We start from the raw sequence: 272,697 nt of genomic DNA on the forward strand, positions 1-272,697 counted from the left end.
AACTACAGTCTTTATGTAATTATGTCTTAAGTAAATGGATTCAATGGATTGGGGTACTACTGCCATAATGGTCATAATGGCATGGTCAATAACCAGCATTCACATTGCTCTGAAGAACTAGAAGCATGACATGTCTCATTTTTTATGAGGCATCATCACGAAGCATTCCGTGAAAGGCTTATACATACACACCTAATCAGTGCCACTGACGTCAGGTGTGACACAGCTGCCCTTTCTCCAACAGGATGGCATTTTTACATAAACAATCACTCTGTCCATCTGTCAAGCCAAATTACCTGCACTGAGGAGGGTTTTTTTTTTTTTTCCAACCACCTCTTAGCAACCGTTAGTTAGCACCAGAGCCTGTTTCACACAAAGATGTGATTCAGTATGCAGCAGTTAAGAGGAGAGAAACAGAAGTTCATATATCCAAACCAGGACTTCCAGAAATCTCTGTGTTCAATGGCGGGTCAGTAGTAAAGCATAGAGTGATTTCGAGAGTATTTTTGTTTTCTTTCTGCTACCCAATTTTATGCGAATAAATGTGCCTAATATAGGACTTTATTTCCATGCACCATAGAAATCGAATAAAAGAAGAAAGAGACATTAAAGAGCACACAAATGACCCATAAGTGTTTCTGTAATGGATGTTAAAAAAAAAAAAATTCCCCTATTTAGTGATTGACAATTACCAGAATTTCAGCATTCAGAAGATAGAACAAAATAAATCATACATCACTGAAACTACACACATTTAACTACTTATTATTAAATTGAGGTTTGTTTGTTTTTTTTTGTATTGAGCTTTAAATAATAGACATTGACACAAAGCAGCTTTACAGAAATCTGGATGAGCGTCAGAGAAAATCTCCCTGACATAACACGAGTTGGAAACCTTGAGAGGAATCAGACTCAAAAGACAACCCATGCTGTTTTGGGTGATAACGTATAGTGTTATTATATGATATATAGTGTTATTGTATAAATTGTTAATCTATATGGTTCTAGGGACCTCTCTATTTAGGATGGCAAGATGGAGCAGTGGGTAGTTGCTGCCACGTCATAGCTCCCGGGTCCACGGTCCGAGCCAGACATCGATCACAGTGGGATTATTTTCTGTGCATGTTCTCCTTGTGTCCTTTAGGTTCTCTGGTTTCCTCTCTACCAAAAGGATGCTGGTACAAAGCCTGGCTATGAATGATTGGCCCTAGTTATGATCATGTCTGTGGTTATCGTGCCCTGTGATGGACTGGTATCTCACCCAGGGTGTACTTCCACCTCAGAAATTTTCCCCGCATGACCCTGACTGGGATAAAGCACTTACTGAACATACTGTTTCAAAATCCTAAATTGGACAGTTAAACAATTCTACCAAGTCCAAAATGTATTGCCACCTGCTTTAGGTTCTAACTGGGATGACATGCCTTAATAATTCCGGTAACTTTAAGAATATAAATCAGATGTTTTCAAATAATAAGGAGTGCATGTACAAATAAAGACCCGAACTAAGTCTGGAAATATGGCAAAAAAGAAAAGAAAAGTCAATGTTTTTGATTATTATCCTCTTTCAGCCACTTAGATGTAGAGCTTTATTGTGGAGCATTTCTAAATGGAGACTCCACCCAGAGGACATGGTGAGGACTGAGACATTTCAGAAATGTTCCAGACCCAGTTAAACTGTGCCTGGAGCCCCAGTAGCCCCTGTGAATCCTAGTCCTAATATACTACAAACTCTAGAACATCACTTTATGTAGGCATCACTTTATCTAGGCAACCTGTGCATCTATGTGTTTGTTATAAGTTTCTCTAACAAGGACATTTATGGATAAGTGAATATGTTGCCATTGTATGTGGTATTAATGTATCAACCATGTATGCTACGTACTTCCTGCCTTTTGCGACATCTGATCTAAACAGTTAAGTTGATCTACAAAACATTTAGGCTGATCAGGAAGATTTTAAAGCAAATCGGTGGAATAAATAGTGGAGAAGATTGTTCTAGTTTCACCTTAAAGAATCGCTGAGATAAGAATAAACTGCAATGGCTTAGTGCTAATAACTAACTGGTGCTAATGTGTTTTGACAAAGCAATATGGTTTGCACAGTAAGAGAACAAAGAAAACACTGTACAACATGATTAATGTCTTTAATTTGTTCAGAAAACTAACACCCAGAAGTCAACCTGATTAAACAGAAGTAATCACAATGTAACAGCAAAAAGGAAAACATTCAGCCACCAAATACAATTCAAGAGCACACACTAGTTATCTCCATTTTAGTGTTCAGAAATATTGTTCCACATAGTTGACCACTGAAGTTTTGGAGTTACAGTCCATGTTCATCCATCCTCATGAGATGTCTGTTAGTCAACAAGGGTAGCGACCACATCTGTGATGAGTTCATCGTTTCCAGATTCTAGAGAGGGAAAGCATAATAGGAAGAGTTTCATGTTGACGTGTCTAATTCTGGGGGAGAAAAAAGATGAAAAGGAGGGGGAAAAAATGTTGATGCAAGCAAAAAAAAAAAAAAAAAAAAAAATCAACATTTAAGCAGTTGATGACAGAGGCTTAAGAACTAGCACTGAACACAATAAAATATACTAGGGAGTACAGCAAGAAGGGGATACAAACAATGAAATGAGAATCCTTCACACACTTAATTTCTACTTAGTCTTAATCAACAGAGATGGGTGGATTACACGACTTCTTCCCCCATCTTGGCTGATATGACTGGTACTCAAAATGACAATTAAAGTGGTTTAAAATAGTTTGAGGGAGAAGTAAGCAGTGGTCTTAATCATTTCAGTAAGAATTATTCATCAGGTTCTCCAAAACAAATGTCCAATTTCCCAACTTTATTTGTATTTACCCCTCACCTAGTAGTTGATCATTCGCTTGACCGCATCAAAACATTTCCATTTGTCCGGGATATAGAAGGGTTCGAGTGTGTGAGGGAATGGCGTATCATATCCACAAACCCTGGTGATGGGTGCCTCCAGGTTTAGGAAACATTCCTCCTGCAAAGAGAGCCATAAAATAATTGAGTCACAACTGCAGGGATGAGGCCATTAACAGGCTGCTTAATACAAGTTGGGAATAATGCCTCCTTTTCTCCCACAAAACATATACCATAAAGAAAAACAAACTTATGCTACAGCCATGTTTTCCTTCTTATGTTCTTCATAAGTCATTGGCAGAGAGTTTAAAAACCCCGGCCACCCTCGTGTCACTGTCTTATATCCCATCTCACATTGGGGAGGACTCAGCCAGCATGCTCCATGGGGAAGCCAGGAAAACCTAAGCCAAACTGAAAAAATCCCCACACTTTCTTTAATCAAAGCCACCCAGTCACTACTATCCCAGGCAGTGCACAAAGCACATCTAAAACATAGTCATCATTTCTCGTTCATTTTCTGATTTCCCTTACTGAGGCAGAAATAACTGGTGAGAGATGTAAGATGAGCAGAGCATGACATAATGCACAGTTCTTCAATCCAAGTCAAATGCAGAACATGGGAAGGCTCATGTTTTCCTCCAGTTTGTACTCACTAGTGTTCAGGTCTCCCTATTGCACAACAGTTAGCACGCTGGTAACAGGAGTACTGCTTGGATATACATGAAGCCATCTACCAAATATCTTCAACTACTTCTAACTATATATTGGATCATTTTATTGTTATCATTATACACAGAATCACCCATAATGACAATGAGGTGACAACGTTTTCTGAAAGTTTTGACAGTTTCTACTAATAAATAAATACTAAAATCTCATTTAAATAAGTATTCAGACCCTTTATGCAGTACTGTAAAAGTAGCAGTTACAGCTTTCAGTCTTCATGTGCAAGTCTCTACAAGCTTTGCACACCTGGACTTGGGCAGTTTCTACCATTCTTACTAGCAAATCCTCTAAAGCTCAACCTGATTAGATGTGGAGTGTCGGAACTGCCATCTTTAAGTCTCTCCACAGATATTCTATTGAGTTCAAGTCTGGGTTTTGGCTGGGCCACTCATGGACATTCAGAGACTTGTCACAAAGTCATTCCATGTTGTTTTGGCTCCATGATTTGGGCTTAATGGTCATAGCGAATGGTGAACCATTAACCCAGTCTCAGGCGTTGTGAATTCTGCAGCAGGTTTTCCTCAGGAACCTTTCTATATTAAGGTGCATTTAACCTTTACTGAATTCTGACCACTTTTCTTAATGCTGAGAAGAGCGTCCATAGCATGTTGCTGCTACAGGGATGGGATTAGACTGGAGAGGAGCAGTTTCTTTTTTTTTATTTTCAGATATATGTTCACAATTTGCTAAAATATCATCTCATGTCTGAGTATTAGTTCTGGTATTACTAAAGCCACTGAAGCTGAGACAATATTCAATCATCCGTCCATCTTTATTAAACCCCTTCAGTAACCCCTTTATCCCAGTCAGGGCAGTAAATCTGGAGCCTATCCTGGGAACACTGGTTGTGAATTGAGAATGTTCTGGGACTGGGATGCCAGTCTATCACAGGACATTATGCACACACATTTGTATCTTCATTAATACCTATGGGTAACTTAGATTCACCAAGGTTTTCATGATGTGGGAGAACACCACATGCAAACACTAGGACAATATATGAACTTCACACTGACTGTAACCCAGTATTCAACCAGGGATCCTGGAACTGTCAGGTGGCAATGTTACCTACTGCAGCACCAAAAAGCTTGTATTTCTCGTGACACTAGGCTGGCAATGGGATGTCTTTTGGTGTTAATGGAAGCCATTGTATACGGTCTAGGCAAGCAGAGGCATAATCTCTCCAGAAAATATGGTGTGCATTAAAATAGTTGGGCCATAAGGAATAAAAGGCTGAGAAAAGGACACCAGGTCAAAGGAGCATACAGGGGATCTGAGCTAGCATCACAGAGTTTAAGCAGAGAGGATACATGTTCTGAAAAAAAGAAGCAGAATAACTATACACACATGGAAAGGTTCATTTTATTCAACCATGATGTGTGCTACTGACTTGAATGTAGTGTGTCTGTTCCTGCACATCAAACACTGCAGATATAGCCTCCCTCAATCCTGTCTGCTTAATTATGAGAGGTTAGGCCTGATGGATTTGGGGGATTTTCGCTGACATATTTCCTATTTCTCCTGATGCTCTACATTACCTATTGTGTCACTTCACTATTTCACAGGTCCTTGCAAACAGTAATTTCCTCAGTAATTTCAAAACAAAAGCCCCTTTGGTCAAAGGCAATTAATTGCTTTAATATCAATGCTTTAAACAAACATTCTGTTCTCATTTCACCTCACTGCTGTCATTAATTAAAAAAGCCATTGGTCACCTAACATGTCAGAGTAATTTAGGCATTATCTTGGTTGTAATCAGTCATCATCACCCTGTACTTTTAGCCTTTAAAAGAATAAATGATGTCTGTAGGATTCCCAACAGTATATAATCTGAATGACATCATTAGTGTTGAACTGTAGATAACACCATAATTGTTTGCTATATTTTAGCAATGTTAGTGTTGATGCTGATGCTGGAACTGTAACATGTTTTCTTTGTTGCAGCTTCACATCATCAAGATCAACGCTATTGGCTAAAAAAATATAGCTATAACATGATTATAGATCAAACACTCAGAAATTCAACTAAATGAATCAACTTGGGAAACTAGAAACAGCATTTTTTCTTGATAAAAAGATGAAAAAAAATACTGGAACCTCTAAAGAATAGCTGATATTAAAATAAATAAATCACAAAATGCATCGCTTACGCTTTGTGTTTCACTGGAACGTCGAATGGAATAATTTGTCATGGTGAGGAGAGACCAAATTAAATCTTTCTGACTGTGCACCAATAGACTAAACCCCCAGCACCCCTATAAAGGTATGGCGTTTAAATATTGATGGCAATGATGTTTTGCAATTGGTGGTCCAGAGGCGATAGTTAAGATTGATGGCATTAATTCTAAATATTGGCATACTGTATTAATGATGACCTGTGGAGGTCTGAACAGAACAGACTCTCTCATCCAACAAGAACAGTCTCACAGTACCCAGGTACACGAATTTACATCAATCAAGAAGAGTGGGTTAAATTTGTAATGTGACTATTGAAATAGCAGTGGGGGGGGGGGAATTCACTTCTGTGCAAGAGCTCAAAATAGCCATTCTCCATCACCAGCCTGGGGGCCTGCATTTCCACAATACCAGTCGAGTAGCTAGAGGCCATCTCTTGAAAATTGAAGGCAGATGTAATTTTATGTCATTTAGCCTCAAAGCAGAGGAGTCCACCTGCCAAGCCAGTATATGTCTGGACAACAGCTTCTCCTCAGCGTTTTCATTGACTAGAGCACTTTAAAAAAAAAATCTTTAAATAAACTTACTGGAAAGGCACAAGAAGTGTACAGTCTGGTCACAAGCCACCGCATCTAGACAGGGAGCTTCAGCAGAACTGCAGTTTTACTAGTCAGTGTTTATCTATGAGAAGTGCATGACTGCATGCAATACACTTTAAATGTCAGTGTAAAAATAAGTCAACATGGCAGACCGACTCCCGATAGTTTTGCTTTGGGGGATTACATAAAAATATTTACAGTTCATGTTGCAGTCATAAATTTGATCCATGCTACTGTCAAAAAAAAAAACACTCTATGTCAGCAACAGCCACAGATCGGAGATTACTGAAAGTGTAGAGTGATACGGAAATGCCAGTATTACTAACCATACATTGCCAGAAAAGAGTCTCCTAGTGGAAACCAAAGTCAGATGAGGATAGCCACATTCTGGCAACCACTGTGTATCTGGTATTTCTTATCCTAGCGCTTGTTGATTGCAAAACACATTCAATCAAATGGAGATTAGCCTGCAATATTTCATGTTCATTGATGCTGCTAAATAAAAGCTGACTAAAGAAGGCAACGAAAACATGTGAAAAATGTAACCACATGCAGCCTGAAATTGTATGTGCATGTAAGCAAACAGTCAAACTACAATAGCACTGTATTGATGAAAGATTTAATTAAATTGTTAATTAAATGTATTGAGAAATAAATATAAATCTTAACACTGAACCCAAAAAAACTAGATGTCTTCACTACTATCCATTTAAAACAAATTCTCCTCATTCCAAAAAATGAATTCATCTTCAGCTAATAAGAAATATAAACATAATTCTCCTAAAAAGTTCCAATCCATAATTGCTGAATATGACAAATGAGCTGCATGTGATTACTACAGTGCACAAATTTGGAACAAAAATAACCAGATCAGAAGACTAACACAAATCTCTTTTGTTCTGTGAGAACACTTCATTAACTAAAAATACAAAGCCATGATTTTAATCACACCCAGGTCATCAACAACCAAAAGTGATGAAGATTGCTCACTAAGGAGAATGTAATTTCTGAGAACACCATTGTTTGGTGTATTTGATTGCTTCAATATGCAGGACGCAAACCGTAGAGGAGCGGTTGTGTTAGCTGCGAATGACTGACTCATTAGGTCAGTATCATACATCTCAAACCAAACAATTGAGTACTTTTTAAATATTTAATCAGATGATGTTCCTTTATGCATTTTTAGATAACCCGCTTCTGGCAGCAGTGTCTGATCAACACTTTCCAGCCACTAATCCCAAAGGAAAAGAAATGGATAGCACTATCAAACCAAATTCAATCTTAAATTTCACTGCTGTTGGGACAGTGCTCTATTTAATCTATCTAAATGGAGACTTCACGACTCCACAACTGCTGGAGTTTATCTTAATTATGTCCAAAAATGCACAAAAAACATTAATGTGAGAAGTGATCTGTACTGAAGATATGGGATAGCTTCAGTATCTTGGGAAGACATCCCCACAATTTTCCTATAAAGAGATTCTTCTAGTGCTAGCACTGCGAGACGAAACACTATCAACTTATTTTAGTTTACAAATCTGCCCTTCCTCCTCAACACACACATACAGGGTGTGAGTAGGTTACTCACTTTGATGTGCTGCTCATCGCCACAACTCAGCATTAAGAGCTCTCACAGTTTAAGGTTTAATTCCTATTGATTCAAATTACAAGCCACTGGCATCAATTGAAGACCGGTGGGTCAGGCGACTGGGCTCTTGTAAAATGTGGTAGGTCTTCTCTGAAGTGAGTGTGCAGCTATGTGTGCTTTATAGAAGCAGCTGGTTATGGCAAGAGCATAAAGAAAATACTGCATGTGGTTCACGTTAAATGTTTAACCCAAAACTGGTGGAAGGTAAAGAGATCCTGGCAAAAAACATCAGCTAGGCTATTTATGAAGTTCACTGATATAAAAATCTGAGGAAAGTCTGAGTATTATATCCTATACTACATTCCCGAGATGCTCATGTCTGATGTTTGCATTCTTCTGACAGCATGGCTGCATTTCAGGTCAATTTCGCCAAATGTGGAAGAGCTTCCACAAACGTCAATGACTGCATATGCATATTTGGAAACTCTAGCACAATTTCTACTACCCATCATTGCTATGAACAAATTCCTATAAAGGAAGCAAGTAATGTGTGCTAAACAAACAATGACTGGTGCTTTGTTGAACAAGAAACAGATGAGTGACAAGAAGAGCCAGAGCAGAAAAGGGTTGTAAGAGAACCGTCAGAAAGACTCTTTTCACCATCCCTCTCTGGATACCCCAAAAGCCCATTCAGACGATCACATGAGCCGAGCCTTTCCTTCTTCTTCATACGCACATGCACACACCTCATAATGCCAAACAATGACACATGACACAGCTCCAGTCAGGACAGGATGCTTTCATTCCCTCACACAATTCCAACTGCCTTTATGAGCAAAAGAGAGAAACAATAATCCAACTATTCCACTGAGGTGTCCAGGAATGGCAAGATCGACCTAAAAATCCCTTTGTTCCAGCCATGAATCCAGAAATAACAGGACACAGCACTCCTCTCCCATTTTCAGGGAGTCACTGTAAGACTCGCTGAAGGGAGTGGTAAGGGAATGTCGAGAGACCAGATACCTCATTCCAGTCTCTTTCACTTAGGTGCAGAGAGGAACTTAGAAAAGTGCAAGGTTACAGCATTAAAGCCTCTATAGTATGAGAAAATGACTACTGGCAACGTACTGACTTGCAGGCAAGTTCCTCATAAATAATTGTTAGTAGTCTAGCAAACCAGACTTGCATTTACTAGACTTGAGAGTCTAGTACATTTCACTACATAGTACAAAGCATTTCACTCCGTCATACTGTGTTATGATTGTGTATGTAACGAATGCAATTTAAATCTCATTAATAAATGTGCCCAAAAACAACCAAATTTATAGAAAGAGGTAATGTGAGTGACTTGGCAGAGTAGTTCTCTAGCAGCATAGCTCATAACTCTTTCTTTCATAGCTTTTCAAAACTGCACTCTATTAGTCCAGTGACAATACGTTGCTCAGAAAAGCTAATTTAGATCCAGGATTCAAATTCTGCTTTCCCACTCAAAACTGGCACACATGGATCAGACTGCAACCTTTAATATTCTACATTTTGTGGCTAGAAAAGTATTTATTATGCTTTTGGCCACTCCATGGCAGATTGGGCAGAGATTCTGAGGTTGAGACTAGGTTGCTTGCATGTGGTGCTCAGGCAGCCAAATCATAAGCCCAGGAGCCCCATACACGCAGATTATAATCCCAAGGTATCACCTTTTTATACATTATTGCCTGGCAAACACACTGGATTGCTGACAAGGCAATCCCAAGCATTTTAAGTTGTGTTTTTTTTTATGTTTTGTTTAAGCGTTTCCTTTACACACGAAACACATCACGGTCCTGTCTCTTCACTCATGCTCTGAATGCTGAATATTTTCCACAAGGGGGAGCTATTGGTAATTTAGTAGCTTTTAGCCCGATTTCCATTTCAGTGCCAAATTTACAGTTACTGCATGGCATTGTTCCAAGGCAGATGGGTTTGTTACATTTTCTGTTTTCCATGTTATGTACACTTCAATCAAGACTACAAAGTATCAGAGGAAAACCTCAATCAAAACAAAATCTACAAGAACAAGACTGTGCTATTGCACTGGGCAGGTCAACGACTGACCCCCCCCCTCCCCCATTCAGAAAAACATCTGTAATATACAGTTTTTGAAACAGATAAAAATCAAATGTTTAGATGAGTTTTAAAAAAAGATTAAAGTGCGAGAACAAGATGGACTGACAAATTTTATTATTATAAATATTACTGTGGTCTAACACTTGCTGCTATGCAACAAAGCAGATGAAAGTCTATTATTTTCAGTGAGAGCTGGTGATATACAGTGACAGGCAGCTGAACAGCTATTAGTAAAGCAAAATGGGTGGACGAAATCATGCAAAACTACGAGTTTAAATACATGGAAAACAGAAGCAAAGTGATTGAGCAATTATGCCCATTTTTTCCTCCCTATTGTGAAATGGCTCACGGTCAAGTGCAAGAACAGCAATTTGTTGACAGAAAAATGTAGAGATTAACATAGACTACAGGAAGTCTTGCACTGATTTTCCCACCTGTGCAAAAATAGCTCAGCAGTGGCAAGAGTGATGAGCACCATGTTCCTTGGTATTCCCATCACAGAAGACCTCATCTGGACAACCAGCACTAGCTCCCTGGCCAAGAGAGCCCAGAAGCAGCTGCACTTCCTCTGGTGTCCAAATAAGGCAAATATCCTTCCCATCCCTCCTCACTAGGTTCCACAGAAACATCTTAGTGAGTGTCCTGAGCAGCTGCATCACTGTCTAGTTTGGGACTTGCAACATCTTCAAGCGGAAGACTCTACAGAGTATAGTAAAGACAGCTGAAAGCATCATTGGCACACATCCACCCTGTTTAGGACACTTTCCACTCACAAAACATGGGCTATTCTTTTTTCCCAAATATTAGTTCCTTACCACGTTTACAAAGGGACAGCAAATCAGCAAGGTTGGAAACAGTGTACACAATTAGCTTGATTTTGAAAACATTTTTTAAAAAAAATGATAATTTGAATTACTCAAAATATTCATAAAAATCACTCAGCACTTATATACCCCTCTGCCATCCAGACGACGGTTCTGCAGCATCTGCTCAAGAACTGTCAGACTGGATAACAGCTTCTATCCCCAAGCTGTCAGACTGATGAGCACTTTGCTGCCACCCTCCACACACATCACCCTGGGATCCAAGTAACACACTCTATCCCACTGCACAGACACTTTAATCATTAATGACGCACTTTGTCACTTTGTTCATTTACTGCACTGACGCACTGTTTACAACACACAGGCACTTTGATTGTAATGAATCCTAACAGTACTGTTACTTAAACACTATTTCTCTCATTTTACCATCACAGACAATTACTTCACCAACAAAATTTCCATTCCAGATATGGACCCTATGGCTACTGCAATGTCTTACTGTCATATTTAAATGTTCTCTTTTGTGATGAGAATGTATCCTCTACCGCCCCTCTGCGTACTGACACCCACTGTTTCCCATAACTCCTCCCTGCATGAGTCTTGTTCCTGTTGCACATATTTATTCATGTCCTGTCAGCACTGTGTATGTCATACATGTATCTTGCACCTTGGGTACAAGAGAAATGTTATTTCACCTTATTGTGTACTGCACACAATAATTAATAATAATTGTTATACAACAAGAGCTTTTTCAGTTACATATTATTATTATAGATATTATTTGGGTTTTTTCTGTGGTTCAGATGCCCAGGGAAACACATCATGCTGCTATATAGACATAAAGTGTTTGATTTTGAATGATTTTTCCCTCACATCAGCCATAATGATGCACAAATATTTTCAGTTCATTCTGACATTATAGACAGTGATGCACCAAGTGTACAATTTATACACTTGTTTACTTCCAGAAGTTATATTTTAAGAGAGATACTTTGATTAGCTGTCAGATTACGCAAAGCATAGTATTTTTAGTGGGAAGACATCTGATTTGTGATCAGATAGGAGTTTTGCATTCACAATTTCATTGTGTGGCCTTTTTTTGTACTAGCCAGGTGTTACCAGTGCAACCATAACAGACATTATTAAACTAAAAACTAGGTTGTCCATAAATTTCAGTGTATAGCAATTTGAGTAATATTAGGTCAATGAATGAATGAATGAATACATAACTAAAATCAAATTAGTACTAGCTCCATATACAATGAGAAGGTGAAGCTATAACTGTAACTGCAATTATTCTATATCTTTGTATTCAGCTCGCTTCAGGATCACTTGGTCCGCATGCTTTGATTTGGCACAGGTTTTATACCAGATGCCCTTTCTGTCACAACCCTCCTATTTTATCTGGGCTTGGGAATGGCACTGAGAGTTAACTCTTCAGTGGCTGGGTTAGCTCCCAGCCTGGGAACTGAACCTGGGCTGCAGCAATGGATCCTGCCGCTGGACCACCAGCAGGCTCCTGCAAATATTCTATATGAGCTTTAGAAAAATGACCGTATGTTGTTTATTGATGAAAGACCATAGCTGTATCACTAGGGGTGGGTGATGTGACATAAGTAATTCTCATTTTACTCAATATTTATCACAATGTACAGCTCTGATCATTTCCCAGCAATACACTACTGTTATTTCATGTATTTATGAAACATTATGAAAAAAATATCTATATTAAACCATCATATCAGCCAGCCCAACATGTCTGCATCATGGTTTAAAACAGTGTAGTCTTTTTTTATAGCTGCTCACAGCAGTAACTGATTCAAGCAGCTTTTAAGAATATGACTTGAGCCATATTCACCATGTTAGTTTCACTGGGTGGTGGCGCCTGTAATAAAATGTGCTCTGTTCTGTGATAAAATGCTCACAGCCGAACAGCATTAAGTGAACCCAGTTCAAACAAGTTCTACATGTGCTTCTAAAATTTCTTTTTCTTTTCCGGCAAATCTGGATTTTTTTTTGTCCTCACACACAGTGGTATGCACAGAATCTTTTCCGTGAATCATGCATGATATAGATAACTAAAAAACATTGTCTGGTCTACCGTTACTCATGCTGGGTTTATATGCTAGGCACTTTTCCAAACAAAGTGTAAAAGATCTTTTTTTTTTTTTTTTTTTTCCTTGTGAAAGATTTTTTTTCTTGAATCTTGTTCTCTGTTCTTAATGATGATGTGTTAGGTGTAAAGGATATCATAATCACACTCCTTCTTGTATAAACATCTAAAAAGTCAAAATACACATGCTTGTCTTTTATTTCAAGGCGTTTCATCAGCTTACAAATCATCCAATCATGTATTTTTGTTAGAAAATCTGAAATTTGGATGGAAATTATGAGGAATTTCAATAAAGCCTTCGGGTCTCAGAATTTGAGAATTGCTGGAAGTTTGCTAGAGCTGTGTTCCTCTTTCTGATATTGCTGTTGATACACTGACAGTCAGATAAATGGTAGTTAGATAGTGTGATTCGATTTTCTGACTCAATTCAAAAGATATGGTCATTCATTTCAGAAGGAAATCATCTCACCTCACCCACACACCTTTATCAAGGAATCATGTATAATCATGAGTGTACAGCAAGTTTCCATAAAAGACAAGAAGATGGATAGAATCTGCTGTTTGTGCAATTACAGGAAAACATGAAGACATGAACATAAAACACTACAACATAGGACTGGGCAAGCAGTGTAAAATACAACTTTGTCCTAGAGGTGAGCTAGCTAATGAATTTATGACCTGAATTTATGACATCCTCTGTAATGGTTTTTAAACCAAGAAAGGTTGCTTACTAACATTTCAGTGAGGCATCATCCAGGTAAAAGCCTTATTTTTAGTGCCTTTATTTGTCCGCCTCATTATATATGTATACGTACAAGGCAAAACCCTCTGGCTGACTCATCAGCTCTTAGGCAAGGTAACACATGCATACACTCAACACACAGTAACACACACTCCTGTTCAATCAGTCAGGGTAAACAACATCTCATGAATGCCTGCAAAAATGATCAAGCACGATGTTGCAGAAGCTTCTATAATCTGATCTTTCAGAAAGTACTAAAGAAATGGTCAGATCTCAGAGAAAGAATGAGAGTACAGTGGTTGTTTTCGCTGCATACTGATTACACCAGTGTTACTGGAATGATATATTTAGAGAACATATTTAGATATGTTTAAAGAGAGTAAGGATTATCCCTAAATCCCTTAAAACACTCACCAAGAACCATAAAAAAAAAAGTGACAGAAAGGACAAGAGAAAAGACTCTTCGAGACTACTCAAGCTAAAATAGCGTCAAAGAATTTAAAAGTTACACACGAGTGAGTAGCGGGACATGGTCTGTGGTTTGCAGGTCACATAAATAAACTCTCTGACCCAAAATCATCCTTATTACAGAAGTAGATATACAACAGCAGTAGGAACAGACAGAGGTTTCATTTTGTGAGCTATGATAGTAACCACAGCCTTGATGATACACTAGCACATGACAATTTACTAGCATATTTAAGTTAACTGGGTTCTTCGATCCTGTGTAGGGAATAAGACAGACAAGCTGAATGCTTTAATGCAAGAATTAATCGGTAGATACTTGTTGTGCTCAAGTGACGAGATGATTTGTATTAGGTAATTAACTCTGAGCAATCTGATCAAATAGAACTTTGCAAAAAAATAAAAAATAAAACCTCAGGACACTGTCTAACTCTCGGGTAAATAAGACATTTAAGCTGCAAGTGTGTCTGGTTTTTACCTGAACAGCTGTGGTGATCTCAGCAGCGAAGCCTCCGGTCACAGGAGCCTCATGACTGATTAGCAGCCTCCCCGTCTTCACCACCGACTATAAGAGAACAAATAAAGACACAAGACTTTACTTACTTATACCAATTAATAAGCATTCCTGTCAATCCATCTACTTAGATGCACTGGTGGAATATTAGATAATAAAATGCAACTGAATTAAATTAGTTCAACACTGAACAAACTGACAAAAACGAATAAAAGGCTTGTGACAATGACTTATATGGAAGTCATTTTCTTTTGATATCTTGGGGCATTATGATTTAAATTAATAATGGGTTTTGAAGAAATTTTTAAAAGTATTATCAAATCTGCTTGAGACTGCCAGTAGCTAAATTTGCATTAAAACATAAATATTACCAAAATATTACCAAGATTATTGGACTTAATAATTTGAATATCACGTAACTGTGTAAGCTTAAATGAAATGAACAATAAAAACCTTTCACATGCGATTCATCCTTGTGCAAACCTAGATCTAGTGAGCACTCGGACTCGAACGGTTACTAGCTCAGACCTGCAGGTTTCTATGACAACCTCAGGCTCTGTGGAGGGCACCCACAATGCCTTATAATGACCATATGTCTCTGTGTTTAAATACAGATTACAAATTCACTCAAACACACCGCACTGCTCTTAGCCTGTTAAAAATAAACATGCAGCCGCAGCTCTGAGGCCTCGACAAAGCAGCCACAGGATTAGTCAGAGCCGGAGATGTAGGAAAAGGGTCACCCTGCCACCAGTAAAAACACAGCATCTGTCAGTTTACACTGAGGAAGACAAGAAGTCAAACACACCTCTGTGAGCAGGTGCTGTCTTCCCAGAAAGCTTTAATTGTCAAAACAGGCAAGGTTTAGTGTTTTTTAATTGCATTAATTAAACTCTGAATCAGTTCATTCAGTCTTTTCATTAGACGGCTGCTATGTGACTCACGCTCCAGACAAGCCACATCGGTTTGCACACAAACAGGGGTGGAGAAAAAAAAACAAAACAAAAAAGCTAGGTGACACACCCCAAGTTTATTTGATAAGAAGCTAAGCTACTTCTCCATGTTGTGCCCACTAAGGATAATGATGTGATGGGAATGTAAAGTGAGGCCTGCATGGTGGTATAGTCTGATGAACACAGTGATCAAGGATGGCAGGCATCTCATCTCACTAGACTGAAGCCCCACATTACTGCAGGAGGAAAAGGTCCCACCCGGAACATACCACAGTGATTCACATATACTTTAAATCCTTTCTCTTGGCTCTCCACCTTGTTTCCACACCTCCATCTATACTGCTTTTCTTTCTACCCATTTATCGTATAGTTGTGATTTTATCGTATAACATAAAACGGGAGAAAGGGATAAACTGCCCATATCCAGGTGGGCAAAGCTTGTTGAGACAGATCTAAAATGATTTGTAGCTATAATTGCTGCCAAAGGGTCTGAATATTTTTCAGTGAATAATACATTTAGTTTTTGATTCTTAATTAATTTTGCAAAAATAACTAGGGTGTACCTCATCATGCGAATTTAAGTGTAAATTGATGAATGATGCATTCAATATCAAATCCACTACATAGATGCAACAAATAAAGGGGTCTGAATACATTTTGAATACACAAACCCATATAAATATATAATGAAGACAGCTAGTCACAGCTAGTTTCCCCCTTAATCTGATCTCTTAAGTGTGAAATAGGAAATAGGCTAGAAAATGATGAAGCCAATGAGGATAATGAGAGCAGACGTGCCATGTGTCTGCAGTGCCGTTGCTGAGAGAACACACCGAGTTGCTGCGGTATGCAGTGTTTTCTCACGAAGGCTTTTTGTGAGCAGATGTGGAGAGCTACAGCACTGATCTAAGGCCAATCTTTAGCAAAGCAACTTCTCCACTGCAGCAGCTTAAAATTTAATCAGACTTTCTATGTAAACAGTGTTTGGCATTTGTGCTACAAACAGTTCTTGGGACAAATTACAGAAAAAGGTCTGGAAAAGCAGTGTACACTTTTAACTTGCAAGCTTCTAGAGTTGATAATGAAAATAATAATAATAATCTCATTAAGATTAAACTATTCATGCAGACTTCAGATAATTCTTTTTGTAAATTAAAAAATAAAAAGATATGTTGAGCTTCTACTTCCATAGAAAAAGTTGACAAAATATCTTAGCCAAATCATTTGCACATTATTTTCAAAGACATTCCAAACTTATCCCTGTAATTATTCACACAAATATACAATATATGGGAATTGAGTGTTTCACATGTTCTCCCTCTGTTTCTGTGGGTTTCCTCTGAATTATCCGGTTTCCTCCCACTGTCCAAAGACATGCAGGTATGTGCACTGGCTGAGCTCCACTGGCCCTAGTTGAGAATGAGTGTGTGAATGTGTTCGCATGGTGCTCCGCGGTGGACTGGCATCCTATCTTGGGTGAATTCTGCCACCTTGTACTCTGTGTTTCCTGGTACAGGCTCCAGATAGGCCGCAACCCTGACAAGGATGAAGTGGTTTCTGAAGACGATGATATACGGTATTATATACTCTGTTGCGCTCAGACAGCTGAGCCAAAAAAAAATGTAGGCTGCAAATAAAACTGCACAAGTGACTCTAAACCCTGTATACACTTGCATATAGTTCCTGTCTATTGTAAAGTTATTGTAAAGGGTCTAATCCCCTCATATGTATACGTCAAAATAGACAAAAAGATTATGCAACAAAAATGCAGTAACAAGTACCAAGGTAATGAGGTGACTATGCTATAATAGTTCTCTATTAGTTTTGCTTAGATTAACATATGAAGCTTCTGTTCTGTTAGCTTCCTATGGTTTCATCTGCCCCTAAAACCTTCCTAGGATTATGCTCTTTATCATCTCAATATTCATATAGTGGGCCAAAATTTTTCTTTTTCACTTTAATTTGGTCACATTTGTTTGTCCAATTTCTCAATGTATTTCTCATACATGATTTAATGCAGCTCATTCAAGGTAAGCAGAAGTTTAAGTGAAAAGCAAAAGGCCAAAATTCTTTTAGCGCACTTTATGCAGACAGCCTCTAGTGTGTAGCAATGTCTCCATTGTGATAATGACCTGTGCAGATGGAGAAAGTCTAGGTGCTGGAAAGCTGGGCAAATCGGTCCCCCACATGGTGCTCTACTATGAGGATGCACAGCCAAATCCACAGGCACATGGAAGCTAGGAATGCAAAGCACCCTGCAGGTTCCACCATTTGCAATCCGATATCATCTCCTACCACAGCCCACTCCCCTTTCCACACACTACTGTGCTAATGTCAAAATAAAGCTCTTGGGGTTTAGGAGCTGCCAGGGTATTGGGAGTGATCCTCAAGGCTTGGATGATGAATAGTTTAATATTGACATAGCTAAACAGATGACTGGATGTGTTCGTTAGATTAGGAAGTTATTTGTAAGTAAAGGAGAGGGGGATTTGGGGGCACAAATAGACCGTTCTAATGGCGAGTAATTATAAGGTTATACTAAAACCAGGATATTATTAGTTACGTAAATAGGTAGTCATCAATTTTTTTTATATAAGTATAATAATGCCAAAATTATTTTTATCACTTATTTATGAGCTATATATTCATACATACAGTAGCTCCCTAGTTTAGGGGGCAATAAGTAATGGAGCAAATAGTAGTTTGCTAATTCTGTTGCATCCATGCTTTCTCATTTTCAACTTAAGGCCATCAAAGGAATCTGGGGATCTTCTCTAATTGTCTATGTCTGTTATGTTGCCGGAGTGGTTGATTAATTTCATTTTTTTCTTCCATAAATAAAGCTCGGTTTAACAAAGGGTACGGCTGGGCCCTGCAAAACTTAACTAGTATGTTTCACATTACTGTCTTGCTGCATGTGAAGGACATTCTATTCAGGCATTTGGCTGAAACTGTGTGGTTAAGATTCTTCGGCAGAATTAAGAATTCATCCTGCTGCTGCCGACAGCAGTCACATCATAAATAACAGTACGTTAGACAGTTCCAATGGCAGCTATCTTTGTCTATGCCATCCTGATGATGAGGTGGTAAGCTATGGATAATGATCAGTTCCTCGTTTTCTCCACACTTTCCTCTTTCCAGCTTTGTGGTACTGGCATGTCTTCATCTCATCGGGCCACGTGACTTCATAGCAAACTGTAACCTGACCTTTCTATGCTTGAGGCTCACCAGACGCTTTTATCTTGTGGTGAACCATCTTAGGTCATGTCGGTATATTTTGTCTCTTTATAGCCCTGACACATACATGCCTATATTTTGGATATGCTTCTTGCTCTGTTGAAAAGTTCTTATTTTTCAGCCTGATGGACTGCTCTACTTGCATGGACACATGCATGATCCTCAGAGGTCAACTGTTCAATTACTTACAAAAATCCTACCCGGCTACTCACTCACTCTCATTTACTTATATAAATAAAGAGTTCTACTATGGAGATGGGACCCTTATCTTTTTTTATCACACTGTGAGCAGTTTATGGTTAATTCTGACTGACAGCTTGAGCCCCAGGATCATCAGCCCAAAGCGATTCATACACATTCCTTATGTTCCCTTTGGCAAAGAATCCAAACTCGTAATTGCAATATTGTGAGACAGAAATCAACCCTTGATAGCCATCAACAATTGACAGATAGAATCAGGTCAAAATCCAGCTGAAAGTTTTATTTTGCTTGCTACTACTGTGATGTAGAAAATCGGGTTCTAAAAAAATTACCATGGATCATGAACTGCATAGTTGGACTGTTAACAAGGCATGCTTCAGCCCATCTACCAAACACTTTGCTGCTATTTTTGTCACTAAATATGCTTCTTAATCTTTTCATCATTGGAAAGTTTTCTCCTGAAATGTAGAAATGAAAAAAATAAAACCACCTGCTTAGTGTTTATCTTCTGGACAGTATTAGTTTACTTTGGACGGATGCACAAAATCTAAACCAATGACTCGTTTATAAATGTGTGCCTGTGTGTGTTTGTGTGTGTGTGTGTGTGTTGGGGGGCTTAATTAAACCAATAACTAGCTGTAGGGTCACACTGCAGCATAGCCATACAACTGTCAAATCCATTGCTTAGTTTGTTGAGTTATGTCTCATCTTCAATAAGACCTGCCAGAAACAGACAGCCCACAGCCCGAGATAAAACTGGGAGGAATACAGCAAGTCTTCACAGTGAGGAAAGTTTTATGTTACTGGAGATCAAACGTCTGAAATATATATCCTCCTCACTCTGATTGAAATGACGCTCAAACTGTGTTGTGAGAAATCACTGCCAGTGCTTCAGACAATGGGTTTACAGAAACATGTGCTGAGCATTATGAGCAGCATTTCTCTCCACTTCCCAACACTCCATATTTGCATCTGGTCTGTGTGTACAGTCTTCTGAAGAGTGCAGTGTTTACTGCAAGGGAGCCGTCAGCAGCCAGTGCTGTTAGCCAACAGCTTATTTACTTCTGGCCTCTTGACACCACTGCTGTCCAACTTACTCACTTTAGTGACAGTCTGACCCAAGAGACTCTGGATGATGAATACAAAGAGGAGGGTTTTTTATTTTTGGCCAAAATTGGTCAAAAAATTGCTCCAAAATTGGGATATATGAAGGATGAACTTCACTGTGCTATAATGTATATGTAACAATAACAAAGGCTTCTTTTTTCTTAACATTTTAGTTTAGAAAAGTTTACATGCTCAGATTATTTCAGAAAACGAGGTTATTTGCAGCAATTAAAAACTTTCCAAGTGTCTGTGTTGTGGTTACTGTAGAAACCTGTACAGACGTGAAGTCCATTTTCCACTGCCACAGGCTTGAGCATGCTGTTCTGAAGTGTCTGGTGTAGTAGAGCGTAGTTTTAAATCACTTTCTAATAATCATTCCATTACAATTATTTGTGCAGGTTTTTTTTCTTCTTGTGGCCAAAGAAAAGTTTTTTTGGACAACATTTTTCAGTGGCATTCTTAATAAATTTAGGTAACTGATGTTAACTATATTGTTTCCAAAGAATAGCTAAACCAAAAATATATCAATAGATTCAATCAATTGACGAGCAATGATCTTAAAACTTTCTACATTTACCTTCACAGAAAATGAGGATCCATCTTTCAAGTGAGAAAAATCACTACCAGAGGGTTAAGTTAAGAATTCAAATCAATGGCGCAAATGTCAACAGACTCTTTTTGCATATTTTTAATAGTGTACTCCAAAACTTAAACTTAAAAAATAATTATTAAAAACAAAGATTTTCTAAGCAAAATGTATAAAAACCTGTCAGGTCTGCCCATCGTTAACTACGGCTCACTAGATCACATGTTTGTGATGTACACAGTCATCTACCATACACATGTCAGGGTGTGACCTTTGCAAGAATGTTTCAACAATGAAACTGGACGGCTCAAAAACATCTAAAAAGAGGTATGCGTATGAGGGGTCACTGAGGACAGGTCAGCACGCGTTAGAGATTTAGAAGGAAGAAAGAGACTGGAGAGTAGTAGAAGGGTAGTACGAGTGGTCAGTGGGGTTAATGACGGGTTAATGTCCTCTGTGCCCTCCTTCACTGTGCCAGAAGCAGTGGTGGCTTCCCTTTACTGCTCACTGGGCTACAGGGCTGTGATTAAACCAGGCCGCTTGCACAAGGGGAATGTCATGTTTACAGCCATTCCCACACACACCCAACATAATGAGAGTCACTCTCTGCCTACGCTTGCCACAGCAGTATGCCAGGAGAGGCGGCAGACGCTCAATGGCTCAGTATGTGTACGTGTACACACGCGCACACACACACACACACACACGTACACACGTTAGCTCAAAAACCACAGCCTGAACAGCACCAGGTCAGAACAGGGACAATGTTTTGGTCATTACTAATGACTAAACATACTCGAATTGTTCATAATGGTAAGCCCTGATCATGTAATACTGTTTCCAATGAGCCTTGAGTAAGTCAGGGCTGAGCAGTGCAGCATCATCCTCAATCCTGACTTTAAGCACTGAACTTGACCAGAGGTTCAGGGCCTCATCCACATTGCCATTCATCAAAACCATGACAGGAAGTGAATACTGAAAAATCCTGCCGCCTGGATGGAGTCGGCTTGGCCGCAGAACATTGTCTATGAGAGGCCTGTGTGTCTTTAATTGAAGAGACACAGCGCGGTCATAATTCACATGGCACTGTGTGATCTCCATGACAAATACAGTCCCGGGGCAGCCCAACTTCTTATGCAGCCCTTTCAAGTGGGAGGGTTTGCTGAGAGTGAGAGGCTGGATAAATCAAAGCATAGTATGCACAGGCTTGCTCTTGCCATCATGCACACACACGCAAACACACCCGAACAGACGCACATTTCCTGTCCCGGGTCCAGAGATAGACCTAGATGCTAAGAAGCCTGCTTGACAGAGGAGATCTCAGACAGGAATAACTCCAAACATCCCATCACATCCCATAAAATCAATCCAAGGCATCAAAAGACATGCCATACCTTTAACACTAACACCACATCACACTAGCTGAAAGACGTGAGTGGGAAAGGGAGCCTTTAAACATGCTCTATAAAGCTTTTCCCTGTCCATGGCAGGAGCAACAATGGGAAGTTTCCCTGCTTGCTTTTTTTTTTTTTTCCTGAACACTTTTTGTAATATTTGGCAAAGTTCTCTTCACATTCTGGCAGCTTCAATAAAATATCTGCTAAGAGGAAACACTCTGGTCTCTGTGGCGCCCAAGGTCCTGTAAATTGCAAAAAAATAAAAAAAATTAAAAAAATGATCTGGAGAGGAAGCTGTCTCTATTCACCTTTTGTCAGTTTGGAAAAAAAATTCTCAGCTTTCTACACCAGTACTCAGGCAATCTGAGACAGGTGGTGTTTCAGTTGTGTGATCTTCAGACTAGCAGCAAAGGTTTCAGTTTGCTAGCTTCAGTTAATAGCCAACAATTATCACTAAAAGAGTTTAGCACTAAAAGTGCCACTATGAACATGAGAATTTACCCTATGGGGTTGCACTGTTTAGTCGACTATTTAATTAATTAATAGACATGGAGACTAGTCGGGGAGGTGGAAAAACAGTGAGGCAAACAGCACAGATATTAAGCCAATCATACAGTCAACTACACAAGACGATACCGGGAAAAAGTTTTAGGTTTTTTTTTTTTTGCTTTAATGGACTGTTAAGAGTGCACATGAGACTGTTTTCTATTAAAAGCTCTCGTTAATGCATTTTATCTCATAAAATGCAAGTAAAATCCTTGTACTGGGGCGTAAGTGAATTCTGCTCTACCAGAATTTACTGTAAGTGAAATCTGCTTATACCAGCACCACGTGAAAGAGTGCTTTCTGTGCCATGGCAGCAAATCACTTTCCAGTACTAATGATACTCGCGTAGGTCTTTTGTGCTAAGCTGTTTGCTCTTAATTTCAGAACCAGTGATTTCAGCTGAGCAGCCAACTTGCGTCACAAGCTCAGTTATGGCTTGATGCATCCTTAATTAATAATATATAATATGATACAAAGCTGTATTACGCACATTTATTTCACAGAGTTGTTTTACTTTTATTGGTAACAGTGCAGCCTTAAAAAAAAGCACTGAAGATTGAAATGTTTGCTAAAGAATGTTTGCTAAAGAAACCAAACAGTGGTCCTGAAACAGCTGTTGCTTAATTCTGAAAATGCTGACTAGTTTACTATGTTGTTAAATTACTCATCTAAATTTACCTGTTTTAATATCAGCCATGTCACTAACATCAACAATGGATGAAACGGTATCTTACACTTAGTGTGTACATGTTAAAGGTTATGAGAAAGTCATTCAAACTACTAGGCTGTACCTGTGAATTCATCACATTTACCCTCTGCCTTAGATATTGCTTCTGTCAGTTGTTTTGGGGTAAACTGTTGTGGCACTATGTCACTATAAGTGCACACTGAGTAGCAGAGAAAGAAGGATAATTTATAGTGATTCCTCTACTGTGCTGTTTCTTCTTGCCATTTTCTTTAAGTGATTTACAGCATTCTGGGAAACATCAGCTAAAAACAGGATCTGCTTTGTCTCTCAGGAGCAAGTGAGGGCAGTTTGAGTGAAGTGTAGAACACACACACACGCACACACCGTCAACGTCTGAAATGTCCGATCCTTGCTTTGCACACTCCTCAGATGCTACCTCCAGAGGGTTTGGATGGTGTCCATGAAGGATACTTTTAGCTCTGGGTTCTGATGCATGACCTGGAGCACAGTTCAGTCAGCCCATGATTACACCAGTGCACGTCCAAGCCAGCAGGACCAACACAAGGCGCACTCTATTCAGCATAGCTAAAATGGAACCTCTCTAAAACGAGACAGAAACATCCCCCATGCATAATACACATTATACAGCTTGGCTTTAAACTTGCAGTGAAGCGCTAATGGATCACGTCACCGCAAAAATAATAGTCTCCAGGCTTTCCAGAAGGACCCTGCTATCTGCCTCAGTGGTGACCTCGATGATCTCAATCTGTCCAAAGCACTGTCCAAAACTCCAACCGCCATGAGTGGAAAACAGTAAAATAAAAAATAAAGCCACTCATTTGCTCAATAGCCACACGAAAAGTGTCCAGATTTTGCCTGTCGCTCTTGTCCATGAACACACATGCAAACTTGATATGAAGCAATTTATAACGATGTTGATTTATGTTGTTCTGCTCTTGTTGGCTCTGGTAACAGTTCATGAAGGAAAGAATGGCTCCCAAGAAATTGCATGATCACGGAGCGTGTGTGTGCATTTCAATGTGCACATGATGGAGTAACTGAAAGCAATAAATCTCATAATTGAGTAGCACACAATAGGTGGGCACAGAAGACAGTGAAGAAAACAATGAAATCTGCAAAAATAAGTAAGCACTTCTCTCTTTTATGAGTATGTGTGAACCATCTGCACACTTCCAACTGGTGACACGGAGACACAGAGAAAAATTCTAGAAATCTCACGAGTGCTGAACAGAGGAATGCGAGCGCTGGCCGAAGCTGCGGGAGTGAATGGAAAAGCAGATCTGATGAAAGGAATGAGGGAGGGAGAAAAAGAGCAGGAGAAAGCTCAAAGCATGTGAGAGTAAGTGCACAGAAGACTGATGCAAGTGAGAAATGGGAAACAAAATACGGAGGAAAAGGATGAGAATTAAAAATAATAATCATTACTATTATTATTTTAAAAATATATATATATCATCATCACCAGGCACTTCAGTGCAATAAATCAAGGTGTTACAGAGCAATAAGAGCAGTTTAAAATATAAAAATAAATAAAAATAAGCCCGAAGAACTGAGAGAACTTGATCTTGAGATATATATAAATATAGCTCTGGAAAAAAAAATAAGAGAGCACTGCAAAATAATCAGTTTCTTATGTTTTTTCTTCCAGGTACATGTATTGAGATGAATAGTTTTGTTTCATTTTTTGTGAACTGCTGACAAGATTTCTCCTAAATTCAAAATATAACTATTGTTATTTAGAGTGTATATTTAAAGGAAATGACAACACATCAAAATAATGACCCAAGATCATGCAGTATTTTCAGAGCTCTAATAACTCAAATAAAACAAAATGCAAATAATTTGTAAACAAATTGTGTTAATGCTTTGGCTAAATAACATTAAGAAATCAGTATTTGGTGGAATAACCCCGATCTGCATGCGTTTTGGCTCCATGCTCTCCACCAGTTTCTCACATTGCTGTTGGGGAACTTTATACCACTGTTTTTGCAAAAAAGCAAACAGTTCAGCTTTGCTTGATGGTTTGTGACCATCCATCTTGATGACATTCCAGAGGTTTTCAATAGGGTTCAAATCTGGAGATTGGGCAGTGGTCTCTTATTTTTTTTCAGAGCTGTGTGTGTGTTGTGTGTGTGTGTATGTGTATATATATATATGTATAAATAAATAATAAATAAATAAATAAATAAATAAATAAATATAATAGTAATATATATATAATATATTTATAACTATTATAACTATATATATATATATATATATATATATATATATATATATATATATATATATATATATATATATAGTTATAATAGTTATAAATATATTATATATATATTACTATTATATTTTGATTTTTATTAGCTCACACAATTCACTGTTTTTCAGTGAGACCAAGTCTAAAGCTAAGTAACTAAAGCTGACATTCATAAATTAATAAAAAGATATAAATACCCATTCTGAATGTTGTGGTTAGACAATTAAGTGATTTAAGAGCTGGGGTTATGTGATCCCTTAATTTGGTTTCTTGAAGGATTGTGGTAATATAAATTAGTGAAAATTAACCAGCGCCATTTGCTGGGCCAGAAAAGAACACAAAGTTCCTGTCAAATCGTCACAAAAGGAAGAAGGTTTATTATTGTCAGTAATAAAGAGAGTATAAAGTACAGACAGTACTGATTGTCAAAATTTATTCCAAGACAATTTTTTTTAAAGACAAGAAGACTCACAAGTACTATATAGAAATGTGTACACGCACATCCATACATTTCTGTGTGTCGTTGTGCCAAGATTTCTGAATTATGAAAAGCACTTGTTTGATTTCACAATCACAAAAAGGTTTGTAGGTATTTTATGTAGACAAACAAGTTATCCTAAAAGATCAATCAATTAGGAAACCGTATTAAAGATGTTTGTGTACAACCTGTCAATTGTTCTGACAAATGTGACCAGTTGGTATGGTTTTCTTGCATCAACCCATGTGGTTCAGCACTTTGCTTGTTTGGGAGCTTATGACAGACCTCTTGTGAAGTCAGGCTGTCTGCTTTTTTAACTTCTAGTGGCAAGACAACCTTTCCAAAAAAACCACAAGGCTCTTAGGATTCACTAAGCAGGTCTTAGTTGGGATATAGAATTATTTGTGTGAACCACATTTGACCACATAAAAAACATACACACTTATTGCAAGATTTTCAGGCCAAGTGTCAGGTTACTTTGTAGGCCAGAAGGAGAGCTGATGCCTGGATTAACCACTAAAAAACAACCATGAGTAATTTTCCACTGAGATAACCACCAAAACAATGTCACAATATAACGCATGACAGAGTTATGACAGTCTGACCAATTATTACTAGTTCAGTGCTCAGCACATAGACATCTGCATTAATGAAGTAATTATATGCATGAGATTCAATAATAAAACATGGGGAGGAAAAATCAGGCTGCCAGCCTTTTATTTTTGCCATGTTCTCCGAATGTTTCCAGTAGCTTCCAGCAACTCGCCAGAGATAATAAAGACACATGCATCAACATGTTGCTGATATAGACTTGAACCTTATAGTTTTTGTACCTAGCAGTGCTCTGTGCATTTATTACTACATCCACTGAAAATGAACTTGACAGATACTTATTAGAAAGCCACACAGCCTTAGTTGGAAAAACAACTCAGTGACTCCCTTGTAATTATTTAGATTTCTGCACTACTAATACATTGGTTGGCCAATATATAATTGTTAAACATTAAGGGCAGCTTTGCTGTACATGTCAACATCCATGATCTAACCCCTTTGTGGTATTAATTTTAAACACTTAATTATTCTTACTGCTAAATAGCAATACCAAATCATTAACTAAACATAAATACAGTATGTTCAAGTTAAAGGTAAAAAGCACAACTTGGGGCTTTATCATTGTTGGCCACATTAAAAACTTTACCATGCCAATACCACTGGCCAGTGCAAACAAACAAATAAACAGATAAATAAATAAAAATAGCAGACTCTGCTCATTAACTATAGTTAGACATTCGACAGTGATTAAAAGAAAATGGTCTTTCTGTGAATGTGAAAAAAAAAAAAAATACATAAATAAAATTAAATAAAAACAAATAAAGAAAATACCATTTGTCAGTGTATGACATTTATCAATCTGCCACATGCATCAACTCTACTGGAACACACAGCCATTATATTTTGGATCAGGAAATCATTCCGGATATTCCTAGCACCTAATCACCATTTGAGCATTTCCTCATGTTGAAGAATTTAACAGAATACAACAGGAGACAGAGTAAAGGACAACCATGGGTAGGCCACAAATAAGTATAATTCAAAAATCCTGAAGCTGATTAAGTTGGAGCCAGATTTGTTTACTTTGTTTGGAGTAAAATATATGTATCTAGACTCAGCCCGAGGACTCTGTCTGGACATGAAACGCTTGAATATTCCAGCTGCAATGTTTCACAAAGAAGTGAGTGAAACTGTTTTGAATACTGACATTATAAAATAAAGACCGAGTCTTTATAAACAAAACCAAATTAAATTCTAACTTTCATTCAGATTTATAACATTTGAGAGCTGAATGTAGGTAAACAACTTTGTCCATACAAGTTAGCACTTTGTTTGTGTGTCATGTTACATTCATTTCATTATTAATGATTAAACTAATGATTAAAACCTTCTCCTATTTCCCCCATGTAGCGAGGTATAAAGATATTTTGCCCTACAACCTCTATGTGTCTATTTCTGCATGTTATGCTGTGTTTTATTTTACAAAAAACAAGGCATGCAAATGAAGATTAATGTAAAACCACTAACCAAAACACAGAGTAAACTTATTATGTTACACTATATGAATTAGGAACTACAGTATCTATTTTTATGTATTAAATCTAAAAAAAAAAAAAACATGTTTGGGTAGATTTTACAGATAAACACTACAGACACATCCATCAGAAACAGAGCACAGACATCAGGGTCGATACTGGATCGGCATCAGATTGGATTTCGTGTATTTCCACATTTAGTATTGATGGCAGTGAACAAAAGTGATGTTGACAGAGTGAACACAGATCTTTCATATAAAAAAAAAAGGGACACAAATTGGTTTAAAGCAGCTTCAACATATTTCCACATGACCTTCCAAAGACCTAAACCGAATGCAAACCTTGTAATTTAGGTAGCAGAAAACAAAATAGTTCATGTTTTTCAGTTTAATTAAGTCTGATGCAGGGGAAATAAGCCTGGATTGACATGCACCAGGGGAGCCTAGGAGTTTCTCCTCAGTCCCTCTAAAAAGCTACGGCCTTCTATATATGAGTTTATCTGCAGCATTAACTCCTAAAAAAATAAGCTACCGTACCAGGCCTCCATTAGTTGGTGAAATGAGGTAACAAAGAAAACTGTTGCAGTGTTTTCTCTGTTATCTAACCCCTGCAAACTACTGCACCAGTTTTAGAAATCAGCTCAATGCAATTTGCTTTTAACAACGCTTTAAACAGCTGTATAGAAATATATGAATTCCAGATATAAATTATAAAAATTATCCCTAAATTCAATCCCAAAAGAATAAAATGTTCTACTTCTCACTGAACATCCTGCTTAAGCCATCTTCATCACTGCACTGTGCGTTGAGGTCAGTACAAAACATAAACACTGAATAGATAAAAATGCACTTCCTTTGGCAGAACTTTACGGTTACTCGTTTGTGCTTCTATAATCATATCTGGTTTAATGATAAGTACTTTGCAGATATACAGGTGTTACATAAGAACATACAAAAAAGAAAGAAACACCTGGAGCTGTTGCAGTGTGTTGTGGCTCCAGCATAACAAGAAAACCTTGGTGAACGATCAGTTTCCATTCTGTCCAGCCAGAGCAGGGCTTATATAAAAGTGTAAAGCACATCTAATACCAAGGGAGAGGGCAGAAAGATGCTTCCCTTAAATTATATGACAGATGGTTTTGTGTGAATTGTCACTACCCAAGTGAAAAAAGGACTTCTATTTAATTTGGGTTTTTACTCACTCCCCCATACAAGAACCTCAAGCCTGTCATTAAAGCATAACCGTGCCTTTTAATATGGTTTCATATTACTGCCACCTGGCTTCCTGTCAAATAAACAAGTCTGAACTCGGAGCTCTTCTAAATAAGATGTGCATCATAGCGCATGGACACTTAGTAAATGAGGCGGAGAAGTTGATAAGGCAAGCTTTGAGCCAACAAAGCGAGGAAGGTGGGCCTGGCACAGGGTCAGCTGTCTCTATTCCTAGAATCACAACTCCAGGGGACATAAACACATAGAAACATATCATTCATCCCTACCCATCCTTATACCTCTCTTCACCTCAATACATCAATCATACTCAAAGTGGAGGCGCCAAAAATTATGCATATCTGAGCATGTTGTAAAATCAGGTTTTAAATGATGTGTTACTTCTTTATCTGACAAACCTAGTCAAACGTATTGCATCAATACATACAGTAAGCCCCAGTTTTCTCCTTTCACACTCTTACACGTAGCATCTCACTCAACTGAATTTTATTTGTACAGCACTTTTAACAATCTTTTAACGGTCATTGTAACAAAGCAGTGTATCAGAAAATACAGAAATACATAATATGAAATTCAAATTTAGCTATACACTGATCAGGCATAACATTATGACCACTGACAGGTGAAGTGAATAAGACTGATTATCTCCTCATCATGGCACCTGTTAGTGGGTGGGATATATTAGGCAGCAAGTGAACATTTTGTCCTCAATGTTGATGTTAGAAGCAGGAAAAATGGGCAAGCGTAAGGATTTGAGCGAGTTTGACAATGGCCAAATTGTGATGGCTACTGGATCAGAGCATCTCCAAAACTGCAGCTCTTGTAGGGTGTTCCCAGTCTGCAGTGGTCAGTATCTATCAAAAGTGGTCCAAGGAAGAAACAGTGGAGACCTGGAGACAGGGTCATGGGCGGCCAAGGCTCATTGATGCACTTGGGGAGCGAAGGCTGGCCCGTGTGATCCGATCTAACGGACGAGCTACTTTTGCTCAAATTGCTGAAGACGTTAATGCTGGTTCTGATAGAAAGGTGTCAGAATACACAGTGCATGACGGGTCAGGGCTGATTTGGCAGCAAAAAGGTGGACCAGCACAATATTAGGCAGGTGGTCATAATGTTATGCCTGGTCAGTGTATCTCCCTAATGAGCAAGGCAGAGGTGGCAAGAAAAACTCCTTGGGACAATATTAGGAAGAAACCTTGAGAGGAACCAGACTGAGAAGAAAACCCATCCTCATCTAGGTGATTATAAATAGCGTCCTTTCTATAACTATACAGTCATAAGTGCAATTATGCAACTAAGAAATTGATTTAGTTTTAATTCTAGTCCATTTTGTTCAAGTTATCGGCTGTTGACTTGAGTGCAAAACTGTTTGTGGTAATTGCAGTTATAAATCTAAAAGCCAAACCAAAAAAAAAAGAGAGAAAACAGCAAATAAGCAAAAGACCAAGAACAGAAATAAAGTGCACCAAGACCAAGTCACCCCACACATTCAGGTTTCTGCAAAGAATTTCAGAAACACTCTATAATTTATTGCAACATTTTAACATCCAACAGACAAGCACAGCTTGCTTCATCTTGATCAGGTTAACTAGGCAAAGAGAGTACTGGAAGATCTACTTTACTGGTGTGACTAACCAAAAAATAGAGCAGCCTAAAGATGGAAACCAGACTCCCACTGTAGCAAGACCAACACGCTTCCAAGTCTTACTGCCAGCTGGCGTTTATTCTGTACAGGAAACGTCACCCCCCAACAAAACTAATGGACAGACAGTAATAATGGATCAAATGACTGGATCAAAGATTCCACCACACAGAAAATTAAAAACACTTTACAGACACACTAAATATATATAGAGATATAAAATATCTATTTATATGGAGCTTTGATTAAAAGCCATTAATTTGACAGTCTCTAACAGTCAATGTCGAATGTATTGTACCGTGTACTAAAGAATGAAATTTTTTACTTGCATTTCATTCGTCAAGACTATACAAAACAATGCAGACATATTCACAGCCCAAAGACAATATAACACTAAGCCAAATACAACCACAAGAGACATCACATTTCCATAGAGTATCCACAGAAGACATACTGCTTTGAAGGAGGTTAACACTTGGTCATACATGGATATTTCAACAAGATAATAACAACAATCAAACATCCAAATAAGCACAAAGATGGCTGTGGGAACATAAAATCAAGGTTTTGTAATGACTGTCTCAGCCTCTAGATTTGAACCCTGACAACTTGTGGTCTGAATTGAAGAGGGCAGTCCACATGTACAAAACTAAGAATAAAATGAAGTTGGAAATGCTTTGCAGGGGAAAGAGTCCAATATCCTACTACAACTGTTGTCTAGCATTACAGGAAGAGGCCTAAATTAGAAACTGTGTTGAGAGTGCTTGGTGAGGAGTAAATACCAGAATTGTGCACATTGCATATCCGACTTTCGACCTAACTACAGACTTGCAGAAACCGGAGCTGTATCTCAGTGAAGTGCAATTCTGGATTGCTCATTTTAACTGCGATCAATCCGAGTGAGGAGCAGCAAGTTCAGCACCAATGTCTGATCATTTATTATGACTACAAAATCTCCCCTGAAACACATTTTGGATAATGTAAAAATGCATGAATAATGTGGAATGACATAAAAGTGCCATTTTTAATATATAACTCTGAATCGATCCTGTAGAGCCATTGAGCAATAATAACGTTACAGTAATTCAAAAACTATGGGAAACAATAAGGTGTTTATCATTAAATGAGTGCATATAGCATAAACCCAAAATAAACAACAGTCTTTATGTTGCTACTTTAATGCTTTGGTATAGTTTAAAAGCCAATCAATCAATCCAGTGGCTGTCCACTGGCTCTCTGTGTATTTTGATGTTTCAGTCCATGGTTTGTTCATTGGTTCATTAATCTATCCATCGTCAATAACCACATTACCCCTGTCAGATCCAGGTGGATCCAAAGCCAATGCCAGTAACCTAGCAAACCTGACTACCTACATGTTTTGAACCCAGAGGAAACCCATGCAAAAGCCTGAGCTCAGGATTAAACCCAGGACCATGGAACTATAAAGCGCTGTTGCATGAAATAAAGTAATAAGAAAGGAAAATATATTATTAAAAAAGGAAAAAAAAAATATTTCCACATTATGCCATCTAAATTGCTAGTCTGGCATGAGAAAAACTGGCCATTTTTGTTGATTCCCTTAAATGAATGACTATTATATTTACAGAGCAGTTCCAGACACCAGAAAGGGGAAAAAGTTTTTTCTGTTTTACTGCAATTCAGCCGATTCCTTTCGTCAACAAATGATGTGTATGCAGATTACAACGTCGTTGAATACCAGTCCTGTAAATCATCCAGAGAAAGCAACAGGAAACCAGAAACAACATGTTCCAGTGCAGTCATGCTTTAATGAGCGGGATGCTGCTGCATAGACGAAACCCACACCTCCATACATGCAGAGGACACCAAACAGAACACATGAGTAGCCTCTGACTCATTCTCAGCTTGCAGTCAGTTGGACACAGTTCTGGTCCAACATCTGCAACTAGTTCTTAATGCTACAACTAATGAACTCTAGCCAGGTCATTAGATTTAGTTTATCATCTGCATGGAATTGTAAGCTGGCTGACTAACATATTCAAATGTGACCATCAATTCTGATGTTTGCATTTGCCCAGATTTCAGGACTCACGTTGAAAAGTACAAAGCTTTCTCGAAACAGCTTTTCCAGATGGGAATGCCTATATCTGAAGAATCATCTCTGAGCACAAAATGACCACGAGCCTCTCAGTGTATTGATAGAGTATTGTTTCGATCAGACCTGTCGCCATTCATCCAGCCATAACAATCATAAAATTCAAGCCTCAGTTTCCACTTTATACAGTCAGCACTTTATTCAATCTTTAAGAGATTTTTATGTTTGTTCTCCGATTTCCCCTCAATACTTTTACCTTAACACACATCTGGCTACAAAATGCATGTGTGGGTTCGTTTATTTCTTCAAAAAATGTATTAATTTCACAGAAAATTATTAGATTAAATCTGAAAGAAAATACATGGAAAAAATAAAGAGATCTTTGTATAAACTCTGTATAAAGATTACATTATGCCAAGCCCAGTTTTTTTTTCTTATATTCAATGAATAAGGTTATATTTTATCACTGCATTTTGCCTACAACAATAATAAGTATGATACTCCAGTTGAACCATGCTTTTTTAGTGCTAACTTGTTTTAACTGGTAAAAATAAATCTGTTAAACATAAATCTGGAAATCATCTGTCTTCAAATGTTCATGATAAAATGACTAACACTATAATATAAACAGGATTTGACAGACATTTTCCAAAGTGTAATTTGGTTTGTGAGAGCATGTTATATGTGAATAATGCACGGAGTAAAAAAAGCATAATTGCAGATAAACATTTGCAAAGTTTATGACGGTTTTATATTTCTCAAACTTCTGAAGTGTGAGGGAAAATGATATGGTCTTGTTTAGCACACATTTAGGTTAAGCTTAAAACAAAGTTGCATCTTTTATATCCTTTTTATTATTATTATAACAGATCTGTGATTTTTATACCAAAGTTATATGCTGGAGGTTTTTAAATTGAATTTACGCTCACTTTGGATATGACTCTAAATACAGATATTTTAAGTACTAATGCCATTTATCTGTGTGCATGTGTGTCCATCCATCCGTGTGACCTACCTTGCATACTGTCTCTTTGTCCCATGGCAAAATTGTCTGCAGGTCAATAACCTCACAAGACAAACCAAGCTTGTCCTGTGCCATATTAGCAACTTCCCTCAATACATGAACCTATAGAACAGAGAAAAAGATTTTAGCATGTTATTATATGTTAATCCACTGTGTTTCCAATACTGTTTCCTCTTGTACATTTTAAAAGTTCCTAAGAATATTTTTTTTTAATTAAAAAGAAAACTAGGCCAAAACAACAGAGAATAGTAACTATAGGAACCAGAATCCTGCATAACTTATGAGATGAGGGAGTAATCAAGGCTTTGAAACAAGTCCTGATTTCTACAATGTCAGTTGCATGTTTAACATCAAATGACTGGACTGATGCAAGCCAGTTTCCCCAAATCAATTCTTCCCCCTGACACTACTCCTTTGCTTTTTTGGATAAGGTAACTTATCAAACACACAAGACAAACCCATTGAACCATATTTTTAGATCCCCAGGGATGTTTAGAAATCATAATCCTTTTCTGCCCAAAGAAGAAATAAGAGGGAGAACAAACATTCACCACCAAAGATGCTATAGTGTGTTCACACAGAAGCAGGACGCAGGAGGTCAGCGTACCTTGTAAGCCAGCTAAGCTTTAAGATAGAAATCGTTTTAATCCATGGTCCTGCTTTTTGTTTGCAAATGTCAGAAAACTGACTGGATAAATGAGAGTCTATTCAGACCTCTGCACCTCACCACATGTGTCAGTTGTGGCCAATACTACGAATGTGAACACTTTCCCCTTTATGTGACCTACCTGCGTTCCCCAGGCAACCATAGTGAGGTCACTTCCCTCCTGCACAATATCAGCCTGAGAGAGAGGGATGTGGTATGCGTCCGTCGGTACTTGCTCCACTGGACACAGAAAAACAAGAAAGCCTTAGCATATGAAAAGAAAAAAAAAGCTAGCTCCACTTGCATTCCAGAATTTCAGAATAATCCTGTTCAAATTATGTTTCCACTTGGGTTGAGATTTTATTTTTAATTTAAAGGCTTCCAAGGTTTCAAGCTGTCTAAATGACAGATTACAGGACAACAGGAAGCTGTGTTTGAGGCCAGTACACTACCACTCCAAATGGTGTGGACAATTAATAACAGACTGTCTGGAGTCTAGGGGATTCCTCAATACTGTTAATCAACACTGCCTCAGTGTCTCTAATCAGAGATGGCAGGACATATATTAAAATAACTCAACTGCCTAGAAGAAGGGCTAAACAAGAGAAGGCATTAATTATTTTTATGGAAACAAATAAAAGTCTTCATTTTTGTAGTCTTTTCAGTGAATAAAAAGCCAACAAAACATTTCTTTCAACAAATTTTCTTTTTCTGCTGATGAAAACTGCTGAAGATATATTTAAACAGAAAATCTCCAAGGTTTGCTACCTAATAATGAAAAATAGACATGTAAACCAGCACCCGGGCAGAAAAACGAAGCCTAATATATTTCATAAATGTTTCAACCTTATTTTTAAATGAGGCCTTTTAAGCCACACTAAGCATGAATTCACTCAGCGAAATACAGATCCACAGGAATAAAGTAACACATCAATAACAGTGTTTGCTGGCTATTATAGTAAGACTCTAGGCCTATTAACCCCTCGTCTCCATGTTCAGCCAATTGTATGGTTGACTGCCATTTGTTCCTTTTCTTGAAACAGGAAATATTCTGCCAAAACCATGTTTCATCATTTCCAATGACGCATGACAACAGATACCTTCAAATGTCTTCAAACAGGGATTAGACTTTGGCTGCTGTGGTATTAAATCAAATTATGAGCAGACAAGCCTGGCCTGACGAGTCCATTTCTCACCACCAGATGTTTCAATTATGATTTGTGACATTCAAAGCAGTAAGGCCAAGTTAGGTCACAAGATATGAATTAAGAGGTTTTGGATTTGTGGAGAAAAATGACAGCTGCTCAAAATTTATTATTTTTTAAATTCCTGCTAAAGAACAAGCTGAGGAATTAATATCTACAGACACAGCGCAAAGACTAAATGTAACGCTTTCTAGAAATGGAAGCTCTTGCACAGAATGCGTCATTCCCATTCATTTGGGAACCGTGTTATTTGTTTAAATCCGTATTGCCACAACAGCCCGAGAGACAGTGAAGTAGGAAAACAGATCAAATGAGCCAATAAGTTGAAATGACGCCTTAACAAAAAGAATGGAAAACGGTCTGTAATTACACGTCATTTAACTGTGAAGATAATTCAACATCAGAGATCAAGTACAAAACCCTTAATGAAGCATGATAGCTGTGATTAAGAAAATTGAGGGTGGAAAGGTAAGACTTGTAGTGTACAGTAGGCTCTGGGCATAGGGAGGAGAAGGTCTGCTTTTTGAAGTTTGGTTCACTTGCACAAAAGAAACAGTGTCTTGAGGACTGAAATGTCTAGTCTAAACCAGAACAAAGGCTCTCTTCTACTCTTCTTGGTATTTTACATACTTCAATCATAATAGATTTACAGCAGTGCAGGTAAAAAGATCAATTAAATGCAGCTATTTAGGAACAGTATATAACTCCGTGAAAATTGCATTGTTAGAGGGAGATTTTGGACATTTTTGATCAGTGACCATCAGATGGCACTTGAAGTATTTAACCCTAAATTCAGGGAAGTGTTTCTAATTTACCGCAGTTAATAAACTGCATTCGAAGACACAGTGGAGTCCAGGGTCCATTGTAAAAGTGGTGGAAATCACAATCTATTGAATTTATTGTCGAGGCTCTTACAGGTTTTGGCCAATTTGACAGGTCACTTAAACCGAACGTTTAAGACATTCAGTTCAGACGTAAGAAAAAGCTCTATAGTTCTAATGCAGGACCAAAAATCTACATATTTTATCTACATATATCTACAAAAATCTACATATATTTAAATTTATTATTTCAGTACTTTCATTGCTAAGTATTAGTAGTTTTTCCTTTACAGAAAAGTCGGTTCTTGATTGCAAATAGTTTAAGATTTCTTTCCTTATTCCAATCACTAGCAGCTCATCTTACTATCCTGTTGATGTTTTGTCGAGTGAAGTGGTGTATTTCTATAGCATACAGGGCTCAATTTGATGTTTTTCAATGTGACAGGATGTACAGTCATCTTAATAACACATTATTTATATCGTTTGAATCCTTCACAATTGTATGGACAGCTTGGATCAGAAAAAAACAGAGGAAAAAATTCCATTAAAGCAGTGCAGCGTTAGTTATTGTTCAGCTAGCAAACAAGCATGGATTCTGCTTCTGCATTCAGTGGTAAAAAAAAAAAAAAAACTTCCTTCAGGATACTGATTACTAATTATGGACATCTAAAAGAATTCCATGCATGAAATTCCAACCTTCATAGTTTCATAGCAGATAATGAGGAAGTCGAGCGTATTAAAAATGTGCATCGCTTTAAGGAGTGAGCATAAGGTTTTAATGTTCTGAACATATATGAGCATTTCTACCATTCTACAAACATAACTCAAGCTTAAACCTCAACAGATTTTACTTGCGGATGGAGTAGCTAATATCCAAAGACGTCAGTCATTACTTTTATCCTTTTCCTGACACACAAACAGATAATCGGTACATAAAGTAGAACACGATGCCTCATTACAGTAATCGTGCAAAGTACTGCCGTGTAGTCTGTCTGCCAACAGTGGAAAACAAATTGAGAACCACATCACGGTACGCCACAGACACTGATGTGCCACTTTAAATAATGTATTCTCCAAAAACCAAAGCAAATCTGTTCAAACTCTTAAAAAGTGATATAGGTCTGTCATGCTGTAAGCAAAAATTCATAGCACAACTGTAGCCAAGTGTCTGGGTTTCAATAACAGATTTACAATTCTCATTAAAAACACACTTTAAATCATCATGATTTGCTGATGGAAGTAACTTATTGAAACAGACAGAAGCCCAGAAGCCTTTGTGGGTTTTCAATATACGTCAAAGTTTAGAGTGGTTTACTACATATCCACTTCCTCTTGGAATCTGATGATATAAATACATGCTTCACAATGCTCATTAGCAACTTTCCATACAAAATTTAAGACATTAGTTTGCAACAACGGCAATAAACAGAGTTGGGAAGTCACTGAAAATTCATTCACAGGTTGTGAAAGTGGTGACATTCAGTTTGTCCTCCCCTTCCCCTGCATAAATTTGCATCGTTCCCTTTGAAACTAGAAGGTAAATTTGAAATTCAGTGTCCCGCTTGGAGCACATTGTTCTGTTTATAAACCTGTTTATGTTGTTGTAATAATTCCCACATGGAAATCACGATGCATTTGTAAGGTATAACGCATTCCACATCGTGCTGCTACTTGAGAAGAATGCACGACACCCATGTGAATTATTATTATAATTTGTCAACGATTATGTTTTATGATTTATTAATGAATGACACACCGCACATTACTGATTTTAGTTACATTTAATGTTGTTCAACACCCCAGAGACAAGTTCGTTCCTGTTCTCACCTACGTTATTATTACTACAATAAAGATTCATTCTCTCATCAGTCTCTCTCTCTCTCTGTCTCTCTCTTTTTAACAAGAGCAGGCAACTTCTGGAGACAACAGCGTCTGCGGCTGATGTGTGCTTATCCAGTGACGAGACAAAGTTGAGAAAAGTTTAACTTAATGCAAATATGAAACGACTTGGTGCAATGACTACCAATGGGAGTGAAGACAGTAGAAAGTATCTTGTCTAACGAGAAGGATGAATACAGTAATACCTCGCAGAGCCGTGACTTCACTGATCCGAGAAATTTCCATTGGAACCTAACTGATTTGCATCTGCGAATTTTTCGCAGACCCGCGAAATCCTCACAAAATCATGCAAAAGTGTTTCCGGCTAATTTCGTGGCAATTTATACATTTTCATGCTTTTTAAAGAAAAATTATTAAGAAAAGAAAAATTATTAAAAAAAAGATTAAGTTTATCAATTTAGTAATATAAATATAAAAGTAAAATCAACAAAATAACAGCCATTACGACGCGCTATTGGCTGGAAGGGTTGGAAGTAGCCAATCACAGAGTATTAACAGTTTTACCTAGCTGCTGATTGGCTGGTAGCTACGATGCTTTGTATGCGTGATGTCGAGGTTCATCTCCCTGCACCTTGTACTCGGTTCAACACGCACATAAGTGTGAAAAAGTGATCTCAGTGATTTTTGCCTTGGTTTTTATACAGGCGATTTTTACGTCAAACATTTATTTCTTTTTTTAAGGGTAATGTGTTAATCTAGCTTTTAAATTAAATTAAAGTGTTTTGGGAGCATGATTGTGGTCATATTTAGGGTTTAAACTCTAAAAATAAGCATTTACAGTAGAGTACTAACATTTTTTGTGACTCCACCGCACATCCACGAAACCTCAGCATTCGCGATGGGTCCTGGAACATAACCTCGCGGATGTGTGAGGTATTACTGTATATTCAGTGGTTTTATAAAAAACATTTCTCCAGAATGTTTCATTTTAGAGCCATTTTTTGTCGCCAAAGGTGGTTGCACCAACCGCTGATTATTACTGAACGTTATTACAATGGCAACCAGTGGAAGCCACACCCATTAGTGACATCATAGTAAAGAGACTGGCAAGTAGCAGAGATAAAATGTGGTGTATGTGTGAAAATAGCAGAAGACAGAAAGTTCTTAAATAACAGCACATTTTTAAACCCATTTATTAATAGTCTTAAATTATGTGGAAGGTGTGACATACAAGACCCTGTGTATTAGCTGTTACAACAATGTATTACAACAAGTGCATTGATATTAACATATTGTTCATGTTACAGCTGAAACTTCTTTCTGAGAATAATAATGCACTCTGACTGATCAGATTCAAGCAACCGCACCGTGGTATAAATGCTAACAACGCATGTCAAGCCTATTCATGTAATTGAATTTATTAAGGCAGATCCAAGATCAACATTTATGAGAAGTGAGACACATGATATTGATGAAAACTAACCTGCTGCTCTGTAAAGGATCTTGGGCTCAAAGAAGATGCAGGGGTTCTCATCAGCAATACAGGACAGGAGCAGACCCTTAGCTTGGACTGGCCCTCGTGGCACAACCACCTAAGAAAAAAGCAATCATATGTTATGTCCAAAAAATTAAGCACAGGGCAGACAAATCAGTTAAAAAATAAATAGATAAATAAATAAATAAAAACAGCATGTGAGTCACATCCTTACAAATTTGGAGTGATCCATTTCAGCCACCTTTTCAGACCACAGAATGTCAAAACATGTTTACCACACCATCAGTGGTATTAGAGCAGGACATAGATGGAGGCACAGGGTACTATACTGTGTACAGTGAACAACACTGCTCTGACATTTCCGACACTTCATATTCTGAACTTAACAGGACAGTTATTAAATTGCAAGCAAATCACTTAAAATGGCTGAAGGTTGTCTCAACTAATGTTTACTGCAAGCCACATATTTGAGAACTCCATTAGCAAATTTCATCATCCAGCTATTTGTGAGGCAGCCTGGAAAAAACTCACTGTATATCTCTAGATCTGAGTTCTGGAAACAGTATAAAGTGGTGAAAAATCAAGCTCTGGCCAGCATTTGACATTTCTAACACATATTAACATATTTGCAGATTTCTTTTTAGAATTTAGGCTGCTTTCTAACCTTGCATTGGCTTTCTTCTTGCTTTAATCATCTTTGGTCAGGTTTTTAGATAGGTACATGCAATAACAAAATGGCCATGTGACTAATCAATTCAGTGTGCAAGCAGATACCTGCAATCAAAACATCTGGTGTACATACAAAAGACTTAGCCCTGTTGTGAGTAATTGGACAAACTCAATGTTATGCTATGGATTAATTTACAATTTTAAGTTATATAAATTTGTAGATTTATATATTGTGCTTCCTCAATCATATCCTACTTGGGGCAGTGGGTCAGACACTCTGGGTTGCTGGTCAGGGTTCAAACCCCAGCACCACCAAGCTGCCACTGCTGGGCCCTTGAACAAGGCCCTTAACCCTCTCTGCTTCAGAGACACTTTATCATAGCCGACCCTTCCTTCCTTAGCTGGGATATGAGGGAAAAAATGTGCTACAGAGTATGTGTGACATATAATGGCTTCTACTTCTTCTTTTCTGACCCACTGTACCTTTGATTAATCTTCCCATAATGCCATACGAGTTTTGAACAAGGATGTTTTTGTGAAAGTTTACCTTAAGACCAGCAGAGTGGGCAAAGAAGGCTTCAGGGCTCTGGGAGTGGTAAAGGGAGCCATGGCCCACACAGCCCCAGGGTGCTCGGATGGTCATTTTCCCACAGTCAAAATGATTCCCTGAACGGTACCGGTACTTGGCAGCTTCATTTACAATCTTTAAAAAAAAAAGATATACAAAATATACAGAGTTATGATTAAATGAAAACAACAAACTTTGCACATATCAGTCTCTTGCTGTACTTAAAAGAAAGAACATTGTTAATCCTAAGTCTAAAAGCCATTTCTCTTCAAGGCCATTAAATGAATTGTATGCAAATACTTGTGGGGGGGGGGATGCCTCTCGAACCACTTGAAAGTATGTCTTTGTACATAATTATACAAATTATTATGTCTTTTGCACATAATGAAGCAAAATCAATAACATGTTAGCACTGAGGCAATGAAAATTACTCAGCAAAAAAAAACATGATGGATTGCAGAGAGGATGACTCAGAGGCTGGCTCTGTTTTCACCTTGGCAGCAGGTCCAAATGTATTAAAAATCCCCCACCCCCTATTATCACATTAGATATTCGGTTGCCTTGACAAAGGAGCAAAAACGCATCCATCTTTGGCAAGGTGAGGCCACGCACAGTCCAACGTCAGATGAACAAAATCTGCATGTTTCTCTCAGCCAGCTCATGCGCCATTCAAGGTGAATCACTATCGCTGTGTGTGACGCTCTACAAAGCTGTCACCAATAACACAACCGAGCTGCATTACTGTACAGCATTTCCCCAACTCCCATGTCTCTGGAAGTGCTTCAGTTTTCCAACACTATAAACAGAATGCATTCACACAAAACAAGTGAGTTCACGAGTGCAACATGTTAACCGTACACAGGACATAAAAGAACGCTACACTCAAGTCTACTTTTTAATGCGTTAAATGGATTATCATCAAGTTAAGGGACTTTCCGTCTAAAGTTTTTTTTTTTTTTTTTAAATGCAGTTGATTTATTTATTTTTTCCTTGGCATGGTATATTTAAGAGAGAGTAATTGAATCTCGACTTTGGAAGAACATTTGTGGTTTTTGCGAAGGTCTCCACTGTAACTGTGTCAGGTTTTGTGTTGATAGTACAAAGGAAACCAAAGTTACAACATCTGGAAGCATGATGTCCGTGTCCACAAGTGTCCAAAAACCTCTCCAAACAGGTAATTTATGTTTATTTCTGCTTTATTGAGCAGAAAGAACTTGCATATCTATTCCAAGTCTAGGGTAAAAGACAGAAATTTCAAATGGTCAAAAACAGCATTGACTTTATGCGCTTAACTCTCTGTGCTCTCACAGACTTCCACTGCTTTGGTCTAACTGTCTCAATGGCCAGATATCCGCCTGCTGATGAAAAAGGGACTCTCGGTTACCCAACCATTGAAAGCACTGATGATGCTGACCTTTAGAGAATGAGTTATGAACCTAGAAATACATTGTGGTTGCGATAGTTAACGTCTTCGAACCATAATTTAGTAGACAATTATTATACAACTTTGCATTATATATGGGAAAATGATGATTATTTTTATATTCTTGCACTGGCTTTTAAGGGACTTTGCATTTGCTAGCTCAACAGCCAAAAATGTCAGGCTGCAATCTATTCTTGGTAAGCTTTACATGGCGTTATAGAAAACAAATATTTTACAATAATAATTTAGAATTTTAGCCTTTTATTTCAGCAGCAAATAATACATTTCTCATAAAACTGGTCATTTGGGTTGCAGTATTGGAAAGTCAGGTGGTTTTATGCCGTAGCCTGAAGGATTCTTAAACAGTATTTTGGCCCTTAAAAAGAATGGTTGCTTCTTGAAAGCATTAACAAAGCAAGATAAAATAAAATATTACAAATGTTAAATATTACAATGAAATCGGATAAGAGAGCCCACCTGATCAAACGCAGGAAAGATGTAATCAGCAAACTGAATTTCTGCAATGGCTGTGGCTCCTGCAACAGCTACTCCAATGCCAAAACCCACAATGCCCTGCTCACACAGTGGAGTGTTAAAAACCCGGTCTTTGCCTAGCAAATGGAAAGAAAAAAGAAAAACAAAAAAATAGATACGCTGATGAGTCTAACTTTACATAGTCCAGTTAACACTCAGCTTTAAAAACAAACTGTAAGACAGAGGTTAAAGCTCCACAGAACACACACAAATTAAAACCATCTTGAATAAAACAAGTTCCAGTATAAGGCCTATTTATTTCCTTAAAACAAAATAGGGTAAAGGTAATCCTAAAAGGCAGACTCATCTATGGCCATAAAAACATGTCATGTTTTGCTCATATGTCCCATAATCCAATGATAAACCACGAGAATTAGACTGGAGATATGCTCAGGGATTTCTATTTTTATTCATTCCAAGTGGTCAGCTGCTTCTCTGTTCTTATTCGGTTGTTAGTGTTGGCCCACATACCCACTGATCACACACTGATTTTTTTGGGGGGGAAAAAAAAAAAAAAGCTTACATAATACTGTCCATATATTACACGGTCATCTAAAACCACACTAAGGACTAGTACACATGGGTATTTATAAAGAAGAAAAAAGCTGATGAATGAGGGAAGATGATTTTGATGAATGTCTCAGCATTACATTAATCCCCAAACACTGGGTTTCTATTTACAAAGAATTATAAATCTCTGTCGCATATTTATGGAGATGAGTGAGTTCTGAGCGAAAGGTAGGTTTCATTTAGGAAGCTGGTGTCTGATTTGATACGAGGTTTCCTGGCTGGTGTGTGCAATCGATTTCACAGAGAGGGAGTTTTAAAGTGGAATGGCGAGAGGACAAATCACAACTCAAAACGTGGAATTCAGGTTGACAGCGGCAACACTGAGTAATGCTCAGAAGTGTGTGTGTGTGTGTGTATGTACGAGCGTGTGTGTATGTACACACATCCCATCTAACAAGCTGACACAAAAAAATAATGATCCCTTGCAATAGGTCAACACCTCTGACGTCAATGAAAACAAAAGAGAGTGAGCGAGAGAGGACGAGAGAAGAGATTGAGGGTACGCAACTCGTGTTTATTTTAACTACAAGTTGCTAAGCAATCCATGAATCACCTCGTCTTTGTCCAGTACCGTGAATAAAATCATGGTCATGCAGGAAATATCAAACTGCCATTAATATCTAAACTGATAAGGTTATAAATAGAGGATTGAAAATACATCATGGAGTAAACCTACGTTAGATAACTGATTATTAAAATAAACACAATTTGTTGTTTCTTTTTAAAAGATGAGGACAGGTGCATCTGGGTGTAAACAAGTCTGGATTTACAGAGCTAGATCACAAACAAAAATATAATATGGAGAACACATTAAAACACAATTCATAATTTAAAACCCTTGTATTTACTGTACACATCATCATGAATAAAGTGTATAAAAATAATAATAATAAAAATATAAATTGATGTCATGGATGATTATCACTGTGACAATACCACTTCTCTCCTCTAATTAAGTGAGTGAGTATTTGTTTCATATAATGAATGAATAAGAGTTGATTAGGAAACATTTGGGGGAAAACAAGAGAAAAGATAGTAATAAAAAAAATAAATTTATAAATACCAAAGGGCTGCACTCATGTTAAGTTCCCAGCGGCCACACAAGTCAAACAAATGTGAAACAAATGTGACGGAATATTTCACACTCACATAACTAGCAGATATAAACACAAAATGTCATCCAATCAATATATATATATATATATATATTTATATATATATATATATATATATATATATATATATATATATATATATATATATATATATATATATATATACACACATATACATATATATACACATATACACACATACATATATACATATATATACATATACACACACACAGCTCTGGAAAAAAATAAGACACGACTGCAAAATAATCAGTTTCTTATGTTTTTTTCTTCCAGGTTCATGTATTGGTGAGATGAACAGTTTTGTTTCATTTTTTGTGAACTGCTGACAAGATTTCTCCTAAATTCAAAATATAACTATTGTTATTTAGAGTGTATATTTAAAGGAAATGACAACACATCAAAATAACCCAAGATCATGCAGTATTTGCAGAGCTTTAATAACTCAAATAAATCAAAATGCAAATAATTTGTAAACAAACTGTGTTAATGCTTTGGCTAAATAACATTAAGAAATCAGTATTTGGTGGAATAACCCCGATCTGCATGCGTTTTGGCTCCATGCTCTCCACCAGTTTTTCACATTGCTGTTGGGGAACTTTATATCATTCTTTTTGCAAAAAAGCAAACAGTTCAGGGTTGACATTCCAGAGGTTTTCAATAGGGTTCAAATCTGGAGATTGGGCAGTGGTCTCTTATTTTTTTTCAGAGCTGTGTATGTATATATATATATATATATATATATATTATATTATTTTTATATTATTATTATATTATTATATTATGTATTTATATATTATTATATTATTAATATATTATATTATATTTTATTATTATTATATATTATTTTTTTCCCTTTAAGAATGCCTAACGATAGATAGATAGATAGATAGATAGATAGATAGATAGATAGATAGATAGATAGATAGATAGATAGATAGATAGATAGATAGATACTTTATTCATCCCAATGGGGAAACTGTACTGATCAGGAAGTTCTTGCAAGGTTATGATGGACTTTAACAGGAAACATGGCAAGCACGTCACACACAACATTACTTGTTGAAAAATTCAGAATTTCATGAACATCTACTGACAGAGGCACAACTGATGTGGGGCTGAAAAACACAGTCTCACAAATGGAGACTTTTGGAACATTCTGTGTGTGTGTGCATGTGTGTGTGTGTGTGTGTGTGTGTGTGTGTGCAGGCGTGGAGTAAAAAGTCTCTTGGCTCTGTTCTATGTCACCAGTTCATTACTCCTTTATTCTTATCCTTAAAATCATGTTGACTTTTTTTCATGAATGGCTTCGGGGGGTCAAATGTTAAAATTAAAGGTATTGCCACATATAAGAATATTTCTGAAGACACTAATCATAAACACAATTAATAAAATGGTTGTGAGTGGGTAGGATTTAACATTGTATAGTTGAAAAATTGTATGTACAGTTGTATTGTACAGTTAATTATGATGAATCTTTAAGAAACAGATTTAGAACGTTTTATGTTTTTCTAAATGAGGTGCCACGTTTTTAATGCCACTTAAAAGCAGAAAGATGCTGCCATCTAGTGTTAAGACATGGTACACAAACAACATGGGTGTCACAAATAATGGCAAACGGGGAAAAAATACTTACCATACTTGTCTCTCAGACCGACTGTGCATCGAAACACACCACCAAAGGCCACGTCTTCCCCGAAAATGACTTTGGATCACACAGAGAAAGCACAAAGTATTAACACAGAGATACACGTCTACCTTAGCTTGTTTTTAATGATCAGCTTTAAGTATGAATACACAGTAGTACAAAATTTCTTCTGCTCATATTGAAAGGATCTCTCCACATTTTTGCAAAAGCTTGTTCATTTCAAAACAATTCCAAAACTGCAAAGCAATGAAAAGAAATCTGAAGAAAAGAAACCCCTGGGAGTACATATAATTGTTTGAGTTTTCACAAAAGTAAAGAGTAAGTGATTAATACCTGCTGTAGGGTCACTGGCCAAGGTGTTGTCCAAGGCACTGGTTATGGACTGGAACAGGTTCATCTTTGTGGTGGGGCCTGGAGAGCGTATGTAAACATATCACCATCATGGAAAAAAACAAATGTGCTGTGGTGATGGCAGTGTGTCAAGAGTACAAAAGCCCTGAACCACAAGTCACGAAAAGAAATGTTCTAGTACTATGCTGTTCATTTAACTTCAATATCTCACCATTTTAACTTAAAAACACGTTATCTCAAGATGTTATGCTGTAATATCAACATACTATTTAATCGTTATTAATTAATTTAAAGTTATTATTGAGTGATGTCAATAATTCAGGCCGTTCAAGTTCCTCCACACCAAACTCGCTCATCCATGTCTTTATGGACCTTGCTTTGTGCACTGGTGTGCAGTCATGTTAGAACAGGAAGGGGTCATCCCCAAACTGTTTCCACAAAGAGCATGAAATTGTCCAAAATGTCTTGGTATGCTGAAGCATTAAGAGTTCCTTTCACTGGAACTAAGGGGTCAAGCCCAACCCCTGAATTCAATGATTTGGAGGGGTGTCCCAAAACCTTTGGCAATATAAGTGTACATTGCTTTATAGCCATTCAGTTGAGACAGACTCACTGAAACTGGGCATCTTAAGATTGAATAAACTTCACCTTGTCTGTTTCCAGGGTCTGCCCTTGGTCGAGTTATTTGGCTCTTTGAATCATTTACTTATCATCAGTAGCCACTTTAGGCTCCTTTTCATGTACTTTATTACACACTTTTTATTATCCAGAGCCTATTCTGAGAAAGTGTTGGTGAGTCAAAATGATGAGATATTAAGTGAAAATAATGACATAATATCTAAAAAATAATATGGTATCAGGGTTAAATGATGACAAGCACTCCACAACTTGCAGTTCAGTGCGTTAGTGCAGTGGGGGTCACATGGGACAAAACCACAGTCACTCTGCACAAGGGACATAGTATAGAAAAGGAAGGCAGTAAACACAAGCTGGTGGCAAAACAGAGCTTACAGGACTGTTAGTGAAAGCAGATACAGTGACCTGCTTGACAAAGGACAATACAACATTGTCAATTATACAACAACATTTCTACATGGCTTATGGAGCTAGTTATATACAGCTAGTTATTATGGAGTTAGTTACATACAGCTAGTTATTATGGAGCTAGTTAAATAGAGCTAGATATTATGCAGCTAGTTATATACAACAACAACATTTGTGCATGGCTTATGCAGCTAGTTATAAACAGCTAGTTATTATGCAGCTAGTTATATACAACAACATTTGTGAATGGCTTATGCAGCTAGTTATATACAGCTAGTTATTATGGAGCTAGTTATATACAGCTAGTTATTATGCAGCTAGCTATATACAACAACATTTGTGCATGGCTTATGCAGCTAGTTATACACAGCTAGTTATTATAGAGCTAGTTATTATGCAGCTAGTTATATACAGCTAGTTATTATAGAGCTAGTTATTATGCAGCTAGTTATATACAGCTAGTTATTATGCAGCTAGTTATATACAGCTAGTTATTATGCAGCTAGTTATAAACAGCTAGTTATTATAGAGCTAGTTATTATGCAGCTAGTTATATACAGCTAGTTATTATGCAGCTAGTTATATACAGCTAGTTATTATGCAGCTAGTTATAAACAGCTAGTTATTATAGAGCTAGTTATTATGCAGCTAGTTATATACAGCTAGTTATTATGCAGCTAGTTATATACAGCTAGTTATTATGCAGCTAGTTATAAACAGCTAGTTATTATAGAGCTAGTTATTATGCAGCTAGTTATATACAGCTAGTTATTATGCAGCTAGTTATATACAGCTAGTTATTATGCAGCTAGTTATAAACAGCTAGTTATTATAGAGCTAGTTATTATGCAGCTAGTTATATACAGCTAGTTATTATGCAGCTAGTTATATACAGCTAGTTATTATGCAGCTAGTTATAAACAGCTAGTTATTATAGAGCTAGTTATTATGCAGCTAGTTATATACAGCTAGTTATTATGCAGCTAGTTATATACAGCTAGTTATTATGCAGCTAGTTATAAACAGCTAGTTATTATGCAGCTAGTTATATACAACAACATTTGTGAATGGCTTATGCAGCTAGTTATATACAGCTAGTTATTATGGAGCTAGTTATATACAGCTAGTTATTATGCAGCTAGCTATATACAACAACATTTGTGCATGGCTTATGCAGCTAGTTATACACAGCTAGTTATTATAGAGCTAGTTATTATGCAGCTAGTTATATACAGCTAGTTATTATGCAGCTAGTTATATACAACAACATTTCTACATGGCTTATGGAGCTAGTTATATACAGCTAGTTATTATGGAGTTAGTTATATACAGCTAGTTATTATGGAGCTAGTTAAATAGAGCTAGATATTATGCAGCTAGTTATATACAACAACATTTGTAAATGGCTTATGCAGCTAGTTTTATACAGCTAGTTATTATACAGCTAGCTATATACAACAACATTTGTGCATGGCTTATGGAGCTAGTTATATACAGCTAGTTATTATGGAGCTAGTTATATACAGCTAGTTATTATGCAGCTAGCTATATACAACAACATTTGTGCATGGCTTATGCAGCTAGTTATACACAGCTAGTTATTATAGAGCTAGTTATTATGCAGCTAGTTATATACAGCTAGTTATTATGCAGCTAGTTATATACAACAACATTTCTACATGGCTTATGCAGCTAGTTATATACAGCTAGTTATTATGGAGCTAGTTAAATAGAGCTAGATATTATGCAGCTAGTTATATACAACAACATTTGTAAATGGCTTATGCAGCTAGCTATATACAGCTAGTTATTATACAGCTAGCTATATACAACAACATTTGTGCATGGCTTATGGAGCTAGTTATATACAGCTAGTTATTATGGAGCTAGTTATATACAGCTAGTTATTATGCAGCTAGCTATATACAACAACATTTGTGCATGGCTTATGCAGCTAGTTATACACAGCTAGTTATTATAGAGCTAGTTATTATGCAGCTAGTTATATACAGCTAGTTATTATGCAGCTAGTTATATACAACAACATTTCTACATGGCTTATGCAGCTAGTTATATACAGCTAGTTATTATGGAGTTAGTTATATACAGCTAGTTATTATGGAGCTAGTTAAATAGAGCTAGATATTATGCAGCTAGTTATATACAACAACATTTGTAAATGGCTTATGCAGCTAGTTTTATACAGCTAGTTATTATACAGCTAGCTATATACAACAACATTTGTGCATGGCTTATGCAGCTAGTTATACACAGCTAGTTATTATAGAGCTAGTTATTATGCAGCTAGTTATATACAGCTAGTTATTATGCAGCTAGTTATATACAACAACATTTGTAAATGGCTTATGCAGCTAGCTATATACAACAACATTTGTGCATGGCTTATGGAGCTAGTTATATACAGCTAGTTATTATGGAGTTAGTTATATACAGCTAGTTATTATGGAGCTAGTTAAATAGAGCTAGATATTATGCAGCTAGTTATATACAACAACATTTGTAAATGGCTTATGGAGCTAGTTATATACAGCTAGTTATTATGGAGTTAGTTATATACAGCTAGTTATTATGGAGCTAGTTAAATAGAGCTAGATATTATGCAGCTAGTTATATACAACAACATTTGTAAATGGCTTATGCAGCTAGTTTTATACAGCTAGTTATTATGCAGCTAGCTATATACAACAACATTTGTGCATGGCTTATGCAGCTAGTTATACACAGCTAGTTATTATAGAGCTAGTTATTATGCAGCTAGTTATATACAGCTAGTTATTATGCAGCTAGTTATATACAACAACATTTGTACATGGCTTATGCAGCTAGTTATATACAGCTAGTTATTATGCAGCTAGTTATATACAACATTTGTGCATGGCTTATGCAGCTAGTTATATACAGCTAGTTATTATGCAGCTAGTTATATACAGCTAGTTATTATGCAGCTAGTTATATACAACATTTGTACATGGCTTATGCAGATAGTTATATACAGATAGTTATTATGCAGCTAGTTATATACAACATTTGTACATGGCTTATGCAGCTAGTTATATACAGCTAGTTATTATGGAGCTAGTTATATACAGCTAGTTATTATGGAGCTAGTTATATACAACAACATTTGTGCATGGCTTATGCAGCTAGTTATACACAGCTAGCTATACACAACAACATTGCCAATGATAGGGCAAGCAGGAAACAGCTAGCTAGCTACTAACTTAACTAAAGTTGTTGACATGAAATGCCGCTGACTCTCAAACTTCTCTGTGAATAAATGCATAACAGTGTAGTTATTAATGTCTCGATCCTGAGCAGTGAGCCTGATCCCACGAGCTGTGTGTGATCGCTCCGAACACCAAGGCCATTTAACCTACCGTAGTTCGTCGGGACGGGGTCAGGGTAAAAGGTGAAGTGTGTCGCATGTCTTTTTTGCGTCTTCAACCTCAATGAGCAGCTGGGTGAAAGTCTGAGGAGTGACCCTCCTGCAGTGCTACTCTGCACACCGGCGCTCACATCACTAAGAGAGGCTTTAAGAGCCGCACTCCTGAGCAGTAACCGCGCCGCCGCCATTGTAGAGCAGCAAGACCAGGAAGAGGAATTCTGACGACACTCCACCACGCGGAGCTGATTGGTTAAAAATGTGGGCCGCTCTTAAACTACAAGCTATGATAGGTTCGGGTTTGAAATCATTTCCTCTGAAGGACAAAGTGTGTTTAAGAAAGTCAGCGGTTTGGCAACAGCTGGATCCCGAGCAGGGTCACGGTGGATCCCTGGAGTACTGGGCGCGTGAGGCGTGAATACATACATATATATATATACGCACTCATTCATTTCTAGGAACAAGTCGATCCTCATACCAGGAATACCAGGAACTACTGCGCATGCTCACTTTACGTTTTGCGCGTTCATAAATGTATTCATACGTTAAGTGCTGGATGCATTTTCTAATAATATGGCAGTTTTCAACAGTCTCGAAATGAGACCCGTAGTTTCGTGTATTAGTGAAATTAGGAAATGTTTTAGACAATATAACGCTAAATAATTTGTATAAAGTCATGGATCGACTATGATCATTAGAGCATCAGAACTAGCTGAAAACCTCTCACACATGCAGTGACCCAAGCTCAGGATCAAACCAGGACACACCGTACCACTGTGTCGCAATAAGCATGAAATAAATCAATACGTTTAGAAACTGACTGTAGTGTAGATGCCAAATTAAAGACATTGTCAGAAACAGAAAACCCTTTTCATACATACACCGACCAGGAATAAGATTATGACCACCTGCCTAATGTTATAATGTTAACACCCCTGACCCATCATACACTGTGTATTCTGACACCTTTATATCAGAACCAGCATTAACTTCTTGAGCAATTTGATCAACAGTAGCTCGTCTGTTGGATCAGATCACACGGGCCAGCCTTCACTCCCCATGTGCATCAGTGAGCCTTGGCCTCCCATGACTCTGTCACCGGTTCACCACTGTTCCTTCCTTGGACCACGTTTGATAGATACTGACCACCGCAGACCAGGATCACCCCACAAGAGCTGCGGTTTTGGAGATGCTCTGATCCAGTGGTCTAGCCATTACAACTTGTCCCTTCATCAAACTCGCTCAAATCCTTACACTTGCCCATTTTTCCTGCTTCGAACATCAACTTTGAGGACAAAATGTTCACTTGCTGCCTAATATATCCCACCCACTAACAGGTGCCATGCTGAGGAGATAATCAGTGTTATTCACTTCAACTCTCAGTGCTCGTAATGTTATCTCTGATTGATGTAAATACATTTAAAATTGTGCATATTTGTGTTTGATTAAGAGCTTGATGAAATCAGGACTGGCACACCATTGCACATATAACTTCAACTATGTTCACATCCATCACCCATCTCACTGTACATTTTACTATCACTATTCTGCTCATTCTATTTTTGTTCTATTGTTTGTTTTCTATTTTTATATATTGTATAATGATAGTCTATTTTTCTATTATATTTTGTGTTCTATTCTCATATTCCTTTTATATTTGATATTCTTTTCATTTTAGATTCTTTTTTTTCTTCAAGTGCATTTGCTTATATTTTATAATATTATTTCCATCATAGGACAGTCCTACAAAAACATTTCACTACATGGACTGTGTATGATTGTGTATGCGACAAACAAAATGAATTTGAAGAGATGTGTCTTCACTCTGCAAATGACTGTTATTCAGGCAGAGAAGAGTCTGAAGATTTCCAGCACAGTGACCACATGACCATTACTGTCAGGTACATTATGCTGTTCCATTCCTGACAATGAAGGCAAGCATCAGGGTGTTAAATTTAGCACAGTCAGCTACAGGAAGCCGGTGGAAGAAATGAACCGAAGGGGTCATATAATTGGACTTAGCTGAGCAATTTGCAATACTTAAGGTCAAGATGACATGGAACTGAACAGTAGTTTTGAGTGAATTCTTCTAAAAAAAAAAATGGCTGGAACAAGACATGCATGTCCAAGAACCCAACATTGCTAGGATTCAGCTTTACATTATATCCTGATATCAGTGATGATTTGTCTGCAAAATATACTGAAATGCAGATAGCAACTTGGTTAAGTATCAATATTTCCTGTTTATATTGCCAAAGGTTTTGAGCTGTCTGCCTTTACATGTACATGAATGTAATATGGAGTTGGCCTTCCATTTGCAGCTATAACAGCTTCAACTCTTTTGGGAAGGCTTTCCACAAGGTTTAGGAGTGTGTTCATTGACCATTCCTCTAGAAGCACATTTTTGAGGTCAGGCACATGTTGGATGAGAAGGCCTGGCTCGCAGTCTCTGCTCTAATCCATCCCAAAGGTGTTCTGTGGGGTTGAGGTCCTCTACACCAAACTCACTCATCTATGTCTTTGTGCACTGGTGTGCAGTCATGTTGGAACAGGAAGGGGTCATCCCCAAACTGTTCCCACAAAGTTAGGAGCATGAAATTGTCCAAAATGTCTTGGTATGCTGAAGCTTTAAGAGTTCCTCTCACTGGAACTAAGGGGTCAATCCCAACCCCTGAATGTAATTATTTGGAGGGGTGTCCCAAAACATTTGGTAATATAGTGTATACTGCTCCAGTAGATAAAATATTCTTTAGAAATTCTTTATGTAAGAAAATTAGCAGAAATATCACTTCTGTACTCACTGCATTTGACCATTTGTGCTCTTAATGTTGCAGGCTCTAGATCTGGCACATCAAGAAATAAAGGAGTTTTTGACAGCAATGAATATGAACCTGGCCTGCGATGGAGCAAGGAACCAGTAAAAAAAAAAATAAGAACCACTGCACTATGGCAAGTTATTCAGATCTAGCTTTGACCCACATTCATAGACAAATAAAATGTCAACTAAAGTGTTTAAATTGCTCTTTAATTGCTCTTTACTGCCCCTAACAGTTAGGAGAGGTGAAATTTTTATTAGGATCCTGACTATTTGACTTCAACTACTATTAAGATGACTTACAAGAAGTTAATACACTATTGACCAAAGCCACAACTTGTGAAACCTCTTTTGTTACATACAGACACTCTTCACTGGCTATTCTATGGATCTAGTGCTCTCATTTCACTTGTTTACTTTTTTCTTTAAAGTAAAATTATATACAAATATCACCTCAAACATTCTGAATAAATATCAAAACTTATTTTATACAGTAATGTACAGTACTACAAAAACATTCCTTATAGTTTACTATGTCATAATGGTAAATTTATTTGTAAGAACTTTAAACATACAGACAGGTCAGGGGACAGATCAGTGGCAAATTTAAAAGGGGGGTTGAATTTAAGATAATTCAATCTGTTAAAAGGAGAGAAACTTGGAAAAACTAAGGTTTTTCAAGAACATATAATACAAGTCAATCAAGTCTTTTTCCTCAGGTCAACAGATGACCTGAATCTGAAGTGAAATATTCATTTTCAAGATATCCAAGTGTGTTGTGCTGTCAAATGATTATTCTGAACTATTCGTGCGGCTACATCAGCATATTCACTTCCATGAAGACTGACTGGAGCTCCTGACACACTCAGAAACATCCAGCTTCTTCCCACTGTTGCACATTTTTGCTAGGTTCTGTAAACATTAGACAGAAATAGGTTATAAATGAGATGAACAAAAATGCAGTATAACAGGAGACTTTCAGTGGAGGAATACTCACACTAGCAGCTCTTGCAATGCTGTTTGGGGACTGTAAAGCAGCCAACTCATTCAGAATTCTCTTCAGGTCATTGTTGCATGGTTCCACTACAAACAAGATAATTATAATATTTAGAAATGATACTCAAAAATACATTATGATAAAAAATGAAAGCATTTGAAATAATAATCATATTTAGCATACTGTGTACTATATACTCATCTTCTTGTGTTCTATCTATATATAGACTACTATATACTTATGTGTAAAGTGAAGCACAGTGGGCACCTCGCTCAGGTGGTTTCTGAGGCTGCAGCTGTAAGTATGCATGATCGAGAAGTTCCACAATCGAGATTCGCTCTTTGGGATTGCGCACCAGGCATCGCTAATTAAAAGCAAAATCATTTTTATTTTATATCAACATGTCCTTAAATGTTTTTAATATTGTAATCGTTTAATAAAAACACACACCTTCAGTACATCTACTAGATCCATCTCAGGAATGTCTGGAAAGTCAATATCATATGATGGATCAATAATAGCATGCATCTTGGCAATTTGGTTGGTGATGTTTTGGAAAGGGGTTTTTCCATAGGTCATACAATAAAGTATACATCCAAGTGACCAGACATCTCCCTTTGGACTAATCTGTGGACAGCAAAAACACGCATTAGGCCTGGCTGCTGAAAATCTAAAACATAATTTGAGTTTATGTATCCTGTCGACAAAACACATATTCCTTTTGTATGTTGCTATATTGTAGCTTTGCTAGACTAGAGATTTATTTTGTAATATTTAACTTCACCTTTGACCTTGGTTTTCCACCTTTAGATGATGTGTCTTTAATAGCCTCTGGTGGCATGTAGTTTAGTGTCCCCACCTGAAGCACAAGATCATCCACTAATTTTCAAACTACCAAAAATAGCACAAATTCAACTCTGTAGCAGCTGAAATTCTGAACCAACCTGCGAGTCCTTCATAACACTCGTCATGTCTGGCTGAATGTGGTTTGCTATGCCAAAATCAATGAGCTTCAGTGAGGCATTGACAATGACAAAATTAGCTGGCTTTAGGTCACTGTGGACAATTCCTGGAAAGGAGCAGTTAACGAAAAGATTTAAGACTGAAACTAGAACAGAGCTGCAATGTTTTTCTCTTAATATTGTAATATTGCATAGTCACCATGCTTGTGGATAGTCTGCACTGCCTCTAGCATGTTCCTCCAATAGAACTTCCTTTCCAGTGAGTTGACAGTCTTGCGGTTACGAAGCCATGTGTTGAGGTCAAGGTTACCACACTCCATCAACATATAGATGTAGCTGTCTGTGATCTCACTGAAATTAGTTACCAGAGTTATCAGATGAACCAGATACAAAACACTTGTGCACTACATAATATATGGGTGTAAAATAGACTTAAATGATTTAGACGATCATCCTTTACTTTTCCTAGCTCGATATACAGCTCTGGAAGCACAAATAAATTCACTCACTAGTCATACAGTTTGATAATCTGGTCACTGTACTGCTGAAGGTGGTTCAGGTGCTCAATCTCATTCTTGTAACTTATTACTGTCTGGGCATCTGCTTCCTCAAGGTTCACGTATTTTACAGCATACAGATGTTTCTTTTCATCCAGAACCTGGTACACCTAAAGATGAGAACAGGGCATATTTTCCGTCAACCCATGGCAAAGTGGGGCAGGTATGCATAAATACATACAAGCTTTATTATGCTATTCACACATTACCTTACTGGAACCACCCCTGCCTATCATCTTTAAAATGAAGAACTGTCTGCCTTTAATGGTGATGGATTCATTAGAGAGAGTACTGATGGGACCCTGAAAGTAAAGAGATCATTTATGGCAAGCGAATGCAGCCACAATCCACTATCATTTTTATTTCCAAACATTTTGACATCGACAAGAGCCTAAAGCACTTGTCTTCTTATAGTTAACTGTTTAACACATTATCTGCCAAGCGAAAATATTTCATATAAAGGCAGTATACTGTACACATACAAAAACTAGTGACAACTGTTCTGCATTTATTCTATTGTGCATTTCCACACAATGAAATTAATAGCTGATTAAAATATATATATATCTATATATATACACAAATATGATGTTTCTTAAATATGAATTTAAAGTAATCTGGTGTAAAGTAGATTTTGGGATATTTGTTCTTTACCTGTTGTGTCTGCTGGACAAATGATATCTGACTCTGTGGGGTGCAGGGTAACTGAGCATGACCGAACCTCTGAGATGGAACAGACGCAAGAGCTGGCCTCTGTTTCACTATAGGCGTAACAAAACTAGGGAGAAAGTAAAAGATTGGTCAGCATAAATGGAGCAAAAAACCAATTTGAATCCTGTGATCAAGATCCTGTGGAGTCCTGACCTGTTTGCATGAGACTCTTTGTGGTTGGGTGTCTGGCAGCAACTGACTTGGTGTATCCTGGAAGGAACTGAGAGAGCCGAGGCAGACGGAGTTCTAAGCGTCTGGAGAGGACGTGTTGTAGGGATGAGATCTGCAGCACGCTTATGTTCCTAAAATAGTCAATTGTAGGGGGAAAACAAATACACATATTAAAAAAAAGGATAATTTTACAAAACGAGAAATGCAGTATTAGCATAAATTCATCGATTATATATATTATTCATTATTATACAAAAAACCTAAGGCCACAAAAGACTATAGAGCTAGCAATAGTCACACCTCTGGAGAAGCCTGTCTGTTGACATTTGCAGGAATCTTCCATTCAGATAAACTCTCCATAGTGTATGGTTTAGGCTGTGCTTTTTTCGTGGAAATTTTCAGTGGATCCTCCTCCTCCTTATTTCCACCATCACTGAAAGCAACCGCTGAATCTGTAACATAAACAGACATTGATCTGTCTAATGCTCAGGAAGAATATGAATGTGATGGTCATGTGTTCACAAACTGATGACACTTTGCCCAGAGTAAACTGAAATAGTCAAATAACTGACCTGCACCATTCTCTTTAGTTTCAGCAGGGAGAAGCTGAGTTTTTCCAGACTTTAAATTCTTCATTGCCATCTGGAGAAGTTCAACTGGTTTTGCATTTGATGTCAGAGCTTTCTGCAGAATGGAAGCACTTTTCTTACCATTACCTGCAAAGCAAAAAACGATAGCAAAAAAAACATATTATTATACGTACTAATAAACGTAAGTATTGTACAGTATTTGTATTTTATTTATTCTATTTTACGGTTTGTTTTTTACTTTTTTTTTTCAGTTTTCTGCTTATATATAGTACATCTTTCTCTCTTCCATTTTTATTAGAGCAACTGTAACATGTCAAAGCAATTTCCCCCTGGGATTAATAAAGTTATTTGAATCTTGAATTGAATTGAAATCTATGTATACACACATACATTTGTAATATACACCAACCTTGTGAGAGCTCAAACTGAGCATGGGCGATATGAACAAAAGCAAAGGCTTTGCTGTTGGCTCTGGCAATGATGAAATTATCTTCTGCTTCATCAGGATCTTCAATTCTACAGAACAAGATCATAATACATTATTACAATCTGAAAGGCAAACTGCCCTTTTGGGTTTTATGAGTCAATCTGTATTAATTATTTGAGACCGGGAGCCTATTCCAGGAACACTGGGCACAAGGCAGAACTCATACCTAATGCGATCAGGCCACTGCAGTGTGGGTACCATCACACTACACACACCTCCACACACTCAAGCACATCTAGGGGCAATTTAGAGTAAAGAAATGTACAAAAGGTGGCCCATCATACAGTCCAAAGGAAAACCTTTCTTTAACTAAAGTGATCAATGTCAAATGTCCCAATGTGTCACAACTTCAGTGGTCAGGGGATACCATGCTACATTTAACTCAATAAAATTATATTCACTATATTGGAGCACTAAAATATTATTTTGGTGACTGACCCTTGGGTATTTCGATATGGTCTAATATGAACCCATTTGGTCTGGATACAAATGTAGAAAACAAACATACTAGCATGTTTCTGGGAGGTGGGAGAAGTTATACTTGAATTAGAGTACCTGTTGATATAACATTTAAGATCTCAACAGTCCTGTGGCAGAACACTAACAAATATCCTGTCATGCGGTAGACAGTAGAGATTCAGTAGTGTAGTGCTCAGGCTATAAGTAATGTTCTGGCCAATCGTTAGTTGCTGAAAAATAAAATCAATAAACTAAAAAGAACGTAAAAAAATACTCCTTTCTGATTTTCGTAAAAGAACATTTTGCATTTCTTAAATCCTGATGATGCCACAGCCATATTTTTCTAGTGATATGAGCCCATAGTTAAAAAGTTCCCCAACATTTGTCTGTATTGAGACAGCTGGCTAGCCCCTGCTGCACTGTTACTTTACAGTAACTATATTACATTACATTAGCTAACAATTTACTCACCCCTTTAACTCAGCGTATCTGACCATCATCCGTGCATAGCTTTCAAGTTTGCTATACTGTGCCAGGGGAAACTTGATGAACGCTTTAGAGTAATAACCCAACAGCCTGGAGAGAAAAGCACCATCTGTGCGAGGGTCATTGGTGGTCTCCAGGTCTCTGAGGTACGTATAGCAGGACTCGGGAGAGTTTGAAACCAATATCTGGCTAATAAAGTCAGTGGTGTCTGAAAAGCATAACATAAGAATCTCTCAGTAACAGGGAAGAGTACTCTGATGATTTCATTCCATTGAATAAATGGAAAATCAGAAACTCACAAAATCTAAAAAACTATGGTGGTGGTGTAAGAAAGATATAATCGAAATGAATCCCAGTGAGTCTAACCGTACCTTTCCTTTCTGGTCTGTGCAGAAGTGCTGTGGTAGAGTCAACATCACCAATGTCCTCCCCAGCATGTTGCTCTGGACTAATAAGTGGCTATACGACAATATAGGGCATCACACAATGGGCAACTTTTACAGGTATCAAATTCAAGGGAGATTCAGACATAAGTGCTTTAATATATCTAAATCATTGATTTTAAGTTCTAGTCCATAAAATAGGAAAGCAGGGAAGTTTAATTAGCATACCTTCAGATTTAACATGCTGTAGTTATAAGAGTCTCCATCTCCAGAACTCTTCTTCGATGAGGACAGTATGGATGCACTTGAACGATAGGATGCCCTAAAGATAAAACAACTTCTCATTTTTCATCATCACAGAAAACACGACAGATACCATTAGCATTACAAAGACATGGACAGATTCTTACCTAGACAAACTACTGCTATAGCTGGGGACCTCAGATTTGTAAACATTATCAATGTTTTCATTTTCAGGAATTGACAGAGGTACCATGGGAGTCCTCCCAGGCTACAAAGAAGAAAAACAAAAAAAAACATTGCGGTTAATTACTTCTTTTGTATGTCAAGATATATTTTGAGACCAAATAGCATTTTCAACCTTACCATGGCAATTGTTCTTTTGCGTTGTGAGCCAGACCTCCAGGGTGGGACTTGGTCATCCATTGGGCTGTTCCTCTGATCAGATCTATTATTGCAAAGACGTGCAAAGTAGTGTTGAAATGCAACAGTTAATATCATGTCATATTTATATACAACATGGTGAATTATCATATGATTTAATAATCTCTTACCCCAAAGAAAAACCACTGGCCAGATGAATGTCACCTGATCCATCAGACTTCCTGGAGTCACCTTTACACATTAAGGTTTTCTTTATGGGTTCTTGTAGATTTTCAGTCACTAAACAAACACATTTTCCACATTATTCAACAATACAGCATGTCGAACAAAAATTCAAAAACATGCATATGTGCAAATAAAACAGCAAAATAAATCTATAAAAACAATTTTGTTCCTTTGATTTAAAAGCAAAAATACACAGCATATACTAAATAAAAATATTTATTTCAATAACCAACCTGCAATATTCTCTTTATCCTCTTGGGAAAGAAGTTGACTTTTACCCAGTTTTAAATTCTGCACTGCAGTTTCCAAACTTTCCCATGGCTTAGCCCCCATTTCAATAGCCTGCTGAAGAATTGAGGCACATTTCTTTGCATCTCCTGTTGGTTATAAGAATGAAGGTTTAGAATGTGTTTTGGTATATAAATAAATACTTGAAGACTACTTTAAACAAATAAAATTGCGATCTGGTTAATGTTGTCTGTGTTATCTGTAGAAAGGTAAACAAGTCAATACTAGACTAGAAAAGGTGTTCATACAGTAAAATTCTGGTTCCTCTTTACATTTACGTTGCAGAGACCACAACCAGTCATCTTTACTGATATCATGCTCATATTAAAATACACTATATTGCTAAATGTTTTGGGACACTGCTCCAAATCACTGAATTCAGGTGTTGTTTTTGGCCCCTTAGTTCCAGTAAACTCCGAGGAACTCTTAATGCTTCAGCACACCAAGACATTTTGGACGATTTCATGTTCCCAACTTTGTGGGAACAGTTTGGGGATGACCCCTTCCTGTTCCAACATGACTGTACACTAGTGCACAAAGCAACATCCATAAAGACATGGATGAGTGAGTTTGGTGTGGAGGAACTTGACTGGCCTGCACAGAGTCCTGACCTCAAGCTGATAGAACACCTTTAGGATGAATTAGAGCGACTCTGAGCCATTCCAAAACTGGGACATCTGCCTTTTCATGCACATGAATTTAATATGGAGATGGCCCACCCTTTGCAGCGATAACAGCTTCATCTTATCTGGGAAGGCTTTCCACGAGGTTTAGGAGTGTTTATGGAAATTATTGATCATTCCTCTAGAAGCACATTTGTGAGGTCTGGCACTGATGTTGGACAAGAAGGTCTGGCTCGCAGCCTCTGCTCTAATTCATTCAAAAGGTCTTCAGTCAGATTGCAGTCAGGACTCTGGACTGTGAAGTTCTTCCACACCAAACTCACTCATCTATGTCTTTATGGACCTTGCTTTGTGCACTGTTGTGCAGTCATGTTGGAACAGGAAGGGGTCATCCCCAAACTGTTGCTACAAAGCTGGGACCAGGAAATTTTCCAAAATGTCTTGGTAAGCTGAAGCATTAAGATTTCCTTTCACTGGAACTAAAGGGCCAAGCCCAACCCCTGAATTCAGTGATTCGGAATGGTGTCCCAAAACTTTTGGCAATATAGTACAAGTTAAAGAATAATCTTAAACTCCAATAATCATGAAGGCAAGCAGCTTTTTATACTTTCCTATAAATTGAGGCATTAAAAAGTAGGACGGTTTTAAGCTCTGCATCAGCACCAGTAACATCTCCTTACCTTGTAAAAGTTCAAACTGAGCACACGCTACATGGACAAAGGCAAAATCTTTGCAATGGGATCTTGCTATGTCAAAACTATCCCGTGCATCATTGACATCTTGGATACTGTTTTAAAAAAAAAACAAAGGACAAATAGTATATTCAGATGTTAGCAATATTTGTCGTGCTTATTTAATATGTAGATGTGACTGAACAGAATTACATATTTCAATGTGTCGGTCAGAGACTTACGCTTTAAGCTCTGCAAATCTGACCAGCATCCGTGCATAGCTTAAATTCCGACTGTGTTTTCCTAGTGGCATGCTTGAGAAAACCCGCGTGTAGCAATCCATTAATTTGGAGAGGAGAGTAGGATCTGACTGAGGATTGCCTTTCTTTTCTAGGTTTGTCAGAAAGGTTCTGCATGTGTCTGGTGAGTTGGAGCTGATGATCTGGTTGATGTTGTCTGTGTCATCTGTTGAAAAGGAAACAAGTCATAACCAGACTAGAACAAGTGTTCACATAATGTTATAGAGAAGAAGCTGGCAGTCATCAATCTTTTTAAAAAAAATCACCGTCGTTGTAGTATCTCTTGATTTTCTCCAGCTTCTGACACAGCATGGCAATCTGGAGCTTCCGGTCAGTGTTCTCCTCCTCATCCATCCCTAAACACAAACATACACACTCAGACCCGGCTTTCACTACAGCAAAATAAGGCCAATAATATTCAGGTTAATAAGCGTTCTGTTGAGACTGTATGGTAGACACACGGACATAAAACTATTCAGCTATAAATAGACTACGTGTCTGCTCTGTATAAGGGAAAGTACCTAGCTAGTCAAGTTTTCCTCTTTCGCTGTGAAGCTTGTACGGCCATTATAAAGTAAAGTCTCTTATAATAAAGCTAGAGATACAAAGGAGTAATCAAAAAAAAGTCGATAACAAATAGTGAGGAAACGGCACAGTAACACGACAGGTCTAGCTAGCATGGCAGCTAAGTGAGCTAGCATGAAGTAACGTTAGAAACTAGCATGACCGGACTTTTTCAAGACAGCAGTAATAACCTTAAATACAGGTTCAAGCATTGCTATTCCGAATAATTTAGATATAAAGCTTACCACCGCTTGTATTGGGAGAGCTTCCCAAATGCTGTGTTTATGCTGTACACACAATATCGCAGTGATATCCTGTAATCCGTGAACGAGGCACCAGGAAAGTGTTTTGTCCAACATTCAAAATCGCCTCCTCGCCCAGCGGCGCGTTCTGATTGGTCAGTTTGTACTGAGAAGCTCCGCCTTCTGCTCGGAGAGACGCCATCTTGTGGCTTGTTTAAAATAAATCCAAAAGTGAAAGGCATTTTTACAGAAAAAAAATAAATAAATAAATAAAAAAAAAATACAGAGCCACACCCTGGGATTTACCTCACTATTATGTGACCTGAAATACACTATATTACCAAAAGTAAATCACTGAATTCAGGTGTTGTTTTTTCAGGGGTTGGGCTTGGCCCCTTAGTTCCAGTGAAAGGAACTCTTAATGCTTCAGCATACCAAGACATTTTGGACAATTTCATGCTCCCAACTTTGTGGGAACAGTTTGGGGATGACCCCTTCCTGTTCCAGCTTGACTGCACACTAGTGCACAAAGCAACGTCCATAAAGACATGGATGAGCAAGTTTGGTGTTGAGGAACTTGACTGGTCTGCACAGAGTCCTGACCTCAACCCCATAGAACACCTTTGGGATGAATTAGAGCGAAGACTGTGAGCCAGAGCTTCTCGTCCAACATCAGTGCCTGACCTCACAAATACAATTTCCAGAGGAATGATCAAAAATACCCATAAACACTCTCCTAAACCTTGTGGAAAGCCTTCCCAGAAGAGCTGAAGCTGTGTGGAGGAAATTGACTGGTCCTGGACAAGTCCTGACCTCAACCTGATAGAACACCTTTGGGATGAATTAGAGTGGAGACTGTGAGCCATTCCAAAACTGGGATGTCTGCCTTTACATGCACATGAATTTAATACTGAGTTGTCCCATCCACTTATAACAGCTTCAACTCTTCTGGGAAGGCTGTCCACAAGGTTTAGGAGTGTGTTCATGGGAATTTTTGATCATTCCTTTGGAAATTGCATTTGTGAGGTCAGGCACTGATGTTGGATGAGAAGCTCTGGCTCATAGTCTTCGCTCTAATTCATCCCAAAAGTGTTCTGTAGGGTTGAAGTCCGGACTCTGTGCAGGCCAGACAAGTTCCTCCACACCAAACTCACTCATCCATGTCTTTATGGACGTTGCTTTGTGCACTGGTGTACAGTCATGTTGGAACAGGAAGGGGTCATCCCCAAACTGTTCCCACAAATTTGGGAACATAAAATTGTCCAAAATGTCTTGGTATGCTGAAGCATTAAGAGTTCCTCTCACTGGAACCAAGGGGCCAAGCCCAACCCCTGAAAAACCACACCTGAATTCAATGATTTGGAGGGGTGTCCCAAAACTTTTGGCAATATAGTGTAGGATACATTTTATGTTTTGTGTGCTGATTCATGATTGCATGATTTTGTGAAATATGATGTCATAACATCAGACACGTGTAATTATATTCTGGGAAATATGACCTTCTCAGAAATAAAGGTGCGATTTGCTAAAGAAAATATATATTTGGAAAACTAGGACACATTCAGGGACCTTTATTTTCATCCTTAATGGCAGGTTTAAAGTGTTATTTGTTGCATACTTATTCATATTCATTTGAATGTATCCTGGGGGCTTTGTCCTTATTTCTAAGACAAAGATCTCTAACAAATCCAAGTTGCATTTGTTGATCCTAAATGACAAATTATAATTTTGATGTTCAGATGTTTTGTTATATATTCAAGAGGCTGCTTTATTGTGGACTCTGTAAGGCCAGTTTAACCACAGTGGATTGTTTTTTAAGGACTACTGTATGTTACATCAATTAATATTACATTATGTTACAGTACATAATGCAGAAATATTTGGCAAGTTCAGGAAATGCTTACAATTGTAAATTGTATATGGGTTGAAAGCAGGTAACATAGGGTTCTTATTTTATAATGTCACTAGGAAGTTGATTTAAGCCTGACTTCAAGATACTACTCAGGAGCAAATGATTTGATACAGTTAGATGCAGAATTTTTGTCCTTATTCCTGTAATAAAGAACTTAATGGCTGTTATTCCTAAGCAGTTAAAGCAATATGTTGGTTAGATCGTTTGGCAGATGCCCTTATCCTGAGCAACTTACATTTTCTCATTTTTTATATACAATTAAGCAATTAAGGGTTAAGGGCATTACTCAGGAGCCTAGCAGTGGCTTGGTGGATGTGGGATTCAAACTCACAACCTTCTGAGAAGGAGTCCAACACCTTAACCTAAGCTACCACTATAAAAGCTAAAAGAAGTCCTTTTTAATAACATCTTGATTGCTTCATTTTAAATCCATTGAGATGGTGTCCAGAGGCAAAATTCCAAAAATGGTGTCACTGTCCAGACAACTGACTAATATATGTAGTGAATGATTGGTATTCAGTAGTCATATAAAATGATACTGTATAGTAAAACATCTGGCACTACATGAGAAGAAAAGCAGCAAAAACTTAAATTTGTTTAAATTCATTTCTAAATAAAGAAACTTTTTTTGGCAGATAGTTGAAAATGTCTGTAATAGATACAAGGACATTAGATCCATGTAATGATGTAATAATAAATATTTTTTTAAAACAACACCTTCAAGCCCTTTTAAGCATACATATGTAGAATTTCATATTAAGCATTTTGGGTTATTTATTAAAACACACAAGTAGCATAAAATAAACATGAAACTATCACATAAGAGTATAATATTTGTACTTTATTACTCAAGCAAATAATTTGGAGTATGTCAATGACAGCATGCTTTGAGTGCATTTTATCAATATTAAACAGTTGCAAAGTCATCATAAGCTAATTAGGAACATATGTACAACAAAATAAGAAGACAAAAATGACATTATTATCTTAGTGTCAAAAACTAAGCATTATTTCACTAATCGGTTAGCTGGACTTGTTTGGGGGCTTCCAGTTTCCTCAGAGTTTCATCCCACTGGGTAAACTGCTTAGACAAAAGAAACATCTGGGCCAGTGTTAAGGAAGGGTCTTTACACATTCAAGCTTCATACAACCAACAATCATACACAAGGAGTTTATAACTGAGGCATTCTGATCACAAGTATTTTATAAAGACAGCTTGAGGCACACACAGTGAAAGCCCCTTTTCACATTCAGACCATGGGTTATTAATAACCTGAACATGAACACAGAGACCTTTGTGTAATGAAGGATACCATTTTGTTGTATTCTTCAAACAGCCTTTTCACGTCTGCAGATAACTCTTCACTTTGGTCCTATTAAGTAGAATCAGGATTGAAACAACATGTTCATATTAGCAATAAAGGAATATATTAAATTATTCTCTTAATAAAAGAGGATAATGACTTAGAAAACGATGGGATGATTTATAGGATGGCTATGAAATAATAAGATTTGCACCCTAAATAGAGTCCAGGGTGTTTATTGAGTTTAAGAATTAAATTGTGTTGCGTCCTTTAGAAATGGCTATGGACAGTGCAACTGCAATTATTAAGAAACAAAAGGCAATGTAACTTTAGCAAGCTTAAGCTAGAGAGTCTGAAACGTTCACAAGTTGTGATGGTTTAACAGATTACAACATTCGATTTGTGCTTTAATAAACTGTACGAATGAGCCATGTTTTACCTGCTGACCGATGTGAATTTGAGACAGACGCTGCACTTTGGTAGAAAGTTCTGGAACAGCTGTTTTAGTCAAGCAGCAAATAGAAAATATTATATTAAACTTGAAGTAAAATTTTTACAGTAAAGCCAGTGCACCAGTTACATATGCTCTCTCTCTCTCTTACCTTTAATATGTGGGCTATCCAACAGAGGCTGAAGGTTATTCACCTGCTCCAGCAAGGCAGCCTGAGAGCGCAGGAAGTCCTCCTCTAGAAAGAGTAAAAGGAAGCATGACTATGCATTTATTAGTGGTTCTTGATACTAAAACTATTTAAAAACATCAGCTGACATTTAGAATATGCAAAATACTTTAGATATAGACTGTAAAAAGAACTGCGGACAATACAGGCAATAAAAATTCATAATTTAATGATGGACAGCAGCAGGAAAGGTACTTCCGCTCCATGAAGGCAAACACAGAGAGAATGAGGAGGAGCTTCTTCCCGCAGGCCATTCAGAGTCTGAACCAGGAAACACCTAGAACCTGATACAGATACGGGGACTCTCTCTGCTTTTTTTTTTCATCACTTTGCACAACCTGACACTTTGACACTGGACTGGCACAAGTCACTTTATACAATTATTACAGCACATGGACACTTTAATGATAAACACTGGATCATCTCAATATATGCCATATACACATACATCCCATCACGTTCATGTCCGCATTTATGTGTATGTGTGTGTATATACCACTTTGTTTAGTGTGTGTGATATATATATATATATATTTTTTTTTTTTTTTATCTACTTACACCTATATTTTCATATTCTTACACCTATATTTTCACATTTTTACACCTATTTTCATATATTTATTTATATTATATTTTATTTCACTTTATTTTCTATTTTTATACTTTTAAGATACTCTAGTTTTATTTTTATCTTTATTTTTTATGGATCTCTTTTTCACATACTTTTATAAATGTTTACATGCCGGACAGTCATGAAAAAAACATTTCACTGCATGTTGTACTGTGTATGTATATGTATGTGACAAATAAAATTTGAATTTGAATTTTTATATGGTCACTCATGCGCCTTTCACCTAGCTGCTGTATTACTGCCACTAAAACTATAGTATAGCACACCATCAAGACTTGACAACAGATTAAGATTAAAGACTACTGACCTGCTAAAATAAACTCCAGTTTCATTGCATCTGGCACAGCAATGTGGTCTGTGAATTGTGGATCTATAAACTTCAGCAGATCTTCAACTGAAAAACAAAAAACATAAAAGGTAAACAGACATACATAACGCAGTGGGTTTATAGGATCTATAATAGTCAAAAATCTGTATTTGCTCACTTTTCTTGTGAAGAATCTTGACTCGTTCTCTCTTGCTTGCTGTGTTTGCGAGGGCAGAATTGATCCTCGCCAAAGACTCGGCAGACTGAAAAAGAGAAAAATCGTGATTACAGCTAAGAACTAGCATCACGAAGGATCTTTTTTTTTTAATATATAATATACCTTCACTGCACTGTTCACACTGCTAGCATCTGTAAGATTAGGCTATGGAGCCACTTTTTACAAAAGAGACATGATATTTAACAAATCCACATACACAATTTACTCTACATGTTCATGCTGCTGCTTGACTATTAAAGAAACTATATAAAAAACTATTTCTAGTGTCAATATTTCATATTGCCTTTTTGATATGTGCACAAGATGAATCAGAGTGGAGACTGCGAGCCAGGCCAAAACTGGGATGTCTGCCTTTACATGCACAGGAATGTAATATGGAGCTGGCCCACCCTTTGCAGCTATAACAGCTTCAAGGAGTGTGTTTATGGGAATTTTTGACCATTCCTCTAGAAGCGAACTTGTGAGGTCATGCACCGATGTTGGATGAGAAGGCCTGGCTCACAGTCTCCACTCTAATTCATCCCAAAGGTGTTCTATAGGGTTGAGATCAGGACTATCAGCAGGTCAGTCAAGTTCCTCCACACCAAACTCGCTCATCCATGTCTTTATGGACGTTGCTTTGTGCACTAGTGTGCAGTCATGTTGGAACAGGAAGGGGTCATCCCCAAACTGTTCCCACAAAGCTGGGAGCATGAAATTGTCCAAATTGTCTTGGTATGCTGAAGCATTAAGAGTTCCTTTCACTGGAACTAAGGGGTCAAGTCCAACCCCTGAATTCAATGATTTGGAGGGGTGTCCCAAAACTTTTGGCAATATAGTGTATTTCATCTGTTTGTGATTCGAGGAATGACAGTAAAACCTTTTTGACTTGGCTAATAGCTGCTGGCTAAAGCTGACAGCATGAAGCAGATAACTCTATACAATTCAATGAATATCTAAGTGAATGTTATATAGTTATGATTAAATGTATCTCAACACATGTCTATAGCCACTTTAACACTGTCCATATGCTCATTTCCAGAAATATATATAGCTGTGCCACGCCCGTACAAACAGCATGAAGGTCCAGTGAAATCAATCTAATATATTTAAAACGGTTGTCATCAGTAACTAAATTGCATGACAACATATTCTGCAGAAAATATAGCGTTATACGACATACAGCATGGCCATGTCTCAGTGTTAGCTCTAATAAACAACCACTAACGGTACACAACGACTAGAGATGACCAGCGACGGACCTGCAGCTAGCCAACGCCTGCTAACCACAAAACAAGCTAGCACTTAAATATTCACATGTTCACCATTCCCACTGCCGCATTACCTTAAATGGTTTATTATTTGTGCCACGTTCTCCATACACACGCTTTTCCAGCTCTTGAAGCCTAGTATTCAACTCATCAATGTTGCTTCCTTCCATTTTGCCGTCTGTGGTTCTCCAACCCGGAAATGACGTTATTGTTGTCTGCGCTCATCCTTGGGTTGCCAGACATGTTTGTTATGAACAGGTCACTTCCACCAAATGTGCTCTCGAAAATCGTTATAAAATGTATTTTGATAGAAAATAAATATTAGTGCATCCCATTAAACTCAAAATGAATCTTACTAGACCATGTACACAAATAACATTTTTGTCCCTACAGATTTAAGGGGCGTGTATATGAGAGACTTGGAGTAGTCCTAATGCATTAGCTTCCAGTTTTGCTCCTGGAGCATCAAAAAACAAACAAAAACAGTGCAAATTGTTCATCTAATCGCAATAAATAAATAAATAAATAAATACATAAAGAAAGAAAGAAATAACTCTAACGTGTGCAACTAACGTGTGACTTGGCAACACCCTAGTTCCCTATATCTATCTATCTGTCTATCTTGATTTGTTAAACCCTGCAATCCTGTCATTTTCATACAGTCATATTATAGGCTTTTATGTAGTTTGAGACACCGGCTTGCTCTGTGTTATTAAGATCGTTACATTAGAACAAAATCGGTGCATGTGCTCTCTGTAGCTGAAGCTGATCTCAAATCAGACCAGGCAAACGCAGGAGCTTTGTGTCAACCATGGAGCATGCGCAGTTCGCCTCTGCCCGTTTCCACAGGAGCGCCCGGAGAACAGCAACCACAAACGCACTGATGCAAATGTCCATGTAGGATGCTCCGAACATACAATCAGGTTTGCTGCTGATTTTTAATCTTTCCTTTATTTTTTTTTTTGACTATTTTGAGTTTTATTTTTGTCACATTTGGATCCTTGACATCGAACGGAACATTTGTGTCGCATGACCTTGCGCTGAATGTCATTAGGACCGAATATAAGCCCAGTACGGTAAGGATACAGTCATGCGAACCACGTTTATGGTCTGCATAGAGAGGCAACAACAACTCAGTTTATTAATAATCCACTACATTAGATAGCCGGTTTAGCTGCTCAGTATGAACCAGGAATGTGTACCGGACGAAACGATTAATTTAAGCTATATCAGTTTACGGTTTCTCAGCCAGGGCGCGCGCGCTCTTGCGTGTGTGTGTGTTATGTTCAATGTGCTGATCCTGTGCATGGGCAGGTGCTTCATCGCCATTTGGTGCTGCTGCTCTCGTCTCAGGGAGGGTGTTGCGCATGGCCCTAGTCTGGATAAGCCTGGGAAAGCAGAGGCCTGTCTTAAATAACCACGACCAGCCTGTCGGTGCATTTTATTCATAAATAGCTTCTTACTGCATGACGAATTACACAGGAGTGTGTCATAGGCTGCAGCTTATTGAGGATGGCGCGATGCAGTGACAGATAATGGGTTTTTTTTTTGGGAATCTCACGTGTCTCCGGATTACAAAATGGCTTTTCAGCTTTGGCCTCAATTTGCGACATCCTGAGCACCGCATCCTACAGCACTATTATGTTCTAATAAATAAAAATTGCTAGTAGGTTATCTGTGATATTTCACCTATAGACCAATTATTTCGACATGGTTATTAGGTTAGTAGTGATTTCTTATCTTTCTTATCGGTGATCAGGAGACACGTGGCATTGTAGCTTTTGTGCTGAAAAACCAATCAGTACCCTGCCAAAAATAATAAAAGAAATAATAGCTATCCTATGACTTGACATATTCCTAAATGAATAAATAAAGGACTCGATCATTAAATAAACATGCAAATCAATTTAAAAGTAACCTAAATAAATGCACCTGGAAATCTGACATAATGTATATCTTTAATTAGATATCTGATCAAATATCTGATTAAATATCATCTCATTTTTAAAAAAATATTTTTTATCTAACTACTTTGTATTCTTTAATCATCTATTTTCAATGCCAAAATTGTTTTATGTCTTTGATAAAAAATAAAAATAAAAAAATAAATAAATAAAGAGCAGCTGTCAATCAAATATATCTCAGTATTCAGTGGTCAATAGATATCACAGTGTTAATAAATGCACTGGCTTTCTGATGACTGCATTTTTGCAAAAGATAGCCAGAGATCTGACACTCCTTACTAAGCTATCTGAAAATACACTATTGGATTATTTAGTCGGTAATGTATGGGATCTGGCTGACATTTGTTTCCATTTGCTGGAAATGGAAACAGCTGATATATATATATATATATATATATATATATATATATATATATATATATATATATATATATATATAAATGAAAATCTAAATACAAACTTGATATATAGGTAGCACTGTATTCACCCACAAAGATTCCCTTTTGGGTTTGGTTTCTTTTTCATTTCATCTTAGGGAGTGTCCCTTTACCCCTCATGCCTCTGGCTTGTTCATTTGTGATGAGAATCTACATCTGAATCTCTCTAATCCTGCTTTGTGATCATTTTTGTTAAAAGTGATATACAAATCAATTGGATTTTAATTGAATGTTGAGAAAAAGCCACTAGCACTGGTCGTAATTATATGCTTCTTTACGCAGCACTTCACATTGATTAGCTTTGGATTTACTACAAGAAAGAAAGAAAAAGAAATGTATGGCTGCAAAAAAGACCTTCGAAACCTTCTATCAAAATCTAGTTAGGTCAGATAGGTTCATCAGGAGCACTACGGCTCAAGCCCTAAGCATTACACATATTGAAATAGATTTCTTTATGCTTTAAATGAGTCACATCCTTTGCTGAGGAACACCAATCAGTACAAGTATAATAGGTTATACTATGTGTTACTACTTTATATTTGGATTTGCATTTTTACATTGCCCCATTTTGTTCACTTAAGGACAATTAGGACCTATCCTGCAAAGATGGATATTGTAACAAATTTAATCAACGACACTATCAGATTCTACAAATGGAGCCTCACCATTGCAGGTAAGTACCACTCCCTTAATTTTCTTTATTAATCCTATACAAAACAAGAACTGTGTTATTTCCTTAGAAACACGGATATCCGATAAAACCACAACAGAAAGAACTGTATATTAACTCTTATTACATCTCCTCTATGCCAGACAGAAAAATGCTAATCCCAGTGAGGAGCATTTTTTTAAAAAACTACTTATTAGTATGTATTAGTGCTATTAATGTGTTCTAAATAACTACTTATTTGTGCTTATTAGTGCCTGAGTGGGTTTGACACTATTAAACAATGTGAAGCTGCACTAAGTGTTTCTTTACAGTGCAGTGTGTCTGGGACAGTGAAGCTTTTGTCTCAACGTCACTGAATACATTTTCCTCACTGATGGCAGGAACTGAAAATGGATGCATTACAGACATGGCAAAGCATCAATACTTTGTATGCAAAGAATTTACATTCAAAGGCTAATAGCAATTTCACATGCTTCCGCCAAGACAGTCAACTTCATGTCATTTACAGCATTTGGTACACGCCCTTATTCAGAGCAACTTAGACTTATCTCATATATACAACTGAGCAGTTGAGGGTTAAAGGCCTTGTTCAAGCAGTGGCAGCTAGGAAGTGTTGTGTATTGAACATTCAGCTCCAACATCTTAACCATAGAGCTACCACCGCCTTTATTTTCTTTCAAAAACTTAATGCTGTGTCACGGGGCAGCATAACAACACACTTTGTGGAAAGCACTGTATGTCCTCCTCTGCATGCACAAGCTCAAAGCATCACACAATTGGCTAATGTCACCTTGACAAAGGAGAGAGATTCAATCTTATTAGTTGACCGTTGGATAATAGAGCAAACACTTTTAGCCATGGTTTCATCAAAAACTGTCCAGTCACTCTAAGCATTTAGAGTCTTGCTGTTCCTGCTTGGGGAATAGTAATGAATTAGGTTTTTAAATACATTCTTAAATTCTTTCATTGTTTCAGACAAGCGTGTGGAGAAATGGCCCCTGATGGACTCTCCTCTCCCCACGCTGGCCATCAGCTCTACGTATCTGCTCTTCCTCTGGCTGGGGCCAAAGTTTATGCGGAACAGGGAGCCTTTCCAGCTCAGAAAGACCCTTATTGTGTACAACTTCAGCATGGTTATCCTTAACTTTTTCATCTTCAAAGAGGTGCGTCAAGTCAGGATACAGTAATTCAGGAGCTTTAATAATTAGCAGTAATAAATTCTGAATTTGATGTAATTAATTAGAAACTTTGATTGTCATTCTTGACTTTCAAATGATGTTTCTCAGTGAGATGACTTGTCATTGGTCCTTTTTAATGCATTTTATTTTCTATATAATAGCTGTTGTTTGTTGTCCGATTACAGCTCTTCCTTGCAGCAAGGGCAGCAAACTACAGCTACCTCTGCCAGCCAGTGGACTATTCTGATGACCCTAATGAAGTCAGGGTAAGTGTGCTCCTCAAGTGGGGCTCTGATATGATTAACTGCAATGTTCCTATGACTGTCTCCCTGACTGTACCAGCCCATGGAAAACGAAACATGATGTAGACACTCAGCAACCTGATCCCTGCCTTTTGTCTAGCAAAGGAGTGTACTCAAAGAGGGTGTGTAACAGAATGAGCTCAAGTGCCATCAAGGCTAAAGATTAGGCTGAAAGATACATTTATTAGTTAAAAATACTATAAATTATTCCAAAATAATTAACATTTGTGTTTTATGTAAAAGTACAAGCACAAATAACCAAAATTATAGCCACAAATGTCATATAATAATTCAACAACAAAAATAACACAATGAAATGGTTATTAAATGGTTACTACATTGTAAAATACCCTTTCATTTCTTATTACTATTGAATGTTAATGTATTTCTAAACAGGTTGCAGCTGCTCTGTGGTGGTACTTTGTGTCAAAGGGGGTTGAATATCTGGACACAGTGTTTTTCATACTTCGTAAGAAGTTCAACCATGTCACCTTTTTGCACGTTTATCACCACTGCACCATGTTCACTCTGTGGTGGATTGGCATCAAGTGGGTTGCAGGTGGACAGTGTAAGTATTTAGTATCATCATGACAGTTAAGAAATGTTACTACAATGTACAATGTACAGTGGATGCATTTAGGAGTCAAAACCAAGTAGAACAAAATTCATAACCTTCTGCATGCAACCTGAAGACATTATTAAGCAAGAATTATCTACAGAATAAAACACAACTGAGTGTACTGTTGCATGAAAATAATCAATCACTGGAATGTATGATATCATCTCAAATTCGATTATTTTCCAATAACACTATATCTTGAAGCAGATTAACAATCTGCCATCAAACTACCATTTGAATTAAAGTCGGAAATACTGTCCGAGCCGCGCTGTTATAGAAAACTAGGCTTCAGATTTAGAAATCTAACAGCACCGGGATATTAGCTTGTTTAATGCAACAACATATCTAGAGATAAACTCTGTTCTGCATGTCATATGATTTACAGAATTAAATTGCAGCATGGATGAAAAAAATGTGATATGATATTTTGCTAAAATTGCAGGATGGATTAAAAGAAGTGTTTGTTTTTCACTCTTATAGCATTCTTTGGTGCTCACATGAATGCAGCAATCCATGTCCTTATGTATCTTTATTATGGGCTGGCTGCCTGTGGGCCAAAGATCCAGAAATACTTGTGGTGGAAGAAGTACCTGACAATTATCCAAATGGTATTCTGACTTTAAATTATTTTGCTGTGGTTATTTTACTGTCTCAGTCACTAAGCTAGAGGGTTAATTATGTATGATGCTTGTCATTAATTGGTATATTTGTAGTAGTACTTTGCTTGATTACAACTGAAGGCCAGTTGCCAAGAATGACTACAACAACCCACGCTTAAATACTATTGAAACTCTAGAATTGTTTAACATTTAACATTAACTTGAATTTTTTCCCTTTTTTGTGGAATTTCATTTCTTCCAGAAAGTCATTTTGCTGTCACTTGAGCAACTGTTTTCCCTTTCCTCAGATCCAGTTCCATGTCACTATTGGCCACACTGCTCTTTCACTCTACACTGACTGCCCCTTCCCTAAATGGATGCACTGGTGCCTGATTGGTTATGCCCTCACCTTTATTGTCCTCTTTGGGAACTTCTACTACCAGACATATCGTCGCCAGCCACGTCGCGAAGGTCTGTCCAAGTCAGGCAAGGCACTGTCTAATGGAGCTCCTAATGGAATGGCAGTCAGTAATGGAGTGAGTGGCAAGATGGTGGAGAAGCCTGTGGTAGCAGAAAATGGGAGGAGGAAGAGGAAGGGCAGGGCAAAGCGTGACTAGAGCAGATGAAGTGATGAAAAGGCAGAAACAGGCAGATTTGAGAAAGGATGGATGAGACTGGACATTTGTTAGGAACCAGTACTTTTGTGGGATGCGTGGGATGAGGATATGCCTGTTTGGAGGAAGCTCAAAGGTTTACAGCACTATGTGGGGTTTGCCACCATCAGTCAGGGTGGATGTGATTGGAATGATTCGTTAAGAACAAAATTGTGATCCTTCTCTTTACAGCAGTGTTTTTGCTGATTCTATGCATAAGCAACACTGTAATGAGAATAGAATATGATTCATGATCAAGGGAGCGTATGGTCTCTATCAAAGCATACTATTATTTAAACGATTCTTTTTTTATAATCATTCTCTTCCTCTGTGTGTCTGCGTTTAAAGTCCTTATACTTCAGGCCAGAATTTCAGCACGTTTACATGCCTCTCACAGCACTCTCAAGTAAAAACAAGCCATCTCTGCTTTTTACTTTGTACCATACCTAATGCCTTTAAAATATCCAGATCAAGCTCTTTCTGAAGCAGTTCTGCCTACTTCCGCATTTTCTGTACTCTAACACAGCTGTTGCTTCATTCTATACATACTTTTTAATATTATTTATGAGTTGACTTTGTTGTGACCAGGGCTAAACCCTGCTTTATATATCTAGTAGTATAAACATCAACCAATGTCCTTTATGTTTCCATATTTTTATATTATTCGTTAATTTAAAAAAGTATTACAGTCATCACGATTTTAACAGCAGCTACAGTTTGTGATGCCTAGCTCCTGTAAAATTGCCTTTTCCTGAGGTTGTAAAAGGGAAAATGTTTTGACGTTAAACTATTAGCAGACCGTGCCCATAAAGATTTTAGACACGTAATCTTCAAGTTATAAATACAACACATGTTGATAGAAATACTCTCAGAAGCCTGTCAATGCCATCTGAAATATTCAATTGTTCCTCATCATGGTCTTATAAAGCAGCATCTCCTCATTTTGAATAATTATCCAAAAATGCAATGCTGTTGTGTTTTGTCTTCTTAAATGATTGTTTTCATGTTGTATATGCTGTGCAATTTTGTACATTGTGCTTTTAAAAATAAAATGGCTATCATGATGGGACACTTCTCTCTGATTGACATGTCTTTACTCCATTAGAGATAGAAAGCATTTTATGTAGGTTCAAAGGTAGGTAAAATATGATTGCAAGTATGATGACTGACAAAACATTTTCAAATTAGCATCCTTTGTTACTTCTTTGTCTTTTAAGCAGATCTCATAAATATTAGTTTGAGTCTAAATATGCAAAGATAGCCTTTGTAACATTGTACGTCATGCAGATTGTAACAAATGTGCCAGCACACCACATGGGAAACAATGAGAGTTACTTCAGTTTCATGACCAACGCATTTCAGCTCAAATCATATAGTACATCGCCAATAAAAGGTACAGAGGTTTTCATTGTATTCTAGAGCTCAATTTCTGTAGGAGATGACCACATTACCACTGGTAAGCTACAACTGGTACATCATCCCAGTTGTCATACAACAATTTCCTTGCCGCCTCTTTAATTCCTTACATTACGTTTAATGTCATAAACATTCACTCCACATTGTCTTAAAACAGCTCCTCTTGCTTCACAAGTTAATTCATTCTCACTTCTTTATGAACTGCCAGAAGGTAACCACACACCAACACACCAGCTGTTCCTTGGGGTCCCACCCTCTCCTTTTCTCTCCTTCAATCACATATGATGAGGGTCTCTAAGGACCAATCTGAGCCCGGCCTCTCTTCCTCCTCCTGGTCAGCCAGCAATACAGACAAAAGTTCCTATGGCAACAGTACACAGTGCCTCTCCTCCCCCTTCTGCTCAGATGGGCTATCATTTAGTGGGCCTCCATGCTGTGCTGCTGCCTAAGTGCTACTTTTTATAAGATATATCCAGCCAATAGGCTAGACAAAGCATTATTACTGTATTTCAGCCTTGATCAAATGCTTCTAGACAACAGTTTAGAAACGTATGTTAGAGTTTATGTTACAAGAAATGGGTTGAGTATCATACAAGAGTGGCTTTCTGCAAGTATTATGATTGACAATAACCAGAGGTTCAGTTGCTTATGTAAAGAACACTCAGAGCTTTACTCCTGTGCTATAATATTGAAAATGTGAATTGTAAAAGGGTATCATGGTAGCAACAATGATGATGATAATACTGTAATATAGTTTCTTATTGTTTTATACATCCAGTTCCTTAATCGCAAATGAACATAACACATTGAGTGTCAAGCTGGAAACAAGATAAAAATCTGAATTGTTTGGATTGTTATAGAGAACAAGGGGGAAATAATTCTCTGCTGTTGTATAAGCCTGCTTTTTCAAAACATTGTAGGATTGTTTGTCTTCGATTCTTATAAACGTAACTCGATTTTTTTTCCTTTCTCTTGGACAGACAGAAGACAAAAGTATACTAGAGGGCAGCATGGGGATGTTGTGCCCCATCAGAGAGATGTGTTAACAACACAACACCAACTGCCACTGCAGAAAATGTGGAAAGATACACTATATGGCGCAATGTTTGTGGACAACTGACCACCGCATACATATGTGAGCCTTTCTCCGCACTGATGCCACAAAGAAGGAAGCACACAGTGGTTGGTGCAAAAGAACTCAACTGACCTGCACTGAGAATTCAACCTGACTTCAACTTTTTTAGCTGAATGAGCAAATCCCCACAGCTACACTCTAAAACCTAGTGGAAAACCTTTGCAGAAGTATGTGGATATTACAACAACACATGGAGACTAATTCTGGTATGGTGTATTCAAAAATACATATGGGTGTGATGGTCAGCTGTCCACAAACTTTTGGCCATACAGTATAGTGTACAATGATCAGGCATAACATTATTACCACCTGCCTAATATTATGTTGGTCCCCCTTTTGCTGCCAAAACAGCCCTGACCCATTGAGGCATGGACTCCACTAGATCCCTGAAGGTGTGCTGTGGTACCTGGCACCAAGATGTTAGCAGCAGATCCTTTAAGTCCTCTAAGTTGTGCAACCTACAGGACTTAAAGGATACTTTTGATAGATACTGACCTCTGCAGACTGGGAACACCCCACAAGAGCTGCAGTTTGGAAATGCCCTGATCCTGTCATATAGCCATCACAATTTGGCCCTTGTAAAATTTGCTCAAAATTTACACATCAACTTTGAGGACAAAATGTTCACTTGCTGCCTAATATATCCCACCCACTAACAGGTACCATGATGAGGAGACAATCAGTGTTATTTACGTCACCTGTCAGTGCTTATAATGTTATGCCTGATCAGTGTATATCCTTTATCTTTTTATAGCTTGTAGATTCCTGTGGAACTCAGGAATGTGTAAAGTGCTGACATCACTGTTGCTAGGCAGAAGTTTCTCTGTGTGAATGATTATTAAAGTGGTTTTCCACCGTTTTACCCATTTGATGCTCATGCCTTGTCATATAGCCACTAATCCAGCTGCCACAGTTCATTTGATTATCCTATTTCCCCTTTACACCTCAGATATTACACTACGATGCTCTAATGCAACTCACACAGTATTTACTCAAGTGAATAAAGACAGTGAATGAAGCTGGGAAAATGCATCTCGGCCCTCGGTTCAGACCCCGCCCGACGCTGACGTCACTGCGCACACATCGCTTTCCGGTGGATGTTCGCTGGTGGTCCTGCATCGCCGGACGGTGAGCATCTTTCCTCCAAACCGTTCATCATTACTGGACAAAACAGGATGCTGAAACGGTAAGAGATATTTTCTGAAGCTGTGATTAAGGATGGAGGAAGGAAGAGGCAGTTCTCTTTGTAAAATTTGCAACAGTTAATGCTCAGAACTGATAATATCTATTATTCTTGTTTTAGACAGTCACCTTGTAAAGGTTATAAATAACGCGACTCACTTTATTCAGGCCTGAAAGGATTGAAGGATAGTATTAAACCATTTGATGGCAAAAACACTTCCATGTTTACCTTAACCACTTTGCAATAGGCTCTTTCTTATTAGAAAGACTCATCGCATAAATTATCCTCAGTAATGCCTGTGTTGTTACACACTTGGTATTTCAGAAGAAGAATAAACCAGTATGTGTTAGGTCAGTCTATTTATAATCCATTATTCAATCTGAGTCTTAGTTACTGGAAGGGAGGAACGATTCGAAGCTGATCCAGAGACTACATATCAGGCTGCTGAATAGACCATTGTTTACTAACACCAATACAGCTTGTTTATAATCAAATCAGACAGTAGATTTCATGTTTTTAGGGATAGGCCAAGCGTGAAAACGTGGCCTGTTATTCTGTATAATAACCAGCCGTCGACTAAAGTGACAAGGTTTGGCATGCGTGCCACTCTTAGCCTTTTTTTTAGCCTTAGCCCCCCGATGTCCAATTAAATATGCTTTTAGTTGCAAATATTTCATTGAGAGACAAATCGTAGTGTTTTTATGGCTTCATCTACAGGGGCCTATGCAACGTTAGCGAGCTTCATATAGGCGGCACAAGGTGATAATGGCAGTCAGTGCGCTGAACAGCTTTACAGTCGCGGCTGGTTCATGTCAAAGATTATTTTAAAAATTATTTCTTCATTCTATGGTCAGCTGAAGGTAATGGACGATGGGCGACGTGTGATCACTAGCATACGACGCCATGAATTCCGCCACTGGCGGCGCTGCCGATCCGCGCCAGGCAGACAATAGTACCGTAAAGCAGCAGCAACGGGCGCCCTCACCGGCCAGATTTAAAGACACGACATCGAAAACGCCCTCGAAAACTGCCTCAGCTAAAACTGCTTCAACAAAACAAGGGGGTAAAAACAGTCGGAGCAGCTCCCCCGTGGCCGCTAGCGCGGGGAAAGACAGGCAGGCGGCGAAAGGTGCGGCCGCTGTCCACCCAAGCGGTGCTGAAAGTCCCACTACGAGACGGTCGGAGAAGGCCAAAAAGATCGAGGAGCGCCATAGCTCTACAGAAGACGCGGACGATCCTCCTTTAAAGGGCGATCGCGTGGTATCCGATCAACCGAGCTCTTCTAAATCCTCCCAGAGCAAACCGAAGAATCAGAGAGGAAAGGACGGGGCCGCGAGCTGCGCTAAACAACCGACTAACAACACCGTGGGATGCGGGCCTGGCTTCTGGAGGGAAGGGTGCTTACAGTCTGAGTTAATACAGTTTCACATGAATAAGAGCTTAAAGAAAGAGGGGGCTATGCACGCGAAGGCGGCCACCTCGCCCGGCAACGGTATGGAGCTCTCACCCGAGGCGCCCCTCAGGCCTACCGAGTCTCACATCGAGCGAGATTTACGAGACGAAATCGAGAAACTGAATGATGAAAACGATAATCTTAAGGTAGGCTTGGATGATAGCAAACAGCAAATAATGATGCCGTACAAACGATCGCTTAAAACTGCATTGCTTTCGATACAGATGTTGTGACTGTGTTTGTTGTGGTAGCATGAAATCGAAGAGATGCGAGCGGAGATGGAGGAGATGAGAGATACGTTTTATGAAGAAGACGCGTGCCAGTTGCAGGACATGCGGCGCGAGCTCGTTCGAGCTAATAAGAACTGCCGGATCCTGCAGTACCGCGTGCGGAAGGCGGAACGGAAGCGAATGCGATACGCAGAGACCGGGGAGATCGACGGGGAGCTACTGCGGAGTCTGGAGCAAGATTTAAAGGTACAGTGGTAATGGTTCGAGAGAATGTAACATGCGGTGGAATGGTTGTGAACAAAATGTATTAGACTTGTAGGTTGTTAATAAAAATTAAGGGAATATCTTTGTGCTTTTATAGGTACAATGTGGTGCCTTTAGGTACAAAGACATCGTCCACATTTATGGTAAACAATTTGACCACTGATGTAGCTTTAAAGCTTTACTCTAAAACTTAGGGTACACGATTTGCACCTTCACAAGTTCAGTACACCCGAAAGGTGCTAAACATGCCCCCTTTAATGGTACCAAAGAGTTTTTCCTGTTACATCTGGGAAAAATTCTAATTATTCTAATTTTCTATTATAATTTTATACATTTCTCTAAATCTGCTTAGCGATAATGTCCATTGTTAACTTTAATAGTACAATTTCAATAGAGGGACTAGATCTGTCTATCTATCTATCTATCTATCTATCTATCTATCTATCTATCTATGTATATATGTATATATCTATATATATATATATATTTATATATATGTATATATATATATATATATATATATATATATATGTATGTATATATATATATATATATATATATATGTATATATATAGTATATATATAGTCATATATTTTAATTTTTAAGTTTACAATTTAAAGAACTAAAACTTTATAAAGTTTTAGTTCTTTAAATTGTAAACTTAAAAATTTAAATATATGACAGGACATCTAAAAGTGTCATCCAAATAACCTCATCCATTAAGACACTTAACCCCAACCCTCTGTTTTTATATCCAGGTAGCAAAGGATGTGTCTGTGAGATTGCATAATGAACTGGAAAATGTGGAAGAAAAAAGGACAAAAACAGAGGATGAGAATGAAAGACTGAGACAGCAGCTGATTGAAGTGGAGGTGACTAAGCAAGCTTTGCAGATTGAGCTGGAGAAGGCTAAAGAGGTGAGGACATTAATAAACTAAACTCATAATAATAATAATAATAATGATAATTTAATGCTATGGCACAGCACTTCAAAGTTGTTAAGAGATACAAGAACTGGCTGTTTACTACCATGTGATTTTGCTTAATCTGTAAAATACTTTTAATACATATTTTAATCAGGCATCTCTGAAACGAAGAGGCAAGGATTCACAAAAATCAGAAAAGAAGACTCCGCAGACCCCAACAGAGGTAAAAACAAGGAATATGTGTAATTACACTGGAATTTGATACAAATTGATACAAATATCTACACATGCCTGTTAAAATGGTTTTTTATTTTTTTAATGTAAAAAAATAAAACAATGATAAATCATGACAGAGAAAAGCAATCAGATTTTTTAGGTTAAAAAATAAAAAATACAAAAAAACACAATAACCATGTATTGCTCTCCAAATCATTGAGGTCAGGACTCTGCCAAGTTCCTCCACACCAAACTCGCTCATCCATGTCTTTATAAACCTGGATTTGTACACTGGTGCACAGTCATGTTGGAACAGCAAGGGGTCATCCCCAAACTGTTCCCACAAATTTGGGAGTGTGAAATTGTCCAAAATGTCTTGATATGCTGAAGCATTAAGAGTTCCTTTCACAGGAACCAAGTGGCCAAGCAAAACCCAAGCAAAACTTTTGCCAATATAGTGTAGTTGCATTAGTGTGCACACCCTTACACCTAAAACATTCTTTTTTTCACCTAGAGTCTATCAGCTTGGCCCATCATGACTTGGCAGTATTTTGTAACTCCTTCTTTCTCTAGATCAATGAAATTGTAAAGGCATCACCAGTGCACAGTCCACAAAGGTGAAATTCCTTTTCATCTTCAGCTTACTAGCAGACACCTGAAAGCGCTAACATTTACTGGTATTTGAAGCAATTCATGATTCTTTCCACCTTGATAAAAGCTTCAGTTCCGACTGAAGAAAAGCAGCGCTAAAGGATGATGCCACCACTATGCACTGTTTTATTTTGTGATGTGCAATTCTAAAAATTTAAATTGGTCAAATCAGACAATTTTGCCACATGACCTGGGCTCATTTAGTTCAGTCTGGATTTTATTTTAAAAGGGCTAATGTCTATCCCTACCCCTTAGCCTGGGCATATGAAGAATATGAGAGATTGTTGTCATATGCAGAGAGTAATCAGTAATCAATCATCACATATCAATGAGTACAGTCACATATTACTGCAAACTCTTTGCAGAACTTTAAAGAACTTTAATGTTCTTGTTATACATTTTGGAGGGATGTTAGTTTCTTGGTGATGTCATTGTGGTGCTCCATTTTCTCTACTTGTTGATGCTGGCCTTTACAATTGTCTGTGGTACAACTTAAAATTTGGAAATTCATTTATACACCTCTCTTGATTTATACATTTCAATAAGTGAGATACCATGCATGCTTTATTAGCTCTTTGTGGACCATGGCTTCAGCAATTGGATGAAACCAACAAGAAATGAAAAAAAAAACAGATCTTTATTTGAGGTTAATCAGAATAAATTTACTGAAAACATCTGTCTGACAATTGCATTTGAACACGAGATTGAATGTGATTGGTTTCTTCTGAACACAGCTACACCCCCAGTTAGCTACACCCCCTATTTTCCCTAAAATGTTACTGACTGTTTTTCCACTTAATTTTGCATGTTGTAATTTCAAATTAATTGATGAAAATATTCTGACATTATTTCTCTTAGTTTCTGTTTTTTACATTTCAAAAACCTGCCATTTTAACAGGGGTATGTACCTTTTATATCCATTGAATAACCCTGTAGATGCCTGTTTTTAATTCATGCTAGTTCATCAATAGGTTCATACTGATTACACACTATATGGCAAAATATATGACCCATATGTGCTCTTTGGACATTTCAATCCTAATTTAGTCCTCCATTGCTTTTATAATAAGCTCCACTCTTCTGAGAAGGCTTTCCACTAGATGTTGGAGTGCAGCTGTGGGACTTTACTCATTCAGCCACAAGAACATTAGTGAGATCAGACAGTGATGTTGGCTGAGGAGGTCTGGGACACAGGCAGCATTTTAATTCATTCCAAAGGTGTTGGGTGGGGTTGAGGTTAGGGCTCTGTACAGGACAGTCATGGACCTTGCTTTGTACACAGGGGCATTGTCATGCTGGGACAGGTTTGGGCCTCTTAGTTCAGATGAAGGGAAACTGTAGACAACAAAAAGGCAACAAACATTGCTTTGCAGCAGCAAACCAACAAAAGTCACAGCCACATATGGGTGTGATGGTCAGGTGTCCACAAATGTTTGGCCTTATAGTGTATATTTCTGGGAAAGTTCTAATAAAATGTAAATGTAGCTGTACAGCCTTATCCAGGAGGAGCTGAGCTTCATGCCTTGTGCAGTATGGAAGTTCTCAGATCCTTCTGCCTCTGGCTGCATGTAACCCATCAACTGGTTAATAATTTACATTATTATGGAAATACAGTCAAATGAACAGAATTTGTTTATGAAAATAAATTGTTCATTTCAAAATGGTCTTTATAGGAGGAAAATGATGACCTGAAATGTCAGCTGGCCCTCATTAAAGAGGAAGCTGTACTTATGAGGAAGAAGATGGCAAAGATTGACAAAGAGAAGGACCGGCTTGAGCAGGAGCTACAAAAGTACCGTTCTTTCTATGGTGATGTTGACAGTCCCCTCCCTAAGGGTGAGGCTGGTGGTCCTCCTACCACACGTGAGTCTGAGCTGAAGCTGCGTCTCCGCCTGGTAGAGGAAGAGGCCAACATCTTGGGGCGCAAGATTGTGGAGTTAGAGGTAGAGAATCGTGGTCTGAAGGCAGAGCTAGATGACCTGCGAGGAGAGGAGCTGGCCGGAGGCACAGCAGATCCCTCAACTCGAGAACAAAGCGAGGTGTTATCTGAGATGCGGCAGCAATTGCAGCTAGTGGAGGATGAGGCTGAGCTGCTACGCCGCAACCTGGCTGACATGGAGGAGCAGAACAAGAAGGTGACAGTGGAGCTTAACAAGCTCAAGTATAAGGCTGGCTCGCATGAGGGTTCCCGTCATGGTGGTGCAGGGGTGGATGGGTCCAAGGCTGAGGCTCTGCAGGAAGAGCTGAAAGCTGCTAGGCTACAAATCAATGAGCTAAGTGGCAAAGTGATGCAGCTGCAATACGAAAACCGCATACTACTGTCCAACATGCAGCGCTATGACTTGGCCTCACACCTAGGCATCCGGCCCAGCCCTCGAGACAGCGATGCTGAAAGTGATGGAGGACGCAGAGAGAGTGACGATGACTCTTCACGTCTCCCACCGCATCGCAAGCGTGAGGGCCCCATTGGTGGTGAAAGCGACTCTGAAGAAGTACGCAATATCCGATGCCTTACTCCTACTCGCTCTCTGTACTCTCCCGAGACGCGTTTTTTATCCCGAAGTCTCAAGGACCGGCAGCAGATGATCGATATTCGCATGGAGGCCGAACGTCTGAGCCGGACCATTGACAGACTGATTGCCGATACGAGCACCATAATTGCAGAAGCGCGAGTCTATGTGACGAACGGTGAGCTGTTTGGTCGAATGGATGAGGATGATGATGGAAGCCGAATACGTGAGCATGAGCTTCTGTACCGCATTAATGCGCAGATGAAAACTTTCAGGAAGGATCTCCAGAGTTTTATTGACCGTTTAGATGTCCCCAAACCAGAAGATCATGAAACCGAAGAGCCACTCTCTGTAAGTCTACACAAATGCGGTATCAGAATAGCTCAAGTCTCACAATCACTATTGCTTTATATTTTAATTGAACTATTTCTCACACTTTCAATCTATTATTATTATTATTATTATTATTATTATTATGAATTCACATATTTTCTCGAATTTATAAGCTAATACACAAAATTAGACTGGTAATTATAATTCAGTGTTTTTGTGTCTGAATTTCTCACATTTATTCTCTTTGTGCCTTATTTCATTTACTGTTTGCTTTTCATTTTGTATTCCTTTTCCATACCCACTCATGCAGATGTTTCAGCCTATCATTTTGCTTATCCTCATTCTGGTTTTATTCTCATCTCTGTCATATGCCACTATTTTCAAACTGGTCTTTCTTTTCACCCTTTTTTTTGTTATATAAACCCTCCCTTTTTTTCTTTGCAACCATTTTGTTTTAATTTTTGTTTTTGTTTGTTTGTTTTTGTTGCTGTTTTCAATTGATTTTGGCCATGTCATTAAGGTTATACAAGGTACAGGAGGTTTTCCACCATTTTACGCATGGACTACAGTTACTCAGCCAAACACAACAGAGTTTCAACCCACAGTGATACCACCTTTGCCACTTTACTTCAGTCTATTCATGTGGTAAGTGAAAATATGTTTTATGATAACAATTATTATTGACATTGGGTAATATTACCATTTTTATAGAAGATTAGACAGGGAGTTTAAACACTGATCAGGCATAACATTATGAGCACTGAGAGGTGAAGTGAATAACACTGATTATCTCCTCATCACGGCATCTGTTAGTGGGTGGGATATATTAGACAGCAAGTGAACATTTTGTCCTCAAAGTTGATGAGTTAGAAGCAGGAAAAATGGGCAAGCGTAAGGATTTGAGTGAGTTTGACAAGGGCCAAATTGTGATGGCAAGATGACTGGATCAGAGCATCTCCAAAACCGCAGCTCTTGTGGGGTGTTCCCGGTCTGCAGTGGTCAGTATCTATCAAAAGTGGTCCAAGGAAGGAACAGTGGTGAACCGGTGACAGGGTCATGGGCGGCCAAGGCTCACTGATGCACATGGGGAGTGAAGGCTGGCCGGTGTGATCCGATCCAACAGACGAGCTACTGTTGATCAAATTGCTGAAGAAGTTAATGCTGGTTCTGATAGAAAGGTGTCAGAATACACAGTGCATGATGGGTCAGGGCTGTTTTGCCAGCAAAAGGGGGACCAACACAATATTAGTTAGGTGGTTATAATGTTATGCCTGGTCGGTGTATATTTGTAAAAATGTTATTTTTATATTTATATAAAGAATGCATTAATTGTTGCTTGCTGGTGTTACTGCTTGCCCAGCTCTTGTTTTGACTTCTGAATGTCTAAATTTGAAGATCAATTTTATAAGTCTACTACCTGTGAAGTAAATCATACTGACCACACTTAAAGATTCACAAGATTACAGTGTTGCCTGCCTAGATCCAGATGAATGAAATGTTGTTTTTGATTTTTTTTGGTTCAGAAACTTTTAATACCTCCCTCCAGTATCTGGTTAGTATGAAATATAAGACTGGTTTATAACAGTCTTTTAATAGACTACTGTGCATACATGCACAAGGCTTGTTCTATTGCTTAAAACTAACAACAAAAGGGCCACACGATTGCCATTTTAAATATTATTTTATCCTGGCTTGTTTCAAACAACAACAATATATCATCACTAGTTCTGGAAAGCAATATATTATGGTCAACTCCAGAAATATTGGTATCCTTCAAAAGCATGGTCAAAAATGATTATATAAAAAAAGGTTACACACAACTTAGAACTTTCCACCACAAAACTGGAGAACTATTTTTTAGAGTAGTATTATCTATAGAAACAAAAACTACTTCTTACCGCTAAAAAATATGTCAAATAGATACAAGCAGATTGTGATCCTTGACACAAAAATTGTTAAATGCGCTTTATTATGCTTTAAAATTGTTTAAGTCTCCAGGAACTATTGTTGCCCATGACCTATTTTACTACAAGAGAAATAATGTTGTTCATACATTTGAAATTTCATGTCATCCATCACCATGTGATAAGCCAAAGACCTGTCAACACAAATGCTTGTTGATCTACAGACAGTTGCACAATCGTACAATATGGGCATAAGAAAAACTTCTCAAAGTTCAGAATGGATGAAACTTGAAATCTTGGGGAAAAAATATCCATGACCACGGTAAAGGAGGATGGTGGGGAGACAAAGAAAATTGCACAGTTGATACTTGAGGTTGTCTATTTTCAAAATCAAAATCAACCACGTCCACAACAAGCTGCTTGGAATGATCACGCACGCACACACACACACACACACACACACAAAATCACAAATGTGGTCCCTGAGAATAACCCAGAACCAGTCAAACTACAATTACAAATGTGTGCTTGTGGTCAGATAAGATGAAAAATTGACATTTTGGCATTGCACACCATTGTCAGGTTTGGCAAAGAAAAGAGAATTGCATGTAAGGAAAAGCATCCAAGCCCACAGTAAAATATGGTGGTAGATTATTGATGTTGTGTGTCTGTTTTGCGGTTGGTGGTCCAGTAACTTTTATGGAGATTGATGGCATCAGGAGTTGTTAGTTTCTATGTTAACTTAAGATCTGTTTGCCTCTGACAGGAAATGAACACTTTTCTGTAGACGTATATTTAAACAAATTGATGACTCCATCCATCCAAATCCCATCCTATTGAGAACTAAGCTAAAATAAAAGAAAACAAGAATGTAAAAGAATTGCTCTTCATGAAAACCAAGGGAAGCATCACCAAAGTTTTATTGAGGTCCACTGGAATATTGCTTTGCACACTTTTGCAGAAAAAAAAACACTATTTAAGACAAAAAATATGTTTGAAAACAGTACAGCGTATAAATAAACGAGGTACAGTGTATAAATGAACGAATTTTACTGAATTTAAAGCTACAATATTAAGCTTTTACAGTTGTGCATTTTCATGAAAGATGCCAATAATTCTGGAAGTGGCTGCATATGTTGAGTAAAGGATACTTTAAAAAAGAGAAAAGAAGTAACGTTAATAGTAAGTTAGAATGGTAGTGTGTTGTGTGAAGGAGGAGTGTGTGCTTTGAGACTCCCTCTGGAAACTGGCGTCATAAGGGCCGTTATTACCAGCTGTGTGGGAAAGAGATGCGCACAAACTCGCCAGCTATTCACAGCGGAAAATACGCTTTCCACGGATGCATCTGTTATAATCATTCAACGGCGATTTCAAGCATTTTAAAACGAGAGCAGAATGCTCCAAGGTAAGAGATCTCCATGCTTTTGTTTTCCATGTGATCAGGAGGACTAGAGAAATGCTGCTACGCCATTAAGATACGGAGCGGTCATTCATGGGGACGATGTGTTTTTGTTTGAAAAGATCTGCTCCACAAGCTTGCAAGGGATTAAAAAAGATATGCATGGAATTCCAGTAAAGCAATACTGGTATTTAATGTTGGCTGTACTACAGATCACTCGGTCTGGTATAGGAGGTGAGTCGGATAGCTACAAGAAGTAAATATAAACACCAAACTCTTACATCAGAGTATGTTGTACTTCTACTAATCGGCATGTTGTAAACTAACACCAGAATGTGGGCTAAGTAAAGACAGTAGGAAATGCGCTCTGGCTGAGCTTTGGAGTAGTAAAAAGCTGTATGTGGGTGTGTCAGTGGAGTATGACAGGCTGACTGTCGCTCCTACGCTGACATGCAAAGAACAAATGCGCCCCGGCGCGCGCACAGAGAAACATGGCCGGGTTCGGCTCATTTCTCAGAGTCAGATGAGGACTGCATTGAGATCCTTTTCAAAACACTCCTGTAACCTCCTGTGCGAGCTGGAAGTGCTCGAAAGAGATGTGGAATGCGCTCGGAACCGGCTCAGGTTTTTACAGTGGCGGAGGCTACGTGTGTAAGGCGCACGGCTGGGAATTTGTGCCGTGCTCCTTGCTGGAGAGGGAAGGGGACAGGAAACGCAGTCGGAGTCCACTCCGTGGAGTGACCTCTACGGCCTCTGTAGGGCATTTTTCCGAGCACTCTGGAGTCGGACGTGCAGCGTCGCCCTCCGCAGACCTGCCAAACCAACATTTACGACTCAGAAAGAGGTTCGAGGAGCTCAGGAGGCGTCACGGTCAGCAAAAAGACGCCTGGATGAAAGAGAAGGAAATGCTTTTGAGAGAAGTGGCAGACGTGCAAGTAATGCACAGTAGAATGAGTCGCAAACATCGCACTCTGAATGCTTATCGCTTGCCATAGGCTATTTAATGGTTAACTTTGTTGTCATTTTTGTTTTGCTTTTCACAGGGCGGAGAGAACAGACGGATATTGTTGGATCTGAAGACGTTGTTGGAGGAGGTGCAGTCCGAGGTGAAAAGGGAAGAGAGTAAACGCAGCGAACTCCAGCTGCAGTACACCAAGGACCAGTGCGCATGGGAGCTGGAAAAGGCAGAGCTGAAATGCAGAATTGCACAGGTACGAGCAGCTCGAGGAGCTCGTGGTTTAATGAAGGACTGTAACGAGTTTCTTTCATGGCTGAGAAGTTGGAATGCCAGAGACAATGGTAGCCTCTCTCAAACTGAACTAAAGCCATGAACCAGCAGTATCTCGGCAGTAATTTATAGTGTATTTGAGAGCAGTTTGAGTTTTTTAAGATATCCCAGGGATTTACACACAATTGTATTTAATATCCTGATAGTGCACACACGGGGTAGTCTAAGAGGCCTGCACAGCCAGGGCACACACTACAGGATCAAAGACAAATCAGTCAATCAAACAATTAAACAGTCAATCAATCACCAATTCTAAAAGCAGCTAACTTAATTAGGTGAATGCTTAGCTTATAGTCCACTGGGCCAAGTGCACTGAGCCAAAAGCGTAATAGTTACCTTTTGAATGCAAGAAATGGTGATGTGTGCTCCCACATTTGGAAAAGCCATTTGTTACTTAGTCTGGATTATTACAAAGTGAGTGATGAAGGCAGTGGTGCTATTTCAAAAGAATACACTCTCTCTTTGTCTATGACAGTGTATATATTAAACCATCATTCCTCATTCACTGTTCCCTTTCTCAAAGAACTCTCCCTTTTGTTTCTGACACCCTTATAAAGACACAGTCCAGACTGTCTACTGTATTTATCATCTGGAGTCAGAGCAGTTATAATCCTCTCTGGTGGTTTATGCATTATCCCTAGAGTGAGTCATTGCTATGCTCTCCTAATACAGTAGTGCAGTGTACTCTTCAGCGCAGAGGAGATGGAGAGGAGTAGTGCTGTGGAATTCTGGAGGGGTAGATGCACCTCAGCTAGGATGTCCTGGCATATTCGATACATATTAGACTGAATAGTCATACTGAGCTTGAATCCTGAATTGAAACTGTTCCCCAACCTTGCAGCCAACATATTTTTTTAAGCTTATTTAAAAGCTTTATCATTTTTGGGAATAAAATGTACCAAATGTTGGTGTGATTCCAAATTGGAATGTAACATCCAGCAACATGTAAATGAAGGGGAAAAAGAAGTATGATTGAAACACTATTCACATGAATTTGTTGGAACTGGCAACTAAGATCTTGCTTGACATACTCTTGTCCAAATCTCTCTACAAACATTTAAGCAAGTGAGTAGAATTGAGATTGTGCTCCATTTTCTATGTATCGACCCCAAAGAATGATCAGAAGAATACTACATTTATTAATTTATGAATAAATTTTTACCACAATAAAGACTCATTTACATACAAAATGGAAGAAATTCCACTTCACGTACATGCAGTCCTTCAGATAGAGCAGTTCATTAATAATTTGTCCATGGACTCCTACAAGACAGACATGAACTTAATTAAATGCATTCAAAGAGTTAGGTTCTACGAGCCTTTAAATAAATAAATAAATACAGCGTATTATTGACCAGTGTTTAACATTTCACCAGCAAATCACTTCATTCACAAGACCATTGCTGCACTTGCCTTCCCTAAAAAATGTGAAAAACAGCAATTTGGTCGCACATACCAAACTGAAGTATTAGCTGGCATTGAGAATAGATTTCAGGGAGGAGTCAAATCAAAACTATAAATGCTGTTTTCACCATCTCCCACATCCTACCACAGCTTAGACTGTGGCCACTGAGGACGCCCCAGGTTTACCAGGCATTCATGGTTATGTTTTTGCCAGTATATTTCCTTGCATATTTTTAAAATGGAGGTGGTGAACTCTGTGTGTCCCTGCAGCACCACCCTTAGGAATGTGAGATGCTAAAGCATTGGTCTAGCTGCCTATTTATAGGAGGACTGCCTCTGTGACACTCTTACCCAGAGACAGAGCTTCAGTCACACAGCCACAGCAATAATCATATCTTGAACTGAACTTTAAAGCAGCCGACTGTTTCCTTCGAGGCTGATCACATGGTAGAAAATGACCAGTGCACTGTTTCACATGCCCTTGGTTTGTAAATACTCAGAGACAGTCTGAGTCACCTACGGGAATGTACGCAGTTAACAGCTATGTCCATATTTTTTAAACTGATCCAGTTGTTCACTGTTTATACAAGCCTTATTTGAATCTGGTCTTGCTGTTATGAAACACTGTCCTATTTTAGGCATTGTTTGTGTTTTTGGGCACATGGTGGATCACTGAACTTTTGTTTACCAGGCAATTGCAAGAAATAAAAGGGTCCATATGAAAAAAAAAAGTGTAAAAAATCATTATTAACTGTACCGTGCATAAGCTGCTATGTTGTTTTTGTCAAGAAGAATAGACTAATGAAACCCAGTAAAGTTAAATTACCGTTTATTAAAAGCTATTTGTTTAATGATGCTTAGGAAATTCCTTACACCAGTATCTTAAAAAACAATCACCAGCTTTCCAAGACACAAGTAACTTTCAGGAGTTCTAGGTGAAAGAAGAGAGACAGGATTCCTGAAAAGAATGCAGGGTTTCCATTTTAAGAATAGGTCAAATGGATATATAAACCACGTCGAAGAACCAGGCCCTCAAAACATTTGCCATGGCTACAGTCACATGCTTACGATATATAAGTACTACAAGAGGTACTGCCCTGTATCTGCAGAGTATTCTGAATACTTACATCAAGTAAATTTGTTATCTTTTATCTTACATGTGACATGCTCTATTGTTTTATTGGTTTTTACAGTATATGGTTTTAGCCTCTATGCTAAATCAATATTATAACATTCAATAAATGTATATTTGCAATAGTTTAGCTAAGCTGGGTTTAGCTGTAGAAGCTATTGAACAAAAGTGTATTCTCATCTCTAAAAAGTGTAAGCTCTCTCCTAACAGTTTTAATGTTAGTTTATGTCTGTTTAATTACAATTTTTTGCATGTTTACAGTCCTTATTCTCAAGAACCATGCACGATTACAATGAACATTGTGCACATATTATCATTGTGACCTAGAAGTTGCTCTAATGCCGCTCATAATACAAGTCTTTTAGCGTAAGGACAGAGCTCACTGTCGCAAAGTTCACTGTTGCTTTCTAACAAATCTTAGAAATGTTCATGATAGACTTAAAATACATCAAGGGCAGACCACCCTGTCACCCTGGTACTGTGCCAGAATTTATTTCCACTGCCAATTTAAGGACAAAGAATTGGGTGTAAATTTACGCCTGTCCTTCTTCATAGCATGTGGAATGTGTTCTGGTTTTAACAGCAGTGTTGTAGTGAAATGGAAAAGGCTGCTTGGTATTCACACTGTTAATTACGGTAGTTTCCCTTTGTCTTGAAAGTTAAAACGTGTGGATTGTCTCCATTTATGATAAATGAAAAAAGCACACTAAGGTAATAAAAGTCTTAATCCAGCTGAATTGAACTGCCTAACGTCTATTAAAGGTCAAATATCTTTTACAGGGAAAAGTTAGAGTTATCAATAACATTTCTTTAAATACTACATTTATTTGGAAAAGAAATAACACAAGTTTGAAATTGAATATTCACAAGTACTTGTGTCTCAAATGTACACATCAATTTTAACAGGTTATGAGGTGGATGTACAGGTTTTGTCGGTACTAGAGGGTCATAGAGGCAACCATGGCATGTTGGCCTTGTTATGGCTTATAGAATCTTTCAGCACCTACACACTTGTGTATTGTTAAGGATAGAGTGTTAGGGATGAGTGTGCAGACAGATTGTACAGCATTATATCCTATGGGCATGCCAGCCACCCACCTAGAATCTTCCTGCCCTCCTAACCCCTCTACTTCCACTTTCCCTCAAAACAGTACTTGCTTTTTCCTGTAAATATCCTCAGCACACCACCATTTTCCTGTGGCACTAGTCAAATATCTGACCACCCCTCCCTCTCTTTCTCTCTCTCCAGTTGGAGGCCAAAGGAACAGTGAATAGAAAGACTGGAGATACAGTAAGAAGGGAAAGAGAGGAAGAGCGGAGGCTGTTGGCAGACACTCATACTGCAGCAATGGACCTGCGCTGTCGGCTGGAGCACAGCGAGAGGGACTGGGCGAGGGAGAAATCGGAGCTTTTGGAGCGCTTTGATTTGGAGAGGAAGGAGTGGGAGAGTCAGCTAAGGGACATGCAGCACAAGATTGAGGAGGTGAGTCTGCAGATGGAAACCAAGCCCAGGAAACAAATTGCCACACCCCAAAAGGTCTTCAAGAACTGTACTGTGCTGTGCTCCTATTAATGTTGAACACATTCCTAGATTGCTAATTGCAGACCTTATTACATAGCTTAAAACAGGACGCCTAAAGTGAAAGCGTTTACATATTTTAAAGGATTTTGTGCATCAGTGCTTTCGTCAAAGGAGTTTGAACTCTAAAAGCTTAATCACATGCTCCATTAAATATTATTTACAATGCTTTATTAAATAAACAAAGTGCAAAAGCATTAGAGAGAAGATGTCATAGTAGGCTGAACTGTATGTTAGCAGACAACATTTAGGTATATAAAACCTGAGAAAGTATAGATATAGATATTACAAGTGTGTTGTTTTGCAATTGCCTACTTATTTTTAGCCTCTTATTTCCCTCACTTCTCATACTTAGTCAACAAGCTCAGCTGCAGTCAGAAGCTTTTAGTGGGTGGTAATAATAATGGCAGGAATACAATTACAGAACTACAGGGGGAACTAGAAGAATGCATTTAAATTTAATACACTTTGAAGAAGAGATTGTACATTTTAATGAAATAAAAGAACTGGGTTGGGAGCTAAACCAGCAGAACAATCTGGTTTGAATAAAAACATGTGAGCCTTTTGGCCTCCCAAATACAAAGTTACAAAGCCAACAAAGGAACAAATGAATAATAAAACAGTAATTCAATATTGTTTATGGAAGTGACACTCCTGAGGTATTGTTAAGCCTTCAAGTAAATTTATTGCATGTCATTTCAGCTGTACAATGAAGTGAAGACTCATCGAGAGAAAGGTGCTTTTGGACCAAACATCGGTGCACAAACCACTGGCATAAGGCTCAGTACACATTCTGGCAGCACTGTATCCAGCACTCTGACTGACTCCTCAGAGGCCCACAGCAGCAGTTACTCTGAGCCTCTCACCCAGCATAGGCATAGCAGCACTGACTCCAGTCGTAACTGCAGTGAACCCATTGGCCAGCATTACAGCATTCAGTGTGAGCGATCAAAGCAGAGTAGCTCCGGGAAGTCTGAGTATAATGAACTTGAGGCCATTAACACTCCAGAGCTAGAAGATATTCTTCATGTATGCCTTGTGAACAAGCCCATCTCCGGTGCACAAAATGATCTGCTCACCTCCTGCCCAGGGTTTCAGAATAAGGACATCAACTGTGCGACTGATAAAAAGAAGAACACAATGGCTCTTAATGCTGTGAGTTTTCTTAAATTAAAAAAGGGTAATTATTTTGTGGAAGAAATTTGTTGATTTGTTGTTGTGACTTTTCACCCAGTTAAATATATTTTTACAGGCTCTTAAAGAAATTGCTAGGGTTAGTGAGGAGCTGTGCAGCTACCAGGATGAGATCAGAAAGAAGTCTGATGTCAAGAGGTAATTACTAATAATCCTAATCATTATCACTAGTAATTCTACACGCTTTAGGAATGTTTGAGACACATGCCTGATGCCTGATGGGTTAATGGTCTGTGTTTTCTGGATTTGTTATCACAGAAGCCAGACTGAGTCAGTGTTCTTTCCAGGAGATGTTGAGGTGGGTGAGAAATGTATGCTGGAACCGGGCGACACTGATTTTAACGTGAATGAGTGGTACAAAGATCTTCAAGCCCTGGACAAACAGAAACGGATTAACTGGGACGATGTTAAAAAGGATTCAACCAAGACTGAAAGTGACACTGAACTACCTGTAAAGAGAAGAGATGTTCCTCCGATACCGTTCAGGAGCACATCGTGGTACATTAACAGCCCCTCGGCTACAGATATACCATCCAGTGCCCCGGAGCCACAGATGCGCAAAACATGCCGAAGCCCTTGCCTTCACAAAAAGTGCAACAGCCCCTCGATCGTGCGAAGATTTGAGGCAATGCTACAAGAGAACGAGGGAAAGATTCTGACGGACTCTGGGATCGTGCCCGGCCCAGTGCCTCATGATTCCAAGTGCAATATCAGCTGCTGCCAGAGCCGGTGGTCCTGTGATGGAAGCAGGTTTGGCAGCAGCAAGTCATCCACATACGTGCCTATCCAAAAATGTCTCTCAGAAGTTAATATAACAGCTACAGAGGCTGAGTGCAGTCGGAACCAGATAGATGCAGACAGCAAACAAAACCTGAAGGAAGAGCTTCATCTCATGGACTCAACACCCAAGGGCGTGGCTGCTGTCTTCCTAACGCCTCCAGACAAAACGTCCATTAACACCACCGTCCCACAGAGAAATGAGATGCTAGAACGGAAAACAGCTGAGTTCAATCGTATCCTCTTTCAGGCAGGAATGGGCTTTCAGTGTGATGAAGACAGTCGCTCAGCAGATGTGCACTATACATTTAATAGTACCACTGAGGGCAATCTGACAAAGGTGCCCCTAGATGTTACAACACAGTATTCCATAAGAAAGTATGAACAGATTGCTCCTCAGGTATCACCACAGTTAAAGAACCAAACAAAGGATTCCAGTTCTGGCCCTATAACTCTGCATCAGGATGTAAAGGTGAAGAAAGCAATATCTGGTCAATCACAGAATCTAGCAGTGAAACACAAGGACTCAAAGTTTAAATGCCGGCTATCACATTCAGAAGACAGACAACCGTCCATCACTCAGTTTGATAAAAGCTTGAGGACAATCAAGTCAGATTTAGACTTGTGTCCGTCTAAGCTAACACATCAGACAGAGAAATTCAGTAAAGTACAGTCGGTCACTTCGGGTCAGCATCCTGCTGAAATAAAACCTAAAAAGCCTGAACGTACAAAACAGGACATGCCTAACACAAGGTCCAGAGTTTTGGATGAAAATCCTTGGAAACCTTCGACTTTGGCTGCTTACCCTCGTCCACTAGAGTCCCGGTCCAATTATGGGGCAATAGAGAGGATTTTGAAAAGTTATGAAAATTTGGGCCAATCACAGCAAGGCAAGCAATTGCAGTCTAATCCAGGGAGGGAGGAGGACCTCACAGAGCTCTTGAATTTGCTTGAAATCCAACATCAGTCTAGATCCAGTGAACGAGTCACACACACACCTCACCACCCAACTGTAGCACACAAAGAAGCACATGTAACAGTGAAGGTCAGTATGCAAATTTAAAAACAACAACAAAAAGTCAAGCACTGTTTGAACATTCAACTGCAATTAGTTAACTTCATGAAAGGGATACACATGAGTGACAAATTAAAGGAAAATACAACATAAAGTGTCTTAATAAGGTATTAAGGTGCCACTGTGATCCACCTGAACAGCTTTAATGAACATAAAGATTCAACAAGTCTCTTCTTCCAATTCTTCCAAAACCATTCCTCCAAAAGACATTCTCTCACTTGGTGTTTTGATGATGTTGGAGAATACCTTCGAACACATCTCCTAAATCTCCTATAGTCCTATAGATGTGTAATTGGCTTGAGATCCGGTGAGTGTGAAGGCACAGCATATGATTTGTATCATTTTCATAGTCATCATATCATCCAGTTAACACTCCTGCCTGGAGAACAGGGACATTTTCATCCCGGATAAAAATGTCCTATCCTGATTTGCAATGACTCCTCACCACACCAGAAAAATACTTAAAAGCAAAAACAGAGACAAAGGTTTTTCCTTTAAATTGTCACTCATATGTATGAGGCACAGGCATAGTTGCTGTGGAAATCCTTGGCTGCTTAGTTAAACTTGTCCTTTGGTCACCAAGTCTTTGTCATTTTCTGGAAACAAATGAAAGAGAATGTATATTATGGTCTTTTTTGTTATTGTTTATTTTTAATGCTGCTATAAGGACATACATCTGGAAAAATTTAAAAACCTCCCAGAACAAAAATAATCTGTCTCCCCCAAAAACCTTTAAAAGAGCACAATTAAAATTCCTGATGTTGAGTTCCATTTGAAAATATTTCCAGATTGCACAATACTATGCACAACACTATTCATGTCTGGTCTGTGCAGCAAAGGAGTACACACCACTTTGTAACAGAGATGAGACATTTTTAAGCCTCTAAAATTTAAAGACTAGTAGCACAACATTTGGCTCTATTGCCAAGTTTTAAATCCAAACCTTTCATCCTTGGCCCAGTTGGAAACTGCCTTTAGACAGAAGGAAAGACTTGTGGTGCAATTACTAAACTATCTACATATGGCCCGCAGAGCTCTCTGCACAGATGTCTGTTAAAGATTACTTTAGAAACTATTGGAAAATAAACCATTATAAAGAGCACATCAGACAATAAGACTAGGATCAAATTTGTTTATCTTATCTTGGCTCCTAATGGAAGGTATTCACCACAGCAAACACGGTTATATCTTCATAATCAGGTCATTTTCTGTGAAAGTCAGGAATGCTACTGAAGGTTGATAACGAAAAAAGCCCTTGAGATTACTTACTATTTTACGCTTTACATACTTTGTGAAAACAAAGTGAACTTTTGAAATGTTTGTCTCTACAGCAGAGCAAAGAATCGACAGTAACCGTCAAGAAGAGTTTCTCTCGACCTGCTTGTCCTGCTAAAAGACGTCTACCCTCACGCTGGGCTAATCGCTCTTCCTCCACTTCATCTACATCCTCCCCGTCTCCCTCGCCAACAATACAGCCCACCGTCTCCAGCTCACAGCAAACATTCACCTACTCTGCTTTTCACACAGAGACAGTCATCATGTAAAACATACAACCACATGTGACTCATCAGAGTCACACACAGAGTCAAAACGCTGCTTCCTTGTCTCTTCCTGATTACCTTTGTATATACCAATAATGACTGTTAATCCAACAAGCTCTTCAAAATACAGCCTGACTTTTTGTTGCATTGTATTAATTAAGTTCTGTATTGTCAACATATGAAGCATACACTATATAGCCAAACGTTTTTCCATCACATCTTATATGTGATTTTCCCCACACCGGTGCCGCAAAGTTGAAAGCATACAATAGTGTCTTTGAATGCTGTAGCATTACACTTTCCCTTCACTGCAATTAAGGTGCATATCCATACCCCAGCATGACAATACCTTTGTGCACAAAGCAAGCTCCCTGAAGACATGGTTTGGAAGAATCTATGCGGCCTGCACAGAGCCCTGACCTGAACACGTTTGGAATAATTTGGAACATGCCGTGTGCCCAAGGCTTCCTTGCCATACATCAGGTCTGCCCTTATCAGTGCTGTAGAGGCTAAATCCCAAGGCACATGCCAAAATATTGTGGAAAGACTTCATGGACGAGTGGAGGTTATTATAAGAACAAAGCGAGGATAAATCTGGAACGAGATGTTCAACAAGCACATATGGGAGTGATGGTATGTGTCCATAAACCTTTGGCCATATAGTGAATCTATGTATATTTCTCTCTCCAGCCATGTTCTTGATCCATACCAAAGGCTGTGGTAAGAATCAAACAGATGGATTTCTGAGTAACTGCCGTGATATTTCTCCTTATGCGTTTAGGTGCCTCCATTTTTTGACCATATTTAAAAGCTCTAGTGCTGATTATTTCAAAGAAATCATTTGTTATACTTTCTTTGACTCTCATCTGAATGATTGCCTTGTATGAATAAGACATGTATTATAAACTCACTCTGTCTACTTACCTGACGTGAAACATATCATTAAAGTATAACCTTTACAACCTCTATGTCCTAGTAACTGTTTCAAATGAAATGACCCAAATCTAATACAACATCTCAACATTCTTTTCCTGTTTAGTAGTTTTGTCTGTTCTATCCCTTTTACGCATATGAAGCCAGCAGAAACCAGCTCTCACTGGATGGAAGAGATATTTGAAATAATTCATAAAATCCTGTTTCTTTGGCGTTATAGTATAAGTGTTGGCTGATAGCCCCATGTTTACACCTATCAATCCAAATTGGGACCGGCATCTAGCAGACATCTTTAGTATATCGTCAGAGTGTCTGGAGATTCACGGCCAAGACTGCATGAGATCCAAGCACAAGCAAAGAGACACCTAACCCTGAGAAGTAATGTGGTCCCCTTTGACAAAAATAGCAGGTGTGACACTGTTTTGGTGCCTGAAATCCTATCCTAATGGAGATAAAAATACTTTTCTCTTTCCTGTAGTGGAGACATAAACAATTTCCTCTATTTCACTTGATGTGTCCGTAGGAAAGGAGGATCTCCTGCCAGCTCAATAAATACTGGCAGACAAGAAAGGATCGTAAATATATTATAACCCAGTAAAGACCTGCGGAAAATGCCACAAAACATATGGCAAAGTGGATCAATATGGATATCCTCATTCTAAAAGGACTGTGGAGTACAAATTTTCACTGGTGATTCAACATGATCAAAGTTATTATATTCATTATTGACATCGTATAGTTCTATAGCTGCTTTAATTAGTTACTTAAATGCGTTTCATGCAAACCTCAATAACTAGCAGGCCTCTAAATAATGTTAACTTGGTCCTAATGTGTGCTGATGGTGGACAGTTACGTAATAAATGTCTCTAGGGTTCCATTAAACAGCCAGAATAAATATGGCCTTTGCTGATGCACCCTCTACATTGTGAAGATATTTTACAAATATGGTTATTTCGATCTCAGCATTCCATGCTCTTGTTTTCACAGCAAAGCGCTAGAAATTCACCACGACTTACGTGGCCTGATGTAAACCAGCTTTATGTAGCAAGTTCTCCTGAAGTGTTCCTTCCCACTTCCTCTCACGCCTGATTCTGCTCTATAGTTATTTCCTATATAAAATCATGCAGAATAAAGTCAACATGAAATTGTCAACTGAAGTGTCACCTGAAGTGTTTGGTCTGTGTTCTGGACCAGTCAGATAACATCTATTAGGACAAATGCAACCAGGAGCTACCTACCTTTACTGAGGTTCTCCTCTACTAAATGATCTCCTATAAAACTGTTTCTTTAAAACTAACTCATGTTACAACATAGCCAAGAAAAAATATATCTCAAAATATATAGAAAAATCCATCTTCCCCAACAGCACAGGAGGGTGTGGGGTGTTAATGCCCTTTGTTCTCTAAGCCAAGATAATATTTGATGCCACACATCAAAATCAGTTTATAATACTACTAATGATACATCGTAATAAAGTAAATTATTATAAATTAGATAATATGCAAGCAAATTATATCGAGCGTCAAAATATGATCGTATGATCATAATGCAATTTAAGACTGGCTTTAAGATAGGAACTACAATTCGGCTCTCAAGTACCCCGCGGACTGCTTTAGAAGTGACACCTTAACTGGAGTCCCGCTGCAGGTTCGTGAACCAAAAGCAACATAGCTAACTCTTTTAGCGGACATTTATTTATATAAATAATTTTAGCTTTTATTTGTTTTTTTCCTAATATCGACAGATTAAATGCCATTCATAGCTCAATGATGAGACAGGTTATTAAGTGTGTTCTTTTTGTAAAAGAACCTAAGACTAAAAGGTGTGAATTATTTTGCATTGTAAAGGATGTACAACAGTTCACTTATTTTAGGCAAAAGAGTTTCTCACCACAGTCCTGTCCACTCACTGTCCTGCACAGTTGTAGGATTTCTTTATTCCCAGCACACTGTGCAAGCTCATCAGCTCATTATAAAGCATTCCATGAGTTGGGCATGTTTGTGTTGGGATCAGCCTGAACATCTGTAAGATCTTTGAGTAGAGAAACCCTGCTGTAGGTGTACTTTATTACAGTACTATGGAACAATCCATGCCCACAAAATGGCCTTTATTAGTCCTGTAATTCATTTCTTGTTAATTAAAGTGGACGTCTGTGCATTTAAAGATGTGATATGTGACTGTCAGTGAATTATCTGGACAGAGGAAAAACTATGGTCCCTGTGACAGCGATGGAAGCAAGACGAATAAACAAATAATGTGGAACACCGTCATCCAGCCATTTGGAAGAAGGAGACATCTCTACTCACCTATAACATCATTTTGCATGTCAATTTAGAAAGCTCCTCCTCTTGCTCTTCTTGCGTAAGCAGGCAGACACTGTAGCCTGAGCGTAATTGATTATACCATTGTTGTATACACTGATCAGGCATAACATTATGACCACCTGCCTAATATTGTGTTGGTCCCCCTTTTGCTGCTAAAACAGCGAGGCATGGACTCCACTAGGTCCCTGAAGGTGTGCTGTGGTATCTGGCACCAAGATGGTAGCAGCAGATCCTTTAAGTCCTGTAAGTTGTGAGGTGGGGCCTCCATAGATCGAACTTGTTTGTCCAGGACATCCCACAGATGATCAATTGGATTGAGATCTGGGGAATTTAGAGGCCAAGTCAACACCTTAAACTCGTTGTTGTGCTCATCAAACCATTCCTGAACCATTTTTGCTTTGTGGCACGGTGCATTATCCTGCTGAAAGAGGCCACAGCCATCAGGGATTACTGTTTCTATGAAAGGGTGTACATAGTCTGCAACAATGCATAGGTAGGTGGTACTTATCAAAGTAACATCCACATGCTATTTCACCACTGTTCCTTCCTTGGACCACTTTTGATAGATACTGACCACTGCAGACCGGGAACACCCCACAAGAGCTGCAGTTTTGGAGATGCTCTGATCCAGTCATCTAGACATCACAATTTGGCCCTTGTCAAACTCGCTCAAATCCTTACGCTTGCCCATTTTTCCTGCTTCTACATCAACTTTGAGGACAAAATGTTCACTTGCTGCCTGATATATCCCACCCACTAACAGGTGCCATGATGAGATAATCAGTCTTATTCACGTCACCTGTCAGTGTTCATAATGTTATGGCCGATCGGTGTAAATCTCCACAGCTTATAAATATTATATACTTCAGTTAAATTTTCTAAGGGACTGTTTCCTTTCTGTCTGTTCTGCAGAGAGAGTAAAATGGCTTTGTGCAGCATTGGTCGTCCTTTACTCCTTAACACAAGAAACTCATTGGGATGTTTTTTTAAGCATAAGCAGACCTTCTGCTCTAAAGCCAATGACTCTCAGGAGGAGGAGATTCGAAAGAAGCTTCAGTTGTTTCCAGGAGGATCCATAGATCTTCAGAAACAAGAGTCAGGCATTGCAGTGATGACGGTCAACAATCCAGCACGAATGAACGCTTTCTCAGGTGAATAATGTGGCTTGAGTTCAGTTTGCTATTCTGTGAGATTATTCAGTGTTTTAGAATGCTGTCTGTTTCACAGGCAGCATGATGACGGAACTGGAAGAACGGGTGTGTGAGCTAGAGAACTGGACAGAAGGAAAAGGTCTCATTGTTCAAGGGGCTGCTGGAACATTCTGCTCTGGATCGGATCTGAATGCAGTCAGGGCAATATCAAACCCACAGGTCCTCACTGTTTTCAGGATATCATGATAGCTGTTTAGTCATGCAGTGATATTAAATGATTTGGTATGAAAAAGAGAATATTTCTTAAATCTGGCTTGTTATGATGGTTGCTTTTAGCATTCAGTAATTTACAAATAAATACTGAAATGCTATGTCTGACATGACTGTTCTTTCATTAGCTCTAGACTTTATGGGTTTTTTTCTTACTGCAGTGATACAGGAGACATCTGAAAACTATGCTTTTTCTTTGCAGCAAAATCAGTAGAAAACAAAAGAACAGAGCTCAGCAGAATCGCAGGGTAGAATGTGCCGTTTATCATTTACGCTCCAGCCTCTGTATCCACTTACACACGTTAGGGGTTTTTGTGTTTCTTTCTGTTTTTACTTTGTCTACTAGAGGTTTTTGCTGACAATGTTAGCACCTTTATCTAACACCATTATGTTAATATATGGAAGTTTATCTTGTCCTTTTTTTTAATCTTATTCTTTTTTTCCCCCAGGATGGCATGAAGATGTGTATGTTCATGCAGAAGACTCTTACACGACTCCTCAGGTTGGCTTGTGTAACTTTTCTTTTACTGTAAATTGTAATATATTTAAGCTTAAGTGTTATATACACATACTATATTTCCAAAAGTTTTGGGACAGCCCTCCAAATCATCGAATTCAGGTGTTGCTTTTCAGGGCTTGGGCTTGACCCCTTAGTTCCAGTGAATGTTTCAGTATACCAAGACATTTTCACAGTCTCCGCTCTAATTCATCCCAAAGGTGTTCTATTGGGTTGAGGTCAGGACTCTGTGCAGGCCAGTCAAGTTCATCAACACCAAACTCACTCATTAATGTCTGTATGGACGTTGCTTTGTGCACTGGTGTGCAGTCATATTGGAACAGGAAGGGGTCATCCCCAAACTGTTCCCACAAAGTTGGGAGCATGAAATTGTCCAAAATGTCTTGGTATGCTGAAGCATTAAGAGTTCCTTTCACTGGAACTAAGGGGCCAAGCCCAGCTCCTGAAAAACAACACCTGAATTCAATGATTTGGAGGGGTGTCCCAAAACTTTTGCCAATATAGTGTATCTGAGCTTACATGTATCTCTTAATACAGGTTGCCCCTGATCTCTGTGGCCCTGGTTGAAGGAAAAGCACTGGGTGGAGGTGCAGAACTCACTACTGCCTGTGACTTCAGGTAAAATGATATCAGGGTGCCAGTTTTGGATGCCTTACTGTAGAGATTATATTCGTTTATAAACCTATGCTTCCGCCATCAGGTTGATGACATCTGATGCTGTAATCCAGTTTGTCCATAAACACATGGGCTTGGTGCCTGGATGGGGTGGAGCTGCAAGACTGGTCCGAATCGTCGGCAGCCAGAATGCACTGAAATTGCTTGCTGGTGCGAAGAAAGTTGATCCAGACTTTGGAAAGGAGATTGGACTGGTTGATGGCGTATTGAAAGTTGGTGAAAGAGACTCTCTGGAGGACACAGAGCAATGGCTAAGCCAGTTTATAAAGGGCTCAGCTCCTGTAATCAGGGCAGTGAAGAAGGTGGTGCTGTCTGGCAGAGAGCTTGCTTTGGATGAAGCTCTCACAACAGAAAGACATGTTTTTGGGACAGTATGGGGAGGACCAGCCAATCTTGAGGCTCTGGCACTTAAAACAAAACACAAGTGAGAGAAAACATAGGTTAAGTAAATTGACATCTTGAACACTAAAGTCTGCATCTTGTGGAAAGAAAGGAACAATCAGTGACTTTTAGAAGAAAAAAAATCATCATAATGATGGACCATAGCACCATAATTATAGAGAAAGGGACTGTATACAGTTAGATGTAAATGATATACATCAGCAGGTCTGAAATTGGCTCAGACATGATCTTACTGTTCGAATCCCGGGTTCAAACAGGCAGGGGCCATTCTGTGTGGAGTTTGCATGTTCTCCCCGTGCCTGCGTGGGTTTCCTCCCACAGTCCAAAAACATGTACATTAGGTGTATTGGTAATTCTAAATTGCCCATAGGAGTATGTGTGTGGTTGTCTGTCTATATATGTGGCCCTGTGATGGACTGGTGACCTGTCCAGGGTGTACCCCTGCCTTTTGCCCAATTTGTGCTGGGCTAGGCTCCAACAGATCCCCCGTGACCCTGATTAGGAATAAAGTGGGTATAGAAAATGGATGGATGGATGAACTTACTGTCTGCTGTGTTTCTAATAAATGATATGATTTTACCATTAACACTGTGTAGGAGATTTGACATTTAATAATACAGCATGAGTAAACATCAAGTTATTGTTATAGTGTATAACAATGCAACATTTAATTTCCAGTGGTTTTAACATTGCACTTTTGAAATGTTTCTAAAATAAAGCCGAGTAAGAAACCGCACATCAGGTTGTAAGAATATGATAAAATAACCCTCTTACTGTGTTAAAATAATGTAAATAAAGCTAGAAAGTTTAAATGTTTAGCTCAAGCACGCTTTTTTTGCTAAACCCGGCACGGGTCAGTGTTGTGAAAATGATGCACGAGCGCCTCCTGCAGGAGAGACAGCGACTCTACACGGTAAATTAACAGCGCTTTAATAACGGCTATTTCCGGGAAATTAAGCCTTGTGTCTACAAAAATATCAAACTATTTTGCTATTTAGGATTATTTAGGTTAGGATTATTTAAGGATTAGGGTTAGGATCATTTAAGTTTACATAAGGTTTTACCAACCATTCGTACGGGCCAGTGGCGCAATGGATAACGCGTCTGACTACGGATCAGAAGATTCTAGGTTCGACTCCTGGCTGGCTCGGTCAATATTTTTTTTTTATTTATACACAAACATTATTATTTCTGCTTGTAAACAGACAGTTTTTCCCCCCAGTAACTGCATATTATATAAAATCCAAAACAACGTATAATGTAAAGTAACTGCAACATTAAACATTTTTATGGGCTACATATACACACACCATCATGACAATATATAACCATCACAGCTATTTAAACGTGCTTTCTGAACATCCCATACCACATTTAATCCTAGATGACGTTATAACTTTCCACTCTTCTACTAGATTTTGGGACATGGCTGTGTGGATTGGAGCCCATTCAGTCACAAGAGCATTAGTAAAGTTCCATTTCATCTCAAAGGTGTTTAGTGAGGTTGACATCATGGCTCCCATCTTGGCAAACCGTGTCATCATGGAGCTCGCTTTGTGTACAAGAGCATTTCATGCTGGAACTGGTCTGAGCTTCTTAGTTCCAGTGAAGGGGAATTGTAATGTGCAGCATACAAGGGCATCATACACAATTGTGTTCTTCTAACTTTGTGGCAACAGACTGGGGAGAAACACATATGGATTTGATGGTCTGGTGTCTTTGAGGTTAGACCAGCGGTATTAGTCTCCTTTACTTAAGGGTCATCTTAATACATTTTGCTGTGGGCCCCATACATCAAATAATAAGTTAAAATGAACCCACACATAAAACAGTATAATTTATGTATTGCTTTAATACTTAACAGATTTTTCAATCAAATTCACTTGTCATGATTAATGAAAATCATGTTTTACATCTTTCACACGAAATGTGGCTCATTTTTTATATTATTGTTGAACTTTCAGCAGCTCCCTGTTTAGGTCAGCTGGATTAGCGCCCTGACCGGGAATCGAACCCGAGTCCCCGCAATGAGGGATCCTGCCGCTGAACTACCAGGATGCTTGGCTTATTTTTCTGTATTATAAAACGGCAGAAGCAAAACTCAAATTGTCATGACAGAGCCGCATCTTCTGAAATGTAATGTATTTGAATAAGAGATAACATATTTTGGCATTCTCTTAAACACATACATATATGTCATTACTTTCATAGGCTAATTTTGTGTAGCAAGATTGTAAAGATAAATAACAGACACATAGATGAATAATGCAGTACACAAAAATAAATTGTCACTCGGTCACACTTTCATACCATAAGTTATTTTTCTTCAGATTATACAATTAAAGGAGATTTTGTTTTAAACAATTTTATTCACTTTTTAAAATTTCCACTTTAAATGTATTCAATGAGTTAATGACTATGGAGAACTGAACCTATGACACAGAGATCTAAAATTTGATGTTCTAAGCCAATTTAGTCTATATCCTGGTCATCATGACTAACCAGCCTGCATCACTCTGGTCAAAGACACAACATAGGGGCTAAATTAAAACAAAACCATAAATACTGGAGAAGTATCTGAAAATTTAGGGTCAGCTCTTAAAAATTGTAAAATAAAATAATTTGGTTATAACAATACAAGCACACAAAGAGCTGTGACCCAAAAGTAAGGTGAGGTTTATTCTTTAATTCCACAACTGCAACTGATCTGCAGTCACACTGTGTCTCCTGACAGCCACAGGGGGCAGCAGATATCCAAATCCCAGTCTCCTTCATCTCACACAGATGGGCAACTTGACTCCATGTGTTTCAGGTGGCATGTGTGGCACAGCAGGTGGCCATCTAGTGGGTAACAGCGATGCCCTTCTTCATCATTCAGCTCCATCTTACAGTCCTGTAGAGAAAGGTGCAGATGATTCAATTTCAATGTTAAACATAATTCTGTAGTTATTTTCCTGAATGTTTGGGGCACCTGGGAAGAAATTCACACAAATGTTACCATTTCTAGCATTTATCATTCTAAAAAATACTTGATGTTGATACCTCTTGCATGTATCTCTGCCAGAAATAAAGCTGTAGCATTGTATAAGCCATTTAAAGAGTTCATTCCATTCCCAGTGAAAGAAAACTCCACTTCTTTCTACATTTATAATTTATTAGACAACTGTTAATTCTGGTCCATTCATTTGATCGGACAGAGGGTATTGCAAGAGTTCTTAGCACTGAGCTGGTGTGTTTCGCCTTGTGTGTATCACTCCACTGGTCTGTGTTCACCATAACAGTTTCTCCTTCTTAGTTCAAAACGTTTACTGTAGTGGAGTTAGCAGCATTGTCAGTGGACATGTCAAATGACCGGTTTGAGTATTTCTAAAACTGCTGAACTGAGATTTTTTTCTCTAGAGTTTAGTCAGAATGTGGCGAAAAAACAAAGGACATCCAGTGAGTGGCAGTTCCACAGAAAGAAACACCTTGTTGATGAGAAACATTACATTTGAGCTGACAGAAATGCTTCAGTAAGTCAGATAACCATTCATTGTGGTGAGTGGAAAAGCATCTCCGAATGCACATACACAGACTATAACAGCAGAAGACCATGGTGGGATCAACGAAAACAGAAAGTGGGCACAGGATCACCAAAACTGGACAGTTTACGATTGGATATTTTGGGTACATTTTGTGTATATAGAAGTGTTGTGTGTTGTATTAAGATTAATGTTGTAATACTCATTATAACCACATGAGTGCTTGTGCAATATTGCTTAAATCAGCTTATGTAAACCAATAATACTGTAACAGGGAATGAGTTATCGTTTTATCAGCATCATCCACGTCAATGTCTGCTTCATCACCGGAGAGAAAATCCTGCATGGCTCTTAAACATGATCCTCATTCTTCTCACTCCACTGATTGTTCAAATAATAGTTAAATATTAAAATAATAATCACTGAGTAATTTAATGAGGAAAAAGTCTTAATCCTGATTATTTTGGTAAAATACAGTTAGCATGCTCAGTTTTGGCAGTTTGCCTGCTTTCCAGAAATTAGACACTAGAAACCATCACACATATTGTTTATACAGAAACGATGCGTTTATCATCGCCTTAGTAGGTAAGATTTTCCGACTGAATGAAGGTGAAGAGTCATTCTAGTTAACAAAGCTGCTCTGATTAACAGAACCTCAAACAAATCCTCAGCTGCCTGGAGTTTGCTCCTTTTTGTATGTTTACTCTACTGTTTCTGGCAGCTGCAGAAGTATAATTAAAGATTCCTAAAAGAGGAGCACTTTGTGTTAAATCCACAAATCAACAAGAGGGGAAAAAAAAAAACGGATTGATGAATAACTGGGGACTCTTGGAACATGTTTAATTCTGCCACTGCAGTGAAGGGACTTGATGAGTACACTTCACTGCAAGTTCACTTTGATTGCGAGAGTTCGTGTGCTCATTAGCTGTCTATCAGTATTTAGCACAGCTGGAGAGTGCTTCAGCTGAGCCGAACACGGCTGAATGTTACAGATCAAATGCTTTCCAAACGCGATGCCGGCGTCAGTGGCATAATGAGCCAATCACTCGATTTATATGAGGGTTATACGTAAATATTCCTTCTTCTGACCTAAAAGATCTCTGTAAATAAATGCAAAGTTACAAATATGAAGATGTTAATGAACAGGCGATGTACTGGTGCTATTTTCCTAGAGGTAATGTAGTAGTGTAGTGTAACTCACCTCACAGTGGTAGCATTCTACATGATAGTCTTTATCCATAGATACCACTCGAATGGTTTCATCAGACCCCTGGAAGGTGGTGAAATAGATGTGATGACCATTGTTCGTGACATACACGTATACACAAATGTAAATGTAGATTCATATCACATATATAATGTTTCCTGAGCTAGTGTGGAAAACATCTCTGTCTGGAGTATGTACCTTCTTACCACTAGATTAATAATAAAAAATAAAAAAAACATGATCTTTATTCTGTTTTTAGAGATGTTTTTATAGTTGTCACTTTTATTTATAACCCTGCATCTGTCCTTATATATGTCCTTGTGTATGCATAGTTAAACAGCTTCTTATCTACCCTTAAAAAACCCCACTACAAACAAACAACAAACTACACTGCACTCAGCACTCAGGGGGTCAGGGTACAAATTCCATTCAGGTTGGCTCAAAGCAGATAAACTGTCCCCCCCTGCCCTCAGTTCTTACTCCGGGGCAACATTACTCAGAGGTAATCACCAAATATGTCCTAGACTAGTGGAGGAGGGAGCAGACAGAAATGGAGTCATGTTTCTAAGCTAGCAGAACATAACTTACACATTATTTGTACCAACACAAACTAATCCGAATCCAAATCCAAGCTGTTCATGTGTATTTTGGGAAACTCTATTAACAGTACATTTGACTTGAACTGATAAATATTATGAAACATAGTTGCAAGCATATCACTTTTGATTGGTTCCCTGCCAACATTCCAATTAGTTAAGTGTGAACAGCAGAGATGTTTAAGAAGTCCAAGTCTCTAGTTATTCATTTAGTTAAAACACTCAGCTCATTAGTGTTAGGTGTTTTATTGCACATGCTGTGGTATTATTTCTAAGGATAGAACTGCAGTTACTTAGTCTGGTTAATTTAATATTACAGTTTAAACATTAGAAATCATTAAGAAACCCAGTGTATCAATATTTGGATCAATCAGGTCGACTTAACCATTAAAATAATAACGTACATAATACATGTAAATATTTAGGATATTAGATCACTGGTTCAAATATGTTCATTACATTCAACAAGGATATAAATAATTCCTTGTCAATAATTTCAAGCTTTAAAGCAGCATTACTAGCTCTTATGGAAACTGCCGGCTACACCACAGTGCATAAAAATCTGCTGAAGAGTCAAATGTATGCATTTTTTATCATGGTTCAAAATATTCCTCAACCTTCAGTCTCAAATGTGTAGGATTAATTTTGTGACAAGTGCTATAGCCCCACTTATACTGTGGTCTTTGTGGAAGTATGCTGCTAAAGGTGAAGTGGCCTTTGTTTACATATATGAAGTGGACATTGTTTATATATATGTATGCCTGCATACTTTTTGCATATCCAGAGGATTAAAATCATCATCCACTAGATGGCATGTTCGAGCCTAAACATCCCTGTCTGATTGGTTTCCATGTCCATCAGTAATATGTTCAGCTGTTTCATGCCAGATACTGTGGGACACTGTGCAGTGGCAAGAAGAAGATGCCAAACACACAAATGAGCTCACTTACATTCTCTTTAAAATGTTCCGCTATTAATATTTTCTCAATATGTTTGTTTTAATGTAAATTTGAATGTATTTAGTAGTGTAGTAAAGTGTTAGATAGACTTTAATATTGAAATCATTCAGTGTCAATACCCAAAAAGCGATAATCTCATGTTAGACACAATGGCATTTCTCTATCTATCTATCTATCTATCTGTCTGTCTGTCTGTCTGTCTGTCTAAGCACCAACCCACCTACCTATCTACCTGTTGGTTTACCTGTTTATATATATCTATATATAAGTATGAAACCACAGGCACAGGCAACTCTGGTGCTATAAAGCACACATGCAGGAGGTCTTGTGAAATTCTATTTTCCTAAAGTAGCAGTGATATGTGTGTTGTGGAGGAAGGGCAGTGCAAAACAGATCAGTGATTAAACACACAAGTCCATTTTCTCTGAAGACAAACATTTACATCGACTCAGAGCAGCGAGAGCCCACCTTGGAACCACAGATTCCACACTATGCTGTGGAAAATTTTGTGTTTACAGCTAACGGTTACCAGTCCACTGTGGCTCTGCAAAAAAGGAAAATATTGACTGAGTTCAATGGTGTGAAGTCAGGAGGCTTACCTCAGGGGGCAGAATTGGCTGACTGCATGCTGCACACTTAGGAGCAAGAACCCTAAAAATCAGAGTATAGTATTTCAGTACCAAAGACAGATGAACAAAATAACTTTGTAAAATGACACAACCTCTTTAATTTCCATCAAAATTCTTTTATACCATTTTTCAGAGGGAAGAAAGGATATAGTGATCTATGCCTGAGGACAGAGACGGAAAGTAAGACGGAGAGGGGGAGGAATGAAAGGTGTTGGGCCAAGCTGCACATGTGTTCCTGTCTCTGCTGCCTTGTGAATTACTTATAAATGAAAAAGAGTTGAGGAGAAATCAAGGTTTGTTCCATCTACTAGATTTTTCCTGTATATACGACCACCATCTGATCTTCTACAGTTTCAGTGTGAAAGGACGTTTAAATCACACCATTCCAGTCATTTCTGTAGAAATGCACACATGGAAAGTATCTTTTTCCTCACACCTTAGATAGCTTTTTCTTTCCTCTGATCTTCCTTGGATATTACACAGCCTACTAAATGCTTACTCACTATCACAACACCTGCATATATGAGGTTGTCTTTCATGACAACGAAATAGCTATAAGGGTAAACCGGGGCATATCATATGCATATGATGTGTAAACAAATGACTAGAGGATGGTAGCGCGTGATTCTTGCAGCTGAAACTGATTCATCATTTGATGTATTTTCACGTCATTTCATGAAACAGGTGTGAGTTTGTTTTCCCTTCATTTGAGCCCTCAGAACTCTCATGTTCTCATTTCTGCACAACTTTGATGAATGAGAGCCAGTGTGTTTTTTTTTTTGTTACTCTACAAATATGACTCCTTCCCACTCACAAAAACTGTAATTACATTTAACCAAATGTTCAGTTGATAGACATACCAGATTACACACAAGAATGTGAGACGGTTGAATGGACCCTAACTCAACCCTCACTCGGTACTTTACATAGCCCTGCTCAGATAAATGAGTGTTTGGACTGGCACCTCACAGAAATGAGTTGTTTAAACATCTCTTGGTGATAGGAAGTCGCAGTCATAAGAGAGAATTCATGAGCTGCTGCTTTTATGTGGATAGCAAAGAAGGATAGAACAACTGAGAACACTGTGGCTGTTAAAGCACAAAATGTGTCATTGTAGTTAAAGCTGAAATATACAATGTCTTCTCGCACTTCATTTCATGCATCTTTGATCTTTTGCCATCTACACACACACACACACACACACCCACACACCTGTGGTAGTCTTTAACACAGTAGATCTTGTTCTCTGTGTCCACAGTAAAAGGAACTCCATCCAGGCTCTCGTTACAGATGACACAGCGGAAGCAGCCTGGATGGTAGGACTTGCCCAGGGCCTGCAGGATCTGTGAACAAAGCTCTGTGTTACTGATCTGTAAAAATCACACTAAGCAAGATTCAAGCATTCACAAAGTAGATACATCAGTGAGTTTAACCTCATTTATACTCATAACTGAGTTGTCTTTATTTGTCACAAATACATTACTACACGGTGAAATTCTTTCTTTGTATATCCCATCCTTAAGGGTTGGGGTCAGAGCGCAGGGTTAGCCATGATGCAGGGCCTTTGGAGCAGGGTGGGATGGGGGCCTTGCTCAAGGGCCCAATGGTGGCAGCTTGGCCATGCTGGGACTTGAACCCTGATCTTCCGGTCAATGCCGTTATAATAATGTATTTAAATATTAGGCTGTACTGTAGACAGAAGTATTTTCTCTCTGCCAGAGGGGAGCTTTTCCACATATTTTCAACAGCCTGATTGAGTAAACATGGCTAGACACTTTATTATTTAATCCTCAACATAACCATGTGTCGATTTTTCTGTGTGTTTTTTTTTTTTTTTTTTTTACGTGTGCTACGTTGCATCTCTGAAGCAAAAATAAAAATCAGATAGCTCTCTGGGAAATGTGTGAGGTCAAACAAGCAGATCTCTCCCTCCCATTTTATTTTATATGCAGTTTTTATATTAAAATACTAAATCAATGACCAGCACTGCTACACTCACCATGTCCATGATCAGGTGGCCACATACGCTGCATTTGTCAGCTGACTGCTGAAAGCCAGAGTACTGTGTTCAAAGAAGAGAGAGAGCAGTGTTCAGAGAAATAAATTCAGCCATCTTGAGTATACCATGACTACTTTACAGCATTGCAAATACAGAGGCTCTGCACATGTTTAGCTTGTTCATAAATGACTGATATTTAAAAAGGATACATATATTATTTTACACATAAATAATATATGTAAGGATACATATATTATTTATTTTATTTTTAACTAAATTTCAACCCCCTATCCACACATCTCAAGTGATCCGTTCTTAGATGTGTGACCTTTTTCTCATAGCTGCCATATTTAAGATCATAATTTATATCTGGCCACAGAAAAGCAATGAGAATTCACTAGCATTCAAGCAGCTATATTTAAAAAAAAAAAAAAAGGGTGATCTGATCATTGAGTTTGATCCATACTAAGTCCTAGGAAAAATATGTAAAGATCTGAAGTCAGGACATTTGCTCATTGAATCACAAGAGCTGTAATGCAGTCAGGTGCTGATATTAGACAAGAAAGTCTTGGGTACAGTCGAAGTTTCAGTTCATCCCAAAGTTGTTCAGTGAGGTTGAGGTCAGGGCTCTGTGCAGGTCACTTGAGTTCTTCCACACCAAAGTTGGCAAACCATGCCTTCATGAACCTTGCCTTTGTGCACTGTATGCTGGAACATGTTCGTTGCAGTGAAGGGAAATTGTAACGCTTTAGCACATAAAGACATCCTACACAATTGTGTGATCCCATCATTGTGGCACCAATTTGAGGAAGAAGCACATATGTATGCGATGGTCTGATGTCTGCAAACTTTAGTCCATATAATGTGCATTCAATCCACAATCCATCTCTGTAAAACGGCAAGAGTTTGAGAACCAGCTGTTGCTCTGAACGTTAAGTTGTTCTGTTCTTGAATGTTTATCTAATACATGTTCATGTACTGAAGCCCATAAATCATTTAGTTCTAAACAAACCCATGTCATTTATCTGCCTTACTTCCATTTAGCACCACGTCATAAAGGCAGTAGCAGATCTTAAATGCAGACTGTGCCTGAACTATTTATGTTTGCTGTCATGGTTACATTACAACACTGTTATATGGCATCAGGAATATATCTTTAAAACTGTAATTAAATATTTTGATTGGAGCCCCAGTCTAAGAAAATAACATGCAGGCAAATCAGACGGGAACTAAAAACTTCAGGTTCATTTTGGAAATAATTGTCATTTGGTTTATTGGACAGAACACCAAAGCATTATCCACTATTTAAACACTGAAAAAAGAAAAGCTCCCACTGAACAGACATACGGAAAGAAATGCTGTTATTTTAGTGTCTTCAACACCCACAGGCACTCATTTAATTAAGATTTAGTATGAAGACAAACATAACAAACTGAGTCTACTCAAGTCTGGATAAGCCACACTATTTGGAAGAGCCAACAACCTTGCTTTTTCCTCCTCTGACTCCTCAGAGCTCCATGTTCCAGATCTGGAAGTTCATTAAGTTGCTATATCTCTACACAACTAAAGAGATGTTTAAAGTAGATAGCTTACCAGAAAATCCTCTTCACAAAACACCTTGCCGGAGACATAGTAAAATGCTTTCCCCCTGAGCTTCCGACCTGCAGGTAGCACACAGAAATACAGATCACATGTTACATCACATGCGACTCACATTAAAACAAAGCCCATCTTTGAGAAAAGAGCTTTGACAAGGAGTTTGACAAATAAAACCAATTGCTAAGTTACATTTTTATTTCGTTTAATAAAAGAAAGCTTAATCTAATAAAAAAAAAAACTTGTTATATTCGTTATATTATGAGCTGTGTATTGAATTCTGCATCAACTCATATTGTGTAGTTCCTCCTCTGACTCTGCATTACACATTTACATAAGGGAAGGATATATTTTAGCTTAAGATATGAATATTTTAACAAGGACGCCGCATTAGAGGGTAAGACAGAGAGTAAGGACCACATGGAGTGTAGGCACTCGCCATTCTGTGCCACCAGTCTATTGGCGGGAACTGACCGTGTGGACTTCCTGCCTGAATTGGTTCTTTTTTGGTTCTCCTTCTTCCCTAACCGTGAGCATACACGCACGCACACGTGCACTTAAACGCGCACACGCACACACACAAGCATGCATGCACACACACACACACCCCTCCCACTCACAAACCCCCTGTCCCACAGGAAAGGGGAACATTCCACACATATTGTAAGGAGGGGATACAGGGTAATGCAGTTAACCCTTACAGGCCTGCAACACATCATCAATAAAAGCCCTTATTCATTTGACTCCAACATACGGGCATTATACATACTCAGCGGTTTTTCTGGGGTGAATCAGCCTATTGTGGGTCTACAGTTTGGCTCACACCCTATAGAATGCCAACAAATACAGAAGAATGGCAGTCAACTGCAGCCACAAAAACTGTTCTTAACACAGTAAAAAGACTATCACACGCACAAGTCTGATCTCTAAAATGCCAAGAAAGTGTGTGAAAGTGTCTAACAGCTCAGATGGTAACAATATGCAGCATAAGAAACAGAAAGGAAATGAAGCTGAATTTGTCAGTAAAGTCAGGGTGTGGTGACTAACTTGTATAGTCTCTTGGGAGATGACGGTTAAACGGCAAACTCGGTAGTCTCATGGGGTTTGTTTTATCTAACAGAGCTCATCCTTTGTTCTTTAACTGGTCTTCTACTTCCTCCTGACCAATACATTCATTTTAACAGTTAGAAAGTCTAAAAGTATTTAAGAACTGTCTAATTGTCAAATTATCGATATATTAAAAGCCCACATTTTTGATCGTCTACCAAAATGCTTTTATTTGCCAGTCTTAACAGTAATTTGGTTACTATAACAAAGTGTTTAACACCTCTGTGTCATAGCATTCTTTCAAATGATGCAGAAATGATAACAAAACCAGTCCATAATTGTAAAATCGCTCTATAAATTGTTTCTCTCTGATTTCTTATCTACATGTTTAATTATCCTTGTTCATAAACACTTCAATGGGGAATCAACAGCAGCAATCAACTGCAGTCTTTCTCAGCCAATCTTATCTCCTTCTTATATATCTTTAATCGTTCCCTGGGTTTCTTTAAGACAAACATGCCAAAAGAAGAAATTGAAATCTGAACAGACTGTTCTTTCCTTTCACATTCTTTTCACTCGGTCTTTATCCTGGAGAGAAGTGCCAGAGTTTCCAGAAAGGCAAAGCTTGAGTTTTAAAATAAATAAAAGGATCAAGTTCACTTTGTACTGATTTCAGAGCACTCATATTTAGACCAGTCTTAGCAATTAATTCCTATGCAGAAATGCTTTATATGATATTCTGATTGCGTCATCTTCTGGGTTGCCATAGCTTAAAAAAATCATTAGAATCTGACAATCTAAGGGCAATATCTGTTATAAAACTTATTGAGCTTCACGAATCTAAACTTCATGCATTGATTCATAGCACACAGCATTTTTTTTTTATTTCCCTGGTCAGCCGTGGGGACTTGGGCTAGTTTCTGAAAAAACAAATACCCCCACCTCCTCCCCACCTCAATTCATTTTCCCTTCAAAACCTGAAAAACAAAAACCTTCTGTGGGATTATGAATACAGATGGAAAAATGAAGACTGCCCCACACACACACATACACACACACATACACACACACATACACACACACATACACACACACATACACACACACATACACACACACATACACACACACATACACACACACACACACACACAAAGGGCACACACAAAGGGTGATAGATTCAGATTTAAATTATATATAAGTCTTCAGTTTACTTTCAATTCCAACTGAAAATAATAGTTGGTATAATTGGTAACTAGTTGGATTAACTATATCAATATAATCAATTACTAAAGAGGAAAATGAGCTCAAAGTGAAACTTCAGGCCTCGTGGTACTGGGTGTTCAGACCTGAATAACAAATATATCTCACACTAAAGGGTTGAGCTTTAACCAGGATCAGGGCAGCCCTCCTCAGAGTGTTCAAACAATCACCACCCTGTTCTCTCCAACACACTGCTGGTGAAACAGCTGCCAAACTCAAAGCCTAACAGTCAACCCCATAAAGATATCCAATAAAGCAAAGGAACATCAAACAGAGGAAATGGAAAATTTATATGTGATAAGGCACCACAGGTGGGAGATCAGAAGTCCTTGACTTACACAATCCCCCTTAGTGTCCAGACCTGTAGCCTCTTTACAAAGCTTCTCTATAGAGGGGATGATCCACGGCTAGATGTAAAAATAGACATTAAAAGCATGCCTTGCTAACCCATGGATAGTATCTAGTACACTTCCTGTGCCGGTCCCTCGTGTCTGGTATGTTTAGAAAAGGGAGGCCATATTCTGTCAGAAGGCCATCTCTGTTCACGGGTATTTATGGCTTAGTGATTCCCTTTCTGCTTTCCTCTTTTAAGAGCCATTGTGTTGCCAATATACTATTTCTAGATCCTTTATTAGGCCATAAAGCTAATGTTCATGATATAAAAGCGACACTGATACTGGTTCTGCTGTAGCACTAATTATGATTTTATGGTGCTGTAAAAAATTGTTGAAAGGCGTATCAAGGCACCAGAAGTGCCATAACTAACAATCTATCTTCCGTCACCAACCCACATTAGATAAAACTTCACAGGATCAATCTTTGACACTTTTACCCCATCCATAAAACAGTGAAGTTGTTAATACCATATACCACAAGACTCTGTATTACAGCTTTGGTCGTTCAGTGTAATTTGTATCTGTGGGTGGCCTGGCCACTTAACAATGCACAGAATGTGACACTATGTCTTATTAATTTACAGGCCTTTGATACGCTCACCAATAAACCCCATATTACTGATGGAGTGTAAACCACTAACCACGCTTGCACATCTGGATTTAAATGTCTTTTGGTGAACTCTAAGCAAGCCATTATGTGTCTTATGTGACTAAAGATTTGCTTCTGTATGGCCATCATGAAGACCTGTTGAGGTGCCACAGAAATAACTGTTGTGATGAGAGAACTTCCCCAAAGGACAAAGACCTCTGACCAAACCCTGTGCCATGTATTTGGTCTGTGTCTCAAAAAAAATCCTGCCTTACACCTCCCGAATGTATTTTTTTTTTGCACTGAAATGTATTGTCAGCTGAATGGCGTTACATAGACACAGAGGTACCTTTCCTTTAACATTTTAAAAATGTATTATTATGCAGGTTGATGTGAAAAAGAACCACGCAAGAATTCACTCTATCTTTCTGCCGGGTAAATAAATGGTCTGAACACAACTGAGTGCATACACAACACTTCCAGGAGACTGGACATCCTTCTTTCCTCTCTCATCATGTTCCAGCCTTCACTCTCACAGGCTCAAGCTGACATAACACACCACACTGATATCCATCTGCTCATCCCACCCAAGGATCAGAGACCCTGCTCTCAGACTGCATTCCTGTTCATCAAGGGCCCTTTCTCATTGGAATAACACATAGCAGCCCTAAAAAGCAGCTAAACACGACCTTATAAACACTGGTAGACAGCAGATGGCTCATAAACACAGGTAGACCTCTAGAAATGCAAAGAGCTGATTAAGTGTATGACGGTTGAGGTAGAACTGACAATCCAGTAAACCTAACTAAGGGAAACCTGCAAGGGGCCAGGACAAAAATGTTTTCATTTTCAAAACATGCAAAGGATCAACAGAGACTGCATTTACACAGGGCCCAGAAATGTGAGGAATGTCTTTGCTTATGGTATATGGTAATAGTTCCCAGCATAAATCCCAGCACAGACCCTCCCCTTGTTTGCCCCAAGTAATTAGGAAAGGAATTGGAAGTACTGGATTCGGCCGAACCAGAGCGCCAGTCATGCAGATGAGAAGCTTAGGAATGCCCAGCAAGTTTTCCTTTCAGGAGTTTTTGGGCACTGAAGGTGTGAGTGCCAAGTCTAAATAAGAGGTGGGGGTTGATGAAACTGGTTAGAGGCATGTATATTGTCTGAACACAAACATATGGCTCCTGTTTGGAATCATCAGTTCCAGCAGCACCTGGCCACACGCCACCTCACAGCATGAACTCTGAGCCCACACACAATGCAGCCAGCTCAGTGTTGAAGCCTGACACCCCCTCAATGCCTACCAGTGATGTAGCCAGCAATGAATTTTGGGGTGGGGGTGTAGGAGTGGAGAAATGTACTATATAAAATCACAGATCTGTAACATGTTATTGCCTTTTGGGTGGATTCTGGACAGTAGCAGGAGGAGTGATGGCATGAATACTCAATTTTGATGATACAAGGCACTGCTTATTCAATTTAATGTTATTTCTTAAGTACTTTTAACAATGGACACGGTCACAAAGCAACTCTATCTACTATCAACCAATCTCACCATATTAATAGCTTTGCTCTAAAATGCCTCTGAAATAGTTCCACTTAATACGATTAAAATAACACACTAGTAATAGGAGGAAAATTACATCTAAATTTATAATACCAGACCCGCCCTTCCTTTTCTCCACCTACCGTAAACAAATTCAAACTGCTGCTTTCAGCACACACTCACAAGATATATGATTTTTCCATTGTGCAGTGCTTAGTGCTTCAGACGTTTCTTTACATCTTTTTGGCATTACTTAAAAGGAGACACACCCTGAGAGCAAATAAGCAAGCACATCCAGTTTGCTATGCTCACACAAGGCCACGATAGGGAGCACCCTAAGACACCTGGTGAAAACGACAGATTTATACAGAATATAAAGGATGAATGTTACCTGGTAGATTAATTAACCCATACAGCCTTATACAAATACTGTTAACTCAACTGCAGATTCAGAAATATATCCAGGCCCAGGCACCTATTTTGCCAACTTGGCTGGGGTGGTCAATTCTGCTGGTGCTATGTGTTTGATGGTCATTTCACAGACAGCTGACTCTTCTTCTCTATTCAGCTGGCTGAAAAATAGTAACTGATGAATGTTTTGAACAGTTGAATCCAAGTTACAGCTCTAACAGCACTAAACACTGTGTTGTTTCTGTGCTTCGGTGTTGAAGTGCTGCATATAAACTAAGTGTTTCCAAAACAGGGTTTTAGTGCACTTTAACACAGTCCCTATCAATAGTACTTTACTCCATTTTCTATCTGTTGTACTGTAGTGCTAGGGCTCAATAAATCCCCTACCCCTGATTAAGGATAAATGGATTTTAAAGCACATCAATAAATAAACATATCCAAAATTAGACATACAGTATGCCTCTAGATTTCTACTATTGCAATGTCTTGCTGGCTGCTCTCTCTGTATGTCAGCTTCTGTTAACGCTGCAACCCATGTTCCTACTGGGAAAAGAAGATCAGAGTACATTACGCAAGTCATATTCAAGCTATTTTGGCTGCTAATAGTTTAGCACTGACTACAATTTCATGACAATGATGTTTAAAGCTCTAAATGATTTCGCTCAAGCATATCTTTCTGATCTCATGAAGTGATATAGCCCACCCTGAGCACATTGCTTAGCTGAGGCTGTTAATCTCAGGTATCAGTCACAGCCCATAAACTCTGGAATAACACTAGGATTCGTACGTCCATGGGGGTTTGTAAAAATGAGAACGAGAGCATAAGTAATAGAAATATGAAATGTATGAAATGAGGTACTTACTGCAGGCACTGCAGGTGAAGCAGCTGTCATGATAGAGGTTACCCATGGCCTGGCATGCTTGATTGGCTCCAAACACAGCTTTACTGCATTTCACACAACTGCCTGGAAAAAAAAGCCACAAAACAACTATTTCAGTTCTGCCCTTATTATTACATGCAGTAACCGACACAGTGGCAAGTGTGGCACCTTTGTGGGTTATGGGCTCGATCCCACATCGGCACCGCAGCAAACAAGCCTCGCTCAGCTGGTGTCGGTTCTCTGTACACTGATGGTGTGTCACTGGGTGTGTGCATTTAACTCCAGGTTCATAGATGTTGCCTCCGTCACCACATTCCTCTTCCCACAACTACAGTGCATTACAACTATTTTTAAAGCATTCGCAATACATCAGCATTCACTAATGCTATGGCTCATGTGTTCAGATCCGTCTAAAAGAAAGCGATTCATTCCATGACATGAAACATGACATTGAGCATGAAACTGATTGTTGAATAAACCAATATGGGGGGGAAGCACAACAGCCTGGTAGCACATTGTGTCATTATGAGTGGAAATATAATCCACTTTACTTGTTTGAGTTGGCACACACGTTGAGAATTCTGCCACATGATTAGTGTAATCAGATGCTGTCGGGTTCCCACAGAACACTGCCAAACATGATACATGCACATACCCACACACACTCTCTATATCAACAGGATGTGGGAAGAATTATGACAAAGGGTATGAGAGACAGCAAAGGAAAGAATCACAGAAGAAGGGTAAAGAGAGAGAGAGAGGTGAGAGGAGGGAAGAGAGATTATATAGAACCATATTAAATGAAATGAGATTGGTGTTAAGAACTTGTGTCATGTTTCCTATTATGTCGAATATTGTGAGAGCTGGCACACTGCGACATGGCCCCGATTACTGTTATTTCCCCTCTTTTACTAGTTAAATCTTCAGTGTGGAGCAACAATACAATTATGGCCCTGTCACAATAATTGCTCTCACTTGGTGTACAGTAAAACCGTGTTAAAGAGCAATGGGAAACTGAGCCCTTTATAATGTGCCTCTGTTAACACTGCCAACTGTAGACAAAAGAAGTGCATGATGCTACAGCTTAAATATGTCAATCCTCCTGGTTACAATCCATGGTAAAAAAAAAAGAGAGAGAGAGAGAGAGAGAAAACTACTGATTTGCTATTCTATACAATGTTTGGGCATAACACATTCTAACTTCCAGCTAATCTTCCAAATATTTAACATAAACACGTTAGCAAAATGTGTTTTTCAACAAAAAGAAGCTAAATGACATGATCACAAGATCCTAATGAAATGCTGAAAAAAGAAAAAAGCCTACACAACGGTGGTCTTTGTTAAACATGCAGATATACACTAGGCCTTGCAGTCTGTGAGAGCAGATGAGGAATGGCATGACGTTCAGCATCACGCTGGGTTAACAGCATTACCCACAGAGAGTTCTCCTCCAAGGTAGAGACGAACGTCAAGGATAGGCTGGAATAAACACCCACAAAGAAGCTTCTGTTCTCTCAGGGTTCAAACATCACGCATTTGAGCTCTGCCTACACCCTCTCTGCCCACTCCAAACAAACCACCCCTGAAGTGTTAAGCTCTGCTAGAGGACTACCACACCCATGTTACTTGCCTTCAGCACAATATTTTCCATACAAAAATACCACAGATGCTAAACCAACCACAACGCTGTCTAATATTACACAGAAATACACACTGATACTGAAAAAAGTGTAGCGGTGGTGAGGCATCTTAATTTCTTTAAGAAATAAGTTATCTCACAGGTCTCATAGCTACCTTAACATTCATTTTCTGACTTGTGGGAACAAAAATACCCAAATGTATAAATTCATCTTGCGGTCATTTTTTATACTTTGTTGCTTTCATCCAGCAAGAATGATTTGTATGGTGTTTAAATCCGATTTTTCAGAGCCTGAATTCCTGATGCTTGAAAACAAGTTTCATTATTCTCTAAACTCCCACAAAGTGAATTACTGTGTTAAAATACATACCAAATTTTCTACAGCTTAAATCATTTCAATAGCTGAATTCCAAAGAAGTGATGTCAAAGCCAATATATCTTTTAATTCTTTAGCATTCCCACTGAAATCATTTCCTTTCTTCAAGCATTAAGAGTTTCAGGTTGATATGAGCCATGGATTTTCAATGTATAGATCATCATATCCCCCACCAGGTAAGTGCTCAGTCCATATTGTGCCCTAAAGTGGGGGAGGTGATTAGGACTCCATGCACATTTTCACTTTCCTAGGTTCTTTCGGACCACAGCTGCAGAAAGTGCATGCACCATTTCCCATTTGTTGTTGTATGTTTCTGTAGCACCAGGTCCTGGAGAAACGTTGTTTCATTTCACTATGTACTGCGTCAGCTATATGTGGTTGAAATGACAATAAAGCTTCTTGAATCTTGAATATGTGTGACATCAAGCATACCCTTGAGCATGCATGTGATTTGGCAACGCCAGTGTTGAAAGTGATAAATAGGACAGCATGCTTTAAACAGACAGCCAAAATTCCTTATCAGTAATCTCATGCAGCGGTCTTTGCGATAAGGTTGCAAAATCTGAGTCTACAGAAACTATTGCTCGATGATACTTTTAGGAAGTGACAAGCTAAAGGAGGAGCATGTGTTTAAGGACTCAAAGGAATTTTTGACTCATGATGACTAAGTTACATGCCACCCTCTTCGAATTTCTTTTGAGAGCCATCCTCTTCAAATTTCTATTTTTGAGAGCCACCCTCTTTGAATTTCTTTTTAAGAGCATCCCTCCAGCCAGAACGGAAGAGATCACAGCGAAGAAATCACATAGGCCTACTTAAACCGTAATAACTTTTGAATAAATATAGTAGGCATGTTAAGAAACACCCTGAAAAATAAAAGCTCACTGAATTTACTTCATTCAAATGAGTCCATCGGGTTCCACGTGACCAAACTGAGAAACATTAACACAATTCGTTTTCATACATCCAACGTGACTGTTACATCCATCCATACATCCATCCAAATGTGAACTGATCATACACACTTTACATAATTCAGTCTATTAGTTAGAAAGGTCAGTAAATAGAAAAATAAGTTTAGAGTGAGTAATGAAATCAAGTTTTGTTGAACAATGCCATATTTTTATGTCAACTTTACATATTATTTTTTCTTAAATCTGACAGACCATATATTCCTTATTTTTCAAAGCATTTATGATTATCTACTGAATCACTAAGGAAGGGGCATAAAGCTTAAGTCTGTGTGCATGATCCTATAGCTATTGCCAATTGTTAAAGGAATTCTTCGGTATTTTTTTGCTCTTTGTACCTAGGAAAAGTTTTAGGATGTAGCCTCAGGGAAGTTTTTCTAAACAAGGAACCTGAACGCCGTGTTCGAAAACACAAAAGGATTTGTATTATCGTTAAACTACCCCTCGTTGCACCTCTCTAGCCCTCTGTAGGGGAATTTTGTTGTTTATGGAATCTAGTAATAAGATATTAGAAAGACAAACTGTAAAATATTAGAGTAAGAGAACTAATATCAAGAAATTTGGAGAATTAAGATAATATCAGCTGGCATGTTTGCTCCTTTCTCTTCCTGCTCTGTTTAACATCATATCTGAGCATCGTTTTATCCTGAAGCAAAAATGTCGGATACACACAAGTTGTGTTTGAATGTCTAGACAGAGAAGGTTACTATATCTCCTTTCTTTGGATCTCAACTCTGTCTCTACTGAGCCACTGGCTCTTGGACACTGTAGATACTATAGCTCTTCCCTATGCCTATTTAATCATCATCTCCTGGCTCTGGCCCAAACTCTCTACAACTGCTTTTCCAGACATTCCTCAACATCCCCCTGGTGCAGCAGTTTGGCTGCATGTTCATTTTCCCAGAACCTTTGTGCAATGCCTTGCCTTTGAGCTCAATGCTGCATGTAGGGTTTAAATGTAGGTGCTGGTATATAATTGAGAAAACTTTATAATAATAAAAAATACAAAGATGTTTTTGAAGGTAGCTCTAATGCTTTTAGCTGCATGATATATTGTGTACAGTGTTAGGACATTGTCAAACTTTATAATACTGCTATTGCAGATGATTTATTGTGCACTAATATCATTCTTAACATCTCTGAGTATTCCAGAACTTTTCCTGTGGGTGTTTTGATAAACTGTGGTACTAACGTCATTCAGAAAAAATAAATAAATAAAAGTTAATGAATGTAGGCCAATCTTTAACTATAGACAGCACTAGGACTAAACTAGCATCAATCCAGTATTAATATTGTATGGGAATATGCTATTTTTGTCCACGTTCTTGCCCGTAATAGAAAGGAAATGAGATGGTTTCAAGTGTTTCAAGATTGACATACAAAGCAATGGCCTGTTGTCAGTGACCACAAGGTACAAAGACTGAGAATAGACACAGTGATGTCAACCCTCACCCACTGTTCACTGGAAAAAGACTGAGCCATGAAAAGCAAGACCCGGTTTTAAAATATGCTTAGGCATCAGCAAGGCCAAGCTCTCCATTCGTCACTCAGTCCATTTTGTGGCCTGACAGAATGAGTCAGAGAATGAGCCACAGTGTGGAGTGTGTGGACGAGGCTCAGGAAGACCTGAGAGAGGACAGGCTGTCAGTCCTACACAATACATCATCCTGAATGTCCTGTTTTTTCACTTAGTCACACCAAAATCTGTTATCACTTTGTGGTTTCATGTATATGTGTAAACAATAAGTTATGCTGGTTGACAGAGTTGGCTGTTTTGCTGTGATAGACTCAACCTTAGAAATATGTAAAGAATATCAGAATGTATACTTAAACATATGCTTGTGTAACTCCTGATATAATAAAATAATTATAAAATAAAATTAAATAATAAATAAAATAAATAAATAAATAAAATAAAATAATTATTCTGTAATGATCCTGGAAACACCATGTCATCACATCAGGATTTCTCGAGAAAAAAAAAACAAAAAAACTTCTTTATAAATAATATGAGGTCAAGGACAAAACAATTGCTGTGCTAAGCAGCCTAATGCAGAAATGGTCAAAGTCTGAAATCCTGAAATACAGGAAGGATATCATAACAGGAAGCACAGACATCAGGATTGCATATAAAGGGAAACTGTGATATTCACAAACAAGAACTTTTTTGCTGACACTGTTGTGCACTTTCATGTAACTATGTAGTCATGTTGCCTTTCTCTACTTCACTACATTGACCAGTACAGTGTGTTTTGTAAGAGCTCTGTCACGGCGACTTTACTGGCTAAAATGAATCAGTGTTAACGTCTTTATTAACATCTATAGTTACTCATGCTATAACAAGGCCCATTCAGGTGCAACAGGTACGAAATGCAAATAAAGGATCTCACCTGTAATCAAAATCTGTAGCTTTGAACTAGAATTATTAAAGCATATTCCCTAAGGTTTTGTCCAGAGGTTTTAGGACAAGCTGAAGAGGTTGAAGGTTAATTAAATAAAAACGAAACAAAACAAACAAACAAACAAACAAAAAAACGATCGTAAATGAAATCTATTAGTCTGGAGACATATAAGCAACAGGGTGCAACTAGGCATCATTTAGACACATGCTTGACTACATCACTTGACTTGGCCTTGCTCCACCCTGCTTCACTCACACTCACGCTTTCTCACACACACTGTGAAGGTCAAGTGGAACAGACAGCTTGTTTTTCAATCAGTGGGCTGTTAAATACTGTTCTGCAAAATTACAGATGAGAAAAAGATTAGATGGGAGGAAAAAAAACATGACAGTGGGAGTGATCACATCTGCCTTACCAAAGTAGTCAGCCTTAGGCTGGGCATCCATCTCCTTTTCCAGGCGTTCAGTTAGAGCTTCTAATTTTATTTCAGCTGCAGACGGCCCAGGCTCGGGCTGTATACGGAGAGTGTGGCATGGCAGTTTGAGCGCCTGAGGAGAGTTGTGGACATCGCTCTGAGCCGGCTCTGCGACAGGGTTCGCTACGTTGTCCGGAACAGTCGGACTGCTATGGCCTCGAGTGTGGCACGGCACTTGACCTTTAGGTTCATATGCTTCTGGTTGGCTTTGTGCTAGCGGGGACAGCTGAACAGCAGAGCATGTCCCAGTGCTTTGAGGAACTCCATTGTGGCCTCCATAGGGTTCCTGAGGCATGATGGGTTCTGGGTGATGAGTAGGGCTCACATAAGGAGAAGACTTGAGGTACTCTGGTTCTCCATGAGAACCTGTGGCTGATGGAGGGAACCAATCAGGTGTCCCAGTGGGTGTTACAGTTTGGCAGGGTGAGCTCTGACGTAGAGGAGGAGTTGCTCCATGATTCATATTAGTCCCAGGTGAATTTGAACTCAAGCCAAGGATGGGTGATGAGCTCGGACACTGAGGATTGTTCTTAGATGCCCAAGTGCCAGAAGGACTGGCAGGAAGAGGCACAGATTGCGGATAAGAGTTTCCAGGTTCCACAGATGCATTATGGCACGAGCGCGAGAGGTCTTTATTGTCATTATTGCTTCCATAGCTGAAACTCCTGCCATCATGTGGGCTGACCGGATGATGTTTCTGTCCTTCATAGCATATGCTCGGTCCTGAGAGAATGGGTGGCTTGGATGCAGCTTCATGTCTGGAACTACTGATAGGCGGTCTGTCTTTGGTGTAAAATCTGCCATCTGCTACTTTGACATGTCCACCGTTTAGCCTTTCTTCGAGGTTGTTTCTCGCCATCTCTTCATGGTGCTTCTGCATGTGAATTTTGGTCATTTTAGAGGCGAACACTCTCCTGGTTTCCTCAAAGTCCGGGTTATTTCCTGCGTCCCTCTTCATGCGGAACAGTCCGTCCCTGGACGCCTCGTACATGTTCAGGTCTTCGATAAATTTGCTCGCTTCGAGCCCCAAATCTTCGTATTTATCCATTTCCACGGATTTAAAGCGCTACAGCGAATGTGCGTGTGTATACAAAGTAAACTCAAAAAGTTTTGCTAAAATATCTTAGAAGTGTTCTGAGTGAAGAAATCACTTCAAAATTCTCATTTTGTCCATGGTGTAAAGTAAAGGCACAAACGCTAACTCACCAAAGTCTGAGGACAAAACTGACTCTGCGTAAATCCACTCCCTGTATGGAGGAAAAATAATCCGTGTGGGGGGAAAAAGAAGCAAAAATAATCCTCGTGAGAAAGGTTTTCTGTTAAGGAAAAGGCGAAAGTGAGCGGAGAGAGCTGAGTGTAAAAGGCATGGAGTCGGAGTGAGTGTGTGTTCAGTCCTCCTGTTCATCTGAACTGAAGCTCTCAGACAGGATGCTGTCCGCTTTTAACCACACTGAGTGAGAGAGATCAGCTCGGACCTTCACCACACTCCGAGTCTCACTTCAGACTCCTGTGAGATTTACCCCCCCGCCTTCTAATTACACTACAGAACATCCCGTTTCTCATAAAAGACTGTAAACGGTCATATACCAGCAATAAGCGCGAACATGCGCCTTATAACCTTTTATATAGAATGTAGCCAACAACTCTCGCGCGCTGTTTTTTATTTAAAGGCACAGTACATTAAAAACGTCAAGCGGCAGCCAGTTAGCACGTGCTCGCTCTCTCTCTCTCTCTCTCTCTCTCTCTCTCTCTCTCTCTCTCTCTCTCTCTCTCACACACACACACACACACACACACACCTTACTGTCCTTGTAAGGAATTCCCCTCTGACATAATTATAAATGCATCTCATTAATGCTCGACTACCCCTAATCTTCACCAATAAGTTCACACAAGGGCATAAAAGTCAGACACACTATATGACCAAATGTTTGTGAACACCTGAACATAATCCCCAAAATGTTGACACAAAGGAGCACACAATTGTCTTTGTATGGTATAAGCATTACAATTTCCCTTCACTGGAACTACGGTGCTCGAACATTTTCCAGTATATCAAACCAAGGTCCATAAAGAAATGGTTTGCCAAAGTTCAAGAGGAAGTACAACTGACCTGAACAGAACCCAGACATCAATGCTACTAAAGATCTATGGGATGAATAGTAACATGGACTGTGCTCGAAGTCTCCTCACCCAACATAAACGTATGACCTCACTAATGCTCTTGTGGCTGAATGAGCACAAATCTCTCCAGTCACGATCCAAAATCTGGGAACGCTTTCCAAGACGACTGGAGGTTATTCTAATAGCAAAGGAGGACTAAATCTTAAATGGGATATGAGTGCATTGGTCAGGAATCCACATCCTTGTGATATCAGATACAGAGACAGAAAAACCTAAATGAATAACTTTTATTTAAAATCCTTTATTTTTAAGTAACACATTTTGATAAATAAATAAATTCATAATAGGTCAAATCAAAGGATAATAGGATTCTTTTTAATATACAATCAGATTACATTTCAACCCTTTCAGCTATTTATGCTATTTACACTGTAAAGCCCAAATTTGTTCATTGTGTGGTTCCTTTTTGCTTTGTTAAAAAATACCTTGCCTTCACTGTAGAGTGAAGATCTCATCTAGTAAAAATGTACACTTCACATTAAATACTGCTATTAGCCTACACTTAAAAATGCATTACATAAGCAATGTGAGCTATTTTCTATGAGCATAATACTGATTTAGTTCAGGTTCACGTGCATACATAAGACATGGTGACACATTTCACTTATTTAGTGCCATTTGCTGGCAGTTTTCTTATTATACCATCTCATTAAGCAATAAAGTATCAGTGTAGGCGGCCTGCAACACCCAAATTACCCAACATAGATGTGACTCCATTGTAATAATCCTTGCCTCGCCCCCACACCCAGCTCTGGGAAAAGCTGTAGACAAGCCATGACTTAGTGACTGCGTAAAACAGCCCTGCCCTGTCCTTTATTCAAGGAGCCTGAAAACTATAAAGACTTCAAGGTATTACTGCTTTTTTTTTTTTAATGGAGGCCACACAGAGTAAGAATTTCATTGTATGATGTAACACACTGTTTCCTGTACATATGTCAATAAACTCTTGAATCTTGAATGTGCTTAAACTGTTGCAAAACTACTGAGCGATACCTTAAATGTTTTATAAAACTTGCTTGATCAAGTAAAATGAGTTAAATTATAAGAACCGCTAAGGTTACATATCTCACTGCAAAGCCAGGCACAAGAGAAAAACAACTGTAAATGAAAAAGAATGGATAGAAATAAAATAAAACAGTGGAGATCTGCATGATTAGGAGAGGCAGGTGGCAAATAACAGCTTCGGTTCATGTGTCCCTGGTTTCACCCCAGCACTGTGTGCCATGTGTGAGAAAACACACACCGCTCCAGCTGCAAGCCACACATTCCACCACAGCTACACTATCTGCAGAGTGAAGGCGTGGAATGCGTGGACCATGATTAAAAAAAACACACTCTCAAGTGGCCTAACACACTAGCCGGACCAAACAATTATACACTCAGCGATCCTCTTCAGATTGAACATATAAGAGTATAAAGATAAAGCTTTAATGCAGCCATTATTAAGTTAATTCATTTAGGTATATTTTATAAAATCTACACTTAATTTGCTACTCCAAACTGTATATGTGTATTCTGTAGCTTCTTTCTGGTTATATCTTAACGGTTACATTTGTATATATATTTCCTTTTGTTAACATCTTGATTTTCTATCACAGTGTTGTCCTGATTTCGGACATTCCAAAGAGAAATCAATAACAGCAGGTCTTGTGGGTGTTAATGTGAAACACAAGAGATGGACAGAGAGCCAGTGGAAACGATTAGGGAAACTATTTTCCTCTCAAACAAATAAATAAGGCTGCTAAACATATTTTGTATGTATCATTAAAAAATGATTTCAATTTGCTTTCTAGACAAAAATATCTCTATAATATAGTTATGGAATCCAATTAGCACAGGTGTTATCATGAACCAGCAGCATCTGGAAAAACAGAGTGTGACCTGTACAATTAGTTACATAATTGCTCCTTGTCAAAATATTGCCTAAACCCAAAGACATAACAGTGATCTTAAAACCCAGTCATGCAATTTCACTGCTTTGAATAGATTCAAAATTCCTGTTGTCACATGCCTTCTTCAACTCAAAGACTGTAGTAATTAGTCAAGTGAAAATCCTTTACTTTGTGTAAACACCTTTGGTGTCTGGGTAGAGGATAATTTGATGGAAATATAAAATGGTAGCACGGCTTTATAGCACAACAATGAAAGTAATCATTTTTAAGAGAAATATTTTTTGTTTAAAACTGTGATATGCATTTCTTCAAAGCAACCACTACATTTAATAATTAAAAGTTAAAAACAGCACATATGTTACACAACTAATAGAGGTCATAAAACTATACAGTTTCCAAACTGTGAGTTTCCATGAGTGCACTAAGATACCCAAGTACTAAGCTAAATCCCAGTTTAGGATGATGTAAATGAAGCAGATACCTAATTTAAACCTTGCCCCTTTAAAATACTGAAATTACTGTGATATGAACTGGAACTTCCAAAGAAACTAGACTCCTGCTTCAAGTCAAAGTTCATGAACACAGGATAAACGGAGACTAAAATAAGACCTTGAGATTCATGGGGCACATGCAAAAGGTGAAAAGGGTTGAAGAAAATTCTTCCTTTGCCGAAATGAAAGTGAAAACATTCAACACGGGAGCATGAATACATTAATATAAAAATAGCAGGGTTGGACATTGGTCATTTCAGATGTCCTGTCTGCTCAGAGTACTGAAATGCATGAGTCAGCAGATATGACGGAAAAAGGAAATGTGGCAGTATTATTTATATTCTATTATTATTTACTGCATTTATTTATCTATCTATCAATATATATTTATTGTGTAATATAGTTACATTAAATCAGAGTGTCACTATGATGTTTTCATGTGCCCAGGTCACACAGAGAAAGGAATAGTTTTGCGAGCATGTAGATCGGATTGTCAGTATAAATAACGCACGGTTTGAGAATGACATCTGGCTGTGTTAAGGAATAAACCCAAACAATAGAACTACTGTTTGATTCTGAAACACCCCCAGGACTCCAATACCCAGGAGGCCTAGCTCCTCAGGCAACATGAAAGAAGGGCTTTATGCCTTTACTCAGATTTTGCTCTTCTTTTGTTGCTCAAAGGCTGACTAAATCACTTTACGATTCTGTGGCTGAAGTTACTCAGGACACTCAGGAGAGACGGCTGTCTCCCATTCGGCATGGTGGTAATGCCCACTGGAGCCAACAGGAAGGGGAAGATGGGGACACAGTGTTAAATTGCTGCTACAATGTGATGACTGTTCTTTCTCCAAAAAGAACTGCTGATGCACTTTCACAAAGTACACAAACAGGAACCTAGGTGACCTGCAAGCCAGCATCATCGGTCTATTTAAATATCTGCTGTGCAAATGTGGCCCATGTGGTGGATGATACTGAGGAAAAAAATTCAATAGGGGTTTGAAGTAATATGACGCACAGATTCACATCACTATAATTTGACACATAACTCACATAAATTGGGTTCAGACTGGTTCTCCTGATTAAAAAAGGTATCTAAACATTATGACATTTTGTATAACTACTTATATGCTAATAAAGCAAAGTTTCAAACAGGCCGGTAAAGGTTAAAATAACATTAAAGATTGTGAGGATTTCAAAAGTGACTCCTTAACACAGGCTTCTAGGCTACAGTACAAGATCAACTGAATCAGCTCTTATTCTTTTCTGTTTGAGAAAACCCACCAGTCAGTTCAGTATTCATCTTTTTGAAAGAGCATAAGGGGAAAGAACAAGTCTAGACCTACCAAATATAACTCACTGATCCAAAGAGGACAGAATGAGTCACCTAGAGCTCAGTTGTCATTGGCTCTAGTCACAAGCACTGACAGGATTCTAAGAGCACAGTAGCCTCTCCATCTCTATCTCTCTGTTATCAAGAAAAGATGGGATTGTGGGAAGGTTGGGTATATGTTCGGGATTAACAGTTCCATTAGACATCCTTCATCGGGCGGCATGTGTGACTATATCTTGGCTAGACAAAATCTCTTGGTTACTGATGAAAATAGAGGAGAACAAAGGGAAAGGGGAATAATGGGTGGAAATTTAATCTCCATCATCAACTTAACAGACATTTTTTTTTCATTCAACAGGAGATTATCAGATCAAGAGGATAATTCTTAAAAAAAAAAAAAGTCTTTAGTCATTGTTTATAATTTAAAAACAGATGGCTGCATCCATCCAATCTTCTGTCAAAGTGCATAGGTCCGGTGTCCTAACTGTATGTAGAGATCTTTAATAACAGCTCACTTCGCCATTTAGATACTGGAACAGCACAATGATCTCTCTCTCTCTCACACAATTCATTCCTCAACCAGGAAGTTGATAAGAGCAGTCCTGGGAGAGAGGATGGCTTTCTTAACGACACGGTCAGCAAGGAGCTTCATGCCCAATGGGCTGCCCAGTATTAGCTCTCGCACCTTCTCAGCATCCTGAGCCACCTGGCGAGGTACAGTTACACTCCCACATGCCTTATTGTTAATCTGAGGAGGGAAGAAAAGAGAGTCCTGAGATTAAGAAATGAAAGAAACAACAGAGATGTGAGGGCTTATGAAGCAGGGGACAATGTTATTATGGACAAACAAATCCCAGCAAGTCGGATACAGTAAAAATGACCACAGTATCTAAAGCTGGATTGCATTATAAACTTAATGATCATGTGCCATTTATCCAAAAAGGTTGAACCTATTTACAGTCAGGCCCAGGTACTATATTTAGACAGTGATACAATTTTCATAATTTTGACTCTGTACACCATCACTACAGCTTTGAAATGAAACAATCAAAAAATTAAGCAACGAAATTTAGAATTTTAGCTTTTGTTCACGAGGTTTATTTTTTAGACATAAGCTGTAGAGTTTGGACACCCATCATTTTGTCTGAATACTTAATATTTTAGAACTTTAAAATCACAAGTCCTTAAATAAGACACATTTTCAGTAAAACCCTTTGAAGATGAACAGGAACGAACAAACAATCAGCCTCTGTTCCTCATGTGGTCCCTGCATCTGCCAAGATCAAGTGAGACTGCATGAGTGTTGATAAAATCTTCTGACATGTATGTGTGGGTACGATTCCACCACAGAAGCCGCCCTGCTCTGTGGGAGAAACCCAGTCCTGTCATTACAGGGCATGAACTTCTTTAACTTCTGCAACTTCTGCAACTAGGCAGGGGATTCCCAAAATAATGTAGTATGCACACCCATAAGCCCACAAAGCCAGCTCACCTCACCAGTAAGTTTCTTTAAATTCTGCAACAGGCTGGGGGTTGGGGGTAGGAGGGTGGAGGGCACCTCCGCATACACACACACAAACAGGATTAGAAACCGCAGTGTGAAACTGCTTTAGGCTTTTAATAAACTAGAGTCCTAGATACACTGCGTTATATAAAGCAGAGCCAAATAAGTATGGTGAGAGAAAGAGAAAGAGAGAGAGAGGGAGAAAGAGTGTGTATGTGTGTTATAGGAAGGCTAATGGAGGAGAGAGAAAAACTAAGAGAGGGAGAGGGAGAGAGAGAGAGAGAGAAAGGCTAATGGGGGAGAAACAGAAATGAAGAAACAAAAAAAGAAAGAAAGAAAGAGAGAGAGAGAGAATGTATGTCTGTGTGCATGTGAGACAGAATGAGTGGGAGCAAGAAGGAGCATTGATCTCTGTAATGGTGTGTGAAGATGAAAGACAGGTGCACTCTCAATATTTATTTTCCTTGCCGTCTGCAACGTTTCAACCATTCGGGGCGGCTCCACGCTGAAGAAAAATGTGGCGTCCATGTTTAGATGTTTCATCAACAGAAAAAATGACAGATTAGATGATACATTGGACATCATAGCTACATTTATGTTCACTGCTTAAAGCTGACTGATCCCAATCCCACACATCAGTTCCAGTCCAGTCATAATACTTAAACTTACATATGAGTGGTTGAATGTTTGTATGTACTGTATGTCTCTGTGTGTGTGTGTGTGTGTGTGTTATATACATTATCTACAAATTCATGAAATGATCTAATCAGCCAGTCGTGAACAATATTATTATTAAATCGGGAACTGTTTGGCGAAAACTGTGATGTCAGTGATTTTGACCATGGCATAATTGTTGGTACCAGATGGGATGGTCTGATGATCTCTTGGGATTTTCACACAGAGTTTACACATTTATTTCATCATTCTAAGTGTCACATTAATGCACATGACTCCACTTTGCACTTGTCCACTAATGCACAATTAATGTGTCCATCTGCACTGAAGGTAGCATTTGTAATTTAATAAGTAATTGCACTGGTTCCCTTTTTATACAATATTATACTGCACTATTGCACAGTTAATATTTCCTCTTGCTTAAAATTATTAGATTATTCTTTATATTTCTATGTTTATATTTTTATTGTTGTGCACCAATACACCATGCAAATTCCTCCAAACCCACAGAACTTGGCAATAAAGCAGATTCTGATTCTAAATGAAAAACATAAAAACACCTCATTGATGAGAGAGGTCAATGGAAACCAAACTGGTTTGGCCCGTCAGAAAGGCTACAGTAACTAAAGTAAAAGTCATCAGTTCTGAATCCAATACATTTACATTTCTATCATTTAGCAGGCGCCCTTATCCTGAGCGACTTACATTTTTATCACATTTTATACAACTGAGCAATTGAGGGTTAAGCAACTGAGGCTCAGAGACCCAGCAGTGGTAGCTTGGTGGTCCTAAGATTCGACCTCACATCCTTCCAATCAGGAATCCAATGCCTTACCCACGAAGCTACCACTTCCCCAATAATCTATAAGAACACACGTACACAATTTATATTATATTATATTTAATTATATACAATTTATATCTTATTATATATTAAAGCTCGAGTCTCTATGGAAAATCTAGAGCAGCAACATTTAAGTGATCAGGATTGAAGTTATTCAGCTGTCAATCACCAACAGTCATAGTTTAATAAAACCACTTAAAAATGAAAGCTGGTGAATTATGTAAAATCAATATTAGGCTGAGGAGGTCATATATAACTATTGGCTAATACCATTACTACACATTTCTAAGGGATTGCTTGATCTCTGACTCTGCCTCAGCCTCCACAATCGATTTTATGTATACACACATAGCCATGTAGCTTAAAATTGCAGCAGAGGAGTTCATTTATACGTCTCTGGAGTGTTCAAAAACAAGCTCTTGCTACTGTTCAACCATTAAAGTGAATCAAAGGCCAGACCTCTCTAAAGACCCTCCCACCCTGATTAATTACAGACATGCTATATGAAGACATGCTGGTCTCGTTACGGAGAGACAGTATCACTTCCTGCATTCCAGCATACTCTCTAGAGGATGCCACACACTAATGTTCCTAAGTTAACACAGAAAGCTTCAGGAGGCTTTTGAAGATAGTGTATCATTTGTACTGAGCAGTCTGGGAGTTGCGCCTGTCAGCTCTGCTTAACATATTACAGAACTGTACAAGAGAATTGATAAAAAATGTAGTACGTTAAGTATAGTTATAAGCATAGTTATAGTATAATGCAAACATGGGTCTTACCCGTACAGACACCTCGACTGTATCAGGAGTCTGCAGGTACTCCGGGTCCACAGTGGGCCAGCGCTGCTGCAGCACATCTCCACTCCCAAAGAGTTCAGGATTGAGAGGGTTTCTCACCTGAGACAACCCTGTGAGAGAGATTTAGTCTATTATAAAGAGGCAACAACAATAATAAATTGTTTCTTTTTTTTCTTTAGTTTTTACAAATGATAGATATTATATAAATATAGTATATAATATACATAGATTATATATACACTATATTTATATTATATTGCCAAACTCACAAGATTTGTCCAAAAAAATACAAATGTACTATGGATCATTACAGGATACTGTTTTTGTTTATTTTGGTCCATGCAAGGCTGTTAAAAAAAAAAAAAGTGCTGTAAAAATATTTCTACTGCTATGGAATTGTTCTAAAATACAGTATTCACAGTAGGTGAACGGGAGCACTCAAGTCTCATGTATGTAGCCTGATTGAATTTACACAGAAGCACAGGGGTCAGTTGGCAAAACGCTTTCTCCTGGGACATGGTAAAATTAGCAGTCTCTCTATGACCCATAACATTCCTCCAGGAAGGATACGTGTTTCCGGTAAACTTTGTCCTGGTGTGTTTTTGTAGGATTACATGTTATGGGAGGAAATTGTGGAATGAGGAATAATGAGAGAAATGATGCTCTCTCAACAAAATATGACTTTCTGAGTTTTCTTGCACAATCCTGTAACATACTTAAAAACGGAGATACATGCACAGCATCTCCCCCCCACATACTTCCTGTTTCTCCATTACAAGCATTCCTTGCTGTTATCAGCTAGAGAATGGGGATGTGTCCACATAGAGGCTGAGAAGCTCAGGCTTTCTGTCCAATGTACGTGTGACAATAGCTGGATGTGCTGGACAGTTGTTTCCCCCTTTTCTTCCGGTGTTTTCCACAGCTCATAACTCTTGAGCAGGCTGTGTCTTTGCCAAATGCTCTACACATTTCTGCTTTTTGTGCATTTTGAAGCTGACTCCACAAATGCCCCTTGAGTTCCATTTAATACTAATGTTGTGTACACACACGTGCACATACACACACACACACACACACACACACACACACACACACACGGACTTACAGTTCTTAACTGTAAATGAAGTGGAAGGAAATCAATATAGTTTGCAAACTTATTTTGAAATAAACATGTTAAAGTTGTAATTGCAAAAGTATTCATCCTGCTGCTGTGAAACCTCTAAAGAAAATCCCATCCAATCAGCTGCTATGATAAAAATGATCAGTGGAGCTCACCTGTTTGCAGTTAAAGTACACACCTCTTCGTGAGAGGAGAACATACTTAAAAACAAAAAGCAGCATGAAAGAGCTATCAAAACAAGTCCTTAACAAAGTTCTGGTAAAGTAAGGGATTGAACATCCTTTAAACATTCACAGTGCATCATGAAATCCATTAATAATGAAAAAAATGGGAAGAAAATGACATCCCTGGGGAAGATCACCAGGACTTTCAAGTCAGTGAAGCAACCAATAAACTAATGGGGGTGAATACTTATAAAAACACACTGATTATGTCAATAATGTTTATCATTTGTAAATCATTTGGCACACTATATTGATTCCTCCAGCTTCAGGAGCGTGGGCTGTTTTGTGTACATCCAAAATCAATGTTTTTTTTTTTTTTTGCTATTCATTGAAGACGAGTCCAAATATCAGAATTTCAACTTAGTTCATACACAGTCTGTATAAAAGCTATCAACAATTAGCCAGTAAAGCACAATCCCTCTATATCAAATCCTCGAAGTACATTTGTTTAGTTTACAATTATTTTTAACTAGCTCTTTATTAATTATCTCTCTCAATGTTCTCAATTTCATTTAAGCTGTTCTTTTATTGAATGCAATATCCTTCATTATTTAATGTTTTAGTGATATTTTTCCTTTTACTGTTTTATATAACTTTGTATATCTATGTATAAAAATGCATGGCAGGCCCATTAAACCCCACTGGGTTCAATATTGTCACAGAAGTCCATTTACAAAGCCTGCTCAACTGGCAAGGGTTTCAATAGGAACACTGCCTAAAGTGACATCTGCATTTACATCTGTTGGAAAGACATCAGGGCACTGTGGTTAACTGTGCACATTGAATGACTGATGCTTGAGGAGTATGGTATGAAAAACAACTGATCTTCAGATCTCCAGATGTCAAAACAGGGCATGAGAGACATTCAGTGAGTAACAAGAACAGTGAGTAGGTACAGTTTGTACACGACTACATAAAGGGGGACATTACAGCAGGATTTAAAAAAGATCCAGTAGTGTAAAAACCACAGACACTTCTCTACAGAAATGTGAAGGATGTAGTTAAATGACCCATCCTTAATGATACTGTTGAATATACAGTATCAATGTGTGGTGTATGACGAGAACTGTACAGGGCTGAGAATGGCTCTGTTGTGCTTAGGAGATATTTTGCCTGCGCAGTTTGGGTCCACTTGTTCCCACAGTAAGCCGGTTCATCAATGATAACAAAATGATTGACCTCTCACCAAAAATAAAACACTTCTATCCTGATGGCAGTGTGTTTCTGGATGTTCCCTTACAAATAGCATGAGAGCTGACTGCATTTTCTGATGAGTGTGAAAATCACATGCTATGGCCTTTTGCAGCTGTCAGAAATCCACTGATGGCACACCTACGGAAGGTTTTGGACCGATGTGTTAGACAGTACTCTCTACCAGTATCATCAAAACATCAAAATCTGAAAGAATGCTGTTTATTCTTCTAGTACGGTTCCAAGGATCTGTTGGATTGATGCTGAGGCACAGTGAAGTGGTTACGAATGTTTGTTTTTTCCAATAATTAATCATATTAAAGGATATATTAATACATGGATTGCATATCAATAGACGTTGGCAGATCAGGGGAAAATCTGACAATATGGAATATGAAAACATACACACAGAGTTGTATTTCCAAAATACATGTCAGCATTGGAATATTTTAGAATTAGATCAGCTCTCACATCAGCACACGTCCGGGAGGATCAAATCCACCCACACTACAGTTTTCCTGTTTAATCTTTGGCAAATCTGGTATTAAAATGAACCACTGACCCATGTGGCATTCAGAATAACAAGTGCTGCATGCAAGTTCCATGTAAATTATAGCTGGGATTAAAATGAATGCATATTTCTTAGAGAAGGGTAATGAATAAAATCTTTTCAAAAACTAGAGACAGACCAACTTTCTTTTTTTTAAATTCAAATCAGCTCCCACATACCTGCCCAAAGCTCAGAGGTCAAGTGAGGGGCCATGGGTGCAGCCATCACACACAGCGAGACTAGAGCCTGCTCAAATTCCACACTGTGTAGAACCACACGAGGAGACGCTTGCTATAGGACAGAATGGAGATCAAATTAAAAGCAGACTCACAGGTGCAAGCAGTGAGGATGAAACATCATTATAGCCCTTTTTGGCTGTGGATTATCAACATGCACTACATTCCTGCGCAGTGTAAACCCAACTAAGACACACTACAGGGTATAAACATGCAGATTCTAATGACCATATATGTAAACTTACGATTATATACATCATATGATGCAGTAAATGAATGCAAAACAGTTGCCCCAGATGTGCACACCAACTTCTTCAGGACTTTGTTAAGCTGGAACAGCCATGCCCAATTAAAGGAGAGATTTGCAACTCGCTATATACATAACAACGTAATCAGAATATCTTTACACTTGGGGTCACAAGTTTATATACAGCTGGAAAATGTTAATAAAATGAAAACAAATAAAAGGGATAATAAAAAAACTATGCCTTCTTATTTAGTACTGCATTTAAGCATTTATTCAGCATCACACATATTATTATGACCACTGACCAGTGAAGTGAATAACACTGATTACAGTGAGGGAAAAAATTATTTGATCCCCTGCTGATTTTGTACATTTGCCCACTGACAAATAAATGATCAGTCTGTAATTTTAATGGTAGGTTTATCTGAACAGTGAGACACAGAATAACAACAAAAAAATCCAGAAAAACACATTTCAAAAAAGTTATACATTGATTTGCATTTTATTGAGTGAAATAAGTATTTGACCCCTTTGCAAAACATGACTTAGTACTTGGTGGCAAACCCTTGTTGGCAATCACAAACGTCAGACATTTCTTGTAGTTGGCCGCCAGGTTTGCACACATCTCACATCTCAAGGAATTTGGGCCCAATCCTCTTTGCATCCATGACCCATTTTCAATGCCCTGGCTGAGGGAAGGAGGTCCTCACTCAAGATTTGACGGTACATGGCTCCGTCCATCGTCCCTTTGATGCAGTGCGGTTGTCCTGTCCCCTTAGCCGAAAAACACCCCCAAAGCATAATGTTTCCACCTCCATGTTTGACAGTGGGGATGGTCTTCTTGGAGTCATAGGCAGCATTCCTCCTCCTCCAAACACGGCGAGTTGAGTTGATGCCAAAGAGATGGATTTTGGTCTCATTTGACCACAACACTTTCACCCAGTTTTCCTCTGAATCATTCAGATGTTCACTGGCAAACTTCAGATGAGCCTGTACATGTGCTTTCTTTAGCAGGGGGACCTTGCAGGCGCTACTGGATTTCAGTCTTTCATGGTGTAGTGTGTTACCAATTGTTTTCTTGGTGACTGTGGTCACAGCTGCCTTGAGATCATTGACAAAATCCTCCAGTGTAATTCTGGGCTGATTCCTCGCCGTTCTCATGATCATTGAAACTCCATGAGGTGAGATCTTGCATGGAGCCCCAGACCGAGAAAGATCGACAGTCCTTTTGTGTTTCTTCCATTTGGGAATAATCGCACCAACTGTTGTCACCTTCTCACCAAGCTGCTTGGCGATGGTCTTGTAGCTCATTCCAGCCTTGTGTAGGTCTACAATCTTGTCCCTGACATCCATGGACAGCTCTTTGGTCTTGGCCATGATGGAGAGTTTGGAATCTGACTGACTGTTTCCTTCTGTGGACAGGTGTCTTTCATACAACGAGCTGAGATTAAGAGCACTCTCTGAGAGTGCTCCTACTGTAATCTCAGCTCGTTACCTGTATAAAAGACACCTGGGAGCTAGAAATCTTTCTGATTGATAGGGGATCAAATACTTATTTCACTCATTAAAATGCAAATCGATATATAACTTTTCTGAAATTTTGTTGTTGTTATTCTGTCTCTCACTGTTCAAATACACCTACCATTAAAATTACAAACTGATCATTTCATTGTCAGTGGGCAAACGTACAAAATCAGCAGGGGATCAAATAATTTTTTCCCCTCACTGTATGTCCTCATCATGGCACCTGTTAGTGAGTGGGATATATTAGGCAGCAAGTGAACATTTTGTCTTCATAGCTGATGTTAGAAGCAGGAAAAATGGGCAAGAGTAAGGATTTGAGCGAGTTTGACAAGGGCCACATTGTGATGGCTAGATGACTGTTGTGAGGTATTCCTGGTCTGCAGTGGTCAGTATCTATCAAAAATGGTCCATGGCTTTCATGGAAACGGTATTCCCTGATGGCTGTGGCCTCTTTCAGCAGGATAATGTGCTGTGCCACAAAGCAAAAATGGTTCAGGAATGGTTTGATGAGCACAACAACAAGTTTGAGATGTTGACTTGGCCTCCAAACTCCTCCAGATCTCAATCCAATCGAGCATCTGTGGGATGTGCTGGACAAACAAGCCCAATCCATCAAGGCCCCACTTCACAACTTAGATCACTTAAAGGATCTGCTGCTAACATCTTGGTGCCAGGTACCACAGCACACCTTCAGGGATCTAGTGGTGTCCATGCCTCGACAGGTCAGGGCTGTTTTGGCAGCAAAAGTGGGCCCAACACAATATTAGGCAGGTGGTCATAATGTTATGGCTGATCAGTGTATAGACACAATAGTAATTGATTTTACACAAACAAAGTAGTACAAATACACTCGATTCTTTATACTGTGTGTTGTTACTTGCAGAAGATATGCAGAAGATGCTGGAACAGAAAGATCAGTGGATAGTTTAAATGCTCAGTATAAACAAACAAGGGACCCATGATCAACTATCACAAAAGATGAAAACAGTCGCTGAGAATCCAAGTAAAAATACACAATATTAGGAATTCAACATATTTTTGAACTGGTTAATTTGTGTAAATTCAGTTATTATTGTGTCTTGTGGACTGTATCTATACATCTGCTATGTGAAATAACTTATTCAGAGCTAACTAAACTAACTTAAAGAAATAATGCAGATTCTGCAAGGTGCAATTTAAACTCATGAATCCAAATGTACGCATATGATTCGTCTACATCTAGCCTCTATCATGAGTGGATAAGTCACTCTGGATAACTTCAGGAGTGTGGGCTGTTTTGTGTCCAACCAAAATCATTGTTTTTACTGTTCACCGAATATCAACTTAGTTCATACACAATCTAGTTCATACACACAGTCTGTATACAATACATAAAAGTTATTATCAATTAGAATAGAATATCTTTATTGTCATTGGAATTAGCCAGTAAGGAGTCATCCATCTATATCAAATCCTCTAAATACATTTTTAGTTCAAAATTATTTTTAACTAGCTCTTTATTAATTGTATCTCGCAATGGTCTTAAGTTTCATTTCAGCTTTTCTTTTAATGAAGGATATAGCCTTCATTATTTAATGTTTTACTGAAGTTTTCCTTTTACTGTTTTATACAACTTTGTATATCCATGTATAAAAATGCAGGGCAGACCTATTAAACTTCAATTTTGAACAAAGATATCAAAAGGAAAAGGTCTATGTGACTGAAACAGGATGCAATATTGTTTGCAAAGGCTGCTCAACTGGCAAGTGTTTCAATAGGCCTAAAGTGACGTCTGCATTTACATCTGTTGGAAAGACATCAGGGCACATTGAATGACTGTGATGCTTGAGGAGTATATAATGAAAAACAACTGATCTTCAGGTGACTGCGAATGTTAATACAGGGCGTGATCGACATTCAGCAAGAACAGTGAGGAGGTACAGTTTGTACACGACTACATAAAAAGGGACATTACTGTAGGATTTAAAGATACAGTAGTGTAAAAGACGCAGGCATTATTCTACAGAAATGTGGAGGAAGTGATGTAGTTAGACAAGTACCATGACTTATTACACACCAAACAAGTAAAAAAAAATATTATAATTATAATGCAGACAGAAAATCAGTTATCATAGGTCATATCATATCATATATCAACACTTTTCTCTGTAAAGTGCCCTGTTCTCATATGGAAAATTTTTTATAAATATATAATTGTAAAATCCATCATATGCGGAAATTAACAAAACTGATTTGCATACTTTGACTGGTCTTCCCATGAAAGGATTTAATCATCTAAACACAACCAGATGTGCCCATGCTTGTCTGTAGATGTGCATAAACATCTGTCTATACATAACGTATAAACCTATTATTACGCTTATTATTCTGCAACCATTGCTATAATTTCATACTGCACCAAAGCAGACTTTATAAATCAATTCTGCATGACACCTTCAGTGAATGAGCTTAGTCTGTGTGCAAAACTCTACAGAAAGGGTGAATGTGCGTGAAAGACTCACGGAAAGTGTGTTGGTGAGGCCCATCATCCGTGAGATTGCCGCGTTCAACAGGAAGTCTTCTGTCAAATGAGAGGTGACCTGACAACCAAACACCACACAAGAATTCTAAAAATGTCTATTATATTACCACTTCATGCCCATATCTTTTGTTCTCTTATTCTTCTATATAATTTTTTTATACTTATAAAACTCGCAAGACAAAATTGATACCTTCACAGTACATTTGTTAAAGTGCGTATTTAAGCCACAAAAAGCTCAGCAGGTTTAAACCTAGAAATGACTTTTGGTTAGAAATGAATGCAAATTCGAATGCGCCGAGGGTGAAAGGCAGACTAGAAGAATAAAATAATTCCTGTGTCCTAGTGATGTTCCCCTGCTAGAGATATTTCAGCTAATGAAAGGGCACAGAGAATGTGAACATTATTCCTCTAATCCAGCTGGAAAGAATGGGGCCCTGAGGGTGAAAGTTTTTTCCACCAGACTTTAGGAATTTCATGATGATCCTGGAGCAGTGTGGTGTCTTCTCTTATGCTGATTAAGGTTAAGGTTTGGGTTAGGAAAACGGATCCTACATCAGCTGTAAAGAGCTGCAGGTGCTAACAGACGTACTTCATGCTAGAAAGCACTTGATTGATGGCAGAGGATTTTCAACAGGAATCAAAGGCAGACAGTGTGGCTTAGAGGCTCTGGATGGATCGAGCACAGGCCAGGCCTCTTAACGAACCTGGGCCTCTGGAGGAAGCAATCCCAGCCTGGGCTATCCGAAGCTATTTATACTGCACTAAAGTACCATCTGCTCAATTTCACATCCTATCCTCACACCCTCTCGGCTCATTAATATGGATCAGGTTACTTTTAAAATATGAAAGCTAAAGTGTGGTAATGGTGACAGTCTGCTAAATTATTCTGTTGTCTCCAGTAAAAATCGAACACATACGGCATATACACGCTTCAGCCCTCACACTGGTGACATCAAGTGGTCAAAGAGTGCAAACCAATAAGCTGCATTAGCAATATTTTATAATAATGTAAAATGTAAGATTTTCATTGTAATTATAATCAGTATACTTTACAAGTACTTCCTCTGACCTGCACAATGGCTTGATTTTTGTTTTCCCAGATCTTCCGGGCCTCTAAGCACTCTTTCTTGTTGAGGATTGAGGGGTTGGGGGTGTCGCTGCCATCACGAGCCTCTCTCAGTTTAGTGACAAGCCCCCAGAGGCGAGACTGCCAACGCAGCACACCCGGGAGAGCATCAGCTACACACACACACACACACACACACACACACACACACACACAATCAGTGCAATGCCTCTCTTTTAACCACAATCACATTACTAAGCCCTTTATTCCTGTATATTCTGCTTAGATGCACTGGCATTTATTTACATGTCTCATTATATTTCTGTGTTTTGTTATAGTGCTATAAATGTAAGAAATGAAAAAGTCCTAAATATGGTGTTCTTTGTCCTTATTATTCTTTTTCTTATAAAAAAAAAAAATTATAAAATTACTAACGAATAAAATTAACTTTCAAACTTGGAAATAGCTGATATACAAATAAAATGTATTTGAATAAATTCACATATTTGGGAAGAAAAGAAATAAAAATAAAATAAAATACATTTCTTTGATTTGAAATTGCTAGGGGTAAGATTTAAATGAATAAAAAAAATATTTTGTGTGGGATTCTGAACTTCAGAATTCTGAATGTTATTGATTAAATTCAGGCATATTTTTGTGACCATATAAAGAAATATTTATTAATATGCTAATATACTGTTAAAAAAATTTACAATTAATTTTATTCCTGAGTTTGTTCATTTTTATATTTGTTAATACAGTTGTCAGTTAAGACAACCTTAATGTGGTGTTATTTATAATTATAATTATTGTTGTAGAAAACCACAAAAAGTACTTTAAAAAAAAAGTTGCTATCCAATATAGTCATGAATCTGGCTAATTTCTTTATTAAATGTTTTTGTTTACATTTTTTTTGGACTCAGAAACGGCTTTCATCTTCCATTTGCAAATTTTCCTTAAGAGGCAACCGACAGGCAATCATGCATAGTTTTAGTAAATGGGACTGCTTTGGGTGAGGGAGAAAACTTGTGATCATTTTGATTGCAAATGCAATTCACCTGACAAGCCAGCAGAGCACTCTAAAAACTGTACATTTAAAGCATAATAGATCAATTCGATTTACGAAAGCTTTTTCACATGGACAACCCATATGTGTGGACCTGCTACTATTTCAGACGGAAACTGGCTGCTTCTGTCCATCTAATTTTCATCCTTTGATAAATAAAACAACTAAACAGCTTATCCGAAATGGGGGAAGCTGGATCTACCCGTATCAAAACAGAGCACTAGGATTTAGAGATATCTCACTCTTCACGTCCCACAGGATGTCCTGCTCGGGTGGAGCGGCGTAGAGGATGTAGAGGCGCACGGTGTCGATTCCATACTGCTGCACCACTTCCTCAGGGTCTATACCGTTGTGTTTGGACTTACTCATCTTCTCCCAGCTCACCTGCAGCTGCTTCCCGCTTTCTCGCTGGACAGGCTCAGAGACTAGAAGATGACAAAAACACATGTACGCCAGTCTCACTCGGAAACTGAAGAGAGGGTGACATGAAGCGAACTTTATTCACTGATTTTTAATCTTTTCTCTAAAAACATGGGTGCGACCCAAAGGGCCAAAAATAAAAGGTGTAAAATTATTACCTTATTAAAAAAAAGCATAAACTGTCATCATCTCTGACACAGGAAGCTATTTAACAAAATCCCTTTGATACCAATAATACACACAGTCCAGACAGAAATTCCCTGTTTACCTGGTTGCCTGGCAACAGTTCAGCCATGTACGGTCCAATACTCACCAGAGACAGAGAGAGAAATACAGAGAGATAGACAGGTGGAAAGATGAAGATTTATACAGCATTTGTCTCGAGTGACTTCTATGACTAAACTGACTGCTGTCGAGTTGAGCTGCAGTGAAGCAATATCTATTCCTGTCCACAGCAACAAGCAAAACCATAACTGGTTGAGATAACAGCAGTTTGATAAATAATGATCATTGAGCACCAGAGTAAAAGCTCTAAACACACACACACACCTGTGAAATCAATATCCTCCTTCTTCAGATACTGCCCGCTCTCAGCCACTCGAAAGGTCTGACCCTTAATAAGGCCCTGCACCAGCAGCTTCTTAAAAGGTTCCCTTTAGAAGAAACAAATTGATTATAATGGGCTCCAGTCCACCTCATCTTGTATTATGCTAGGCTTTATTGAGATATTGAGACTCTTACTCACTCAACCGTTCTCAGCCTCATTTATCAATCCTTTTAATAAAGTTGTGTGTTTTCATAACAGTTACCGAAACTGATTAAAAATTCCTGTCAGATTTACAGCGTTTCAGTAGGGCTGATGATTTCCTTTGTACAGATGTGCATAAGTAGATAAATGCCATTCAGCTGCAAATTATCAAGCACATTTACAGCAGAGCTGATTTGCATTTAGTGACGCCTACAAAAGTCCATAACAGATAAAAGTTCACAGAGCTGAAAATGAGAAAATGACAACTAAATGGTGTGCACTAAATCTTTAAGTAATGTAGTGCAGTCACTGCAGTGTGTTAGCCACCACAAGTACAAAAGAATTTTTCCACTAGTCATACAGCAGCAATTCATTTGTCTTAATGGCCAGTCATATTTGTCTTAATTAATGGATTTCTTTTAGATTGCTTTCTTTCAAGCCATTAGCATGCAACAAGTGTTTCACAAAATTTTCTTTAACTGTGTGTGTGTGCACTTCAAATAATAACGCTATTTAAATTTGACAGCATAAGCCACATATAAATTTGAAGTGAGCAAGACAAAGAAATTATTTGAAGCCTTTCAGATTAATTTGTCTCTTTATATGGAAATGTACACTAACTCAGTAGCTCTTGTAGAATAAAGATGTTTTGTTCCAATGAACATTTTGCTACTGCGCATGAAATGCTAACAAATCCGTTCCTATCCAGTTTGACAAATATGGCCAGATAACGTCATATCTAACGTTTAATTCATCATTATCCGTCAACGCTATGCATGACCTCAGCATTATCAAAGTGAAATTCTTTATCAAAATTAATGAGTCGCACTCCTAGGCATTATCCAGAGGGCATTCCTGGCTCTTCTCTTCTGGCAAAGTGTCTTTCCTTTGTCACTGATAGTCAACTGTTATTTTTAAATATTGTTTTATTGTTGTTTACTGCTATTTTATTATTTATATACTTGTTTGAATTTGTATGGTGACTAGAAAGGCAATAATAATAATAATAATAATAATAATAATAATAATAATAATAAAAAGTTATGCATTAAATTAGTTGGCAAAGAGCTATTATTTTGCCTTCCTGATGATATGAAATCTTATCTCTAATATTCATGTTATGTACCTGTGTGAGACCAAGCCCTGGTCCTGGCAGAAGTGACTGAGGAAACGGGCATAGTACAGGTGCATGACCGCATGCTCTTTTCCTCCTATATACACATCCACAGGCATCCAGTGGTCAGCCAGAGAACGATCAAAAGGCCTACAAGAGACAGGATACAATTAAATTGTGAGAAGATATTCTTTTTACGCATCACACAGTAAACCTGAGTGTAAGAATCATAAAAAGCATATAATGGACACCACTAGAGGGCATCCTCGAATAGGCATCCAGCCACTGAATTCGATCAGAAGAGAATGGAAGAGCAGTTGTGTTTTTAGTACGCAGTCTAGGTGTGCATTCAGACACTTGAGAAAGCTCAACTTTAGATGGATGAGATTATCAAACCGACATTGATTTTTCAGTGGATCTGTGTAAAGCAATACTTTTCGCATCCATACAGTTTTCAATGAAACATTTGAAATCACACTGACCATGTCGACCTATAGATAAAAATACAACACTGATGATGAATTAGTGTCAAAAAGCAGAACAGCTGAGGAGAGAACGGGAAATGATATTCCACTGCAAGCAAATTGTGCTCCTTTATGAGGATCTTGGTATCACCAATGGGTATTGGGCAACAATGTGTGTGCATGTAAAATGTGGGGAGAGAGAAAGAGAAAGACAGAGAGAGAGAGAGAGAGAGAGAGAGAGACAGACAGACAGACAGACAGACAGACAGACAGACAGACAGACAGACAGACAGACAGACAGACAGACTTAGTTTGATTTAGTCTTTTAAGTAGAGGAAATTATATACATATATTACATTTCAGTCAAGCTAAACCCACAGATATTAGATGTTCTTCAGATCCACTTACATGCATATTTAACACTAAAACCGCATTTTTGCCCACTGAGTTTATGGTAATGTAAATATGTGTGAATCCATTTAGCATCTCATGCTTAAATCATCCTTTTGCATGAGTCATCCATTACAGATAATAAAAAATGTGCATTGTATGTGTACCCTAGAACATTAGCTCAGCTGGGTTACCTGGACACATTAATATTTGGAATGTTCAATAAGTGACATGTTCAGTATGAAGTAGAAGGAGCTGAATTTCTTGAAGATCATGGGAAGGAGAAAAAGTCAATTATTATAATCTCCTTAATGCTCTCATAACCTTAACACTGAGAATAGATAGATTAGATAATCACATGCTGTGTATTTTGCTAGTTCAGCTCTGATACTTAAATGTTAGAAAATGTCATAACAGGTTAAAAGAAAGTGAGAGAAAAATATGGATGAAAAGATACCTCATGAACTTTTGTCCTTACCTCTCCGAGTTGTGTGGGTCTGTGTATCTGAAATAGTACCAGGCAGAATCCACAAAAGTGTCCATAGTGTCTGTCTCTCTCCGAGCAGGACCTTTACACCTAGCCGTGATAAAAAACTGTGAAAAAGCAGGATTGCGATACAGCAATACAGGCAAGCCTTAACTAAATATAGCCTCAATATTAAACACATCAGTACCTATCAAAAATACCCTTTTTTTTTTTTACATGAAGATATTTTATCCCAAGCTAGAATTATACATGCTAGTAAACAGACTAGCAACTGGAGTTTTCAGCCTGAAATAGCTATTTAATAAATAGCAATAAGGCAGACACACCACAATGAAAAATATCATTAGGAGTCACGGAAATGAAAGAGCATCGATATTAGCAGTCTCCTAGCAGTCTTTGCAGATAAAAACAAAATCAGTGTATGTTAAAAATATAAAACAACAATTGGAAACAAAACCACAAGAAAATGGAATGTTACTATTCTTTTCAGTTTTATAAAATGTCTTCACAATAGAAGATACACTGCGATTTGAGCCATACTTTGGAAATCTGACATCACTAATATCAAATATTTTAAAAAAGAAAATGTATGTCGAATTTTTATTGTACATCATTCCTAAAAATAAAGAAACTGTTGTCATTGCTTCATGGAAACTATACATCAAAAAAGTCATGAAATAACCATATTTAAGCATGCTCCGTAATCCTTACACAACTTCTCCCAGGAGATTAAATTAAATTCGAGGCTTCCTCTAAGCAAGCCTCCCTGTTGCCCAGCATGACACTATAACCAAAAACACCGCAAATGCAAAATACCAATAATGTATAATTGTGTTTTTAATGAGCAGCAGTCCTTGCATGATCTCTAGATTGGAAATGTCAGCCACTGGGCCACTCTGTTATTAAGGGACTGCTTGCAACTGGAACCAGTAATGGGAATTTCAAACCAGCCCCAGAGCAGCATAGTGCATATGTGGCTGTGTGTTTGTGTTGGAGTACCACCTTCTATCTCTTTCCTCCAAAGCAAACAAACTGTCAGCCAAAACTGTTTCACTACAAAAATCAGAAGTACAACTTGTCCACCAGGGGAGACACAACAAATGAGAAGAAAATGCCACATACACACACACCTCGGCTGGACGATAACAGCAAACCAGTACCATGCTTGTCTGCTCAGCCTCAAACAAATAAGTTGATATCGATATTAGGATAAATTCCACTAACATTTTGGTGGTGCTCTGTTAGTAGACTTAAATGTAGTGATTATACACTGACTAATAGAAACACTGCTCATTTATGCAGTTACCAAATCAACCAATCATGTGGAAGCAGTGCAATGAAAAAAATGAGTAGTTCATACACTGGTCAAGAGCTTCCATTAATGTTCACATCAATCATACAAATTGAGAAAAACTGTGACCTCATTGACCACTTTTACCAGATGGGCTAAGTTTGAGTATTTCAGAAACCGCTGAATTCATGCAACACAACAATCTCTAGAGCTTACACAGGAGAATGGCCAGACTGGTCTGAGCTGACTGAAAGTTTACAGTTACACAAATAGCCACTCTTTAAATCCGAGAAATGCATCACAACAATACACAATGTCAAACCTTCAGAAAACCCTGTTTTGAATAAACATGAATAAAATGAAATCAAATTCATTCATTTTATTCCATAAAATGAATAAAATGAAAAATCTGTGAAAACTTTCCCCTTCCTCAGCTAATGTTTCCAGCCCTGTAGCTAGTCTGTGATCTCATGTTGATCCACAGGACGCTTTTCTCCTTCCCATGTATTTATCGGCTTTGCTACAGTAATTTTTTCCCTCAGTTCAGTCTCGTGAAAAACTTGTATCAGGGCCATGGTTTGCCAGTGGACGAGCGCTGCTCTACAGTATCAAGTAGCTGACTATATTGTCAGCTCATTTGTTCACCTTTGTAAAATTCATGTTAATATACTCTTTAAAACTTTTCTCTTCTTCCTTTGTTAAATAGTTTCATTTTACAGATAGTAGGTATTGTACTTTACACAACACACACAGTCCAAGTTCTAGTATTAGAAGACTGTGATACATATTGTACATTTTTTTGGTTATATTACCCATCTCTATGCCAGATCTGATGCTTTACAGTTTGAGCCTGAGGCCACCACATTGTACTACTTCAAGGTTAATTCTTTGAAATCCAGGTGCCATTTTACAGAATGAAAATCTTCATGCAACCCATAATGAAGTGTCCTGCAGAGACTGAAGCGTGTGTGAGGTGGAGAATCCATAGAGGCGAAAGATGCAGTGTCATTCTCTGCCTATAAAAAAATGTGGATTTTAGCATCTCTGAGCCATTTCGTCTCCTGTTAAGTGAGTCTGAATGTGTAAATGCGTAATTTAGGTCTCACTCTCGCAAAGATTTATGGCACAAAAGGGTCTATGGTGGAGTATTATATCTCTGTACCTGACTGAGATAATGGCAGCTATTTGTCCACTGAGGAGATGAGAGACCCCATTAGACAGACAGTAACAGCTGAGGCTTGTTGAAGAGGAGACTAACTGTGGGTGTATGTGTTCTGTGTCTGCCCACACTACTGGCTCTTGGATGGAGTGGTGCTTTGCTGAAGTGAGCCAGACTCAGCTGCTTCGGGTTTGCTTGAATCATTTTCAAACTCATTATGCCAATCTGCTGTAATAAGTCACTCTTAGAGTGCTTTAACAGTGCACATCCAAGATGGCTTCGAATTGGCTCAGTTCATTTGGAAGGAAAAAGTTTGCTTAACGGTAATTGCTGAGATGTTGGTAGTATCTCAACAGGAGTGGGTAGAGATTTTTGGCATCGGGTTGTGTATTCATCACTTGAAAATGTAATAATTGTCATGAGCATCCTCAGCACCAGTTTGGCTGCAGGCAGGACAACAGTTGGGTTTTTTATGAATGCTGGCCGGCAGCAGGCTTTCAATTAGTCCTCTGGCTGCTAACAGCAAGACCAGACAGAGACAATATCACAGCTCAGGAAATGACTTGCAGCTCTTCTTCTTCTTCTTCTTTTTTTTTTTTTGGCTCTTTGCAGAGACTAGGCCGATAAGCCTTATCTCGCACTCGATCTTCACTTCGTAGCCTGTCTGATTGGATGTGGGAGGATCAGTTAAAAACTGAAGTCATTTTCCTCACACTGACACGACGACATTCTCACAGATAAGAGTCTTCTAGTTTCTCTATAATTACAAGAATCAATCAACCTCAATGACTAACGTTTTCACTGTGATGAAATCGTCTTGACTTTAAGGACTGTAGTGTCTTATTCCAAAAACTGGGGGGGGGTGGTGGTCTTTAAATGCAAACGATTAGTTAAATAACTTCACAATATTTCATTTCAATCGTTTGGGGTTGTTATCTAATATCAGACAGACTTACGTGGATTCAGATACTGTGTTACTTATAGAAATGGATGACAGAACACAGAACTTAAAACAGAAGAAAGAGCCACTTTAAGTAAGTCTCTCATAATTTGCTCAGTCTGTTCATCTTCACTAAGTCCATTATCTTTCTCATGGTCAAGGTGGATCTAGAGCTTATCCTGAGAACACTGGGTACCTTCTAGGAATGCATGGGATGCATTGCATCATGCACACATTCATTCAGACCTTAGGGCAGTTTAGTTTAGCCAACTCACATAATGTTAAGTTTTTGAGAGGTGGAAGGAAAGCCACATGGACACTGGGAGAACTTGCAAAACTCCACAGACAGTAACAGGATCAAGCTAGGAACCTCTGAACCGTTGTGAGGCATCAACTTTACCCATCGCCCTAGGCGTAAAAATAATTTTATTAAATAAATTTAAAAAATAAAAAATAAAAAAACACTGTTTAGTTAAGAATAATTATAGGATTAAGCCAAACTCTGAATTTTAAAGAGACCTGTGTGAGTCCTAAGCTGGAGGCTATAAACATCCCTTGCTTCTCAGCTAGACCAAATGAGGCAAATGTCAGACACAGAGCATGTCTGGGCTTATCTGCATTAGTGTTAAGAGGAGAATTGTGCAAGCTTTGCTTTTTCTTTAACTTGTCAAACCATTGCGGAGGCATGGAATGTGTCTCAGGTGAGTCAGAAAACATGATCTGCCCAGACTGGACATTTTGCTATGATCTCTTCCTTAGTCTGATTGGCATTTAGCCCAAAAGAAGACATTTTCAAAAATTCTAGCATTACAAAAGTTCTGAAACTTATTGCATAACCGTGTTTTATGGTCCAAAACTCAGACTCAAACCAGCCTAACCTCAGGAAGCATCATATCTCCAGAAACCCTTATAGACTTTGTGACTCAGCTCTGACAGCACCTATAGTCTCAAGAAGAAGGTCAGTAATGGTAAAGTAATACAATACAACTTTTCAGTTTCTCAGTCCAATCTTGTAACCACACACCTTGCTAAATTGCCAGTCAGTTTCTACAAACACATCTATACAAGACTCTGAAGCAAACAGAGAGACTTTGCAGTGTAATTTCCTGGCACACATAGCTTTAGGAATTAAAGTATGGATATAGTGAGACTTACAGGAGTGAAATTTTACCTGGGACAAGAGCAGTTGACCCATTCCTGGGCAGACTGCAAGGGCGAAGCCCCTTTCCCTGTAAGCGAAGCCAGTTTAGGTAGCATGACTGGTAGCTCCTCCATAGGAACAGGCACAGGACCACAAGAGCTGCAATGCACTATGGGTATGGGTGTACCCCAGTATCGTTGCCTTGAGATCAACCAGTCCCTCAGCTTTGAACTCGTGAGATAACCACCCACTTTTCTTTCCTGGGCCTTCTGGGTAATTGAGTTGAAGGCCTCCTCTCGGGTCTGACCTGTGAACTACAACACTGATAATAATTATGAATGATAAAATTATAATTACAGTTGTTTACTCGATGTTGAAATTGTGATTATTCACCAAAAAATATGTTTTAATAATTTTTTAAAAATTATATTATTTTATACCACACTTTCCTTTATACCCTGTATTTTGTATTAGTTTATAGGGAATTATAAACTAATACAAAATACAGGGTATAAAGGAAATCTTTATATTAAATAATCTGTATATTATTGCTAAATAATACACAATCAATGAACCAATCATTGTATCAATAATAATAATAATAATAATAATAATAACAAACGAAATCTATCAAGCTATACAGTTGAAACAAGAATTTGAAGCATGTGGATGCTCATATCTATCACAGTCAATTTTTTTCATTTATCAAGGATTCTAAAAATAGGATTAATTGGCAGCTCTAATTAATACGCTCTTTATGCATGTTTGAGGTTGTTGGATATGAATCTGGTGCTGCAGCAGTGTTAAAAAGAAATTCTAGGCTTTGTCAAACACTGCCTTTATTTCTTCTCCACAGCAAATGAAATCTGCCTCCAAGGCTTTTATGTAAGTAACAAGAAAACATGACACTAACTGTGACAAGCATTTCACCACATGCCCATTGTAACTGGCATGTTATGAAGAATGAAATAGTCCGTTTCTAACCACCCCCCTTTCTCATCTCTCAAGAACCACATCTAGTTACCAACTGTGTCATTTCGAATATTTCAGGCTAGGAAGGGAAAGGAGTCTGAAGTGAAGGAGCGAGTCAGTAGCTGGCTTGTTTTAGGAAGTGAGGAGTGTGTACCTCAACAGAGTTGATTAGAGTTTGACTTCCATCTCCTTCAGTCTTCACTACTGATTCCCATCTCACACCAAGCTCCTGCGCCACACACACATCCTCCTCACTGCTGTCAGGGATCCCTGCCACACACAGACAGATTTTAATGGTGTTATTTGAATCAGCATATTACATCAAAGCACAATGATCCATATTATAATCATTCATACTCACACCCTCACTCCCTCTCTCTCTCTCTCTCTCTCTCTCTCTCACACACATCCTCACATTCACTCTCTCTCAAACTCCCCTTTCATGCTCATTCTCACAGTGCCTCATTTATTCTCACTCACTAATGTACACTCTCTTGCTCACTTTACTCTTTGAGCTGGTTACTCCCTCACTCCTTTACTCACAGACACACTCCCTCAGTGTTTCACTCACAAGCTTACTAGAAGTCATAGACTCACTCCTTCAAACACAGACTCACTCCTTCAAACACAGACTCACTCCTTCAAACACAGACTCACTCCTTCAAACACAGACTCACTCCCCCACTCAGATACATTCGCTCACTCACAGACTCACTCTCCCACTCGCAGACTTACTCCCCCACTCAGATACATTCGCTCACTCACAGACTCACTCTCCCACTCGCAGACTTACTCCCCCACTCAGATACATTCGCTCACTCACAGACTCACTCTCCCACTCGCAGACTTACTCCCCCACTCAGATACATTCGCTCACTCACAGACTCACTCTCCCACTCGCAGACTTACTCCCCCACTCAGATACATTCGCTCACTCACAGACTCACTCCCTCACTAACAGACTCATTCCCTAAAACTCAGACTCACTCCCTCATTCACAGTTTCATACACAGACTCATTCACTCACTCACAGACTTATTCCCTAAAACTCAGACTCACTCTCTCACTCACAGGCTCACTCCTTCAAGCACAGACTCACTCCTTATAACACAGATTCACTCCCTCACCATTTCACTCGGACTCACTAACAGACTCATCCCCTCACTCACAGACTCACTCCTTCAAGCGCAGACTCACTCCTTAAAACTCAGACTCACTCCCTCACTCACAGACTCACTCCCTCACTCACAGTCTCACTCCCTCACTCACAGACTTACTCCTTAAAACTCAGACTCACTCCCTCACTCACAGACTCACTCCCTCACTCACAGTCTCACTCCCTCACTCACAGACTTACTCCTTAAAACACAGACTTGCTCCCTCACTCTCAGACTCATTTTTCAAACAGACTCATTTGCTCAATCACAGACTCACTCCCTCACTCAGACTCACTCCTTCACTCACAGACTCACTCTTTCATACATAGACTCACGCACAAATTTAATCTCTCAGTGGCTCACACACTCACTCCTTCACACAGGCTCACTCATTTATGCTTACTCACCCAACTACCCATTCACTCTTTCACGCTCACTCACTCAAGATTCTACACAGTGGAGATTTTGTAAGAAGCTCCTGAGTGAGACCAGCAGGATTCAGGTGCTTGACTATACACAGCATGCTCCGTGTAATTTCTATCACACACAGCCACAGCAGGGAAGACTACAGACACTCTGTTAAGAAGAAGACATGTCTAACACATGTGAATGCTCACCTATCACAGTGTCGAGATGTCCCAGAAACTCAGTCTTAGCAGAGACGACAACTGGAACCTCACGTCCGGTGAACTTGTTAAGTGCAGTGACCTCACTGAGTGAGTCTGTGGGTCAGAGGTCAGCATATGAGAACTAATAGTGAAGTGTGTGTGTGTTCTCCTCACTGCTAATTAGCTATGAGCTCTCCACAGAGGAAGCAGTTCCACAAGGGACTTCCAATTATAACACATCCAGGTGGGTACAATGAAGAAACACGTTTTAACAAACATCAGAGCCAAAAACACAAAAAACAAATACATTTGTTTTTATTCGCAGGGGTGAGTTTCAGCTAGAGTGCTAATATTATCCAGTTTTAAAAAGCAGGAGAACAAAATACACTGGAAAAAAAGGTAATAACCAGACTTTATTAGTTTTGCTCTCTACCCTACATTTTAACCAGTTAGCTAGCTTTAGTATGCTAGCTAAATCCATAAAGCCCAGGAGATGCTCAGGGCTTTGGAAAAAGCTTTGATATTTAGTGCATGCTGTGCACTGTGAGACTACAGCGGAGCAACGCTTCCCCCTTCAAACTACATGCTATTGTTATAAATAGTTTGGAACTAAACCTTTGGTGTCATTAATATTCAGGCATATTTCTCAGCATGCGTTGTGTGGTTTGGGACACAGCATAGGATTCTATTTAAATGTCTTTACTCACAGTGGTGAGATATTATTCAGCACAAATGATGGAAGAGTCCCTCTACAAGCACTTTATGTACCTTTCTTCACCAAAATCATATACATCAGCAAAATACACCTTGAAATGATGGTTCTAGTGTGTGTTTTATAGCACAGGAAGTTAGTGCCTGTTTTTATGGTTCCAGTACATGCATACTGAGCGAGTGCATACGGACTCTGACATTAAACAGAAAGAAAGCTGTATCTTTACAAGGGCCACTATAGTGCTCTCATTAGAAATAATAACAGTTATTTAATTTTATACAATGAAACACCTACAGCTAAAAAAAATCAATTGGTAACTAAAGAACACAAACCATTAAAATATTAAAGACTAGTTTGATTTGTGAAAATCTGTTGCTATGGCTCGTTCTACCCTGCTGATACACAACAATGGCTTAAAACAGCATGATAAATTTAATCACGCTTATTTATCACATGTATACAGAACATTATTTTTCTACATAATTATTGTACTTTGTGTGTTATAATTATTTATTATATCAGGCTATTATTTCAGGTTGTTCATTAAATGCTTGCACATGCCTCCTTGTTAGGAATGAAGCACAGAAGTAGCATGCTGCATGGTAATGTGTGACCAGTGTTGGTACAACTGCACAATACAGGCACATAACACAATAATTCTATGCACACAAAATACATCTTTATGCTAGGAACATCTGATAAAATGGCCCAACAACAGAAAAAGGTAGATGTGTGTGTGTGTGTGTGTGTGTGTGTCTTACTTCTTCCAGGCTGAAGTGCTTTGTGCAGGGCAGGTCCCACTGGACTGGAGCCGTGCAAAAGTCGATGAGAAGGCAGGATGGAGACAAACGCTGCTCCAAACACAGCTTCAGGGGAAGCCGTGTAAGCAGCCAGCACCTCGCCTGTGTCTTTGCCATCCAACTGAGAGAGAGAGCGAGAGAGAGAGTGAGAGAGAGAGAGAGAGAGATAGGCTGGCATCATTGTTTGCCAGGATTATGTGACAAAATTTCGGCATCAATTTCAAGTAATATAAGTTAAAAATTTAATTCTGATTAATGTCAATACAGTGTTTAAGAATTCCGTCTCTCATAAAGTACATCACTTATACACGAAAGCTCTTTGAGAGATGCCACGACAATCCCAGAAATCTCATCTGTCTTTACCCACCCATCTACACACACACACACACACACACACACACACACACACAACTTGCTCAACCCTTTGGAAATGAAATTAATGATTTAATAAGCAAGGCCACTGCTAACTGAACATATTTCCTCTCATAACAAGAGAGAGAAAGATCAGCGCACACAGCCTTGAGCTGAAGCTGACACAAAGTGTAATAAAACACACAAAACGCAATAAAATGTTCAGATATCATGATGCAAATTCATGGGCACAAAGACATTTAAGTGCAGAGTGGAAAAAAGATGAATACAAGGCAAGCAGGAAAAAAAAAGAAAGGCTATTTTCAAATCAGGAGAAAGAGCAGACTCACCTTCAGCACGTGGTCGAAATAGCAGCCTGAGCATTCCCCAATCCAGTTGGCCTGCATCGCTTTCACACCATACCACTCCGGGAGATCCGCCAAGGCATCCAGGAGAGGCTGCAAGATAAGCCATGGCAATATACATGCAGCTTTAGAGAAAAATAAAAAGCACCCTGGTGCTTAAATGGAACTTGAAGGGCTCAGTTAACCTCAGTTAACGCTCATGGCTCTGTATCAGAATGCGTGATGTGTTAATGGTACAGTTTTATTTATAAGTTTATAACTTTCAATATCACTTGTTTTAATTAAAATGGAGTTAAAATAACTGACATTATAGTATAATGAAGTGAAGAAAAAGTTCTTGAAACCTTGTATTCCAGTCTACAAACTAAAATAATGCGCTAAATAACACACAAGCGCACATACAAGCGCACACACACACAAGCACACATGCACACACTCTTAAAGTAAAGACAAAGAGGAATGCACCATCCCACAATCCCCCACCTCTGACCTAAATGAAAGAAAAGACTCCCAGAAGAAGCGGCGGGGACGGCGAGTTGGGAGGAAGTGAACGTTGGCACAGGTGAATAACAAAAAGGGAGCTATGCATAATAACGATCATGGAGGCCAAGTGGCTCAGCTGGGCTGAAAGGCAGTGAAAAGAGAGGATATGAGCAGTCGCTGCTGCCTGTTGTGATATCTCTCTCCTCTCTGTCACTCTCCATTAGCACAACGGGCCCTGAGGGGCTCGGTTCCCTAGAGGAAAGGCAAATACAAAATAATTGTTCAGACCCTACCGCTGCTCCTGGCTTCGCCTTTCTCTCATTAATGGAGACAGCGTGCACTCCCACAGGAGCGAGAAGAGGGTCAGGTGTCTGGTCTTAGTGGGAAAGCGGCTTATCATTTTTGCCATTTTCCTCAAGAAGATGGTACTTCAAAGCTCTTGTAGGACACTCAAGACACACTTGTCTCTGTTGTGAACATTTTATACTGTTCATGCTCAAGTCTTAACTCCTCAGAATTAATTAGTGGTAGTGATTATGGGTTGGAGATAAGGCAAAAATATCAATACTTGATATATCATGATAGATCTCGAGACCACCCTGAGACATGAGGTGAAAACACACAGAAATACCCATTATTGATTGTCACTTATAATTTAGTGTAGCGAACCTTTGTCAAGAACTGATAAAATGAAACTATTTCAAAACTATAATACATTACACAAAGAAAAAAGTCTGCACATCGGCATTGGAAACAAATTAAGCCAGCCTTAAACCCTGAGGCACAATCTTGATCTACGTCCTGCTCTAAATGTAATACATCCACATTTTCTAATAGAAAGGTTTCAATTGATAAATCCACACATTTGAAAAATTAACCATCTCTATGGAAATGCACAATCCTATCAAGCACTATAGGAAGGAAGTGAATGGAATCGCAGGGCAGCAGGGGTTCATCTAGGGATGTCAGATGGAGGAGAAGTGTACATCTCTTAGTCTATCAGTGCACAATGAACAGTGAAACCGTGCCCTCTCTACTGCATCTCTAGCAAATGTGTAATTACTACAGCCGATAATTTCAATACATTTATCCTGTACTGAGAAAACAACAAATACCCTTATCTCAAAATTCACTTACTCTGGACTTTTGGTGCAATTTCTTGGCTAATGTTTATGTGAAATGATTTTTTTTTTCATAGAGCACCTTTACAAATTCCTCAAAGGCAATTGAAATAAATAAGAACTCTTAACTCTGTGCTTCCACCTTTCAGAGAGGGTATTACTTTTTTTTTTTTTTTTTTTAGAAGAACGAATATGTGCTCCTGGGCTGTTGATACAGACACTCATGTGCTTTTCATTCTACACAGATACCAAAAAAACCTATTAGAACAGACATTTCTGCCTCATTCTTAAACTCGCATAGTAATACTTGTGACCTTGAATTGGTGCTTCACATATTTTAAATGTTTATTGATGGAATTCAACAACTGCTCTACCATTATCGAGTACTGTCCTCATGCACAAGTTCTTACTGCAGCTTACACAGTTCACGAATATTCCTTACACACAGAGCTTGTTGTACAGCGTTTCCTGTACACTTTATTTACTAAATACACACTGTGCGTCTCAGCTACCAGTCCTCCTATCTGTGAAAGTCTTCTGTTAAATGCAGCCTGGAGGCAGGCACAATTCATTCCTAATCTGTTTGTGATGACGACAAACAGTGATGACAAAACACACTTGTCTTGACTTGACTGGGTTCCGGTTCGGAATACTACTCGGGATACTTTTAAATAAAGATGTTTAAAAGAAGACTGAGAAAACTGTTTACTGTACTGCTGAAATAGAAAAATAGAAATAGCCTTTATTTGTCAAATATACATTACAGCACAGTGAAATTCTTTCTTCACGTATCCCATCCTTGGAGGTTGGGGTCAGAGCGTGGGGTCAGAGCGTGGGGTCAGAGCGCAGGGACAGCCATGATGCAGCACCCCTGGAGCAGAGAAGGTTAAGGGCCTTGCTCAAGGGCTCAACAGTGTCAACTTGGCGGGCTTGTGGCTCTGGGAGAGCTGGATTAATCCATCGATTCTGAGGCGTGTAAAACTGACAATATAATAGTATAAAACCTCACTTACCAACATACACATCAGTGCTTTGTTTTATTTCATTTAAATCTATATGTTCTTATTGCGCCCATGTGTGTGTGTCTCTCTGATAGTATACACAGAGATACACAATAAATTTGTTTCAATAATGAGTGCTCAGACAATTAAGCGAGTAATGATACTTCCCTTACGCTGCAAACTATACTTACTCTGTCACTCTCTCTCACACACGCGCTCACACACACACACACACACACAGTGCAAATGAGAGAATCTGTGAAAATCACAGGAACAAACTGGCCCACCTTGATATGCCAAACATCTGACAATGAGACAACAGAGAAAAACATCCACATAAGGCAGACACACTTCTAGTGTTTGGAAAATAAAAACAGGCCCAGAAAATATGTCCTACATATGTCTCACGAAAAAAACAACCCAAAACAAGACATCAGTCTACTCTAATATGCTGACAGCTAGAGTCAGTTTTATTAAGAGTTTTATTCTAATGGCACTCCTACACTATGAAAAGTTTACCATCTGCGCACATGGAAGACAGTCCAAGCAATCCTCCAAGCAATGCTGAAAGGAACGGACCTCCCCAAGATCGATTTATAGTTGCACTGGGCTCATTTCCTCAATGTTAATAAGATGCCAATTATTAACAATACCCAACATTAATCAAAAGCTGACTGTTAAGTTGACAGCAGAAGCTGTTTGAAAGGTAGGTTCATACAGATGACTCCTTTGTTGTCATTCTCTTCGATATATGTGATATAACATGATCTAATAAATTATTAATACTTTATATTAAAAGGAAATCTAAAACTGCTCCAAGTCTAAAAAATGGGCAGCATTTACGGTAGACCAAAGACAGCAATGGAAAATAAATAAAAGCCATTTCAAAAGTGATTTAGATTTTCAGGCCCAAAATGATCTTCTGTTGCAGGTTGGGACGTTAATGTAATTCAGACACTTTTATAGTGAAAGCACTGGCACCACTCATCAACAAAGGACCCTAGCTGCGATTGATGGAATCCCATGCTCATATCTACATGCTGAGGACATCCTGTTACACATGCAATCAGGGAGCAAGACCCAGTCAAATCAGCTGGCTGCTGTGCAGGCGCTTTCAGATGGAAAGATCTGCAGCTGAGAGGGACAGGGTCAATTTGACACAGCGCAAAAAAAGAAGGCAAATGTATAGACCTCATAAGCAATACAACTCAAAGAGCGCCGCTTGAAAGAAAGATGACCTGCATGAGTCGCGGTTCTGAATGTGATTGCAGGAACAAGTACTGATTGGCACTATAAACTCCACACTAGCCCACGTCCCCGTTATTCAGACAGGGCATGGTCATTTCAGTTCAGTGAAGAAGCAGAGACCGTGCAAGTACTTCTGGAGAAACACTGCGATTGAGGAAACACAAATGGATTTTACACATCCAACACACCAGAAAGCAATACGTCCCAAGGTATACAGGTTAGCGGAAGGTTACTATTTAATGGTTAATGCGCTGGATTTTATTTTATTACTCTAAGCACAAAAGCTTTCATTTTTCAAGCAATCTTCTTTCAATAGGAAAGCAAAAAATAAGTCTTCATAGAGTTCATGCTCTTAGCTCTTACATGTAATCAAAATAACATCTAACATATTCCGCAGGCTATAGCAAGGAAACCAACAACAGCAACTACTACACATTCAATTAGTTGCATTCGCGTTACATTTTATTTAGATTTTAAATTTATCTTACACACCTATATGCCATGCCATGAATAATTCTGTAGAGGTTCTGTAGAAGACTTTTCAGCAGGGATTTTATTAGTCAGTAGGTTAAAAAAAGTTACCCAGAATTTTATAAAGGTAGGATTTTTCCTTCCGGCTTCAGCTATCTTGAGAAATCCCCACACCTGATGCTCAAACAGAAGCTCAAAAAAAAAAAGGTAAACCCTCGAGAGCTGCTCACCCAGACATGACTGTTTGGACAGGAACAGAAATGGGCTTTTCAAGGTTTTAGAGTTCTCAATCATTGCAATGAGGCCAAAACAGGAATGTCAGATACCAACGTTATATTTTAATCCAAAAAGCAAGTAACACAGAGCTTATCTATCTGTCTGTCCATCTGTCTATTTAGAATAACAGACATAAAATGAGATCTTGTCATGCTTTTTATGCCAAGGAGAAAAACTATGCCCACAGCTCCAGCTTTAATGTTCAACAGAGAAACCACTTCATAAAAAGGTGACATTAGTAGCAATGCAGCATAAGTCCATTTCCTCATTTAAAATTGGCAAAGGATGGATACGGTCAATTAAGATGTGTGAAACTGGCTGTTTGACCACTGAGAAACAAAAATCACACCAAGGATATGTTCCAAATTGGCACTCCAACTTCTTAAAAGGCATAACAGGAACACAGAGCTATAACACGACAGATCTTTAGAACAGCCAGATCTCAGGCCAACAGGATGCTTCACATGAATCCCTAAGCACCCGTGTTTCCATTTTTTAGTGCAAATCACAGTACACTACATCATTATAATCTGCCCTAAACTCCAGGCTATAGGAGCTGAAACTGCAGTAAAAGCAGAACAAATTCCAGACAAGGTTTAAACATGACCTTGTTATATGATTGAGGGCAATTGTAAATATAGTCAGGTTATAAAAGCAAAAAAATAAAACAACCCTCCACACCACCAAACCACTATCCACTACATCTGTGCATGTAACAGCGGAGGTGGAATTACCATAGACATGAATTTCAACATTATTCCTGTTCTGAAAAAAGAACCAAAAAAAGTGTCTCACACTTGAAATTTACAGTAGAAGTCTTAAGGAGACTTCAGGGCAACCCTGAATGGTTGTCAAATATGTCTCTTTAGAAATTACAGAATACAATCATGAATGTTTCAATCAAATGTGTTTATGAATTACGTCCTAAATTTGAATACAACTACATGAGAACAGATTAAGCAAACAGTGAACCACTAGCTGGATGACATGGAATTATTCTTAAATTTGCTGTATGTGTGTACAAAACCTCTACAAAATGGGGGAAACAAATGTTGCATTCTGCTCATGCTTCTGAGTGTGTGTAAATTTATACATAAGACGACCAACTAATGTAAAGCTTGACCTTATAAAATCATTTAATGTACATGGAGTACTGCATGCTTATATATGGAATATACCATCAAGTTCAAATTGCTTATTTATTTATTTTACATTTAGCAGACACCTTTATCCGGAGTGATGTGATTCAGAGTCTCTATAATCCTCACATCCTCCAGCTAGTTCACCAGGATGGGGATTTAGAATACTATATTGGCATAAATTGAGGAATATACACTATATTGCCAAAAGTATTCGCTCACCCATCCAAATAATCACTTCCATGGCCACAGGTGTATAAAATCAAGCACCTAGGCATGCAGACTGTTTTTACAAACATTTGTGAAAGAATGGGTCGCTCTCAGGAGCTCAGTGAATTCCAGCGTGGAACTGTGATAGGATGCCACCTGTGCAACAAATCCAGTCGTGAAATTTCCTCGCTCCTAAATATTCCACAGTCAACTGTCAGCTGTATTCTAAGAACGTGGAAGTGTTTGGGAACGACAGCAACTCAGCCACGAAGTGGTAGGCCACGTAAACTGATGGAGCGGGGTCAGCGGATGTCATATTGAACCCTATGGATTAGGAATGGGATGTCACTTAAGTTCATATGCGAGTCAAGGCAGGTGAGCGAATACTTTTGGCAATATAGTGTAAGTGACATCCCATTCCTAATCCATAGGGTTCAATATGACGTCGGTCCACCCTTTGCAGCTATAACAGCTTCAACTCTTCTGGGAAGGCTGTCCACAAGGTTTAGGAGTGTGTTTATGGGAATTTTTGACCATTCTTCCAGAAGCGCATTTGTGAGGTCACACACTGATGTTGGACGAGAAGGCCTGGCTCTCAGTCTCCGCTCTAATTCATCCCAAAGGTGTTCTATCAGGTTGAGGTCAGGACTCTGTGCAGGCCAGTCAAGTTCATCCACACCAGACTCTGTCATCCATGTCTTTATGGAGCTTACTTTGTGCACTGGTGCACAGTCATGTTGGAAGAGGAAGGGGCCAGCTCCAAACTGTTCCCACAAAGTTGGGAGCATGGAATTGTCCAAAATGTCTTGGTATGCTGAAGCATTCAGAGTTCCTTTCACTGGAACTAAGGGGCCAAGCCCAGCTCCTGAAAAACAACCCCACACCATAATCCCCCCTCCACCAAACTTTACACTTGGCACAATGCAGTCAGACAAGTACCGTTCTCCTGGCAACCGCCAAACCCAGACTCGTCCATCAGATTGCCAGATGGAGAAGCGCGATTCGTCACTCCAGAGAACGCGTCTCCACTGCTCTAGAGTCCAGTGGCGGCGTGCTTTACACCACTGCATCCGATGCTTTGCATTGCACTTGGTGATGTATGGCTTGGATGCAGCTGCTCGGCCATGGAAACCCATTCCATGAAGCTCTCTGCGCACTGTTCTTGAGCTAATCTGAAGGCCACATGAAGTTTGGAGGTCTGTAGCGATTGACTCTGCAGAAAGTTGGCGACCTCTTCGCACTATGCGCCTCAGCATCCGCTGACCCCGCTCCGTCAGTTTACGTGGCCTACCACTTCGTGGCTGAGTTGCTGTCGTTCCCAAACACTTCCACGTTCTTATAATACAGCTGACAGTTGACTGTGGAATATTTAGGAGCGAGGAAATTTCACGACTGGATTTGTTGCACAGGTGGCATCCTATCACAGTTCCACGCTGGAATTCACTGAGCTCCTGAGAGCGACCCATTCTTTCACAAATGTTTGTAAAAACAGTCTGCATGCCTAGGTGCTTGATTTTATACACCTGTGGCCATGGAAGTGATTGGAACACCTGATTCTGATTATTTGGATGGGTGAGCGAATACTTTTGGCAATATAGTGTATATGACAGACAAACAGACAGACAGAAAGAAAGAAAGAGACAGACAGACAGACAGAGAGAGAAAGAAAATTCACCCAAGAGTCTGGCTAAATGTGTCTAAACATTTGACTACCACTAAACTGGTAATAAGTAATCTGGACTATAAATCTCTTAGGGGAAAAAGTGAAAGAAAACAGTGACATGGCCAAGGACACTATGTTGTTTGACATATTTTAAACTTTATTTTAATGCTAATATGTGCCTTTAGTAAATATGTTTTTCTTATAGTATCGGGAAAAATTCATATCTGTGGTAATCATGTATACTGCAGACATATAAGCCTTAAATTTTGTTAAATGCAGGCTTCCTTAAAGCATTACAAATGTTCTGTACCTAGGCAGTGCTTTGATTTGAGTTGTTTTCCGAGGGCTTAAAGTGCCTGGGTTGTGTATTAACTCACCTTAGCATAGTTGGTAGTTTTGATAAACCACTGCCTGAGGAGCTTCTGCTCCACACGGGCACCAGACCGCCACGAGCAGCCGTTTTCATCCACCTGCTCATCAGCCAAGACTGTCTGATCCACCGGGTCCCAGTTCACCAGCGCCTACAGAGACACCCGCTTTGGTATTAATTATATTTCAGCGCTCTGTGAGCAAAAATCTGTGAGCTAACTAAAGACACTCTATGTGTATCTGTGCATTGATGTCTTGGGGGAATTGAAGTCATGTTGCCAGGCAGGAGAGCACAGCTTCCCACTCTTTCTCTGAGGTGGAAGTAACTAGAAGATATCATGTTTCCTGGCTCTGATTTCGGGTGTCAGTTACATTTCACGTCCACGTTTAATCTACATAATATATACCATCACATACAGTATGTATGTGATGGGAAAAGGACAATAAAGCCTACATGCATCGACTAATGCCGCGATGCTCCATACCACAACAGCACACTTTCTCCCAGAGGTCTATGTGAACCTCACACCACGGATGGACAGAATCACAGGAAATCTTGTTTGAGGACATACAAAAAAAACCTCAGTGTTTATTTTTCAGACAATAGTCCCTTATGTTCTAGTAAGTAGGTTGTGTCCAATGTTCCCACCACATTCTCTTAAATGTGTAAACAACACACTATGTCTCGGAGGATAGAAAGTCCCACTTTCACCATGAGTCCCACTCTCACACTCCTAGCAATGTACACACTATTACTTAGACAAACTTCAATATATAATAAAATTGAATACATAATTCCCTTCATTCCATATATAAAAATATTTACACTTCAGACAATTCTAATGTATTATCAAGTTTTACTTAAAATAGTCTGTTTTGGCTGAAAAAATAAAATTGGATTCATAAACAAGCAGTTTAAAAAGCCTCTAGGGTGAAGCTTCCTCATGAAGGGTCTTAAAAAGATGCCAATACTGAAAGAAGTTAGAATCACAGTATTTATTTTATTTTGTCTTTCCAAAATAGCAGAAAATAGTAAAAACCCTCTATGAGCCATGTGACCTAATTTAGACTGGTAGTGTATATGCCAACTTCCCTCTGTGGCATCTCTCTACTACTCCTACACATGTTTGTTGAAGGTTTTTTGTTTTTGTTTTGATTTATCCCCTAAAACTTATGCTTTAAGGTCTAAAGATTTAATACATCCAAGTTGGTAACACCTTGTATTAGGACAGACTTCTATCATATCTTACCTCCTTCTGATAGGCCAATCCTGCTTCATAAAGCTTGACGAACAAGTACTGCGTCCACTTGTAATAGTCAGGCAAGCAAGTAGTGACCTCCTGTCAACAAACTGGAATTAAAAACTGATTTCTGTGCAACTTTAATCACGTTTTTATTCAAACAATGAGGGCATGTGCAATCAATGTAACAGCACCAAGCAGGTAGATTATTCATATGATCTTGTAACCAGCTTACTTTATTATCTTATACCAGATTAAAGCTATCAGATTTTTAGATATTCTCATTATTAAAATAAGATATGCGGTGCATATGGACATAACCATAAAAAAAAGCACCTTTGAATCAAAATATACTATTTTGCAAAATTATACTATTTTTATTACTATGCAATCATAAATATTTTGGAATCAATATTAAGGTTTCTTAATCAACTGATCTGTTGTCAGCCCATATATTAACAGTACTTCTTTACTTGGTCAACGATTCACAAGCTACTGAATATTATCTTAAAATAGTACAATAGTATTTAATCCTTCAGTCTCCTCATGAGTGGGAAATGCAGTTAAACAAACAGCTTTGTCATTTGAAGTGACACTATGAAATCTGATTATAGACGGACTCATACAAACCAAGCATCAGATTAACAGATTATCTGCATTAAAAACACACATTACCCAAGTATTTTGTGCATGTAAACAATGAATGTCACTAAAATAAATATATTTTTCGACATGTGCAAGGTGTCAGCTCTGGAAGTTTGGGACATTATTTCGGTTAGGACTGGGAATACCAGCTGTCTGTTCACATGGTAACCAGTCACTTTCACAAACATGTGCCTCAGGAAGCATCATGGCAACATTAACTCGGAGCTTCGGAGTCAATAGTTGGGGTGATGAAATGATGCAAGCTTAGCAGACTGTACCGAAAGCAATGTGGCTCCTCACCTGTGGAGAAACACATACGTGTCAGATTTCTATCTACTCACCCTATCCCAATTAAAGCACAGCCCCAGGCTGTTCAGCTGCTCCCGCATGGACTGGATGTTACTGTAGGGAGAGTGAGAATGTAAAGTAAAGGTCAGGGACTGGCAAAGATCTCATGGCTTGATGTGTGGAGGTGGAGGATTCCTGATGGTACCTGAGTGTTTGTGTGTGTGTTATTATCAGCATTTTCAGCTTATACATAGATCATTTTTAACACACAACAGTCTAAGAGAATGACAAACAGTGAGAGTGTGTTCGTGTTCAAGAGAGAGAGAAAGAGAGAGAGAGAGAGAGAGAGAGAGAGAGAGAGAGAGAGAGAAAGAGAAAGATAGTGAGAAAAGGTCAGAGAACAGTGAATATTTCGATTATTACAGAGTAGCAATCAGCAGTAACACTGGGCTCTGTCTCATATTCGACCTCTTTCTATGTACATGAGCATACAAATACACACACGCACGCACAACACAAATATTATCAAAGCAAACAATGCCGCGCAAGCATCCATAGTATTGCAAACAGGATATTAAAAATACAAACAAAACAGATAAAAAGGGAGCGCATACACAGCTACCTCTTCGTCCAGTGTTCAGGGTCGAGGCCACGCTCGATGGCAGCATTCTCAGCAGGAAGGCCAAAAGCATCCCAGCCCATCGGGTTCAGAACCTGCCAGTAAGAATGAAATGGCACTTAAGAAAATCAAGCAAATTCAGATTATTTGCCCGTCAATGACACTGATCCAAGGCCAGGGTTTTACTGGTGCTAGAGATAAAAATTTGTCCAAAGGCAGAAGGTTCATCAAGGCCACAGTATATCCTGCTAATAAATCTGCAGCTTCACACCTTATTATTGTGTTATGGGGATTCAGAGGACTAACCTTCTGTATAATGAAATAAAGCCCTTATGAAAGGCATTCGTCTCTCAGACATGAAGTAATAGCGGAATATAGGAGTTATTTATTAGCAGCCAAGAGTCATGTGAAATAGTACTAGATCTTATACAGTGTACGGTGTACCAGTTCTTAGTTGAGGTAAAATTGTGATCTTTAGGAAGACGCACATTAAATCACAGAATTAACAAAAAGGGTGTGCAGTTTGGATGAGAACTGTCAGTGAGTCATAAACAATGCAAATGATTAATCATGTCACTTAAAAATATCTTTAATGTTTCATATTAATATAATATCATGTCATTAGTCTTATCCCTGCAATGATCAAATCTTATCCCATCCCCCTCCCCCGGCTCTCTGTCTCACTCTGTCCATTAGATAAAATGTCCTCCTCGAATACTGTTATAATTAAACATGGACATGAGAGTAAAGAGTCCTATTTTTAATCACGTTGATCCAGAGAGACTGAGAGATGCTGAAAAAAGAAAAAAAAAACAAAGTGTGCAAAAGGTAAGGAGAGAAGCAAAGAGAGATACACAGAGAGAGAGAGAGAGAGAGAGAGAGAGAGAGAGAGGAGACTTCGCCTCTGAAAGGTTTGCCACTTGTGCTGAAGCGGAGGAGAATCAGTATCCTTGGTAACTGCCTGCACCGCATTTGTTAAGCAAAGCTGTTCGCTATGAAGCCAAGAGGGTGCTAAAACTCCACTGTACCGAGAAGTATGAACGACAGGCAAACATGAAAAAATAACACAGCCTGAGCGTGCTAATTAGACTGGGGTGGAAATGGCAGAACCACCACAAGACAAAGTCATTAGGACAAACAAATTAACAACCTGTAGCAAACGTGCAGTCACATACTAACATTGTCTCACTTATTCTTCTTCTTATTATTATTATTATCATCATCATCTTAACATTAAATGAATGAAAAGAAGTGCAAAAAAATATATAAAAATTGTGTGAAAGTGGCATATAGCTTAACATTAAAAATCAAGATGTTGCCTTTTAATGCTGGAAATCATCCCTAAATTTCACTTATACACACACACACTCAATATGTGAAGCAGTGGTGTGACAGAAACATCTGTATTTTTTCCCTTGCTTTCTTGTAGCTACTTTCATCTTTTTGTTTGTCTTCTGCCTGACTTTAGTCTCCTTTACAGGGTGTGAAGGAGGGGTGCGAGTAGACAGAAACCAGCCAGTTGATTTTGTTCAGCCTGATATTCTTGCCTTATTATCTTATTGAAATAGACTTCCCTATCTTTGTGGTGTGGTGCAGGTCATAGCACATCATCTACAACTACTGAAACTAATGCAATTTCCAAGATAAGGGATCTCTAGATGCGGTTTATCCATCTGAACCCGCTGTAGTACCTCCAAAACAGTTCATTACTGATATGCTTCTGTCTTGTCCACTTTTCCTGCTGGCTCTATTAGTTGACTCACTCTCACATCAGGACTCAACATGAAGCATCAGGCTCACTGTCATGGGCCATGTGCCAAATGTTTGATCACACAGCAACAAAACACAACACCACCATGTTAATAGAAAGCAGCAGGAGAGGGTCTGCTAAGCCAGAAATGGAATCAGTTAAGCAGTCTCCTCATTATATTCTTTTGTATGTCTCTATTTTATAGAACACTCGGTAAAAAATAAATAAATAAATCAATCAATCAATCAATCTTACACCATCTGTTGCATAAGGAAAGACAAAATTAAATTAAAGATAAAAATGCCTGCGCTAGAATCAGAGTGAAAAGGCGTTCCGGTCTTGAAGTATAATTTCCATATCGGCTACTACTACTGGAACTTTTAATACATGCGATTGCAATGTAAATGTGTGTAAAGCAAATTGATTCTATGAGACAAGGCAAACAAGACAGCTGTGAATCACATGACCAGCAGTGTGTAACAGTTCCAGGTGACTGAACAGATTTAATGTCTACTAGCTTCAGAGTCTACTTCATCTTCAAACTCATTAAATATTTGTTACGTGCTTAGTGATTTAGCTGCTCATTTCTTGGCTGGTGCAGCATTTTCATTACTTCTGTGAGAAGTTAGTGGTTTTGTGCTGCACTGGCATCACGGGGACTTTGGTAGTACAGTTACAATCGTATTTAATGTGGGGGAAAATGTATAAACGGTAATGCTTTGGTGTTAGCTTCTCAAAACAAGAAGCAAGAGCTTCTTTTCTCGCTCTTAATAATCACCAACATTCAATGTTCTAATAATGAGAAATCCAGTGGAAGATTATCCAAGTGTCGAGAGCAACAAGCTCTACGCTCCAGAATGCAATGCAGCTGTATAATAGTTGTGCCGAGTTACTACATACTGGGCTCAGCTAATTAGTGAGCTATGAGATGATAAGTGTGATGGTGTTGATAGTGGGAAAGCTGAAACTGAGCTGTTTCATTATACAGATGAGGAAGTGGGTGAGCTGGACATACTATACTCTATCTTTAGGTAGAGACAAAGTGAAGGTTAAATTCCAGTAGCAACACAATTTGCAGGTTTGGACACTGTGTGTAATGTAGGAAATGGTTAACCAACATGTCAATGAAATTAGTTTGTTCATTCAAAATGTAATCCTAAAATTAATCTTTTGCAATTAATTATAAATGTCATTCAGGGAAGATTTGTCCATTAACAAGTCAAAGTTGTCACATAAGTGTCATCTATACATCTATCTGGAAGCAAGGTAGACTAGTACATGCTTAGCATTACAGCGTGGTTACTGTATTCCTGTTTTTCAAATGGAGTCATGGGACATTACAGCCTGGGTCTCAAAACAACTGTGTTTGTGCTCGATCATAACCACATGATCAAGCCCTTCGGCCATTCTCTCGCTCCCCCGCCAGCCTTCCGTAATAAGGATATCTGACTGAGCAATGCCAGGCTCCAATTCAATCAGTGGCTTTGGGGCTGCTGCTGCTGTTGCTACTGCAACCGTGCTGACACTAAGCCCAGGTCCATTAAGTCATCACCTATACAAAGTGCTGCATTTATACAACCCAGCAGCTGCTGCATGTCCCTGACATGAGCATGGAGTGGACAGCGCTGGATAATGAGATTATTTAACGGCCACACAGACGAAGTGATTCAGACTGAATGACAGAAAACGGGATGTAGGAAAAGAGTTTAGAACAAATATTTAGAAAGAACGTTTCTAGATGTATTTAATACAGCTAATCTGATAGTATTGGAACGGCAAAGCCAATCCTTTTGATTTTGCTGTTCACAGAAGACATTAGATTTGAGATCAAAATGAATGAGCATATAAGCTTTTGGTTCCTGATATTTACAGCTAGATGTGTTAAAGAACTTAGAGCATGCCACGTGGCATAGCACCGCATTATAACAGTTAAGGATTTGGAGAAATTCTCTGTATAACAGCTACCTGATGACCTTTCATGCGCTGGAAGTGAGCGATGGTGTCACTGATGGTGTAGACCCTCACATGGCCCATGTGCAGACGTCCAGATGGGTAAGGAAACATGGAGAGGACGTAAAACTTCTTCTTCTGGGTGCACTGAATAACAAATAACAAGAAATATTAAAGCCTAACTGTTTCATTAGTCAGGCAGGCAAACTGAAAAGCTCTATATATTGCAGGTCGCAGCCATATGATGCTTTGGCAAACATGTTATATTAAAACTCCAATACTAAAGCATAAAGAAGGAAACTGACAAACAAATAGAGATTTAACAAGCTTTTTTTCACCATCAGACATAATACCTGCCACCGGGTCCTGACTGTTACCTTCACTTCATTTTAAATCTGTTATATGATAATTTGTTATTTAAAAAATGAACGTGTTTTATATAATAGAAATCTGCAAAATGATGTTATGCTCATAGCTGTGGTCCTACACACACACACACACACACACACTTTAAGAACTTTTAATGATTCATAAAGGCTTGAAGAAGGCTGCTGGTTCAGGAAGCATTAATCAGCTCAGGTCATGAGATGTCTGAATTATTCACAGGCTGCTAAAATGACAGTAAAACTGCTCCAGCACAACCCTCCTAAAAGATTTGGACTCAATTCCCAGCAAAATACCACATGTGAAAGGGGAAAATACACTTCAATTTCGGATTAAACGTGGGTTGAAAGTGTGACTAAACCATATGGCAGTGGTTCATTCAGAACTGGAGAGATAATGGCTCAGTATTTTGTAGTATAGTATCACACCGTTTAGATTAATCTCTCTCTTTCACATGCTGTGAGAAAAGCACACTGGACTATCCGAAATAAATGAAATGGCACATGAAACTTCAGGTAGACCAGAGAACCATTTATATATGTCAGAGGCCTTTAATGATCTGGACATGGCTTAAAGGGACAAAGTATTTTTAGTAAAAAGGAGTGTGCATGAACATTAATTACAGACCGACACTACGGAAAATCTATTCATCTTTTACAGACACTGACTCAACTGAAGTATTAAAAAATGGTGCTGAATTAAATGAATACAGGGAAATGGACATCAGGGCAGAATATTACGGTATTGTATACTTCCTTGTCCATTGCTCGGATCCTTTTCAGCTGTTTTCTTTTTAATGTATGGCTTATGTTATGAAAGCAGATCAGACAAACCTACGTACACATCTAACAAGGCCATCTACACCCACATCTATCACACCAAAACAATTTCATAGAACATATATGCTTTCACTTTAACCAACATATGTCTGTGAGATGAGTAGTGTGTAAAAGCAAGCCCTCATCCGTCCAAAATCCATTAAAATCATAATCTACAACAGTGTTCTGATTATGCAGCCTGTAATTGCAGAGCAAAGTGTGTTTACGGTAATGATACTCATTATACCAGCATGGAGAACCAGAATAAACACAAATATGCTGTTTGTCTCATGTGATATTTTTAAATGAAATGTGTTATATTTACCAGTAGACATTCTCTACCACAGAACTTGTCATCAAGTCTCATATAACATAAAATACAGAAGCACACTCTAGACTGTTCTGTGTATGCCCTTTCCCTTTCAGAAGTGTAGATCAGTGTAGATCAGACAGAACATCGCTTATGTTACACAGACCTGTTGCTTGCTTGGCATGCTATGTCTGACTAACAGTTTCAGTAAAAGGTCCCGAATAAATTTCTGTCATTTATCATATATTTTCTAATAGAAGAAGAAGAATAAATGAGGGGAAAGAAGCCATTATTATCTTCACACACACATTACAGCACAGTGGAATTCTTTTCTTCGCATATATCTCAGCTGAGGAAGTTCGGGTCAAAGCGCAGGGGAAGCTATGGTACAGAGGAAGATATAATACATTATATACTTCCAAAAATATCTGAATAAATGGTGTATACTATATGTTTTTAAATAAGCATTAACCTTAACAGGAAGTCATGCCTTTTCTGTGATGGGATCTCAAACTGTTGTATTTCTTAAGTGTAGACAGATTATAGATATAGGGGATGTGTTAGCTTAGTGGTGAAGGTGTTGGATTACTGATCAGAAGATTGAGTTTGAATCCCATGTACACCAAGCTGCCACTGCTGGGCCCCTGAGCTTTATCCCAATGTAGTGAGAATATATAGGAACTCGTCCTATCTGTGTGATGAAGAAAGGATTTTTGCACAGGAAATGCAATGGATTAACTAATCATTACGGTGGGTGGAAAATTAGATTTAAAAACCCCATAAAAATAGGAAAAATTAAATAAACAAAGCCATAAAAAATCTGATAATAAAGTAGTCCTGTCATTATCAACTATTTGTTGTTTGATTTAATTGTGAGTTTCCGTCTATTAATAAACGAGTAGTTGATATACTGTATACCGTCTTTAAAACTACTGGTACAGACAACCTTGTTTTTCTAGATAAATGCCACATATCTGTGTAAGATACATGCAAATATACTTTTTTAAATTCTACATTTTATACTTTTTAAAGAAAAATAAATCCCTGAAAATTACTGTAATATTTAATGTATACACATTTTTTTTTAATGCATGGCTTTCCTGAACAAAAATAGAGTAGCATTAGAGTTTCTTACTGTAACTGAGACAAGGAAGAGAAATTAAAAATAATAAATTGGAATTATTAATTCAATTTAGTTAAAATCTTGCATTACACTGAAGGCATAAATGTTACTAAATAAATAAACTAAATAATAAAATGTTATAATTGATTGAAGTCTGAATGATATGCAGCACAGTGGTGGAGTTGGTAGTGTTGCCTCACAGCTCCAGGTTCCCCGGGTCAATACTGAGCTCGGGTCACTGTCTATGTGGAGTTTCTCTCGCTCACCCCGTGTTTGCGCAGCATGAATGTGTGTAAATAGTGCCTCAGTCCCATCAGACTACACATCTACCACGACCCTGACCAGGATAAAGCAGTTACTGAGGATGAATGAATTTCAAATACACATTTTACAGCCCAATAATACACATACACTAGCAAGGTCATTTCCCAGTGGGGTCTGGGGACTGCCAGGGTTCAGTGAAGCATAGCCAAGTCTGACTAATTCATTTTTGCAAGTCATTCATATACCATTTCATTTCATTTTTGAAAAACACAACCTATCATTATCTCATTTTTTCTATTATTTAAAGTTATTATCCTTTTGACTGGCAGAAACAAATTCAAGCCAATAAATAACGTTAAATTGGATGCAGTGTGTCAGCTCTAAGGCTCAAATATATGGACAATATTAATGTATTGTAACACTTAAATAATGTATATGAAATACAGCGGGTTTGGAAGACTGTCTTAGCACTTCAGTTTTTACACATTTGTTGTTTTATAGATTAAATTAAAACATAAATTAAATAAATTACAATAATTACTTTTTTTGCCGTCAATTTACAAAAATAACCCATAATTAAACTAAAAACCACTAAAAACATTTTTTGAAAATGCATTTAAAATAAATTTAATAAAAATCAATCAATCAATCAACCACACACACTCTAAGGTATTTTATTCAGTTCTGTAAAAGCAGACTCTCCCATTCTTCTTGGCTGATTCTCTCAAGTTCAATCAGACTGAATGAGGCCTGAACTTGTGAGCTGACATCTTCCGATCTCTCCACAGATATTTAATGGGGTTTAAGTCTAAACCACTCATGGACATACAGAGACTTGTCCCGAAGTCACTCCAGCCTTGGGCAAGCTTAATTTAACGACTCTCTATTTAGCTGCATTCAATTCTAACATGTCTTCCTGTCCTTGTCACTGATGCTTCCACCACCATACTTCATCATAGGGACATATTAGCCAGCTGATAAGCCGAACCTGGGTTTGCCAGACATACTGCTTTGAGCTCAAATCAATTTTCAACTTAATCTTTTTCTCATCAGACCTGAGAATCTTTCTTCTTTATTCTTTTAAGTGCCTGTCATTTACATTTTACTCAGAAATAGCTTCTGTCTAGCCACTCGATCATAAAAGCCCTGATTGCTGGAGTATTTCTGAGATGGTTCTGGCAGATACTCAGGATTTCTGAAGCCCTGTCAGTGTAATCAATACATTCCCAATGATCATCTCCCTGATATGATAAAATAAAAAATTATATCCCTGATACAATAAAAAATAAATTTTATTATAAAATAATAAAAATTTAATTTTAAATTAAAGTCTAGGGCTGTCAAAATTAACGCGTTAATAATGCGTTAATGCAAATTCATTTTAACGGCACTAATTTTATTAACACGCGATTAACACAGCGCGCATTTTCTTTTTGACCCTTGGCCTTGCCTTTAGTTTGGGAAATGGGAGATGCAGCAGCAAAACGAAACTGAGAAAGAAAAACGTCTTCTTTATATATAAAACCATGTTTGATTGTTCTGTCGACAACACAACAGTCTGCATTTATTGTGGATGTGAATTAAGTTATCACCGCAGCACGTCGAGTTTAAAATATCACTTGATGGCGAAGCATACAGCTGATGCAGAGAGCTCTCCTGTTCAGCGGAGATGTGATGTGAACCTGTTTTTTCTATGTTCTTTTCTTCATGTGTTTAATAGTCATGAACAAGTTATTTGACAAACATGAACAAACAATGTTCTTTATGCTCTATATTTAAGGTGGTTTCAGTAATAAATGTACACTCTGCATGTTTAGAAGAAGTGATCTGAAAATGTTAACAGGCTTGTGTAAGTAAATAGCTCAGTGCAAAGAAAGAAGTCATTCTTTCTTTTTTTCATATGTTTAATAGACATGAACAAGAAAAATATCTATGACCTTTGAAACATGTCTAGTCTTCATGCTCTATGTTGAGTATGGTTTCACTAATAATAAACAACATACATTTCAATATTTGTCCATTCCCATGTTGATTAGAGTATTAAAAACTAAAAAAGTATTAATTTAAGGTACATTTAGAATGGATAAAAATGTGCAATTAAGTTGCGATTAATCATGAGTTAACTCATGACAATCATGCGATTAATATTTTAATCGATTGACAGCCCTAATAAAACCATGTTTTAAATTCATCATTAAGTATTATTTTGTATAGATTAACCGATACACTGAATCAATTTTAATGAAACCTTTAAGATAATAAAATGAACCAAACTAAAGAGCCAAACTGAATATTTTCTGAATCCACTGTAAACATGTGCTGAGGGGGTCTGTAGTATTTATTGTACAGTTAAAGACTTTTATGGCTACATAAATGTTTGAGAGCCCATGTTTTAGTGTACCCATTTTACAGCCCAGAAGGCAAGCAGTAGATTCCAGTATGAACCAGACAAACTCCCCACTTATCTGTGAAGACTTACAACCCGCTCTGATGGGTTGATGATTTTTGAAAATACTTGAGTAAGGAGAAAGCAATCAGACCCTGAGAGTTTAATATGTTTACACTTTTCCAACACATGAAGTGAAAATTCACACTACAGTACTGTAACACTGAGCGTGTGTACACAGTGTAGTGCATGCACAAATCCGCAAGCAAGCAGGACAGATGGTGGATGCAATCCATTCAATAATGAAGCTATTTTCACATGATTAGTTATAGGATTCACTCCGAATTCTACTCCATTAGAACCATGACTATTACTAATGTGATTCAGTCACCCACCTGCTCCTTCATGTCTTTGTGCCATTGCTCCTGGATGCGTGGATGCCACCATGTCTCCACCCTCCGTCTGGTGTCTGCCCTGTAATCTCTCTCCCACACTCCACTTTCGCTGAACAAGCTCCGAATCCCGGTCCTGATGGCAGGTGTGGCATGGAGGAACCAAGGACGGAGGCATCCTGCCTGCTTCAGCAGTCCCACAGAATACAGTCCAAACTGACAGGTTTTAAGCATCATGCACCTGGAAAAAAGTAAATAAAAGTCATTAGGACTACTGAAGGACATTAAGGATGGCTTAGAAATGATAATTCAGTTTACACACAATTTATTAGTTCATTATTAAACTACATGTCATCTAATTGTAATTATAAACGGACTAAAATGTGGTGTTATTTAACAAAGAATACATCATTAGCAGAGTGAAGTTTTCTGTATGACGACGTTTTAATATTTGGGAAGGAGTCTCTAGTGTCAGCACTTTGCAACGGTCTGTAAGAATTCAGTCTTAGCAAATCCTTTAGAACAGAGGACCTGCTCTGACAAGCTGCAGGGATACTACTAAAAACCACAAATAGGCACATGACATGTCATTCTCTAATTAATAAAAATGCAGTTATTTTTGCTGCAGTTCAAATTGTATTTGTCACATATAGAAATACAAAGTCTGTCAACTCTGTCATCCAAACACTAAATATGATTTACAAAAATTAACATGATGCTCAGACTCTACAAATCAACAAAAGCAACCGGAAGCACACCGAGACAGAACTACTGCACTGTAAATCCTCCACCATCACAAAAATGTCAACACACTAAACCAACAGGCACCAAAGCCAGCCTCATCACTGTGTGTCACTATGGCAACATGGGATACTGTAAGGGGATTATTAAGCAATCACCTTGGAAACTAGAAATTAAATAATAAAGCAGATACAATAGCTTTTCAAAGGTGCTAATGAAAGGCAATTGACTAATTTTCTTTTCAATCAGCATTGCGTGTAGTTTTAGGACTTTGTTCCTGTTTGTGCAAAAGATGTTTGAAGAGGGTCAAAAAGCCTGAGATGTGGTAGGTTTCTTTCACAACAACTCCCAGATCCTCATAAGGTGGTTCAATTTACAGACGCAAACATTCTCTGATGCCCTTAAGTATGCTACTGACTAGGATTCTTTCTGACAGCACTGCATTAGTGAGGATAAAGGTGTTTTGCAGCAATGATTCTCAACCAAACGCCCACAAGCTTTGAGTCCCAGCTCTGCATCACAGCTGAGTGGTCCAGCTGCTTTTTGTAACATGAAAAGAGGGAGGGAGGAAAAGAGTGAAATAAGGAAAAAATAAAGAATGTGTGTCACTAAATGTGTATAAAATAGAGCGAGAGAGAGAAACACTGTGTGTGTATGTGAGTGAGAGAGAGTGTGTGTGTGTGAGAGAGAAAGAGAGAGAGAGTTAGTTGCTATGGTTACAGATCTTTAAAAAGATAATAAATTGAACTGATAATGTGCCACAACAGCTTAGCAGCATCGGGACATGATTCTATTCTTCAATAACATAGAAAAGGACTACAACTGATAATAAAGGACCTTCAATAAGCATGAAACCATCACTGGATATAACCTCAAGGTTAGTCAACAATTTAACGTGGAATGCCTTTGTGACTTCTTTTTCTCATTGAAGGCATAACAAATACAGTGATGGCAGGGACAACACAACACAACACTAAATAAATAAATAAATAAATAAATGTATATTTGAAAGTGATATTTTAAGATACAACATCAACCCAAGATCTTTAAAAACATATAGCTTACGTCAGTGATTTCCTATCCTGATACTACACTACAAATACAGCACATATTGGCGTTTCCCTGCTTCTTAACACATCCATAAATTTTTCATAGGTGTGTCGTTAATTTGAGGAAGAAAAAACAACAACAACGTGCACGAAGACGCCAGGGTCAGGTGTAGAAAACACTGCAGATAGCTAGAGAAGTACAAAAAATGAAGTCCTACATAAACGAGACAAGCTAACAGAACACAGTACTCACAATAACGGCAATCCCGAAAAATATCTCGAGGCATTTAGACACTTTTAATATACGTCCAGTCCATATCATGCTCGGTTCATCTTTCTCAGTGGCTGACCAGACGGCTCTCACACCGATAACTGGGCGCCGCCATGTTGTTCAAAAACAACTTTATTCGTTTCGTTACAAAGACAACCACAGTGTGGCGCGTTCCTTCTCATCCTCTGTAGAACCCTGCTTTACGTGTTTCACATGCTTATGTTTATTTAAAAGGAGTTTTTAAGACCTCTAGCTAAGGACAGTCTTTTAACGGTAACCCACAAATTTATTCTGGCTTTTATTATTATTATTATTATTATTAGTAGTAGTAGTAGTAGTAGTAGTACTAGTAGTAGTAGTATTTATTAATCTATTTATTATTTTTAATTTTACCCCATGACCAGAATATAAGCATATATGCTCATACTCTGTCTTAATAAGGCCCGAAATATCTTCCTCTGCTGATGATATCAACATTTATTATATATTTAATATGATTAATAAAGATTGCTTGTAAGAAACAGACAGGACCATATGAAACAGTATTTGAGCTTACAGAATGAAATGGTTCCATCTGACCTGAATTTGTCATTGTTCAAAAATATACTTTTTAAACACCTCAGAATTTTGATCATATAAAATTTGAAGTATTTCTAAAGCAGAGAACTTGTTAATCTGTAAATGTAAATTTCAGTACATACACAGTGAAGCAATCGAGTGTGAGGTGGAGATTTACTTTGGATGGTACCAAGAGAATTCTGTGAACAACCTTGGCTTCATCTTGATAGTGAAAACTGTAAATTGAGGCAAAAGACAAGGCACACTGTTGACAGACATGCATAAATCTTAGTACTTGATATTTTACCATGTACTATCATGATTACATATAAAAAACAAAATGTTTACTCTTTTGGAGTGCTGATAAATAGTATTACATGGTTTCTCAGGATAATGAGAGAGATTTCTTACTGGGGGTATTGTTGGAAGACGGAAAGAACCCAGTCGGCAAAATCTCTCTTCAGGAGGAAGAGCCTGAAATCCCTTGCGTTTTGGATCCATCTGTGTGATTGGTTCATAGTGGCAAGGTTGCAGAGGTAGAGAAAATTGGATGCACTGCACAAGGTTAGAGGCTGTGTGGTTAAAAGCCTTTGGACTGGCAAACCTGTATGGTGTTTCCTATTTTTGAAAAGGGAGACAAAATGGTTTCTTTCAATTATAGCAAATACACACTTCTCAGCCTCTCAGGAAAGTCTATATCAGGATTCTGGAAAGGAGAATTTGTTATAGTTGAACCTATAGGAGAAACCCTCAGGAGGAACATTCAGGACTTGTGCTCATAGAATAGTCGACCAGATATTTACTGTTGCACAGTTTTTTCAGGGGTCACAGAAGTATACTAATATATGTTTTGCATGTATTACATGGATCTAATGTGTTTTTTTACCAGCTATTTTCTCTTGCACAGCTTTGTTAGGGGTCACATAAGTATACTAGTGTGTTTTGCATGTGTTACATGGCTCTAAATAAGGGCTTTGATTGTGTGCCTTGACATTTGCACTTCTATCTTTATCTTTGGTCCCAAACTATAGTTAATGACCAAAGGAATAAAACTATAAGTTCAAGTACCAAAAAATGAGGCTCATTCACAGGTTTTTTGGGTTTATTCCTTGCAATAGGATAAGGACCTCAACAACTTCATTATAAAGCAGCTGCTCTTCCAAATTGAGAAAAAAACAGTTGAGATGGATTGGGCAACTTACAAGCATGGCCCCTGGTTGCATGCTCCCATTGAGATGTATCAGGCATCTCCCATTGAACAGAGACCTGCAGCTAGACCCAGGACCTGCTGGAGAGATTGTATGTGTCACAGTTGGCTTAGGAATGACTGTGAATCCCTCAGGAGGAGCCGGAATCTGTTGATGGTATTGATTAGTTCCCCAGCAGAGAGAAAATGAATCTAAGCTGAAATGAATCTAATGAATCTAATGAATCAAAAATAATATTGATAGAATTTCTGAATACTATTTTTTCCTCAGCTGTCATTATCAGCTATCTTCTGCCATCTCCCAAAACGTTATTATTACCTCCTACATTACCCAGTGTGCATAAATGTTGTGTTTAAAATGTTAATATTTATTTTTTACATGTCATTAAGGCAGCCTAATTTCCATAATATTGTGGGGGGTTTTTTCTGTTTGTAACTAAGGAAAATATTTGTATGGCCAAAAGGTGCCCAAATCATGCGCTGCAGAAAGGCTGAGCCTTAAGATAATGTGCTTGCAACCCTGTTGGTTGTTCACTGCATTAAGTGTGGTATCTCTGTTTGACTGTTTTTATATGAATCAAAGCACAGTCTGGCATTTTCATTTACATAACTACAAGCACAAACAGAATCTGAGCTTACTGTCTGACGTTAGCTTACTGAACCTGAGGCACTGCTCAAACATCATATTTCAGAGTTGAAAAAAGGCACACACACACACACACACACCTATTCTGACATTGTTATTTCAATACTCAAACAAGCAATATTTTTACTATTCTTGGAGAGAATGACCCTTGAAAATGGCAGTCATTTTTGTTAAAAGACCAACAGTGTTGAAAGATAAAGGGGAAGCACAGACTCTAAGTGAAAGGAAGAAAAAAGAGCAATATTTCTGAGAGTGCAGTAAAGAATAAGCATGGATGAAGCTTTTATTTCCTCACCTGGGTCTCATTTGTTTCAGCTCCACAAACAGAGTTAGATGAACGCTCTGAGATTATATTAATTATGAATGAATGTGTCATATGAGAATTAATGAATTAATATGGTCATATGACAAATGCTAGTGCGAGTTTCCAAGTGAGATCTTTTTTGAAAATGGAATTGAAATGGAATGGAAGTGAAATTGCAGGGTTTTTGGATGTAAAATAAAGAAACCAAGGTCAATAAATGTTAGCTATTTTTCCAACTTCAGTGTAAAATAGCAACCAGCAAAATTAAAGTGGAAAAAAATATTTTATGGGAAAAAAAATCCTACAGTCTCCCAGTTTCACAAATATGCACACCCCTTAACAATGTACATATTTATATTTTATATTGTGACTGCGCAGAAATATTTTCTTGACACATCCCCACAAGCCCCACTGTTGGACCCCTCAGCAAGGCCCTTAACCCTCCCTGGGCACTGTATCATAGCTGCCCCTGTGCTCTGACCCCATCTTCTTCAGCAAGGATATGCAAAGAAAAGAATTCCACTGTGCTGTAGTGTATGTGTGATGATAAAAAAGGTTTCATGCCCTCAGTTCTAATACAGGCTAACAGTATAACTAATGTCAAAAAATTGTAAATGTACACTGACCAGGCATAACCTTATGACTAATATTGTGTTGGTCCCCCTTTTGCTGCCAAAACAGCCCTGACCCATAATGCACTGTATATTTTGACACCTTTCTATCAGAACCAGCATTAATGTCTTTAGCTCATCTGTTGGATCGGATCACACACTCTCCACGTGCATCAATGAGCCTTGGCTGCCCATGACCCAGTTCCTGGTTCACCATTGTTCCTTTCTTGGACCACTTTTGATAGATACTGACCACTGCAGACTGGGAACACCCGGATGTTGATGTTCTGATCCATTCGTCTAGCCATCACAATCTGGCCCTTGTCAAACTCACTCAAATCCTTACACTTGCCCATTTTTCCTGCTTCTAACACATCAACTTTGAGGACAAAATGTTCACTTGCTGCCTAATATATCCCACCCACTAACAGGTGCCATGATGAGGAGATAAACAGTGTTATTCACTTCACCTCTCACTGCTCATAATGTTATGCCTGATCTCTGTATATGAATACATTTGCATTTTACATTAAACATTTAACACATAAAATATTCCAAAAGAAATCATTTAGTTTATGGAAAAGTGGCCAATGCTTAATATATTCTGTAATATTTTGTCCAGGGAAATCTGTTAATTACATAAACTGTTCAACTGAAAATATGTTTTCATATTGTCCACTATATTATTGTTCAGTTATTTAATTAAATAAAAAAAAAATCACTTAAGAGGTTTTCTTTAGAGTAGCAGACTACCCAAGATAAATTCCTTGAACATAAAATTCTGTTTTAAAATGCTGGTAAAAAAAAAAAATAAAAAATTGCAGTGACAAATTAAGCGTATGTGATTTATATCATATCTTATATTTATATTATATAATATCATTATTTTTTGGTTCATAGTGTTTGGGCACACTCACCAACTGGACCCCTAATTATAAAATGACCCAGAACTCCAGAGTTTCCTATAGGCAAATAGTACTGTAGGTACAGGCTGTGTTATATGTGCAAAACAGCCTGTAAATAATGGCATATATAACATCGATCATTACTGAATTCCAGGCAACAGCTGAGTCTAAATGTATCGTGCTTATTATAGTGAGGCATGTATGACTGACAGCTAACAAAATACTTTTGAAGTATTTTGAACATGAAGTTAGTCAATTTCATTTCATGTTCAGTTCAGTGTGACATCTGCTAGCCATGAAAATCCGACACTGGACAATTTAGCCTGTTACCTTAGCAACCCTTTTATCTGTACAACACCAGACTGTTTTCAGTTGAAGGGTTTAGATTCGTGAAGCTGAAGAGAAGCAAACACATAAGAGCAAAAGCTGGGGACATTCAGCCTGCAATGAGGGAGGCCACCATTCTCACACAAATCTAAATCTAGATAAAAGTTTGTTTTTTTTTTATTAGGGCTAAGCCAGTATTTTGTGTGATCCTGTATGGCCTCTAGCTACGAGTACTGAAGACACCAGGAAGATCATGGGCCATGATCAGCCTTTTTTGTTTTTGTTTTTGTGCTTTTCCTTGCAGTTATGACTGTGTGCCTGCTACCCTGTTGCTTGCTGAGTGGATTCAGTCGGAAATCTTGTGTTCATGCGAATTACAGCTGAGCGCTGCTATCTTCATCTAACTGCAACACATGGTACAGTTAAACAGGCAAAATGAACAGAGGTAAAAAAGAAGGGAATGATGTAGGCACAGCATTCACGTCAGCCTACTGAACCTGAGGCGCAGCTCACACATTATACATCAGAGTAAAAAGCACACAGATACCCACAGCTCAATATGAAATGGCACTAAGGAGAGCTAGAGGAAGGAATTAGATCGTTGACATAATTAGAACAAATAGTCCCGCACACTGGTGCAACAAGCTTTACTATTACAGAATTTACAATCCTAACACTCATAACCACAAGGTAAAATGCCATTTTATGATGCTATAACAGCATGAATGACATCTGAAATAGTCTTTTTAATGTGTGCATGCGAATAATGCAGTGTCAAAGGCAACATTTCTGACATGGATATATGAAAATTGCACATACTATAAAATACACAAAGATCCTTCCAATAAACTTTACTGACCCTATCGATCTGTCCTTGTAGTCATCCTCAGGTCATTTCAGAAAGAATCAGCCTTTCCTAACTACAACTTAAGGTTGTATCAATGTAGGCATTATTGACATCAAGCATTCAAATGGAATCAAGCTAGGCTGCTAACAAAAGTCTAATTCTGGTATCAATCTTTATTACTGCCTGTTCACTGTTCTAGTTTTTAAATAGAAAATGTTCGATGGTGTGGGACAGTGGTCAGTCAATATTAAATGTGAAGTCGATATGTGCCTGAATCAAGTGTAAGGAAAGTGCATCCAGCTGTCCTGGACTCCAGGTTTATGAGGTTGTGGCACAACAGAATGAAAAATAAAGTAAAAATAACAAAGGATGTACTCTGTTATGAACCTAGTTAACATGATTGAGTTTTCCAGATCAAACATAAAGGACATCACATGATCTGAGACACGTACACAGACTGAGTCAACACACTACCTCAGGGTATTTGATGTGTCCAGATGAAGCCAATCGATAAAAAAGAGGAGGACAAAACTGATTCCAAATGCCTAATTAGAAAATAAAGGATGTCATCATAAATTGTGTGCTGTGATGGAGTCATATTATCAGCTTAGACTGGTGCAGGGACAGGCCCTTTAATTTTAACCTAATTAAGCTACTTCAAAATTGTATTTACAAATAATACCATTTTACAGGGCTCATCTTAATGATTGTACTTCCTCTGATGAGCATGCAATCCTCTGCAAATGATCATTTCTTTTTCCTTGTGATGACTGCTTAATGAGCTGCAGTCTGCCATCTCTTCATCTGATCAAACACTCTTCTTCTAGTATCTGTGCTGGCGCATGTTTTCTGAAAGGCTTCTATGAGGAATATCTCATAGACTTTAAATCAGTTTGGGCATGTATTTTAAGCAGCCACTATTTCAAATCTAAACCCCATACACACACACACACACACACACACGTTGTGTTTTTAATGGCTGGTGCAGACCTGATGTGGATGGACACATGGGACACAAAAGTGTTAGAGAGAGGTGAGGTTTTTGTGGAAATGGACATGACCTGACCTGTCATGTCCAGTATTGTACATTTTCCTCTCCTGCACAGACAGTAGGGTTAGACAGACAGAGAAGGCAGGCATAGATTGATTTAGGTCTGTCAGGTATCAGCGCATTGTTACCATTCGATGCATCATTTTGAAACCTTATCTAAAAAACACTTTATTTCTTTATTTTCACTGATAACCATTTGTCCTGACCGGAATTACGGGACCAGTTGAGGTGTTTAGAGTAGAATTTATAGTAGCCAGTGTTTTTGGGCAGTGGAGGATATAGATAAAGACTTATTTTAGTTCAATGCCATGAAAAAATAAAACTTTCAATGTGTTTAAATATCCCTATCACCCTACGATATAGTGGGTGAAGAAAAGTAGGCCAGAGTATTGTAATTGTTTTTGCAATTCTTAGGACGTGATAGGTCACATGACCATGCCAACATGGTGGATGTAGCTTGTCTCGGATTGTATTCATACTGCACGTATCTTGACTAGTATATACTGTATCAACAGCTGAGCAGTAGCTACTGAACTGAATGCAATAATTAATGACACAGTACGTGATTTTGGATACACGCTTGGACTTGGTGATTATGGTTAAACAGGTGAGGTGTTAACACGTGGTCAGATCGCCTCTTAGTTGCTCTGAAATGCTTATATTTTAGTTTTAGCTTTAATATTCAAGTAAAAAACAGACCCAACTGAAGGCTTATCTTTATCTAATAGAAATGATTGTTTTTAATGTTATTGATCCCTATTAAACCCTCTTGCACATTTGCCTTTTGCCTTTTTATGCTGTTTTTTCTTATCTAAAGGATGCCTACATGACTAAACATACCATTTGTTAGTGTAGTTTGTTTGTAATCAGTGTTTTTGATGCCACTTGTCACTTGTGTGTTCTGTGATGACTCATCCGGCTGACAGCTCTGCAGGACTCCTGAGAGAGATAAACACTTCCCCAGTGCTCTGAATTCTTCCTGTTCTCTTCCTACCCCATCCTTTCCGACGGTCTGCATCAACAGGGCCCCTTTGCTAATTAATGTAGCTAATTAGCGTTCTGATCCTTTGACTACTTACAAGACGATGTTGGAAGAGTGGATGTACAGAGCCGGTACTCCAGAGGCCATGCCCCAGCTGAGCTTGTCTGTCTTGCGCCTGTTGTCTGTAGTGTAGCCCCGGATAGACATTTTAACAACATTTTACAGAGATGCCTGAAACAACAATTCTTACAAATGTACACAGAATACCCCCGATGCTGTAAAAGAACAACGAAAATGATTAAAAGCATACTGCATGCGCATTTAAGGTATAATCATTTGTGACCGAGCGGTCAGCCTGAAAAGGTAGTGGGAAATGAAGCTGTCACTGCAAAACAAATTTAAGAAGAAAATCAATAAACTTCTAAAGCCTCGTCTACACTGGAGCAAAAAGCTTTTAGCTATTCAGTTTCCTGAATCTAATAAAGACGGGCATCAGCATGTGCTATGCTGAGAATGAGGTGGCCTTGCTCTTAAAGTCACTGGAACCCACAAAAGCCACAAGGTCTTTTTTTTTTCTTTCTTGAAAGCAGAACTACATTTAGGAAAATGAATCTTTTATATTCTCTTGGCACAAGAGACTTTTTATCTCTGTTCCATTAGCATTTTTGGCACTGAACCAATTTACATTTTTATAGCATAATTAATGAACAAGAAAGTCATTTACATTTTTCTTCTGCTGGCTGCCTAGGTGTCTGAACCTATCAGAAACTGTAAAATGTGAACAATGTGTGTGAGTTTTTAGTGGAGAGGTTAAGATGGCAGGGAGTAAAGAGCTAAGATAAGGAATAGTGAATAGTAATTTGATAAACAACAGAGATAAATAGAGTAGAGTTTCTTTCAGGTGTAAATGGAAAGCTAATGTGACCCATGTCTTTCACATCAGTTGGCCTAAACATCAAACGATGGGAGGCAGGGCTCCAACACAAATTAAGCCATTTAAGCAGCACTGAATAAAACAATTCATTCAGGTGTCATACATATTCCTCATGCAACATGAAAGCTAGGGCTTACTGTTCTCACTTAACTGCATAAAGTGATTCCCACCGGTGAATATATTGTATATCACACCATTTTCATGTATCTGTACTTTATGTAATCTTGTGTACTGTACTACTATAGTATGTGTTGCACCATAACCCTAATGAAACAATTAGTACCAATGTATACATGCTAAAATAAAAAAACCTTTTGATTCCACTTTTGTTAAAATCTGAAATATGTCAAAATATCTGATAAGAGCTATGATTTAATTTTTTTTTTAGTTCTGGATCTTTCATAAGATTCAGTCTTTCAGTTCATAATAAAAGTTCTCCACAGATAGTGGCTAGATGTTGTTAAGAGATGGGTTTCGGATATTGAGCCAGACATTGAGATCCCAGAAGGCATTTCACCTTGAGACAAAAAGAACATTGAAGAAATGATGCGATCTGTCCAGACAAAGATATCTCCTCTGTGGCTCAACAACCTCCATCTCAAAAAAAAATAATGTCTGTCTTCCAGGTGCTGTGATTTAAATTATGTTTTGAATCTAGCCTCATTTTGCCTTAAGATGGAGGATAGTGACATACTACAGATGCATCTGATCTGGAGTTGTGAAAGTATTTCAAAAAGTGGCCACCTGCTCCAGACTCATTGAGTTTTGGCATAGAGAGCCTGCTTATGATGATGCAGAGAACACTTAGACCAAATTCACTTACAAATTGAGGTCATCTGACCTGACATCTGCACAAATTCATTTTAGCACCTGCTTTGAAGTGACATTGGCCTGTTGTGAGAGACTTCACAAACTGCTGGTGCAGTAATTGCAGCAAATTAGTCTTCACATATTTTCAATGCAGTGATTTTCAGGAGAGATGCCGAATGATCTGTGTGGTAATGCCAGGCATTATTCTGAATCCACCCTTCAGTAATATCAGTACATTCAAAAATATTTCTTTATAATGGAACAAGTGAAATACATTCTCTGCAATGAATGGGCGTCAGGATTGGAAATAAGTGAGTGCACTTATGAGGTCTTCTCCAAGAATCGGCGTTATTGAATGCACCAGATTATCTGAGATTAATCCATTATTTAAAAGAAGGAACGTCTATCAATGGTCAGGAACAAAAAGAAGCATGGGAAAGAACTCGTGTAGTATCGGACAGATTGGTATAGTATTAAAAAAGAGCTGGTGTGTAATGAGAGAGAACTCGAGTAGTATAAGATAACTCATACAGAATGAGGGAGAACTCGTCAGGAGGTGAATTGTGGTGTGTATGGCTGAACGCTTCTTTATATTCCTCCGCCTCCCTCCACCCTTCATAGGCTGTGTTCTCTGATTCGCGCTCCACACACACTCACTCACACACATATACTCCGAGTCCACCGCGCTGGAGTTGCCGTTGGAGGCTGGAGGAAACCGGAGGCGCGTTCAAATGGGTTTGATACAGATGATCTTACTGGTTTTGCACTCACGACACCCGCAAAATCAACCGCAAAACTAACTCGTCTGAGATGTGGCTCAAATGTGACGTCTCTGCGTTTGTGCGCACCTGACCTTTCCTAAACTGTACAAGTTAAATACTTTGCCTCGGCGCGCAGTCCGGAGCGTCATGCCCTCGGATTCAAGGCGCGCTCCATCATGCTGAGCCGCTCGGCCGCTCTCGTGCTCACTCTGAGCGCCGTGGCGGGTCTCGCACCGCGCTCGGGTGCCTGGAGCGATGACAAGCTCGTGGCAGCGCCCATCAACTCCACCAGCGGCTTTCTGGCCAGCTTGGAGGTGGGCTACTCGAAGAGATCTGTGGCAGCAAGCGAGGATGACGATGCGTCGTCCAGGTGCAACGTGAGCGTGGAGAGGCTGCCGGCCAAGTTAGTGGCGCGCTGGGATGGAGACCTGGGCTTGCGCTGCGACGTGCTCGTCTACACCACCAACAGCCACGGAAAGGCGTTTTTCTCAGCCGCCTTCAACCGCGCCGCGTCCCCCGTTTTCATCGAGCACGTGGGCGTCGCGGGCGCGCAGCAGGAGTTCAGGCTGTGCATCGGATGCGGTCTTTCCCGATTCAGGCGCTTCGGCCGATCCAGACCGGACACGGCGGACAGCGTGCACTTCTGTTGCCTTGACTTCGCCTTGGATGAACTCAAAGGGGACCGGAGCTGGAGGCTGAATCGTAAACCTATTGAATCCACGCTCGTCGCCTGCTTCATGACTCTGGTCATAATCATATGGAGCGTGGCTGCCCTCATATGGCCGGTGCCCATCATCGCGGGCTTCCTGCCCAACGGAATGGAGCAACGGAGACCCAGATGAACCATTTTCTAAAGAAACCTACAGGCTTACTTACTTCACCGTGCGCCAATGTAGTTAACTGGCATATAGGATATTTTGTCAGACAGTAACATTATGATGTTTAAAAGTAAAAACGTCATTTTAAAATCTGTAAAATGTGCATATTAGACTGAATGTGGTTTTATAAATCTATGAATAGAGAATAGGCCGAAGTATTAGCCTATGTTTTATTTAGCTGTCTCTTAAAATGTTTGTATTGTTTTTATCCTATACGTTCTTTATATTATTAAGAACAAGGCTGTAGAAACGTTTCCGGTATTTGTTATGGGGATTTTTTTAGAAACATTGTCCTCATTGGCTTAACTGTATTTATATTTGTACGAGCTAATAAAATGTGGAAGTCCATTTGTGGAAAATACGAATACAATAACGCTCATTGTATAAAACGTTTGTGCAACAGGTAACAAGAGATTTGATTATTATACCTGTCTAACCTAATGTATCCGCCTCACAGAGGCTGCGTCCAAAACACCTCTATAATATACTTGACTTGGCCTGTGGCAGCATACAATTTTGGCATGCTAGTCCATTTAGTATGGCAGTATGTGGTTTAGGACGTTACCATAAACGCGAACGCGCTCTGTGAAAGGGCGGATCCCTCTGCCCACCTGAGGGAACTACACTGAGGGAACTCTACAAGCAAAGGCTGAAGTCCATGAAGTAAACTGAGAAGGGAGAAGGATTTGGCGTCACTGGCGAGACGCTAAAGTTTTACTCACTTAGCCATACCCAGCAGGAAGAGGAAAGTCATGGGGCTGTGGGGCGACATGTTCTTTCTGTTTGGACTGCTTCAGTCTTCTCTGTGGATAATCTCGGTCTCAGGTAAATTAGCCTACATTCGTGCTGAACGTAGTCGATATCACCATTGATCCTCGTTCACAAACATGCTGTATAAACACTCATAAGAGTCGTGTAAATGACATGACTGTATTTTCTAAAAGTTATTTTAATAACAAATCAACTTATAATGTAGAGACAGTGTTGTTATAGAGACAATATAATGTCGTTAACAGGGATTTATCAAAATAGTAGTGCTACAGCAACATTCGGATAACGTCTAACCTGCTGTTTATGATTTCCTGGTTGGATTATTTTGCTTTTTTATAATAATAATAATAATAATAATATACTGAATAACATGAATAGAATAAATGGGTTTTTAATAACGTATATTTAGACATGTAAACGTAATTTGCTCTATCATTTTATCAGAATTTGCTTTATCATAATTGCTATATATATATATATATATATATATATATATATATATATATATATATATATATAGAGCAATGTATATGTGTGTGTGTGTGTGTTTGTGTGTGTACTCTATCATAATATTTTTATATTATTTTATATTATATTTTAAGTTACATATGAAACCCTTTTGGTGTGAAATGTACTTGCCATTTCAAGGGTGTAAAATAGGGTTTTTATTAAATAATTTGTACACAGATTTAATACAGATCCTGCCAACAATTTAGTGTAAAACAATGAAGGATGGAAAATGAAATGTTCAGTTAAAAATATTTCCAGTAATGTGCTTGTTACTGTAAATAGAAATGATCTTTTTGTTAGAAAAAAAATTGCTGATGAGATCTCACAATAGTGTCTTATGGAGTAATTTTTGCAATATTAAAAATTATATACTACATACTTTAAAAAAAAAAAATTGCATTTGGTTTGGGTTATGTTTATGCTTGACATGTCATTGTTTATCAATAGTTAATGTTTAATACTTGTATGATCACTTAGACATGATATAATCTGTGCCAATTCGATTGAGACTTGTGATGGAAATGTTTATTCAGCCTTTAAATTTGTTCTGACAAACCATAATTTTACAGAGGATGATAAATTCAGGTCACTCAAAATTGCTGTCTAGCAACATCATAAATAGTTTTAATAAGTATAGAAATAAAATCGAACTCTGTTCCTTTCACAGCCATGAAATAGACATCACATGTTAAAAGCATATAGAGAACTTAACAGTATTTTGACTTCATGCAAACTGATTGCTGAAACAGTGAAGATCTGTGAAAACACACTACGACTTGGATATTGGATATTACTGGAGAATGACTGTACCTGCCACCCAAGTCCATATAAAACATCTAAAAGAGTTTTATGGACGATCTCTATATAGTGCTGTAGAGGTGCGAAGACACTGCTATTCTGATTAACATTTACACTTTTTTTTTCAGGAGGTTCAGCACTTACCATAAATCTTAACAGTGATCCTACCATACATATAAATAGGACGGCTTCACAGTCAAAATGTGAAGTTTGTATTGGAAAAATATGCCAGTCCTCTCTGACGCTCAGTAGAAGTATGGAAGTGGTCTTCACCTGTCCACAACCAGAAGATGTCTTCACGGTGGAGATTGTGAGACACATTGGTAAACCATGTTTTTATTTTATTTATTTATTTTTTTACAAATACTGTTTAAAACGCATACCAACCAACAGCTTCAAAAGCACTGAAAAAAAATGGATTAAATACTTTATTCAGCTATTTTACAATTATTACTATTAACTTTTTTTTTTTTTTTTTTTTTAAAGATACAGGTTCATATTTTGGTCCTACAGGGTTTATTCTGATTTAAGTTATTTTTTCTTGCAGTATGCACCACTACATGTAATGGAACGATCACCCCAGTGGACATCCCTTCTCTTCAAAACTTTAACCGCACCTTTAGCTGGAACGTAAAAGTCCAGGGCCACAAGGCTTTCTGCTTGGACTTTACCAGAGCTGGTTTAAAGCAGATCCAACCTACAGAGCAATGTCAAGACAAACACATCTACACAGTGTCTACAGGCACAGTCACTGTTGGGAAGTTTTGCCGTCAGGGCACCATCAAAAGCATACAGGTGCTTCGGGAAGGAAGCGTTTCTTTGCAGGTGCCTGGAAAACAACAGCTGAATACAGCAAGCTTTGGCATAACAATAGGACCGGAAATATCATGTAAATAAATTTTGATGAATTACAATTAACTTTCTTGAAGGAACAGTACACATGAATAACAACAAGTTCCTATGATGGTTATATGTGAATTTCTAGTTAATATTTTACCTGGCCTGTACTACTGCAGTATAATCATTATGGTTACTATTCAACAGCTCCTGCGATTATCAACGTCACCCTGCCAGAGAAGCCATCGTCCCAGGAATTCTTTTCACCAAATTACCCAGAGAGCTTTCCTGACGATGATTTAATCACATGGGCCTTCCAAGTTCCGTACAAGTACTATTCAACAGTGCATATATTGAACTACACCATGCCCAGGTGTGATACGAAGGATACACGAATGGAGTACCAGCTGTATAGCAAGACCATGGTGAAAAAACTGAGTGAGCCACAGCTCTCTGAGCACCAGGGCTCCTTCAATCTTTCACTGCAAAACTGTAACGTAGACACACAATCCTCCTCCACCAGTCTCACCCTGCATTTCAAAATCTCTGCCGTCCGGAGAGGCAATGAAGGTGAGTGTGGCTCGTTTTTTTTTTTGTGTGTGTGTGTATGAAATAACACTCCACTGTGCCAATAGCATGGAGCAATGCAACTGTTTAATTGTATTTAGAGCTTTTCAGTTCAGGGATAGGCTCTTGGTCCAACCCTAACCCTGAGCAGGATCATAGGGTTAACCCTTTCAAGCATAATGTTATCCACATTTATAGACAGTCAGATTAAGGCTTGCTTCTTAAAAATATATTTTAGGAAAATAATAGATATAAACCACTCCAAAATCATTTGAGAGCATTATTGTAAATGACTGTATTATAAACTTCTGATGTTCTCTAGACCGTCTGTATTTCTCAGTCTTTATGAACTAAAAACATTAAATAGCAAAAGAAATGAAATAGAAGTGGTTTGCCAATGGTTTGTCCCAGACTCCACTAATCACATAAACTAGTGGTGTTCTTTTCTTCTGTGCTTCATGGAACAGTCCTATACTGTGTAACTTTTCATTTCTAAAGCAAACCTTCAACCTTACATAGACCTGAATCTTACAATTGTTTGACATTAAAATATAAACATTTTGTATTATTTCAGGCATACTCTCTTAGCTTTTATTAGTCATGAACCTTTTAATAAGTAACATTTAGACAGGGTTTAAATTAATTATGCATTAAAAGGGTTAGAGGAGATTAATGAATCATTGTAGGTTATAGTATATAATTAAAGGTTCTTAAGATCATAAAAAGGTTATTCAAGATCTGTACAGTGCTAGCAGTCAGAACGAACAATGGCGGTCCCAGGAAGGTGCCTCGGGGAAGCTTAGCTATCTAGAGCAGGGGTAGATGCACAGAAGACTAACACTATGGATTTATAAAAAATGGCCTTACTTACGATGCTTTGTTTTTACAGGAAGCCCAATATGTACTGCCCCTGGGCCTTATCTCAGACCTTGTTTACCCTCAGCCTTCCTCCAAAATGCTACGGTCCTCTGGTTAGCTACTTTTAACTGCCCCTCACTTTCCTTTGAGGCATAAGGGTGACCGGGACTTTCTGTCACTGTTCCTTAACCATGCAATATCCTGCCCTTTTTAATTAAAACCTTCAGCGCAATGGAGTTTTTAAAATCCAATTGCTATCTGTTAAACTGTTGACGTGCTTTAGGTCTGTTCTGGATGTTTGTTTTAGTTCTCTTATTTTTATTCTGTTTTATTTTATTATATTTACAAGTTTAAAACAAGCTTATTTTAGTTCTTTGTTTTATTCTCTTTTAATCTTATTTTCTTAGCCCACCCTCCTGTTTTGTTTGCTTATTAGCTTTTATTTTGTCGTATTTGTCGTAATTTTATTCTGTCTTTGTCCCTGAATAATGATTTGAGTTATGATGTCTATTGTACAGCATTTTTTGGCAACCCTTGTGCTGTCTTTAAATGTGCTTTAGAGGTAAAGTTGACTGGATGCAAATAACTCTGACAAGCTCTGACAGGAAAAAGGAAATTTAGATAAAATGGTAATGGTCAGATTCTGTGGATTTGGATTATATTTTAAACATCAGTAAAATGTGTTGCTACAGGTTTCAGTTATTGCTTTAGTCTGATGGTTGCTGTTTATTTAACCTAAGGCTTCTTATTGTTTGCTGTGCTTACCCGCTCATTCATGCCCTGAGGTATATTTTGATTGGCTGCTACCAGGACAAAGAGGAAAAAATATATCCACACTCAAAGAGAGTTGTAGTAAAAGTTAAAAAACTGATCAAACAAATGACTTCTGCAAAAATTTCTTATACCATCATAACTGTAGACTATTCTCTTATTTAGCGCACAACATATACAACATATACACAACATATTTACCTCCGACTGAAAATCTATTTCATGTTGAAGCTCAGTTTGGTTTCTGATGAAATTCCATGATGTCCTGATGCACTGATCATAGTTACCTGGTTTTTGTATCATTGGTGTGTAATAATGAGTCATTTGAATGACTCTATTTCCTGTCAACTCTACATTTAGGGAAGTTCTGGAAAGCCCCCGTTTTATTAGTCAGCTCTTTACAGAGGAACCATAAACCCCACCCATCCCTTCAGGGAATTTAATCGCATGCCTTCCACTTTTATGTACATTTATGCAATTTATATGTGCATGTAATAGCATCTGTGCTTTTCAAACTATGAAAGAAAATGCAGCTTCAGTGCTTGTTACTGTTTCAGTGCGCTGTACTGTGGATCTGAAGTTGGAAAAGGGCCTACTGATACACATCATGAAAAAGAAACCCAAATCAGATTGCATTTTGAAACTGAACTCACTGACCCAGGAGATGGCCACCATCACTTCAGCAAAGGTCTCCTATGTATCTTTCATTGACTGCCAAGAGGAGGACCTGCTCATTACTATAAACAAAACTATAGGTAAGACCTCATGATGTGTTTTAATTGGTGCTAATGAATTCAGGTAATGCTTTTTACACAAAGCATTAATTCTCTACCTATCTTTTTATTACCAGCATGTCAGCAGTTGAGAGACTGCCCATTCCCTGAATCTCTAGGGGTGCCTGCACTAGAGAAATGCATCGTGGGGATTGTGCAAGAGGTCCGCTGGCTCCTGAATGGCCCACTGAATGCCACAGTGGAGCTGGTGTCTTCAGCGGGCAGCCTGCAGCAGTCTCTGCCTGGGCACACATGCAAAAACACGGTTCTTCTCACCGTGTCAGAAAATAAGCCCCAGGGTGTCACTGTCGGGCAGTTTTGTCCTCAGGGAGCAATTCACAAAATGCAAATCAATGTTGCAAACATTACAGTGAGCGCTTCTTCCACAGGTGGCAAGAATTTGAGGCAGATCACCAACCCCCTCTTACAAGTTTCGTTTACTAAATCTATAAAAGGTAAACAGAAGTAATTGTCACTATAATACACAGTATTAGATTATTACTATAAAGACTATATTATTATTACTTTAAAGACCATAATAAATTAGATTCTGAATAGACATCTTCACATGAATTCATCTTATAAGGAAAAGCAAGAGTTTTTAATGTCAACGGATAACTTACAGATTTAAAACAATTTACAGGTCCAGACTTATAGATTTAAAATGTTTGTGTCTTCAGTACAATAATGAATTAAACATAGATGAATGAACAATGCTATAAATGAATATTTGAGCCAGAAATGAAACATTTTGCTATGACATAAGATAGCTTTACTGGGTGACTAAGATATCAAATATAATTTTATTATTATTATTATCATTAGTAGTAGTAGCTTTTAAGTCAATTATACTAAATATAATTAAATTGTCTCTGGATGTTTGTAAAAGTGGTCATGGATTTCTTATCTCTTTCTCCTGTTTCAGAGAACTACATTTTCACTGTCTTGCCAAAAAAGGATATACCAGTGCTCTTAGCAACTCCAGCATGGCCGTTGGGAATGAAGTCATATGCCACTGTCTCTTGGTTTGTCTCGTTTCCTGCGCAGCTCGAGGCTCATGTGAGCTTTACCAATGTTAGCCAGCTAACCTGTAAGAATCGCCCGGCATACATTAAACTGCAGAGGCTGCAATCGCATGACAAGATGTACAGCTGGCAAGATCAAAATCCTAAGGATGTGGTGGTATCAGACAGTTTCTACCTCAACATGTCAAACTGCTTACCAGTGAAAGGAGCCTTCAGTGTTGTCAGCCAGGTCATCTTGCACACGGGCAAAAGTACAAAAGTCTTCATTGATCTTTGTTTGTCTGTTTTTTCTATTCACTTCTTTCTCTGTTGGTAATGATAATTCACTCAAAATGGAATGTGGCCATAGTCTTACATTTACCTAAGTGTGGAATATAATATAGCCGTGATGTCATGATAAAAACCTGTATTGCAATTTTTCAGGTGTACTTTTGAGTATCATCCTGAGTGTTGTGGGTGTTGTTTTGCTGCTGATGGCGATAATTATAGCTGTGTTCTGTATTATGAGGTGAGTCTTTGTCCAAAATTGCATCATCACTTTCAAATCTGAGTTACAATCTGGTCATAAATGTATTGTCTTTTTAACTGAAACCAGGAAAAAAAAGAAAAAGCAGAAAGCTCCTGAGGTCTCAGTCTACAATCCCAATAGCCATCCCTTCCTAGCAGGCCTTCACGGGATTCCCCAGGAAACAGAGGATGAAGATTATCATATTTATCATTGTATAGATGACCACCTGGTATATGGGCATCTTCTTAAAGACACTGTAGAAATGAATGAGGTTGGAGCGCCAGCTGTGGGCGTGTACCGGGATTTCACTGGACCCACAGAGCAGCAGCCATTAACGGAGAAACCAGAGGGAGGAGGAGCTGAGGAGCCAGAAGTCGGGGTCTACAGGCCTTTCACAGGGCCTCAGAGTGCACCAGATGTGCCTGTTACACTTGCAAGGCCAGGAGAAAATCTAGCATGTAAAGACAAGCAGAAAACCGATGAGGAAATCAGTGCAGTTGACTCTGTTCATGATCAGAAAACTGTGCCAAACATACAGGGGGCACCGAAAACCGAGCCAGAGGAGGACTAATAAGGCTTTATAGAGAGTTTGTGATTAAAGCGTGTAATGCACTGGAAGCTAACATACAGAGCATGATGTATAAAATCCTGTTGCTGGAATTTTATATTATTATTTTATATATATAATATATATTTTAAATGTCTTTTAGTCTGTTTTATTCACTACTAAGTTACCTGTTTGACTGGATTTCTACATTTTAAATTTGTATATTATCTCTACCACAAAATATTTCAGTACATTGGAATGCATGTAAAAACATCTATGAAGAATATAGCATTTCTTTGTGTGAGCTACCATTAAAAAGTAACATTTATTTTCATGTTTGTTCTACATATTAGAAGCCTTGTGTTGACTCTGGAAGTGATTCTATAACCAGCTTGTTCAGTTTAGTCACAGATTTTTTAAAAGTTTTTTTTTTCCCCCCGTATAAAAGGCATACCCAGTGTATACTAGGTGCAACATATGGTTGTATTAGTGATGGATTGCTTTTAGAGACCAAAAAATGCTCCAGTCATGTACGTTACATGAATAAGAATATTTATTTTGAATTTCAGATGATGTCAGTATTATGCCGGATCATTCACACATCTGGCCGATTGTGTTGTAAAGTCCTCTGGAAGCAGCAAGAGCCATATTTTGCAACACATAATAAAACATCTGTTTTATTGAACATGACTGTGAAGTGAAGTAATCTGTTAAACTGGACTACATTACTTACTGGACTACATAACACAATATGAATTGTTTTGAAACTGAATGTGAGTGGCTCTTATAGTAAGTAAGTCATATGCAACACATAATAAAACATCTGTTTTAATGAAAATAACTGAAGTAATCTGTTTAACTTAACTTATAAAAATTGGTCTGAATATGAGTGCTTTTCTTATAGTAAGTGAATCAATGTTGACTAGTTATAATATGTAATAAATTACTTGCTTTTAGAACTACCAATTTTAGGATTTTATGGAAATACACAAATCACAGATTCTCTGTTATCTAAAATCAGGTTCTGTTCTTTTTTACACAGATAAATCATCTCTTCTCCTTTTTTATGCTGCCAGGTGGAGGAGACATGTTTTTGGGTTTTCCATCCATCCAGCTTTGTCAGTCTGTCCAAGATTCTTGTTAGCATGGTATCTCGAGTATCAGTGGCTAAATGATTATAGGATTTATGTGGAACTAGCATTGTAACCACAGATGAACTGATTAGGTTTTGGACTTGATCCACGTGAGCTCAGATATCTGAATCTGTCCCTCTTCAGTAGCTTCATTCCTGTTTGAAGTATATTTTAAGGGTATTTCTGGCATAAAAAATTAGTAATAAAAAAGACTTGACTTGTTGGTGGAAGCATTGAGTACTTCTTCTTTCTGACTTGTTAGAAGCCAAGTATTAGCCTTAAGAGTTTTGATTACAAATGCAATATACAATAATGCAATAAGTTGTTATTTATGATGCATCAATTCTGACAGTTTCTACATTCAGGTTTAAAGGATATTGTTCAGGATAAAAGGAGCAACAGAAACTCAGACAATATTGAACTCACAAACAAAGGCTTTCACAGCACGGCAGTCCTCATCGAACCACTTCCCGCTGTCTAAGACAGACATAAAGGCGCAGTTCTGGCTGCGGCCTCCGACAGGCTGACGGGTGACCTCTGTCTCCCAGTTTTGGAAACGTATCCTGGACCCTGATTTATCGACCCACTCCCCCTCATGCAGCATGTCATTGATGCCCAGCCAGATGTGTTCCCTGGCTCCAATTGTCTCATGTGCATAGACATAGAGCTGGTAATTCTCATTGCCTGTAACAGGAGTGCTCAGGCTGCCACCCTGTAAGTTGCAATCATTGGTCGCCGCATAGAAGTCCTTCTTTTGTGAACTAGCCAGGAAACACTTGCCTGGAACCTTGATGCCTTTCAGACAAACTGCAATAGAAGGTATCACAACAAACTACGTTAAGGTTTCAAAGGAGAAACAGCAAATGTTTAAATGGATGCCAAAGAAGAACATCAACACACTAGATACACGAGTGAATTCCATATAATCCAAGAGCTATTAAGATAAAAATGGATTAGCTTTGGAATTAAAGGGAGTTAAAACACTCAGCTAATGTGATGTCTACTGATGTGAAGATATAGTGGTGTTGATTTTTTTTAAACAGTCTGCATATCAACAGGATGGCAAGTGACTTTGGAGACAAATAAAAAAATAAATATACCACCAAATAAGATTAATATCTGTAAACGTTAAAAATCGATGTCTAGAGTAAGGCTACTTAATTTATTATTATTATTAAATATTATATAATGTTATGAAAAAGTTTCAGTTTAGTTTACATGAGAGGTTAATATGGGTTTTCTTTGAAAGCAGCCTTTGTTCAACATTTGCTGGTATTTCTACAGGCTGATGTTCTTTCTTTAACTCTCCTTGGGGTCAATTTGACCCCATTCAATGTTTAATGTCTCTAAAAATATGTTCTTCATATTTAATGACTTTTCCTAATGTAATAGGGACAGCCAGGTAAACATATAATGATCATGATAATATGTTTTCAGTGTCCTGTACACATATTGTGGCATTAGTGTTACTTGGGATTAATTTGACCCCATATAACTATCAATTTTATAATCTTCAAGAAAATCCCACTGCTTTAGGACCCTAACATAAACATGCCTGTATTCTGAGAACCACTGAGCGTTCACATGACATGGTGGAGGTGGAAAACAACATTTCTCGGAGACCCTGAGGAAAAGACATGTTAATATTCTTGATAACAGAAATGGTACTACTTTCCAAACTTCATAAATAACAAAAACCTGTATTTAGAAATAAAGTAAAACGATTAAAAACAAAAAAAGGTTTCTGTCTAATCTGAATAGAAATTTTAGGTATTTAGGAAAATGGGGTGGTGGGGTGGGTTGGGATTATGTTTTATTTAAAAAAAGCTATTTAAGTAGTCAACAAAGAAACATAAACTTCCTGACAAAAAATATCTGGGTAAAAATTATATTCTAGAGGTTTAAACTGAGGGTCAAATTGACCCCTAGGGCAAAAAAGTTAAATTAGAGGATAACAGAAGGGTTAAGGTATGTGGATGTGTCCATCCACTTAATATAACTACAAACTAAATGTAAACTGCATGTAGTTCTGTATTTAGTTTATTGGGGAAAAAATATTGCTGTCGCAGCATGTGTTGCAATATCCACAACTCGAAATGCTATCTTTCATTCATGGGTGCAATACAGAAAACATATAGTGAAAATATAGTGAAATGCACAGCATCAGTTGAATCTGGCCACAATCATTTTTCAGAAAAAATCCTTTGAAAATCATTCTCTTTATGTAAATAAATTGTAGGAGTTTTATTCAGTACCTAATTGCAGAGCATGGACTTGCTTCAGGATATTCAGATCCTTTACAATCTCATCAATCTTTTTCCTCAGCTCTTCAATGGCAGCGCTGTGATCAACGTTTGATTCCAGCAGCACATCTACTAAACATTCATGAAACATACAACTCAGCAAGGCTTGCATGCAAATACACCCATATCATTCTGTTACTATTTAAGATAATCAAATAAACATGTTTTACCTAAACTATAATGACTAGACTACATGGATTAGGAAAACAAGAATAAAGTTCAGATAGTATACTTGCCTTTTGTTTCAACCTTTGTCTGTGTGCTCTGCTCGAGCAGGCAGTGTGTAGAGCACACAATGCACAGTAACAATACAACACCTCTGAAGATCATATTTACTTTTATCTGGATTCCTAAATCCTATCCTGAACCGAGAGATCCAAGGGTTTGTGTAACTCTGCTGTGGTGTGAAACATGCCGAAAATATCAGAGCTGGGAGAGCCTAATGAAAGGCTAGAACTTTCTCAGCACATCACCACACCCATTAACCAGCTGCATGCATTCCACCCAAAACTCCTGCTTTTAGCAGTTTTATTATAATACTCCACACAGAGAATCAGAAAAAGACAGACAGACAGACAGACAGACAGATAGATAGATAGATAGATAGATAGATAGATAGATAGATAGATAGATAGATAGATAGATAGATAGATAGATAGATGGACATTTGATAGATAGATAGATAGATAGATAGATAGATAGATAGATAGATAGATAGATAGATAGATAGATAGATAGACATTTGATAGTTAGATCACACTTTACACTTTTCACACTTTAACACTTTATAAGTCAGTACTGAGATCATTTTCACACACATCACATCACCTCTTCATCTCTCGTGTTCCCCCAAATCTAACACAAAAACTTCCCTAGGGAAAACTGGTACACACAGAACCAAGTAATGCAGGTACTAAAATAAACAGTCCTCTAATACAAACACACTAATTGCCCTACACATTACATATACATTAAAGTCAAATCATCTGTGTGAATAATGAATTAAAATACACGTAGAAAATGGTTGCTTAAGGCAATTAAAATATAATGCCACACACAAGACATGCAGGCAGAAAGACAGTCAGACACACAGACAGATAGACTTTTAATTGTTTTCCCCAGGATACCCCTAAAGCATCATGATTTTCTTAAGGCAGTGATAATTACAGGCATGTTCCAACACAGGTCTAATGCACCACCTTTAACCCATAAAGGAAAACTAGCGTGTTGAATCACGTATATATAATAAGGTAAACTGCACTACTGTGGCTTTTTTAATCAGTTGCATTAAAAGCTGCACCAGAGACACTGCGTCTCCTCCCAATATAGAAAGTGACGAGGATAAATGGGGACTCTTATTTAGAAATCACATTGTAGTCCTAATGGCTCACTGCTCTCTACATTAAAGCATTACAAAGCACATGCGATAATAGATTCCGCTCTATATGTAATAGACTACACGTTTCTTGCAGCGCAATTTTACATTTAGCAATTTTTAAAATAAAGTAAAATAGATTTTTTATTTTGGCGCTGCTTGCTTTTACCACTTCACGAACCACCATCGTGTTTTAGGGCGTCAACACACTGCAAGTATTACGCATATATTTAAAAATAAAATAAATAAATAAAAATAAATAAAATGCCTCGCTGTTCATTATGTTGAAAGATTCTTGTGTTTTTAATGCACTTGTGGTCCACGTTAAAGTTTTAGTTACCCAGTCTTTATCGAAAATAATATAAATAGGGTTAGAGCCCTATATTTGCGCAAGTTTTACTCAGGGTTATAAACATTGTCTGGTGTCACTATAGCTCACTTGTTATTTTGGAAAGTGGTTAAGTTTGAGAACATGCTGCTGTCGAGGTTGACCAGATCGCATACATATCTACAAATATGTTTATCTAATTCCCGGGTAAGAAAAGTACTGACCGCTTATTTATGTATTTGATGCATGATTTTTTTTATATATTTAAATGAATAGAAACTTTGCAAACAGAAAACAGTCACGTGCGGTGAAAGTAGGTGAAAGGTCATTTGTTTCTGCTGCTTGAATGGCGTCTTACATTCTTTTTAACAGTTCTTTGGAAATGGGACGAAGCCTTTATGGCAGGAAAGCTCTTCATTACCTCAGGCACGATTCTTCCCTCTAACTGAAGGAGTGATGCTTCCACCTGGGACTTTTAAAAACAAAGTGGCCTTCATCACAGGAGGAGGTACAGGACTGGGTAAAGGCATGACCGCTGTTCTGTCTGCCCTCGGGGCCCAGTGTGTTATAGCCAGCAGGTCAGTGACCCACTTATTCACATATTTAATTACATTCTCTGTAAAACTACACAACAGTATCCACCCTCTCAGGACGTCTGGCTTGTGTTCTTTTAAGTACATAACCTGAAAGTAAATCTGTGAGATTTGTTCTGCAGAATTGTTCTCTCTCAGTGATGAAGTTGATGAAGACTTTATTTTGTCATATAAACACCGATCAGGTATAACATTATGACCACCTGCCTGCTGGTTCCGCTTTTGCTGCCAAAACAGCCCTGACCTGAAGAGGCATGGACTCCACTAGATCTCTGAAGGTGTGCTGTGTTGGTAAATAGGAGTCCGCACCCTGACTGGTCTGTGGCTATGCAGCCCCATATGGAACAAACTGCAATGCACTGTGTGTTCTGACACCTTTCTATCAGAACCGGCATTAACTTCTTCAGCAATCTGAGCAACAGTAGCTCGTCTGTTGGATCGGACCACATGGGCCAGCCTTCACTCCCCATGTGCATCAATGAGCCTTGGCTGTCCATGACCCTGTCGCCAGTCCACCACTGTTCCTTCCTTGGACCACTTTTGATAGATACTGCCCACTGCAAACCGGGAACACCCCACAAGAGCTGCAGTTTTGGAGATGCTCTGATCCAGTCGTCTAGCCATCACAATTTGGCCCTTTGTCAAACTCACTCAAATTCTTATGCTTACCCATTTTTCCTACTTCTAACACATCAAAATGTTCACTTGCTGCCTAATATATCCCACCCACTAACAGGTGCCAAGATGAGGAGATAATCACTTATTCACTTCATGTCAGTGTCATGTTATGGTGTACATACTTTTACAGCACAGTAAAATAATTTTTTATCTTTGCATATCCCATTCCCATGTTAGGAAGTTGGAATTAGAGCCATAATACAGTGAGTATTGCTCAGAGGGTCCAGCAGATAATGCTGGGATTTGAAATGTTCATCTTGATACACAACCTAAATCACAATATATAGGTTTGAAAATGATTTATTGTCTAATGATATTTGTATTTAACTTTTACAAAGAAAACTGGGTGTGGACAGTAAAGGAGGGAGAATCAACAAAAATGTTTTTCAATTTTACAATTTTTAGGTTTCAGTACAAAATATTAACACTATTTATCTCCATTCAGTTTGTAATTGTATTATAAAATGCTGACAATACCTGCGGTTGAAAATACGGTCATCTCATGAAAGTGTTCTCAAGCCCAGTTCATGTCTATTGCCCTTTAATCTAATTAATGTAATCTCAGCATTCATCCTGGACAAATAGTTTTTATTAATGTAATGGAATTTTCTCTTATTGCAGAAAACTGGATGTTCTGCAAGAGACTGCTGAGGAAATCTCACATCAGACTGGTAATAAGGTAATAACTGGAGCTAAATGCAGTACACTCATGAATCTGCCTCTATCATATACATTAATTGCTGATTATTTTTTATTTAAATAACTGACATGCTCAGAAGTAGTTAGTACTGAAGGGTGGTGGGTGGTTTGGGATAGATATCCTCACTTCCAGGATTTATATCTCATCAATCCTATATAAGATGCATTTAAAAGATATTTAGACCTTTATATAAGACATTTATAAAAATTCAATAAAATATTATTTATTTCATGTGTTATTTGTATGTTATGTGTCATTACTGCTGTATTGTAAATTGTGTAATATTATGCAATAACAGGGACACTTTATATCTCTAGATCTTGATTTTTATAATCAGACTGTAAATTATTATTATTATTATTGTTGTCTTTTATATATATTTTTAACAATAGATGGCTGTCATATGTTAAGTCTTTATCTTTAGCTGCTATCACTATGCGGCTAAGTATGCAAATTTCCCTGTTGTGTTTCGGATAAAGGATTATCTCGTCTTGTCTTGTCTTGTCTTGTCTTGTCTTGTCTTGTCTTGTCTTATCAAAGCCCAGTGCTTTAGTTTGAATTGATTAATTTTTATACCCACAATGCTGAGTGATGTTGTGTCTGTTGCAGGTTCATGCAGTGCAGTGTGATGTGAGGGACCCGGCCTCTGTAAAGGCTGCTGTAGACAAGCTGGTCACAGATGTTGGACTTCCTGATGTACGTCTGTATTGGGCTTCAGATCCATAAGCTGAATTGTTTTGAAGCATAAAAGTGAATTGCTGAATATGTTGTGTCTTGCAATCATATGAACCCTGTGTGCTCTTTCCTACTCAGGTGGTGATAAACAACGCTGCTGGAAATTTCATTTCTCCTTTTGAAAAGCTCTCAGCCAACGCATGGAGAACCATAACAGACATAGTTCTGAATGGCACTGCCTACATCACCCTGGACATTGGCAAACGTCTAATCAAAGCTGAGAAAGGTTAGAGTCATCACATGAAGATGATTAAGTTGTTATTAAACTTTATAGGGCATGCAGATTGGTTTGCATGTTAAAGTTTATTAGACACTCAGAACCTAGTCCTTTAGCTAATAGGCATTCTGAAATATTTATTTGCACAAACGCAAATTATTTGATTGCAATATCCAACCACAAGATGGCAGTAAATAATCAGGTCTTGTGCTCTCACAATCTTGTACTTGTCACATGCAGTTCAAGATAACCATAATTTATATAAATGTAGGATATTTAAAGTATCTCAGCCAGTCTTCTCAATTTTTTCCAGTCAGTGCCTCCTTACAGTGTAAGACAAAGTATAACATTTTATAATTATAATTCAATTATATAAATACTAGACCCTTTAGGTAAATAAATACGTTACATTAACAACTAACAGACTTACGTTAGTTCATTTATAGCAGTGATAAACCTCTTTTCCTTCACCAGCCTCCTGAAATTTATAATATAAAAGAACTTGACAAAAGCAGCTTGTCATGCTATTGAAAAGGAAGTCCTCTTCCCATGATGTGAAAGTTAAAGGAACAGCTGTTGCAAAGGTATAGCACTAGAGGGTCCAATTAACCAAATATTGAATGTTAAATGAATGAGAATGTGTATATGTACCACATATAATGTAGGGAATAGGGACAGTAAAAACTGGGTCAGCTAAAAGTATGTAACATCACTAAATCTTAATAAAGAAGGTTTATGTTTATTCTGTCCACTACAGCTCAGCGCAATCAGATCAGCCGTGCCCTTTGAGTAGATTTGTCTTGTGTTGATTATAGTGTTGGTTAAACTGGAAGTGTATCAGTTTTGTGTAAGAGAATAAAATGCGTCAGATTATTTTGATTTGAGTCCTCTCCACAGATACAGAGGTACGGCCCTTTGTGATTATTTTGACATTTTCTTTTCCTCGAATTACAGAATATGCAATTTCTTTATTACGATCTACTCTTACTCTTGTTTTGTTTTGTTGGTCAGTTTTTAAATACTGGAAATTGGTAGAGAGAAAAAAACAAACACCTTCCTGTTATGCATAATGTAGATGTGATTTGTTGGTTTTGATCCAATGTTTTTTTTTATTTTTATTATTATTGCATTATTCCTAACTTTAAGCTTTATCCCAGTTACTTGCTTGGTTTTGGAAACAGAGTAAATGGTGCAAATGGTGTTTTCAGGTGCTGCATTTCTGGCCATCACCACCATCTACGCTGAGAGTGGATCTGGATTTGTTGTGCCCAGTGCGTCTGCTAAAGCAGGAGTGGAGGCACTGTGCAAGTAGGTTATGTCTTCTATCTATATTAGCCAAATAATTTAATGAAGTACAAAGGATGGCATTTATAATAGCATAGCCACTGAAATGATCCCCTCAAACACTATCATTACAATGCAACTTGTACCAAGCCCACAGGGTGATGGAAATACCTCACATTGTGTATACTATTTTCTATGTTTGGACACAAAATATGCAGCAGTCAGAGCTTACTTCTCTGCATTCTCTCCTCTGTTTTCCTTGGGTGTATGTTATACTTGAAGCTTATTTATTGTTCTCACATGTTATCACTGTATGCAAAGTCATTAGTTATTAGTCCTTTTATTGTGGTGCTGTGTAGGTGCTGATAGTGAGAACTGCTATTTTTAGTGGTGTAATTTAGTATGTGTGAGAACTGTCTCAGGGTAAAAGTCAAAGATGAAGAACTCTCTTGTCGTACTTTATTGCAGGATTGGTGGTCTCCTAGTTTCCCATTCAGCCATGGATGAAAATACAAAACACAGTTTGAGTGCTAGTATGGTATTAAATGCTGGAATACATGCATGCCCTTACTGGTAGTGTTGTAGTGCAGCATGTTGAGTGAATCTGCGTAGTTAGTGTGTTTGGGGTCACTTGCATTTAATTGTCTAGATTATGTTTAATATATACCTTTGATTCTGAGAATGTTAAACATATGTGGCCATTTCCTGATTTGGTATAAGTACTGTCACATTGTCACTTTAAATATATGTTTATTATCAAAACCAGGCAGTGTAATTTTTTTAAAAATAGGATTCTCTGCAGGAAAGCATGTGCATAACCAGAACGATAATACTGAATTACTTGAAGAAGATGAACAGCCTTAACTCCTTCTTCAGACTTAAAAAACAAACTTATAGTGAACTGATAGCTAAATCATGCATATTCCATTTCTATGCATTTTCAGCTGTCCTATAGTTTGCCAAACAGCCTATTATTACATCAAGAGATTTATTTGGAAATATATTTGGAATGTCTACTCATAAAGTATATTCATTTTTTTTTTCTTGCGCTAGTCATCATGGTCTGACCACACACAGCCCTCCTTGGGGGTTTAAGGGTCATCATTGGGCTACTTTATCATAATTAAATGTCTTCCTTCACCCTTTTTTTGAATTCTGTGCATGTTTTGGTGTTTTAATGGCTATGGCATTTTCCCCAACCTGAATGTTCTGGGGCAGTGCAAACATCACAGTGATTAATGAGCATCCTAATTGTTGCATCTGATCTCTCTGCCTTTCAGTCTTTATAGATTTAGGTTAGATTTAAATTTGGAATTGTGTGTGCAGGGTCTAAAATATACAGAAAACATGAGTATTAACACACTATGCAATGACATCTTTCAAATGAATATCGGTAAATTTCACAATAAAAATCAACATTACTGTGGATGCGGATTAGTTGGATGGAGGGAGGGAGGGAAGGATGGATAGATTCCTGAGAAAAATGGTTTTGTTGTAGCAATATAACAGACAACAGAAATTACAAGTACAGACAATCCACAGAAAACACAAATTGCATACTACCCATACTAAATAATAATAAATATAAGTGCAATGCTGAGAATTGACAAAAGTAAGTGAAGTGGTTGTAGTGCATGTGATGATTATAAGCTGATTATAATTTACTCTTTTTCTTGTGGTCAAATTCTAATAAGAATCAATACAGTGCAGCTTATGGTGAAGAAGGTGAAGAAAAATTATTGCACAGCACCACATAGTGAATGATCTGTACAGACTGAGAGCGGTTGGTTTGATGGACCTCCTGCATTGCTCATTGCTGGACTGTGGCTGGATCTCTCTGGAGCTGATAGTGCTCAGCTGCAAGATTAGGTGTTCATGGAGGGAGTAAGAGACTTTGTTCATGATGAGCAGCAGCTTAGGCAGCATCCTGTCCTGAAAAACTGAGAACATGTGTAGCATCTTGTTGCATGCATCGACGTTTCTCGAATATCTGAGTCTGCTCTGTCTGTTTTTGCAGACTTCCAGTGTTACATGGCTAATCCAGTCTGTTTTCTTGGTGCTCTCCAGGATACCTGTAGTATACAACCACATTCATGTCCACTTAGTGTTTGTGAGCTGCAGTGGGTCCGAGAAATGCAAGAACCAGTCTCTCCTGTGTTTTTCTGATGTGTAAAGTTAAGGCAGCTGGTCTGTAGTCATTAAAAGCTGTCGGGCATTTCTTTGGAACTGGAACAAGACGATGTTTTCCGGAATGTGGGTACTTCAACCTTTCCTCAGGCTGAGGTTGAAGTGTTACTGTAGAACTTCACAGGGCTGTCATGGTTGTGTAGGTGGGGGGAGTGACAGCTGGAGTCCCAGTGTTGAACCGGTTGAGTAATTGGTTCAACTCATTCTCCTAATCTGTACTTCCCTCAGTTTGCTGGTTGATGTTCTTGAAGCCAGTGACTAGCTTCACACCACTCTACAAATCCCTCGTATTATTCTGCTGCTCTTTTATTTCCTTACCTTACCTACACTTTCAGTTCTCTCTGTATCCGACTCATGTCATCCTTGTCACTTGCTCAAAAAGCTCTTTTCTTCTTGGTTAGGAGTGCTTTCAGCTCACTGGTTATTCATGGTTTATTGTTTGGAGAGCAGTGAACTCTGATGGGAGTGATGTTTTCAGAGCAGAAGTGGATGTAGGCTGTGGCAGAGTTAAGCGTTCTGTTAACGTCCTCCCCGTGTGGATCACAGATTACATACCATTCTGTAGTCTCCAAAAAGCTAAGCAGTCTCCTCTGCATCAGGAGTCCATTTCCTAACTGTTCTTTTGAGTGGCAGATGTTGATAGACAGCTGGTGTGTAGCTGAGTGTGTCTTTTCCTCGCTGGTGGACATTTGACAAACTGTTGAAAAGTAGGAAGTGTAGAAGATAAAAAAGACATGGTAGAAGTCAAGACAGATGGACAGAAAATCATTGAGGTGTTGTCTTTGCAGTCTAGCATCGATGGCGTGAATGACAGCACAAGCTGCTTCTGTCTGTGTGGTGTGGTGAATGTAAACCATAAGGCTGTTTGGGAATTCTCTTGGTGGATAATTAAAGTTAATGTAGAAAAGATCTTTTTCTAGATTTCAAATAGTAAACATTAATTAAAAATTTTTTTTACAGCCAGTTTAAATCCAGTGAAAAAATAAGCGTATGTGTTTTTAATATGCTTGTACTGCATATTCCCATTGCTGTCAGCCTGAAATCGTATTGTCATCCCGAAAAATAGACCCTTTAGTGATCTTTCTCTTGGTATAATTGTAAGACACTGCCCTCTATTTCTTCAGAACCTATCAAGGATCGTATAGACAGTGGATTGGATTCCCTGGTCTAAGAAAAAAAGCTTAAACAAATGGATCAATTTACCTTGGCTTGACCCCCCAAAGCAACCCGATAAAATTCGTTTCTCCTACCCAGTTGTTTCTATTTCCTTTATGGTCTATTGGAAAAGTGAATGGTATCCTGGAGATAACAACTGTGTGTGTGTGTGTGCGTGTTTGCATGTTTGTTTGAATGAGAGCCACTAAAGTTTATTCGAGCTGATCCTTTTTGCATCCACAGATCTCTGGCGGCAGAGTGGGGAAAATATGGCATGAGGTTCAACGTTATTCAGCCAGGGCCAATCAAAACCAAGGTACTGTGTGCAAGAGTTATGATTATGTGAAATTGGGTTTTTGCAAGACGAGGCATTATTCACACCCTGATGGATATAATGTGATGCCAATTCACAGATTCTTGATGGTCTTGCTGACCATTTGTGCCTCTTGGGTTCTGTATTGCTCTTTCATAAAGCAGAACACTTTATATTAACATTTTCTTTTCTGAATTCTGAAGGGTGCTTTCAGCCGCATGGACCCTACAGGCAAGTTTGAGACGTCCATGATTGAGAGGATACCAGTGGGTCGGCTTGGAACACCGGGGGAGCTTGCCAATCTGGCTGCCTACCTCTGTAGCGACTATGCCAGCTGGGTGTCTGGTGCGGTGAGTGTGCTCTGACCTTGTGGGAAACGACTATCTCTTCAGACTGCAGCTCACCTAACAGCTTCCCTTAGGGCTTCTCCTCTTTCATCAACAATGTGAGAGAGTCAAATACATAGCACCACCTTTCTCCGTGCCCTCTGACAAGAAGGTTGCGTAAGGCAGGAAAGGGTGCACTATAAGAAGGCTATGTAGTTTCTAATGTGTCAGTGTGAAACTGCATAGTCGTAAATGTTAATCCTAACCGTGTATTTTATTTATGGGTTTGTTGTAGATCATCAGATTGGATGGTGGTGAATATGTGTTTATGGCTGGGGAATTCAATCCACTGAGCAAGGTAAGGTTGTTAGAAAATATTTCAAAACCTTTCCACTGTTGCCATCATGTTTACGTATATATTTTTTTATTTACCTGATAGGTCACTCAAGAGCAGTGGACTGTGATGGAGGCCATGATCAGAAACACAAAGGGCTCTTAATAACTGACCACTGTTGCAAGATGACCCACTTCACAGCTAACAGCACTGGGATTCATATAATCCATCAAGAGCAGCAAATCCTTACAATAATGCTAAAGCTAGAATATGATCCATAGGATACACACACAGCTGTTTATGGACACATTGTGGAAATAAAGAAATGAAATCAGTATGCAGTAAAAACACTTGCTTCCTTGGCTTTTTAGGTTAAAACGTCTACATTGTTTTCTCAAACTGCAGAGTCTTTTTCAAGGATATGATTTTTTCATAGATTCATGTAATTCTTATTCTTGTATTATACTCTGTATTATTTGTTCTCATGTTTTGGGATAATTAAAGGAAACGTCCTCCTTCGAAGCTGGACATGTGTATATGCTTATTATACATTTCTGAATTCCAGATTGGTGCAGAATTCATCTAAAAAAATAATGTAGTTAAATTTTTACTTAAGTAAATAAATCAAATTCCATTAATTTTCAAGTGAAATTTTCTGTTAATGCAGTGTATTACTGCAACCTGTGAATAGATTAGATTAGATTAGATTAGATTAGATACAACTTTATTGTCATTGCAAAATACAGGTACATAGCAACGAAATGCTGTTTAGCATCTACCAGAAGTGCAAATAGTGGAAATTGTGCAAATGAACAAGTGCAGATAAATATCTATCTATCTATCTATCTATCTATCTATCTATCTATCTATCTATCTATCTATCTATCTATCTATCTATCTATCTATCTATCTATCTATCTATCTGTCAAAGCCAATGAAATGCAGTTGGCATCTAAACAAAAGTACATAAGTGGCATGATCACAATAAATTTGGAATAAAAATATACAGCTTCTGTTAGTGCTTAGTACTACTATATGGTACTGTGAGAGATATGCATTGACATTGCCCACATAACTTAGTATCAGTTCATTGTAGAAATGGAAAACAAGCTGAGAAATATTTCCTGAAAGGGATTGCTGTACATACTTTTTGTGTCATTTATGTAAATGCACAGAAATGTAATTTTTATTTTTATTTTTACATCTGTTTCTTGTTAAGAAAGAACTTGAAACTGGCAGAATGAATCTTTTTACAGCCTGGTAATACGTTTTTTTCCCCTAAATTTTCTTGCTGCTTCACTTTAATCGAGAACCATCGACAATGTTTAATGGCTTAGAACACACAAGAAACAGGGTTTGTGGAAGACCATTAAACTCAACCAAACACCTGCTTTTCTTAGGTCATTAATCTCTGACTGGAACTGTTCAATAAATGTATTGCTGCAGAAGAGAGAGACAGGCCTTGTTAATGCTGGCAAATGGTTCTGTGGCAATGTATTTCACCTGTTTTTTTCAGAATACCTTAGAACGAATGCTCAAAATCACCTCATGTTAATACCCCAAGGGTGAATGAACCTTTAGTATCTGTGCACTGGCCTAGATGTGCTCCTTCTTACCAAAATAACGCCACAAGTCTTGCAGCAAGTCTTCACAATAAGATATGGCTGTACCTTCCACAACTTTAAGAGCAACAGCTCAATTATAAGATAAGATCATGGGCTGTTTTTTTTCTTCTTAAGATTGCATTCCCACTTTGGATCTTACTATTTATCTGAATTCTTTTAGAGCCATGGTGGGGTCTGGGGACCTCCAGGTCTGTGAAGTGGGGTTGAGTTTGTTATAGTGGTGGAAATCATAACTCAGTGTTATCAAAGTGATTATTTTTTTATTACTAAGTTCCTATAGGTATTTAGTTAATTATTTAAAGAGATATAATCTAAAAATCAATAACTCAAAAACAAGTAGGCCTGTATTCATGTCAACTTGGACTTAACATGGTCTTTTGGTGGCTTGGTGGATGATTAGGAATAAAAGAAACACACTATTGCTCCAAATATTAGACAACATGTTATTGTAAACCTTTTAAAAATATAATATTGTAACATATAAAATAATATTTAAATAAACCTGTGCTGGGGGGGTTTATGGACCCTATTGGCTATGAAAGGTTTGAGAACTATTCTACACTACACCATACTGTAATAATAAATCAATGTCATGTGTCATGCTCAGAATTTGAAAATGATTGTAAATATGTACTTAAATACAGGTATTTTGGTTGCACATACTGGTTGCCTAATACTAAAAGGAAATATGTACGTTATGTGCATGGGAACAAACCACAACACACCACTAGTCGCTCAGATAGTGCTTTATTAAGTACAATATCCTCATACACAGTGTCACTGGGGGTCAGCACGTCATTCATTACAGTGCAAATACGGAAATATGAGACTGGAGAGTGGGCTGGGGCAATGCAGTTCATATAGATGTAGTATGTGCTTATAGATTCTTGCTGGAATTGTTAATGCCTCACAGCAAGATATGCCTTCAGTCGCAAACATGCACTGCGAACAGAAATTTAGCCTGCTGCATTTTACACACAAGTACTTCCCTATTTTATACTTTAATCCCATCCGCATTCCTCTACCACTTTATTGCTTTGGCTGTATTATAAGGTAGATCAATTTGTTATTATGAAATGATTTACTGATTCTGTGTGGAATTATGATCGGAATAAGGTTAATACACATGGAGCATCAGTATTTTCGGGGGAAATCTCTCATATCTTCTGGGTGTGACGACATATTTCATGAATGCAGCGACCAAGATTCTGGTCCTTGTAAGTATTGTATTAATCTTGTCTTTACAAAAATCTGTACATTTAGAAACGGTATAGAAACAATAGATTGAAAAGTATGTGGCATCCGTCTCTGGTCTGTGTACCTACATACACTCAGCCTGTACATTACACGTTCCTCAAATGAACAGAAATACATCCAGTGTTTAGCTATGTTCACATGATGAGTGAGCTTTGCTGGCGGTGGGATGTGGATGGAGAGGATTTAGGAGTTTGAGAGATGCTAACTGATGGACGAATCTCACATGTCTTCAGCACACAACACCAGTGCCAACTCCGTTCTGTAGAGCTTCCCTCCATCAGACAGAGCCATGATGGCTTTCTTATATATAGGGATTTTGCTGACTTCTAGAACCTGTCAAATATAAGAAGGTCTGCATTAAAAAGACAGTTTGTATCTCACCTGTAAAACTGTGCTACTTTAATGCCCTCCAAATGTTGCAAAGCATTAAAATCAGCCTAAAACCTGACTATCACCATCCATCCATCATATGCCAACCCTCCTCCACATGCTCTATTAGTGAAAGAGAATCACAGCTGAGCAGATATTATATGGATGAAGTGACACTGACATGGCAGTGGCATATTAGTAGGTGTTTTATTAGGATTATTAAACACCTTAGTGTCACTGCATGGCTGAAAACCATTCAACCAACATATTCACCTTGATGAAAAGCTATAAGAGCACTAATACTCCTTCATGCTGTGAACCTGCCGTCCTGCCTCATCCTAAAGCTGTTTTATTGGATTCAGATCAGATGACTGGGAAGGCTATTGAAAAACACTGAACTCGCTGTCATGTTTCATTTGTTTGAGACGACATTTCCTTTGTGACATGGTGCATTATCATGCTAGAAATAGCTAATAGAAAATGTGTAAATTGTGACCATGAAGGGCTGCACATGGTCAGTAACAATACTCAAATATGCTCTGACATTCAAGTGATGATTGATTTGTATTAAAGGTCCTAAAGCGTTCCAAGAAAACATTCCCCACAACATTACACCACCTCCACAAGCCTGGATTGTTGATACAAGGCAGGATGGATTAATAGGTTCATGCTGTCAATCTGTGTGCCTCATCAATCCACATTCATCAGACCTGGCTACATTTTTCCAATACATTTTTTTAAAAAACTGTCCAGTTTTGGTGAGCTGGTGTCCACTGCAGCATCAGCTTTCTGTTCCTGGCTGACAGAAGTGGAACCCAACATGGACCTCATGGACACATGCTGTTGTGATTCATCCACCTCTAGAGTTGACATGTTGTGCATTATGAGATGCTTTTCTGATTACCACAATCGTACAGAGTGGTTATCTACTATAACCTTTACTATAACCTTTCTGTCAGCTCACACCAGTCTGGCCATTCTCTATTGACCTCTCTCAACAACAAGATAGATAGATACTTTATTCATCCCAAAGGGAAATTCACAACAAGGCGTTTCAATCCAAAGACCTGCTGCACACTGGATGTTTTTTTTTCATTATTGCACTATTCTGACTATACTCTAGAGACTGTTGCATTTGAAAGTCCCAGGAGATCAGGCAGGTATAGAAATACTCAGACCAGCCCCTTCGGACCAACAATCATTCCACAAGAAGGATTTCTCCTCATTCTGAAGGGTGATGTAAAAAGGGCTGCATGAGTTTAGGCAATTGCACAACTGACACAATTGACTGATTAAATAATTGCATGGATGAGTAGGTATACAAGTATCCCTATTAACATATTTAGTAAATGTATATAAAAGGTTTATATAAATGGAAAAAACCCCACAAATGTTAACCTATGTATGTTATCAGATGTTATGGACTAAAGTAAACCATGTTTTTAAGTACTGCTGTAGTCACAGATCTGTATGCAGGGCACACACAAAGCAGGAGATTGGATTTTGACTGATGTTAGCATGCTTTCATGAGTCCGCCTCAAGAAATTGTGTTGGTGCAAGCCCACCCCAGCACTGGCAAAAATGTGAGTTTCAATGTAATCTTTCAGACAGCTTGTGGAATAGAGTCTCACCTTTTTGTTTTTCTCACACAGGTCTTTGAGCAGGGCATCCAGCTCATTCTCATCCATATAGCCATTCCTGTCCTGTAGGAGACAAAGGAAAATGGAAATGCAGATAAACACAGATGTTTCTTGGATACACAGTACAGTCAGTGTCACAGTATTTTATCTCCATGCCATTTTAGTATCTATTCAGTCATTAGTAATGCTTCATGTGGCACTCTCTGAGATAAAAACCAAAAAAAACCAAAACACCTATCAGAGAAAGCAGGCAGTGATGATTGGTTTTGTACAGAGTCAGTCCAATGCCACGCTAGCTTTTGTGCTGCTCATTTCATGCTACAAAGAAACGAGTATAAAAAGTTAATTTTTCAGTCTCTAAAAAATATGCTATTGCCCACTGTTCTGAAAAACCAGCACAGTAAGTTGGTCTTGATAATGTTAATGATGTGGAACTGCTTGCGTTAGGCATCACAGAGGGGGTATCATTCATCATGCACTGTCACTATCAACCTGAATGCAGTCTTGTGACCCTTTGCCACTTCCATCAGAATGACAGGTAGAGCTTAATGGGGGCAAAATTAATCAGCAAACAGTATATGGCCAAACCAGATGTGTGCCAAATGTGTCAACAGCATGCCAGTCTGCTCTAAGACACCTCATAGTTTGGCTAATGAGTATGTGCTGTCTCCTTTTATGCCAAATCTCCTCTCTGGGTATTCAAATATCCCAGCAACCTACATTGTGTGTGTGTGTGTGTGTGTGTGTGAGAGAGAGAGAGAGAGAGAGAGAGAGAGAGAGAGAGAGAGAGACAGAGAGAGACAGAGAGAGGCGAATGTGCAACCTGAAGCTGCCAGTCAATAAGGATCAGAGGTGCTGTCATCAGCAGCACAGAATTCGCTCTATTCATGGACACGCTAATACATTGTGGTGAAGCCAGAGCCAAGAACTCCAATAGTGCTGGAGGTGATATCCAGACAGGACACACTCTATGCATACTAATAACTGCTACCATAAGGACCCAAGAATAGACTCACATCTTGAAAATGCCTCACTGACCCATGTACCTGTCGTGTTTATGCTTACAAAGTATATTCTGTAGAAGTGTTCTGTGTAAATGGTTTGTCATTATTTTATATAATCATACCAAGATGAATATTGTGCAAGATGTTACCTTATCGTATAACTCAAAAATCTTGTTGAAGTCTTTTCTGGCCATTTTTACTCCCTGTAAGAGGAATTAGTGCTGTTAAATCTAATCAGAGGAATTGTAATGTATCTAAAACATGTTCAACCGTCATAATGTCCAACCTGAAATTTCAGCAGAAAGTTCTCCTGGTCTGGCAGTAGCCTGTTGTTATAAAGTTAATGTTATTACACATGCTAAAATAGAATTTGATCCAATAAACAGACAAAATGTGGTGGTGTTTTTTTTTAAGGGATGATGAAACAAACCTTGCCATTTCCGCCAGACACAATTTCCCATCATTATTCAAATCGAAGATTTTTAGCTGCAAGAAAAAAGGAACATTTCATCGATAGCATGTTAGGGAAACTTAATGAAATAAATCACTGATGTGTCTATTTGTGGTTCTTCTACCGTGGTTGATGTGTATTCCTCTAACTTCTTCTCATCAAATGGTTTCTTAGCTCTCTGAAGCAGGTCTCTCAAAAAATTCTGAAATGGAAGTGACAATGAATTCTCATTAAGACTCGCTGAACGAAATCAGCATTGGCTCAACAGCATTATGCTCTAACAGCGAACTGCTGATTGAGCAGCCATTCAACAGCATTAGTATTGTATTACTCTCACACTATACGTGACTATCATACTATTTCCAGATGTATAGCTTCCACTTTGTAGGTTTCCTACTGAATTTTTCTTCTTGAGAAGCCTAAAGACATTTTTAAAGACCTCTTAAAGACATTGTTTACTAATTTATAAATTGGAGCTACATCTAAATCTCTGACTCCATTATTCAGTTATTGCTCCTGTCCTCTGCTCCGGTATCTTATTGTATATTCACTGGTCAGTGGAAGAGTTTCAGCCCGTCATACGCTTTTCATGCACTTTTTTTTACTAACAGTGTTTAGACAGCCAATGACACAAAGTATTATTGTCTATGGAAAAGGCCAGCACTTGAGAAAATGGTAAAGGTTCACTTGGCTTTAGCTGACCGAGTCATAAATCACAGTTTTACATCTAAAACTCCCTGTCATATGTATCGAAAAAGGTCAACACCGTTCCTGAGTGACAAATCAATACAGGTTCTGTGGAGTAAAAGCAGGCAGGTAGTTTTTGGAATATTGGCCTGGAGGGTTGTATTTCTGTTACACTGGCAGCTGGAATATAAGGCTAAGAAAATATCTTTTCATACTGCAGTATGAAAAGCCCTGAGGTGCACTCAGAATGGCAGAGGTGGTTATTAAACTTGTACCTCTCAGATCAGGACACCATTTCTTCTTACCTTAAGCTCATCAGCTTCAATGTAGCCACTGTGATCAGCATCGTAATTCCTCCAGGCCTGTTGGAGAGGGAGAAAGAGAGACCAGCTTTGGGTTAGCAGAAATGTCTGCCTTCAATGAAATGAAAAGCATAACTATATTGAAGAAAACTACTTCTGTGAGTTTCAGCAAATTGTTATAATTCATGTTTTTATCATAATGTGGCAATGTACAGCTATTAGGCAAATCACATTCATTTGCCTCTCTGAGTTTAGTTCCAGGCTGCATAGTGTGAAATATTTCTTTTGTTTCTATTTCAGATTAATATTTCTTTTGTTTTTGTTTCTATTAAAGTAAATTGTACCTTACTTCATGTTTTGCTAATTTTTTAAAAAACATTTTTTACTTTTTCTTTGTACAAACAATTGCTTTTAAATGATCTTTATAAATAAAACTTACTTACTATAAAACTTTTATAAGCAATGCATTCTGAACAGTAAATATTACTGTTTTTTAATATCCAAGAGTACCTCCATAAATTCTGTACAGGACCTCAGCTGTTGACGGAAAAATAGCAGGAAATTTTCCTCTGTGGGTAGTATTTGTACCAGCTGCAACAAAAATAAAAATGTATATCAGTTAACAAACACAAAAACAAAAGCACGGCAATGAATTTATGTCAACAGTTGTTCAATTTTGTGCTTAAATCTTTGTGACAGAAAAGGTGAATAAACTTTATTTTATCACAGGACATCATCTCCGATATAAAACACCTGAAAGAAATTGAAAAAGTCGGTGTCCACTACAGTGAGCTTTTACTCCTGAAGCTTTTACAGCACTCTGTGGCCTTTCACTGAAATTGCCAATTTAACCAGACAATGTCTAGACTGGGAATTATAAATTATTGGTCAAGTGCACTCCAGCTGTCCCTTTTCATGTGTCGAAAGGTTTGGAGAAATAAACTCCCAGACAATATAATTACATGGAACGGTGGTCTCAGTCTGCATGTTATCTGATTTAGGTGTTCAAATCTTCTTTTGCCTCAGCTAACTACTCTGCATAAGCCATTTGTCAAGGGTTGATAAGATATACAATTTATGGCATAGAAACGCAAATGGAATGAAGTAATTGCACTTTTATATTATAATCAAGTCCCATTATACTTTACCTCAATGATATCTATTTTTCCATCAGCATTTTTCTCATATTCTTCCACAAAAGCCCTCATTTGCTCTGTTAGTTCCTGTGAAATACACATAATAAGAAAGAAAATGATTCACTATAGAGGACAGTCACAATAATAAAGCATGCTTAAACAAAAAAATCTGAGAAAGTGTACCCTTTAAACCATTTAATTATAATGGTATCTTGTTATTAAGTATGGATGTGAAAAATTCAGTTCTTCACCTCTCACAGAAGTGTGTTGTATGGGTTTATACATACTGCTGCACAAGCAGAGATTACATATATTATGTGTGTAATACTTTTAGCAGTGAAAAAGAATGTTTTCATGTAAGTGATATCTTGTTTTGCAGATGTTACACAAAATGAAATTGAACTATAAACTGATTATATGTAAACAGATTACTGTGGTATAAAAGGAATAAAACACTGGGCTGTGATGTCAAAACAACCTTGAATTTGAAGAGACTGTCAATCTTTGTGTGGATCTGAGTTTTTCCCAGACTCATCTTGAAGTAAAGTGCTTGTCTTAGCATAAATTAGAACACTGCAGTGATTGCACAGGAAATTTATCTTTAATCTTCACCTGAAGGTCAGTGAGCACAGCATGAGATATTTGCAAGAGATAGTGGGACATCACTGTCACAACATCACCAAATAAAGCTGGAGAAACGGTCCAGCTTTTATTTATCAGCAATTGTTTATATATCAGCCATCACTGTTTGCATGAAGCAATACTGTGCTAGATTTGTAGAACACGTCATCTTTCACACACTCGGCTTTTAGTGTGAAATCAGCAAGAATCCATTTGAATGTACATAACCGATTAAACAGGAATGCATTATTCATAAGAGCCAGTGTTAATTTTTCATCTCCTACTATTACTGTACTACAGAGCATTACACAATGAACTGTGCATAGTAATGATTCTGTCTTAGTCTGATTTGTCCTGGGGTATTGTAAGGTGTACATTTTTGGCTAATCACCGGTTAAATAGTCACTTCATGTGTTATGCTTTTTCCATGAAATATATATATATAAGCTGTAAACTCTCAAAGCTTGTACTTGAAGTTCCTATTCAAGTTGTTGACTTCACATGATTATTTAAATTCAGTAATGGCTTAGTATTTAATTTGGTACTTAATATTTCAGATACAGAGTGATTTGGGTGATTTGCGTATTTTTAAATAATCATGCAAATCTGGAAAATTGCTATTCATTTCCAAATGCATAAATTTATATCACACTACCATGCTTTGAATTAACACTGTCTAAATCATTGAAATATTGTTTATCTTACAGTCATCTGCACTCTATTAAGCATAGTCAAATTAAACATGGCAGCGGTTAAAAGAGGGAAACAAAACCTCCACACTTAGATTATACAACATTATATACTGACTACTGCTCCGATTCTGTTGCAATATTTAGTTCAAAAAAATTCACTGCATATTTATTTTGACAGCCTTTCGCCTGTCAGTCAGATGATCAGGACGGTGCCACAGCACATAAAAAAGAAAAAGGTGGCTCTAGCTTGACCATGATGACTAAGATCATAGAATCCTCAATTTAAACAACTATTAATTTAATACACATAATAATACACATTTCACCAGTAGTTATTTAATAAATAACAAATCAATTGTATTGTCATTGCCATTCACAGACAGCAAAGAAAAACCCCCGTAAATGGTCATATATGGTAAAGGATATCTAGGAGACAATGTGGCTTGTATCAGTTACTGTTTGCTCCGTAGTTCTGCTCTTGACTGTGGTAAGATTGCTACATTCATTGTACAGGCCATTATAAACAACGCACAAATTAATGTTAGCTACGTTACTGGTATTACCAATAATCCAGTTGTGTTAATGAGCTATCTAACTAGGTAACATTTATGAATCATGATTATCTTAAACAAAACTTTAAATGGCAGGAAATTTGTAAATATATATGTCCTAGGTCATTACAGATACGTCAAACATAATCATATAATTCCTCTCACCATGATAAGAACATGCAACCAGTAAGTGAGAGGCTGACTATGTTTTAAATAAAATATAACATGCTGTAAGATGTAAAAGGATTTGGGACTATTGCGGAACTGATAAGGGATTTATTGTTTCCTAATATCATGCCTAACACAATCCAGGTAATAAAAAACAAACTGAAATAACCCAGACTAGTCTTCACTGTAATTTAGATATCTAGATGCACAATAATAAGCCAATCTGCAGACTCTCACTTAACCTATTATGTAATAATTAATTATTATTATGACTAGTGGTCAAGAATGGTATTGCAATAAGAGGTAAAAGATGTCCACTGGGGCAGGACTTATTGTATGCTTCACTCTGCTTGAGAATGGGACCGTTAATGGCAATGTGGCCATATTGGGTTCGTTTAAAAATTCTTCATGGAGGAAAGAAATCAAATTCAAACATAATAATAATAAAAAAATCCAGTCAAAATAAAACAGATTTCCACAAAATGGTAAAGTGTAAGTGCAGACAGTGTGTCTGAGATGGACAGAACCATTTCTACTGTGAGAGATATTGCACTAAGTGGGTGAGGGAAAGGACATTTAAGGAGTGGATAATGTCCTTATAACAGAAATATATGTATAAAAACTGAGAACAAAAATATCTCCCATTTCTAGGGGCCAGTCTGTTCAGGTCATTGGTGTGATTTTTTGTGATGTATTTGGGCTGGAAAATGAGCTTAAACATGGTATTGCCGTGAATTCAATTGAATATATTGATATATGATCCTGATCCTCTCCTTTTAGCTAGCTAGAGTAAGTGGACTAGTTTAAATCGGTTGAATGCAATTACAACCCATGTTCCAAATGTTCATATGTGAGCTTTGCAATAGAGTAAAGCTTCTGTAAATGTTATATTCAGCAGCTTTAAAGTGCTCATTTGTTGTGGTTTGTAGCCTAATAGTAACAAAAGTATCAGGTTCAAATGTTGGTGCTGTGATTAAAAATGTCCAGTGTAAGAGTAAAAAGACTTCTAGAAGACTAATTATTCACCTCCATCTTTAATTGACTGTCTATATGCCTCCACCCATTGTTTCTTTTACACTCACTGTATTTATTCTATTTATTATTCCAGCTTTATTCTGCATTTATTCTAGTATTCCACCCATAGACCTAAGACACATCCCAAACAAGTCAATATTACAAACCTTTCAGTTTTCTTGTCCTTTAAATGCATTTACCTTGTATTTTATTGTCTGTCTTACTCTGTACAGCTCCCTTTATTTATTTTTTTTAAAACCTTTATATTAATTACACGCCCTCTTCTTATCTTCTTACATTTTTTTTTTTTACATTATGAAAAACGTGCTATTATTATGTTTTTTCTTGCCTTCTAGTTGACTTGTCCCTACCCCTACACACCATTCAGAGATAAACAAGGTGTCTGTAAGTCTGGTGTGAGAAATAAAATAAAGGCTGTTAATTTTTTTCCATTATATGATAAAAAAAAATCAATATAAAGCTTCCTGAATATCACACACAGCAAATAACAATTACAAACGTATTATGTGTGGATAAGTGAAATTCTAATAAGACCTCTGACCTAAACCCAAGCTCAGATGGTGCAAAGTCAAGCCTGGATGCAGAGACATGTGCATAAAGTAAACGCATGCACTTCTCAGTGAAATAATAAAGAAAAGATTACAATTAAGTATTGAAAATAGCGCATTGCTCAGTGATGCAAGTAATTCATTTCCACTGTTCATGCGCAAATGGATTTTATTCCTAACCTCACCCTGAAATGCTGAAAAAAGGCACAAATGCAATAAATACAATTCTGTCGGGTCTCACGCATAAAGTGTGTTCAGAATGATTGTAAGAACAGCTAGGAGTGATGAACACCATTTTTATCATTTAAAGCCTAACTTTTTTAGACGAGTTAAGCAGTTAGATCATGCTTTATGAGTAACAGAAGACTTACCAGGCCTGCTTGTTTCCGAGCTTGCTGAAGTTCCTTAATAAAGTTCTGTAACTCCTTTCCCTCGATATACCCATTACCTGGGAGAATTCAGATGGAAGTGATATCAGTGACAATTTAGAAAGAGTGTGAATTTCGATTTGTAGTACATTCGTGGTACAAAAAAAAAAAATAGCTCATTGTACATTTTAACATAATTCACCGGATCATTTTCTGGACAAATGAATGCAAATTAAATCTGGTTATCGGCTTGTATTTGATGGCACAATAAAGTTAAGGTGAAATTCATGTCTACAAAAAAATCTTGCAGAAAAAAAAATAAAAAAAATAAAGTTGCAAACTCGCTGAAAAAAATAAAAAAAAAATCAAACAAATATCCCAGAGAAAATGTTAAACTTCAGACAGTCTTCCTTCCATGAAATGATGACCACATTACCGTCATTGTCATAATGATGAAAGATATCCAGGAACTGAGAGGCAGAAATCTCTACTCCCTGAAGGTAAGAGCTGGCCATGATGCTGCTGCGATGCTCTCACACTGAGACAGCGCCTCTCTGATCGCCGCACTTTCTCTATATAACCGGCACTAACAGCCTTATGCTGGGAGGAACGGGACAAAATTTCACCCCACCTTCCTCTCACCATCCACCTGCAGCTTAGCGTCTAAATTAACACGTGACAAACATTGCTCTTCCATAGGTCAGTCCCCAATGTACTGTTTCTGTCTGCTCGTATAAAACGAAAGAAAGGCTTTGTGCTGAAATTAATGGACTGAGGGATGGCATATGTCTAGGCTACCTTTATAAATTGTTGCCTTGCTTTTAACCTGATATCATGAGAAATTCATACCAATTTGTACCACGTTTCAAAGAAGCCAAATGAAAGGAACAATGCCACCTAATCGTATATAGTCCCCTCTCTACAATTGTTTCATAGGTAGTTCAAGATTACTTCTCTAATACATTGTTCAAAAAAGGTATAGCAAGATATTGAGTTTACTCAGTATAATTCAGTTGCATACATGTAAAGGAATTTTGCTAATGTGGTTTGTTTTTGTACATCCATCTTAATTTCATTTGATCAAAACCCCGAATAATAAGCAAACTGATGTGCTCACTGAGCTCAGGACTGAACTCAGTCACTATCACTGTGAGACAGCAGCATTTCTAATTGTGCTATTCTACTGGACAGGATTTAATCAGGCTAATTTAATAATATAATAACTGCGTCATATTTATACTTCTTGTGTAATAACATTTCATTTAAACAAGCAGAAAGTTATGTAAAAATAAATGGAGCATAATTGAGCATCATGTTTTTATTAAAATAAATGAATAATAATAATAATTATAATAATAATAATGTTTTCATTATTATTATTATTATTATTAGTAGTAGTAGTAGTAGTAGTAGTATTATTGTTGTTGTTGTTGTTGTTGTTGTTGTTATTATTATTAGTAGTAGTAGTATTATTATTGTTGTTGTTGTTGTTTATGTAAACTATACGTATTCTCTTAAATTTACCCAACCACATATTCTCTTTTTTTCAGTGTATACAGGGAGATTAAAAACTGTCCATATCCATTAGTTCATTCTAGACTGGCAAAGACTCACATCGTTGTAGTTGAGGGAAGAGGAATTAGACAAAAAAATTTTGTCCCAAAAGACCCATCACTCCAGACTGCTGTGCCATGCCCGTCCTCCTCCCCTCTGTATGCTGAGAGGATCCTAAACGCCTTTGCGCTTCTGCAGTCTTGTGGTCACAGGTAGCGACGAGGCATACACGCTGGTGTGCACAGATGTGAGTGGAATTTAAATTAGGACTTGCTCTTCATGCTGTGGTTTGAGATGGAGGCACAGGACAACCCCATTTACCAGAAAATTCAAAACTCTTTATGAACAACATCTGGCACCGAAAATGACGTATAACTATTTTACATGCATCACATGCGTCCTAAGGCACAGCTGTTACGGCTGTGAGGGAAGTGCCTAGTCATTCAGCATGCAGCCCTTCAGGCTTTGCAGTCATAAAACACTTGCTCTGTTATCCTTTTTGGGTGAGTCTGGACACCCTATCTCTAAACTCCTGAAAATATTTTATATAGGCCTCATTATGTTGCCCATTTCTCTAGACACTGATTATTATTATTATTATTATTATTATTATTATTATTATTATTATTATTATTATTATTAAGATCGCTTGTGTTTTTTATTTTATTTTATTCTAAGCTCATCGAAATGTTTTTTGACTTATTTTTCGTACTCTTAGACCCTGACCTAGTGAACCAGTATGAGTATGTATTTATTGATACAAAAAGCACTTCTGTAAATTGCACTGGATAAGGACAAGATGGCATAAATGTAAATGTATACCGTGTTTGCCCTAATTCATCCTTTAATACAGAGAAGAAGAAAAAACTCCACCACGAGACTCTGGGATAGTATGGGTTACCTTATCACATTTATAAACAGTACATTTCTTTAAATAGTTCATTAGATGCAGGGCATCTTATATCCTTATTTTAAGTACTTTTGAGACTTCACATCAATTAAGCCCATGAGAATGGCCAAACTTGGTGCTCTGTCAGTGGTCATCTCTACAGTCAGCTCAAGGACAGAGATTTGCAAGGTTGGGTTGTTTAATTCAATACTTCTTCATATTATATGAACATTGTTTAGCAGTGATGTAATAAAAGTGTTTCATATAGATACACACTTACCCTGTTTCATATAGATACACACTTACCCTGTTTCATATAGATACACACTTACCCTTGCTCCTAGATAGATAGATAGATAGATAGATAGATAGATAGATAGATAGATAGATAGATAGATAGATAGATAGATAGATAGATAGATAGATAGATAGATAGAAAAGTATGTAAAAGAAACACAGTATTAGAATGTACACTACATGGCCACCTGAAAGTCACACTTGTATGTGTTACTTGAGCGTCCCATTCCAGATTTAGTTCCCTGCACTGCTGTTTTAACAACCTTCAATCTCCTGGGAAGGTTTGTCAATAGAGTTTGGACTGTGGCTGTGGGGATTTGCTCATTCAACCACAAGAGCATTAGTAATGTTAGGTACTGATGTCATGCCAGAGGGCCTGGGTTGCAGACAGAATTCCAGTTCATCCCAAAGGTGTTCACTGAGGTTGAGGTCAGGGTTCTGTGCATGATATTTGAGTTCTTTCACTCCAAACTTGGAAAACCATGTCTTCATGGAGCTAGCATTGTACAAATATAGCGTAGACATGACATAGGGAATACTTCCTCATGAAATTGATGAACCAGAAAAACACACAAAAGATGTTGAGAGCAGATTAGTAAAGTCAAGCTCGTGCTCCTCCAGCCATTCTACCTTAAGCGGCTTAAACGATATCCAATCTAGATCTTGTTTTATGGTCACTAGTACCAACTGGGCAGGGGAAGCTAATCAGACATCAGCAATCATTAAAAAATCATGGGATTGTCTACTAGAAATCAGATAAGCCAACTAAATGTGAGTGGGTCAGTTACAGAAACTGTTCACGAAGTGTTGCACACAAACACACAGGAAACTTACAAACACAAATATACAAAGGTTTATTTTCATTAGTTTGTTGGCTAACTAGCAAACAACCTGGGTCATAAGAGTCTGAAATAAAAGATCAATTTCATATAGTGAAATTGCATTTACTGTGAAATCACAGGAGAACCTTTCTTTAAATGACATTTTGTTTTTTTCTAAGACATGACAGGTCTTTGGGGTTTTCTGTATACCTACTCACTTACTTTAGCTAATGAGTATAAACAGAGTAGTCTAAAGGAATGGGATATATAATAGGGATAAAATAAAATAAGAATAACATAGTTTAATAATTTAATTTAATAATTTATTTTTATTTCTAGTTATTTAGTTATTTATTCACCCCCCCCTCTTTCTCTGTTTATCTTCTTTTGTAAAGCTGCTTTGAGACAATGTCCATTGTAAAAGGCACTATACAAATAAATTGAATTGAAGTGAATTGAATATTTCTTATTCATGGCACCAATACAGACAATATGATCCTTGTGTGTGAAACACTTGCGATCAATTCAATCAATTCAGGAGAGCAATGAAAAACATATTGAAAGACAATGATGAGGTCACCAAGGTGTAATATCCACCTGTGTATTTGTCAAATAAGAGTTTGGGGTTTTATATTTATCATCTATTCCTATAAAGGCTTCTGGGTAACACTTGGCTAATACCTGGTGGTGAACTGCCAATATTACTTTGTGTCTTTGCCCTGGATTCTTGACAAACTACAAACCAATTATAATTTCCTAAAATGTTCTTGGAAAGTTGTTATATATTATTATGGGATATTAGTGCAGGTCATTCATCAGTAACTTTTCATATTGTTTTTGTTATATTTTTCATGTGAACAGATTAGCTCAGCTTGAATTGTGTGACCAGAGTGTAAATTGCACTCCATGTGTTCTTAGCAGTGTTCTGTGCCAGACAAAACAGACACTAGCTTACTTGCTGCCTGAAGGTAGCACAGATATGAATAGGCTGAAGGGCCAAACATACACTCCTGCCAGAGCATAAGGTCCTTGGAAATTTCCAAAAGATTAAGTTTAGAAAATATCTTCTATATCTGATTTCTTTAAACAGAGGCTTTTTGCTTCAACACACATTGTCAGTAGTTAAGTTACAGGATGTAGACTGCATCCATGGGTCTAGTTCCATATATGGTGCCTGTGGTGGTCATTTAGACTCTGTTATTTATCTACAGGTGACAGGCAGTTAAAGGTGATACACCAGATGTGGTGTGAGCAATATGAAACACACCTGCAGAGTGTGATGTAAGAAACTCATATGGCTGGTTAACAAGTGCATGGTCACATCAACATTTAGTAACAGCCTTGTGTAGAGCCTTTACTTTGGAGGAACTAAAGCCAAATATTTTCCTAACATATTAGCAATAGGGAAATCAGAGCCTATATTTTAATATTCAGCACACAAAAACATCATGTTCATTTTTTAAAGTCTGCATGAACGGTTTGGTGACTTCAATTTTCTCAGTCTTGTAATCTTATTCTACCGGAAAAGCACCAATAAGTCTACTCTAAGTCACGAGCTAATTGGAGAAGTTGACATAAAATTGCTAACAACCAATCCGTACAAAAAGTAATTCTGAAATCCAATCAGTTCTTTTTTTTACTTTGCGCCTCTCTCACTTCTGATAGATGTACTGCAAATTATTTTATTATTAGATTAATGACTTGTTTTAACACATGATGAACCCTAGCTAAAGTCATCACCAAAATATTTACACTACATATATTTCCAGGTCATTTAGTAATTTGTATTCTGCAATAGCTATTTAAATCTGTTTCCTGTTTCCTCTGCAGTGAAAAGAGTCTAGAACAGGAGAAGATTTGTAAAGAATATATGTTCTTTTCAGCACAGTTTATTCTGAAAACGCTCTAATATGACAGTCTAGCTATATAACCCACCAAACTGTCTCGCATTTGTATTCCATGGTTCCACTTAATCATATGTTATCTTCAACTGACTGCAGACTAAGAGTGTGCTGTGGAGGATATATATTCTCTTCTGAATAGTTTATCTTGCTGGAGCAGTAAAGTTGTGACAGCCCCTGGTATATCTACCATCAAACTGCTTCACATTTTGTTCAGCCAATTTTTGAACACTTCCATTTTGGAACACTGGATGAGGTGGAGGCATAAAATTGCTGCTTCTGTAACAGAAGTGTGCTGTCTCATTTCCCCACCAGGATGAGCCTCTCATCTGCCCCATCTAAGTCATTTTTGCTTTGAGTGGGTAGGAGCATGGAGCTCAGATGGATGTTCTGTCAAAAACTGAAGCCAGGCTTTAAATGAAGTAGGCCTCTGTTCTGCATAGATGCCAAAAGGTCACAAAACTATGGGAAATGACTGCAGCCTCCTGCTGACTCAGACCATTAGTGGCATAATGCTCTACATAAAAGTAGAACTAAAATGACTTTCTAAGAAAATCAAATAAGGTCACTGGCAGCATTAAAACAGAGCTAATAATGGAAATCCACATTACTGAGTGGAACTACTACTACTACCACTACATTCTTCGTCACATACAGATGCCTTTTAATCCAATTATGCAATGAATTCTTGAAGAGCCAATTTTACTACTACTACTACTACTGCTGCTAATTATATGGAATGTTTATAAGGACTATTCTGGTTTAATCTATTTTATATTAAAACACACCAATGGACAGATAAATATGTCCTTATTACCTCAAGCTCTCTTTAAAGAAAGTTCCTGTTTATTCATTTCCATTTCCTGCTCAGATTATGCTAATAGATTATGTCTGTATAATGCCCGACACATGGTAGTGCCAACTCAGCAAGGCATGTTGTACCTTCAAACTGACTGTCCCTCAGTGGTGGAATGAACCTCCAACCTGCACAGCAGAATCCATCACTTTCTTCACAAAGACCCACCTCTTCTGTGAACACTTATCTAACCCCTAATTTATACCCACTTCAAAAAAGAAAAAGAAAAAAGGAAACCTTCATTCACATTAGCTCTCACACTCTTATGCTACTCTCTGCACTTTGCTCTTCTGTCACACAATTTCAATTTTGTAGGGTAGCAGTACTTGTATTGTCCTGTGTTTGATGTATAATTTAGCTTGTAAGCTTGTAAATCCTTTGCTTTAGATAAAATCTAAATGAATACACCTAAACATTAATGTAAATGTAAGCAGAAGATGTAATGAAAGTGTAAAATGTAAGTCTTTTTTGAATTGCAGGTCTCTGATTAAAGGTTCTTCATCGTATAATTCTACATAAAGAACATGTTATTGCACAGTCAGTTATAGAATCTGGCCAAGATTTTAATTGGATTACAAGATTTTTTTAAAGATTACACACATGCCTTGTGACAGTAATAACCTCAAAAACTTGTTTAAATATCACAGTCTAAAACTGGCCTTATCCTGTATAGCACCTTTTGACACCCAAGGTCACTACAAGGAAGCTAACACTTAAAATTGACAGAACTGGAACATCAACTGCACATTTAGAACTAGCTGAAGAAAAAGATTTTGACTCTTTGGACTGTTATGGAACTGGAAATCACTCGAAATTACTTGGTAAAGTCTTTTGTCTTGGGTAATTGTCATAATACCAGATAAGGAAAAGCAGCATGTGTGCATTATTATATGAAACAGTCAAAGTCTAATAATTCCTTGTGTAAAAAATAGCTTGTAAAATTGAATGGTGGAAAATAGGGAAAGAGTTGTGTCAAAGAAATTTAGTTGCAGCAAGCAGCATCATAAATATTTGCAAAATTAGCCTGAATGCAACTGGCATTTTAAAGGGCAAATCCGATAATAATTCCCACCTATTTGCATTGTATCATTAAGTTTCCCATTAATGCAAGCCTGAGTAAAAAAAAGATTAATTAGGTTTTATTTAGACTCTAATCATTTCTTTTTAATGCATGATCAAGCAACAGTCAAATGGAAACATTTGATTAATTTTGAATAATTGATCAATTTTAAGATGCCAGCTACAGCACATGGCTTTATTATAAATTACAGTACACATGCAGGAGCAGGTACCTTGTTTAAATGTAGTACCTATAATATATTCTGAGGTTTCTTACAACCGTTTTCCTACAAGCATGGGTTTAGGATATAAGTCATTTACTGTACGTGCAGTAAATCTAAATTCCCATAAGCCCCATCCATCACATATCAACCATCACCTTTCCTTAATCTGAGAGATGACTGAGAACTCTGACAGATGATTGGGTCATTTTCAGAACTCACAGTGCGCATCCATAGGTGATTTCATAGGGGGTGGAACTGGTTCATTTGCAGTCCTACTGTGAGTATAAAAACAGATATTTTTCAAATGTCAGTAATCCCTGCTGGGTCTTCATTATTTGCACTTAAAGTGTTTGACTTTAATTAATTAAAAATAGCCAATAGAACAGAAAATAATATCAAATGGTGAAGATATTAGAATAAATAGGTGTGCATATGCCACTAAAAATATAGACTAAACCCAAAATGTCCTTTATCACGTTTCAAATGTAAATTTCCGACCACTTGGTTTACGATTACACTGGAGTACAATTCTTTTACATAGTCAGAGCTATCCTATCATAAAGCTCCTCATACAAAGTCAAATAATGCAAATAACATCCTCACCCTATTGGCAAGCCAGCAATTTACATGTTGACACTTAAATGTCTTCCTTGTGCTGTCCACAGTATTCAGAAATCCAAGCTATTAGTATCCTATTGTTAGTTTTCTTGATTTGCATTCACAAGGTGCATAATTATTAAAAACAGGCTGCAGTAATTGGCTACAGGTTCTGTTCTGCAGGTTCATTTATGGCATATTAGTACTTGGCAGCTCAACTTAATGTTTTGAGGCATGCAAAACCCTTTTCCATGCTAATCTGCTGGTGGCAGCTGATTAAAAACTAGTTATTTTCAGTATAATTTGGCATAAATTCTTAATTATTCAAAATTATTGTAGCTATAGGCATCTTCACTCTGTTAATACTTGCTCTTGCACACACACACACACACACACACAGACACACACACACACGCCTAATATTTATTTTTAGCAAATATTTAGCCAACATCCTGTCACAACTTCAGGAGCTGATGTTACAACCTCAACCTCACATTGCAGAGCCAATATATATATATATATATATATATATATATATATATATATATATATATATATATATATGTATGGAGAGAGAAAGAGAGAGAGAGAGAGAGAGAGAGAGAGAGAGAGAGAGAGAGAGAGAGAGACAGAGAGAGATTACATTATTACATTTGTAGACACTACAACTGTGTGGCTGTAAGGTGTATAACACAATTCCGTTTCTCTTCATTTTTCACACTGTGCTTTCTTTGTTCTCGGACAGCGAAGCACATGGTTCATTGTTACCACTGCAAGTCCGCTGTCCTCATTCTCTGTAAGGGGTAGTTTTCTCTTTCAGCTGAGGTGGCTTTGCACTTGCAGTCAGAGGGATCTGGCAGCACAATACAGCTCGACAGCAGTGATTCATTTCATTGTGTAATGCAGGTCCCTGCATCATAGCAGTATATTCAGGAGTTTCATCTATCTTTCCTTTGCTGTAAACTAAACAACATAATGAATTGTCCATGCAAATGAGGATGTTCTGACAAGAGCCTGAAAATAAATGGTGTTTAATGTAAATCATTTGAGACTGCTTACAGGAATTGATTAGTAGTGAAAGCTCTTTATTTATTTATTTATTTATTTATTGCATTTTTATTTACAATGACAATACTGACTCAAAACATCATCGTCAAACATTGCCAGATTATACAGGATGAGTGAAAAATACACTGCTTGAGTAAAAAATTGTAACAAGCTCTGGAAAACTGGATATCTGCATAAAATCAGTCTGCCATACAGAGTCCATATAAAGGATATCTAGCAGCTGTTGATGGTCTCCAGTTGGTGAGAGCGGGCAATAAAGTTGTTAAGCACATTCTGGAGCATCTCGGCCCTCATCTTACTGATCTGTAGCACCTCCTCATGATTGACCTTCTCCTCAGTGCTGTAGTCCAGTGACACCTTGTTGGTAATGAGAGACAGGCCTAAGACTCGCAGGCCACAGTGCTTGGCCACAGTCACCTCTGGGATTGTGCTCATACCTGCAGGGACAATGGGAGAAAGATGCTCTTAATTAAATGAAACTGGACATCAGTGGACAGTATTCCTTAATGAGAAGAAACGACACCCTGCTGGAATCCTAGCCACATGGATAATATAGAGGTAACTGTATAAAACATCCAGATGACAATATGAAGATCCCTGGAGAGACCTGTGAGCTGCTGATAAAACCACCAACAAGGGCAATGAAACATGCTTTGATAAAAGCGTTTTAATGAAGCGTTAATAACAGTATAGGCAGTTTACAATGGAATAAAACAAAGTGACATTTTCTTAAAATAATTAGGAAGGCACAGATAAACTCCAAACTGAAAGTGTGCACAATTGTATATAGTATATTGTAGTTTTCCATACCAACGGAGTCACTTCCAAGGATATGCAGCATCCGGGCTTCAGCAACTGTCTCAAAATTGGGTCCACTGACCATACAGTAAACTCCCTCCCGCACAAAGTCAGAATAACCCAGCTCAGTACTGATGTCCAAAGCCAGCTTCCTCAGCTCTTTACTGTATGCATCAGACATGCATGGGAACCTGATCCCAAATCTAAAGAAGATGAAGAATCATACAAGGTAAACACAGTCATATTTTCATTTTATTTGGTGATACATGATTAAGCTCCTAATTGCATTTTTAAATATAATTATCACCAAGCATAGAAACATTTCGATTCTAGCAAGTCTAGCTCTATTCACTACTGTCCCTGTAATGTATTTCATTTTTCTGTCCTCTACACTCTAATTTTGAGTCTTCATCAAGATTAACTACGCAGATTTCCAGCCCAGACTCACATACAGTTGTTTACGTTTTCTTGTCTAATCACATTAGACTAATTACATTTGCAGTCTACACTCACAAAGAAAAACATTGCATTTTTCTAGTGCATGCTAATTTAACCACATTTGAGCAATCAGTGTGTTTTGCAATTAGGACCAAAGCTTTCTGGATCTCTCAGTCCTCACCTTTCATCATTGGGCCCACAAAGTGGATGTTGTCCAGCAAACCCTGGCAAGTTAATGTGGTCCTTGATGATCATAATATCGCCCACTTTGAAGTCTTGACAGAGGCCTCCTGATGCATTTGTTACTATAATCATCTCCACTCCCATCAGCTTGAAAATCCGCACAGGTAATGTGACCTGTTAGAGAAATGAAACAGAATATACTAAAATGAATTAGATTCATTTAATTCAGTTACCCACTCAACATTTTTATACAAGAATACAATGTGTCCTCTAGACTGCCTTCCAAAACAAAAATGTTTACTATCTCTGGGTCATACAAAGCTATAAATTATGTATCAAATTGCTGAGATGCTATCCGAATCAAGCATATTAGTATAAACGCCTATAGCACACATAGACAATCCTCCTCCTAGTAACACACTCTAAATTTGTTCATTCATCTTCAATACCGTTTCCTCCTGGTCAAGGATCCTAAGCCAATCACAGTAAAAGGATTGAACAAGGGACCCTAGATTTGTGATGCACAAACACCACCCACTGTTCCACCCACCACACATGAAAGATAACCTGAAATCAAATCAAAACTGACCTTTTATACCTTGCTAGTTCATGTTTCTTGTGCAGGATTCATGTATTAATCACTTAAAAGACAATTCTAATTTCTTCCAAAATCAAAATGCGATGAAATTTGCCCACCACTAAATGTCTTCTGATTATTACTAACATTTAATCACCATGCAGTATCATATCAGGTTTTATCCTTATTCCCACTTCCAGCTCTCATCAAGGGAAAATGTTAATGAAAACAAAAATGATGAAAACATCTTAGAAATATGTTAACATTGTGGAGGATTCTGTTTTCTATTTTAAATTATTATTAATCCTATTTGATTTCTAAATCTTTATCTTGTGTCACGGAGAGAGAGAGAGAGAGGGAGAGAGAGAGAGAAAGAGAGAGAGAGAGAGAGAGAGAGAGAGAGAGAGAGTAAATTTTAAAGGACATTAATTACAGTTGTTCATATGTCATGACTAATAAATACATGAATAAATAACAATTCCATTGATATGACTAAATAAATAAATAAATAATAATAAATCAATGTTAAGACATAGTATGTGCAAATTGCTATGTTCATCGGTGAGACAATGCATTGCTCCAAATTCTCACACCAAATTCTTTCAACAATTATTAGGCTTTTTATTTTCTTATAAAAGCAATAGTCAACTAAAATCCTGGACTTTATAAGTGCTGTGGTTACCATGACAACATATATATAACTTTCTTTTTGTTCAACCAGAAAGAAATGTAAAAGCTGCCAAGTAGTTCACCTTTTCAGTAAGACTGTCTGTAAGACAGTAAAAATTGATATTTTAGTCTGGGGCACTGCATAGAAGTGTGAAAAATGGTCAGAATGGACACTCATGACCTGTCTCTTGACACAGAATAGAGCTAAAAGCTTATAGAAGAATAAGTTAAAAAGGGAATAAGTTAAAAATGAGTTAAAAACAATAACAATTCAGTGTAAAATTCTCCACTGTATATCCCCAATTCTTTTAGTTGATGGCAGCTTATTCAATGCTCTCAACTCTGGTTGCTGTTCATCACTCAGCCCAAGGACAGTGTGCCAGGTTGTGTCCACTCTACCATGAAGCATTTTTTTTATTAAATACCTGCACACTAGCCTTGTCGACAAACTTACCAGAAACAACATGAACGTTCATATTTGCAATTTTTTACACTCTAAAAGGTACACGTGCTTCCCTTGAGGCCTGAAGAAATGTGAGAGTTCAGGTAAACGATCCTCACATTACGGTTCCTCATTCCTCCGCAGTACACAACCAGCATTTCCTTCTCCTCAGTATCACTACAGAGGTCAAAGTTCCACTTTTGGAGTTGATGTGCTACAACCCGTGCAGATCTCTGTCCCAGGCAAACAGCTATACCATCAGTGTTCTGCAGATAAGGTCCAGTGATGTCCACCAGGTGTCCCAGCATGCTGAGACCAGATATAAGGAGAATGCACTGCCCCTGATGTCCAGGCCTGCTCCGTTGAACAGAGGCTCCTTTAGCAGTCAGTATCTCTCTGCTCATCAACCATTATCACAATATCGTGATATCGTCACAATATCATAAGCTGACAGACGAAAGGCATTTTAGAAGTCAGGGACTGAGAAACCTTTTAGCTTAGCTCTCGGTTTGTATTAAAGAGGTTTTATGGCCTGCCTTACTCCCATATGCACTAACAGGAGCATCTAAACTGCCATTGAACTTCAGCATGCTTTCAATGTCACAGTATAAAACTCTGACTTTTGCAATACATTTAGAGCTAAAACAAAGGCATTGGGTGTTTTCCCCAGATAGTTGGTCAAAAGCTTTCCAATGAATCAGTGAAATGCCCTTCTCAGTCAACTAATTCGCCCATTCTACTATGTTTAAAAACAGCACTACCGCACTATTCATTCTGGACACCAGCAGAAGGTTCCAATGCCTGACCACTTGCCCCACAGCCAGGCTGCAGTCCACCACACTTGCCCTGACACTTAACACTTTAACTCTGTGGCATTGTAATAGTGTATCAAATGCCCTGCTACATTGGTTGCATGCTCCCCAGTGAAATACTGACGCTAACACCCAGAAACCTTTCTCTATTTAGTCAGAGAAAGCTTGATGTGCTCGTAAAGCAAGATGTTAAATGCTCAATTAACGAAAGAATATCTATACAAATAGGTAGGTGAGACAAAGTGACAGATACGCGCACTCTCATACTCAACATGCTCCGCCCACTCACTCCCAGCATGGAGAGAGAGAGAGAGAGAGAGAGAGAGAGAGGGAGAGAGAGAGGGAGAGAGAGCAGCTGTAGCTATGAGCAGGGGGTTAAGAGAATCTTTAGGGATGTTAAAAGAGATAAATGCAAATTGTGGATACAAGGCCATTAGGGTCTGTGCCACACAGAGAGCATGACAGTAAGAAACAGAGAGAATGAGGACGAAAGAGAGATGAATAATGAACTTGATGAACCCTGGTGAAGGCAGGAGGTTGCAAGTGACAGCAGTGACTCTGGTTTTACAATTTATGCTCAAACAGCACTTTCCAAAGAATCTCATTTCAAATCAATAATCTGAAATGAAATCAGACACCATTACAGCTTATAAACCTTCTTCATGGACAGGTAATTATTTCAGTTCAATTAAGCTAGGATGAGGCTGAAACAGCCAATTGCCCATGGCTTTAAGCCTGTACATACAAAATCTCCTTTAAGCACGTCCATCTCTATTACAGTCTTAGGAAAAATGTTATGGGTTCCCTCATTATGGATCTCTGGACAAACTTAAACTTAACTTTATAAGAAATTCTAGATTCAGCCAAAGCTTTTGTGTGTGTGTGACCATATATTAGCAGTAGTTTATTTCTAAATATGTATCAGAGAAAACACGTGTTAGCCAGGTACATTATTTGGTAACTCTTTACAATGACAGTACATGAATAATCATGCACTAATACCTGAATCACCACCAATTTATGCAAAATGTCGTGATTAACACTCTCACCTGAGCATGTTTAGCTGCCTTTTCACATCACATTAACAAAAAATTAAATTATAGTGTTTGTATCTTGGACAATGCACCTTTTAGCCTTTCCTGATTGGTAGCTGTCAAGAAAATAGTGAAAGCCTACCCAGTGGTCAGGAATTAGTGAAAATAATTTGGGAAAGATTTAGCAAAAAAACATTTTGAGAAGCTAAACTCTGTATCTGATCTAATAACAATAAAAATAAAACAATGTAGTTTGCATATGTGTATGCACCTAAATTCCAAAGGTTTCCATTCCAGGTTCCAAAGAAAACAGCAGATAGAAATATAGAAATATATTATTCAAAAAAAAATGTCTAAATTGTGTTGTGGACTTCAGTCCCACTTAAAAAGCTAACAACTCCCTTTATTTACTCTGTGTTTTTCTCTGCACTTTCTCTTCAGGGCAGTGATTGTGTAATAGGACATAAGCTACAGAAATAAGGAAAGTGTATTCAACACTAACTCCATCAGCTCTGTGAAAATGCCATACTAATTGACATAACCAGGGGGTCAGTGAAGGGCTAGGAACATTGTTATCCAATTACCCTCAACAACACATCTGTCAGCAAAGAAAAGCTCACTTAATGAAGTTGTGTACATGTTTGCATGCATGTTACTGCATGCACTCAAAATGATAACCTGTAAATATGGCACGTTTCATAGGAACATAATGTATCCTTCTTATTTTAAAACTCTAAAAGGAGGCAGAGATTAGGAAAACAGTATAGTAAATGAACTGATTGAAGGACTAGTCTGCTTATTCACACGCTGAGCAGAACACAATCATGTCTGACAAATGCTTCGTGATTTTGGCTTCTTATGGTGTATTCAGCTTCACTTGTATATTGACAGGTCCTCATGAAGTCTCTTCATTACAGAGTGAAAAAAGCAGAGTGTTGGTGCAGGATTTAGGAGAATTAGCATCCAAACAAGCAGAAATATAATTTGATTTCCAGTCCTCTTATACCTCAGAGTAGTTGTTTCAAATCTCTCTGGCTGCAGATGATCAAGCTGCACTGTCAGTCAAAATTAGAGTTGCTTGTGTTACATGTTTGGCAGATGATTATTTTTTAGTCCATTTTCTCCCTATTTAGTAATTGCCAAGGCCCACACAGTAGTTCATTCCACTGTATAGCACAACAACCACCAGTATGAGAGGAAGACCATTGCTTCCATCCAGAGAGCAGGACTAATAGTTCACTTTTCACCTCAAAAATGCTACAAATAGCTATGGTGCCTTCAGGCCTCAAACTTGCAGTCTCCTCACGAATAGAATGCTACAATGATAACGTCTACTGCCACTTTTAAATCTTACTGTGGTGCTGAAAACATGGACCATTTTGGATAACTGGTAATTCACTATAGATGAAGAATCACTATAGAGTTACGCCCACAATAGCTTTAAGTGCAACTACCACAGAAATCTAGCCACAGAAATCACACACTAATCTGAGTACTCTTAATCTATACTTAAGTCTTGATGAAACTTTGAATTGGGTCAGCACCATAGCTGGTAGAAGGCTTCAAGTTGAACATTTTCACAGAGATGGCCCTTGAAATGCTGGTGCTAAAGAAGACAGGCGATGGATTGATTTAATGCCTAAGCCTGGCAGTGATGTCTGATTGTAATGCGTTGTGTCATATTGTCAGAGGTGCAATTACTGTGGCATTTCTTCCGCACTTCTGGAGGATGTCGATTCCTCTGCGATTTAATGAAATGCAGTTCTTAGGCTTTACCTAAATGATCCCCTGGGTAGACATGTGTAAATTTCAGAGTGCCTCTCTCACATGACCCGGGCTCAGCAAAACCTAGAACTCAATTTATTTCATCTTCTGTAAATCTAACAAGTCAGTGGGCAGAAGGACATGAAGTTAATTGCCATTTAAAAACTGACAAATATGCTGTGGCTAAGCAGTCTATAATACATCAAACAAGTTCTCCAATGGTTAGGCATTATTGCATTATCCCAGCATGCTGCCTATATTCTCACTTGGGCTGACTGATGATACTAATTCTTTTATACTAAAGATATTAGACAGCGTGTCTCTACAACACACTGTCCTTGAAAACATACATGCCACTGCATGTGTCAGCATTGTTGGTTTAGCTTTCTGTTGTTAAATGTTGCTTTTATAATTGTACACGCATTCCCACCTATCCTCTTCATGCTTGAGAATGGTGAGAGAACAGTTTATTTCTCCCCAATATCAGCAGCCTCTGGTTATAGGCTCTATATTTATGCAGCACGGCTTCTGATTGTGACAGATAAAGTTAATGAGCCATACCCGAGGTGCCAACTCCATTCTGTTTTGCAGATAGGAGTAGCTTTCCCTGGGTTCACTTGTCCTTGTGGAGTCAAAAAGAGTGCCAGGGTCAATAGCTTACAGAGCTAAAAGCCACATCTACCTGCATTCATTAGTGGTTGAACAGCTTACATAAGCTAACCCATGACACATACAATATGATGAAGTAAAAAATGAAAACAAACAAACAAAAAATATATATATAACCTTGTTTCAAATTATGAACAGGAATTACACACAGTTCAGAATCAGAATCCAAATCAGCTTTAATGCCAAGTATTGTGGGTTTTACATGTAAAAGGAATTTGGCTTGGTGTATCGGTGCACAATAAAAATATAAAGAAAAATCTAAGGATTTTAAGCAAGATTAACTGTGAAGAAAATGTAGAGATAATGTTGCATCACACATAAAGACACTGAAGATTAACATGAATATTTTCTATAGTCTGATCAAGTCATTTGAGGAGGATCGCTTCAGTAATTTCAGTGATGTGATTGGATGTGATCTAATGCTAATCCACATTATTTACAATGCTAAAATGTCCTGGCATCAAATGACTGCTAAGGTTTAAGGGTTTAAGGATTTAAGGGTGAGAAGAGTTCACACTCACCTTGCACAATGAATAACCCTCATATAGATGGAACCTGCCCTGCATGAAGACACAGGACTTGTCATTTATATGACCAAACACAAGCTGCCCATCATGGCCAGGAACTACACACAGGAAACAGATACGGTGACTGTTTTCACATTAGCATCTATGTAAACTGAATAAAAATGTTCAAGAACATATATTAGTAAGTAAATCATGGTTAAAACTTCAATTTTTAAAGTCTAAAAACAGAAAGTTTGTATATTGTGAAATATAACTTAGTTTAAGTGAAAATAAAAAAAATGTCCAGGATGATCAGTGCCTCTTTCAGAACACTGTATTGCATCATATGTGACACATCTTGTTTTCTTAGATGATACAACAAGATGTATGAAGCAATATAAGCCAGAATGTTTAACCTTGAAGCTGTCAAACACCAAATAAAATGACAAGTATCTGGTGGACATCATTTGTGATGCATTAATAAATTAAATGATGGAGAGATTGATTGGTATCCTTGTTTTATTTAAGCATGACCTCTGAAGTTAACATGTGCGGCTGAAACTGGTGAGTTTCATGTCATGTGGATGTGTCTGTGTACTATCATCAGTTCAAATGCAACCTTGAATTCTGTCTTCTGAGATTTGCTTAGCCTAAAATCTAAACTGTAATAAGACAACAGCTGGATTATTACTTTTGCTGCTTTAGTGGCTTCTACTTTTTTTTTTTTTAATGATGATTGACAGATGACTCTAGGATGGGGGTTACTGCTATCTTGTAACTATGAAAATGTTTTTTTAATTATTATTATTCCAGAGTTAATGAGCATATTACCATCTTAATCTGCATATGTTTGTTATTTTCAGGGTTAGAAAATGATTGTTATAATAAGAAATGTTTTATATTGTTTTGCTAATTACGTTGTTTAAGACCTTTTGGTTTTTTCAAGGTCCTTGTGCGGCCATTTAGAAGGCACACTGAATAAAGTCATTAAGCAATCATTTTAAGCTAACGTAATATTCCTTGATTTTTCTGAAATGATTAGAGATCCGAAGGTCTGACACTCAGTATCATACTGAATATTTAGTATACACTAACCTAATGTAACACAAGAAAGGTACAAGATCAACATTCTGAATCAATGTACTAACATCTTCTACACTCAATGCATGTGACAGACGAGCTAGATCTTTCATTCTAACACGTCACAACTTGTCTACAAGCTTGCTGTTGTGTTATGTCAAAAATAGGAAAGTGTATTGGTGTTGTAACTGTAGTGTAAATATTTTCCTAAAACACAAGATGAGTAAAACATTAAATGAACAACTGTTATAATTAAAAGCCAGTATCGCGTTATAGTTAATAGGCCTCAGTTAACAATGATACAGAGTCAGAAGTAACATAAACTATTGCAGTCCTATTGCTTTTTGTTTGGCGCAGTCATTAAACACAGTGAGTTTTATAGTCATCATTTGTTTCATTTATTCAGAATGGTGTGTAGACACACACACACACACACGCACACATAAATATCATTATGTGCATTCTAACACTTATCAAGATTATTCACTTCACCATATAAATATTTAAATGTGGCCAAGATATCATAATAAGAACCCCCTTTGGCTGAGATTAGGGACTATTTTTACCCAAGTCGTCATATTTTATTCATGGCCAGTAGTTATTAATTCTCATGAATTCGTGGCTCATTTTACCAAGACTTGGGCATGATTTGTTAACCACAACAAAATGAGAGGCACAGCCAAACCCCTGTGTACATTTCTGCAGGCTCTGAGCTTTCCCAACAGCCCCATTACCTGACTGCTTTCTTTTTATAAGATGAATACATTTACTACAGTTTGTGGGTAATAACACAAGCAGATTATATCCATATTCTCTGTGCACGTCTGAATAAACCAGTTCTTTATGTTTATTTCACTGTCAGCATTTTTAGACCCCTGTCTCATCAGACAATATATGAATTGGACAATTTTTTTCACCTACGGATGTCAAGGACAACAATAAGATCTCATTTTATGGGTTAATATACAATAAGCAGTTTTCAGGTATAAAAGAGTTTAAATCTGTGGACCATTTATAATTGTGCTAATCGTAGAAACATGTACAGAACAGGCTTCAACAAATATACCTGTGCTCACAGGGAAATTGGGGATGTCCTCATACCGAAAAGCCTGCTTGTTGGAGACGCTCTCTGCAAGAAAGCTGAGTCCAGAGCCACAGATTACAGCTATCTTCGGACGGTGTCTAGTCCTGCTCAGAAGCCACTCTGTGGCTAGCTTACACTCATCAAATGAGCAGCAACTGAATCAGAAAAGAGAGGGTAATCACAGGCTGGGTTTGACCACTAAATTGATGATTAGTTATCAGATACAGATGGGATACTTTGATGTAGGATAGGGGAAAATATCTTTGTAATGTGAAAATGAGGACAAAATCAAAACCATTCATTCATTCAATTTTAGTAACTGCTTTATCCTGGTCAGGGTCTCAGGTGGGGACACACAATAAATGGGACAACAGTCCATCACAGTTCTCCATGCACACACATATTGGCACCTAGGGGCTATTTAGCACAGGCAATCCAGCTACTGGTATAATTTTGGAAGGAACACAGTGCAGATGCAGGGAGTACATCCACACAGACAGTGATATGAGTGCAAGACTCAACCATCGACCCTGGAGCTGTTAACTGGCGACACAAACTCACCGTGCCCCCATGCTGACATCAAAATGACCCTATTTACCTTTTTTATAAAATAAAGATGGATTGTTTAAAATTGGAGAATAGTGTGATTTGAAGCAATTATGGAAAAAAAAGGGATGCAATGTAGAATAGATATTTTAGGCTTTATTTTAATGCTGGCACAAATGGAATTGTTGGTCAATGCTGAAATATTGATTTTGGTTGGCCACAAAGCAGTTTACTTTCTAGGCCATACAATGTTACCATTATTCTGGTAAAGTGCCCTGCTGTACTTGGTGTAGTGGCACAGAAGTGAGGGTGACATTCACAATCCACAAACATAGTGTGAATTTAAACCTGATTATGGGGCCTCTCAAGACTGCCTCTTAAAACAGACACATGGATAAAAAGATATTTTCCTGACCTAACCATGGTCTTGAACGTTTACACTCAATTCTAACACCAAAATAGAAAATACACTGGCAATTTAACTCAAACAGAAAATATTAGAAAGAAAAGATGACTAGACATAATCTTGTATTGAATGGCTGCTTAGCTGGAGAACTCTTAGCTATTTTCATTAACCTTCTACACATTTTCTCTTTAAAGACTTTTTTCTTTAAAAATCTTTTTATTAGCTTCTTCTCTGTATATGTATCCATGTGCATGTCTTTAAATGATTTAGTTAGTTGTTGCCATCAAAACAATCTCTAGATTTTTGATACTATACAACAGCAGGATATGTATACACAAACAAAATAAATAAAGCCAATTAAATAACTGCATAATAAATCAAATATATACAACTGCTTAAAGTGCCAGCACCCCAGGGGTTAGAGGGTTCAAATCACCTTCAGGGTCTGCAGTAAACAGCTGTTTTGAATCTGTAAAGCATTGTTTATTTTGCTTACAACACTAATATTATTCTCTGCTGTGTAGTAATACCTAGGACTGTGAATAACAGTGTTGTCAACCTAAATAATACAAGTTTTTAAAAGTACAGGTTTAACATCAAGTACGAAAAACACTGCACACATTCATTATATATTATATATATAGAAAATAAAACAGATAAATCAGATATGACTGGATTAAAGCAGATTTACCATGAAGTTCCTTTGCTGTGCATGATTCCAGGCTGTAAACTGGACAGTCAGATTGTGGGGAGAGGACAGAGTTGGACCTTGTAAAAAGCTAAAAAGAGATAAGAAAGAGAGAGAGAGAGAATATGGTACAGTTGCTCTAGTGATTGCCTGGTGTCTTCTCATTGGCTGAGCCTGTGGTGGGAGAGGAATATTTGCATAGTTTCCAAGTAAACTGTCTTCTACTTGTGAAATCCAAGTGTTGTACGAGGGCCATGTTTTGGAGAGCCACGTTACTTACAAACAGTAATTTATACCACGTGTCATATTTACTCTATTTTCCCTTTTAAATAAGTCATCTTTTTAATGTTATGATTAAAGTTGCAATAACCTGTTGTATAGAGAAACGGCTCATATGTACTGACATGCTATCTTTGTGTCATTGCCCTTGACAGACAAACATGCCCTTTACGTGAAAGTGAAGTATGTTCTGTTTACTTAAAAATCCAATGTCACTAAAATATACTAATGCATATGTTAGAGGTTTTTTTTTATAAGGTTGAAAAATGTTAATAAATTGAATGTAAACGTGTCTATTTACAAATTTTATAGATTAACCTATGGACCACTAAGTGTATTTACAAACTATCATAGAAAACCAATAAGGTGAAAAGCCATGTAGTAATAGAATTTCTTCCACATAAGTAACTTACCATAATTTGTTATATCCACTGACTGTGAATTTTTATAGGCTGTGTTTTGAAGAAAAGTTTTATACATAAAATAAAAATTTTGTACGCAGTGTCAGTGATTGTCAAGATTTAGCATTTATAATCTGTAATTGACTATATAATTACAATAATTAACAATAATTAACAAGCAGAATTAACTATACCATAGCTTTGACTGTACATATAAAAGCTAAACAATCACATTGCTATAAGTTGCGACTACCTGCAACTTTTATTTGTTCATTATTAATTTTTAAGTATTTATTGACTTTTCTGTATGAACCTCTGCACTGCCTTTCTTTTTAACCCTAGGTTACTTTTGTTAAGTCATGTGCAGAATAACAAACTTCAACAAATGAGTCAGACAATGTTATAAGATAAACAGCCACTTCTGCATCTGCTCCAGCTCAGACATTGAATTTGGTAATAAGGGATCACAGAGTGTAGCTGGGCACATCGTAGAGTCTTATCACTTCTCTCTCAGGACTATTTTTTTTTGCAGCCCTGAGGGGGATCAACAGGCCGTGCACTGAAGCGGTATGAATATTTCTGAATATGTCTGTTTGCACCTGCATCACCTGAGCTGCATACTGACAGACAGTAGCATTCGTATGATAAGCTCATTTACATGGGAAGACATAAAAGCTTTCCACAGGCTGAACATGTGGCAGTCATTTAAGATCGTCACATAAACTCAAAATGAACCATCACATGAATCTTCGAGGTTGCTAATCATTAAGACAAACTGCACCATCTTTTTTTGTCATTTCATTGTATTTCCTAGACAAAATTTCTTGGTTCAGAAGACTGAAAGGCAATGAGTCAGCACTATGCCAGGAGTCCAAGGTAATGACAGTTAATAAGTAACACGTGCAATGCTGCAGTTATGCACAGTTATGTTTCATCTGAGAGGTTACAGGAAAGGTGAAAATTGATTAAATAAATGAAAATTGAACAGTTCCTTCTCCTGTGTGTGTACCTGTTATATCTTAAGGACTGATCTAGTTTTAAATAAGAATATGAAAAGCACATATTTGTCTGTCTGATCTTTCAAGGCTACTTTGAAATATGAATGGCAGCTCATAATTTTAATTTCACTTTGTCAATTTTTAATGCCAGAAACCTGCTAAATAGTAACATTTGATCACAGAGTGAAGCCAACAAACCAGTCTTGCAAAGCCCAGGACAACATACTGTATATGTTATATTAGTAATGATTATACTCACATTGAGAGTTATACCTTGATAATCAAAAATAAAAATGATATTTGTTTAGTTTGTTGACACAGATATGATGGTATAAGAACATGCATATAAGCAGTGGAATACATTACAATTTCATCTCAGATTCAGTTCAAAGGCTAATATTACCTGGATACTTTCCTGACCATTTCATTCTGTAATAGACTCAGGACTGAAGTGCAATAAATGCTATGAAGTTGTTTTGAAGCTCTTCATTAAAGTAATATATACATTCTCTACAGTAATGAAGAAGCCAGAATGAAAAATATACAGACAGTTTGATCATACATAAACAAACAAACAAACAAACAAAATCATAAATAAATAAATAAACCCTCACTAATGCTGTTGTGGCTGAATAAACGTCTTGGAAGTATATTAATTCATAATTTAATATAATAAATAATTCACTGAGAATAATGAGAAAAGATACACATGATCATACCTCTACATTTTAGCCAAAACCATAGAGGACAGCTGTCATCTGCTTTATTCTGGATGAGGATGGACCTGATGGACATGAATTAAGGCCCATGTTGCCTAAAATTCTGTCTTCTCCTAATTGTAACCCTGAGGTAATAACAGATCTCAGTATGTGTTCACAATAACACAATAATGCATACTGAATTTCACAATATAGTGTACTGATTATTGCCGCATTCCCAAGGACAAAGTCCCATATGCACACAGGCACAAACATAAAATACCAAAGAGAATTTATACTTCCCAGTAATAACACCTTGTGAGAAGTTTCATAGTGCTGAATAAACAAATAAAAACACTTTTTATTAAAAAAAACTGTATGAGATGTAGAGATACAGGTATCTATGACACAGACTATGACTGTTGAATGTTCACTAATCGGGAATTCCTGCAATATATAAATACAGCTCCCAGTAATTTCTTTAAAATTACTCAATTTAAAACCTCACTTCATTCTGCCAATTATTACTAACTTCAAATTTAAATTCTCCTAACACCTTTTAATATTCCCAGTCCAAACATGATGCACTCATTACAGCAGATTGACATTCATCATGAGAGTAACCCATAATTACACTTTCAACCCACGTCATTACCAGGGGGGCAAATGTTAATGGTCTGTTAAAAAGAAATTCTGCCCACATTCTCAACATACGACCAGCCAGACTGACCATGACTGCAACATTGTTTTAAAAATGTCAAGTCTTTTTTAATGGTATAGAATTGTTTCGAGGTCGTGGAGATTTTGGTCGTCACTTGATGCTCGCCAAAAAGGAGATACACAACAAAATAATTTTCATTTCGTTATCAGTGTTGCTCTCACACTGCTGTCCAGGAACAGCATTTTCTCCAATGAACAGATTTGCTCCAGTGTTTACTGACCTGTTCTGAAATTAGTTTTCTATCTATGGGCATTTCTACTTTATGTCTAATTTTTTTTTATGTCTAATGTTCTAATATCACAAAAACTTCCATGAGCACTGGGTTACTACTATTACTACCACTACTACTACTAATTCTAATTTTGTTGTTGTTCGTATTATGCCAATTAAGTTAAATTACACTTCCAGTATTTCCAGTGCATTACAGTAAAATCATTTTCATTTTCAGCAGTCATGGTGTTGAATAGGTCATGCCAAACCTGTCACTGTGATATGGCTAAAGCTTCGTCAGCATTTATTTTCGGGCCAAATGTGTTTCTCTGTTCTGTTCTCTGAAGTGTGACTAGAATGAACTATATTGGTCAGTCTATTGCCAAGGTTTAAAGGTCGAGATAAAATATTAGAGTACTATTCTCAAAGGTAATTTTACAGAATGCAATCTTATATGAGTGAAGCAGATGGGCCAATCCAATGGTGTCTTTTCATTTTTCGTCCCCAGTGGTCTTTCTCTTGCTCTCTCCATCTGTCTCTCTCTCTCTCCCTCTATCTCTCTCTTTCATTCACACACACAGATGCATGCACACACACAAACCCACACGCACACACACACACACACACACACACACAGCGAGAAAAATGTGACAGCAGCTGAACTTCAATCAGTGATGAAGAGCAGGAGAGCAGGGCGGGAGGCAGCTCCTCACTCTGCAGATATCTATTTTCAGAATATCATGTTTAATGTTACAGAACGGGCATTACATTTTCACACAAAAATACCTAATGATGCTTGAATGGAATTTTTTGCTGGTAAATCGCTTTTTAGAAAAATGTGAGCAGATTTATGTGCCTTTCTGACATCTTCAATATGTGAAACATGTTAATCAATCCATGAGTAAAATCAATTAGACTATTCATCATTTATAAGCGTTTATAAACCCCTAGACTCCTTTGTTTGTGCAGCATACAATAATGCAACATATTCTCTTTCTGTAAATACGATAAAGGCTCTATTTCTATTATATGAAGCACATTTCTATTCTACATTCGATGGCCAGGATTTTCAGAATTTTCACAGAACCAATTAGTGACTCAGACACCAGACAGCTGTCTCATGAAAACACACACATGCACAGACAAACACAGTTGACCTACAGCTAGAACTAAAGACTCCCTGGAAGGATATTAGCCTCACACCTCCCCAAACCCCTGTTTCATTAGTATAATATGACCCGAAAACAAGTGTGTTCTGCATGGCAGGAGTGTAGGTACTGTATACAACAATCAGGCAGTCAAGCACTAAAGGGAGCACTTTTTTACCTTCTCTCTCTCTCTCCCTCTCTGTCTGTCTCTCTCTCTCAATCTATCTATCTAGCAAGCTTGCTAGCTATCTAGCTCTCTGTCTATCTTTCAATCTGCCCTGTTTTGCAGAAAATTGTGATTACTCTGTTTATTAAATGAGTAATACAGCAAGTGAGACATTTAGCTTATGTATATGATTAATCTAAAGTGATGTGACAAGTCCAGTCAGATTAGCTATATCATTGTTTTATCATAACCAATCATAACCATGCATCAGTTTGTTAGTTACAAGTTCAAATTCATGAATCATTTATTACATAAGTGTTAAAGTGTTATAAAGAGGTTTAAATTACCCTACTGAACATTTTACAGAAATCATAGGAAGTGTTATCTGTTCTTTGTGTCAGTGCAAATCTTATCAGTTTTGTGCTGGTCTTGTGGGCTAAGTACATTATTATTTGTAGCATGTACCTCCCTGCAATATCTACAGCCAAAAGCATGTCATTCTCACAGATTAGATCAAACATCTAATCAGGACCAAGTGATTGGGTAACAGAAGGCAATTAATTTCAGCCACATTCTCATATGTTGGAAACGTGCTCAGAAATCACTAATGAGATGGGTGCTTATCATAAAGAAGGTCATTCTTCTATTAAGTCGATGTCCTTTAATGTGTCCTAGCAAGGTTGTTATAAATGTCCGAGAAAAGCTTTTCATTTTATGTGCCTTTATTCTATATGGTCTGTGACATTATGCAGGAAAGACTGCATTGTCAATCAGTTTATTTTCCTTGCCTGGTTATACTGTGTGAGCAGAGAGAGTGAGAGAGAGCAGCTGGCCTTGCTATTGCCTCAAATGATCTAAAACGTCTGAAAGCAGAATGAGACAACACGGCAATGTATCAGCATCCCAATAACACAGAGATGGAATAGCGTTATTTTTTCCGCGCCGTGACTTTAGACAGAAATTGAGAGAAAAAGATTGTCAGACATGGCATTTTTAGTGCCATATTGCTTAGAGAGAATTACAGAATAACAGTGTGAGCATTGTTTGAATGAGAGAATAAAATTGCAAGTATCACAGTTCCAGATATTAACTGTTGGAATTTCCTGTCTTTATTCAGGGAGGGCTAATTTGATTCATATCGCTATGTCGCTGTGGGGGAAAGAAGTGCTGAATTACTGTGGAAACCAAACCCAGCTCACCTGCCGGTGTGTGTGAGGCATAGAGCATCTACAGTCGATCACCCTACAGAGAGCAGCACTATCAGCTTCAGGGGGTTAATTAGAGCAGTGAGTGGTGTCCAACCACAGCCTGCTGATTTATTACTCACTGTTAAGGGTCATGGGGCGTTACCAAGGAGAAAGGTCAAGCACTATCAAGTGCCTAATGTGTGAGTGTGTTTAACATGTTGGGGAAGAAATTTTTGTTTTAGGATCAAAATCCCATCTTGAACAATCTTGAGTGCTGTCTTTGGACTGCCGTTGCCTCAGTCAACTTTCGGCAGGAATTAGTGCTAAGTCAATATCGAACTCAGAAACTACACTGACCTATTAGTTCCTCAAAAGCACAATTCTTTATGACTATTAACTGTTAAGGACAATATCAACATTAACATTATTTACTGTCCAGTGTCACCCAGATGAGAATGGGTTTCCTTCTGAGCCTGGTTCCTCTCAAGGTTTCTTCCTCATATCATCTCAGGGAGTTTTTCCTTGCCACCGTCACCTTGGGCTTTCTCATTAGGGATAAATGTTAGGGATAAATAGTAACTTAATTTTAAACTTTACAGTTTTTTTCGGTTTCTGTACTTCTTTAAAGCTGCTTTTAGACAATGTCCATTTTTAAAAACGCTATACGAATAAACTGAATTGAATTTAACTTAAGGGTTTTGTAATAATATTTTCATCTTTAAAACAAGGCAGAGCAAAGATCACCCTGTTTAGCAGCCCTGGAGGGTCAAACATCCCAAATAGGTCATCTGTACTCCAGAAGTTACCTGCTGAACAGAGAACTACATGAACTTACTCTCTGACCTCCTACAGCCTGGCTCCCACTAAGTTCTATCATGTCATGAGGCAGATCTTTTAATGCCATGTGGCATGCCATCCCATAGGGTCTCTGTGACAGTTCTTCATTTTGTTGTCAAACATGTTTTAAGAAAATGTACGTTTTACTATACTTCCTTCAGATTTCTACCTCCTTGTCTTTTCTCTCTCTCCCTTTTCTCTTAGTAATTGTAAATTAAATTTGGTGTTGAAATTTGGGAACTATGGAAGTGAAATATGTAATTATTAGTAGCTGCATTTTATCCCAGGTCAGGCACCTAAACACCAACATTGTTCTTTTTTTTGAGTATGCAAATGATGTAAATTATTATATATTTTAGAAGAATGGTGGCTATCCCTCCAGTAAAGCTCCAGACACTTGTAGAACAGATCCCAACGTGCATTTAAGCTGTTGTGGAGATGCATGGTTGCCCAACACCTTGTTAAAATATCTGTTGTTTTCATTGATTTGTAAACAGCATATAAACAGTCACAGAGAAAGTATATATTGGTAACTTTAAAGTTAGATATCACAATGGCTTATTTCGATGGAATTATTTTAGGTCCCTCATGTTACAGACTAGCACTAGAGCTCATCTATCCTTTCAGGAAAGAAATCAGTTTGATATCATGTTGAATTGACAGAGATTAGTCATGCTTGCACTCATTCTGAGGATTTCAGTGATAATACTGACAGAGCATTGATGAGAGAGAAGATTACGCTGCCTCCTCATCCTTCCTGTTATCTGCCCATGTCCTGTTATACAACACCTCAGTCAGGCGGCCTGAGTTGGTAATGAATGGGCAATTTGTGTTCAGGGGGTGACAGCGGATTGTGGGTGTGTGCAAAAGTCATTCTTCAGGGATTCTTGCAGCATTCCCTGAAACACATCTGCACAGCATGTGACATGGCTGCCTCTAATTGTCATTACTGCAGTTATCGTTACTGAATCGTGGCGAAGCATAAGTCAAGTCAGTGCCAGGAAAGATGACTAATGCCAATTCACCATTTGCTCAGAATTAACGTTATTTTTCACCAACAAGTATTTGCACTTTAAAATACATTGAAACCTGCCTCTGTTTCTCTTTCGGTAGCATTGTGATGAATAAAGTATGTTTACCTCTTATAAACTGTACTGTATGAACTGTGTAGTCAATGTGATCGATTTAACAAGTGCATACCTCCATATGTTGAACAGCTATTACTAATATACACAGCATAACTCCTTTAAAGGATAAGTGTACAGTACTGTTTTGTTTACTGTTGATGCTGTTAGCACAGATTTCACATAAAAGTCAGGGTTCAGGAAAACCTCCTGCAAAATTAAATACATCATCGGGTTAGAAAAAATATTGCTGTATTGCTTTTGTTAATCTGAAATCATATCACGATTTATTCCTTTATGTTTAGTAAACGTTTTGTCCTGGTTAGGGTTGCGGTGGAGTTGGAGAAAGCTGGAACCTGAGCTGCTCACCATATACAGTAAACAACTCTGTTTTTTTATCCAATTATTCATCTTAATTTTATTGTCATAAGAAGTCACTATTATATTGTTCTAAATACACAGTTCATTTTTTATTTGACAAATGTGACAAATGTGCATTCCGTAGATCCCTGTTCAGTTTTTTTTTCTATTGTTTTTTGCTGGATTTACAGAAACAGGAGAAAGCACAGTATATATTTCACTCAGTTTAATAAAGCACTAAGTTGTTTTACAAATGGAATATATTTTTGTCAGCTGTCTTTAGCTATGTTTATCCCACAGGTTAAGCAGCATATGCTGATATTTTTGTGTGCTCACTATCCTTGAGCATCAAAACCAAAAGAGATGCACCTCTTGTCCCAGTACTGACAAGACAGAAAAGGTTAACGTTTGTTCATTTCTGTAACATAATTCATTCTGTTCCTGCTTATCTGACTGTGCGCTCCACGTAGCTTTGCATATCTTTGAATTCATTACAGCCTTTTTAGTGACAGAGCTTGTTGGAGTCTGAAACATTGCCGCATTCATGATATGTGGGCCTTTTGTCCTTCAAATGCCAAACACTTAACACCGTATTACGGCTCTGTCAGATAGAGTCCAGAGCATGAATGACAACAAGGTGATAAAGTTAGACCAGATCAAAAGGACTATCTGGGATGTTAAATATCATTCAGTAAATACAGAAATAATTAGAACAGAATATGTGCACTACATTTCTTGCTGGTGAAATTCAAACAGTAGTTCTCTATCCATCCATCTTCTGAACTGGGTATCCTACACAAGGTCACAGCCTGGCCAGGATACCAACACATTGCATGGCACAGTCTGACACACTATGGATGATTCAGAGATGCCAATCAGTCTTCATCACATAACTAGGGGGATGCAAACTCTCTCTCTCTCTCTCTCACACACACACAGAGGCAGAGGTGGGAATCACACCCTCAACCCTAGAGGTCCATGTCAAACATGACGGACATGAAGAAAATTAATAATGATGACCGGGTGTACTTTAAAAATGAACTAAACAATGTGAACACCAAATGTATTTATAATGTGCAGTTTCATAATGGGAAATTCAGGCAAACTCAGTTCGATTCACAATGTCCAACAGCAGAAAAAGCTGTCTACTTCTGAGTTTTTACGCATGGCTTGCCTGAGCTGCTCTTCTATCAGTGCACCACTGTGTGACACAAAGCTGGGCATATGCTGACACGGCATATGGGGTGCATACTGCTGACTTGAAATATGTTTGCTTATTGTCAAATAATTTGGAGCCTACAGTCAGTTGTCACGTTATGCGTCTTTGACTTATGTTAATGTGTGTCATACTTGTACATGTACATTAAAAGATGCCCCCTGTTAACTTTACAGACCGACTTGTATGAAAACTATGATGGCCTTAAGGTTTTATTTTCATTGAATACTTTGTACAGATATCCCTTGGGCAACTAATTCAGTTTGTCCTTAACTCTACAGACATTTGGGGTGATGAGGGAGGGAGAATCTGTAGAATTAGGCACTTTTATGAATATTTGAAAGAGTGAGGTCATGATGGAAGATGTGCAGATGTTATACTCCAATGATCCTTCAAGTGTTACCAATTGACAATCCAAGTGTTTAAAGATATAAATGTTGATGAATACATAAATATTGATGAAAAAACATGTGAGAGTTCCATCTCTTAGAAATTACATTGAAAAGCAACTTTTTTTTTTTGCAGACTTTTTGGATACATTTTCCTTGTATGATGATAAATTACAGCATAAATTAATTCCAAATCTTCAGTCTTTTAAAAATAATTACAAAAACCTATCAAGGGTTGTGGATTCATGGTGGCTCTGGATCCTATCCCATGAGTCATGTGGCTGTGTGGTGGGAATACATCCTGAATGGAACAAAACTAAAGATTTAGAAGATAATGATGAGGTTTAAAGTATTGTGACTATTTCCATGATTCAAAAAACACTGAAAATGCATTGCTTTACACATTGCTGTCTGGCCTTAAAATTGCCCTCATGAAACAGCCAGTGAGAGGTATAGTAAAACCTTCTCCGGTTCATAGTTTAGTGCAGTCACTTTGTGGCTCAGTGAGTTGTGATTTCAGCTTTCTCCATGGTGTTTACACTTAATGTTATAATTTCATGCATGACCACACACAGTGCCTGGTGAACTACTCCCTCACCATTCCCCCACTTCACGCTTCCATTTATGCATTTATGCCCTTAATACCTTAAACCCCTACCTCTATAAAAGGACTTAAGTCGTGAACATTTTAAAGTTATGAACCCTATATAATTAGTACAACAGCAAGTAGCCATCAGTCAACTGTACTTCTCCTTTCACATTGCTAATCTGACACACTCATCTCGATTTCTCCTTTACAATATCAGAAGGATTCGTCCATTTCTATCTACACATGCCACTCTTGTTCAGTCTTTTGTCATTTTGAGACTACTGCAAGTCGTTTCTGCCAGGTCTACCTCTGAGCACCATTCGACCTCTGCAAATTATCCAGAATGCTGCTGCGTGACTTGTTTTCAACCCTGCTACGTTTTCCCACACCACCGCATTACTATGCCAGCATCAGATATAAAATGCTTGCCTACAAAGCCAAAAGACCAGCACCCACCTCAAAGCACTTATCACACCCTGCACTGCACCATGCTCCCTCCGATCCTCACGCACTGCTTAACAGGTCTGCAAGGACATCTCTGTTCTGTCACCTACGTGGTGGAATGAACCTCCTCTAGATGTCTGAACAGCTGAATCACTTGTCCTCAAATCACGTCTAAAGACATGCCTCTTCCTTTAAATATTTGTATATGTTTGTTGTCTGTGGGCTTTTCTTGCTACATTTCCCAAAAGAGTTTTAGATTGCTGGTATTCTTAGTGTGTGACCTTGTGAACCAGTATCAATATATTCATTGACAGACTTCAGAGCACTTTTGTAAATCTCTGTGGATAAGCTCATCTGCCAAATGCCATAAACAGAAATGTAACTGCTTAAGAAAAAAGTCACCATAATTTATAACAAATATTCATTTAATAAATTAGATTGAACAATTACCCGACATATGCTGTATACTGATTATGTTAGCAAATATATATCTCCTGTTGAATTCAGCGTATGCCGAATGAATAATGAAAATCAGCTTGTAGTAACACATCGACTATGAGCTGAATGGAAATTAAATATGCTGCATGCCTGCTGCAAATGCTGGATGTTTACAGAGCTGCTCTTTTTAATCTGGATATGCATGGAAGGATATCTCGGGTTGTTTAACTTTTCCCTGTTAACCTATCCTCTCAGACAGGCTGGCCTACCCATGAGAGGCTAAACCATTTTAAAAGGAAATAGACCTTCAGTTAGACATCACAACACTTTTCCTATTTCTATAGAGGCTATTGCGCACATTCTAATGCTGGTCATAAATCTTCAGAGATTGTTAAAGGTGATAATCTCTGGTGCATTCTGAATGGGATTTATAATTTACAGGCGCTGAGAGGTGAATGAAAACAGTGAACACAATGGGAAGGCGATGGAGGGTGAAAACGAGTCTGTAATTACTTCTCTTTCCTCCCACAGCATTCGCTCCCCCAGACATCAATTATGCCAGCTAAGCATCAACTTTCATTTAGTGCTTGTTGTGCAAGAAGTAGAATGTTCGACAGAACCGGACATTATTTTGCAGCAAATCCTTGTCAGGCTTAAATGATAACATGGATAGATTGGAAAAGCACTCAGCAAAGCCTAAAAGAAAAAAAACGTGTATTTAATTGCTCTGATAATTTCATATTAAAAAAAAAAAAAATCCCCATTCTTAAAAAAATCTATAGCTCTGTCAGACTTATAGCATGTAATGTGAGACTTACGTAAATGCTTATATCTGCTTGTATATTTAAATATGTCAAATAACAAATTTGAAATGAAAGTCAAAGGGACAATACAGAAGTTTCTCCAGCACCATAATACCAAACAAGGATGTTAAGATGGATATGATCAGAATTTCAGCTTTTGTTTCCTGATATTTACAGCTAGATATGTTAGAACATGCCAACCTGTGGTGGCAGACCACCTCATTTTTAGGTGAGCAAAAGTAAAGGAAGGGAGAGACAGAAAGCAAATAAAAGTAAACAACACTTATTATTTGGTTACTTTACTTTGCTTGCAATATCTGTATCAAGCCCGAAGCCACTGGCCACTATATTGTTGCAGATTTCTTTTGTGATGCTTTCCCAGGCCAGTCTAAAACCTTCCACTTTTTTCCCTCGATAGAATCATTTGTTGTGTTGTCACTGTGTTTTGGGTCATTATCTTGCTAAATGATGAAATTCCTCCCAAATTAGATTAGATGTATTTCTCTATAAATTGGCAGACAGGTTGTTTCTGTAGATGTCTGAAGTCATTCTGCTGCTACCATCATGAGTTACATCATTGCCTGTTCTAGCAGAAGCCATTAAGCCCAAGCCATGACATTACCTCCACCGTGCTTTACCAATGACCTCTTATGTTTTGGATCACGTGCAGATCCTTTATTTCTCTAATCATTGGCGTCAATCATTTTGTTGGAGGTTATTCTTGGTTCCAGAACTTTTGTGGTTCATCTCAGTAATTCCTTGTGATTTCCAATTTGGTCTTCTAAATCCTACTGCTTATGAGTGCATTGCACCGTCTGGTATGACCTCAATATTTTTATACCTTTTTATTCTCCTGCCCTGGAGACATTGACGGTAATGTCACTGACGGTTGTTTTTGGATTTTTTCACAGCTCTCACAAGGTTTCTGTTATCAACTGCTGTTGTCTTTCTATTTAATATCTGATAGTCTGAAAGTGCGATCTCTTTCTTTTTCAGAACAATGCGTCTGGTTTTCCTGGGGGGGGGGTTTCAGCTAAAAATGCTTTGCTTTTATCCCATAGACAGACATCTTGTCTTTATGTTGGTTTAAAGTGCCCGTTTTTTCCCCTAAAGCAGTGCACTGTCTATCTGCAGGCTTCAGATATAGAGTCGATAGCCAGAGACCATTGGTCATGTGATATTACTGGGCAATAAAACAAAAATTGTCTACACTTATGAAGTGCCTGAAAGCTGAAGATTCCACGTGCCACGTTATGACCTTTATAAAGAGCTTCTGTAGCTTTCCAATGACAGCAGCCCCACTCATTATGTTTCAATCGATCATTTTTAAGTCCCCAGGACGGAGACTGTGTTTATTAAATCGATTACATTTTAAACTCTGTCTTCAGATCAGACACTGTGGAACAGAGCAGCCTCATGTGCACATTGAGGTCATAAGAATATGTAAAAGTATATGTTTTGTTAGCTTGCATCTGGAAAAGTCTGTTTAAATACTTACATTTATTGTGATTGTATGATCAGAGCCATGATGATTAGTCATGGCTGTGAAATATGATGCATTGAAATTATTGTTCTGAAATAATGGGGTATAACCATAATAGTGGTTAGCACGTTCACCTCACACCTCCAGCGTCCTGGGTTTGAGTCTCGCTCCCGCTCACTGTGTGTGCTTGGCAGGTTTCCTCCCACAGTCCCAGGACATGCTTCTAGGCTGATTGGAGTTTCTAAATTGACCGTAGTGTGTGATTGCGTGAGTGAATGAGAGTGTGTGTGCCCTGCGATGGGTTGGCACTCCGTCCAGGGTGTATCCTGCCTTGATGCCCGATGATGCCTGAGAATAGATCGGATAAGCGGTACAGACAATTAAATGAAATGAAAAATAATGGGGCAGTCATTTTAATGCATGAAGAAAATCCACATTTCCATTATTCTTATTGAACCTTTTTTTAATTGTAACATGCTTATTCCCACGCCTGTACATTTCCAGGTGTAAAAGTACAGTGCAGAGCATTGCTTTGTACATTTTAATGAATCTTGTCTGAATGTGCCCCTTATATGATTTCAAAATAATAGCACCAAAAATACTACTACTAAAACTTTACTAATATTAATTTGTAAAATAATTGAATGAAACAGCAGAGAACATTGTGACTTTGCACATGTGGGACCTAATTTGGGATTCCCTGCCAAAAAAAGTAAGCAGTATTTAGGTAAAATTTAAATAAATAGGTGCAATCCTAAATTACATGAAGTTAATCCATCACATATTAACAATAAAAATGTCCTTAATGTCTATTTTTTCTTAAAATATTTTTTGTTTTTAGGGTTTTTTTTTTTTTTTCATTTTAGATAAGTCAGCCAAGGCAGTCAGACAAGACAGCAGCTTTCCACAGGCAGTGGAAAAGATTAGCGGAAGAAAAGATTATTAATAATTATGTGGCCTGTGGAGGGAAGAACTAGACTTTTTCAGATAATATGTAGACAATTGAACCATTTCTGCTTTATAGAAAATTTTATTTATTTTTTCATTGTCTGTACTGCTTATCCAATCTATACTCAGGTCACGGGGAGATCTCAGGAGTCATTGGGCATCAAGGCAGGATACACCCTGGATGGTGTGCCAACCCATCGCAGGGCACACACACACCCCAGGCAATTTAGAGACTCCAATCAGCCTAGAAGCATGTCTTTGGACTGTGGGAGGAAACCGGAGCACCCAGAGGGCACCAAGCGCAGGGAGAACATGCAAACTCCACACACACACAGTAAGCAGGACTCAAACCCAGGAAGCTGGAGGTGTGAGGCGAATGTGCTAACCACTAAGCCACCGTGCCACCCTTTAGAAAAAAAATTGATTAATGTATTTTTACTGTCATAGCATCATAACATCTGACAGAAGCCTGCAGATGGAGAGATAGAAACCCAGCAAATTCACTGTTGTTCTGAGACATCAGGTAATCCTGATTTTCAAGATTAGGGTTTGCCATGGATAAACCATAAAGACATCAATCTGAAAACATTTTAGCGCATGTTAGACAGCTTGAAAAAAAAAATCAAGTGAAGCCACTGAAGGGCTGAGACTCTCATTACCTTAAAGCTCCAGAAACGCCCCTGGTCCTGTCCAGAAAAATCAATAATGAATCACAGCTCCTGGGGGCACTAGGGTGATTTCAGCCTTGAGGTTTCTCATTTGGTCTTTATTTCAGCAGAGTAGACAGAGATCTTTCTCTACAAGAGTGTATTGGTATGATTTGGGAGAAAGGCTCTTTTATTTTATTTTTTTCCTTTTAGCTTTCCCAACATGGAAGCCTTTATTTAGAAAGTAAATTGCTGTGAGAAGGCAGGACCAAAGGGCAATTGGAATTTGGGTGTTACCATTAACACAGGAAAATAGAAAACCACACACATGAAGGGAGACTGTGACAGAGAGAGAGAGAGAGACAGAGAGAGAGAGAGAGAGAGAGAGAGAGAGACAAACAGAAAGCAAACATATCTTGACTAAATGTATGTTTTTTGGCTTTTTTTTATCAGTTCAGCTTATTCAGCAAGATAAATAAATATTTACTAAATCAACTGTAAAATCCAGCATTATTCTAGATATTATCTGAAGTAAAAGCCATTTAGTGCTTTGTGTAAGAAATAAAGACACAAGTCTTAATTAACCACTTATTACACACATTTTTAGACCTAACAGATAGAACATTAGTCTCCCTGATGTTAATGGGAGATAAAGTTGATGTGCTAGTGTGTAATTTTTAACCATGGTTCATGGATTATCTGGTGCAAAGCTCTTTGATGCCTGGAATGACAAGCGAAGGGTTGATTTCTTCCTGCAACTGGAAGCCAGTGGTGTGACCTCAGCGAGTACTTCAGGAGGTTTAGGAACAGATGAGAGGACTCCAGGAGGGTAGAACCAGACAAGCAGAAAGAATGTGAATACATTGTAGTGTAGATAATATATACCGACTTAGTAAAACAAAGAAGTAGGAAATCAATGTGGAAATAACTAGAGCAGATTTTGTAGTGAGAATAGGTTGTATTGTTCCAAAGTCATGACGAAGAATTCTGTAGGATTTCATGGGTTTATGTGAATGAATAAATGTCATAAGTAAAAAAAAAAAAAAAAAAATCGCACTAAGCAAACATTTCTGCTTTCAGTTTGTAAAAGTGACAAGCGGCAGAAGAGCCACTAGTCTGTTATCCTAATAGGCCTCTTGTGTCTACTTCCCCAAGTGACAACAGTAATACCAAAGATACAGAAGTTCTAACTGTTAATCCCACACACTTACACAGTCCTCCATTGTATATAGACAGAGCAGAGTTTAAGAGTACTTCGATCATCACAGCGGTGTGTAACCTTGAAGACAATTGAGGCACAACCCATATGAGGTGGCTGTAGTGGTGCAGATCAATGTAGAGTTAAATATAATTACTCAACCTTCTCCAGCTTGATGAATCAAGTGTTTACAAGCACATCAGTAGAGACATACAATTAAGTACTGCAAACACAATCATGACAAAGGCGGGGAGACACACACACACACCACACACACACACACACACACACACACATACAACATTAATTATAGTCCATATGCTCAAATGGAATTGCTCTCTACAAGTGCCCTTACAGATTTGATTAGTGACTATGACTGCAGTTGATTTTTGTTTCTTTAAATATTAACTGCATTTTTAGCTTCCGATGTTGACCGTACTGATTTTGTCCATACTGATCAATCTGTGTAGTCACAACACAAAGTAAAACCTGGAGTAAACAAATTATTTTATTGCACATACCTCTCCAGTAGACATGTGCACAAAAATACTCAGGACTTACAGGTATTTCATTTACTGTAATGTTCACATCCCACATTCTTCTCAGTTACCCTAATTTAGTTCACATGATTTCCCTTAAAACTGTGAACAATAGGAAGTTGTTTTTAATAGGCAAATAATCAAACTACTGTAGTGTCTCCCTGTGGCTTGAAATGATAGTCTGCAAAACTGTGAGGCTAATTTAGTGTAGATTTAGGTGGAAGACGATTACAGCCTCTGTGGGCAGATTGTGATAATGATGATTATAATAACTGGATGCATTGTGCAGAAGGATGTCAGAAAAATATGCAATTTTTTCTTTTCTTTTTTTTTCTCCAATTTGTTTCAATCCAGTCCAAGCTGATGAGGTCAAATAGTTCCCGATGCTGATCCACACTTCTGCTAGAAAGAATAAAATAATGGTTTATGTGGATAGTAAAGAAATGTCTGAGGAAACCCATGTGGATACAGGGAGAACATGAGAAACCTCATATAGACAATAAACAAAAGAGCTCAGGACTGAGCACCAGGTTGAAGCAGAGAGACACTTCACCACTCTGCCTCCCCAAATATTATCACTTACTGCCCACTTTATTAGAAACACCTGCACGTTCATGCAATTATCCAATCAGCCAGTCATGAGACAGTGGCACAGTGCATGCAGATATACATGAACAGCTTCAGATCATCAGAATGGTGAAAAATCTGACGTAACATGGACCATAGCATGGTTTGTTGATGCCAGAGGAGTTCATTAACTGCTGAAATCCCTCATGGGCACAGGATGATGTGAAAAACAAAAATGCAGTGAATGGCAGTTCTGTAAGTTTAATCTTCAACTGCCCAGTTTCTGGGAGCCTGTGCTGAAAAGAGTGGAACCCAATGTAGTCTTCTGCTTTTGGAGTCAATTTGCTTCAGGGTTCACAATGTTACACGTTCTGCTTTTCTGCTTAACATGATTGTGAGAGTAGTTATTTTGAGTTAATATAGACTTTCTGTCAGCTCAAACCAAAAAAAAGAGGCTATTCTCCTCTGTTCTTCCTCATTCAAGTCAAGAAGCTTTCATTATCATTTCAGCCATACACTATATTGCCAAAAGTATTCGCTCACCCATCCAAATAATCAGAATCAGGTGTTCCAATCACTTCCATGGCCACAGATGTATAAAATCAAGCACCTAGGCATGCAGACTGTTTTTACAAACATTTGTGAAAGAATGGGTCGCTCTCAGGAGCTCAGTGAATTCCAGCGTGGAACTGTGATAGGATGCCACCTGTGCAACAAATCCAGTCGTGAAATTTCCTCGCTCCTAAATATTCCACAGTCAACTGTCAGCTGTATTATAAGAACGTGGAAGTGTTTGGGAACGACAGCAACTCAGCCACGAAGTGGTAGGCCACGTAAACTGACGGAGCGGGGTCAGCGGATGCTGAGGCGCATAGTGCGAAGAGGTCGCCGACTTTCTGCAGAGTCAATCGCTACAGACCTCCAAACTTCATGTGGCCTTCAGATTAGCTCAAGAACAGTCCGCAGAGAGCTTCATGGAATGGGTTTCCATGGCCGAGCAGCTGCATCCAAGCCATACATCACCAAGTGCAATGCAAAGCGTCGGATGCAGTGGTGTAAAGCACGCCGCCACTGGACTCTAGAGCAGTGGAGACGCGTTCTCTGGAGTGACGAATCGCGCTTCTCCATCTGGCAATCTGATGGACGAGTCTGGGTTTGGCGGTTGCCAGGAGAACGGTACTTGTCTGACTGCATTGTGCCAAGTGTAAAGTTTGGTGGAGGGGGGATTATGGTGTGGGGTTGTTTTTCAGGAGCTGGGCTTGGCCCCTTAGTTCCAGTGAAAGGAACTCTGAATGCTTCAGCATACCAAGACATTTTGGACAATTCCATGCTCCCAACTTTGTGGGAACAGTTTGGAGCTGGCCCCTTCCTCTTCCAACATGACTGTGCACCAGTGCACAAAGCAAGGTCCATAAAGACATGGATGACAGAGTCTGGTGTGGATGAACTTGACTGGCCTGCACAGAGTCCTGACCTCAACCCGATAGAACACCTTTGGGATGAATTAGAGCGGAGACTGAGAGCCAGGCCTTCTCGTCCAACATCAGTGTGTGACCTCACAAATGTGCTTCTGGAAGAATGGTCAAAAATTCCCATAAACACACTCCTAAACCTTGTGGACAGCCTTCCCAGAAGAGTTGAAGCTGTTATAGCTGCAAAGGGTGGACCGACGTCATATTGAACCCTATGGATTAGGAATGGGATGTCACTTAAGTTCATAAGCGAGTCAAGGCAGGCGAGCGAATACTTTTGGCAATATAGTGTATATAGCTGATGTACACATTGAAATGAAACTTTTCTTCAGGTCCGTGGTGCTACATATAACAACACAGAGCTAAGGACTAAAGAATAAGTTGTCCTAGATACATAAAGTGCGTAGTGTGCAAGCTAGTGCAAGACAAGACAGTGCAGACACACCATACAATACAGGACAGGACATACAGTATATATTCAATTCAATTCAATTTTTTTGTATAGCGCTTTTAACAGTGGACAATTGTCTCAAAGCAGCTTTACAGAAGTATAGAAACATAGAAGTTTGAAGTTACTATTTATCCCTAACATTTATCCCTAATGAGCAAGCCTGAGGCAACATTGGCAAGGAAAAACTCCCTGAGATATTATGAGGAGATGATCAATCTCAAACCTTGAGAGGAACCAGGCTCAGAACCCATCCTTATTTGGGTGACACTGGACAGTAAATAATGTAAATGTTGATAATATACAATAGCGCCAACCAGTGTACAGACACAAATAAATAAGGTGTTCCCACCTGCAGAACTGTTGCTCATTGAAGGTTTCTTTCTTTATTTATACCTTTCTATTGGCTTAGAGATGGATGGTTGTACATTAAAAACCTATGATATTAGCAGTTTCAGAGTTACTCAAACCGACCAGTCTTTGGCATCAAACACCATCCCCCGGTCCCTGAGATCACGTTTTCCTCATTCTGATGTTTGATGGGAACATTAACTGCAGCTCTTGATCTGTATCCATATGATTTTATGCATTACACTGCTGGAAACAAATAGACAAATTCCAGCCAGATGTTGAGCTCTCACCCATTTTATCACTAATAAGCTTTTCAAAAATGAATGTACAATATAATAACCAACATAACACATTTTATAACGTAATATAATAAATGATTGAAAGAAATCCTAATTATCAAGTAAATGAAGTTGACTGAAACGTTTGTGAAACTAAATGCAATTGAACCTGAGGCTTTTTGTGTGAGATTAATCACCAGGAGTCACATCACAACAACACAGCCTGAGCAGCTGGTGGTTGTTTTGAGTAGCGGCGTCTGGCAGCTGTTAAACGCCTTAAGACGTCATTGGCTAACCTTTTTCCAGCGGTCAACACTGCACCAGACGACACACAGCAGTGTTCATGGCAACTGAGCCCAGGAGAAGACACTCAGCAGGCTGCAGGTTAGAGAAAAAATAGCTCCAGTGCATGCCACCTGTTGCTCTGTGTGTGCTTTACCCAAATCTCACAGCAAATGTCTCATTTTAAGAAAATTATATTGATGCACTGCAGGGAGTAAAAGAGACAGTTAAAATGTTTTGTTCAATGAAAGTCAAATGAGGGATGGATCATTGTTCAGACATAACTAAAAGCAATCAGACAGCAAGTAAACACATAAGAAGTAAATGAAGCAGTCTAAACTGATACATCAAGGCTTGATTTGAAGAGTAGAGGTAGCGTGTGTGTTTACTATGGCCAATGCAGTACATGATTGAGCTGCCACACTTCATCAAGAGCCTTCTCAATCACCACCCTGTTATCAGTGAGATATCATACGGCTTTCTCTATCTGGCCTGATCCTGTCAGGAAAGAATCGGGAAATTAATGTAATTACTGTTGTGGAAATGCCAGCTTTCTGCCTCATTTTCTGGCAGATTCTGCTGCTCACACATGAGGTGAATCTTCTCAGATTTTAACATCATTTGAAAGATAACTTGTAAAGATACAGTGTGATATGGATTATTGTGCTGTAGAAAAATCAACTCAAATGCTCAACAATGCACAAGAACACCCAAACCTTCTATCTTTATCTATATCTAAATTTAACAGCAATATACACAAGATTGCCAAAGGTTTTGGGACACCCCTGAAGCAGAATTCAAGTGTGGTACTGTGATAGGTTACCACTTGTGCAATAAGTCCATTCGTGAAATTTCTACTACTAAAAATTCCAAGGTCACCAGTTAGTGGTATTATAACAAAGTGGAAGCAATTGGGAACAACAGCAACTCAGCATTTTAGACAATTTCATGCTAACAACTTTGTGGGAACAGTTTGGGGATGACCCCTTCCTGTTCCACCATGACTGTGCACCAGTGCACAAAGCAAGGTCCATAAAGACATGGATGAGTGAGTTTGGTGTGGAGGAACTTGACTGGTTGAGTCCTGACCTCAACCTGATAGAACACCAGTGGGATGAATTACAGCGGAGACTGCAAGCCAGACCTGCTCATCCAACATCAGTGCCTGTCCTCACAAATGTGCTTCTAGAGGAATGGTCAAAAATTCCCATAAACACACTCCTAAACCTTGTGGAAAGCCTTCCCAGAAGAGTTGAAGCCGTTACAGCTGCAAAGGGCAGGCCAACTCCATATTAAACACTACGGATTAAGAATGGGATGTCATTAAAACTCATGTGCATGTAAAGGCAGACGTCCCAAAACCTTTGGCAATATAGTGTAGTTAAATTCTTTATTTGTACTGCCTTCTCTGTAACTTACAGAGCAGGTCAGAAGGTTCAGATTTCTATTCCTCAATACCTTCACCATTAGTTTCACTGCAGTTGGTGATGAATTCATAGCAATTACTTCATAATATGCTTTTAAACGAACTTCTGAAAAGTAAAAGACTGTAAGGGCTATCATTTACCTCATATTTCACATACATTTACCTATGAAATGTTTCTTTCAAAGGATTTGACGAGAACATTATTCTTATTTTTATAATTATTACTTTGATATTATCTTTTAATATCTTATTATACACTATGTGACTATTATATTAAATCTGTGCAATGCCGTTATAGCAGGAACACTACTTTACACTTGACAGTCAGCTATAAGCTATGATTATTCTTTATACTTTAAACCCTTGCATGTCCTGTTTATACATTAAACCCCTGCATGTCCTCTATAAGCTGATTAGCATCATAGTTTATAAAACAGAGCGTTTTTTTACGAACGTGATGAAATGCTGTGATCAAATTCTTGAATTTACAGTGTAGCAAATTATTTTTGTGTTGTACAGTTCAAAATAATTGCTTAATGTAAACATGAGCATACAAATTCAGATCCATCTACACAACAAAAACGTGATAAATGATCTGGTGTGGATATGCAACAAAGCAGTATGGAAATTTCTGCAGCTGCTGAATTAGCATGTTGCACTGAAGCTTCTTCAGACGAGTTCACGAAGATGTATGACGCACTGACAGATAGACATAACCGAACAGCAAAAGCATGATTCAGAACCACCTTCAAAGTAGCTGCCATTAAGAAATGCAAGAAATGTTCAGCTTTTCTTATCTCCTTTTCTTCACTGTGTGATCCACTTAGGCTTATTGACAGCTCTAGCTGATCACATTTGAAATATGGCCAATGGATAGGATAGGATATCTTCTTAATCAGTCCTTGTTAATCTGAGCAGCCACAGGTGGCCAGGAAGTGTTGTGATATAAGTTAATTCCCATGATGACAGTCTTCTGAAAACAGTTTGTGGTACACAATATATATATATACATATGCTGTAACCTTAGCATTTTTTAAGTTTACTTTTTTTGCAGGGTTTAAAATATTCAGAAGGCTGAAAAAAGTCTCTGCAATCCCAGGTGAAGTGAGATCTAGATTCAGTACACTTTCACTGAGCTGTTCAGGAGAGTCAAGTACACACTGGTTATATGTACAAAATTAGATGCATCTGCGGAAGCAAGCAATAAGCCATACTTCATCATGACTCTGTGGTTATTAGATTGGCTGGAATTGAGTGATTGACTTATGTTCAAGATATGCTCCTTTTCCTATAATAGAAATGCTAATTCCATTGCAATACCCTTTTTTCAGGTGATATTATAGCTTTTGTTTCCCTGAGTCTGCATAAATGTTTTGATGATAGACTTTATGCCATATTCTGGACTTCTTGTTATGGGGCAGAGTTAGGGTATAATATGTAAACAGGAAAGCTGCAGTGGATAAATACTGGTGATATGCCTGTTT

The 272,697-nt window shown here is 38.1% G+C and overlaps 14 protein-coding genes and 1 non-coding gene across 25 annotated transcripts; 7 read left to right on the top strand and 8 right to left on the bottom strand.

The window, feature by feature from the left end:
- Nucleotides 1-2,127: 2,127 nt before the first annotated feature.
- On the bottom strand, nt 2,128-51,847 carry bckdhb (branched chain keto acid dehydrogenase E1 subunit beta). 2 transcript variants are annotated; one of them, XM_058397825.1, is made up of 11 exons: nt 51,619-51,847; nt 47,159-47,236; nt 46,814-46,882; nt 43,415-43,548; nt 41,494-41,649; nt 40,266-40,374; nt 35,060-35,157; nt 34,263-34,373; nt 14,709-14,795; nt 2,876-3,016; nt 2,128-2,415 (listed from the first exon to the last, which is right to left on the bottom strand). In XM_058397825.1, the coding sequence occupies exons 1-10, from the start codon at nt 51,812-51,814 to the stop codon at nt 2,876-2,878; spliced, it is 1,179 nt and encodes a 392-aa protein (XP_058253808.1). In that variant the 5' UTR covers nt 51,815-51,847; the 3' UTR covers nt 2,128-2,415. The 2 variants fall into 2 exon arrangements, with proteins under 2 accessions (XP_058253808.1, XP_058253817.1); XM_058397834.1 differs by having other exon boundaries at nt 2,128-2,465.
- Nucleotides 51,848-54,651: 2,804 nt separating this feature from the next.
- On the bottom strand, nt 54,652-63,916 carry ttk (ttk protein kinase). Its single transcript, XM_058394643.1, has 25 exons — nt 63,781-63,916; nt 63,238-63,327; nt 62,915-63,137; nt 62,682-62,788; nt 61,324-61,467; nt 61,036-61,144; nt 60,848-60,929; nt 60,652-60,752; nt 60,470-60,563; nt 60,230-60,317; nt 59,844-60,066; nt 58,836-58,942; nt 58,409-58,552; nt 58,137-58,288; nt 57,819-57,967; nt 57,609-57,732; nt 57,164-57,256; nt 56,907-57,064; nt 56,597-56,748; nt 56,380-56,504; nt 56,220-56,294; nt 55,886-56,062; nt 55,703-55,799; nt 55,436-55,521; nt 54,652-55,350 (listed from the first exon to the last, which is right to left on the bottom strand). Exons 2-25 carry the CDS (start codon nt 63,323-63,325, stop codon nt 55,267-55,269), a joined length of 2,982 nt encoding a protein of 993 aa, XP_058250626.1. The 5' UTR covers nt 63,326-63,327; nt 63,781-63,916; the 3' UTR covers nt 54,652-55,266.
- A 2,593-nt stretch (nt 63,917-66,509) lies between these two features.
- dctn3 (dynactin 3 (p22)) lies at nt 66,510-70,329 on the bottom strand. Its single transcript, XM_058390379.1, has 7 exons — nt 70,171-70,329; nt 68,787-68,871; nt 68,609-68,695; nt 67,596-67,679; nt 67,433-67,491; nt 67,003-67,062; nt 66,510-66,791 (listed from the first exon to the last, which is right to left on the bottom strand). The coding sequence occupies exons 1-7, from the start codon at nt 70,264-70,266 to the stop codon at nt 66,705-66,707; spliced, it is 558 nt and encodes a 185-aa protein (XP_058246362.1). The 5' UTR covers nt 70,267-70,329; the 3' UTR covers nt 66,510-66,704.
- Nucleotides 70,330-70,814: 485 nt separating this feature from the next.
- On the top strand, nt 70,815-77,582 carry elovl4a (ELOVL fatty acid elongase 4a). Of its 2 annotated transcripts, none has more exons than XM_058390358.1 (7): nt 70,815-71,172; nt 73,079-73,170; nt 74,143-74,330; nt 74,531-74,611; nt 75,044-75,215; nt 75,747-75,874; nt 76,174-77,582. In XM_058390358.1, exons 1-7 carry the CDS (start codon nt 71,141-71,143, stop codon nt 76,480-76,482), a joined length of 1,002 nt encoding a protein of 333 aa, XP_058246341.1. In that variant the 5' UTR covers nt 70,815-71,140; the 3' UTR covers nt 76,483-77,582. The 2 variants fall into 2 exon arrangements, with proteins under 2 accessions (XP_058246341.1, XP_058246350.1); XM_058390367.1 differs by having other exon boundaries at nt 70,818-71,019.
- A 2,486-nt stretch (nt 77,583-80,068) lies between these two features.
- On the top strand, nt 80,069-101,100 carry LOC131353340 (protein SOGA3-like). Of its 7 annotated transcripts, none has more exons than XM_058390331.1 (8): nt 80,076-80,255; nt 81,107-81,851; nt 81,957-82,181; nt 82,959-83,117; nt 83,281-83,349; nt 85,667-86,854; nt 87,357-87,481; nt 91,183-91,346. In XM_058390331.1, exons 2-8 carry the CDS (start codon nt 81,156-81,158, stop codon nt 91,214-91,216), a joined length of 2,496 nt encoding a protein of 831 aa, XP_058246314.1. In that variant the 5' UTR covers nt 80,076-80,255; nt 81,107-81,155; the 3' UTR covers nt 91,217-91,346. The 7 variants fall into 7 exon arrangements, with proteins under 7 accessions (XP_058246332.1, XP_058246314.1, XP_058246307.1 ...); XM_058390324.1 differs by lacking the exons at nt 80,076-80,255; nt 81,107-81,851; nt 81,957-82,181; nt 82,959-83,117; nt 83,281-83,349 and adding exons at nt 95,213-95,446; nt 96,245-96,697; nt 96,777-96,874; nt 96,995-98,558; nt 99,920-101,098 and having other exon boundaries at nt 86,716-86,854; nt 91,183-91,350; XM_058390349.1 differs by lacking the exon at nt 91,183-91,346 and having other exon boundaries at nt 80,069-80,255; nt 87,147-87,397.
- Nucleotides 101,101-102,664: 1,564 nt separating this feature from the next.
- Nucleotides 102,665-107,155, top strand: echdc1 (enoyl CoA hydratase domain containing 1). 2 transcript variants are annotated; one of them, XM_058404378.1, is made up of 6 exons: nt 102,665-102,709; nt 104,299-104,537; nt 104,614-104,756; nt 105,257-105,309; nt 105,862-105,942; nt 106,025-107,155. In XM_058404378.1, exons 2-6 carry the CDS (start codon nt 104,309-104,311, stop codon nt 106,425-106,427), a joined length of 909 nt encoding a protein of 302 aa, XP_058260361.1. In that variant the 5' UTR covers nt 102,665-102,709; nt 104,299-104,308; the 3' UTR covers nt 106,428-107,155. The 2 variants fall into 2 exon arrangements, with proteins under 2 accessions (XP_058260361.1, XP_058260266.1); XM_058404283.1 differs by lacking the exon at nt 102,665-102,709 and adding an exon at nt 102,809-103,423.
- Nucleotides 107,156-107,478: 323 nt separating this feature from the next.
- Nucleotides 107,479-107,551, top strand: trnar-acg (transfer RNA arginine (anticodon ACG)). The gene has a single exon. It is a non-coding gene; the product is annotated as a tRNA-Arg (tRNA).
- Nucleotides 107,552-108,235: 684 nt separating this feature from the next.
- Nucleotides 108,236-130,505, bottom strand: LOC131352201 (LIM domain-containing protein 1). Its single transcript, XM_058388149.1, has 8 exons — nt 128,847-130,505; nt 123,026-123,127; nt 116,906-116,973; nt 115,313-115,375; nt 114,526-114,656; nt 113,284-113,335; nt 111,124-111,192; nt 108,236-109,294 (listed from the first exon to the last, which is right to left on the bottom strand). Exons 1-8 carry the CDS (start codon nt 129,952-129,954, stop codon nt 109,178-109,180), a joined length of 1,710 nt encoding a protein of 569 aa, XP_058244132.1. The 5' UTR covers nt 129,955-130,505; the 3' UTR covers nt 108,236-109,177.
- Nucleotides 130,506-131,303: 798 nt separating this feature from the next.
- lars2 (leucyl-tRNA synthetase 2, mitochondrial) lies at nt 131,304-183,841 on the bottom strand. Its single transcript, XM_058388139.1, has 21 exons — nt 183,686-183,841; nt 181,646-181,883; nt 175,981-176,112; nt 172,269-172,360; nt 171,700-171,760; nt 170,723-170,812; nt 169,481-169,624; nt 161,477-161,584; nt 160,737-160,896; nt 159,273-159,377; nt 157,653-157,768; nt 156,557-156,840; nt 151,987-152,085; nt 150,667-150,804; nt 149,342-149,445; nt 148,615-148,797; nt 147,310-147,479; nt 146,221-146,298; nt 141,892-142,003; nt 138,610-138,737; nt 131,304-135,554 (listed from the first exon to the last, which is right to left on the bottom strand). Exons 2-21 carry the CDS (start codon nt 181,877-181,879, stop codon nt 135,375-135,377), a joined length of 2,718 nt encoding a protein of 905 aa, XP_058244122.1. The 5' UTR covers nt 181,880-181,883; nt 183,686-183,841; the 3' UTR covers nt 131,304-135,374.
- Nucleotides 183,842-193,512: 9,671 nt separating this feature from the next.
- On the top strand, nt 193,513-194,851 carry LOC131356723 (transmembrane protein 158). Its single transcript, XM_058395913.1, has one exon. The coding sequence runs from the start codon at nt 193,823-193,825 to the stop codon at nt 194,486-194,488; it is 666 nt and encodes a 221-aa protein (XP_058251896.1). The 5' UTR covers nt 193,513-193,822; the 3' UTR covers nt 194,489-194,851.
- Nucleotides 194,852-195,132: 281 nt separating this feature from the next.
- On the top strand, nt 195,133-203,040 carry cdcp1a (CUB domain containing protein 1a). The gene is made up of 9 exons (XM_058395901.1): nt 195,133-195,349; nt 196,732-196,926; nt 197,151-197,492; nt 197,648-198,010; nt 200,194-200,391; nt 200,487-200,864; nt 201,335-201,685; nt 201,858-201,942; nt 202,030-203,040. The coding sequence occupies exons 1-9, from the start codon at nt 195,277-195,279 to the stop codon at nt 202,511-202,513; spliced, it is 2,469 nt and encodes an 822-aa protein (XP_058251884.1). The 5' UTR covers nt 195,133-195,276; the 3' UTR covers nt 202,514-203,040.
- A 988-nt stretch (nt 203,041-204,028) lies between these two features.
- Nucleotides 204,029-206,409, bottom strand: clec3ba (C-type lectin domain family 3, member Ba). Of its 2 annotated transcripts, none has more exons than XM_058395928.1 (3): nt 206,162-206,409; nt 205,878-205,994; nt 204,029-204,429 (listed from the first exon to the last, which is right to left on the bottom strand). In XM_058395928.1, exons 1-3 carry the CDS (start codon nt 206,253-206,255, stop codon nt 204,029-204,031), a joined length of 612 nt encoding a protein of 203 aa, XP_058251911.1. In that variant the 5' UTR covers nt 206,256-206,409. The 2 variants fall into 2 exon arrangements, with proteins under 2 accessions (XP_058251911.1, XP_058251904.1); XM_058395921.1 differs by having other exon boundaries at nt 205,878-205,997; nt 206,162-206,407.
- Nucleotides 206,410-207,658: 1,249 nt separating this feature from the next.
- Nucleotides 207,659-216,485, top strand: decr1 (2,4-dienoyl CoA reductase 1, mitochondrial). Its single transcript, XM_058400561.1, has 10 exons — nt 207,659-207,835; nt 208,001-208,206; nt 209,521-209,578; nt 210,209-210,295; nt 210,413-210,560; nt 211,760-211,859; nt 215,421-215,493; nt 215,694-215,840; nt 216,112-216,174; nt 216,256-216,485. The coding sequence occupies exons 1-10, from the start codon at nt 207,773-207,775 to the stop codon at nt 216,313-216,315; spliced, it is 1,005 nt and encodes a 334-aa protein (XP_058256544.1). The 5' UTR covers nt 207,659-207,772; the 3' UTR covers nt 216,316-216,485.
- A 2,020-nt stretch (nt 216,486-218,505) lies between these two features.
- On the bottom strand, nt 218,506-229,171 carry calb1 (calbindin 1). The gene is made up of 11 exons (XM_058374354.1): nt 229,041-229,171; nt 228,608-228,684; nt 224,634-224,708; nt 223,996-224,076; nt 223,489-223,545; nt 222,621-222,698; nt 222,476-222,531; nt 222,332-222,371; nt 222,195-222,248; nt 221,033-221,104; nt 218,506-219,365 (listed from the first exon to the last, which is right to left on the bottom strand). Exons 1-11 carry the CDS (start codon nt 229,117-229,119, stop codon nt 219,252-219,254), a joined length of 783 nt encoding a protein of 260 aa, XP_058230337.1. The 5' UTR covers nt 229,120-229,171; the 3' UTR covers nt 218,506-219,251.
- An 8,713-nt stretch (nt 229,172-237,884) lies between these two features.
- pnp4b (purine nucleoside phosphorylase 4b) lies at nt 237,885-249,663 on the bottom strand. Its single transcript, XM_058403058.1, has 6 exons — nt 249,570-249,663; nt 247,909-248,081; nt 245,778-245,881; nt 239,288-239,463; nt 238,681-238,871; nt 237,885-238,307 (listed from the first exon to the last, which is right to left on the bottom strand). The coding sequence occupies exons 1-6, from the start codon at nt 249,590-249,592 to the stop codon at nt 238,084-238,086; spliced, it is 891 nt and encodes a 296-aa protein (XP_058259041.1). The 5' UTR covers nt 249,593-249,663; the 3' UTR covers nt 237,885-238,083.
- Between the last annotated feature and the right edge of the window lie 23,034 nt (nt 249,664-272,697).

The sequence above is a fragment of the Hemibagrus wyckioides genome, linkage group LG01 (assembly GCF_019097595.1).
Source record: "Hemibagrus wyckioides isolate EC202008001 linkage group LG01, SWU_Hwy_1.0, whole genome shotgun sequence".
In the NCBI taxonomy this organism is placed as follows: Eukaryota; Metazoa; Chordata; class Actinopteri; order Siluriformes; family Bagridae; genus Hemibagrus; species Hemibagrus wyckioides.

Coding starts and splice junctions, on each gene's coding strand:
- echdc1 (XM_058404378.1), top strand. CDS start 104,309: ATGGCTTTGTGCAGCATTGGTCGTCCTTTACTCCTTAACACAAGAAAC. Junction 104,538..104,613: donor ACGAATGAACGCTTTCTCAG/GTGAATAATGTG, acceptor TCTGTTTCACAG/GCAGCATGATGACGGAACTG. Junction 104,757..105,256: donor GGGCAATATCAAACCCACAG/GTCCTCACTGTT, acceptor TTTTTCCCCCAG/GATGGCATGAAGATGTGTAT.
- elovl4a (XM_058390358.1), top strand. CDS start 71,141: ATGTCATTAGGACCGAATATAAGCCCAGTACG. Junction 71,173..73,078: donor CCGAATATAAGCCCAGTACG/GTAAGGATACAG, acceptor TGTTCACTTAAG/GACAATTAGGACCTATCCTG. Junction 74,331..74,530: donor ACTTTTTCATCTTCAAAGAG/GTGCGTCAAGTC, acceptor GTCCGATTACAG/CTCTTCCTTGCAGCAAGGGC.
- bckdhb (XM_058397825.1), bottom strand. CDS start 51,814: ATGGCGGCGGCGCGGTTACTGCTCAGGAGTGCGGCTCTTAAAGCCTCT. Junction 43,549..46,813: donor CGGTCTGAGAGACAAGTATG/GTAAGTATTTTT, acceptor TCCATTTGCTAG/GCAAAGACCGGGTTTTTAAC. Junction 34,374..35,059: donor TGGTTGCCTGGGGAACGCAG/GTAGGTCACATA, acceptor TCTGTTCTATAG/GTTCATGTATTGAGGGAAGT.
- calb1 (XM_058374354.1), bottom strand. CDS start 229,119: ATGGCCAGCTCTTACCTTCAGGGAGTAGAGATTTCTGCCTCTCAGTTC. Junction 228,685..229,040: donor TCATCATTATGACAATGACG/GTAATGTGGTCA, acceptor GAATTCTCCCAG/GTAATGGGTATATCGAGGGA. Junction 219,366..221,032: donor TGTGTGAGAAAAACAAAAAG/GTGAGACTCTAT, acceptor TATATTTGACAG/GTTCTAGAAGTCAGCAAAAT.
- clec3ba (XM_058395921.1), bottom strand. CDS start 206,255: ATGATCTTCAGAGGTGTTGTATTGTTACTGTGCATTGTGTGCTCTACA. Junction 205,998..206,161: donor GACAAAGGTTGAAACAAAAG/GCAAGTATACTA, acceptor ATGAATGTTTAG/TAGATGTGCTGCTGGAATCA. Junction 204,430..205,877: donor AGTCCATGCTCTGCAATTAG/GTACTGAATAAA, acceptor CTTCTATTGCAG/TTTGTCTGAAAGGCATCAAG.
- LOC131352201 (XM_058388149.1), bottom strand. CDS start 129,954: ATGGATAAATACGAAGATTTGGGGCTCGAAGCGAGCAAATTTATCGAA. Junction 116,974..123,025: donor CTTCACCTGCAGTGCCTGCA/GTAAGTACCTCA, acceptor TGCTACCTGCAG/GTCGGAAGCTCAGGGGGAAA. Junction 114,657..115,312: donor GCCACCTGATCATGGACATG/GTGAGTGTAGCA, acceptor CTTTGTTCACAG/ATCCTGCAGGCCCTGGGCAA.
- pnp4b (XM_058403058.1), bottom strand. CDS start 249,592: ATGCACAGCAAAGGAACTTCATG. Junction 248,082..249,569: donor CACAGCAAAGGAACTTCATG/GTAAATCTGCTT, acceptor TTTCTGATTCAG/TTGCTGCTCATTTGATGAGT. Junction 238,308..238,680: donor CCTTGGAAGTGACTCCGTTG/GTATGGAAAACT, acceptor TTGTCCCTGCAG/GTATGAGCACAATCCCAGAG.
- LOC131353340 (XM_058390295.1), top strand. CDS start 90,736: ATGTGGAATGCGCTCGGAACCGGCTCAGGTTTTTACAGTGGCGGAGGC. Junction 91,075..91,182: donor GAGAAGTGGCAGACGTGCAA/GTAATGCACAGT, acceptor TGCTTTTCACAG/GGCGGAGAGAACAGACGGAT. Junction 91,351..95,212: donor TGAAATGCAGAATTGCACAG/GTACGAGCAGCT, acceptor CTCTCTCTCCAG/TTGGAGGCCAAAGGAACAGT.
- LOC131356723 (XM_058395913.1), top strand. CDS start 193,823: ATGCTGAGCCGCTCGGCCGCTCTCGTGCTCACTCTGAGCGCCGTGGCG.
- ttk (XM_058394643.1), bottom strand. CDS start 63,325: ATGGATGAGGAGGAGAACACTGACCGGAAGCTCCAGATTGCCATGCTG. Junction 57,065..57,163: donor GCAGGGGTGGTTCCAGTAAG/GTAATGTGTGAA, acceptor TCTCATCTTTAG/GTGTACCAGGTTCTGGATGA. Junction 55,800..55,885: donor ATCTAGTAGATGTACTGAAG/GTGTGTGTTTTT, acceptor GCTTTTAATTAG/CGATGCCTGGTGCGCAATCC.
- decr1 (XM_058400561.1), top strand. CDS start 207,773: ATGCTGCTGTCGAGGTTGACCAGATCGCATACATATCTACAAATATGT. Junction 209,579..210,208: donor CACATCAGACTGGTAATAAG/GTAATAACTGGA, acceptor TGTCTGTTGCAG/GTTCATGCAGTGCAGTGTGA. Junction 216,175..216,255: donor AATTCAATCCACTGAGCAAG/GTAAGGTTGTTA, acceptor TTTACCTGATAG/GTCACTCAAGAGCAGTGGAC.
- cdcp1a (XM_058395901.1), top strand. CDS start 195,277: ATGGGGCTGTGGGGCGACATGTTCTTTCTGTTTGGACTGCTTCAGTCT. Junction 198,011..200,193: donor CGTCCGGAGAGGCAATGAAG/GTGAGTGTGGCT, acceptor TTACTGTTTCAG/TGCGCTGTACTGTGGATCTG. Junction 201,943..202,029: donor GCTGTGTTCTGTATTATGAG/GTGAGTCTTTGT, acceptor AACTGAAACCAG/GAAAAAAAAGAAAAAGCAGA.
- lars2 (XM_058388139.1), bottom strand. CDS start 181,879: ATGATGCTTAAAACCTGTCAGTTTGGACTGTATTCTGTGGGACTGCTG. Junction 146,299..147,309: donor AAAATCAAGCCATTGTGCAG/GTCAGAGGAAGT, acceptor TTTGGTTGTCAG/GTCACCTCTCATTTGACAGA. Junction 135,555..138,609: donor CAGTCGAGGTGTCTGTACGG/GTAAGACCCATG, acceptor TTCCCTCCTCAG/ATTAACAATAAGGCATGTGG.
- dctn3 (XM_058390379.1), bottom strand. CDS start 70,266: ATGGAAGGAAGCAACATTGATGAGTTGAATACTAGGCTTCAAGAGCTG. Junction 67,492..67,595: donor GGATAGCCCACATATTAAAG/GTAAGAGAGAGA, acceptor TGACTAAAACAG/CTGTTCCAGAACTTTCTACC. Junction 67,063..67,432: donor AAATTCACATCGGTCAGCAG/GTAAAACATGGC, acceptor TCTACTTAATAG/GACCAAAGTGAAGAGTTATC.